We start from the raw sequence: 264693 nt of genomic DNA, 5'->3' as shown, positions 1-264693 counted from the left end.
AACACTTTACACATGCAGCTCAATTACAGACATCTCAAAGTGGTAAAGTTACAGAGGTTTCAGACTCGGCTCTCTGGAAATGCTCAGACAGGATGATTACAGTGTACCAGGAAACAACGTGCAACTGCAGCTGGTAGCGCAACACCCCTCTGATGGTCAGCTATTATATTATGGGTCAAGAGTAAAGGACAAAAAGGAAAATTCAGGATAGATATTATGAAATTATTACTTTCCTCTCCATATCAGAATTTAATTTTAGTAGCCCTAACAGCATATTGAAACTTTCAAAGGAAGCAGTCAGCTTTCAATGCTGCAAGTCTCAGTTTAAAAATCACAGGGAAAAAAGTACACACTTTCACTGATTTAATAACAGACATGAATTTACTCCAAAGACTCTTACTAATTTCCCAAATTCAGACTAATGAGATTGAGGCAAGTTTTGAGTTGCCCACCAAGCTGAGTTCCACCACATTCAGGGTTTTACAGGATTAGTCTGTCAGAAGAGAGCGATGTTGTAGAGCAGGAGACAGCTGGCATGGATCAGGAAGAATCTATTCACCTGGTATCATTTGCTTCCCCCCATACTATAGGTAGAAAATGGATGCAAATATGAAATATTACATAGATTCAAAGAGTTTTCCTTTTTTAAAAAAAGCACTGACGAGTTTTGTGTTAGAGTAGGAGGGGCTGAATTTACTTATTAATAAACACATTGCTGTGTTAACAGGCTGGTGCTGGACTATTTTAATTTGGTAGCAACAGCCCTACATTGAGGCTAGAATTTATAGTGCCCTAGTGTTAAACATTTAAGCTGCAATATCATCCTTCTGGAAATGAGTCTGTGTATTCAACCATAAATTATTATTCTGGGAACCACTGACCTGAAAAGAAATAAAAAACCTGCTTGTCTTTGCTTCAGTACAAGCACACTAGATGCTTTTAGCTGTGGTTACCTGAAGAACTTACGACATCTCAGTGCAACTCAAAAACCTCTCTCTCTTCAGCAAGAGCTGCATTGAATTCTGAATCATACAGCAAAAACTGGATGGGTGATAACAACCCTGCCAGGACTGTAACTGACAACACTTTAGCTGCAGTTCTGCTCTTTCAGCAGCTACATGAAAGCAAACTTGGAAATACAAATGATTCATTAAAAACTGCAGGATATATTAGTTAAAGCTGCCCTATTTGGGTTTCCAGCATAATGCAAATAGGCTTCACAGGTAACAATTAGAAATTATCACACCATCTTTTCTCACTTGAATTAGATAAAATTAGCATCAGAGAAATATGATAGTTAAAAAAGATACAGCTCCAGCACTTAATCGGGACATTCCGTATCAGAATCCTACCAAAAGGACTCAAGCATCAGCTTTTAGGTCTTCTTTCAGGCAATTATTTGCAACACAGCATTAGGTGTTCTCCTTTTAAGTGAAAGGCCAGAGTGCTGCTAGCAGCTAAACCCCCAGAAGATTACTAAAGCTCACAACAAAAGTATGAGATCAGCACTGAAAGAAGTGGGTGAAAGATTCTTGAGAAAGCATACGAATTGGGGTAGGAGGGGGGAACTCTCTGCTTTTCTCATCCTTCAGAGGTGTATTTCTGTGAGCACCAGCGTGCCTCCTGGCCCCTATCATGCTGCTAAAGTTGGGAAGTGCACGAGGCTCTCCATGGCAAGATCTCCCTGGTGCCTCACTCAGGCTGATGCCCTGCATGAGTACCTCTTGGGAGCACCCCACGTAGCTTCAGACTTCACAACAAGAGTGTGGCAGCACAATCCACAGCCGGCGCTTCCTGTGAGTTTAGAGGAATTGCCCACAGGCAACTTGCACCCAGTTGGAGAAGCAGACAAGAGGTACTTAAACACCTGTGCTGTAGTAGCCTTTGACAAGCCTTAGCAATAGAAATGGTAAAGGTACACTTTTCTCCTGTGAAAATCCCAATTACTCAAGTCAGCAAGATATCTGCGGTCTCCTTTCTCACAATACCTGTCTACCTTTTATATAAGGGAAATGGAGTGGTAGTAAGTCACTTGCTTCTAAAGAGAGGGATGTTAACAAAGGATGTTAAGATACAGGTTAAGACATTCTGGTTGAGGGTTATATTAAAATAGTACCCTGCTACTCTCCTGTCCCTCCATACTCCCTCTGAGTTCTTATGAAACAGGACTGCCTCCGTCTATTAAGGAGAGACCCAGAAGTAGCTTTCTAGATGTTTGCTGTCTTTGCGGTCATTTCTTCTGTGCTGTTATACAGACTGTGCACCATTTGTTCTCCTCTATGGCATATGTCAGAGCATGTTTCTGCTGCAACATGCTGTTGCTGAAGGTTTAGTTACTGTGGTGCCAGACCATGGGATAAGTAACAGAAGGAGCTGCATCTGTAAAAAAGCCAAGTGACCACATCACTGCCACAAAGCACAACAGTTGCGAAGTTGCCTGGCTGCTTGTTTCACAACAAAAAGCAAACTCTGCTCAATGCCAGAAGCTGGATTGCTTGCTCCCCTGTCCTCTCATTAGATTGTAACCTGCGTGCCGGTAAGCAAGCATATTGTGTCCCTAACTAGCAGCTATACAGGATCTGTAAAGTTTTGCTACTCTGGCTGCAAGGTCATGCAGCACAGAGGAGCCAGTGTGCCCGGTCCTTGTCCATGCAGCAGTAAATATTTTTAACTCTGTGCAAGATTGCAAACAAGACAGATGTACCTGCAGCCTGGGTTGGAAAGCTAACTGAGCATTTTTACCTTCTTCCCCAAAAGAAAAAAAAAAACCAACTATCTACTAGCTTGCTACAAAACAGTATTCTCTTCCATATCACCATCCTTTTTAATTTTTTTTTTTTTTAACTTTTACAAATAGATTCTTTCCAGATGATACAAGCTATTCCCTATATGTGAGCTCAGTTATCTTTTTCTTCCTTCCACCTCCATCAGGATGGCAGAACTACCATCACCCTCTTTCCCTTTAGCTCCTTCATTAACTAGACTCAAGTGTATGACAGTTACCAGTAATTAAAGTACAACAATAAAAAGTTAACTTAATTCCATTTCATCCTTTGCTTCCACCATACATGAGATATTCCCACTCCTGACAAGACCTTTCATCAACTCCTGATCCTTCAGTCATCTTTCCTCCTCCACCTCATGCTTCCGTGCCATCCCACCTCTAGAACCACAGCAGCTCTCCTCTGACCTCCATCCCGTGGCACACAGCCCCTGCTGGCTGCGGGGTCCACAGCAGGAGAGCTGTGGGAACCAAGCGTAGGACAGACACTGGCCCCACAACTTTGTCTTGCTTCGCCTCACAGCGCCACTCATATATTCCCATTATGCAGGGCCTACCTGAAACTCCACAAGGTACTGTTGTTTCTTCAAACCACTAAATGCGTGTTCAGAGGTGAATTTATACTTTCAAGGTTCCCTGCTGATAACAGCATCTTTGCAGGTTGCGAGTTAAAGAACCTATTTGCAGAAAATTACTGTGCAGCTCCTGCACAGAAGTTAATCTGACAGCTCCTCAATCATCTCACTCAAAGTGCCACTAAATGCATCAAAGTTCAATATCTGTTTTAAGACCATGAAAGAATATATATAACAAAAAAAAAAGTAAACACATGAAGGCATTCTAGATCATCAGTAATACAGGATGTTATCCTCCTAGGCAATGAAAGTGGCTGAAACTCATCAGCTGCCTCTAAATAATTCAGAATGCTGTTTGACCACATCTAAGCTCAGTGTTGATTTGTACTCCTGCTTTCCTCTTGAGTAACGTATAACTGAACATTGATTAATTCAGTGATCAATCTCAAGTAGAAATAAAGTAAATAGTTTGAAGGGGGACGTAACATAGTCACAAGTGGGTTTAAGCATGGTAGCATGCAGTCATTTACCCATGACATTCAGTTTATTAAGCTTTTACTTAGATTCACCCTGAACTGCGTACAAAAATCCTCCTCCTTCTTTCCCTTTAGAAATCCACAGGGTAATCTGGACACTGCATCCATGGTTACAGCAATTTGGAGAAGCTTTATTGTAAAGGGATATTACAAACGTACGTTCTCATAAACTAAACTTTTTTCCCCAAAGAAAAAAAAGTTCTTCCAGTATTTTGAACCTTAACATTATTATGGATGTACCAAGCAACAATAGTAGATGAAGGAGAATTCAATTAAAATGAGGATGATAAAAGATGTTCATCAAAAGCACAAGTTCTATCCAAGGAGATACAAGAAAGGGGTAAGAAACTTCATGGTGAAAAATACTTAACTTTGCCTCTACAGAGCACATTATTTTGCAATTTAGGAAAGGATTTGCTTATCATGCACAGATGGATGCTTACTAAAGCTATGCCACAGCGAACAAAGTGGATGAAGCCCATGTATCAAAAGTAACAGAAGTAGCATTTCATCACAGATCTTAATATAGACAAGCTTTACACTCCAGTGGTAAGTCCTCAAACAAGTGATTTTCATGACTCATTCTGAGTCATGAAAAGAGAACACAGCATTCTGTGAGAATTTGGTCATACTTCCACAAAGAATGGCAGCTTAAAAACATCTTCTTAGATTCTTAAAGGATAGGATATAAATACTTTTTTCATAGCACCCTGTCACACCTCCAGTGTTACTGAGAAGTCTTCCCAATCACAATTCTTTTGTAAATATAACACACATCCCCTGGTTCTCATCTCCAGTTCCTGTGTGCACATAACACTCACCCCATATCCCAAGCTGTAGCAGAGCACTGGAGTCTGTTCAGCCACCCACCCCCCGAACAAACACCCTGAGCTCTCACAGAACTGCTGGGCTGGGCAGCTCTTTAGAGTGGATGACATAATGGTTTGCAGCTGAAAGGATCCCTTTGAAACAAGCTGGTTTTTTCAGAGCTGTATACAGCCTCTTTACTCTGGTCCAGCTCATCTGGAAAAGAAGAGATAATACAAAAGTTCCCACTACTCTCCCATGAATTGCTTGAGTTATTAAAGTCCTGGACATGACAAAAAAAATAGACTGCTTAATTTTAGGTGTTAGGATTGCATATGTTAGAATATTTTATTTTTAATCACAGGATGAACTAGGGAGAAAATTTGAGAGTTGAAAGCAGATGTCTTTATTAATTCTCTTTCTAGAGCATGTAATTCCCCATCAAACATGCCTAGATAATGCCTTGCAACCAGTAGCACCAAGACACATACTGAGCTTTGTAGTTCATGTAAGTGGAGAACAGGGTAGTTTGTATCTAGGACATAATTGCTTAGCAATGTTTTAAATAACATTCAAAAATCTCCAATAAAGTGAAAAATAGGCTTTACGTATTAAAAGCCTGTTGAGACTTAGAACTTCCAGAGCGCCACAGTCTCTTTTAAATTTAACAAAACAATTTCAAAGATCCTTTCTCTGAATACCTTCTAGTAGGTACATTAAATTCCAGGCCCTCCATTGCTTTCCTCCCACAGGAGAAAACATTGGATTGAATGAGCTGTGCTAGCAAGTCTCAGGGCAGCACTCTGCAGGATCTAAAGGTGCATGGCTGAGTCAACCCTACAGCAGAGCTGTTATATCCTGTTCTTTTCGCCTATCTCACTGATAGCAACACAGCATGAGAAATCTCTGTTGTCATCAGTAGTGGTAAAAATGTACACTGGCTAAAAATTAGACTAGAAAAGCAACATCTGGTACATAGGTTTGCTTGGAATTAGGAAAACTTGCCAAAATTATTTAAAAGAGCTTCAAAGCCCTAAAGAATTGTCTCTTCTCATATCCATAGCATTCAGCTGACACTTTCAAATACAAAATCAAAACAGTACAGATAAATCACATATACCTCTCCGTTACGTTCCGTACAGCTAGACTGACTGTATACAGGTTAGTACTTTATCCTTTCCAGATTTTTAATCATAAAATGAAAGCTTGCATATGCAGTTTCTGACTATAAGTTAGTGAATAATAATATTCCATGAAACAGTCCAACAAAACATTTGAAGACAAAAGGAAGAGCTACACTTCCAAACCCAGTACCCAAGCCTAAATAGCTAAAATAACCTCTCCCTATTATCCACACTAAATACCTGGTGACTGTAGGAAATTAATAGCATGGCTTTTTCAGTGATGCCCCTAACAAAAACAGAAGATAGCACTACAGCCTGGACCACAGATGAGAGAAATCAATTTAAGCCTCACAGGAATTAAAAAAAAAAAATCAGGTTATTTGTATAAGTACACTTCTTAGTTATGGCCTGAAACCATTTTTTGTTCCGCCCAAAATAGCTAGGCAGTATGGCATATGATAAAATCACAAAGTCGCATTATGGGCTGAGTGAATTTTTTATATTAGAGAAATTACTCAAGCTTGTCATAAACCAGGCTGAAGCCTTTCTGGTGTCATTCCCCGTTGTTAAGTTATAACAAGCAGCACTGTATAAAGTTCTGGTACAAGTACAGGCACTTTATAAAGTACTAGTACTTATTTATCTACTAACAAAAATCTAATGGTAACGGCACATCTCTGCTTCCCCTTCTCAGTCAGTTCAAGTACCTGTTCAGTCAGAACTAACTATTCCATTCTCCTTCCACGGAAATTAGCACTGACAGTACAGAACTTGCTGCAGTGCTCACACAGCACCGGCACTTGTACCTCAGGCAATGATCCAGCATGCACTGAAAATAGTACTGACTCTTTGTTTGGCATAAGCCTTTAACATTGGTATACTTGTGTGGTCAGTGGGTTGCAGACTGAATCTTTGCTACAGTTATTTTTAAGCAGTTAGCCGCAGCAGCCATAGCAAATCAGGTAATTAGCTTAAACTTTTAGACCTCTATTCATCCCACCCAATTTCAGGCATCTAAGGCATCTGAAGTGTTAATATAGTCACCCGCATTGCACAAGATAGATGCCCAAAGACAAGTTTAACCCAAGCATTCTTTAGCAAGTGCTTGGCTTTGTAATTTATGATTTCTTTTAACACACTCTGTACTTAAGTGTTTTGTTTAATAAAGGATGGAAGCTATTCTTTTCTACAGCAGTTCTATCACTTGCAGTTAGAACTTACTGCATCACTGAAACTGGCATGTTTGGGAAGTACTTGAAGTCTGTACTCCAACAAAATACAGGTGCAAAGTGCCCTAAAGAGAGCACACCCACACCATAAGCTCAGACCACAATCTGCTTCACTTCTAAGAAACTTCTGAGAAAAATCTGAATGTGTCTGCAAAGAAACAAAAGACAACAAATGACTTTTGCAATGATTCACCCACTAAAGTCATACTGCCAGTTTCATTGCTGCCAGACTGTAGAGATGACTTAACCGCAGGTCTTGTGTTGTGATTTGGCACTTACCTAGCACCTCCTCGTCCTGTTAAAAAAATAGATGCAATTTGAAAACAAGTGATGTTGAATGTGCTGGGCTGAGTTAGGCTGCATTCTGGTGTACGCTTAATTCTGAGGCCTTGCTCACACAAGAAAGTTACAGAGTTTAAACTGCAGTTTAAATAAAAATAAAATGAGTCATAATCCAGTTTAATTAAACCAGTGAAAATCACTTCAAGGATACTAATTTCATTACTACAGATTGTCTCATTGCAGCTCAGCTATTACAGATACTCATGGTTAAACTTTAAAAGCTGCTTCAGACTCTTTTAAAAAATGAATTTCAGTGTGATTTGGGGCATTTGAAAATTCTATTTATTCGAAGCTATAGATGTCCATATACCTTCTTGTACTCTAAATGCTGAAAAATTACAAGCTGAACAAGTGTAAACAGCTTGTTCCTGGTAATAACCAAAATTGTTACTGGTGCTTTTTCATTAAAAGATCTTCTAGTCTTTCTGACAGCACTGGCTTATACACATTTAGTGAGGCTGTGTCACTTGACTTACAGACATTCAATATTTCCATTTACTGTGAAAGTGGAACTTTGCACCTGTAAGTATGGATGACATGAGTAGAGAGACCTATGTACAACATAATTGACGTAAGAATCCCTGTTAAAATAGGAGAATGTGATAAAAAGTATCAGAGAAATGGACACAGTTAATACGAAATTTAAATCTACATATAGATCACGAAGAGGTATCTGCAGCTTGAAGAGTGGGGATAAAGCTTCGTATCTACCCTGCTTCTGCCACATAGGAATGCAAAGCATTAGACCTCCAACCCACACAGATTCTTTCTTCTGAAGAAGCAAAGCCCCCGAAGGCTTCTGTGTGGGGGCCTGCATGGATGAACAAGGAGCTCCTGGACAAACTCAAACACAAAAAGGAAGCCTACAGAGGGTGGAAGCAAGGACAGGTGGCCTGGGAGGAATACAGAGAAATTGTCCGAGCAGCCAGGGATCAGGTTAGGACAGCTAAAGCCCCAGTAGAATTCAACCTGGCCAGGGACATCAAGGGCAACAAGGGAAGATTCTATAGGTACGTCGGGGATAAAAGACAGACAAGGGAAAACATGGGCCCTCTCCAGAAGGAAACGGGAGACCTGGTTACCCGGGACACAGAGAAGGCGGAGGTACTCAATGACTTTTTGCCTCGGTCTTCACTGGCAAGTGCTCGAGCCTCATGGCCCAAGCCGCAGAAGGCAAAGGCGGGGACTGGGAGAATGAAGAGCCACCCACTGTGGGGGAACATCAGGTTCGAGACCATCTAAGGCACCTGAAGGTGCACAAGTCCATGGGACCCGATGAGATCCATCCGCAGGTCCTGAAGGAACTGGCAGATGAAGTTGCTAAGCCACTATCCATCGTATTTGAGAAGTGGTGGCAGTCCAGTGAAGTTCCCACTGACTGGAAAAGGGGAAACAGAAGCCCCATTTTTAAAAAGGGAAAAGAGGAAGACCCGGGGAACTACAGGCCAGTCAGTCTCACCTCCGTGAGACTGATCTTCTCCTGGGAAGATCATGGAACAGATCCTTCTGGAAGCTATGCTAAGGCACATGGAGGACAGGGAGGTGATTCAAGACAGCCAGCATGGCTTCACCAAGGGCAAATCCTGCCTGACTGACCTAGTGGCCTTCTATGATGGGGTGACCACATCAGTGGACATGGGAAGGGCTACAGATGTTGTCTATCTGGACCTCTGTAAGGCCTTTGACACAGTCCCCCACAATATCCTTCTCTCTAACCTGGAGAGGTATGGATTTGACGGGTGGACTGTCTGGTGGGTGAGGAATTGGTTAGATGGTCACATCCAGAGGGTAGTGGTCAACGGCTCAATGTCCAGATGGAGATTGGTGACAAGTGGCCTCCCACAGGGGTCCATACTGGGACCGGTACTGTTTAATACCTTCATCAATGACATAGACAGTGGGATCGAGTGCACCCTCAGCAAGTTTGCAGATGACACCAAGCTGAGTGGTGCGGTCGACATGCCAGAGGGACGGGATGCCATCCAGAGGGACCTGGACAAGCTCCAGAAGTGGGCCCGTGTGAACCTCATGAGGTTTAACAAGGCCGAGTGCAAGGTCCTGCACCTGGGTCGGGGCAAACCCTGCTATGAATACAGGCTGGGGGATGAAGGGATTGAGAGCAGCCCTGCCAAGAAGGACTCGGGGGTACTGGTGGATGAAAAGCTGGACATGAGCCAGCAATGTGCGCTCACAGCCCAGAAGGCCAATTGTGTCCTCGGCTGCATCCAAAGAAGGGTGGCCAGCAGGTTGAGGGAGGGGATTCTGCCCCTCTACTCTGTGTCCTGGTTTCGGCAGGGATGGAGTTGGTTTCCTTCCTAGTAGCTGGTGCGGTGCTGTGTTTTGGATTTGGGGTGAGAACAATGTTGATGGCTCACTGATGTTTTGGTTGTTGCTGGGTGGTGTTTGCACTGGTCAAGGACTTTTCAGTTTCCCATGCTCTGCCGACTGAGAGGGCTGGAGGTGCACGGGAAGCTGGGAGGGGGCACAGCCAGGACAGCTGACCAGAACTGGCCAGGGGGATATTCCATACCATGTGACGTCATGCTCAGTATATAAGGCTGGGGGAAGAGGAAGGAAGGGGGGGACGTTTGGAGTGATGGCGTTTGTCTTCCCAAGTAACCGTTACGCGTGATGGAGCCCTGCTTTCCTGGGGATGGCTGAACACCTGCCTGCCCATGGGAAGTAGTGAATGAATTCCTTGTTTTGCTTTGCTTGCATGTGTGGCTTTTGCTTTCCCTATTAAACTGCCTTTATCTCAACCCATGAGTTTTCTCACTTTTACCCTTCCGATTCTCTCCCCCATCCCACCGGGGGGGAGTGAGCGAGCGGCTGCGTGGTGCTTAGTTGCCGGCTGAGGTTAAACCACGACACTCTGCTCTGGTGAGACCCACCTGGATTACTGCGTCCAGCTCTGGAGCCCTCAGCATAAGAAAGACACGGACCTGTTGGAGCAGGTCCAGAGGAGGGCCACAAAAATGATCAGGGGGATGGAACACCTCTGCTATGAAGAAAGGCTGAGAGAGTTGGGGTTGTTCAGCCTGGAGAAGAGAAGGCTTCAGGGAGACCTTATTGCAGCCTATCAGTACTTAAAGGGGGCTTATAAAAAAGATGGCGGCAAACTTTTTAGCAGGGCCTGTTGGGACAGGACAAGGGGGAATGGCTTTAAACTAAAGGGGGGCAGATTTAGACTAGATCTAAGGAAGAAATTTTTTACGCTGAGGGTGGTGAGGCACTGGCCCAGGTTGCCCAGAGAGGTGGTGGATGCCCCATCCCTGGAAACATTCCAGGTCAGGTTGGACGGGGCTCTGAGCAACCTGATGTAGTTGAAGATGTCCCTGCCCATGGCAGGGGGGTTGGACTGGACGACCTTTAGAGGTCCCTTCCAACCCAAACTATTCTATGATTCTGTGATTCTATGATAAAACTTTACAAATGCCTGCAGGCTCCAGTCACTGCGGTAGCAGTGTTGTACAGCCAGCCACCTCTCCTTTTCATTCCTGTAGATTACCCTTTCTGAAATTTTCTCCACAGTTGCTTGCCTCTTTCTCAGTAATATCACTTCATTTTGTTAGTTTTCACCATATTTCTTGGTTCTTATTTGGTTCTGATTTTTTTTCTTTTTATTATTTTCAAACTCAATGTACTGGATCCAACAGAGGCTAAAAGGAGTAGTGAGTACATCCTTCCTTATACCAGTGCCTTTGCAATGGTCATAGCATACTGTGTCAGGATTCTTTTCTCTCTTCATTCCTTCATTCTGGGAATGAAGAGACAATTTCTGCCTCATCATATCAGTGTAAATCACGCTCTACCACTGCTGATTTACATCAGCATCAGCATTGGCTTTAGATTCTTTCATACACTTCCCAGACTCCTCTTTTTTGTTGATAGCAACTGTATCATTCACAGTCTTCCCTCAAGAGGATACAAGGCATATCTAGACTTTAATAAAACATAAAAAAACTTTAGGTACATAGTGTATTGCCTATTGTAAGAAACTCAGAATGCCTTCATCTTTTAAATTGTTCCTGTTTGCATGTTTGCCTTATAGAAGTGGAGCCCAAATCTATGTAGGGCTCATACATAGGTCCAACTGAATTGTTTACAAAGGTGGGTCTCTCTCTGGAGGTAGAAAACCGTGTTTAGAGGCTACTTGATTTGTGCCCAAGGCTTTCAAGACCAAAGCAATACTGAAAAAGACCTGCCTCTGTTTCCCTTCCTTTTGTAGTTGGCCTTGTAGGGCTCATGCAGGACAGCAGCTGCCTGTCCCCCACCACAGCCAGGAATTGTTAGAGAATGAGGGCCAGGGTGTCCAGGAGCTCAGCACTGATTAGGGAAGAAATGCTTGTATCATAAGCATCTTCTGCCACTAGCAAAGGGTTAAATAACTTACCCAACTGCAGTCTTCTTAGACAGCATTCATCAAAAAAAAGTACTACATAGGAGCCAACAAAGCATTTTCCCCAACTGCAGTATATATACAGAGGATTTGTGCTTCACAAAAGACGGCAAGAAAGAAGCAGCATAGTGGCAGGTCTGACTAAAGGAGTGGGTGTAACAGAGTAGGTCTGACATCACACAGAGGTGTGAAACAGGCCTAAAACTGTAACATGGAATAATTCAAGATCAAAGGAATTCAACAGTAACATACTAGACAGGATAAATTGGGAAGTGAGCAAATTGTGTCTTTCACCAGTATTAGACAGGATTGTGCACATTCCTTAAGCCTCAAAGAATTTCATCCCAGAATTGGCAGGAAGGGTAGAATCCTTTATGTGGTCTCCAAAGCACCTGGAGACACTTTGGGAATTGAAGGGAAATATATAAATGCTATTATTTCACCTGTTAAGGGAGTTGCCATTCATCAACTCTCGCATCATATCTGTTGCATTTGATTTCCTTAAGCACCTTTAGATTCTCTGGCAGAAAGACGGCATGGAGAAAGAGGGCAGCACAGTAAAGTTGGAGATCTAGAAGAAATGGGATCACTTTCAAAAACACTTCAGTGAGAGCTTTAAACTCTTCTACTTTATATCTAAAAAGCATACTAAATTGGAAAAAAATGTGACTAAATATATAGTGTATTCATTTTGTTCCCTATCTGACAAATTATATCTTCTGTTGGGCTGTAATGAAATCTTAAGTTAAATGACAAGCTTCGTTCATGCTGCCAAGATCCTAATGAGCTGCATTCCCAGCTTTCTGAATGAGGAACGAGATTCCTTTCCCATAGAAAATGCTGGGGAGTGGAGAAGCAGCAGAGACGACGCAGCAGTGGCAGAAGGGCTGTATGAACTGCAGCACTGGCCAGGGAATTCAGAAGGCAGCGGAAAAGGAACATTGTTTCCCTCACAAAAGAGGCAGTTATAATGACAGAAGACTCACAAGTGAGGATTAGACATCCCTGCACCAAATGCACAATACTCCATTCATTCCTCTTGAAGAAATGAACTACTTTAACCCAAACACAAAACAAAAACTGGATTCCCTACAAGAAAAGTGTAGTGTATGTCAAAGCCTACATCACTGCACTGTTGATAACAAGCCTTGAAGTATCAAAAGGGACATACCTTTTGTTTTGTTGATGGATTGCAGAAAGATTTCACTTCCCATATAAAATGGTAAACGGGACTTTGTTTACACACACACGTATACATACATAGAGACTGGTATGCCGTGTTACCTAAACTCCACAGAAAACTGGCCAAATGCTACAGGAAAAGTTAGGATGTGACACTTTTATAGTAAAATCTCTTTGTAGAGCTCTCCTTCAACTGTATAAAATACGGCCCTGGAAAGAAGAGTTGAGGAATAACATCCTTAGAAATTACAAATGAAGGAGGCCTCTTGTCTTACTTTTTTTTATACATGGACTCTTCAATAAGACCATGATCTTCCCACATCCATGAGCTATGCGTACATTCACTGCTTCCATAAAACTGAGCATGGTGGTTTCATATCCGTGGGGATTCTTACATAATAGCTTGATTCCAGGTATGTCATGAGTTGTATATGTGTCATGTTCTTTGGAGAAGCCTAATATACAGACCAAACAGATAAAAGCAATGACTGTACTAGGCATCGGCTAAGATATTCTGTCTCCCTCAGTTTATCACACCTTAGCTGGATAGTTCTGAATGTACAACAAGGTTAAAAACAAACAAGCAAGGAATTTATGGGATAGTTTTGCACATGTTCTCTTACAACTTTCAAACAGGGACTGTCTTACTTCTTTAAGTCTACCAGGCAATTTGGAAGGAAAGATACTGGAAACAAACTGTGGATGTTTTGTAATATCACTGCAGAGAGTGGAAGGGAGGCAGCAATACCTATTGCTATACCTACCCTAGAAGTTCCTAAAACAAGAGATGCCCATCAGTGTGAATGAGCTGCCATCTTCCTTCTTTCCTAATGTTCTGTAAGTCATTTCCAACAGAGCCTACAGGCCAGCAACAATAAATCCTCTAGGAATTATTTTAAAGATGGACATCTCTGGTTTATAAAAAGCTTTCTATACCACATCATTTACACAGAGAAATGAATTAACTTGTATCAGCATTAAATTACAGGCTGTGGTAGTATTGTAATTCCTGCTGGAAAATCTGCATTGTGCAGTTCAGTTGCTAATCAGATCTTCAGTTTAATAAAATTGTTTCCATTTAATGTTAATCACATTTGCAATTTGCTGCTGACAGAGTTTCTAATTGCTGTCAGTAAGGGCTTTCAGGACACTGGGGGACTGCACATTTAGTTCTTGATCTGATCCTACTTTGTGCTCCATCATACAATGAACTACTTAAATAATTATTTTAAAATCATTCTGTGACTATTCAGCTGGAGTTCTATATCACAGGCTATAGGAAGGTTGGACACCCTTTGAATACTGATGCAAGACCAAGAACTCTATTTACTAGCAAAAACATTTATGGAAAGTGAATTTCGAAGCAATTGCAGCATGTTGACTAAATCACTGAAGTACCACCACAAGATTCTCAATTCAGCACTAGTGCCTAAATGTAGAGATTGTGATTGAAAAATTGGAGAAATAGCTTGGAGCTATTTCAAGATTGCAGAAATTTTTAATATATACAAATTCATAAAAGTAAATAAATAAACATTAATTCTGTGCAAAAAGTCACTAAATTGGGAATAGTTTTCTCAAACCTTTGTGTTTGTAATTCCGCAAAACCGTGGCATGATTTTTCCCCTTACACAAGAACTGCATGATGAATAGAAGAAACACATCTCTTTTCTGATAAGGGTGCATTTGAATTCAGAAGTATTTCTTACACCTTGTGCTTGAAAATGTATGACAAAAGCAGAAATTAATCATGGAATGCTGTTAAGGATTTGCTCAAAATACCAAACTTATTTATGCCTTCCTTACTAAACCTGGTGATGCTTGATGAATTTACAGAAAATCTGTGTTCAGGCTTTGGATATAAAATTAGTCCTGTGTCAGCAAAGAAATAATCTTCTACCTTATTTTTCCAACTCAGCCTTCAATAGTGATTTATGACAAACACATAATTGTACATGACCAATCCTTTGAAATCAGTGAGAATGCTAAGATTTCTACAGCATTTATAGCTCAGCCTATTTACTTCTGTCTTGCATACAAATTTCTGAACAAATTAGAGTTTATTTATGCTAGAGCCTTAAATTTTGCTATTAAGACATTGAATGTCCTGTGACTAATTCAAAATATTTTTTGTTCCTCATAATTGCAAATGTGCCACTCCCTCCCTCACTCCAAATACTGGAATTAATTTTGCCCTCAGCTGTACCTATTCAGTTTCCACATATTATAGCTGCAGTTAGAACTGCAAGGGCCTTGTTTTGCTCCACTGAAATCAATGCTAAAACAGCAATTTAGTTCAATGACAATGTGCACTAAAATAGGCCGTCAATCTTTGCTACCTATTGAAGAATGGCTGATATATATCCCCCTATTGCTGGGAAATAGGGTCTTGCAGCTCCTGGTTATCCCTGTATGAGCTCCTGCATGGCTGCTCAGGTCTTCAGCTTGATGCTATAATGGCAAGAGTATTAGCAAAGAGATGGTATTAGAGACAGCCTGCCTCAGAATTTCTTCAAAATACTTTGAAAAAATTACTGAAGAACTTGTATTCCCTGCACTTTGCTGTTTTACATACTTAGATATCATCCTATCCTTATGTTTGTGGTCCTATCCTTATGTTTGTGGAGGTTTATTTTTTAATTTCTTGCCATGCAAGAAGCTTTAGAAGCCTCTTACTAAGTATAGGTGAAGTTGACAGAGCTTCCTCTCTCTCTCCTTTAATTCTGTTTTATTCTGACAAAGTATTTTCAGTGCCTGTCAGGAGAAAAGTCCTCACACACTGAAAACCACCAAAATATGTAGAACAGAATGCTAATGCCATCTTAAAGAGATAAACAAAATCTTGTGAGCACAGATGTTATTACACTACACCAGTTGCTAGTTTCTCATGCTTTCGAAGTTACTGCAGTGCCACAGAACTACTCAGGATTCCTTCTCTTAGAGAAACAAGCCAAATCCAGTTACAGCCAGTATCAGAATTACAAATAGAAAGATGCAGCTAAACATGCTGCCCTTCCTTCAGCACCCCTGAAATAGTGAAGACCAAAGTAGTGCATCAGGATGGGTCCAAGGTGACAGTGTGTGCTGCTTTTGGCTGGGGTAGAGTTAATTTTCTTCATAGTAGCTGGTATGGGGCTATGTTTTGGATTTGTGCTGGAAACAGTGTTGATAACACAGGGATGTTTTCGTTACTGCTGAGCAGCGCTGACACACAGTCAAGGCCTTTTCTGCTCCTCACCCCACCCCACCAGCGAGTGCTGGGGGGGCACAAGAAGCTGGGAGGGGACACAGCCGGGACAGCTGACCCCAACTGACCAAAGGGATATCCCACACCATATGGCGTCATGCTCAGCGTATGAAGCCGGGGGAAGAAGGAGGAAGGGGGGGACGTTCAGAGTGATGGTGTTTGTCTTCCCAAGTCACTGTTAAGCGTGACGGAGCCCTGCTTTCCTGGAGATGGCTGAGCACCTGCCTGTCAATGGGAAGCAGTGAATGAATGCCTTGTTTTGCTTTGCTTGCGTGTGCTGCTTTTGCTTTACCTATTAAACTGTCTTTATCTCAACCCATGAGTTTTCTCACTTTTACCCTTCCGATTCTCTCCCCCATCCCATTGTGGGGGGAGTGAGTGAGAGGCTGGGTGGTGCTTAGTTGCCGGCTGGGGTTAAATCACAACAGTCCTTTTTGGCGCCCAACGTGGGGCTCAAAGGGTTCGAGATAACAACAGGTTTGATTGGAATGTGCTAGGTTGAATTTATAGCTGTTACTGCTGTTTAGCTATTAATTGGCAGGCTCCTGTGCTTGCCATGGGGCTTGCTTGCCTCACTGTATATTAGAGTCTAATGCTCATTAGTGGCTGCTTTTTGTTTTTGCTGCTTGCTGTACTGCTGTACTGCTTATCACCTTACTCTGTTGTGCCTGGGAACATTTTGATAACAGCAATGGCCACGCGCCTGGGCTGGCAGATGGCCAGGGCATCGCTGCTGTATCTGTGCTGCTGTACTGGACAGGCTGGAACTCCAGTGTCAACTCCAGTCGAAGGGACTGTGACCTGTGGATGAGTCCACGTGGGAGCAGGACACCCCGAAGCGTCTGTGGCTGTGAATAAGTCAACGCCAGAGCAGGTACATCTCGAAGCATCTGTGGCCGTGGTTATGTCTGTGCCACAGCAGGAGTTCATTGCAATGTTAAACCCCATAACCTGGCCCAAAGGGCCACCTGAACTGATTGTGTTCCCCACGTTTCACCACAGTGGCTGCAAATTATAACCTGGAGTCAAGGGAGGGCTACTGCTGTTCCTAAGTACAGTTTACTGCATTTCTGAATGACCACCATTTATTTAAACAAAGTTAAAGGAAGAGGAAATAAAACTCATTCATTTTGATGTTCATTAGAAGTATACTGTGAAAAACTCTCAAGTCATTGGTGTAAGAACTCCATTTTAACATGTGGTGTAGAGAAACTGGTATCAGACAGGAAAATATTGGATAAAGTTACAACTGGAGGATGAGAGAGAAGAATCTTTAAGATCCCAGGACCACATAAAACCATAAAAGTGGGAGCATTTAAAAAAATTGCTTGAGTTCATCGCGTAAGATCCTTTGCCATGCCACTAGTTATGTAGAGCCAACACTATCTTTCACTTCAGTAAGTTTATGCTATAAAATCTAAAAATTCTGAACAGGAGTTACTACAGAAGAATTTTCCGTGAAGTCCTGAAGTATGTAGACAGACAACAGTTGACAGGGACTGATCCAATGCAAGACCACTATTTTCATCTGCCTGTACAGTATAAGGTGAATCCACTCCCTTATCTCCATTTCCCTTTCTCTATCATGAAAGAGTTAAAGAAGGTGATCACTTAAGGACACTTTTCAAAGGAAACACAAGAACCTAGCAAGCAGCTTCATCATTTGCAGTCAAAGTTAAACTACCACACATAGGACCTTAGAAGCATAAGAAAAAAAAAAAAGGAAAAAAGATTAAAAGGAAAAAGAAAAAAAGACAAATTAACTCCTCTTTGGACTTATGCCATTTTCTTACAAAGCAGTAATGTGGCATACCGATAAGAGAAGGCAGAAAAAAGTATAGCTGACATTCTGCTAGAAATTATGGGGGTGGATCTCCATAATTTTGAGCACTTCTCTCATGCTCATTTGGCCATGCTGCATTAACCATTCACGTGTGAAAGTGGGAGATGTGCGCCTGCTGAAGAGCTTGTAGAGCCAAACTCCTGCAAAGCTTTTGGCAGGGTAGCATTAATTCAAGAGGAATATCTCTTCTTGGCTTCTTGTGTGCACAGACCTTTACCTTGACAATAGTTCAGCTTCAGTTAGGGAAGCAGATAGGGGAAATCACAGTTAAGAGCTCAGTCAACTCAAACCCTGCCAAAACCACACGGCACAAAAACCTCTGGAAATTCTCTGGTTTAGATTTCCATCTCTCCCTGCCTTACCACTGGCTGAAGGTACCAAAAAGAGAAGAGTCCTAGTTTAGTACCACCATCCATGTACCACACAGCACTCTCAGTTTGAAAATGCTGACTATGCAGCCCTGCTGTTCCCCCTCCCTTGCCTGTCAAGACAATTTTTGATAGACTAATGGACACTTGGCCAATCTTTCTGCCTTCTGTCCCTGCCCCCACCCACTCATACAGTATCTGCTTTCACAGTAACCAGAATAAACAGAGATGTTCTTATGCTCTCTTGTAATGAAAATAAAATTTTGGTCTATCCAGCTATCACTAAACCATTTCCCTTAATCATCTGTAGAGATTTCAGCAGCACAGTGCATTTCTACTGTATGCTGTTTAGTTTTCATTTACTCTTGTGCCTTTATTTTGCCTACAGCTGTCTGATCACAACACAGATGGCATTAAATTCATTGAGTATTCAGAAAAGCTTCTTTCCTCTGGGATGACAAAAGCCTCATTTTCAGTGCAAGTGTAATGCACTCTGTGGTCTGAAGAAGAGCTGTGTGCACTTCCTTGCATTTCCTCCATAAAGGCTGCAGCCAAGAGGCTGAACTCAAAATCCAGAACGTGACCAAGGAGGTTTGTCTTGCTGTCTCCCACTTGGGTTCTGTGCTTTAGAAATGAGCTACAACAGTACATAAATGGCATGTATTTGCTCTGTTTGTAGCCAATACTTGCTTTCCTGGGAGGTGAATAGTATCTTGTGGGCGTTTTCTGTGTATGGCCTTATGGCTTATATAACATTGCCATAATTGGCACAAAATCTTTTGAAATGGACCCAAAATCACCATATCAAAATATTTCTCTACACTAATATTCCACATGACAACACTATTAACCACTCCCTTTGCCATCATAGATGCACACAGACACTACTGGACACATGCCAGAGACATTAATGAATCATAGAATCATTCAGGTTGAAAAAGACCCTTAAGATCATTGAGTCCAAATGAAGAAGCTTAGATGCACTGTGGAATATGTAAACATCTCTCAGTCTAAACTCTCTCCTCCAGTCAAACCGTAAAACCATCGAAACTCAGGTGGAAGGAAAGCAAAAATGGAAAGATTTTCTCTGAACATATGACACCCCCAGAAATTCTTCATTAGGCCCTCTTCTGAGGAGAAATGAACAAAACATAATTGACACTAGTATTCTAGGAAGCACCAGTCACTAATCTATCATGTTTCTATATATGTATATGTTTATATGTATATACATATAGACAGTGTAGCTGCCCCTCAGTTTTGTTATGCTAACATAGAATGTACGTATGCTAACATAACAAAACCGAGGGGCAGCTACACTGTCAGAGCACAGATATCCCAGTTACATGTTAGTTCACTCCTGTTTCCAGTCCTAGGTCCCTCTATAAGAAACCCAGATGTGAAATAAAAGACATTTCTCTCTTTACTTGGCTCTGATGTGTGGACACTAAAGATACGAGGACACCAAGTGGCTGACAGACAGGGCTTACTTGGGACATGGGTCTCAAAGCATAATATCACAGTACACACTACAGCTCAGGCCAAACACTCTGTAGTTCACTCTACAATGCAAAATCTCTGTCAACTCTATAGCTACAAGTGTAAGAAGTGGCTTTGTTGGAAAAAAAAAAACAAACAGCAAAAAACCCTACAGAATTTCTAATATTTTGTGTCCACAGATGGGCTTAGGTCTGTAGTTAAAGCAGCAAAATAGGCTCTGTTAATGCATAAGTATTAAGGTCTTGCAGTTTCCATTACAGCTGCTTAGTTTCCACTATCTACTTAATAAAGAAATGACATTTGATTGAGGCTTGGAGTGCTCATACTGCAAATATTAGTTTGGATTCCCTGGCCCCGCTATCTCCAAATACATTGGCAACACATGAATTCTTGTATAAAAAACCCAAGTGCTGAAATATGTAACAAAATATGTAACATGTTTGTATCACATTTTAAAGATAAATACAGAATCTATTAGTCAACAAGCAAAATATTAAGTCAAGAAGTCCCTTAAATAATGTGGAGCTCCAACACTAAATATTACTATTGTTACTTCATTTGTATTCTGTCAAGATATCCAAGCCAAACCAGATCACAGGAATCCTTGTGTCTTGAAGTATTAGTCATAGCTTTATTCAGGGAAATCACATCTTTGATCTCTGCATGTGATGAGATGACCATGCTGTGCAACCGTTTTTTCTGATAAAGTGTGGGGGGGCGGGTGTTATAATAGCAAATGATCACTGCCTGAAATAACACAAGGGAAATAGGTCTATGAATCTTTCATTTTCTGCTATTGGGTCAGAAACTGGTTTTCCTTTTGATGCTTCTTATCAATTGGGGGATAACGGTTAAGGCCTTATTTCAAGGTATGTTAATATCTTAGAGTAAGGCACGTGCTTTGTTAAACTTGCAGTAAGGTTTACCTCGCACATAATTCTAACACAGCAAGAACTAACTTTGCTCAGGTGGCAGCCTGAGATGTTTGCTTTCATGTGAAAGAATGAACAATGGTATTTGTAGGAATCCTGACTGCCTTTAGACCACAAAAGATTAAGCAACAGCAGGAATGAAGACATGTTTGCATACTCTATTCACTGCTAATATCCTGCCATTAGGCAACATACTAGCAATAATTCTTTGGCAAGACGAGGGTCCATCAGGATTTAATGAGGATCAGTAACTGCAAATGGCACAGCAGTCCTACGGAAGTGAGAGTAATATTTTTAGAGATTATTTCAAAGTTACCACCAAAGTTTCAAAGAAGAGGCTTTCTTTTAATGTGGGACTCTGGAAATTTGTACCCAAGCAACTAGAAATTTTTGAACATGAGTATTTTCTACTCCAAAAGTTTCCCAAATGCTTCTGGTTGGGGAGAAAGAATGACTTCCCCAGCACATCCACTCTGGAAGTGCAACCAATCTTATTATCTCAACATTACCAAAGCCTGAGGCTGCCTGAAGGTGAATTCCTCTAAAAACAAACAAAAGCAACTACGCAATTTCTAAGGATCAAGTAAGTGAAAATAGGAGATTTCACCCATTGTTAAATGCTATGCCATTTAATTTGAATGGGGTAGAAAATCAAGTATCAAGAAATGATGTCTGAAATAAAGCAAAAGCTTGTTTTTTGTTGAGTTACAAACTTCTGAAAGTCACAGATACATGTTTTATGGAAGCCCCATCTCTAATGTCACAAAATGCTTAGAGGGCTGTAGCCAAACCATACATGGCTAATTTAACTATACTGTAAAAATCTTAAAGCAAATGCATTTATAAGATGTTTCATTTATTTCATTGTTCAATTTTACTCTTCCACAAAGTTAATGACATTTCCAGTTGTATCACCAACCTATCATGAGAAATGCTTTGCTAGATCAATGGGGTAAATCAGACACTGATCTGTTTTGCTATTCTTTTTTTCATTACCTGGATCCAGTGTGCTAAACTCCACTCCCAGCTACCCTACTGTATCCTACACTTGGGATTTAGGTGTCTATAAGTACAATGGCCTACATAAAGATCAGCAGCAGATATTCAGACTGATTTGTTACAAAATGCAGTTATTCACCTTGAGCTTTCAGTATGGATATATAATCACTCTTAAGTAACAATGCTGGCATGGTCTATGGTTATAAAACTTTCCAGTTACAATTCTGCTTCTAAGACCATTTATAAATTGCTAGCAAGAGCTGGAAATAACTCAGATACTCTTTTGAAAGAGTGCAAGATAGAAGGCAGCTCATTTAATTATGTTCAATGTGGCCATGTGCAGCAGTTACCTGGAAGTCATGCACACAGTATAAATAATGTCATCACTTGTATGCATTTAAAAAAGTCTGCTTCTGTTAGAACTAGTGTTAGGCCAGGCCTGTTCAAATTGACTATACCAACATGAGGGGCCAGAGCCATGGAGGGGTAACAGAGTACACAAATGCTCAAATACACACCAAGCCCTGCCAGCTGCTGTCACGCACAGGCAGGGACTGCAGGGTCCCTGGGAGGCAGCAGTTCAGAAGGCAGGAGCAATGTCGCCATCACTCAGGGCTAAGGCTGGTCAGTTATGTCCGCCTTCAGCCAAAAGATACGTGGATTAAACCAACACAGCTGTGAGATACTCCGAATAAGCCAATCTGAAGAAACTCAGAGCATAACTCAGAATTCTAAAGCCTAAACTAAGTGTGCAAGTGGTACAAATTCTCTCTTTTCAGAAAACCTAACTCAAAACAAACATAGGGACAATTTTATGTGTTCTTACATACATTAACTTAAATCAAAAGACTTTTTATTCCTTCTAGACATGACAGCTGCAGAATATAACTTTATTTTACAATTCAGTTCCATCAGTCAGCCTATGCCTGGTCTCCATTAAGGAACCATAATTCAGGACAGATATCAGAGCTAAGCAAGACTGAGCATTTGTCACAGAGCTGTCAGTAGCTCATATCACAAGGGCTTAATCTGTCTCCTCAATTACTCCTGTGCCCCCTTATGGAAGTAGGAAAACATTGTTTATTCCAAAATCTTAATTATACAGTTTCCAACTTGGTTTGATATAAGCAAAGTTAACATAAAAGTAATAATAGGAAGTGCACAAGAATTTTTTCATATCTTTTCATAATTACATAAAAAGTTTGTCCTCTGAGATTAGTCATGTAAGTGTATCTCTAGGGAGAAAAGGTTCTGCAATCAAAATTCTCTCTTATGGGGTAAAAATTTCAATCTTGCTAAATTATTCCAATTATATATTATTCATCTTTATTTGAACGGTAGACCAGTGAGTGCTGCACTATATTAAGCCATTCATGATTACAGATTGGTTCAAGATTAATAGGAAAAAAAAATCAGCTATCATTAGACAGTGTAACAGGAATGAGACTACTAGATTTTCTTATTATAATACTGCGTCTTCTTCAGGTGAATGCCACAACCTCCATGTGTGATACCCCAATTTAATTTTCAAGCCAGAGAAGACAAACTGAGCAGTAATATTAATGGGTTTTTAGGCAAAAGACCTTACAGACTAAGAGTGTTTAGCTGAACCCCTTAGAAGCGTTTAACATACAGTGAGTTCCTCCCAGGATTTCTTTACATCTGCCATAACTCAGTTTTGCTTCAGTCAGACCAAAAAAATCTAGAAGCTAGTCTCCTTCAGTTCAATAGTGAGACTAAGGAGTCTAATTTCCATACTATAACAGTGTTGTGTTTTTTTCTCCCTCATGCCTGCTGCCATCCCTGGTTCAGACTTCAGCTTTATCACAGCTGCTGCAGCAGCCAGGAGCGCTTTCAGAGTTGCATGGTTCTCGCTGCTGTTGTGGAGGTGCTTCATGATGAAGAGAGTAAGTGGGTAACCAAGCAATTCAAATCATACACAGTCACTTTGATTTCTATCCCTCCCCCATTGTATTAAGAAGGCACCACAGCCACAAAGCTTATCTTGATTACAAGAAGATATTTTTTCCTCTAAAACCATTCTTGATCCTTCTCCAGAAAAGCACTAGCAGCTGCCCTTTCCTAACAGATTTTGAATTTGAAATTTGAGAAAGCAGGAAATTATTTTCAGATTATCTATTTACCATGGACATTTAAAAGAGAAATGCAACACTGGTCTCAAGGCACTCACTTCATGCTTCTATATTAAAGACCTCTAATATTATTCTGAGTAATTTATGCATTGTGCAATGCCAACATACAATCACCTCTAAGTGTGCATGGAATGCTATTAGACTGGTTACACCCTTGCAATTATTTCATTCATTCTGCAATTTCTGAACCAGATTTTTCTGCTGAATAACAAATAGCTACAGAGAAAGCAATACAGCCGTAGCAGTAAAAACTTTGACCATCTCTAGTCTAACTGTGGTGGTTTACCTGCTGTAGCGCAGAGCAAAAACACTGAGTAGCATCCTTGCGTGCAGGTGAGGCAACTGGAGCCCATAGGTTTTAAAGGTGTCAGTAAACTCAAAAACCCAGAAACCACTCATGTCCCATTTTAACATCTACAAACCGCAAGCCCTCATAACACTCCTTTTTATCTTTGCCATTTAATCATTGCTTACATAGCTGGAAGCTAAGTATATTTTAATCTGTAAAATCTTTCTTTTAGATGCTTACATACATTATATTAATGAGGGACGAGATAAGAAACAGAATAAAAAAATGAGAAAATGCTAGATATATTATACCATCCCACTTATGAGATTGCTGGATGTAAATCAAGGCCATTCTTAGATTATTTGCAGCATGTTTTTTTTCCTTTAAAAAATCCTCAGTATTGTGCGGTTTACTGTCTACATTATTGACTCAATGAAGCCACAAACTGCCATCTGTTATGATTCACATTACATTCCTGAGGATAAGTGAGTAATTGAGACTGATAGAGGTGTAGTCAACACTGGAGAAAAGTATAGCTTGAGCCCTGGTTAGAATAGTATATCTTACTAAAGTTTCAGATAGTATCTCTGAAAGTGTATCCTTCTGCAAAGGAACTTTAAACTTTTTTCAAAATTGGATTTTTATTTCTGGAGGATTTGGCATGGCTCAATTTCCGCCTTTGGTACACTCTGACAGTTATCTAGTTAAGACTTTTCAGAATATTTAATATTCACAGTACATCCTTCTATATTTCATACATACTCCAAAACATTTCTTCCCAAGGCACTGATACAAAGGCTGAAAAATAACACTTTCTGTCATTGGCTTTCTGGTAGAAGGTCCTTTTGACTATTTTTTTAAATTTTTTGTCCTGCATAAAGGAGGCGGGTATCTGTGGGCCCTATAATCTTTGCAGTAACTCCAGAATGTTGATGCAAATATAGGAAGAAGCAACAAACTTGGGGGGCAGAATATCTTAAAAGTGCTAAGAACTAACATCAGCACTTCGCTGTTTTGATTTGGGACATTGTGATGATATGCTGCTCATGGCATTGGTGCAAGTGCCAGAGAGCAGAAATATGCAGGACAGAGAATAAAAAAATAATCAGTCTTCGGTCAAATTGACAATCCTACTACTGTCTTAGGCAGTCACTATGACTGTAGTGCACGCACATCAACCTGGGCTTACAGGGTACTGCAGACTTGAGCTAGTCCCTGTACCATTTACTATTTATCTTCAAGAATCAGATTTTGGCAATAGTTGTTTTAAGACTCGTTGAGTGCAGAAAATCTCTCTCTGCAAGTGGAACAAGGACATTAAAAAAGGATGAGGAAAAGCAATTACAGTTTAAATTAAAAATTATTGCAATCAGTTCAAGATATTTAGGAAGAAACTAAGACAATTGTTTTACCCAGTCTGAAATGCATGTTTCAAAACACAAAGGAAGCATAAGAATTTTATTGAAAGGCAAATGCTAATTTTTTTTTTTGCTGGCTTTACATTTTTCTCCATGGAATAGTGGATTAAAAGAAACAAGTGAAATATGTTCTCCTCCGCAGTACAAGATGGCCAAAGTGGCATTGGCTGTATATGGATGCTGCATAACATGGTTGTGCCAAAGTTTAGCTTAGCTTTTGGCGGAGATGGAGGACAGACCCATAAAAGTGAAGAATATCCTTTGAGCAACTGGGTATTTACAATGTTATATTTAATTATCCCATGAGAACATGTGCACATGCGCTTTATATGAAGAAGATTCGAATGCTCAGCAGCAGAGCTATTACTAGTAATTACGTATTCAATGTAGTAGTGGAAAATGTCTAATATAGAGTCTTTCAATGTGATTTGATCTGCTGCATTCCTACAAAGGAAGTAAAGCAATGCCAAAAAGTTGGTTATTTTAAGCTGTGAGTGTGAATGTTATCCTGTTCAAAAGGGGAAGCATACTTTTATATCCTTTGCCTATCCTTTGTGAGATATCACTATCTGCTTTACATCAGCTGAAATTAGCTGCCATTTGGGAGCCATAAAGAGCTATCAATTACTTTTTCTCTCTTGTATTAAATGAGCTGTGGTTCTTCATATTAGCTGAGGAGTAAGTTTATATCAATGTACCTGTTTGAAGACGGTTCATATTTATACCTTATGAACAATAACCTGGCTATGTCAGTTTGGATGCAAAAATCTTGCTCATGTCAAACAAATTGATACCATAGTGCACCAGCACTTTTGATATCTACTCATCATTTGTAAAAGTTTTGTCTAAAATCTGAAGTTCAGCATGGCTTCACACTGATCTTGGACAGTTAGATTGGAGATGAAGGCTCTTCAAACTCAGTGTACATTTATCTGTACTCCAGGCATACTGATTACACCACGTCCCAAAACAGCCTCCAAATATTTCATAGTTTTCCACAGGCATTCAAAGCAGAGGCCCATTCTGCATCTCCCTTGCCAAGTCCCAAAGTCTGTTTGGGGAGCATTTGCAGTAGAAGCACCATCGCAAGTGTCATGTTCTGTGAAGTTAACTTTTTAAAAGCAATACATATGATGATGGATCTATGTGCACCATTTAAAAAATTAAGGCCTCATTTAAATGCAAATGTACTTTTAAAATTTTGTTAATGGAAAAATGTTGAAAATCTATTAAAAAGTGCTTTTGCTGTAGATATAACACAGTGGACTTCTTAATTTTTAATTTTCCTTCCACATCTGGAAAAATTAGACCTCATAAATGAAGCTTCAAAAAGCTGAGCAGAAACAAATTGGCAAGTTGTTTAAAAGCGTTAATTAGCCTCGGTCACGCCAGAAATAGAAAGGAACAGATGAAGACATTGTCCCTTTAGGCACTGACTGGAAAGCAAAGTGCAGGGCTGATGTTATTTTCCACAGAAAGGAAACTGCACAGTGATAGTACCAAAAATATATTTCAAACTTTCTCCTTGATTTACAAGACTCTAGACTTCTTTGTAGCATGGCAAAAATAGAACAAATATATTGATTCTACTGCCTAATCCCCTCTGGTGCTAAACTTCTGATTCCTTTACAAAGCAGGGCCAGGCAAGTTCTGGGCACCTTCCACAGAGTGAACACTTTCTTATCAAGTTCTATGGAGCAGAAAATGCAAACCCATTCTGCTGGCTGGGATATTTTAAGCAGTGGATGCGGAGAGGGAAGAGAATAAAATAGCTTTATTATCATAGTCCTTGAAAGGCTGAAGTGACATACAGCAGGCTTAAAAATGTTCTGTAGATAAATTAAGAAAATTAAATCTTTTACTCTTCCACACCTATATTTTAGGTGGGTTTTTTTGGTTTTGCTCCATATTTTAAGGTTAGTCCTGCAAGCAATGGTTTTCGCAGGAAAGCTAATTCTTTTACACTGAGAGAGTCCAAATTCACATCAGTCCGGGGGCTTTTCCAGGAATCCCATGGAAAAGGCAGACTTTTTCATGTGTCACATGGACAACATGTCTGCAGTAGACTCCATGTTGTTCCTTCTCCCTCCTTTCTCCCACCCTCCTATTCCCTCCATCAAGTTTAAAGGTAGTGATGGCTGTCTTCAGTCACAGACTGATTAATAACATTTCAGATCTGCTCTTTCCCCATATTAATGCAGATTGTGTTCTGATCTGACCTGAATGATTGAGAGCTATACTTCGCAAATAATTTGTCAGCTCTAGTACAGTATTTTAGATACTTATCATCGAGAGAGAGTCTTCCTTCCAAATGTATAAACTTAGATATTAAACCTAGGTATAGATGCTCCCTAAAAATGCAAATGAATCATTTTTATTTGAAAATATCAGCATCTGTTGAGACTGTAAAATTAAGGTTTAGTTTGGAACTGGTCCAGGCAAAATAAATCTTTACAACTGAAGGATAATATGACAGCAGAGGTGAATCTACACATTAGGAACCAAGTAGTTCCTTTTCTGGAAATTACAGAATTTTAGATCTCATACAAGTTCTTATCGGTCTGAACTTCTCAATCCAATATCTACATGTGGAATTAAACATTATATGGAAAAGAGAGAAAGGGGAAAAATAGCTAATCTTTGAGATATCATTCCTGACAAAAAAAACTAGCAGAACTATAGAACTATGTTTGAAATTTGCACTTTATTTTACTAATTTATCTTTGAATATGTACAAACTTCCAGAGGCCAGTGAATCATTACAGTTTTAATTAAAAACCTCTCCATCGACTGAGTGCATGAAGCTCTGTGTAACACAATATCTATATTTGTAGAGCCAATATAGTTTGACCTGCCATCTCTGTATAGGGTAGATGGAATACAACCAAAAAGCACATTAGAACAACACAGATCAATAAATATTGGATTCCAAGTCCAATCCAGTTCCCTTCTTGCACCAAGTAATCTAACAAAACTGAAATTTAATTGGCTTAAAAACAAATAAAATGATGCATTCTAAAGGAGAATATTTTACAAACATAAATCCACTCCACTGAGAACTGAACAGTAGTTCATCACTATTTGGATGATACCTTTCCACTAATCACCCTGGGTTTTAATTCCTGCAGGCAGGATTACAATAACAAAGAGCTGATCAATATAATACATTTATTCAGATCTGCTGATCATTAAGGAATAAGAATGTTTTGGAGCTCAGAATAATTTAGATTATTCACATCTTACATTATGTGGTCATAAAAGCATGTCTCCTTAGGATGCCTGTGAAGTCAGCATTTCCGTTTCAAGACATTCTTAACATACAGAAGGAACATCAGGCATATGCTTACTGAAATTACTGATAAAGCAGTACGAATACACCTTTCACATTTCATGGTTCTGTTACATCGGTCGATTGACAAGACAAAACCAGTAAACCTATACTTTGTAATTTTCATCTAAAAGTTTGAAAATAAACATGCTAGTATATTTTTAATAGAGCACTTTGCACATTTCTAATTGCTATGTAAGTAAACACACTGGTTTATTAACACCTCACGATAACTCCAGGAAAGGGGAACACTGATGCACAACCTGATTTAAACTAAACCCATGGATGGTCACATACAGATTGTGTTAGGGACAGAATCAGAAAACCTGTTCTGCCTAAGCATGAGCCAAGAGCTATGCCTCCGACAGAAGAGAACTGGGTTTCCTTGCCATTTGGCACACCTATAAGAGAGTCAAGTTAAAACAACGTCACGGATGCATCAAAAGTCATTTTTTTGACAGCCATTTGTGAACAAGCCCCATTTAGGTCATACTTTCTGGAAATATCTAGTAAGAGAATAATTTGATTGGATAACGTGCAAACTAGTACCCATCCAAATGAAGAGAAGTGACCTACTTTCACTTTTACTTCAGGCCCCAAGGAAGGATTACAATGTTCTAGCAACAATATGCTATGAGCAACTATCTTTCCCCCCTGCTAATACAGTCCTGCATTTTTTAGTTGAATTGAATGCTCTCAAAGGTCATGGCTTAGATCCCAGAAGCAAACTTTGTTGCCTCTTACTTTTTAATTCCTGAGGAAATCTACTACTGTCCAGATCATCTCTTTTCTCTCTCACCAGCGTACTTAACTATTTGTCCTAACTGCATGTTAGAGGACTGACTGGCCATTACTGTACTGCTAAGACTCAGACTCCCTGTGCAGTTCAGAACAGAGTAATGCCTAATCATCAGCTCCTTGTACATAAATAAAGAACTTTACTTCTTTTATATCCTGTCCTATCTACTCGTACCTACCATACATTATGTCAGTTAAAGTATGTTCATAAAGATTCAGCCATCAACTGATTAAGATTCATTCAAGACTGGTTGCCTTAGCAGATTCAGACACATTGTTCTTTGAGGGCTTCTTAAGTGAAGTCAGATTCATCCTTGGCATCATTCCACTGGCTTTGCTAAAGCCACAGTGTCTGTAATTAATACTGGCTCACACACACATGGTACGAAGGTTTGCATTATGAGGAAATTCTGTATCATCTCCTGTTTGCTTTGGTAAAAACAGACACTTTACAGGAGTCACAGTATTTTCTTCATCAAATAAACATGGAAATTATCTGTTTTGCCACTTTTATTTTTGCTTAACTGTTACATAGATGCCACTGTAAAAATAGAGGAGTAAAGTTAGCTAGTGTTAATTAAAGCTTTTGAACTTCCAGAGTACTTGTGTTTAGTAATAGTTTTTCAAGTGGATTTACATAGTATCTAATCTAGTTAATCCAGCCTCACATCTTCTTGATAATATTTTGCTTTTGTGGAATTTTGTGAACAGAATTAATTAAGATAATGCAGCATTAAACCTTTCATTACCATACTTCGGTGTAGAAAAAGTGTCCAGAGAAATCCTAAGTTCCTAGAAGACTCAGACCAGAAATAACACCCAGATACTCTGAGACCTAGTGTATTTTTCTAGCCAAGACTTTCCTGCTCATAATTTCATACTTTATAAATTTCTGCCTTTCTGATAACGGTGTACACATTGCAAAGCAGCTGCTTTTCCTAGGGCAAATCAGCTCCACCTGAAGACTTTCCTTTTTTTTAATAACTTTTGCTGTTATTTTAATAAGGACAGAAAAATCCTTCACTATAAAAAGTCTACATAGGGGAATGAAAAAATCATATCAGCATTTTTGAAGGCTACATTAAACAAAAGAGATACATAGAGCAGTGTTGTGGAAAGAAAAAGTGTTTGTTTGCTTTTCTATATTCATTTTTCACTCTCTTTTACACCAGAGAGCTTTGATCATGACAAACTGAATCCAGTTGGCTCCGCAAAAAGAAATAAGGCATTAATGAATATCAAATCCAGAGGAAATTATTCTGGCTTTAAAGATAATATTATAGTTGTTGGCAGTGAATGCTTTTGTATTGGTCATTCTTTCTTTTTTCTTAAAAGTAACTAATTTGGATACATGTTAAATCAATCAGATCGCTGGCTATTATTCAGCAGAAAATTACAAAGGCTGACCCACCCCTGTGGTGGACTGGCTGGCACTAGCCACTGAGAAGAAAGGTCAAGCTTCAATTGACTTACCTCCTGGGGAAAAAAAGGTAATGGAAAGGGAGATAAAATGCTAGTAAACAAGTTTTCCTCAGTACTCCCTATACACCACCACTACTGCTTGAACACTCAAGCCCAGATGCTGCCTTTATTCCCTTCAGCAAGCACTGTTACAGCCCCAGAGGAAACTGCATAATATTTTATGTGTATCGATAAAAGAATGAAACTGATTAATGAGATCTAGAAGAATGTGTAGATTTTTCCCTCTAACAACTCACCCCTTCTCTGGACTGACTTGTGCACATTGATTTTTTTCTGTGCAATCAATTTCATTTTAAATTGCTTCTAGCAGTTATTTTGTTGCTATAGGAGCTTCCACAGTTTCTCTGAGCTATGCTGATGTGCAGTTCATCTGACTATTTATTCAGCTTCTCCTGTTAAGCCCATGACATTGAAATCACCTCAGTCCAAATGTTTTCATTCTCCTACTTTCTTTGCCTGGCCCCTTGCACACAAGCACTATAAAAACCTCCCATGCACAGTGGTCTTATTATTACATTCTGGACTTTTCCTGGTTTATTTACTGAGTTTTTCTTTACTCCTGTTTTTCCCTTAATACATTAGGGGTATAATTAAAACTGCTACTTCAGCCTCTTCATACTACTGACTTCCTTCAACAACACTTTTTACTCTGGTAGCTTTTAATGTACTCAGTCAAAAACTGCTTCAAAGATCCTTTTCTGGTTCTCCTACCTGCATTGGATCTTCATTCTCCAAAACCTTTCCTAATCTACCCCTACCTTATTTTCAACTCATATTCTCAAATCATATGCTCCTACCTCTGATCTGCTGATTGTTCATATTCAGTTGTTCAGCAAGCTTCACTGTTCACCTCTGCAGCCTGGTGTGTTCCTTTCTTTTGTTCATCATGAACAGGAAGGATTCATACAAAATTCTGCAATGAAATATTGTCAAACATTTACTTAAAATTCTACCGTGTGTCTTTAAAAAACAGCCAGTCTATCTATATAGTTGCTGCTGTTGCATTCAGATCACTGCCTATTATGTTGATCTTTCTTTTCTGGTCATCCTCTGCTGTCTCCTGCTTTCAAGAAGAAGTTGGGGGCAGCCATGAGTTTGTCTGTACAGCACCCAGGATTCATGTCTGAACCTTTTGAAGCCACCAGAAAACCAGTAAATGACAAGCACTGGTACCATTGGTTCGTGAGTGTATACCAGCTGGGGACAGTCATATTCTCTTTCTCCCCAAAACAAAGACTTGTTCATTTTCAGAAACAGTTACATTATCTGTTTTTAAAATTAATCTTTTTTTCCATCTAAACAAAATCTGCCTTTTTAATTCAAAACCCAATATTTTTGCTCAACATCTTTGCAGAAACAATTCAACCAGTTCCAGTAATCCTGTATGTAATTAAAGCCTTAAGTACATAATACAGAGATAATTATGAAACAAAAGATTGTGCTGTTAATAAGACCAGCCGAAGTACTTGTCAAGTGCAAACAAAAGCATAAAATCCATTTCACGCCACTTAAAGCTTTTGCAGCCTTCATAACACTGTGACTGTTTTCTCATTACTTTTCCCATTCATAAGATCTTTCTCTAAGCTAAGAAAATCAGTAAACCTTAAGCTATTGGGAAAGAGTATAATGAAAAAAGCCATGTGTGCGACTTTTGATACACTATTTAGTGAGACAGAATAACCCTGTTACTACCTCTTGGCACAGAAGAAATTAATATTAGGTTAAACAAGACTTGATTTTGAACAGAATCTCAAACCAGTTTCTCCTTCTGCCTTTAAGACTAAGTCTAGAAACTGTTGAAGGTGTTTGAACTCTTGTTCAAACCTGCAAATTACACACATAAATGTATATTTCAGTTCCAAAGAGGGAGCCAAATCAGTTAAATGCTTCTAATAAATGCAGAGTTACTGACAACATTAGTGTTTGTATACATGTGGCTTGCTGTGGCCTTTTACACGTGCATGCAAAGGAGGCAGAGTAATAAGCAGCAATATTTACAGGCAGAACATGTGCCATATTGAACTGCCAGTATTTCAACCTTGACTTATTTCCTGTACAAAGGAAAGAAAGCACGATTCTCGCTTCCTCCCTTGAGGTTGTCAGCACACTATTAACTTGAGAATCTTTTAAAATCAGCAATCAAATGGTTAGCCTAGGACAAAACAAGGAAACATCTGTCAAAATAACAACTGCAATACCCACTCTTTGAAATTAATTAGCAAGCTTCTGGAAACCTATTGAGTCCATTACTCCTTGCTGTTCTGCATTCTTCTAAAGCATCATAGTAAGTAAGATTAATCAAAATTTAAGGGTTCGCAGTGGATATACTAACTGGAGATAGGCTGCTTGCTTGCACAGAGCTAGGTATGGAGCTCTGACATGCTACTGAGGTAAAACACTTCATGCAACTGTGGTAAAACACTTCATGCAACTATGAGAGTGGTTGAAAACAACAGATGCACAAGAATCAACAGTCGCAAGTTGCAGCAAGGAAAATTTCTGTTAAATCATTAAAAAGAATTCTTTGCAGTGAGAGCGAAACACTGGAACATATTGCTAACTGAGGCTGTGCAATCTCCAGCCTGGAAGATATTCAAAACTCAACTGGACAAGGCCTTGAGCAATCTGCTGTAATCTTGAAATAAGCCCTGCTTTCAAAGGTGGGTTGGACTAGAGACCTTCCAAGCTGCCTTACAACCTGAATGATTCTGGCTGTATGTCTGTTATTGAGTAAAGGAACCAACTCCTCTGATTTATGATAGTCTTTTATATGCTCTAGAATGAAATTTGTCTTTATAATCACTTATTATTGTCTGTTCACTCAGACAGTGACAGACTACAGACTACAGACCCATCTTCCTTTTCTGCAGTTCTGTTGCCTCCTAGATGCTTCCCATTTTCCTGTGTTTATAAGCAAAGTTTTTAAACTACTGTGACAGATGTCTTGATTTCTACCATTTACACAAGTGACCAGAAGCTGAATTCATTTTACTGGAATAACAGAGATAAGGTTATCATAAGAAAGGTGAATATATATTGACAGTCCTAGGGGCTATCCACACACTGAACAAGCACACAAGTATTACAAACCCTGCGTTTGCAGAAGGACTGTCTCAACTGTCTCCAGTGAGACCAGCCTCAAGAGAATAATTTAGTCTCTTTGTCTATTTAGTCTATACATTCTTCGCTGACATTATTGACAAGTATGGGAATTAATGCCCGCTGTAATGCAACGCTTCTTTTCTGGTTATAATTCAGTTACCGTCAATATCCTCCTAAGTGAAGGAATTGCATCCTTCACAGTAACAGGATGCTGTAGGGGCAGCCAGTTCTGTAGCTGCTGAGATCCCTCGCTAGAAGGCACTAATTTGCATTGTTCATTTGATTTCAACTTGAAGCCAATCCTGCAGCATTTTCCTTTATACCAGTTCAAAATAAACTGTCTGTATGATTCTGAATGTAGCTGCATGAAAAGTCCTCACACCTTGTGCTCTCAATAATCATTCTGAAAATGTCACTATGCGCACAGTGCCACAAGTGAATAATGTCACTTTCCCCTTGCTTGGCTTAGAGAGGAGGCAGTTATTGCTAATAAATTTCTCTCCCTTCTCAAGTTTTTTATGACATTATTTTTTATTTTGTTCTTCTTCAAGACTAAACATGTGACATTGCAAGGGTCTGGGTGACCACTTACACCTGGGCAGTGGAAGATGGTAGCTAAAGTAGGGCCATAGCACAGTAACCATAGGAATGTCTCAATCATATAGATCAGCCAGTGATTTTCAAGAAAATCTTTCTTGCCTTTCATACACAGAATGCCCTAGTACCACAAAATGATTAGAAGGTGGCAATTGCAAATGTTTATGTGGCAGGGAAACAAGAATACAAATAATTCTTCTCATGAATAGGTTACTAGAGGGGTGTTAGAGATTAAAGCAGGAAGCTGTGGAAGGCTGGCCTGTCAGAAGGGTTTGGGCAAAGGAGAGCAGGAGTGAGAGGAAAGCATGAGAAAAGCACCTTCTCGACCTACAGAGATGACATTGTTAATCCCCATTTACCACTTGAAAATAGTGAACACTACACAGCTTTATCCCAACTATTTCCTTTCAGACACACGTTCCTCCATTTTTCAACCGTTACCTTTGCACTGAAGAAGCAGAAGCAAAATGCCCCATTCTTGCCCATCTGTACAAAGTGCTGTCACATTATTCAGAATTCCAAAACAAAACACAAAACCGCCAAGATTTCCCCTCACAAAGCTCTCCTTAGGCTGGCACCCTGGCACACTGCTGCCTGTGGAAAGCTCCCGCAGGGTGGAGGGCACTAGAAATCAGCTTCATGTGAGACAGGGTGTTTAACCATCGCTAGAAATGGTGGTGAGGTTCCAAAGCTCATATTGGCCGAAAGGGAAGGCAGCAGTGCGATGAGCAGTGATTGCTGATAGCATCCCGCAAAACAAGTATAACCCAACTGGGGGAGTCAGCAGGATTGCTTGTCAGCAGCCGGCACTGAAAAATGTATGTCATCATCCTAGCTAATAAGCAGTCACTGTCTGTCTGTGAATTTAACAACGAAGAGGTTTGTTTTTCACTTTTTAAAATGGTTAGCTTTCACATCCTGTGCTAGCAAGTACTCATTTTTCTTAACACCTAGCTTTTTTAAAAAAAAGGAAAAAAGGTTTCAGCCTTGACAACTTATTACGACATAGAAAGGATGAAAATGTCTCTCCTTGAACAGTCCCTTCCATTGATTGTCAGCCTAGTCATTTGAAACTCTAGCAGCTTACATTACCTTAGTGAGCTTTAATCGTTTTGGCATAGTTAATTTTTCTGTGAATAGGAAATAAGGTCTGACAGCCATCAAAACCATCAGGATATCTGCATCACCAATAAAGGTCTGAAAAAAACAGCTCTGTTCATTGTGGAGGGCTCTGATATTTTAGAGTATCATACAATGCTGCCACAGTACATCCGCATAGCCCCTTGTCTGGTTGAATTGCACAGCCATTCACTGAATTATCATCCTTCAACTGCCATATCCATCCTTCAACTGCCATATCCCACTTCAAAGCCTTGTGAAGAATTTAATCGCTGTCTCTGCCCACTGAGGGCTCAACATCAATGAAAATGCAAAAGCAAATACTAAAGAATAAAAGAGCAAGTCAGCTAAAGCTGACTCACAGATACAGGAAAGGGAATACTAATCCTTCCTTAGGAATTGTCAGTGTATCTCCCTTTCTGCCAGTGGCAATATTTTAGGCCCTTCTTCAAAAGGGTGCTCTGAGTATGAAAATCCTCACGCTATTATCAATTTCTTTGACATTAACTGAATGCCTATTTGAGCAGTTTCTTGCAAGCGGAGAATCAGACGTTGGACTACAATCACAGGGGCACGAGACCATCTGGCTCATGGCACACTGTTGATAAAACACAGAATAAACATCTTAAAGGTTTCTGGAAACATCATAAGACACTACTATTTTTAACCTAGTTATATCCACTACTCTATGTAGTTACCAATGCAGGTAGTAAGAGAGTAAGATGAGGGCCTTGGTATTTCCTTAAAATAAATAGCCTATTTAAATGTAATCATAATTTGGATTTATGAAGCTATACAGCCAGCTTCTGCACAACCTTGGGATAAAAAGTGATACCAGTTAGTGTGATTAGTGCCAAAATACAGACATGAATAGTTAGGGCTGCCATGCCATCCTCAAAAGGTACCAGCTGCAAAAACATGCAGGGATAGGTTGGTGGGTGCCTTCTCTCTTTAGAGAAGCTGGCAGATAGCATTTTTTCTGTTCTTCCATGTGAATTTCTTCACTTGATAGATAATAGAACTGCTTCCTTTAATTTAAGAAGCAGCAGCTTGTGTGCTGAATTTAACGCTATGTAGTCTTTTCCCGGTGCCCATTTAGGTACACAGTTATCCAGGGCAGCCATGAGTCATTGCAGGCAGTCTAGGGTTAAGAGACTGAGCAGAGCTGAGTCTAGAGAAACAGAACAGTCTAGAGAAAACCAAGTAAATCCAGCTGCTCAGCTTCTAACATTTAAAATGAAAATATCAGTATTGTGTTATTGTAGCAATACTTAAACTCCTCATTATTTTCGGAGAACTTTAAGTTCAGTTCCTTCCAGTCAGGTCATTCCAGTAACATTTATGTCAGCATTTCTATTCTAATAGCCTCCTATTTTAGAGGTTTTATAACTCACCTACCTATAAAAATATACTTCATACTCAGGAAGTACAGTCTCCTTTTCTTGGTATTATTTATGAATATAGCACAAATTTTATTTTAACCCAATTCCACATTAGTTCACAGGTGAGTTACAAAAGCAGAAGTCTTTAAGATGCCATTGAAACAGTATGTGTTGTATAGAGAGGGAAAAACAAGCCAGGGAGGGAAAAAAGGAATGAAAAGGAAAGTAATATCAAATTAGGATGGAACAGACATAAAAAATAAGTGGAAAGGAAAGAGCTAGTAAATACAATGTTGTTCTCTGCATCTTCAAAAGTGTTTTTTTCCAACCAGTAACCAGTCTCCCTAGTATCCCCATGCAACAGATCATTATTCCCCAAGGTAGAAAAGAGAGAGGATTTTCTGTGTGTTAGGAACAGTGTGAGACATTCAGCATTGTACTGGCAAAGTGGTTGCATCCTAAGCCCTCGCCGTGCATTAAGGGAAGTGTACACAGAGCTCAGGGCAAACTGCAAGTGAAGGAGGCTTTTCAGAGAGAGCCAACATTGCATGCTGCTGCCTGAAGGGCAATTAGTCTTCAAACTTCAGCTTACTATCTGGCAAAGATTTAAACCCACTGATTGTCTGTTACATTTACAGGTGACTAAGGATGCCCTAATAATAACGAATCATTTTATGGAACCTGAAATGATGTAAAGAAAAGTCTGTGCATCAACTTGCTTTACTAGTGGGCTAAAAAAAGAAGAAAAGACCTTGCAAAATCCACAAATTATGGAAATGTGACTAAATGAGGGTGCTTGAGGCTTCCAGGTGCGCTTGCCTGGTACTGAGAAACCCTGTGGGTTTGGTTGTGTAGCTGCCTGTACATTAAGTTGCCAATCTGGCTTCTTACAAGAAGTTTCCTACAGCATCAGACAGAGTTGAGATGTCGTAAGTAAATAAGACAACAAGGACAACAAAATCTACTGCTACCTCCAAAGAACTTGGCTGAGATCTCATAAAGCAAAAAGAGAAATCCAGGCCTAGCATCAAGGCTCCAAAAAATCTGGAAGCCACACCTGAAGTGAGAATAAAATAAGAAAGTACTATTCCAACCATTGGGGTTTTTTGCCGAGCTATTCAGAAGAAGCAGCATAATTTTATGCTGCTACAGGGAACTGTACACCTTCCAGGAACCAACGTATTAAAAAGAGCAAAATGTATCAACACAGATTCTTCTCCATTGTTTCTGGACCTTGGTGTCCTACATGACACAGATCCTTGCCAATTTAATCTAGAGAGCTTTTTTTTTTAGGGACTAATCCCTGTAGGAGGGTCCATATAAAATTTTCCCCTCTATCAGCTTTGGCTATACTCCAAACATATCTGGAATGCAGAATTTGTATCTCCATTCTGTCCAACTCTAACATGCCATTTTCCTCTTGCTCTATTTTTACTTTTCATGGTCTAGTTCAGCCAGGCAAAACTGTGCAGCAGTCAGAGTGCAAGTTTAAAATATAAAAAACCTAACCCTCATAAACACAGCAGAAACAAACTATGTTTTCAGTCTTTGCTCTGCTTTTCACATACATTTCATCTCCAGAAAAGCAGTCCATCTCAAGAAAATTCTTTCCTCCCACATAAAAGGACAATTATTATCTTGTTTAACAGCATCTTAAAACATGGCAAAGAGGAGGTTTTATTTAGAAAACCTGTAAGTCTTTTTTTCTAGCTAAAGGAAAACATTGTTAAAATGGGATATTACGAGATCATTAAGAGAGATGCTGCTAAAATGAAAGCCTCACTTCATACTTCCCATTTCAAACTTCTCACCCAATGTTTCTTTCTCTACATTTATAGTACAAGGTTTAAAGTATTTGTTACAGTGATTTTTTTACCCTGAAACAAAATAGGCAGAAATTTCTGTACTTGAAGCACCAAATCTGTAAATGAATGAAGTTTACAGTACCATGATAATGACAATCTCTCTCTCTGACCTGTCACCAAAATTAACATAAACTGTTCTTTGGACTTTCAATTAGTCTGCTATGATGCCAGGAACATGTACTCTTCTTGAGGTCTGGGGCTCTGGGATATCCCCACGACGCAGCCTGCCTGCTGGCTCCCTGTGCCATCTTGCAAGCCAGCTGACTCAGCAATCTGCAAGCTATAGTCCCTTGGTTACAACAGACTAAGCAGTGCTGTCCCTGTTGCTTCATTGCCTGGGAAACTGGAAATAGATAGTGAGTATTTTAACTGACATTAGAAGGTGCCCTACTGTTCTACTGCTTTCATCTGAAAATACATCCAATCTAAACCAAGTCCAAACATTATAAATTTTCTAAAATCTGTCCTTTTGTTATGTGGTAGACATCAAATGGTGAGAAAAAAATAATTTTGCATGTCATCACATGGAAGATAGTCTCTCTGCATCATTCCACTATCTGGATTAGGTTATTCAAAAATGTTGTCCTGAAAAGGAGGCCTCAGATTGCAAAACAACGAGAAAAGCCTCACACAGAAGCAGGATACCGAGTCCTATGTATCTAATACCATACATTTAGCCACATTTCAGAACCATATATATTCTCATTAATGACACAGACTGCCTATTCAGGCAAGAATCATATGGGTCTTTCAAAAAACAAAAAATGAAGGAGAGTCAATGAGAAAAAGTGCCACTAGCTTGCTTTTTGTTTCTCCTAGAAGCTTGGAAAGGTGAGTGTGCATGTTAACAAGGAATATATCTCTATGTTAAATAAGGAATGCCTTTTATTTCAGCCCCTCCACCCCCTCAAATACTACCAGCTACTGACATTAAGAGCAAACTTTAGTCCCTGATCCCAGTTCCTTTCTTGTGTAATGAATGAAAGTGAAATCTCTGCAAGCCTTTGAAGAATTTCCTTCCCCCCTTTTAAATTGTTTTTCAGTCAATGGGAATTTGACAAATTAGTTAATAGCTCACATTAGAAAAGTCCTCATTATGTAAAAGGCATGATAAGGGTAGAGACATATTATAGATAAGGGTGATAAATATTTCACACTTGAGTTGTCAAGGAAAACAATTTTAAGTAAAACTCCTTAGGTCTAGACATGAAGAAATCCTAAGCTTATTGGGGGTGTCTTGGGGTATTGTGTCGCCTAAGGCTGTGCTATAAAAGATGTAAAATTAGATGGTGATGTGGTCCCACTGGCATTAAAAATAATCTACAAACATTTATCTAACAAACATTAATCTACAAACAACTGCTCTGAGGATGATCTGCTGCTTTCTGCTTTAGGGCAACATGTATTCTTTCCTTGAGCATGAGAACAGGCATGAATGAACAGTTGCCTCACCATATGATTCCCTTCGTCCTCAGCCAGTGCCACTGCACCCTGAGAGTCAGGCTAAGGTGAGTATCATTCACAGCAGGGGATAAGGAACAAACTCCTCTGCCTCACAAAACAATGAATGGAAAACTAAATTTGGATGGTTTTGGTTTTTAACTTGCTGCAATCATCCTCAACTGTAGCCCCTTAGGGAGACTTATTTCATAGAGTTTAGCATTTTGCAGAGTGTCCATTAAGCAAGATTATTTCAGCAGCAATTTCTTTTCCACCAAGTTCCCTACACAGGAGATTATCACACAACTTTTTTAAACACACAACTTGTTTAAATACACATCCTTGATAGTTCTGTATCTTCCTAACCTTTATGACTCGGTAAATCCAGAAAGAAAGTTACCAAGCAGGATTGTCAGCCTTTGCTCATTTCTTTTTCTTTTTTTGTCAGTTGAAACTATGCTAGTTATATATATATATATAATCTGAAGGGAAAGCAAACAACTTACATCTCTGCCTCAGGAGACTGTTCAGAATGATACCAGCACTTCTAGAAAGGCTCTCCTCAATGCTGATATGGAGAAGAAGGAATTCCAGTTCATCTAACTAGCTAATCTAACCAGTACACTTTGGAAGCCCAGGAACCACAAACTGCTACCCCAAAGTTCTTTCTCTGGTTTAAAACTCAAAAAGATCTCATATCCACAGCCAAGCATGTTTAAAGATGTCATTAACAACCTAATCAGTGTCTATGCGGTTCAACCAACACTCAACTGTTATTTAACTGAATGTATGGTCCCTCTATGCTTCAGCTCTTAGGAGCTTTTTAAAGCATGCTATCAAGTCCAGGATACAGACTAAAGTTTTTATAAGCTTAGTGCTTGGCACTTTATTTTCAAAATGTTTATACTTGGGGCATGGTGATCAGGCAAGCCACACATTGGCTTATTGTCTGAAACAAAATAGTATATTTATACTACCACCCACATGTGAGCATGAAATGTATTAGTAATTAATATTTCTGTTTCAAGAGATTAGATTCATGAAGAGCCTTTGTTCACCATTTAATCCCCTGTTCTCTGGGGAGGAGACAGCAAAATGATGGCAGGAAACTCCAAATGAGCAAAGCTGGTTGGCACTGTTTCTCATTACGATTTCACTAAATACAGCAGAGCTGTGTGTCCATAGGTACAATTCAATAGAAAGCTACAGCACTAGCTAGCTTTTTCTCTTTTTGCAATGATTATTACAGTATCAGTGTAGCTCTATTTCTTTTACTTCCTTCAGGAAAGCAGCAGAGAGAAACTTCCTAGCTTTTGCTACAGGAGTTCGGAAATAAACATGGTTATAAATCAAAATTAGGGATTTTATAAAAGGAAACTGAAGTGTAAATGAATGTCATGCTCTGAAACATCCCTTTTATAACCTCTCTCTTCAAGAGTGTCATACTGAAAGCGGATCCCCATCTGTTTGTGATATATGGTAGATATATGTGACATATCAGTATGTGACTCTCTGTAAATACTCTTTTCAGTGTGCATCAACAGTGAGGAAAAGCAAATTCACTGCATATGCAAAACATGCCGTGGTCTTAGTAAGACTTTCCCAGGGGAACTGCATGTAAATTTTGGGACCTGGTAACTTATGTTAAATTTTAAACATTTATTTCGTAGCAGGCACCCAAAGAAGAAATCACACAGTACCTTTCTTTTAGGAAGCATAAATTCTAAGAACTTTATACCTCTTCTGTGAAATTTCTGGCCAAGTTGTAGATGGAAAAAATATAAACACCAACTTTCTCCAAAAAACCCCCATCTAATACAACATAAATAACATTTAAAGAATATGAGTGTCCTTGATTGTGCATATTAACTATGAAGTTCAGCACAACTACTCAGGGGAGTTACTGCTAGTGAAATCAATTGGGTATGTATCTGGAGCCAAACAGAGTATTAGTCCAAACTTAGACAGTCCCAGGTTTCCCCTAAAAATAATATAAATTAAAAGTGGTAAAGGCAGTCACAAATGAACAGTTTGTAAGCTACAAACATATATTTTACAAAACCACCTAGAGGAGAATGCAAAATACAGAGAAATCAATTGTTTTTTATAGAAATTATATTCCGGTTTTAAGCGAAATGTTTTAGAAGTTTCAATTTCAACAAGTAATTTTAGCTATTTAAGTGAAAAAAAAGAAGACTTGGGATTATAAGGGAGTTAAATTTGATATCTCAAGTATTAGGTATAGTGTGTGTAAAAAGTTAATGTGAAGTGACATTGACCAGATGAGTACTCCAGTGTGCTAAGCATTGTACGAGTTATGCTGTAAATATAGTCCCTGCTCCAAAGAATTTATATACTACAAAGTGGCTAAATCTGAGAAAAGAAGGTGCTTAAGAAATATACACTTAATTTGGACTGGCTGTGCAGGCAACTGCAGACTAGTGGGTAGCAGTGAAAGGAAACAATTATTCACATGAAGAGGATAGACAGAGAAGTTTGAATTTAAGGTTCCTGAATTGGCTTTTCTTCTTGCACTTGTCAGGATGAAAAGCTTGCAGAACTGTCTGAAGTGGCCTTTTGGCATTTCCTTAGCTGGTACAGGCCCTTTAGAGCAGTTCTACTTCTCTTTTGTCCCCATACCTCCCATCAGAGGCATGTTTCAGAGAAAAGTCAAAGCACTTCTACACTCAGTGTTCAGTGCAGAGAGGATAGCCTAAATAAAAGCAGCGCTCTGGAAAGCATTTTGAAAACTGACAGTTCAAAGAAAGTCAGGAAGTTCAAAGCTGCAGAGTCGTAAATTAATCATTTTTCATCCAGCACATAAGTGCTGTGTTTTTACTGTGTTTCTTCTTTTGATGTCAGCAGTCTACCATATCTGTTAGGCACAGCAGCACACAAGTTCATTCCCCATGATAGTAATCTGACACTATTCATTTTGAATCCTATTGCACATTTTAGAAAAATACAAAATTCACAGCTTATTTGTGTTTCCATTTAGTTGGAACAACTGTGGTGAAAATAAAATAATAAGTTGTATTTTCCTTCCCTCCACAAAATACTGTTCTTAATTTTTAATTTCTTTCCTGTTTATGTTAGCATTTGCTTTCCTAATTCTGCAAGCATTCAGGCCTGTCATGTTGCAGAAATCAAGGCATACATTTCCTATGGAGCCAATTACTTTCCATAAATTTAACCATTCTCTTTCAGTCTTTTTAGTAGCACGTGAGAGGGTTCAGTGTTATTTTTATGCTCTGTGTTAGAAACAGAGAAGAAAAATAACTTGCTTTCAAGAGGTAAAAAGTGGCAATGGCTGGGATGATTTCATGCGTATTCTTTTAATTGAGATCAAGTAACTGGAATCTGTGTCTGATGTCATGCAGAACAGGGATGCGTTTTGGGTTAGAGTTATATTGCAGTGGGGTGGATTTCTAGAAGATCTGAGCACCTGGAGATCTCAGTGGCTGCCTGGGGAGCTGAGAGGGCTCAGCGACTCCAAAAATCAAGAGGGTTGGGTTCTATAGGATCATACCAGCAAGCCATTTCCTTCGTATGAATGTGTGCAATAATACTGTACTGAGTGTTGTACACTATCACCTGAATCTGAGTCTTGAGTTAGTAAATCCATGTTTGAAGTCTCTGTTAGAATGGTTTTTTTTTATGGAGTCAGTAAACAGAAATCTAGCTGGCATGTGACATATCTAATAGAAGCACTAGAAAATAGTGTTTATCTATTCATTAATAATATGCATACAAATAATTATTTATGCATTTGGCAAGTCTAATTTATAACTGTGGAAAAGTCTGTCTTCCTTCCCACATAGTTATAATTCACTCTTCATACATCAGACAACCATGGCATCGGTCACGTTCTTATTCCAAACACAAAAAATGCACATATTTCTCACGATTTAAGCTACTGCTTTTGAATCTCTCCATGTTTAGTCACATATAGCAGTCATTAGCTTATTTGCTTAATTTAGCAAAATGAAAGTCTGGACAAACTAGCACATGGTATATAAATATAAAGAGATATTCATTATGCATTTAAACACTTTCTATAGCAAAGAATATCATGGAGTTACAGCCTCATTTCCCAGAAAAATCAGTTTAGAGATCCTGTAGTAATTCTCTCTTCTATGTAGGCTAGAGAGATTAACAATTCATTAGAACAAGATAGCTTGATTAAAGTTTTCTTAAACTCTTGTTAAAAAGCCAGGTTGCCAATTAGCTAAAACTACTTTAAGTTTAGCACATTAAAAAAAAAGAAAGAAAGGGAAAGTGTTATGGTAATCTGTGTCTACAAGTGGTTAAAAGTACCCCTACAGATTGTGCTGCTGCAACCTATTTTAGGTAGAAATTTAAGACCTAGAACACTCAATAAAGCAGAAAGGCTGTGAATCATTTCCATATATAATGAACCTTGCCTGCCTATAGAGGGGTCAGCAGGAATCAACCCAGAACCTTTAACATGGAAATTGCAGGCTTCTCCCATTAAAGCCAAAACAAAGTGTATGCTGTTACAGTCACTACAGCCAGATTATAGAATGAGACTCAGGATTGCTGACTGACCACTGGAGGTCAAAAATTATGAGGTTTTAAATGCAAAATGATGGAATTTTAAAAGTTATAATCCATTTAACTTTTTTATCAATCTATGCGTACCAACAGAATTCCTGTCTTCCTTTCAATCTTTCTTTGAAAAACATGACATCCAACAATTTGCTTTGCATTTATTATCTGAGTTTTCAAGATATGCTAAATGTTGTAAGAGTGACAACAATCAGCATGGAACTGGTATAGCTGTCTCTTTTTACATCCAAATGGAGTCTAACTAATTTTGATATAAATCCAAATACATTCCTAAACCATGTATGCAGCACATACATACAAATCCAGGTATTTTTCTGGTGACACACACATAAATGAACTGTTAAATGCACTCGAATAGCAAAAATGGAGGCAAGATTCCCCTCTAGATCCAGTCGTGCCAAATGACTAACAAAATTGCCTGCAGAGCGAATCCTTTATCTGACTTTACTTAATTGTCCTTTTCACTGGAGTTTGAATCTCCTGCTACCGGTAAGCCATGCACATTCTCATCTTTTTCCCGTGTTTGTTTTCTGAAAAGGGATCCAAGCAAATGGCCACCTCCAAGCAAGCATGGGCAATAGTCGGAGTGAAGGGCTGGAAAAGAAGCCAAAAAAGATTTTAAGCCATAGATAAGGACAGCAACAAATTGCTAGTTGCCCAGTGTACGTGAAGGGTCATAAAGAGCGCTCACATATCCTGTAGCTTAATTCCACCTAATGATTATGACCAAGAGCTTGTCACAGTTGCAGACATGACTTGGTTTGTTTTGAAAATAGATTTACAAAACCAGCAGACGTATCACACGTCTGATAAGCAATGTAACTCCTACAGTTCCCAGACCATGGTACCGGTGGATCCCAAAGGGAACTCCACTACACTTAGTCCAATGTATGATAGGGTCTCCTCTCAAACCTCTTCATTCCTGGATGTTTCACCACTGGTGAAATGCAGAGGTAGCTGGAAATAGCTGAGTTATTTCAAGTTCCCGTAGCAGCACAGAGCTAAAGCTTCCCACAGAGAAGTTTGGACACCTCTAACACTCAGCCCAAAGTAGAGGCAAGCTCACTGTTAAGGGAGGTGGCAGTTGGGAATCTAGTGTTAAGCTATATTATGTAAAAAAAACAGTCATCATCTATATTTGCATGGGTCACATTGTACACAGTCTTTCATGCTGTGAGGAGAAACTGTTAGTTTCATTTGTCAGACTAAAGCATAGAAACTAAGTCCCCATGGGACTTAGTAGCAGTTAGGCACTTAAATCTCTTTGGGGTAATGAAATACTTCAGTGACTGTGTGCAAGGTCACACTGAAGCAGAACAGGGAAATAAGCGTCCATGCCCTGACCCCAGTTTCTGAAGTTAATGGCACACTCTGTGTTTCTACAGGTTCATGTTCCGGCAAAGTCCTCTTTTATAAAAGACTCATTGATAGTAAAGATTATTACAACTATTTGAAATGGTACTTCAGGACATGTCTTTTGTCATGTAATATACACAGATCTTCTGTTTATATCCATAATTTATCCCCCCTCAACCTTTCTGAATTACAAATGGAACCACTTATGAAATGGGACTTTCAGATATGAAAACCTGTAACTCGGTAAATCCAAGTAAGGACTGTGACCTTACTGCAATAAGGAAACTGCAGACTCTGTCCATATCTGTAGCTAAACACAATCTGTCTTAATACTTGCCTACGCCATGCCTATATTTTTCAGGACTCTTACTCCAACTTCAGTGACATTATAGAATTGTATTATACCATGACCAGTTCTCTGCCTACTTCAAAGGCTTGTGTATGCATTTGATTTTATTTCTACAAACATAATGGAACATTTTCTTCTAAAAATCCTTCTCACGGTTTTGCCTCTAGTCACACTTAAAGGAAAAGCATCTTTACAGATATATAGTTTATTAATTGTATTAGTCTTTCAGCTGGGCAAATTAAAACATTTAATGAACTTATATTTTATAGTAAATTCTGTGTTTCTGCTTCAAGAACTAAAGTGACACACAGCAGCTGAACTGTTTTAACAGAAGCTACAAAAATGTATTAAATGCCTAATCTCAGACAGAGTAACATTTACAGGCTTCTGATGCACTATTTGTTGTTTTTCTGCATCCTTCTGTGTGTAAGTTTAAAAGCCACTATTCATTCCTCTTCAGTATATTAACATGGCAATTCCATTTCTGTAAGTGCTGGTGCATAAATAATTCAACTGGCATTAAAATATAAGCTCTCCCAGAAGAACTCTGTATTTTATTAAGACTTTATACACAAAAAGAAATGCAGCAGCAGAGAAAGACATCTCATTCTAACTCAAAGGCTGGAAAAATACCCATAGTCACAAGACACATCTGGTCAAGTATTATTTGGCTACAGCTATATTCAAGGTTTTTTTCAGTGTTTTAGAGAGACAGCACTCTATCTAATCTGTTAAACATCATGAACGTCTCCTAGAAAAAAGGTTAATTAACATAAATGTGAATTTTCCTAACAAAGGCACAAAACTCATCCCTGAACAAAATCTGAAGAGAATGAATAAAGGAACAGATAATTATTCTTACAGTTACAATTTCATAGATTGAGAAAAGTTTCATTCATCTTCATTTACACAATACCCACGCAAGACGAAGAGATGTTTACCATAATTGCAAATTGATTTGTCCTGTAAAGGGTTGTGCTATGGAGAAGAGTGAAGGAATAGGGCAGAAGAAAAACCCTATATTTAGGCATGCAGCAACACCTGTGTCTTTTCAGTACAGATCAGACAGTTTGCAAACACTGAACACTAAGTATAGGAAACAGAAGAAAATTTTATAGCTATATAGGTAATATTGCCTCATTAGCTTGCATAAAAGTGACAAGTTCAAAAAATAGCACTGTGTAAAAAATTCCATTATTTTGCCAAAAAGGTTTTCTTGCTGTTTGTTGCAGGGTCTGTTCAGTCCAAAAATGTCTCTCTGGTCATATTAACCTTCCTCACAGCTATTTCTTACTGCAGGGAGTAGATCCCGTTTAGAAGCCTTGGTAATATCACTAGTAATTTAACTTTCAGAAAGCCTCCTAAATATGCCCCATTTCCAGACCCATGTTCTCTGGTCTGCCATGAAAATAGCACTAAAAGGATATGCTTTGGGAAGCTTACACTTTTGTGTGTGTGTGTTTTATTGAGTAATTTGGACTGCTACAGAAATTCTCTGTGCAGTTTGTCCTGATGTCAGAAACTGCAGGTGGAACACAAGAAATTAATGCAGTTTCAGCTGGCAAATTTCTCTTCTTGCGAAGACCACATTCAACATGAATTGCACTGAAACAGTTGATGTGTTCCTTATGAACAGTTTAGTATGTGAGGTAAAGGGATCACATTAACCATACCAATGGCCACAACCACAACTTTCCAAAGCAATGCTGGCAAAACTCTTCAAATGCTAAGTATAGTTTTGAATATAAATATTTTCCAAAAATAGGTAGTGGACTGCTGATGCAATTTCTGTCAATGCATCAGTTCTAATATTCACTCAAAAGAATGGAATCATCTTGTGCAAAGACTGAGAAGTTCCTAATCTAGCCTAGCAAGCATCCCTTGACTTTGCCATTCAAAGAAGGATAAGCTATTTTTATTCATTCTACATAATAGCATTTTCAATAGTACTTGAATATTTTGGTCTTCTAGGCCAATTAATTTGTAAGATAGATAGTTCCTCATCTGCAGCTGCAGGTATATACATAATGTGGCTGAGGGCTGGATATTTTCTTCTCCATATCACATCCTGAATAACAGGGCAAGACCTCTGCAGGATTAGAGCTTACGAGCTCTCTCAATGAAATCTTGCTCTGGCAGCCAGTCTATACGGCAGGGAATGCACTGATCCTTCCCGAGACAGCAGATACCAGACTTGTCAGCAAACTATGAAGCTACTTCAAATAACATAACACTGCAGCAGTGTTTCTATACCTTCACTATTTGACATTGTGTTGTTACCTATTTGTAGTCTCTCTTTGCACTGATTCTTTGCCCTTGATTCACTCATTGCATATGTGTAGTAATCTCTGCATTGATATGGTTCATGTGATTCCTTTAGCTCACATACTAAACTATTCATAAGGAACACATCAACAGCAGAAAATGGAGGTATCATATAAGATATTTTCCAGAAACGATGGGGTCTTTGTGGGGTACCCCCAACTGAAGAGCCTAACGAATGTTTTCATTTATAATAATAGGGCTGCTGATCCAATTTTAAAACTGTGCCCTAAGCTGATTCAGGAACAACCAAAAAAGCTGAGCCAAGATGGACTTAAGGTGCCAAGTTCTTGATCTCTGATTCTGCTGTTAAGTGTATCTAGTAATTTGGTGTCAAGGTACAGCTCTTTTTTTTTACAGGCTCTTCTCTGCCTATTAAAAGGGAAAGGCGAAGCAAACACTGGGAGGAGGGGAAATGTAGTTTCTACGACGAATGAAAACTGCTTAGGTTCATTGGCATGATTAAGTCACTTCAGAACTTACTGGGAAATTAGAGAGGGCGAAAAACCACATTTAGCACAGGAATACGTTTAGTCTACCCTGAAAAGAGTGGAACAGAGCAGGATCAAGACTTCTCCTACAAAAGAGCTCAATTCTACCAAAAAGAGCCCAATTGCACCATTTGATAAATGTGCTATAAAGAAATATAAATAAGTGATAATTATCACTGGAACTGTGTAGCATCTATTGTATGGCGTTGCAAGCTATAATAGTGTATAGTCATACAATCTATGATCCTCGCTTTGTTTCCCTCCTGCCTTCCACTATGAAACAGAAGTGACAGCATTTAGGGGAGCATACAACGTGTGATGAAACTACATATGATCTCAAACACAACAGTCTCACAAAACACTTGTGCCCCCACCAAGCATTCCTCCAGGTCCCCACCTGCCTCGGGCATTGCTCCGCAGCCAGGTGCAGGCAATGGTACACTAGCTCTTCTCACGCTCCAGGGCTCCCAGCCAGTTCTGACCGTGCTGGCCTGACAGCGTGCCTGTGTGAGTGTGCATAAATGGTTTCCCCACCAGAAGTCCGCCATGCTTCACAAGCTCAGAACCTAGGTAAATCTGTGACCGTCTCTGCTTGACACCACAAACATGTCTTCTGCCATCTTTACTTCTCATGTCCTGAAAAGCTTAAACAGGTGAATTGCTCAAAAGTTTCTATGTACACCAGGGTAGGATGGCTTGCTGCATAGCAGGGGGAGGTGTTTAAAGTCAACTCTTCCACGCTGCTAAGGAATCTCTTTGCTGTACTTTTACTTAAACATAGCTCCAAGCTTTCAATTTGCAGTTTGGATTTGCAGAGCACTGCACATGCTATCTGAAGAAGCATCATGTCACAGCATCTTTACCTGAACAAAACTGTGCTACAAGCAGTGACCTGGAAGATGCAAAACTGAGTGAGTAAAAAACCCACTGCTCCTCAGTTAAACAAGCTTTGAATCCTTTCTACTGTTTGCATGGGCACCATCACCTTAGCCTCATAAAGTCATAGCAAAGGTTCTGGCTAAGGAAAGGGAAAAAGAAAAAAAAAGAAAGAAAAAACAGGTTTATACTAGCTAACTTTAAATGTGGTCTTCACTGGAAGACCCTCACATGACTTCCACTTACCGATTTGCCTTTTCAGTACAGTAAATTAGCTAACATAAGAGTGTGGGCCACAGTTTCTGTCACTGGCTGCTGCTATGTAGACAGAGACAGGTGGTGGTGTTTATTTTTACTAGGCTGTGTATTATGTAATCAGAATACAAACCTAGATTTGTTTTTGCTTAAGTGGAAGGATAGGTTTGGAGGAAAGGAGAAGAGAACATTCAAATCCCTAAAACTACATACATGATCAATAGTCATCTAATACAGTAGGAAAGGGGATTCTAAAAAAATCCCATCCATGGGTTTGAATCCATCAATTTGGCTGCAAAACCAGGATTCTGTCTAATTCTAGGGTTGACTAATTATGGTAGAACTGCATGCTGATGCACACAGAAAAGGGAGCTTGAACGCAAAGTCCACGTATTGTCCAGCTGGTGCCAAAACTCACTGCTCTGCCAATTTTTAGTGTGAACACAGGATGTGCCTGGCTCAACACAGTCCACTGCACTGCTAGCTTAGAAGAAGGAATATAAGTGTTTGGTTTTAACACAGCCTGAGCGTGAGTGTGAACTGTTAATGTTTTGTGGCAGCAATGTAACATTGTCTGGCTTCTAGGCACAAATGCAGGAACTGCACCAAACCCTGCTGTATACAGCTAATGTCAAGCAGGAGGTGCTATTTCCACTATAAATCCATCTGTATTCACACATTTAAAAAAATAGACTAGCAAATTTAATCTTGACAGCTACCAGAACATGTGAAGAGCTTTCACAATCTTGCTGTTAATCTTCCAAAAGTGTGACAATCACTGTTTTATTTAAAAACAGTGCAGGCAAGGATTCCACTTCTCTCACCCTTCTGACACACGCAAAATTGTTTGCAAGGAAGAAAGCCAACTTATTCCAGGGAACACAACCAGCCTACACTGGAACAAAAGTGTTTCTGCCAGGAACATACAGGTCTGCAGAGATGGGAACTAATGCAAAGAAAAGGAACAGCCTAAGGAACAAATAAATTGCCTTCCTAGAAGTTACTAGACCATGCCAACAGATCCCTACATAGATTTGGGTGAGACTTTTGATCACAATCCATGGAAATGTGACTGCAACAAATCAGCAATGGAACCAATTTCATCACTTATTAGCCTAATAGTGACACAGAGCTGCTACCTCATCCGCAGTCATTCACTCTACACTTGGGTCAAATACCTTCAAAGACCGAGGCCTGTATCACCAGAGTAGCCTATTCACTCCCTATCAACAAAAAAGGCAAAGCACTATCTATTGATTTGTTGCAATTCTTTTTTTTCTTCAGAAGGGTTATCCTCCAACTATGGTCTAGGCCCAAATCTGCCTGAAGTTAACTATTAACCTTATTTCACAGAATGAGCAGCCTGTAAATACTGCTGCCAGATCCAGTTAACAGGAAGGCTTAAGTATGAGTCTGATTTGCTGTTCTGCTGTTTCCTCAACTCCGTTTTCAACAGTTTGTCCAGTAACTGCTAATATAGGCTTGTTCTCTAAGGAGGAAAATCTTGACGTTGACTGAGGCTTAACTCAAGGGTTTTTAGACACTGCTAGAAAAGGTTTTCTGAATTCCCTACGCAAGAGCATACTTAATAAAATATTATCCTGAAAGAAATTCACTGAACCTTGAAATTCCTTGTAGTAGTTAGATACCAATGCCTGATACTGAAATTGAGAACAACTTAGTAACATTTGATTGAAGACTAGGATCTTTGGGAAAATTTAGTTTAGCAGCTCAATTTGGAATTGTAGTCTCTTGCTACTGTCTCAAGCTTTCCAATATGTAGTCTTTTCTTTAAGTCCAAGCCCTTGGAAGGACAAGAATCTCAGTTTTCATTATTTTCAATGTACTCTTCCAATCTTCCTGGCTACAAAGGAAATGTTGAAAATTTATTCAAGCTAACTCTTTAAATGGAAGGAAATAACCCAATATTATTCTTTTTTTTTGCATTTTAATGCCATCTCTAGGGGCATTTGGCAGGAACATACTGACTCATGGGTTTCTGAGCTTAGCAGTACAGACTGAAATACACTCCTATGGGAATACATACAAGAAAGATGGAGATGGATTGTCTAGTTCCTGGCAACTTTTGAAGTTATTTGGAACACTACTGGTCAAGCAAATCATTAGCTTTCTACAAAAGAAACTATAGGAAAAAATCAGAGTAAAGGGCCTAGATACACGTAATAGTAATGGAAGGAGAAGTCAGAGTTTCTGAACAAACTACTTTAACTGTTATATGCTGCAGGTTACCTGTCAAAACAGTTATGTACAGGCTTTTTTGTCATCTTCAAATCTAAGAAGAGTTTACAGAATTTTGACTCATCTTGACTTTGTGATTCCAGCTTCTTTCAACCTGCAAGTGTCACTGCAGGCCTCTCAGCAGAGCCTGCAGTGCAGGAAGGCTGTGTCTACAACACTGAGCAGCCAGGCATTCTTCTTGTTTGGTTGCTTGTTTTTGTTTTATCTGTGGGTTTCTATCAAACAAAGGTGCCAAGGAAATCTGATAGACAGTAAATGTAAGGGACAGACAGACACCACCATTAAGACTCAAATAGTTCTCTCTGCAGTTTATTCTGTAACCTCTGTTCTGCTTAGTACTACTCATACTAGAGGTACCAGATTTTATAAGACTGGTTGCATTATTACAAGACCTAAAATGCTTACTAATTCAGAGTGTGAGACTAAGTTTCCAACATGTTCCAAAATGATGGGAAGAACTGAAAGTCATTGAGAACAGCATCACTGGGAGCATTTCGGCCCTCATTTCCTCAATAAGAAAGTGGGTAGATAAAGCTGTTGGAGAAGGCACTTAACCAAAAAGATAAGAAAAAAATTGCTTCCAAGGTGTTTATAGCTTTTCCTAAACTAAGCCATCATTTTTTTAGCTCTTAATGGGATACTACAAATCTTTACCTAAGACTAAGGAATTAAGATGGGGCAAATGCTGAAGCTGAATTCTTTGTCTTAAGTGTCAATCAAAAAGCTTGCTTGGGCCTGCTGCTCTTACAGGAATACCTTAGATAGGCTAAGAACATTTATAATAAAAGATTTTGAGCATATTTTCTTCATCAACAATTTGCTAGCGTTACCACATTTATGTTGTTCATCTCCTACAACTCAGCATTTCAGTAGCATGCACAGTTCTAAAGAATATAAGACTCATAATTACAGTTCAAATAATAAAGGAGAAAATATTCTGCACATTTATGGGAAAATGGGAATCAGGAGATTTGGGTTCTGTTGCTAGATCTGGCACAGATTTCCTACGTGTCCTAGGACAATTTGCTTATACAAAAATATTCAGATGTTGCCAGGGGAGTTGGAAACCTACAGTAGACTGGCTTCTAGAACCAACTCCCTTAGTACCATATACTTTTTCCAGAAGCACTGAATACTCACAACTTCTTTATGTTTCTGCTGTTGCATTCAGCATCTCTGGCATACAGTCCTACACACCAAATTGGGCCCACAATCGGTGGAACTTCAAAACTGTGAGCTCATACCCATCTGGGTTTTATAATCTGTAGCAACTTTGCCTCACCCAAGACAGAAAGAAAAATATTAATCCATTTAACATTGGTAGCAGAAGACTAACTATTGAAGATTACAAGCACTGATAACCTTGAATAGTTCTATAGAAATACAGTGTTGATATACCAACATAGACAGGAGCTATCCATAATGTGAATGTGGTAAAGCAATTTAAAACCAAGCAACTGCCAAATGCACTCTGCACATACGCCTAGATAATATATTTAACCATACTTTTATAAGTGGATTTTTAAAGCAAATAGATACAGGAAACTGTAACTACCAGGAAAGTAATGCATAAAGAAGCTGAGGTTTTGTATGTTCACATAGTTTACAGGAACATCAACTAAAAACAAACTAGCTAAGGTAAATAAATATGCAGCTGAATGGACAACTGTCATGGTTTAACCTCAGTCGGCAACTGAGCACCACACAGCCGCTTGCTCACTCCTCCCCCCCCTGCCCCCGGTGGGATGGGGGAGAGAATTGGAAGAGCAGAAGTGAGAAAAACTCGTGGGTTGAGATAAAAACAGTTTAATACTTGAAATAAAATAATAATAACATTATTAATAATAATAATGTAATAATAATGATAATACACAAAGCAAGTGATACACAGTACAATTGCTCACCACCCGCCAACCGATGCCCAGCCAGTCCCCGAGCAGCGGCCCCCCCAGCCAGCTTTCCCCAGTTTGTGCACTGAGCATGATGTCCCATGGTATGGAATGTCCCTCTGGCCAGTTTGGCTGTGCCCCCTCCCAGCTTCTTGTGCACCTCCAGCCTTCTCGGTCAGTAGAGCACGGGAAGCTGAAAAGTCCTTGACTAGCGTAAGCACTGCTTAGCAACAACTAAAACATCAGTGTGTTATCAACATTGTTCTCATCCTAAATCCAAAACACAGCACTGTACCAGCTACTAGGAAGGAAATTAACTCTATCCCTGTCGAAACCAGGACAACAACACTGTAACAAATTAACATCTTATTCAGATATTTCCATTCAGCATGCAAAAGAAACAAGATGTCCAGAAGACAGATTTGTATGCTAATATTACTAAGGTCTACAGTAACATATTGGAAGACTTTGATTTCATCAATTTATCATGGAAAATGTGTTGAAAGACACAGAGAAAAGCTGGTGACTTAGGAATTCTTACTGTAAAGCTACTTCAGACCATGTGCTTGTGTGACATGTAATGTAATTTCCTTGGATTTTAAGCAATAAAATGGAATATGGCTGAACGTGACATGAGATGCAGAAGAGGTTGCAATGCATATGTATCAATATATACTGAGCAGTAGTCCCTGCTCAAGAGCAATGAATGTCATTTTTCTGCAAGGTTAAGGAGTCATCATCAGGGTTAGGAACTTAAAGCAGGAAAAGGCTGTTAAGTGAACATTGTAGCTCTGAGAAAATACGACAAGGTCAGAGAACTTCATTTTCCTGTTGGTGCAACTGAATGATTCTTCCTCTGCAAGTCAGGCGATCTGGAAGGTTGGCCCTTGTTCTCCCTCACTTGCCACTCTGTTCCCTCTTTTCCTCTAGTTGATACCCGGCTTCACAGGACAGAGAGGAACAGACATGTTCTACTTAAACCTTTGAGGCAGTTAAATTGCGTGACTCTATTGCACAGGCTCTGATTTTGACAAGGTGTGAGTTTTAGCTAAGGATATACCTTTGACCGAAGACTGAGCTGAAACAAATCAATGCCCAAATTTGCACATTTAATTTTCCTGAGCACCCTCTCCTAGACAAGCCGATTCTAACGACAAGAGGCAGTGCTTGGAAGCATTTGATATGGCCTGACCATACACAACAGGACTAGGGCTGGTACTGCTGCACTCCCAAACCCCCATAAGCACAACAGATAAGATGATGTAGTTAACTACAGAAGGCAAGGAACCATGAGGAGTCTGAGCATAAAGGAGAGTAATAGAAAATGGAGATTCAGTAGACCTAGATGTCTGGGACATCTCACTAACTGCCTTGTCTGGCATCTTCTTATCACAGAATAAACACCTTCCTATTCTTGGCACATCTACACTATAGATGTCTATAGTTGACACTCTGGATGTCAGATTTCCATTTACAAGGCTTTTTTGTATTCACTCAGCAGTAAGAAACAGGTCTCTCTAGAATAATCTGTTTACATTTCTGCCCAGCATTGTAAAAAGAAGGCTATCATCAGTTGTGTCTAGGAGACTTTCCAAGTGTCTTGAAAGTAGCTGGAAACCTGGTCAGCTGGAAACCTGGTCTAAGTGCTGTGTTGGGTCTGTGATAATCTTTCGTGCCACTTCCAATTTGATTCTTTTTAGAACTGGCTGTCGGAGTCTGTTCTGCCACAAGCTAAAGGTAAAACCACTGGATTCCCTTGTGTCTCTAAGTAATACACTGATTTCTATTCCAGACAGTTCTTGGTTTTGTTTGTTTTAAATAAACCTAAATAGCATTTGAATGGCTGAAGAGCTGTATAATAGATTTCCCCAACAGTTTCTTTTAAGCTTTTCAACCCTCTGAACTATACCGCCTGCTAGTCTGGAGATCACACTCGTATTCTCCAGTGTTTTGACCCACTATTTACATTGCATTCCTCTCAGCCATCTGAGCACAATGTAGATCTCTCAACTACAGCTGTTGATCTGTATTTAGTAAATAACGCCCCCTTAAACAATCAGAAAATACATGACTTGGTCATATACCAGAGGAAACGCAGGAAGAGCATTTCAGGCCTGTCTGCATCGTAAGAGGCTGGAATACCAACTCCATCAAAGCTGTTAATTTAAATTTTTCCTCTATATTATTCAAGATTCATAGCCAGGTTAAATGCATCTTTGAAACATATAGATGAACACCAATGGGCTGAAGGTACTGTGCACTACTGTACAGGCTTGAGTAACAACTAGTAATCTGAATAAAACACTGAAAAGCAATTTAGGCTATTAATACAATCTAAGCCATATATGTAGACATGCAGCTTATCTGGCTACACATTGACACTCCAGCAAACAGAAGTAACCTGTTACTACTTAAAATGGAAATATGAGATAGATACAAATAATCACATTGGTCACAGCCCTACCCAGACATCTGATAAGAAATAAGCTCCAAGGGAAACCATACACTATATAAAGCAAAACTGCTCACCATTATAACTGTTCACAGATGTAAATTGCACCTTAGTAACACCTTTCACGTTTGAATACCTACAAATTTTGTTGATTTTTCTGTTAAAAAAATGCGTACCTAATGCCAGAAGACTGTTTCCAGAATCACTTCATATCTGATAATCCTATATCCCACCTGAAGCTACATACAGAGTCTTTCCATAGTTTCAATGCCCCAACAACAAGTAAAATGGAAAGGGGCTATTATGTTTGGGATAAACTGCACAAGTTGCTGGGGTAGTACTGTCACTGTCTCCCAATGCTCTGTATTCTCCTTTAGCTTTGTCCTGGTTTCGGCAGGGATAGAGTTAATTTCCTTCCTAGTAGCTGGTACAGTGCTGTGTTTTGGATTTAGGATGAGAACAATGTTGATAACACACCGATGTTTTAGTTGTTGCTAAGCAGTGCTTACACTAGCCAAGGACTTTTCAGCTTCCCATGCTCTACTGACCGAGAAGGCTGGAGGTGCACAAGAAGCTGGGAGGGGGCACAGCCAAACTGGCCACAGGGACATTCCATACCATGGGACGTCATGCTCAGTGCACAAACTGGGGAAAGCTGGCTGGGGCGGCTGCTGCTCGGGGACTGGCTGGGCATCGGTTGGCGGGTGGTGAGCAATTGCACTGTGCATCACTTGTTTTGTATATTCTTTTATTATTACTGTTATTATTATTATTACTATTTTATTTTATTTCAATTATTAAACTGTTCTTATCTCAACCCACGAGTTTTCTCACTTTTACTCTTCCGATTCTCTCCCCCATCCCACTGGGGCAGGGGGAGAGTGAGCAAGCGGCTGCGTGGTGCTCAGTTGATGGCTGATGTTAAACCACGACAAGCTTTTTAAGCATTTTTCTTGTCCTTCAGATTGCCTGTTCTCTGTTTTTCCTGCTAATATTCTCACCATAGAGTTCTTGACTCTTCACAAGCCTAAAGGAATTCAGGGAATTGCCCTGTATTCATAAATAACTGCTCTCTCCAGCAGCACCATTCACTGTATGTTCTGTTATTCAATTTGCAATACCCTACAAGCCCTAGCACAGCATGTTGTCTTTGCTAGCACTCAGCCAGTGCCATAAGCCAGCTGCTAGCATGGGGACAACTACGGTGCCTAACTCTGGAGAGGTCTAGTCTATCCAGACTATCCATTATTAGTATAGCTGCAGTAATGAATAATAGCAGAGAAACTTCACAGGAAAGTCTAGTAGAGATGAGACTCTTCAAGAGACACAGAGGTCTCTAAAATGGAGAGCAGGTATTCAGTCAGGGTGTAAGAGCACCTAGGGAATAGACAGGAATAAGAGAAATGTCTTCATTGTATTTAAAGGATACCAGACTTTTCAATGTAGTAAAGTGATCTGATTTCTTACAGCAGTTAATATCAGCCTCAAAGAATATGCACTTCCAGTTTTGGAATTCTGAAATACAGTGGAAGAAAAAAGTTCAAATATTTCCTACAAAAGTTGCCTTCCAGGGAATAACTGCTGACTGGAGACCTCACCATAAGGAATACTGTATAGGTTTTCTTTTACAGAAAAATGCAATGCTGTTTTGAAATCTTGTGCATTCACCCTGAGGAATCTGCAGGGCACTTCGTATTGTAAGAAATGTATCTTGTCATTAATGACTAATGACTGGTGGGTAATCCTGCAGCACAGTCCCTTTAACTGACAGGACTGCACACATGGATGACTTGCAGCAAGATTACCCTAGCATGGTTGCTAGGCGGCAAATGTAGTGTCTAGAAAACATTTGATGCTGACAGCTACTGTAAACTGTTTTGTAAGGAACAGCTTTACCAGTGCATTAATTCTGCCTCAATAAAGGATTTTCTAAACTAGAGCTATTCCAAACAAAAACATCATAAAAATCAAATTTGCACTGAACTTTGGACATATACAACTTAACCTGCATTTCTCAAAACAAAGATTTATTAAAACAGAATTCTCTAAAAGCTGAGTCAACAAGACAGTTAGGTCACTAGAGAAAAAGCTGTTCTGCTCCTTGCCCACAGATTATAGGCCTGGATCACAGGCACTCGCAACTCTGTCCTCCCTGGACTTTGGAGGGAGTTGGCACTGCTCAAATAAGCGTCTTAGCTGATGAAACAAGGATGTAAAATTTTACTTGCAAAACAGTCAAGCACAAATGTACACTTCTTGTGCACTGCTCACCATGCAGGGTTAACACCTTGAATTCTTTTGTCTCAAACCCCCTCTCCCCTAAGGATTTGCATATGTTGGTAACTACAGTACAGCACCTCTCTCTCCCTAGATTCACATATTGAACTCTGGTATTCTTGCAGCTTTCTGGCCGCCTTCAGGAGATTTAGTCCTCCGCACAGTGAGCGATATACCATCTACCACAGCTAACTTCCATTTAACACCCTCTAAGGCCCTGCTACCCCGTCTAAACTGGTCACAGAATACTACCAATAATTATAATGTAGCAAAAGTCACATACTCATTTAGGATTTAACATAGCATAATGCAGTTACTGCAGAGCAGATTCAATTCAAATTATGTCCAGCTGCAGATTTTCAGAGGGAGAGTACACCTAATCCTAAAAAGGAGATAAAAATGTCTTTACTTGAGACTTGAAACAATGGAAGTAAAAGGAAGAGGGGACAGTTACAGATAGATTAAGTTGCAGGAACACGAAGGAGAATGAAGGCCTTTGCACAAACAGCATCAGAACAGCTTATGGCTCAGCTTCTAGTACAGTGAGTAATTGCTGGTATTCAGGAAATTAATCTGAAGATCTTAATTGCAACTAAAACAATTACTCATAATCAGACTAGTATATGTAATAGTCTTTCCTACTAATAAATAAAATAGCTACTTCATGTATTAAATATTGCCTATGTTAAATGTTCCGATTGTTCTGATGCAATATTCCTGTCCTGGGTTTCATAGGTTGTGAGTTGCCTTCCAGGATCCCAGAGGAGTAAACAACAATGTCCAAGCAAAATTTACCAGGAAACTTGCAGAAAAAAATTGGTGACCAGAGTTATCAAGGGCCTGGATGGAGCTGTCTGAATTGATTTGACAGTTTGGGTTTAAGTTTCCAGATCATTTCTACCTTCCCTGTTTACATCACTCAAAAACCATTTTGTCTCTAAATCACCTCTAGCTTCTCTACTAACATCAGGCAGTTGTAATCATTAAGTGCAGTAGCAAATGTTTTCATTAGATTTCTATTCTTTGTAGGTATCAGCTGTATAGTGTTTTCTGGTTTTCTGTAATGGCTTTCACTTCCAGTTTGAACTGTTTACTGTGATTCGGTTTCCCAAGTGCTCCTAAAATTCAAAGCAAAATAAGGCAAGTTGGCACAAATGTTGAGATAACAAGGGATTTCTTTTTCGCTTGGCTACAGTAGGGAAGGTTCAAACTAGGCTTCATCTGGAGAGATGTTCCACTGCAAGGCAATCTGTCACAATAAATGCAATACACTGGTGTAAACTATGATTTGCATTAGTGCACTTACACTGTTTCAGGAAGTGCTTGCTATAAAAAGCAGAACTACGGTGATAAAATCTAGTAAGACTGTCAAGAAGTTACTAAACATTTGACTACCCAGCCTCAAAACAATATCACTCCAGTCTGAATTTCTAGCTCTATGTGAATGTATGTAGCTCAAGTACATCATGAAGCGTATGGACCAAATAGCTTATTCTACTCTGTATGCTGAAAAGGTAAAAAATGTGTTTTAAACATGCAAATTAGCAATCTAAACAGATTATCTTTGCGTTTCCCCAGCTAACACATTCAATATGTGTCTTGAAGACCAGACAAGAGATATGGTCCATGTATGGGAAGCAGTAAACCAGGAGAGGGCTAAAAACCTGGTAGCTGTTCAAAAACACCTTTTGTTTATTTGATCAAATGCACTTACAGTGGTAAACTTGAGAGAGAAAAGCTTCAGTTCCAGTGTACAGGATGGGATATTTACCTGTCCGTACCTCCAAAACTGGCCAAGGACTTACTATTAACAAGAGCCATACGTATACACTAGGACTTCTTTACAATTGGATTTTTTAATACCTGGAAGAAAGAAGAAGATAGTAAAATTTAGGGGTCCATAGTCTAGAGGCCTTGGACTCTTAGGGACAAATGTCTCCTCAGCACTGCTCTCCCTGTGCTGCCCCCCTCTTCTGGATTCACTTATGAATGTGAATCTGTTGTTCCCTTTCTCCTTCCTCTTTTCACTCACAAAAATAAAAGAAAACTTGGAGCTTTCTTTATAATGTTTAAGTGAAAAGCTGGAAAAATGTGACTGCAGCTTGGGTTTGGTTTTTTTTTTTTAAAAATACAGGTAATTTTCTTTAGGTTTTTTGTATAAGACATTCTCCCAAATGTTACTTCTCCCAAGTAACTAGCAATAGGACGAGAGGAAATGGCCTCAAGTTGCGGCAGGGGAGGTTTAGATTGGATGTAAGGAAAAATTTCTTTACTGAAAGAGTGGTGAAACATTGGAACAGGCTGCCCAGGGAAGTGGTGGAGTCCCCATCCCTGGAGGTTTTTAAAAGATGTGTAGATGAGGCGCTTAGGGACATGGTTTAGTGGGCATGGTGGTGTTGGGTTGACGGTTGGACTCGATGATCTTAGAGGTCTTTTCCAACCTCAATGATTCTATGATTCTATGATTCTGGTATTACTTATAAAATTTTCCTAGGGGAGTCTATGGTGGTCTGGAGAACTGGAAGAGGTGTAACATCAGAAATAAATCAATACATGAAAATGAAGCAGAGAGAATGAAAATGGAAGAGATTTACAGTCAAACTATTTTGGTTGTGTTAATACTGTAATTATTTGATTTGAACAGATGAATACTTTTTTAAACCTATACACCTGCTTCTCTTCTGGAAAGGGTGGGGATAGGAAGAACACAACAAGGAAGTCCTTCAAGAAGATTCCCTGGGAAATCTCTATAGAGAAAAGGAGGAAGAGAAAGCCTGAAGTTCAGAAGTACTGTAAGCCTCTGCAAGCTTTAAAGGAATTAATAGAGTAAAGTTAGGCCTAAATGACTAAGAAGCAAAACCAGAAAAAAAAGTATTTTGATTTCGGGGGGGGGGGGGTGTCACATTCACTGATTTTACAATCCTGATAAAGCCACCATGATGTTAATATTATCTAGTAAAAGGAGGGTAATGTCCTTTCTCTTTACATATTTCCATACTATTCTTTAGTAGTTCATGTGGTCAGCTCTTCCAGAAAGTAGCTCAATCACCCCATTTATCAGGAAATGTTTCTTCATAAAAGAAAAAAAAAAACCCAACCACAAACTTAACAGTTAGCAATGTCATTTTTAAGACAATTTTTAAATTTTGGTCCCTGCTCCTCTGGAGTATCTGCAGGCTATGAAGGAGGCTAAGCTCTTGCTGACCTAATCATACCCATTTTTTCAGTCCTCCAGTTTCATACTAAGAAACTAGTCAGGAGCTGATTGCAGACTGTTTGTCCTACAAAAAAGAGATTGCTTTGCCAAAGTAAAAGCATATTCTGGGCCACACTACTGACAGCAGAAGGAAATAGGAGTGTGCTAGGTTCATCAAGAAGGGGAAGAGGCTGCTACATACAGGAACATAAAATATGTGGTCTTTTTCCATGGATGAGAGAAAGAACTAAAACAAAAACTTTTTGGCTCTGCCTCCAGTCTTGGAACAGGGAATAGTTTTGTTGCATATGTCTTTGTGGTAAAGTTAAATTGAAGGAAATGCTGAACAACTCTACCAAATGTGGTTTCCAAATCTATATCAAGGAATCTGTTTTTCAGCATAACACAGTTACCTATAGCGCCAAGCAAATGCTGTTCCTGCAAAGCAAAGTTTATTACACTGTCAGATCTTTCAACCAGGAAACTGTCACCTCTCATGTCTACTACAAACAGTTTCTGCAGCCTAATTACAAAGCAACATTTGATTTCGCTAAAACCCCTATGGTGTCATGTTTAAAATAACATGTTTTAAAATAACTGTTGGATTCAAAGTCATAACCTGGAAGGATGGGAAAATGTCTGTATACACCCAGATACACTGAGTGAGCCTGAAATGGTGGCACTATCATCAGATGCCTTTTCTCAGTAGGCTTCATAATTCTGGCATAAAGCTTTATAAATAACTGCTGCAGAAAGGAAATGCCTTGTACCTTGCTCATCAGCCTTCAGATACAAAACCAGCCTCCAAAGCATGGAACAAAGATGTTTCAACACAGCAAAAGACAAGAAATTTCTCTTTTTGCGTATTTTGAAGCAGTAGAAGTGAATAGGAGATAGCTGTGTTGCAGCAAAATAAAGATGAGACTTTTCTGTGTCAATATGACGTATAGCACTGTTTTCACCTTTCTAATTATCATCTGTGTAATTACATATAAAAGCAGCTCTTTCAAGACAGAAGGCAAGGCATGTAAGCAGAAACACCTCTTGTCCCAAGTTAGGTTCTATGCCAAAAAAGGCTTCAGCCTTCAGAAGCCTGAAGCTGAGCTTATGCTCAAATGGGTTTTAAACAAGCCTTTTTTCCTGGCCTGGATTCACAGTCTGTCATCATGAAGTACCACTTACAGCACTAATCAGAATAAGAGAATTCATCATTACTGCTGTCACATAAGAACTATCTTTTGAGGGTTTTCTTTTAAATAGATAAGGTGGGTATTCCTGGAGGTGGAATTAATGCTGAAGTGAATTGATTCTACTACTCAGATATACAGTGAGTCTGTTCTCACACTAATCTTAAAAGTGCTTTTACACTTTGTGAGTCATAGCAAAATGAGAGTAAGGTGCAGCGTGGACACAGGAATATATACGTATAATTACAAATGGATATTCAGAACTGCACAGGATAACCAGTGATGTTACTTCGTAATGACTGCCGAACACTTTAAAATAGAACGACATGCTCATTCCCCTATTCTCAGGAGTATCAACTGCCTTCATTCTCTCATCACTGAAGAGCAAACACACCACATTTTCAGAATGTGATGGAAAATTAAAATAGTGGTGTTAGTGGAACCTGTCTGATAATTTCATTATCCTTCTTTCTTTCCTAGAAAACTGGAAATTAGTTTCTTTCACTATGGACAAATACTCAGCCTTGGGCCTCAGAGTTTATCCACTTGCTATCATCTAACGCACTAAAGCTGCAATGACATTATGTCACTCAGTAGCTTTAGCTTTGCAGGCATGAAAAGAATGCCCCAAGTTTAGTGGACATGATACAGCAAGCAAACATAAGCAGACAACTTTCTAATATACTAAAGAGGTCAACCGATATGTTGTATGTCAAACAGCTGAAAGGTAAAAAACAACCTCAATCTTTCAGCCAACAGTTGGAGATGTGGAGAGCTCGGCTTCATCCTTGACCGAGTACAAAAAACAACAGATGCTTTCTTAAGCACAAGGCTATGGGAAACTGGTAGGGTTCCACAGCAGAAAAATGCAAGAAAAGCTTCTGGGGCATGTACAGCAAGCCCTGGTAGAGGAAGCAAGTCTTGCTTTAGTATTACCCTGTGGGTTTTATAAAACTTTTAAAAATTAAACTTTGACCTGGACAGACTCTTCATATACTTTCATTCCTCTTCATGCGCAGAGCTGGATTCATAATTTCTCATTCCCTTCTTTCAGGTGAGATAAGAAAAGATAAAACTTACCTACCCAAGCTGCTGGAGACATTCAGCTTGGTCCCCTTTTCTCTGTGATATGTGCTCTCCAGTGGACCTGTAAGTAAAGGTGCAAGTTGTCACTTATACCTCCTTAAATAGAGAGAGTGACATTTTGTCCTCTTTAACAATCCCTCTATAGACCTGCAAAACAGCTATTTCTAAGGAACAGTTAAAACACACATAAGAAAATGTTCTGTGTGGACCAGTCTGTTTCCCTGATACATTTTCTAGGGTGCAAAGATGATTACTGAACACATTTTGCAGCAAGGAGTGCTACAAAACAACAGAAAATTGAACAGGTATTATAGATATAATATGTATTTGTTGCATATTTGTTGTCTTTCCAAGTAGGAATGAAGGAAGCGTGTTTTATTTTACTAGTTACCATTTCAGAAGCAACACAACGTATGTCCCTCATTAAAAGAACAAATATTGACAGTAACCATTCAAAATTTAAAATTAATGGATATACAAAGAATATATTTAGAGGACACAGGGTGTAACTGACAGAAGGAAACTCCAGAAAGAGGTACATTTAAAATAGCCACATTAGCTATCTGAAAGCTGTTGAAAGACAAGGAGAGTGTGATGTGAATTTGCAACAATGGAAATAATTTCTCTAACAAAGTAAAATACAGGCAAATCTTAATCTGATCATGAATTTCTCTGACAATGGTATAGTCCCTGAAGAGAAACCAAAGAATCTCTATAATTAGTAACGCTTAAAGTCAACATTGCTGGAAACTATGCTAGAGGTCAGAGTAGCTCCAGCAGAGATCCAGATGACTGTGACAATGATTACAGCTGACCCCAGAATTCCTCTGCAGGTGATTCCCAGTGATGTCAATAAGCATATGTAATGGTTTAAAATGTTGAGTGCTGTGATAGGAAAACATCAAAGCAAGAGGGTATGCTTTAAATAAAATTCAGAAAATTGTTAAATCTGTTTATGTAAGTTATGAATATTGTGGGGAAAATCTTATTGATAAACTTATAATTTTTTTTCTGGGAAGAGAAAACTATCTCCTATACTAGCATGTTGCATGTTCACAGTTGTACATCACTTGTGCACAGCTAAGGAGCAATAGTAAATAAATGAGAGGAAACTCTCAATTTTTCATCCCTAGCACAGCTGAAGAGCGTATTACTTGATTGCTTTAACTGAATCTGCCAGTATGCTTCACAAGCTTCTGGTAAAGTATAAAGTGGGTTCTTTTTGCTCCCCAAATGTGAGGATCAGAGGTCACTAGAGCCTTGCCCCTGCTATAAGCCTTAAGTGTTAACTGGGAACAGGTGAAGGTGGTAAAGTTAAGAGAAGCTTTTAAGCAATTCTGAAGGATTCACAGCCCTGTACTTTCTCCACAGCAGACTGGAAATTTCCCATGCTATAAGCCTGTGCAGATCAAGCAGCCCATTTGCAAAGACAAGAAACTGATGTGAATGAACCTGCTTTGTTCTCGGTGCAATTTACTAAATATGAGTTATAAAATCACTATAAAAAGTTTCTCAAAGGCAAAAAGTTTTCACATTATGCCAAAAGAGATTGCTCGTCTTCTCTTAAGGCTGTGCTATTACTGGATGGCTTTTACCAGTCACCTCTGTGGTAATTGCATTCATGCTTTTTGTACAAAAGGGCATGACCCTTCTCACTGAAGTGGATTAGGACGCTCACAGACAGTGGAGTCTACATCCATGGTTACGTAAGTAAAACAGGCATCTCCATAAAGATTCAAATATCTAAACGGGATTTAGACATCTTATTAAAGTATTGGCCCACAGGCTACCTCTGCATCTGCTCACTTGACAGAAAGATAAGTTACTGCCATGGCCAATATTGCTTTGCCAGACAATCCAGACCATTATTTACTAACAGTGAAAGTAACTCGGTGTCGGTGCTTGGTCTTCTGCTTCCTCTCAAAAAAGATTCTGAACTTTTAAGGATGTGTTTAGTAGTACTTTGTCATCTCTTCTATGGTGGCTAATGCATAAAGACAATAGAAACTGATGCTGTGCTACACTCAATAGATCCAAAGCTTAAATAAAACATTAATTTTACATTAAACAATGACTGTTCTAAAATGTTCTTAATTGGCTGTGGTATCTCAGATGTTCCATGCCACCATGCATTTTAGATTAAACAAAACTACAAGATGGTGTGCTTAGAGCAGTCTGTACTATGAGACAGCTTCTCTGCTAATGCTGCAAACTGGCTAGATAGGATTCGGGAGCAGTTCAGAGTTACCTGTCATCTTAGGAAGGCCTCCTGAGACACCAAAATGTGTGAGCGGGGCTGTACAGCTTCCAGGCAAAAGATGGCTCATGTCTGGACAGCTTTGAGAGCGAGCAGGGGAGGTGAGGCACCCATCTGGGTACTGAGTCATATTTACCTTTTCACTGAATGAGAATGGAAAGGGACAATGCACTTGGGATTGTCACGTGCCCATGGTGGACACTGCGTTAATGCAAGGAAGAATTACTTTTACTCCCTAGAAAATTGTGCACGATTGTGCTGGTTCTGGCTGGGATAGAGTTAATTTTCTTCAGAGTAGCTGGTATGGGGCTATGTTTTGGATTTGTGCTGGAAACAGTGTTGATAACACAGGGATGTTTTCGTTACTGCTGAGCAGTGCTGACACACAGTCAAGGCCTTTTCTGCTCCTCACCCCACCCCACCAGCCAGCAGGCTGGGGGGGCACAAGAAGCTGGGAGGGGACACAGCCAGGACAGCTGACCCCAACTGACCAAAGGGATATCCCACACCATATGGCGTCATGCTCAGCGTATAAAGCCGGGGGAAGAAGAAGGAAGGGGGGGACGTTCGGAGTGATGGTGTTTGCCTTCCCAAGTCACCGTTAGGCGTGATGGAGCCCTGCTTTCCTGGAGATGGCTGAGCACCTGCCTGCCGATGGGAAGGAGTGAATGAATGCCTTGTTTTGCTTTGCTTGTGCGCACGGCTTTTGCTTTCCCTATTAAACTGTCTTTATCTCAACCCATGAGTTTTCTCACTTTTACCCTTCTGATTCTCTCCCCCATCCCATTGTGGGGGGAGTGAGCGAGCGGCTGGGTGGGGCTTAGTTGCCGGCTGGGGTAAAACCACAATTATATAAACCAGCATCTATATTGTAAAACAGGTGTTTATAAAAGTCATGGTAACTTCTGAACTTGATCTGTCAGAGTCTATTCCCTCAAAACTCCTTTTGCCAGAAACCTCTTAAGACTTTGGATGAACCTCAAACAAGTTGGGATCTGTTTTACCAGCAACTATACCATGTCAGAGGAGTTGCACTACTCCGTCACCTTTTCGCTCTCTGGCATCAGTAAGGACCAACTTCAGCGGAAGGGTGACAAAACCCTGTATTGGGCAATTTCCTAACGCAGATACATAGTTACTGCACCACCACAGGGTGAAATACTAAATATAATGGATATACTGGGAATGAGATCATACTAGACTTTTGAGACAGACGACCTTCATGAGAGTCAGGGAGCCCTGTCACGCCGTCTGCATCGAGTCCCCCGGCAGGGAAGCCTGGCCTGCGCCAGTCAGTGGCTGTCAGTGCTCACCAAGCACCACGGTGGCTCTGGGGTGGCCTTGGCAGTAACAGCGCCCTTGCCATATTGCCAGAGTCGAGAAAGGGCCTCCTGCGGGGTCAAGGCGGTAGCTGAGGGGTTTCACCCCCGCAGAGGCTGGCGAGGAGAGCGCTGGGGCCGGGGCAGAGACCTCTGGCACCCTCAGTCCCTCCACGGGGGCGGCTGCGGGGCTGCCCAGCGCGGGCGGCCTCTTCCCGCCCGGCCGCTGCTCCCTCGCGCCCTCGCCTCGCCGCCGGGCAGGGCTGAAGGCTGAGGCGGCCGAGGGCGGCGGCGGGAAGGGGCGCGCCCCCTCAGGGGATCCCTGTACCTCAGCTTCGCCTTCCTCGGCCCCCCCGGCCCCGCTCCCCGACACTCGCCAACCCCTCGCGGGGCGGGGCGGGGCGGCCACCCACCGCCGCTGTCAGGGAGCGGAGGGGAGGGAAGGGCCGAGCCGCCGCCCCGCCCTTCAGCTGTTGCTGGCCGGGCCCTGCGCGCCGGGCGCCGATTGGCCGCCGCGCGGCGCCGCCCGGCCCCCCGATATAAGGCGGCGCGGGCGGGGAAGGAGCTGTCGCGCCCGCGGTGGCGTCGGTGGGTGCGCCGCGGGGCGGTGTGCGGCGGGGCCGCGGCTGACGGTGAGCGCCTGGGGCGGGGGGCGCGGCGGGATCGATCCCGGCACGAGGGCGGGGGGGCGGCTCGGCTGGGCGCGGTTCGGCTGGGCGCCGCGCGGGGCCCGAGAGCGCGGGTGGGGGGCGGGCCCGCCATGCTGTGAGCCGGGGCGGGGGCCGCGCTGGGGCAGGAGCCGGAGCCTCGGGAGCAGCGGAGGGGCCGCCTGTGCTTCCCTTCCCCCCCCCCCCCCCCCCCCCGGGCCGGGGCCGCCCCTTCCCGGGCGCCGCCGCGGCGGAGCCGCTCTTTGTGTCTGCGACGGCCCGGCGGGAGGGGTCCGCGCCCGGGCGGCGGCCGGGCTCCGCTCCGGCCCTGCCTCGCTCCCGAGCGGTGCTGGGGCGCCCCGCAGGCCTCGCGCGGGCCCCGGGGGGTGACTCTGGGCTCCCCCGGCGGGGCCCCGCCCGGGCGGCGGCTCTGCCCCGTCCTCCCGAGCGGCCTGTGCCGCCTTGCCGCCTGCCCGGGGCCTCGGCCCTCTTCTCCCGGCGCTGTTGCAGCTGCCGTGCTGCAGTCACAAGGCGATGCCTCACCGCTTGTCAGCGGCAGCTCGGGGTGGGCGCGGGCCGTGCCCGCCGCCAGCCGGGCTCCTCTCGGCTGCAGAGGCTCGTCCCCGCTCGCTCAGCGCCGCAAACTCCTCCTTAGTGCGAGGAGTTAGGTACGTGCTACAGAGTAAGTCCAAACTGACCGTTATGTTGACAGTCCTGGGAGTTCACGGTGACGTGAGTTGTTCAAAATGAATCTTGTTCCTTCCTCTGAGCATCTGCAGTGTACCGTGCTGTCTCGTGCTCTTCCTTTTTCTGACGTGAATGCAGGTGTAGACATCTGTCAGCAGATGTTGCTTTTGAATAGATCTAAAGAACTTGGAACAACTTGTAAGACTCTTGCCTTGATTAGCAGGTAGGTGAAACAGTATCGGATCTTCTGTCCCTGACCACCTGTACCAGAAGGTTAGATGCCATTATGTAACTCTGGAAAGCCAAGAGCAAAAGAGACTTGGGATGCAGAGCATCTAGAGACCAATGTAATCCCTCTCCACAGGGGAGGAGCAAGGAAGACGACTTGCCAGAAGATCCAAAACCGATGTGAAGGTGATTCTGAAACTCTGAGTAGAGGACTCCTAGCCTGAGCTGTTGAGCTACTCGGTACAGGTATGTGATAGACTCTTAGAGTACTTGCAGGCTGAAGATTTGAACTAAGTATAAAAACTGCTTGAATATCAGAAATGTATGGGTGCTATCTAGCTGCTGTTAGACAAAGCCATTAAAAAACCCCAAACCACACATTTGGAGAACTACCTTGAATGTGTAGATAGAAGAAGTTTTTTTAATCAGCAAACTTAATGTTGCTATCTCAGCAATTTTTCTAATATATCAAGAATGAAGCTATGCCATAGGATACACACAGCATGTTACTTCTGATAACTGAATGTCAGAATTGACCTCGTTATCTTATCAGGACAGACCTCCTATTAGAGCTCCATGTGGATGTGACACTGACAAATATAAATCTAGCATGTGACAGATGCTCTGCCAGCCATGCAATGGCCTCTGAAGCAAACATAGTCTTAACACTAGAAATTTGCTTCTAGTTCTGCATAACTGGCTGACTTGCCTGACGGGCAGTTGCGGTGTAAACCTATTCCACTTGCTATGCTACTGAGAAGGTCTGCCTACTCTTGAAATTGTGTCGCTGTGTCTGGGAAACTTCCTAGACTGCTGCTCTCCCCTCTCTTCATCTTACTGTCTTCTGTAAAATATTAACTTTGTGTGAAGCTTTAAAAGTGATTCTTGATTAAGGTACTACTACTCCTCGTGCAGAAACTAACTGCTATTTCAGTGAGTGCTGTTACTTACCAGTTTTTGTTCTAGTGTTTCTAATAGTTGCTGGAATACTAAGTTGCTGGAAGACTGTCCATAACTAATTAGCCACAGAAAAGCCTTTTTTAGCTGCCTTCCTTGCTCTTTTATTCCTCATCACATGTGTAATAAGGGTTGGGAGGAGAAGATTTGCATTGAAGGCTTCTACTAAACAGCTCCCTGCTTCTAAAATAGCCTCTGGCCAAGCCCCAGTTTGTGCAAGGTAACTTGGCTTTATCAGAAAGAGGTGGCATTAACTGGAGTTAATTAAGAATAACAGCGATCCCACTTTTTTTTTGGAAGTGGTGAAGCCGGAGCACTCCTGTATTGTAAACGCCTAACTCTTTATGGCTGGGAAGTGTGAGTGCTGTATTGCACTTGTGTGCCAATGGTAGAATTACAGCTCTGACTTCCCCAGAGGGTTTTCCCCTCGTATTCCATTGGCAATAAGGATGCTCTTGTGATGAGTACGCAGCATTCCCCAAAAGTAATCTTACTGGCATATACAGGAAAAAGCATTTTTCACAATTAGTAGCATGTAGTGCAAGCTGCTGTTACTTTGTCTCTTGAAGGTCTTAACATGGGAGGCTTTTTAACTAAGCAGTCATTACTACATCTTTTTTTAATTTTTTAAGCTGAAGGTCACTCTGGTAGTTTTACTCTCATTTCCTTTGCCCTGCCCCATTCAACTTTAGGTGAAATATTGTTATAGAAAGTACACCTCCCACCTTCCTCCCCCCCGCCTGCAAACCCAAAAAACCAAAGCCCAAAGACTTAATACTTGCACCTTAAACATAACTGCTTGAGGACTTTGGTATATTTGGGTGAACTATAATAGATTTGCTTTTGAAGCCTCTTCCTATAGCTTTGGCTTCTATGGTAGCAGTATTTCTTTTCAGAAACATGCCTGCAGGCGTTAACAATAGTGAACTTAGCAGCAGAATGCCTATAATCCTGAAAAACTTGGTTTAGAAACTAATGCCAGCCTTGCATTGAATTTGTCCCCTAGCAGCCTTCTGCAATTTAAACTGCCTTTCTGTTTGTCCTTTACTTACAGCTTCTGAATTGGATAATAAAACTTCACAAATGAAGTTCTGAGTAGAAGCTGGTATTAGGCAAAAAAGAAAAGATGCACTTATTAATGGAAAAATGGTTTATAGCTGATGTTTTCACTTCTTGATTGCTGTAAGAACTGAGATAGGCTATTTGCAGTTCCCACCAGTGAATGTAACTAATCTTGCTAATGAGTAAATAGGCTTAGATGCTTGCTTTGATAGCAAGTGTAGTGGGAAGGGATAAAGCACTAGAAGTGCCACCAAATATATATGGATGGTGTTAGCAATCCCTTTGAAGATCAGGAATTTACAGCTTTTAATATCTTATAGTAAAAGTGATAAAATAAGTCGGTGCTGCTCCTGGTATGCTCATGGGCTTTTTTAGCTCAGGTATGCTTTAAGGGAAAAGTGGGTCTGAAAGCTAGTTGTAATCTCCAGTATTTCTCCCATCAAGAAGTGGGAGAATCAGCTTAATCCTGATTCCAGTCAGTTGCTGGTGGAAAGAGTAGTGAGGTTGGAGTTCAGTGTCTAGAAAACAACACAACTACCAGAGAGGCCTTTGGTTTCTCTTGCACGTTGTAACTATACTAGTAAATGTACTGTGCTAAGGATAGAGTTAAGGCTGCAGGAAAGCTTTAGCTTTAGGTATACAGTGCCCTAAAGCCAGAAAAATAGCAGCATGAACTAGCAACAATACTGTAGCTTTCAGTGCCAGAACACTGAAGGTGTTTGAAACAAAACTATCGAAAGCTAATAAAACAACAGTGCTACCATCCCAGTTACTATCATGCACCATTAACTAGCTGTTTGTGCCATTGTATATCTGTACAGATGCTTAATACCTGATTTCATATAGGGTGCTGGCTCCAGGCTCCTTGAGTGGGAAGGAGAAGAGGATACGCCTGCAGAAGGAATGACTTCTACACTTTATCTCATTGAGAAGTGGAGTTTAAGTGCTTTGAAAAAGTGACCTTGAATTTTATCTGGTTGTGCTTTTCCTAGAAAGTGAATGTCGATGGAATAATCTTGCCAAAGATATGTAGGCTTGTTTACTCCTACAACTCTTAGCATTAACTATGGTATGGTGCAAAGATGTGAGGAGCTTTCCAAATAGAAGCTAGAAAGAGCTTCTTGATGCAACCTGATTATCTTGACAGTATTAATGTGAGATCACACTTGTTTCTGCGTCTAGAGAAAGGGAATTTACTGGGCAGTACATCCAGAGGAAGTTGTGCTCTCTTCTGTCCCAGAGTTCAAACTGATGCAGATCCTTTGAATTTTTAATCAAATCAAAAAGCATTCAGAATTTTAAAGGTAAAAACCCATAGATTTGGCCAAGAAAGATCTTTAAGAGGAATCTGTAAGTTGCTGTGTTGCACTCAAATTTGGAATGGAAATTGTTTAATAAGGGTAAATAGGTCTTGTGCATCCTGGAGGTTCTAGTTCTCCATCTCTAACACTTTCTACCTTGCCATATCAAAGCAAAATCACTTGAGACACCCGAGAGCCTAACCCAGCTAGAAGTGACTTTCTAGTGTAAACAGAGTGAGTATTCGTGTATAGCATCCTGCCTCAAGGACAGGTCCTGCAACTTTCTGTTCTGTTCGGATCTACTACTGTTAACATCTCTGTTGTCTTAAAGAGCTCTTCTAGTTAGTTGGTGATAATAAATACAAATGATCCCTTAGACTGGAAGAGTTTGATAATATTCTTCATTGTGTGTAAAGTTAGGAGCAAGACTTCTACAAGAAAAGATGATCTCCAGTTGTTAAATCTGTCCTTTTTCAAAGGATTCATGTGAATTTATTTTAGAAGGAGCTGTCATGAATAAGCTGAGTTGACTTGCTAGAGCAGAGGATGAAGAAACAAAGCTGTCATACCCAAAATAATCAGCATGTTCTTCCTGGCCAGCTCTGCACCTTGAAACTCTCTACTGATGCTCCTGACTGGCATCTGCTGTAGAACTTCATATATTCTAGAAGCATCAGCTGTGTGGGAGTTGCCAGTGACTGAAGTCACCCACTCATGGAGTCCATGTGGGCCTGCAAGGTTCTTCCCAGTGCCTGCTGAGAAATAAGACTGAGACAGACTTGGGTCTGATCTTTGTACAGTTTAACAACAGGATTTTTCCAAAAGGTGGAAGTAGGGGTTAAATTGCCTCACAACTTCAAGCAGGCAGTAGCAGTGTTATTAAGCAGTAATTGTGGTGTTAAACAGAACTGTCCAAGAACAGTAAATAAGAATTAAGAAAGTACTCACGCAGCTCTTCACACAAGGACAGCAATAAATGCCTACCTCTCATAATTCCTCTGAACTGCTCCTGTGCGTGCTTTGTTCAGAAAAAGCACCTTCCCAAACAGTGGACTTCCTGGTCCAGCTGTACTCCTCAGGATCCCCAAAGAAACTGGAATGGTAAGAGCCCAGTGTGCAACCTGATAAGAGAAAGCCTTGTCTTAAGACAGAGGTCTGCACCCTTAAAGAGCCCTGTTTCTCTCTCAGATAGGAACTTAGAGACCTGCCTGTGTTTTTCCAGGTCAAACTGAGACTGTTGCAGTCTGCAGCTGTTAAAAAGGGGGAGGGAGAAATACATTCTCTTACCAGATAGATTTAGTCCTTCGTTACCTAGACCTAACATCTAGCTCTTGTTTTCAACTTGTTTCTCAAGACTGCTTGCAAATGTCTGTGCCTTGCTAGCTATTATGCTAAGGTCTAAAAACAGCTTGCCAAAAGACCCTGGCGATACAGAGAATCGTGATGTGCAAAGTTTCATACCTTATATAGCTGATGCTGCCTACTCACGTGAAGTCCCGCAGAGTGGTAGCATTTGCAATGCTAGTTTCCAGTATTAAAAGCTATTTTCTAAGTGACAGTAACTGTTTAGTTCTAATAGTAAGGTTATGTGCTGCACCAAACTGCTGTAGAGAAACAATGCTAGTAGGCTGTCATTGCTGCCAGCAATTGTGCAAGCTGCAGAAGAGGGCTTAATGTGGACGTGCAGTGCCTGCACGAGAAGCAAGGTAAACTATCTTTTATGCTGATGCTGTACTGTTGTGGCTAGATCAAACAGTGCTGCAGTTCAGACATGCCCTGAGGAAAATTAACTACATGAAAGTCACTCTTAATCACCCTCAGCTGATCACCTTGTGTTGAATAAGCACTGCAGAACCAAGATGATCATGACAAAAATCATACACCTCTCCGGCTGCAGTGGGCACATAGCTCTGCTGAGGGTGTGCGGTGTGGCTAGTTTTGTTTTTCTTACTTGGGCAAAATTGGGTCTGCAGGACTTGGTTGGCTGTATCAGTTACACTTCAAGCTATTGGTTGCTGTAGTTTACAGGACTGGAAATGTAGCCAGAGTGTGTGCAAGTTAGTTATGTCACATTGGACCCTAGTGACACTCATGCTGAACTTTAGTGGATGTGTCCTTGCTGAAAGGGCGACGTGGCAGTGTGCACGGATCTGCCATTCCATGAGACATCAGGGAATAAACTTAGTCTCTAGCTTGAGTTCTGTTGGTAGAGATAGTGCACTGTAATTGCCTTGACTCTTTCATGTTGAAATGCTGGTGAGAATTCAAGTGCAGTGGATAACACTCACAATAACCTAATGGTTCTGGCTCAAGGTTTGTTAAGGCTGACTTCTCCTGAGGGGTTTGTATGAAGATGCTGCTGTTGCAGCTGAGAGACTGCAACAAGGATGGTGAGGAAGAGCCTTTCCTGGAAAGGGGGAAGAATCTTCCATGGGAAGATCATGGAACAGATCCTCCTGGAAGCTATGCTAAGGCACATGGAGGACAGGGAGGTGATTCAAGACAGCCAGCAAGGCTGGCTCAGACTTGCTTTCAACAAGGGCAAGTCCTGCCTGACTGACCTAGTGGCCTTCTATGATGGGGTGACCACATCAGTGGACATGGGAAGGGCTACAGATGTCGTCTCTCTGGACCTCTGTAAGGCCTTTGACGCAGTTCCCCACAACATCCTTCTCTCTAACCTGGAGAGGTATGGATTTGATGGGTGGACTGTCTGGTGGGTGAGGAATTGGTTAGATGGTCACATCCAGAGGGTAGTGGTCAACGGCTCAATGTCCAGATGGAGATTGGTGACAAGTGGCCTCCCACAGGGGTCTATATTGGGACCGGTACTGTTTAGTATCTTCACCAATGACATAGACAGTGGGATCGAGTGCACCCTCAGCAAGTTTGCAGATGACACCAAGCTGAGTGGTGCGGTCGACATGCCAGAGGGACGGGATGCCATCCAGAGGGACCTGGACAAGCTCCAGAAGTGGGCCCGTGTGAACCTCATGAGGTTTAACAAGGCCAAGTGCAAGGTCCTGCACCTGGGTCGGGGCAAACCCTGCTATGAATACAGGCTGGGGGATGAAGGGATTGAGAGCAGCCCTGCTGAGAAGGACTCGGGGGTACTGGTGGATGAAAAGCTGGACATGAGCCAGCAATGTGCACTCGCAGCCCAGAAGGCCAATTGTGTCCTGGGCTGCATCCGAAGAAGTGTGGCCAGCAGGTCGAGGGAGGTGATTCTGCCCCTCTACTCTGCTCTGGTGAGACCCCACCTGGAGTACTGCGTCCAGCTCTGGAGCCCTCAGCATAAGAAAGACATGGACCTACTGGAGCACATCCAGAAGAGGGCCACGAAAATGATCAGGGGGATGGAACGCGTCTGCTATGAAGAAAGGCTGAGAGAGTTGGGGTTGTTCAGCCTGGAGAAGAGAAGGCTTCGGGGAGACCTTATTGCAGCCTATCAGTACTTAAAGGGGGCTTATAAAAAAGATGGCGGCAAACTTTTTAGCAGGGCCTGTTGGGACAGGACAAGGGGGAATGGCTTTAAACTAAAGGGGGGCAGATTTAGACCAGATCTAAGGAAGAAATTTTTTACGCTGAGGGTGGTGAGGCACTGGCCCAGGTTGCCCAGAGAGGTGGTGGATGCCCCATCCCTGGAAACATTCCAGGTCAGGTTGGACGGGGCTCTGAGCAACCTGATGTAGTTGAAGATGTCCCTGCCCATGGCAGGGGGGTTGGAGTAGATGACCTTTAGAGGTCCCTTCCAACCCAAACTGTTCTTTGATTCTATGAAAGGTATGTTGCCCTCATAGACTGGCACTTAGAGCAGCCAGAAGATACTCCTGTTATTCCATTGCCAGTCAGTGGTTATGTGTCAGCTGAAATGCAGACATTGTTGTTCTGCACTTGCAGCTGACCTTAGAACCACTAGGGACTATATCTGTTGCACCTGAAATTGTAGTATTGAGCCCTAACCTGATTCCTACAGCAGTACAGAGGTAAGATGTTCTTGGGTAGGACTGGGTCTGGGTCTACTAAAGTATTCCATGAGTTTGTCTTGTTAAAGAGCTATAGTAGGAAAGAAAAGGTAATGACTGACTGGCTTTGTCTTATGTTCCAGTTGAAGTGGAGGAACATAAAGCTACCAACTTTTAAAATTTCAAGGTTATTGTTTACAGGCAAGGCTCACATGACCCCTTAAATAGTGCTGTGAATTTGGAAGTGGAAGTAGCAAAAGACATTCCTTATACACTTTTGTCCTGCCAAAACTCTACAGCAGACAAAGGAAGTCTTGGAGCTCCTCCTCTCTTCCATTTTCCTGCCTGCTGCCTCTGCTCCAATTTCAGCTGCAGTCGTAACACTACCTTGCTCTTGTGGTTTGAAAGCCACTAAGAGGAGCAGAAGCTTAAAGTAGTGATCTTCCCCTTGTGTTTTGTTAGTCTTCAATAAATCTAGCTCTACCTGCTTCTTATGAAAAATGCATATAAAGCAACATCTGTTGTTTTTATCAGCTCAGTGAACAACCAAGTAATTACTAGGTAGTCAACCCTTCTAAACAGACCAGTGTTATGGACAGACTTATAGTAATGCATTAGCATTGCAATTACGTTTGCCATTAGCTTACCAATCCTGGAACTGTTAGTATGCAAGAAGGATGTCTATAAATTAAATTTTAAAAAGGGCTGGACTTCTGATACTCAAATGTATTGTTTCTGTAGGATTCCTTTAGGAAAACTAAACGTAGCTGAATTGCTACTTTGTCATGGATTTAAGAGCTCACCCATGTTTTAGCATTTGTATTAAATAGTCTTTAATTGCTCTATACTAAACTGTATAACTTCCATACAGTCTACTACGTGTCTGCGTCTTGTCTCATCTTCTGTCTCCTAGTAAAAATTGTTACCTCTTAGCAGGCTGACCATGTGTTATCTTGACAAGCATGTCAAGAGTTGAAATAAGTTTAGCTTTCATTTGCTTTAGTTTGATGTGGAAACCTGCATCTTCAAAGGCAGTTTGTTGAAGAAACAGCTTAAAATGAGCAAGAACTGTAGGAGTGCGAGAAGCTCAAAGCACTGAATGCAAGAGCATCATGTGCCATTGTGAAGGATACCAACTGAATATAATGTTGCTGAATATGGTAAACTGCACAACTTCATTAAGTATCTATTTTTCTCCACTGCAGGAGCCTGAAGATGCAGCAAGCCTGATAGTGAGGACCAAAGAATCTCCTTAAAGAAGTCAGACAATCTGAAATATTGACAATGTCTATTATGGATCACAGCCCCACCACTGGAGTGGTGACTGTTATTGTTATTTTGATTGCTATTGCGGCTCTTGGTGCCTTGATACTGGGCTGCTGGTGTTACCTGCGTCTGCAGAGGATCAGTCAGTCTGAAGATGAGGAAAGCATTGTGGGTGAAGGAGAAACCAAAGAGCCTTTTCTTCTGGTGCAGTATTCTGCTAAAGGACCTTGTGTAGAGAGGAAAGCTAAGCTAACTCCAAATGGCACAGAAGTACATAGCTAACTTGGAGCAACACATGTATATGGACTATGCTTATGATGTGTGTAACCAGCAGAATATATTGTGAAGAACCTGGTCACATGCACACTACTCATCAGAAAACACCCTGATGAGGATTAAATAAGCTTTGTTTGCAACTGCATGCACTGAGAAGCTGCACTTTGCATCAACTGTGTATCCTAATTCCTCTATGACAGGAGCTGACTCACCTGGCATAACGTCCATTGCCGGCAATGGACACAGGAATATATTGGTGTGAAGAGACTACTAGTGTTTTTTGTTACTTGAATGTTTAGCTGAGCCTATTTTGTTGGAGCTACTACTGTAATGTGAACTACTTTACAACTGTGAACTGTAAATAGGCTGCCAGAAGCTTTTTGCTTTGTGTTCCACAGCACATGGGAATAATATGATGCAACTGTAAATAACACACAAGGGGACTCCTGAATCACAACTATAGATGGGATTCCAGACCTTCAAAACCAAATCTGCAGTTAAAGCTTGCTTCTGCTACTAACTTGAGTGCACAGCCATAAAGTCAGAACTCGTACTCTTAACAGTTTATTGGACTGACGCAGAATACTTTCTTTGAAAAGAAGGTATAAGCCTTCGGTAACATGTTGAGGGAGGAAACACAGGAGCTGCAAGAAAGGAAGTGATTTCCTTTAGTTGCAGCTAGGTAGGTCAAGCTTTTGGCTGCTAGAACTTAGTTCTCCAACTATGTAGCTACTGCAAGGAAACTGCCATTTTGATGGATTCCAGCCTGGGAACTAATGATGGATACTAAACCCTCAGGGATGATCCAGAAGGTTTCCAGGAGTCTGAAATGGCAGTAGAGCAGGCTTTTCTGCATGCTGAAACTGCAGAAGTGATTACTTATTAAAACTGGCATAAGTGCAGTTTTAATATGAATTTTTCCTAGAACCCCTGTTTGTGTACTTAGCAGTTAGGGTATATGTTAACAGCCTGTTGTAAAAAGGCATTTTAGTCTGTAACCAGTCAACTACAGAATTCGGTTAATGTATCTTGTAGATAACTCTCTTGATTTAACTGTACTACTACAAGATAAATTTCAGTCTTTCCTACAAAAACAAATGTTGATATGGGGAAGCAAGATTGCTGATTAGTTTGTTAAAGGTTTTTTAACTAGCAATGGTGAAGTCCTTCCAAATAAGGACATCCCTTCCATTTCCAGCCCTGTGCTATAGTTCAGCCATAGGAACTGTAAAAAGAATGTGTTAAATGGTGAGTTCTGGACCCCAAAGGTTTGGGGGGGAGGAGAAGGGGCAACACTGAGCCACCAATGGCAGCTTACATATTCTAAATCTCTTAGGGTGGGCACATATGCTTTGAGGCCACTGACCTGTTTTCTATGACTTTATACATAGCTTCCTTTGCTTCCTGAAATTTTTAAATGCTTAATTGCCTAGGAGAAAAAAAGCTACTGTAAATCTGTTCCCTGAGATAAGTTACAAATAATGAAGTCTAAGTTCTTCAGCTCTATAGGAAGCATTAGACTTGGTTCTTGTACCTGTACATACAGAATAACTAAGTAACATAGGCCTAGCAAGCTTGCTTGAGAATTATAACTATATGCAAGACAACACTGGCCTGGACAAAAACTCTTGTCCCTTTCTTCTACAGTAAGAGGTTGACTTGCATTTTTAGTGCTACGTTTGCCTTTTTTTTTTTTTTTTTTAATTGAAGGCTATAATTTGAAGCAAAATTAATGCTGTCAGTAGCAGAAAGCTCCTGGTGTTGCCTCCTGAGTACAATATGTGGTACAGCTGATAGAGGGCTGTTCTTGCCCTGGCATGTGCTTTTTTTTAAGATACCAGTCTCATGAGACTTGCACATATAGCCAGACCCATACACTTAAACTGCTGTATTCTAGACCTCTTACAAATCAAGGAGAAAAGGATTAATTCATTAAGACTTTCTTTAGTTCACGCATGGCTCTTGCAGGTTTCAAGACAGTCAGATAACTGGTATACAAAAGTGATACAAAGTGCTGAAGTTCTAGAACAGAATAGTTGTAGCAAGATGACTTTGTCCATTCAAGTTTACTGATTACACAGATGAAAGATCTCTATTTTAATTCAGCAAAGAGAATGCAGTGTAAAGGGCAAACTTCAGAAATTATGGAAAAGTATAAATCAAAGGTCTAATTTCTCTTCTAGCAGCTGTAAGAAAGCCAGTGAAAAATAACTGGTCCTTAGTCACAGGTGCTTCACACTGCTGCCCCTGAAAATCAGCCTCTTCAAATGTATAGGTGTTTGCAAGTTAGTACAATAGTAAAGTGCAGAAAGTGTTTTCCATTCTCTTCTTCTCTTTAGATGTGGGTATCTAATAAGTTGTTCAAGTATACAAAAATACTCCATTTGATTTTTCTTTTTCTAGACTGTGTGGGGGAAGTAGTCTTTACTTACAATGAATTTCAATAAAATTTGCATAAATACCTACCCAATACTGTTTCATTTGACTTTGTGTAAGCAATCATTCTGTCCTGTTTCCACTACTGTGATCTGTCTCTATGGTATCAATATTATCAATCCTTTTTTCCTCTACTGTGGCAGTAGCTGTTGAAACTGATACATCATTATCTTCAGAAAGTGTTCGTTCTGACTGAAGGGATTCTTTAATTTCATCTTTGCTCCGTAGCTTTCCTTCCCTCGATGCCACCAGGATTCTCAGTAAAGTATTCTCTTTAAGGAGGTTTTCTGATGCATCAGCTAATTCTTGAAGCTTTTCAGCCATTTCTAATAATTCTTGATTCTTCTGGTCATATGTGGCCTGTAACTGCTCACTGTGGAGCTGCAGAGTCTTGTGCTGCTTTTCCAGTGTGTGTTTTTGCTGCTGTAGTCTATGTTCCTCTCTCCTAGCTTCAGAAAGCTGTGCTTCAAGCTGGTCATGGGCCTGATGAAGGGCACCGATTTCTGATCTTAACTTCTGAATTTCTCTCTCTAAGTGGGAGATGTGTCCTTGCTGTAGAACTGCCTCTTCATGTAGGCATTCTTTGGTACAGGGCTCTGATGAAGAAAGACTTGAGTGATGTAAAATAAATTTAAGGAGATTAGGAAGGTTAACTGAAAAGTCTTCAGGGAACTTCACACTTTGTTCCTTCCTACAAAGACATAACAAGTTAGTATTAAAACATTCAGATAGGTAAGCAATGATAATTTTATCTAAGAATCTGCTGTTCAACTCCAACTTGATATCTTGGTTTTTATCAAGAATGGTTAATATAGCAGCTAAGAGAAACGTGAACTCATGTAATAAAGATGATAGAGCACACGGTATTTTCTTTTGATGAAGCCTTTTACCTGTATTCCAGTCTGGGTGCTGTAAGCATCTCTGCACTGGATTGGTATTTGTCTGAGAGCAAAATTTTTTGTCAAATTTCAGGAAACAAATTTTACTCTTAAAAAAAAGTATCCCAGTTATGGGTTATGAGCTTGAAGTAGATATTGTTGCATCACTGTTGGGCAGGTGTGATCAGAGCTTACTGATATTAGCATTTGTTAGTAAGTTGAAGGACAGCATTTAAGTGTTCCTAATTCTACATACATTGTTAGAAGTTAAGTCCAGATGTATAAAGCTATCTGATGGGAAATGACTATTTTGAGCCTATATATGTTATCCTGGAAGAAGAGCTTAGTGTGTTCCAACATCAGAAGGGTATTACAAGAAGCAGAAAAGTACAATTTGCTTTTAAACAGTAAGCAGTCACTTTAGTCAGAAGCAAGGCCCTTTTGCTGTCAAAAAAAACCTCTTTTTACTTGTTCCTCTTACTTCTTTCTCTTTATGCCACTGAGGTGATCAAGGAGGCGAACCAAATAAGTTTTTGGGTTTTTTTGGTGGTTTTTTTTTTCCCTAAAGCTCATTATATGGCTGTGAATACTAAGCCCAGCATATGAAGAGGTAGGCCCGTTGCTTTCTGCTACAGCATAAACTGTTATTCTTAACCTGACAAGAGTCCAAGCTGCTTGAAGACCAACAACTACCAAGTTTCTTCCTCAAGACTACTAGCCATCAAAAGACACCCACAACCTCCAGCTATGTCAAATGTTAAAATTATTGCCCTTTTTGGACCACGTGCCTACTTCTATCACAAAACGTAGGAGGCTGAACTGTCCTCCGAGGACCAGACAGGAACTAACTCTTAACCTTCTCTTTCTGAACCAGTTACATCTTCAACCTTTCACTGAGCATGCTGCAGTGTAACATGAGTTTGCTGCCTCCTGACTATTGCAGTAGAGCTACTTACACGTCAGTATGTTTAACTGGGAAGCTAGATAATAGTTTATCACTTTGTATCATCTTTAGCCTTCACCAGTTAGAAGCATATTCTCTCTTTCATTAGGGAGCCATCAAAACAGAGAAGAAAAGCTTAGCTTACTTCCCTTTGGTTGCCAAATTCATAATCAGATTAATGGTACGTAGCATACATTCAGACATGGGTTAATTACACAAGTCAGAAAAAGGATATAGGATAAACCCAAACAAAAATTATTCCAAAGCAAGAAAGCCACATTCAAGTATAATGCCTAATGCCTCAAAGTTTACATGCTGCTCATGGACAACTCCTATGTCCCCACATGTGACATTATGTTTCTGAATCGCTTACACTGTGCATCTGAACAGGGGAGTTACTCAAGTTACCAGTTACAGTTGCCTCAAAAATGCTTTCTGCGAAATCCAACTCATTAGCATATGGGATATAAACATATGCTAATTTCATTTACTGAGAACTACTTATTGCATTTCAGGTAGAAGACAGATACCATATTTTATCAGTAATTCAAGAACTTCAGCTAGATGAGGCTCCAGTTCATCAAAATTAAGCTATTTCTGGAAGCATAAGCAACATGATTTTTCTTCCCCCTGCAGACTTTTGGTGATCAACCAAGTTACTCTTGTAATTACCATCAGCAGTTTCTCAGCTGACCATCAGCTCACATCCAAGTTTAATGAATCATGACATGATTTAGGCAAAAAATAGTCTACACTAAGACAAAACTGACTCATTATACAGTGGTAATATTTTACTATATCATCATCCATTCTCACTGATCAAAAACACAGTATGTATCAGAAAAAGCTAAAAGGCTATTTAAAACTAAAAGCAAAACAAAATATTAACAGCATGTGGTGGAAAGAAATTGAGAACTGAGTTAATTTGCAAAAATTGTCTCATAAGGCAAACGCAGAAGGAGCTGCATAGAAAGCCTTAATATGAGGCACCTTTATATTCAAAATTAATACATGACTACTCTAGTAGTGCTACTGATACTACAAATACTGTCAAAACCTAATTTTCTTGATTACCTAGATGCAGCAAAATATAAAACACGCTGGAGAGGAAAAGCAGGAGAGAAAACAATGACTAGAGGTAAGGTACCTTTATGAAACCAACTGGAGTATTACAAAAACAATCTTACTAAAACCATGAAGTCTGTCACTCCAGAGACAGTCTAGAGCTGCTTTATAAAACAGACCAAGGCAAAATGAGTATCTATGAAAAGAAATAGGGAACACCAGACTTTGTAGTAACACAGGGAAGATGGTAAGTATTAGAGGAAGCTTCACTTACCATAAATTGTTTTGCTGCTCTAAAACCTGCTTGAGCTATGCTTTAAAATAATTCAAGAAAAACCTTTTCATCATGTTATACATGACACTCACTCTGTCCCCTAGAAGGTACGGTTCTGCAAACTAGATCCTTGTTCAAAAGCAGGAGGGAAAAATCACTTGACTCAAGTTTCCAAATAGTATTTTGGGGCTCATTAACTACAACAGTGGTCTTAAAACTGTAGCCACAACAGTATTTGGAAATCAGTTTCTAAGTTTTTCCAGCCCCAAATTTAATCACATTAGTATTCCAATGGTTGTTAATATGGTTAGATCTAGTAGATCTTCAGCTTATGCCACTTGACCTAATGGAGTAGAAGACAACAGCATACTACTACTACTACTACTACTACCACCACCACCACCACCACCACTAGCTGTCTCAGTTGTCAACAGCACCTCATGAAACAGCGTGGCTCATCTCAACTAAAATTGAGACCACTCATCTTTAAACCAGCAGGTCCTCTGCTTGTAGCCACTCAAGCCAGCCAGAACTAATGGACTGTGCAAACAAAAGATAGAGTCTGAATGCTGGAAAATGTGCAAAACAGACCCAGTGGAATCTGCAGAACTTGACAGGTACCTGGATTGGGGTATTGGCACTGAAGACTACAGCTTTTGCTAAGCAGCAGATGAAGGTAATGCTGCCTTTATGTAGACAGGTACACACCTTGGAACTACTCCAGCTGAGTTCCTGCTCAATTCACCTAGGGAACAGAGAAGGACTGGAACTGAGCTGGAGGAATGTGGCAGAGGGAGCCGGATCTGAGGCTGATTTGCAAAGCTTCCTGCACAAAGTAGGGGAGATGATGAGTTGGAAGTTGGGGTGACTCAGAACTGATATAAATGAAACTATTTCTGTACTGAATTAAAACATGAATTTAGAATTTCAAAACTTAAGGCACAGGTTTAAAGATTTTGTTGTAGGTAACACTGCACAGTACCAATAGTCTGAATTACCATTTGCTGATGATAGAGTTCTTGAGGGAGAAGGGTGGAAATCAACATTTGTATCTTACATCGCAAAGAGGCAGGTATTTATTATAGTGCTTGTTTTCATTTCCTTTCTATAAAAACTGTAATTGTCTAAGATTGAGTATTAATCTTTTAAAAAAAGAAAAACAAAACCCAAGGTCAATCAAGTCTAACGCATAGGGCATACATGTAACACCAAAAACGCCTGAAACAATAAATTGAGCACTTTCGAAAGCTTGTGGCTCGCTTGCATCTAATGTTTCTTTCTTGTTCCTCAGCCTACGAGAGGCTGGATGCACCTGCACTGTGTGTACTGGTACAAAGGAGAAATGACACACAGGTTTGACACTGGATTTCAGAATTTCTCCCTGCTGCAGACGAAGAGTAGGATTCAGGACGCTTGTATGCCATTTCCAGGTCCCATCCCAGTCCTAAATGTACTCTCCTGCCCTTTTACATCCCTAACTTTAGAGTTCCTTTTTTTCCTCACCCACCCTTTGTGCCTTTCTCTACCCCACCTTCCTTTTCTTGCTTTATTTTTTCCACCCATTCATGAATCGATTCCTGTTGTCCAACTCAGCTTTCTTTCACCATCCCACAAATTATTCTCAATCCTAGTTGTCTCCTTGAAACTACACTTAGCTGTCCTACACTCTTATTTCTTGGCTCTTTCTCTGAGGTCTTGCTTGCTGTATATAGTTTCACTTCAACAGCATGTACACCTTGTTTTACTGCTAATCTCCTTTGGATATTTTCCTCTGTAGGTGTTAAACTCCTGCTGAAGCTTCATTTGTTTTCTGTTCTAAAGAAACAACGCAAGACTTCTAGAATGCCAACAAATCTGCTGCTACTTTTCTCCTGTGGTAAGTCCAGCACTTGTTACTGAGTCAGAATGAAAACCAAAACATTTTGGCAATATACACAAATTCCCATGATGTAATTCTGTAGTATCTGTAAAAGCAATGCTGGGCAATTTTTTTTTTTTTAAATTACTGCTAAAAAAAATTTAGCCAATAGCATTAAGGACACTAATGACAATTACAGTATCTGCGCTATTTCAACAAAAAATTTTTTAGAACTTTGAAAAAAATTTATTTATGCCCAAGTGAAATGGTGAAGTCGTAAGTGTTGTTTTAAGGAAGAAAAAAGATATTTCAATAACCACAATGTTAGTTTACACAGGAAGTTCTTACATGAAATAATGACTTTCAAGCATGGCTTTCACTTGAAGACTGTATCACATCATTTGAAATATTCACAGTTTAAAAAAAAAAATCTTATGTTTAAGAAACACTGCAGTAGAACAGCTCAATAAACCCCCTGAAGTCTTTGCAATCGGTTTTCCAGTTTTTCTAGCCACGCAATATGACAATCTTCCAATAACTTTTATACAATTTCCGAACAATTTTGAGAATGTTTTCATTTTAAGTACATTTTCTTACTGTGTCATACTTCTGCTTCTTCAATTACCTTTTTTCACTCCATCCCATATTCTCTTTCTACTTGATCATAACATTCATAACAGTTGTTTGGGGTTTGGTTTTTTTGCTTCATATTCTTTTATGGCAACACAATGATGTCACCAAAGACGACTAATGATATCACAAAAGCAGGAAAAAGAAAATAATTCTGTATTTTTATTTTATCAGGAATGAAAACACCTCTTATTTAATGTACATTTCATACACTGAAATTTCTTTTAATATGAAACGTCTTTCAATACAAAATGGAACATAGCTGACATATAAATGAAATGTAAAACAGAGGAAAATTTAACCCTTATTTTTATTAAATCAGGACAAGATATGAGCTATCTCTATATATAATGCCATTCCTATACTATGCAAAATCAGAGATTTTGCCTTAGATAGTAGCATCTCCTTTAGAGAGCTTATAAAGGCCAGAAGTATTTCAAGTCATTCTCTCTGCCGCTGTTAGACTAGTTATTAGCTGATGGAACACTTCCATGGTTTATGCAGATTGCCAAAGAATCCAATATCCAAAATACAGGTACAGCTCAACACACATACATTCCCCCCCCCAAACATCAGAACAACGAGAGAAATGCAACCTGAAAGAACTTCAGTTTGAGCAATGAACACTCCAAAGTCCCTCTGATTACGTTACATTCATTCCATCACAGAGGAGCGAGGGAGAAATAAAAATTCACAGATTAGGACCACTGTAATATTTCCAAAGGATGCATAAGCCCTCCTTTAGAGGGCTTTTTTTTTTTTTTTTTAAAGACAAATTTTTTACTTTACAAACACGTAACAATCTATCTCCTCTCCCTCTATGAAGTCAGGATTGTTAGTTTTTGTTCTCTTAAATGAGACTAAGCTTGGGCTGGATTACTTACTCTCCATCTGTGCTTATTTTTTATTTTTCTTCATTAAAAACAGCAAGCAAATCCTTGCATTTTACTGCAAGAATCCGTTATAATATTCTTTGAGATCTCTCTCAGTTTATCCAATTAGAAGCAATTAGATACAAGTTGCACTAGATCTATGTTGTACCACCATCTACATAATTTCTCCCCCTTTTCCCCCTCCTGTAATCACTCATTAATTTATTTGGACCATGCCAAAATAATAATTTTAAATACAACCAAATAATAAGGAAAATTAACTGAAGAATAAGGTTAGTAATGCTGCTGTTCATAAATAAAGACTTAGAAACAATTAAATAATGACCTTTGGAGAGAACATTCACTATCTGCATACCATCACCTATCCATGCCTGTTGCCGGGGGTGGGGGGTTGTTGTTTTGTTATTGTTGGGTTTTTTTAATTAGAGTATGCATAAAGTAAGAATGCATACATGGAAATGAATTACTGTTTGGCTTTTTTCTCGACTAAGACATGTAACCAGATAATTATTGTAACTTAGTAAAATGAAAGTTAAAAACCCACAGGGAAAATGTTTTCATTACCTCTGATGAGGAAAAAATAAAATGGTTGGGAGACGGTCCGTCATAAATTCCCATGGGAGGTCATTTCGAGTGATATCAATTCTGTTAAGAAAAGACACACTGATGAAGAGAACAGGCAGATGAACAATCTGTATTTTCTTGTAAAACACCATTTTAGGGACTGGGAAGAAGGAAATGCAAGTATCTGTGAAAGTAAGTCTAAATGTGTTATGTCAAAAATATGTTGTGCATACGAGTCAGCAGAATTAGTTACCAATATTCAAGATGATGCATCTCAGCTTAACAAATATCTGTGGGTTTTTTTTCCCTAGAAAAATATGTGCAGTATTCCAACTGCTCTCACTCAGCAATTAAATCACTCAGTCACTCATTATGTACACAGCTTCATTATGTACACACCATCCTTCTCTGAAACAGACAGACCTGCCTAGCAGTTTCAATGCGAGACTGAAGTTTTTTCTATTCATTAATTTGTTCCTCAAGTACAACTCTATGAATATTTTCCCCTCGAGTAGTTTTGGGAGTAAATTACTGTGCTTTCTCCAAGGACAAGCACATTGTTGAAGGCACAATTTTTTCTACAGCTCTACGTAGAAAGGAACACAAGATTTTGTGAATGGAACACTTATTCAATTGCTCGTTATGTTTTTCCTCTGCATTTTTAGGTTTTCTTCAATTACAAATAAGTTCTTATTAATCACAACAATTTTATTGTAGAAAAAATAGACAATCACATCAGTAATACTGCAATAAAAATAATGGAGCAAATGAGAGAACTTCAAAGTCGGGAAAGAGAATGGGTGTAAATTTGAGAGTAGCATTACATCTGTGGGAATAAAGCTGCAATTATAAACAGGTGATAACTCCAGATTTTTAACTGAATTTTTTTCCTATACATCTCATGCTGCCTCCTGGAGTAAGTTAAGTCAGAATGAAACAAGGATGCAATCAGAGCAGATGTTGTTAGTACTGATGTATTATCAAATACATGAACAAGAATGTTTGGGTTGCACTGAAACATTAAAAACCCTGTAAACGCCAAACAAAACCATGGCTTTTTTATATATATAAAAAAATATATTTTAATACATATAAATATATATAATACACGCTTTTTTTTTTTTACACATACCTCTATAAACTGGTTTTGGCTGGGATAGAGTTAATTTTCTTCATAGTAACTTGTATGGTGCTGTGTTTTAGATTTGTGATGAAAAGAGCGTTGATAAGGTAGGAATGCTTTGGTTATTGCTGAACAGCACTTCCACAGCATCAAGGCCTTCTCTGTTTCTCACTCTGCCCCCACAGTGGATACACTGGAGGGGTGGGGACACAACCGGGCAGATGACCTGAACTAACCAAAGAGCTATTTCATACCATATAACATCATGCTCAGCAATAAAAGGGAAAAGCGGGGGTTTTAGGGGGGGTTAGCCATCTTTTACTTGGGAACCATCTGGGCATCGATCTACCCAGAGGAGGCGGTGAGTAATTGCCTTTGCATCACTTGTTTTGCTTTCTTCTCTCTCCTTCCACTTATCCTTCAATTACTAAACATTTTTGTTTTATCTTGACCTCCAAGTTTTCTTGGTTTTATTCTTCCTTTCCTCTTCCCCCGTCCCACTGGGGATGGAGGGGGGAAGTAAGCGAGCAGCTGTGTGGTGCTTAGCTGCCCACCAGGGTTAACCCACAACAATATGTATTTTGCCTACCTCAAACAATTTTTCAAATACAGTACTGCAGGATATAATAATTATGTGCTACAAATTATCAGAGAGAGGGGTAAAAATTATTTTCTGCTTGCTGTTTTATTGATTCAATTCCTGAAATTAGGAAGCTTCAAGGTTAATTGCACTGTTTAAAAATTCATTTTAATTGAACACATAACTACTGCAGTGAAATTGAAAACCACCAAATTTATACAGAGGAAAACAAAATAATGCATTCAAAGAGAAATGAAGCAGATGACATTCGCATCTACTATTGCAAGATTGTAGAGAGAAAAAAAGTAATTATTTTCTAGGCTGATGACCTCAATGAACTTACATTATTCTAGAGAGATGAAATTAGAATCTTTTTTACCTTGCCACAGTGAAATTATCTGGAGGCAAAAGCCGAGCAAGTTCAATAAAGATGTGATTAAGAGAAGCACAGAATCCACACCACTGTGCATAATAGAGCAGCAAGACATTCTGGAAAATGAAATGGAGAAGAGTTTGGTTATCTATTGTAGTTAATCTGCAGTAAAGGAGGATTAGTCTTCACAACATCTAAAACTTGGAACCCTTAAAATGTGAAAAGAAACTACATCCTAATGTTTATAAACTTTATTATAAGCTATTTACTGATGCCCTCTGTCTACTGAGTTAACACACGAAAACTTTTGGGGAATTCTCTTTCCATAAAGACAAAGACAAAATGAAGAGGATTGTTTAGTTTAGGATCATTTCCTTTAAGTGAAAATGCACCAAACTTTACTACACTTCGCAAGATTCTTTTGTAATCTTAAATTCCTATGTATCTAACACAGTGACTGTATACTTCATGGGGGCGCAGAACAAAAAAGGTGATGTCTAGACTTCTGCTTTTTGCCTCTAACTAGCAAAGCAGGAGTTAGGGCTGCTGGAAACAAATTACTGGAGAGGCATACATTCACTGCAGACCTGCAAGACAATGGGTATTAATCCTTACTATCACATATTTAAGAAACCAAAGTAATTTAACTACTGTCCAGGATGACATCTTACGTAAAACAATTTCATGGCATGCAATTGGAAAGCTTTTACCTGTGAGAGTTTTGGGGGTTTTGCTGTGTGCTTTCAAATAATGACTTAGGTTTAAAACCTTCTATTTGTGGGGTTTTGGTTTTTTTTTTCATTATGTCTGCTTTGCAATAATTTTTAACTGTTTTAAAGAAAGTTTTTTAAAAAAATGTAAAACATAGAAAGAAGTTGTGGTATATTTATTTCCTTTGAGGTATGAAACACAGAAATCTTAATATTCTTCCACGTTACCTCAAACCCTATGTATTTAGCATGTGCTCCTGCTACAGCGGAAGAAAGGAAAAGGAAAAAAATCAAGTCATGGACACTTTTTTTGGTTTTTTTTTTAATTAAAATCTGTATTTCAAACACACAGGAAAAAACCACACCTCCTCCCCCCAAAAAAACACCAAAAAACAACCCCCAAAAACCCAACAAACCTTGAACTGTGGCAGAAACCTGCCAGGGAATCAGTTGCACTGACTTTTTGATTATTTTAACACCAGAAGATGATCTCTTGCAGATTTACTTAAGATCACACTATTCTAAATTGCCTTCTTTTAAAGAAAACTTTTGAGTTGTTACAAAATAGGTTATTTTATGTTACAAATAAGCAAAGCACATAAATGTAAAAAAAAAAATGAGACCCCCTCTTCAAAAGTCTGAGCAATGATTTGCAAGAAACTTTTTCAGTAATGAGGTACCTTTTCACTCAGAAACACGGTATCATGAAAGGTATTAGTAGTCACTTCAGTGATTACACGCTGTTCATGAAAATGGACTGAAGGGTCATCAACAAGATGCCTTTTCAAGGGACTGTAGAGAATACTGAAATTTTTTATGAAGTTCTCTGAAATGAAATTGATACATAACAAAGTTATTTCAGTTTCACAAATATGTGATTTTGGCAGTTTTTACCTTGAAATTCAGAAGAACTTACAGAGAAAATACAAATTCAAACCTGGTTTCATGTCATTAATTTTTGACAGTTTGGTATCAACTCTTGGGTAACTACCACTGATGAAAAAACAGAATAAAATTTCACTGTTTTTTTGTTTTGCTCATTACAGTCGTCTTTTCACTTGCCACACTACTCTCTAATCTTGCTTCTACTCCTATTCCATGTACTATAATAATAACTCTCTACCCTCCTAATCTAACCACACACCTGGTAAGTCATAAATAGTATCCTCTCACCGTTTTTCACTGTCTACATAGCATTAAGTATTTGGCCCTTATCTTGAAGGCTCCACTTAATTCCACATTCATTTGCATTTATTCTTTCATTTTTAATTACTTTCCCTGTAATTCTCCTTTTGCTTTAGACCTTTAAAGACTGTGCTATTCCCATGCCAATGTGACCAGCCACCTTTTGTTTCCCAGTGACCACCTTCCTCTTCATTCAACTTTCTCCTTAGTTTTAAGATATTTAACAAGTAGCTGGCTAGTGGTAAAAATTTAAAACAAACTCCAAAGGCCTCAACTACCTTCAGCTACACTACTCTGAGCCTGGAGCATGTTCTCTAAATTGCTGCAAGATATCAACTGTATCCTTCTTTTCAATTTAGATAAATATTATTCTATGCATTATAAAATAAGAGTATTCAATAATCAAGACAAAAGATATATCAAACACATTAAAAATAATTATTTGATCAAATAGAAACATCTTGTGCTGGTATTTTCAGTCCAAAAACTAGGCCCAAGTAAAACTGGCACTTTTGTACATACATACAAAATACCAGACCATCAAGTTTATCTCTGAAATGCAAACAGCAGTACATTTAATTTTGTATTTACTATTCAGCATTTCATTAAATTCTCACACCAGACCAAAACAGTTTTTTTCTTTCTAGATCTCCAGATTTGGAATATCTATGCATGATTAAGTAGTAACTGAAAGGAGGGGGCTAATTAAAACACATTGCCTGCATTTTCAGAAACCATCTGTAAAAACCGAAATCTGTTAAAGGTATTAAACACAGATCTGTTTTGTTATTTTAAAATATCAAAAGTTAAGAGGCTTAAGGAAGTAAAATAAAAAAAAAAAAAAACCCCAACACAAAACCCAAACATAAATCACAGTGACTCCTTGACAAAATACGTAGAAGCAAAAAATTTTCTGGAAGTTCAAATGACTTGGAATAGAAATATACTGAGTGTTACTCAGCAGAGAAACCCTCATCATGCTCAGGAAATCCTGTGACCTGAAAAAAGTTGACACAGAAAGTACTGGGAGCAGAAAGGGGAAGGAAATTTCTATCCCCTCACTCTTATCTTAATTTTTCCTAAGCATCCTTTTATGGTCACTGGGGTTTTTGTTTGCCAGAGTGTTTTTCTGGGGGGTTGGGATGGAGACAGGATACAGGGCTGGATGGGATCCTTAATAAGAACATGGCTATTTGTTCTATGTTGTGCATACTTTTGTACTCACAGATTTATGGCAAAATGGAAATGTAATTAATGCTATAAGAATTATATTGATATACCTTCTTGAACAATTTATTTTAATACTATGTTCACCTGAATTCCCTTCCATGTTTACTTACACTGCTAACATTAAAAAACATGGCATTTTCTGAAGGCAGACTCAGTTTTGCGCATCATGATAGGTAAATGCATGTGATTAGGCATGTTGTGTCTTATTCAATAACTTGCAAATAAATTAGAACTGCGACTGTTGGGTTGGTTAGTTTTTTTGTTTGGTTTGGTTTTTCTCCTCCAATTCAGCCAGGAAATACAGTATTGACAGATTTGGCCAAAACCAGTTCAGAGCTCTACCTTGAAAACACACATACTTTTCAAAATAAATTTAAAACAATTTATAAGATGGTTTCAGAGGACAAGAGGAAAGGCTAGTCTCTGCTGGTAAGTGGGCAGTATCTCACGAAATTCTGGGATATTTTAGTACACAGAACAGCTGAGCAAATACCAACACCACCATTAACATACAAATGTCTTCTGTAATATCAAATGTGTTAGATGCATAGTAATTTTTTTTTTCCAGAAGCATATTAGTTTACATTTTACCAATCCTTCAATGCATCAGGCAGTCAAGAATCATACGTTTTGAGGTTCACTTCTTTTAAAGCAAATTACTTTTGGTATCTACAACACGATTCTACTGCTTGGTTAACTACTAAATAAATTAGAATAGAATAAATTACGATTCATGTTGACTTTAGCTTCACTTTTCAAAATGGCATTAAGTTTTCCATTCATAAGCTTATTTGCAAAATTAATTTTCTTATTTCAAGCATTTGTATAGTGGATACCATACCCAGGGTAGATCCAACAAGTGACTGATTTTGATCCAGGACATAGTGCACTTCTTCTTTCAGGTCAACAATGGCGGCAAATTCCTTAAGATGAGTAGATCTTGATGCTCCTAGTCTCTCTGCATATATCCAAAAAAGATTTGAATCTAGTAGATAGAGATTCAAGGTTTTGTTGGTCCTGCAGCTCAGACCAGTAATGTTAGTGCCACTAATACAAAGGTCAGGAATAAAACAATTCCTATCCTCAATGTGAGGAATAGAATGTTGGGTGTTATCTTTCTTCCCATGGGAAGAAAATGCTACTTTGGGGGTCTCAAAGATGGTCTTCTCAGAACTAATGAAACTTAAAAAATGTCTGTTTACCGTCCTGCAACATGCAGTGTAATAGCTAAAAGGACTATAGAAACTTAAGAAATTGCTGCATTCTATGGTATTTGATATAACTTGAAAAAAGGTATGTTCCTGGAGGTAGAAAGAGTCCAAAGCTGCTTCTATCTCTAAAAAGTTACAGTATGGCACATGGACTTTATTTGGTTTGACACCAAGCGTCTGGTTAATGCAAAGCTCACAGACATTGTGAGTTCTAGATATTGAATGCCACTGCGGAAGCACCACCGTGTTACAGCATGGGTACTTGGTTATTGAAAATGTTTCTGATAATTTCATATGTGCATCTGGTACAGAGGAATCAAAAGCTGGTGAACCAGTGTCTCCTAAGTGTTGAAGATCTGGCTCAGCTGCCTGGCTTTTATTACAGTTGTGGTATTCCAAGGCCACTTTGGTAATCTACAGGGGAGGAAAAAAGAAAAAAAGAAAAAAAAAAAGCAAGATTAACTGTACGTAGTTCACTCAAATGCAGTTATCTGTTGCAGGTTTAACAACATATGTAATTAAGAGATGGAATTTCAGAAACATGAAGTTGATTACTCTTCTCCTTCATTCTTACAAAAAATTATAGGAGGGTCTGACTTGATAACAAAGTTAAATTTTCAGATATTTCAGCATGTAAGAATTAAATGTACAGAACAACAAAAAGCCACTTTAAAAATTTTTCAGTCCACTACACTGATCTCAAGGTCCTCTTTGCTTCGTATTTATCACAGTGCAATAAAACTACATTTTGAGGTTAAATCCCACTACATGAAGCATTAATCAGTACAGGCTCCTGAATTTCCCTTATCTTCCAATATAAGGAGAAAATAAATAAAAGCATTCCCATATGAAGAAGGAATAAAGATTTTTCCTGGTATAGGTGGTGCACAAATTTTGTAGCAATCACTAACAGTGCTGAAGTAACGTTAGTATTCTCCCAGCCGTGGGCATATAGTTGTGATACTGCAGGTGTACTTTGCATATAGTAACGCCTGACTTATTGGGAGAAGAAAGAAAAAGGGAAAAAAGAAAAAAGCCTGCCTCTCAGTGCAAACATTCCTGTGCTGCATCACCATTTTGTTTTTCATAACCAAGGGGAAACAAGCAGCAAAAAAGGCATGTGTATGGACCACAGAAGGAATTCCCTTTCTAGGAGATAAATAACAGAACATACAAGAAAGGAAAATGAAAGAGGAAGTTTCCCTTCATCCTTATCTATCACATTAAACGTAATCAAAATACAGAACATACACACATTGCTTACACAAGAATACTTTGATAGGAATCATTATAATTATCAAAGGGATGTTGAAGCGTCACATCTAGAAGGGGTGCTGTGTCACATGACCATCAGTATTAAGATGTGGTCTACAGCAACGTACAGTCTTTAAGAATTCATTGTTAGATGTTTTCATCCTGAAAACGCTCAATTAAATACTTAGAAGAAACTTGATCCTTCATACTATAATCTAGCCTGAAGATTTTGGCTACCTACATAGAGAAACATGAGAAGAAATTATGAACAGAAAACCAGATTTGTGATACGAAAACTCATTTCAGTGAGCTACTATCAGAAAATAAAAGTTGCTCCAAGAGCTTTCAACATACAACTTGACAGCCTTGTTCTTTGCAACTGCCTTACAGTCAAGTGGTTTCATTGCTTGATGAAACCCACAGGACAGCTGCAGTAAACATCTCTTCCTATGGCAAACAAATTGCATAATATCTATCAAAGTGAAGCTATACAAGATCAACTGGAATATTTTGTATCTCATTTCAAATTTTGATATAGATAAATACTGTTCTTTAGCAGAATGAAATCTGAAATGGAACATCTTATGTTGCACTGATTTGATCTCAGTAAGTGGTACCTGTTACTAGAACGTTTAACCTGACAAGCATCTCTGAATTAAGTCTGCCAAAAATAAGACAGGTTAGTACAAGAATAACCGCAGTTCTTTTCCAGACTTTCCGCAAAGATTTCCCCAACCCTATCCTGTAGGTTTTATTGTCTATCCTAACTTTTATTGTCTATTTCTAGTTTGGCTAAATATTGTATCGTAAGTTATTTTCACTTTTTTCCTCATTGCTTCAGACAGTGCAATATTAATTAGGCCTCCTTGTGGAAACCACACATTCCAGGACATAGATGCCATGTATGTAAGTCAGCATTGCCCCCAAAACTTAGCCCTGCTTTTCATCTTCCACAGATCCTTGTTTCTTGTTTCACACTGTCCTTAGTGCTATGCGATCACCACTGTGATGTGCAGCTGTGATATATTAAATGGGACAATGGATTACAGTTGAAAAATAGCCCAGGAGGGAAAAAAAAAAAATTTTCAGCCAAGTTAGTTTCCCTACCTCATTTACTGCACAGCTACACAAACTCCTGTCCTAGGCAGTTCAGAAATGGAAATAATGGCAGAGGAAGAGAAATTTGAAAGGCAACTAAAGAATGCACAGGATATAAAAATCAGATTAGTTCTGAGTAGTTTTTCAATTGGGCTATATTTCAAATAACACTGTCTAGTTTAATAAAAGGTCCATTCTTCCTTGCGCAATCACCTCTGGAAAGATGGAAGGAGAGAAGAAACAGAATGGGGTGGACAAAACACAAGTCCTGCAATATGCAATACATTCTTGCTCTTTCATTTGAGCTATGTCAGCTGGAACAGAAGACCAAAGATCTGCATCTCACACAGCACTCACCACAAAAAGAAGGAAGTCAAGGAAAGAGTTAGGTGCTTGTTCTAAACAACTGTTGACATGAGACAAAGGCATTTTGTGTGGGATGCAAACCAGCGTAAGGGAGTTGTGATAATATGGCTTGAGGAAATGTGTTTTTAAACAAAATTGAATACTTGGAACATAAAATGAGATATCTGTCACAATTAAGCTCAGAACCCTGACTAGAGTTCTCAAGTTCTAGTATTTTTGAAGTAAAAAAAAAAAATTATTTCACTTACTTCATCTAAAAGAGGATGAAATTCTGCTAAGGGATTGTAAGGTATAAATATGAGAAGTGCTGGTCCTTTCTTCAGCTCATTGTTTAGAAGAAGGCTTTTTCCACCATGTGGTCTCAGCCAGCGTATGAGCATCTCTCGATTTTCTAGAGCCCACTTGCAAATGTTCTCAGCAGTATAGTTCATGACATCATTTGGATAGATCTTGAAGGGGGAAAAACCAATTATTTGTCCTCACACGGTTTAGCAATGAACACAGTTCTCAAATATGGCATGCTTTGTTACTGTAATGCCTAAAACTCTCTTTCTAAATTTAATTACACTATTCAGTGAGCTTCAGTGTTTCATATACCCTCTCCTTTTGGGAAATCTTTCCAAATGCTCATCAGATCATAGCAACACACACCATCTTTCAGACAAAAAGTATTCTACCAGGGAAGCTCCTCTTTCTTTTTCTACAACTTTTTAATCTTTACTTTTCTCATTAGTATAAATTTTCTTTCTAAGTGAAAGAGCTCAGTCTCTAAGTTGGTATCATCACATATCTTGATTTACAGCATATTAGAAAACTTTTTACCACTACTCATTCACCATATTAACTCATTTTATATTAGTCTTTTAAGACCCCAACATCAAGACTGCATTTAAAACTGGTACTTCTTATTACTGAATGCAGGGAAAAGAAATGCACAGTAAAAAGCACTCACAGCTTCTAGGGTCATTTTAATAAATTAAGGCAAGTTTATCCTAAATAATTTGCACAGACAAAAGTAGTTTTATGTATTTACCGGTAATTTAACCTGAAAAAAAATCCATGTTTTCCCTAGTCTCAATTTAATAAAATACACGTTACAATACTTATCTTCATAGAGTTTCCACTCACGGTAGCAGTGTGGACAGATAAGGTCTCTATGCCAAATAGCAAATTTGAAAGTTAGTATTTTCAGTGTGTCTTCAAAAAATGAGGCACGTGGATTAAGAGTTACTATAAACTTTCAATTAATTTGCATGATTTTTCTAATCAGTGTAATGTCATACCTTTAAACTGAAATCCAAGTCTTCACTATTCCTACTATCTCTCCACAAAATCTCTTTGTCTATATCCTCATTCAAGTAGGTCTCTAATTCTGACCCACTGAAAGAGGTAGAAACTTTAAGAAAAACAGTTTATGTAGTCATTTCTGAGGTGCTTTGTTTTTTTGGGTTTTGTTTTGACAGAGACGATCAACTTGGGTCTTAGCTACTATTTAGAACAGCTGCTGACTGGTAGAATGAAAATGTGTATTACTGTACAAAAATATCGTCCTTAAACATCCTGTATCCTAAAGCTCCGTGAAACACTTATTCATGGTCTACTACGACAGAGCTTCAATCTCCATGTACTGTCTCAGAGTCACTACAACATAAATACAATACTCACAAGAGATGTGTTGACATGTCTGTGCAAATACACGCTGCCTGAATGCACCAATGAGATCTCCTCTGCAACACGTTTATCTGTGATCACTCCGAAGCGTATTGTTCCAAGGTAATCTGAAAGGGCAAATTTTCAGTTTTTAAACACAATTATACACACCAAACTTCTTTCCTGAAAGCCTTAGAACACCTTCAAACCAGAACACCAAACATTGCTGTGTAAAGGCACAGAAATCTTACTGAATAGCAACTGCCAATATTGGTGATTAAGGGAGGTAGAAGAAAGATGACAAGAGCAGGCAACAACAAACGTGTTCCTCTTCTGCACTCAAGGTATAGAGAATGTTAACCTGAATTGTCCAAATTCTTTATTTGTTTATTAAATATAGAATCTGCTATCATGGATGGACCTTGCTATGTGTTATGCCATCTCAAAAACCAAGACGAGATATACATATAAGGAAAATGTACGAACATTGACTGTTTAGATGATGTACATTTAAATATATATTGTTTAAGTAAGTATTTCTATATTTATAAATATGTACACACAAGGATAGAAGACTTCTCATCTTTATGTTGCAAAGAACCATCCCAACATATAAATGGGGAAATTACAGAACAAAATATAGGAGAACAGGCTCTGTATCATATACGAAGTCAGTGGCACAGTAAAAATCAGAATAATGGTATTAATTTCCTTCATTTGCTGACAGGAAGAAATAGCCATAAAATGTGCTAATCTTAACTTTCTTAAAGTTACATCCAGAATTTGAGACCCAAAAAAAGGTATCAATCATTTACAAAGTTTGCATATTTAAACGCAAGAGTTTTTGTATTTTAGATTGTTAATGCAAAACAACAGGGGGAGAAAGCCCTTCTCTTCATGCTCTTCTTGTACCAGCTCTGTAACTCCATCCAAGAAAGCACTTTGTTGAATTCAGTTACTAAGTACTGACAAAGTCAAGTTCATCCTGATGCCGCTGAACCTGACATTTCAAATGTTGCACAAGACAAACACTGTTGGATTCAACTTAAATAAGAGCTAGTCTGATTATGGCTTTATATGGGTTGCAGCTACACATTTAGGTTTTTGAGGAAACTGTATCTTAATGTATCCTTGAATAGCAGCCTGTCATATACTTTATTCCATGATGGCTGATCACATAATAAGCCTTTTATGTAAGCAATCCTCGCACTGTAATAAAAGACAGTCTCATAATTAGATCAACATCAAGAAACACTCAAAAGGGATTAACTCCCAAGTTACAAAATATTGCAAAAAACTACTAAAGCCTATATATATAATTCATTCACAGATGCCTTAAATTATGAAAATGAAGCTTTTACCTTTCTTTAATGAATGTAATGCTGACGTGAAGAATGTTAAATAACCAGGCGGTTGAGGTGAAGCATTGAACTCAAAATATCCTAGAACTCCAGGCTGAAATAATAAGAATTAGAGTTAGTTAAGCTATTTTCAAGTGTAAATATATGGGGCACAGCAATTATTTGCCTACAGTAAAACACAACAGATTTTAAAAAGACGTTTACTGAAGAACAATCACTTTACGCTGCAAGAAAAATTTTAATATTAAAAGACTGAATGGAAATCAGTTCTACAGTTGTCATTCAAAAGCTATGTATGAGAGGGGGTTTTTATGGCTGTAGATGCATAAGTTTCAAACTGCGTATTTCCCATGCTAGCTATTGAAGTTCACTAAAACCCATTAATTTTTGCTTTGGAACTATTTATGAGCCAGTTCCAGCACCAACGTAAGAATCATAAGCATCATAAAGACTTCTTTTAGAATTGGAATATCAAATATGATTTTTCAGAGTATAAACAACTTAAACAGTAACCCTTTAATTGTTCACTGTGTTGCCCATAATTAGCAACTATATATGAATTCACACATTTTGTGCATGAATACTTGATCTGCTAAGCCAGCTTATCATCCCATCATTAAGCTATCAGTCACTGTAAATTCTTTCAGTATATCCTGCAGGAGTCCATGAGAGACCAGCTGCACAAAAAATAACGGAAGAGTCCCATATCCCACCTGCATATCCATAAAGTTCTTCAAATTGCCAAACAGACAATTCAAAATTTAAAAGACTCATCCCTAAATAGGCCTATTGACTTTGCCAGGTATGAAGCCTGAATAGCTTCCTATTAAATTCAGGAAGAGAATCTGGGAGAAGCTGACTTGGAACAGAGAGGTGCGTAGTCTTTAGACTTCTCTTGTTCCACAATTTCAATTAAGTTTTGGTTTTAAATTTTGCAAGATATAATCCATTAAACATTATTATTAATTATGTTTTTTAACACATTACTCAAATTGGCTCAAAAATCTTTCAGGACAGAGGAAGTGATGGAATTTGGTTATTTTGTGTTATTTGTTTCCCAGTCCCACCAGTGCACACAGAAAGAGCATTTGATACACAAAGCAAGAGCACTCTAGGGATTGCCATGGAACAAAAGCTTCCAGACTCACCGATCACCCATTTGTGTGTCAGATATATTCCCACATAGGTATTTTCATTTGGTATTTCGGAGGCTGCTTTCTTTTTTTGTGGCGTTTTACAAATAAAATTTGTAATTTCTTTTTAAAACATGAACATATATTTTACCTGTTACTGTCATTAGTGATATGAATTCAGTTATCCATACCAGCCATATGAATTGAGCTAATTCAGTGTGAATTAGCGATCTCAGGATGTTCACCAATAACAACATTGCCCATTCCAACTAATGACCTGCTCTTTTTAGGCAGGAATTATCTTTCATGAATGAATGCTAAACACAAGACCTTTGTTCATAAAGATTCCTTATGAGGTACCCCAAGAAAATTATCAATAATAAAAATGAGATACAAGCAATTAGTGAATTTTCTGTGATAACAATTGTCAAGAAGGAAATAAAAATATAAATAAAATAGAAGTGAAAAAATACAGCAAAATAATACATTATTCTTTTTTAAACAATAAACAGGTTAGTAATGAGTGTTCATCTTTTTCTCCTAGTACCAAATTAAGACAGTAAAAAGAAACAATCCCTTATAAAAAACTTTTAAAACATTCAAGTGAACCAAAATAAGTTTCCCATTTATCGACATTTTAGTTTCCCCTTTCCTAGGACCATTTTTCAGTACCATTACTATAGGAAGCGAACTTAGAGCACCAAATAGTGAATGAAAGAGTAGTCAAAAGTGACAGCAAAATGTGACAAGAAGCCAAAAGTCAGATCTAGAAATATTTATAAAAGTTATTTTAAAAGGCGATGTTCTGACTGCCAGTTCTGTTGTACACTAATAGCAGCTTAAGACTTCCAGACTGTGAGGAGTAAGATGTTTTCATGAGACATTTTTGGAAAGTGTTTTTTCAGTAAGAAAAAATTGTAGTGGGAGAATACATACTAATGCTATATACCTAATCAGTAATCTGGTTAATTAATGTCCTTTTAATGATCATCCTAGAATAGTTAAAATTTCCTCCCTGTTACAGGCTGCAATTATACATACGAGAAAAGTGTCTAAAATACTGTATTTCTTCTCAAGTACCATGCAAATTTTCCTGTTTTGTCAGAATGAAGAGATTCACTTGCTAATACCAACTACTCCGTTCATTTTGACAAAATAAAACACTTCCAGGTGCTAGCAACTAACAAGGAATCTTGCTCCATACAAGTGAGATTCAAGTCTTGCAGAAGAGGTATCTTGAAGTAAATAAGAGGTTCCTAGTTTTGAATACAGGTATGCTAAGAGCAGCTTGATGGCAGCATCTCCCACTTCCTTTCACGTAAGAACCTCCAAAGCAATCAATAACTGGTGCAGCAACAGCGCCCTGCATACAGTTTATATGGGCATCTACACACAAGCTGTTATTGATGATCAGCTGCTTCCAGGCAACCATCTGTGTGGAGTTATGATTAACTATCTTCACAGAGGCAGTTAGGAATAATCCGTTGAACAGGATATGACTTGCTGCTATATAAAATTGGACGATAAAATATCGGAATGTGACATAGGGGTAGTTTAAAGACACTGCATTAGGAGCGTTGGTGTTGCTAGAGTGGAGCTTACTGGAACTTTTCTTTCTGTGAAACAATTTTCAGCACCTGTCTCAAACCGAGTGTCTGTAGGAAAGATTTTGGAACAAACCTGAGGACGTCAATAGTGAAAAGTCATTAGCACCACCTCCTAATGAAACTCATATATGGAAATACAAAATCATTAATTGTAGTGTAGCTTATTTCTTGCTTCTCCTTATTTCTTATTTCTCCTCTCTACACCAGAGGAATGGAAAGGGATGCGTGATGCCAATTAAATCAAACAAATAACAGACTTGACAAGAATCTCAACAATTACGGAACACCAAGTTCATAGAAACTTTAAGAATTAACAGAGATCTTCAGGTGTGTAATTTTTATTGGAGAACAGTCAGCATGGTTTTATTACTGAACCATGCCTCAAGTCTATCACAGCTCCGTGAAGGAATAAGCAAGCGTGTAGATGACCAATCTACTCAATGCAGCATACTGTAATTCCCCAAAAGAAGTTACCAAACACACTGGAAGAAACTAAGGTCATAAGGAATAACGTGGAAGGTCCTTTTCTACATTAGTAGAAAAGACAGAAAACTACAGGTAGAAGTTACTGTTTTTCCACAGTCAAAGACAGCCAGCCAGGATGTGTACTGATGCTCATATAGTTCAACATCTCTATAAACACTTTAGAAAAGGGAGAGAACGGTGAGGAACAAAATTAGCAAAGGTTATTGGGAATCACTGAAACTACAGCTGACTCAGAAGAGTTGCAGAAAGACAGTATTAAATGACTATGCGATGAAAGAGCTCTGAACTTTAAAGGGCAATAAATGTGAAGTAATGGGAACAGAGAACAGAAAAAAACCCACAGCTACTGATTAGCTTTTACAGCTAGAGAAACGCTTTTACTACTCAATTAAGTTATTTCTATCCCAATTTGTATTTATTTATTACTATGTTTTGGCTATTATTGCATTGAGGTAAGGGAGATGGTATTTTTTGTCAGAATTTCAGACTTGTGCAGGCAGGCAATTTGTTTTGTCTGCGAACGCAGGAAAGAAAACGGCAAGAGGAAAGGAATGTGTTATCTCTGGGGAACAGAATAACCAATATTACATACCACTAATTCTACACTGTAGAAATGCAAAGAAACTGTTGATTGATATTAGATTAATAAAATTTACAAGTAAAAGTCTGTTCATTTTCTAATGATGTTAAAAACATTGTGTATCCAGAACTGAAAGCAAATTCTCACATCATCATTTAACATAGGCACCACAGTACTCCACACAAGAGCAAGCTATTAAGTCAAATCCACTTCTGGGTCAGATCCTACACAGCTGGTTAACGCTTAGGAAGCATTTCTGCACAAATAGAGCAAAGAAGAAAGCTGACATCATGTTAAGGCACACGCCGGCTACCTCCCAGAGAGACCAACTCCTCCCCCACCTCTCCCAAAGCCAGAAAATGATGAGCTCCCTGGGCACATTTAATTTTCATAAGTGAATGAAGCTTTTTGTCTAACTACAGAAGCTGCATGTTTTCTTCCTCTGTGCCTCAGAAGGATGAGGCCATTTCTAGTAGCTGGGTTAGTCAGATGAGGAATGGGACATGCCAGTTTGGATTAAAATGAAACTGTTACATCTCTGCAGTTAAGAAAACAAAAGAAGTCTGATTACAGGTACTTAAAGGTACCTGGAGTTATGGTAGGAACGGCGTATCTTTCTCCTGATGTAACTTAGATCTTCCTATAAGTTCCAAGATTTTAACTGCTTTCCAAATCGGATTTTTTCCTTGATCTCAAAAATTAAATTCTAATTCTTATCCAGTTCTAGTTTTGCACTAAGTATCATTCCACAACCACAAAAAAACCTTAAATAGTATCAGAAAATGCAGAATCTCAACTTTCGAGTCTTCAACCAGAATTTTTTTCACGGGGTTTGAGCGCCCTCTTGTGAGATCAATGCAGCATCTCAGGATATTCATGATTTGGTTGAGGAATGGACGTAACACCATGTAACTAACACCTCTTGCTCTTACATTTAGCTGGATTCTGTTCATCAGTATTTCTTAGAAATAAAAACATGCTAATTAACATTTGAATACAAGATAAAATACTGCTAGATTTCAGTATCTCTTGGTGTGGTTCAACTTACAAAAAATGTTTTGAATGTTTATCTTGGTACCTTTACTGTACTTGTTAGTTCAGTCATGCTAACATTTAATGGATTTTGATATTCAATTGAGCGTGGGTAGAGCTCCTAGTTTTCTTTGCTAGATGCTTTTTCTGTCAAAAGCTGGCTACTGGAATTTGAACACAAGATTAAAGCACCAAAGCCTTCACAGATTAGATGGAAAAGGACAACTACGAGCTTGAAGTCCTGGCTATCAGTAAATTGACAGGCAACAACAAAATGCCCTTGAAACAAGAAAAGAAGGGTGCAGTAGCTCTTTTAAGTGTGAAAATACACGCTGAGCAGAACTTCAGCCCTGCACATGAATCACTCATCTACTAATGACTTACCAACCTACTGCATACTCCAGATTATACATAGTGCTATCCTTGGACAGAAAAACAAAAGAACGAGGACCGAAGGTGAGTGACAGGCAACTGCTCTGCGACCTACTGCTTCCTTAATATGGGAGACCTTAATACCAAAGTAGAATGAAACAGTCAAGGAACAGAACGGGCACTGCCTAACTGCAGTCTGGGGATCAGCTACAAAGAGGTTCTCTTCAACAGAAATTTTCAAGTCAAAAATAAATACCCCTAACATAAGCTTGCAGAACCCATTCCCCAGCAGAAGACAGGACTGAATTAGATACTGATGATGACAAATCTTTCAGAAAATATTCTGAGCTTCAAATTAATTAGCTTTTCAAAGAAGAAATCACAAAAACCTCATCAAGCAGCAGACAGTGGTCAAAATGCCCAATGATCTATTCTTTACAGTCTTCTCTCCTTTCCCTTCTGCTAAAAATTAACATTTTTACTATATAAAAGACCAAAAATCAAAGGAATACACTAGCCAAGGCTCTCAAAATAGCAATTAGTTTGTGTCATACCTGCACTTCCTGTAACCTACTCTATTCCTCAAAGTTTCTCACTTCTTAAACACAGGAGTCACCTCCTGGATTGTATCTTCTCCTACAAAAGGTATAAAATTCCTCGACTTTGATGGAAAACAGCAGAAAATATTCACATTTCTAACTGTTTAAAATGATGAAACAACGTGTTTATTTCTGGTTTAAAACTAACTTTTCCTTTCTGCCTATGTTTCCCTCTCCATCCATCTTCATATACAATTCTCTATTTCTTAGGTCTTCTCTGTATCCCAGCTCCTGATCACTCAGCATTTGTTTTTCTTATTGCACTCACCTGGACTTGCACTAGCCAATGCCCTGTTCCCTGAATGGATCTTACTGCATGAGTCGGCTCAGGCAAGAGACTGAGCACCTAGTGCCACGGTCTGGGAAATAACCTCAGCCTTAAATGACCACGGGGCAGCATGACAGAGCAGACTCTATTCTTAGTCCATTTCAGAAAAAAGAACCAACAATCACTGAACATAAACAGAGATCGGGCATTTGGAGCCACAGAATTTGAAGCACAGGAAGGGGGGAAGTTTGAACATAGAAATAAAAAAATCCATTCAATTGCTAAGCAGTATTTAAAAAAATATTTTCTGGTTCCCCCATGAATGTGTCTTTTATCTTAGCCTTTTTCCAATGGAAGTGCACCTCCTACTGTAAAGCAAATTTAAGCTTAATGACACTATGCTTATTAGTTACTTTTTGCAGACTACCAAGAAATAATTCACACAACACAGAGCAAAAACCAAGCATGGCTGTTTTCAAATCTCTATAGGAGGAAAAAAAACCAACAAAGTTTTAGAATGGCAAAACTGAAGCAGTGAAAGGACAACAGAATTGCTTGTGATCACAGAAAGTATCAGCATCAGAGACAGACACACAGCTCCATACTCCTGACTCTCAGTCCCCGCTTAAAACACTGGAAAACTAAACCCATGAATAGCTCCTGAGGGATAAACTGAAGTGTGAACACTGCAGCACCTACCCATGGTAACTACCCCTGTGCGTCCCCTTATGCTGTGGCAGCTTTCATTTAACAGCACAGGTTGTGCTCCATCCTGCAGCAGACCCAGTCATTAGAGCATGAGCTAATTCTAAGGGGAACTCTGCTTCATTCTGAAACACTGGAAAGCCCCTTGCATGTTTTGGCCACTACTACAGCATCAATTTGTTGATCATGTTTTCCATTCTGCTCTAATAGCTTGGGGTTTAGTAAGCTTATGGTATTTCTCCATTGTGCGCTACAGAAATGAACAGTTATAAAGGGATTATAAATGGTTCTGTTCTAAGCACATTTTGTCTAATTGGAAGTTATTAATCCACTACCATTGCTACCAATCTTGGCACCTCTGAACACAACAGACTGAAAATTAGTAACACACAATGTCCCAGGGGATTAAAATCATGAAGTTACAGCATACAAAGTGGTTAGGAGCCGTTATTTCAACTGATTTCACATTTGTTTTTACTTAACAGACTTATCTTATTAGAAAGGTTTAATATTCCTTTAAAAATTAAAGCAATGATTACATATTTCTCAAATGCTTTCCCAACTTAGACTGCAAGACTTCTGCGAAAAGATTTCTCCCTTCTTTCTTGTTCACATGTAATTTTTTGATGAAGTAACAACTTTGATTGTTGCCTCTACATACTAAAGTACTGTAAATTAAGAGCATCACTAAATCGTAAGAGTCACTATACAGGGAACCAACATTATGAATTCGTCATTTCATATTTTTATGATTTTATCAAATTTACAGGGCACTTATTTCAGGATCCTGGAAATAAACTAGTACTTTGGAGCAGATCATATTTAATCGTGAAACAAGTCAAACTCTTTCTGAACCACAGTGGTAAAGCTAGAGAAGAGAGACAAGTACCTCATAATTTGAGAGGAAATCTAGTAATTTTGATCGAGACGAGATGTAGAGTAGTGGTGTCATCACCCGGCGAACAAACTTTTCAATATAAACAGCACTCATAGGGCCTTTGTATTCAATTGGTCCAAAACTAGTACCAAAAAAAATAATAAAACATTAAGACTTAAATTAACAATAGAGAGAGTCCCTCCTGGGGTGGCAGAGAGAGGAGTTACATAGACAGCACGCTCAGCCTCTAGGGAATTGCTCTCTGTGTTAATTAACAGTGGCTTCTGTAACTGATAGAGGAGTTGTGTTACCAGACTTGAAGTAAAGCGCAGAAATTGCAGTGACTCTAATGCAGTGTCTATGGGTAGGTGCAGTGTGTTGGCAGGGACGAAGGGATGGAGACCACCTCTGAGTCCCATTAAAGAAGTTGGTAAAATGCAGGTATGAATTATATGATCATATACTTATCTTTCTGCTTTGTTCAAAGTAAATACATGTGACTTAAAAATACAGATTTGAGAAATGTCACTATTTTCACTTGATTTTCTAAAATCTTTAGAAAGTTCAAACAGTATCAATCTGAAAAGGTGCAACATTTTTACATAGGCTTTTACAAGTAGCACTCAATAAAGCAGAGACGAATCCAGTCACACTGCTGATGAACAGACCCAGTGAGTCTACAGTTCCTCCCCCAGCCATCTGATAAAATAGCTCACACTACATTAGGTAGTGCTAAAACAGAAGGTGGGCCGGGCCTTGTGGCTATGATTTCCAGAGCTTCTCCTTCATCCCCTTGAAATCCTGCATCTGATTTATTATCATTAGGTTGGACAAAGCATCACAGTCCAAAATTAAATCAAACACAAAAAGTATGAGGAATCAGTCCATTCCCACTGAAGAATTTAATGTGATGCATTTTTTAATATAGTTTATACATACAGACACTCTGAAAAATATCAAACTCGCACGGAGATACCTATATTCCAATGCTTTGAAATGGTCTTCTAGAGCCCAAGAGATTATTTTACGTCCTACACTGGTTTCTTACAAACCTTTCTCTGAACAGCAACATGCACTGCTTCAACATGACACATGCCCAGTACGCAACATTAGAGGTTTAATATCTCAGGCATGAGGGGTGCATTGCCCTTTGGGGTTTTTATGAAGTATCAATATGAATTTACATCTCATCTTGTTGCAACTCTGTTTAAGGTTACTGATAATACCCAAGTGTATCCATCTATTGTGTTGTAATTTCAAGATCAAATAAGTTTAAGTCAATGTACATCCAAGTGGGATTGCTGGGTTTTTTTATTACAGTTTGAATTATGCCAGTGCCATCTGTGTCTATTCCAAGTTCAGCTGCCAAAGATCAGGATTGTTTCTCCTCAATACATAAATCCCCCCCCCAAAAAAAAATCAGCCTCTGTAATGGAAGGGAGCTGCAGTTTGAGACTAGAGTACACAAGTAAAACACAAGTGATAAACTACACAGCATCCAGCTCTATTGTACCTAGCATTAGAAAGTGTTTCCTTACCTTCTGCTCCACACAAAGAGAAAAAAAAAAAAAAAGGATAATACATACAAATACTGAAAAATAAAAGTGAGATTATATAAAATTTTATACAGTATCTCAACATTTGGAGCATAAAAAAAAGTGAGTGTGAAGTTCAAATTTAGAAGAAAGTCTTCAGTACATAGTGCCATTTAAATATGCACTTAAATTCCACTAACTTCGATAGCCCGTAAGTACGTACTTTATTGCTGTCACAAATTGGGACCAGTTGATATAATCCATCTACAGAGCAAGCAGACAACTGAAATTAATATATAAATCTGAATTCTTTACTTTTCGTTGGGGGCAGAACTTCCAGGAGATGCACAGGCAAAAAAATTTCCTTAAGGGTGAAGAATTGCACAGCATGTCATTTAACTGACATTTACAGGCCTTCTTGACACCTAAGTAGCATACAGGATGAGCTTCACCCAGAATCTCCTCCTCTACAACTATTTACCATAGCCATAAATGTAATATTTTCAAAATGCAACATTTTATACAATTTCTGTTTCCCAAAACAACAATAAAAACCCCAGACTGTATGCATGAAATCTTACCTCCGATGGTATAAGTGTATCACAGGAAAATAAAAGAAATGCTTCTGCTTCCTGCATTTCCCCTGGTTCCACCAGCAATTTACAGCCACAAACAGCACCTGCAAAGCAGGTAAAAATTCACAGCTAACAAAGTACATTACTGTGACCTTCTTTATTTAACATGTATTTTTTCTAATCCATTCCACCTGCTATTTTCAGTGTCGTTTCAACTCAGTATTCCATATCTGTGCCTCTTGATTCTATCACACAAGACTTTTTATTATTATTATTACTTTTTTTTTTGTCATTTTGTAACAGCAATCCTTTTGGTCACTTTTCTTTCTAGTATTTAAGCTTCTTAATCTAAATCCTTCAAATTTACTTAGTCATAATCCGTATTAATTACTTTTTCTGCAGAGTGGAGCTCAACGAGTGGAGGTTTAGGACAGCTGTACCTGTGAGGTGTTCACAGGTAACCAATTGATAGAAAGCAGTGCTATGGCTGCAATCTTGTATCATTACCAGTGTCTCCAAGGATCCTGGAACTGGAAGCAAACTCCCTGTAATTTGTGTCTGAAGGCAGGTGAATAAATCTGAGAACACTTTACAAGAGGAAACTTGCAGAGTTCCCCATGCAGGAGCAGAAATAACAGAACTGAGCAGGAATCACAGGTTTTCTCCATTTATTCTAACACTCTGTATGTTAAATTAAAATTAAGACAACTAGCTGAGTTACCCTAAAATGTGAGCATTCAAGTCCTACTGGTTCCCATGGGATGACAGAAATTAGCATCAGCTTGGAGATTCAAAAGCTATCAGGTCATGTTTAAGATTCGTATCTTCTCTGGAGTTACCTGGCCTGACAATCTGCTGGCCACATGTTCTATTTCTTCTCTTGCTGCAATGGACTGGCCGCACCATGGCGCATAGAAGAAATACAGCACAATTTCTGAATCCTGACGAAGGTGATCTGCATAGTCTAATTGTCCCCGAAAAAGATCAATGACTGGAGATCTTGCGGAGAAAAAATTCACTGGAAGCTTTGCTGGCATTGTTACATCTTTTGCTCGGCTGCAGGAAGGAAATTAAGAGTGGTTGTTGAAACTGTACAGCAGTAGTTAAAAGAGTGTGCCCAAAGCCCTAATTTTTAATCTTAGCAAAGGTCATGCAATGACAAAACTTTAGAAATTTATGCAAACGACTACAACTTACATTATCTGAGTTAGTTTCATGAAATACCATAAAAATCTAAAGATCACCCTTAACAAGCTTTAGAAAGTCACGCTGTGATACCATGCACTATGTTTATGGGTATGTTAGCTCACACTCTTATTGCTGGTTGCTATAGAGCATAAAATTACCAGGAAGAGTGATTTCTTTGGATTTCTTCCCTGGCCTCATCCTCTTTTAACACTTGTACTTTAGGTAACAGCACCCTGATAAGAGAAGAGACACTGGTCACAAAGTTTTGTGATGTGATGTTTATATAAACAGAGACTATTACCCTGCCTTACACTTTGTTTTAAAGTATCCTGCACTCCTATTCTTTTATATTGTATTAGGAAAAAATATGTAAATATGTGTTAGTTTATTTTACTGATTAGAGCAGGGACTGCAAACTGTTCAGGGCACATTTCCTCTTCAATGTAAGGACAACATCAACAAATAGAGAGTCTCGATTTAAAGAGATTATGACAGATTAAGTTTCTTAAGAGAAATTAGTTTGACCAGTAATACCAAGAATGTAAACCAAATACTCAGGAAACCATTTTCTATCAAATCAGCAATCAAACAATCCAGAACTCGGCATTTCCAAGGTGTTCAAAAGTTGTTATGGTATAAACTGCCTTAAATGCAAGTGAATGATCACATTCTTTTGTTTATATTCTCTTAATTCCAAAATTTTCCACTAGCTATATTTACACTAGAGCAAGTCAGATTAAAAACTGGACTGCACTACTGTAATGCTCAATTTTGCCATGGTTCCTTACGTGACAGGAAGTTTTAGGAAAGACTGTGCATTCCTTTACCTTGTATCACAATAAAAAGCTATAATACAAAAAATCTTTTCACCTGATATTTGATCTTTCTCAGGTTACAATTTTAGTAATTCTGATAAAATTATTGAGCCCCGGACACTGTCAAACTCATATGTTAAGCAACTTCCCAACAACGCTGCCACATTTTCAAACTTTAAAATCATTCTGGTTTGTAAGAAGTACCTTTGTTTTTACAATACAGACCCACAAAAGCCACAGCTGCTCTCTGCTTTCCAGGTTACTAAGCATACACTTAAAGCTCAACATTTAAGAATCACTCCCAGTATGTTTTCTAGAAGTTATGGAAATTCTTAATTCATATGTAAGAGACAATATTTACTTCAAAATCCAGAATTTTGAAAATATTAGCTGGTTCCTTATGTTTACAATTCATTAATTCCACTACTCACAAAATCATGTTTTCACACAGACGGCCAACAATCCGGTTTCTTCTGTGGACTTCTACCTTTGTTCCTTCCCTTCTCCCCCAGTCAGTAACCCAGCACCTCCTTCCCCAACCCTTAGGTTCTTATGTCACGTCACAACCAACACCTCTGGTTCCCTCCCATTCCTGCACCCCACGCTTACCCAAACTGCTAGCTTCTTCCTGTGATTTCTAACTGCCAGCTGGACAGGACACAACACTGACGTGCTACGGCTCTAACTCACAGGTCAGCGCGCGCACACGCTGATTAGCTGCTGAAAGCGAAACACGGCAGCTAAGTGTTCATCTCAGACTAACACATACTTCTTCAGAGACATTAACTAGAATTTCTCCTCTTCAACTAGTTTAATGAAAATGGACAACCTAAATATGTTTAAAACCTCTGCTTCCTCTACTGAATTAAATTGAAAGTGGACAAGTGGTTCAAGAGCTACAGTGTAAGCCTTAAAAGTGAGATATGAAATTGGCTCCAAATTGCAAGAAAGTGTAAAACAGATCAACAGAAGTCCCATGACATGAATGAGCCAGGAACTACGTGGCTACCTTCGAATATGAAAAAAAAACTCCAGTAATTATTAAAAAACAAAACATAATAAATCAATAGCTACCAGCTTCTTAAGCTGATTTGGTCAGTAGTGTCTCCCTCTGCAATACCAAATGCGTAACAGAGTACTTTTACATAATTCCCAGGTTTACAAAGAGAGTAGTGCTCCAAACCCCTAAAAATTATAAAAGTATAAACTGAGGATTACATAATAAATGATTATACAAACATAATAATCACATACTGTTTATTAAAACACTGATTGTGTTATTTACCTGCTGCACAGAGTCTATAAAAACTTAAACTCATTTCAACGGAACAACCTGGCAATAAAGGAAAGCACATGCAAGTGCCTGTAGGATCAGCCCCTTTGACTGCAAGGCCCTTAGAGTGGGGTTGTCTCGAAAGACATTTGCATAGAGCCAGAAATAATTCAGGTTCCAAACCACAGGCTTTCCATAATAATACATGTAAGCTATTCCTTGAGCCAATATAAACCTGCAATACCTCAAACCCCGCTAACGGATTGCCTTGTAGTAAAGGAATTTTCCCTTTCCATACTTTTTATCTATTGGTCTTTAAAGTGACGTGTTGTAAGCGTAGCGGTAGTAACTGTACTCTGGTGCTGAGACTTGTTTGCAAACCGTACTGATGTGTGGTGAGAAACTATGTACTGTAGTCATAGTTAACGAGCAATTAACCATCCTCCAAATTGCACGTGGAATTTTTACTTGAATTGCACTTGAATTTTCTATGTTCCTGACAGCAACAGAACAGGGAATATTTTTCTGATATTAGTTTGTCTATTTAACTACAATCTGAAAAGCCAAACCCTTTTAATCAAACTGTACAGAGTACAGGGTGGTGAGAAGCACATGCCATTTGTGAGCTTTCAAACAGAGCTAGCAGTAAAATGAAAGGAACATGCAGGTTTTAACTAAAGGAGAGCTGGAATAAAAGAGAAGCATCGTTGTAAGTGTGGAAAAAAAAAAATTTTTTTTAGTAATGGACAGTAAAACAGGGAGGTGCTTAAGTTCAGAAATCCTTCACCATATATTCTGTAATATGGCAAGAGCTTTACACTTTCATCTAAATTATCTGGTTGCTGTGAGATACAGACTACTGGAACAGAGGCACTGCTGCTCACAGAGCAACTCATTCATAGACTTAAAATTCACTCAGATCCAAATAATACATCCTCTGTGGACAGGTGAGAAAAGGCGGCCTTGGTATTTTTCAGAAGCATTACCTGTGAATCAAGCGTTTCTTGAAATAAAAATTTGTCAGATTCTGCCGAATAGGGAAGTAATCAGATCCTTGTAGACTTCTCCCACTCCCAAAATTAAACCCCAAATGCAGTAGATGTTCTTAAATTAATATAGTATGACTTGAGGCACATAACAGTCACCTTGTCCTAAAACCCATCCAGAACATTCAGATCCCAGTTTAGGCTCCAGAAATGAGCTGCCCAGCTGCAGCGCATTTCTGTGCCTACCGTGCATCACCCAACTCTCCCCGCACTTCCAGCTACAAACATCATCTGGTTCCATGCACCCATGTACACCAGGCTCTCAGCAAAGAGGAACCAAAGAAACTTTTGCAATGAAGGAAGTTCCAGCTCCCAAGAGGAGCACCACCAAACTGGGGGGAAAAAAAACCCACAAAGCATCTTTCTGTCTGAAGCAGCTGCAGGTAATGGGGGTGTCGACACTAACGCATGAGCCAGAAGAGACCCATTTCCCCCCACTTTGTACCCCCATGCCGATGCAGCCGGCTGAGCATGCCGAGGAAAGGGTTTCAGCCCTATGCGCCCTCAGACCTTCTGTGGCAACGCGAGGTACGAGTTATTCCCTGGAGATGAGGAAAAACAGCTTTCTCAACAAAGCGCCTGTCCCTCAGGTGCGTGTGCATCCGCATACCTACCGCCACACCCCGACGCCCCCCGATGCAGGCATATGTGTCTTAAAAATACCGTCGCTTGTTCCCCACCCACGTATTAACACGGGGACCGGGGTCCTCCCCCCCTGCCCCGCTAGCCCCTGCCCGGAGCGGGTCACTGGGCCCCTTGTCCCCGCCACACCGCTAAGCTGGCGACGGGATTCCCCCACAACACGAGAACGGCCGTCGTTGCCATGGGGATCGCATGTCGTTGGGCCCCGGAGGAAGATGTCTGACGCCTACCCCAGGAACGGCCGCTCCTGACACGACCCTGCCCCGCGGGGCGCCTCACGGAGCCCGACCATAGAGAGCAGGGAGACGCGCGAGCACAAGGGGTCGCGCCTCGGGAGGACCCCCGGCCGGCCAGTACCGGCCGCCCTCCCCGGCACACCCGCAGGCCCCGGGACGGCACCCTCGCAGGCGGCTCTGTCCCAGGCCTCCGGGGCACGCACCGCCTCCAGGAAGAGCGGCGGGCGGCCGCTTCCCTCGGCCGGGCCCCGCGTACCCCGGGTCCGCCCGGCCCCCGCCCGCTCCCCCGAAGCCGCCCCCCCGCCATTACCTGCAGGTGACTTTGAGGGCGACGAGGAAGGCGCAGCCCAGCACGATGGCAGCGCCGCACAGCAGCTCGGGCCGCCGCGCCATCTGGGCGGCGCGAGGCCGCAGCCGAGGGGCAGCCGCAGGGCCGGAGCCGCCGCATAACGACATCACCCCCGGCCGAGGCGGGGAGGGGTGCGGGCCACCGGGCCGCTCCCGCTCGCACACGTCTCCCTACCGCCCGCCCGTCAGCCGCGTCGGGGCGGGCGGGGCGGCCCCCGCTGCTGGCGAACCCGCCGCCGCCACGTCGCGCCGCCCCGAGCAGGCGCACAGGCGGCCGGGCCCGGCCGCGGCAGGGTGCCTCGGCGGCCAGACGGGACCCCGCGGTAAGGCGAGGGCGGAGCGGGTCCCGCCGGGGAAGGGCGCGGGGAGCGGGCCCGGCGGCGGGAGAGGCTGCGGCGGGCCAGGGAGCGCTGTCAGGCCGGCGGCGAGCGGCCCTCGCTCGCTCCCCGCGGCCTCGGGAAAAAAACGTGTTAAGAATGATTTTGTTCGCCTCCTGCTATCTGTGCAGGACATCGTTAAAATTCCCGTCGCCGGGATCAGCGAGCAAATAATTCCCCAGTAACGCCTCCGTTTCTGCGAGGACCGAGCTCCCTCCGGCAGCTATTCCCCGACAGCCCCCAGACTGCAGTCATTAAAGATCTCACACCGTCCTTACAGAACAAGGATTTCATGTTTAGTTTTGTCTAGAATTACTTCCAGTAATTTACAGAGCACTTACATTAAACAATGAAAGCATAAAATTGAGAAAACAATTCAGAAAGGCACACGATACAATCAGGTTTTGTCACAGAAATAACAGTGTCCATAGTACTCTATTTCAAGCTCAGTTTATTACAAATAATGTAAAAAATTAGCATTGCAGTGGGTGGTATTTCAAGCACCAAGCTAATTTTGAATGCATACTGTACATTGTATTCAAATGTCGTTCAGCCTAGCCTGTCAGGAACAGTTACTTCACAAGTTCCCCTAGCTACGGCTGAAGCATAAGGTGGTGTTTTAATAGTCGTTGTGCTTTTATTTTGTGAAGCGAAAGAGACAGCATCCAGGCTTGCCATGTGTATGGGTATCACTGAACTTTGGTTCAACACTTTTTACATACACAATATACGGCCAATGACTACATTCAAACTACTGAAATCATTCTTAAAGCTCTTCTAATTAGATAAGGTCAGCCAATAACAGAAAAATACTCTCGAGAGGAGGGAGAAGTAAGTCATGGGGAAAAAAAAAGAAACCTAGTTTTAGCTATTTTGAATGATTGGCTGAAAGAAGCTTAGTTAAAAAAAAGAAAGAAAAAAAAAAGGAATTAAGTGAACACACAGAAAGCCGAAAGCACGATCTGCAGAGAAGCCAAAACGCAACAGAAGCTCCAGCGACTGTAAAGCCAAAAGGCTCATCAGTCATAAGTCATCTCAGCCCATGAATGGTTTTCCATTTCCCATGGTCTGCAGGAAATGCAATTTGAAGTACCATCCACCTTGCAGCTGAGGTGATGGTTCACGCCCAAGTCAAAAGGCAATGAAAACATGTCCTGGCACCACGTAGCTCCAAAATGCTTGTCTACTTTGCAAGTTAGTTGGCCATTTTTGTTATTGTAGTGATGTGATGAGCTAACGACAATACAGAAAACTGCAAACAAACAGCTGAAGACACAAATACCAACTTATTAAATTTTTAGCTACAGGTGCTCAAGCTTTTGCTAATAGGCAAATCATTGTTTGTTTGTTTTTACAAAATCTCAATCCTGAGAAGCTACATGCAGAAAACAGCTCTGTGTAAAGTTCTCTTTATTACAGGCAACATTAGTCCATACAATAATACACAATACTGACATACAAGTGTAATCTTTCAAAATCATCATTTAAACAGCAAAGACCAAGAAACAGAATTTTAACTACTTCATTTTCAAAAATTAATACTTTTTTCCTCCCAAGATCCTTTTTCAGTAAATTATATTGAAACATACAAATAGAGAAAAAATACCATTCAACATATATTGTAGTTAAATGGTTATTTTGTTTAAAATCTTTAATAAGAAAATCCTTTTTAGCAACCTACATATAGATAAGTAGCAAACTTTGTTTTAAACAAATCCTCTCCATTAAAAGATCTGAAGAATTTTCATCCATCATTTTCTTCTTAGCCCGTAACACTCTGTTTTGTAATACCTTGATACCTTAAAGTTTTTCAACTGAAGGACTGATACTAGGGGGCTTCCTAGATATTATAACCTCTCTTCCCCCCTTCTATTTCCTAACTTTCTGTCCAACAGAAGGCGAGTAAGCACGTAATACTTCAGATTTTTTTTAATCACCACTCTGTTTCATGAGAGCATAGACAGGTCTGCTCAATCCCCCTAAATCTACTATATTTTGCTGTTCAGGAGGAACAATATATGCCAATAAAAGCAGAAAACCTGCAGCTTTTCTGTCACATGCTTTTGATTACTGTCAAATTTTCTGGTTTATGCTTCCAGCTGATAACATGTATGTGTCATCTCAGTATTAGTTTAAATCTTTAAACAAAAAACTATATTTTCCAAAGTCATTATCACTGGGAGCAATCAAGTGGTCTTTTCTTGCTTTGCTGAGCTTCATTCTTAAAACTTGTCTTCGTTCTTCCCACTCATGGAGTTCAGCATTTCCATGGGCAAATTTACAGTTGTTTCCTTCAGTGCAAGTACCAGCCATATATCTGTTAAGACAGATTTCAAATAGTGTTTTCATAGAATTATCATGATCGCTACTGTACCTAGGTATTTTCTTCTGGTCATGTTTTTCAAATACACTAAAATATTAAGGACAAAAAAAAAAATTGGAAGAGTATTTACTTTTTAAAGTAAGATGATACTAACTCTGTTTAGCATTTGATTATGTTTTTCTTTCCCAGCTGTCAAGTATTCATAGAGGACAAGAGATGGCTCTTTTCTTTCTGTTCTTCATGCTCGTACTTTAATGAGTCATTTAATGCTTGAAACCTTTCATTTCATCAGGTCAAATTATCAGGTAAATGAATACCTTATCATTTAACTCACTAAGCTAAAGATTTTTTTAACTATTGTTAAAAAAAATCCAACTAATTAATTACCCTTTGTTAACTAAATTTGGTTTTTAAGTACTCAGTATGACTTAAGAATCTATTTTATCCTAGTATTTTTGTATTAAGTTATAAGCATGCCAGTTTGTATTCATTTTATACTGCATATCCGAGGTCTGTTAGGGTTCAAAATATCAAATACATTTAGGATGTTACTTAAAAATTTAGTAAAGGGGGCATGTAAGCTTCCATGCAAAGACTGCAAACAAAAAATAACTTGCTTTATACGCTGTGCAATTTCTCAAGATCTCCAAGGCATTCAAAATTTTCAATTTTAAATGGAGTAACAAAGGTATCCGTTACCAGCAAACTGAACATTTAACTCCAGAATGCAGATTCCAAAGGTTTTAGCCTTCCAAAAAGATTCCAACAGTGGAAAGAACTTTCAACAGATTTACAGAAAAATCTACTCCAGTCAGATAAACAGGCTGCATTTGAGAATTAAAGAGAGCAGCAAAACATACAACCAATGCTGGAGAAAATCAACAGGTCTTGGAAGTTCTCTTCCACATGTTCATAAACGATTTCCAGTAACAAATACTCAATTTCAACAAATTTGTTTTGATGCTAACAACATTTCTACTTGCCTTAAAGCTCCAGTATCACTGTCCAGCTAGGTACTGTTCTTGTGTTCCACAGGTAATTAATATCCAGACGCCTAAGTAAACTTGTAATAATACCAACAATACTTCGCACAGCTGCAATAAACTTGCAACCCTTTATTAACATCACACAAGCAATTAATTTGGTTCCGCAATTAGGCACGTTGTCACTCCCTGAGTTCTAACAGTATGTGTTAAAATACTGTTAATTACTTAACTTCTTGTTGAAAGGTGTATGCAAAGCAAGAAACACTAGAAACATTTTCTGTCAAAACTAATAAACGCCTTAATTATTTACACTATGAACTGTCATTTTTCAGCATTTTTGACCTCTGAAAAACCACATACCTATCACAAATGCTAAAATATCCGGTTGGAAAGCGATACTGCCAGCAGTTTTGATCGTCCTCAGTGTGGAAAACCTTCTCTTTATGCTTTTCAGAAGAAATGTGACCCTGCCATTGCTTCTCACTGTTACAGTTCTTCCCACACATCCAACAGTGAAAATCCACCTGTTTTACAGGGAATTTGAAAACAAAACATTGAGAATTCAATACTGTAAGCACAGAACTGCTCCTAATACATTTTGAATGTTTTCTTTATGTTGGCCTGTAAATTGTTTACCTAAACAGATACAGTTATTTAAACAATCACCTAAAGTTTATGACCTCCACTGGCTTTAAAGGATTCAGAAGAACTGCTTTACAGTGTCAGTTAAAGTTTGCATTTAGTGTAGCTAGCTATGATCTAACGAAGCACCAAGAAAATAAGGACAACAACGTATGTTACTGACTGGGGGGGGAACCCAACAAAACCCTGCATGTTTGAATTTAGGATTATACCTATGATTACTTACTGTAACTTCAGCATAGTCAGTCGGCATGTGAATCTGCTTCCCGTTTTCTTTGTTTGCCTGAGCAGCTGTATCATCTCCTTTTTCTGGTTTTTGACTTTTTAGCCATATGTCATACAACTGCTCCAAGTCTTGAACTAATGAGAGCAGAAGCTAAAATAAGTAATTAGCAATTAAGGCAGGAGTTTGAGAATACTAGATAAATGACTGAGTTTGCAAGCATAATTCAGTCCCCACCTATTGTAAGAAGAAAAAAGGAAGGACACAATGTAGACAGTTACACAGTTTAGAGATAAGAGCCAAGAGCAATATGAATCTCTGGCTACTTACCAAGACCCATTTCTGCCAATCTAGGGGAAAGTAAGGTGTTACACATTTCTGAACAGGCACCCAAAGTACAGATAACAACAGTGCCACTAGGTAACAACTGTGCCGCTGCGTATCGATACATTAGTACTTCGAAATTCAGATAAAGTGTGCTACAGTTTTAGGTAAATTTAGTCTGCTTTCTTGCAGACCATGGTATTATCATTTATATCATTTATTACTTCTGATTTTTGATTATTTCTCCCCAGTAACACTCTAATGGGATAACAAGTCAACAGAAAGTGAATAGTAATTCCCAGTAAATATGCTGGGGGGGGTGGGAATTCTTCCACAAATAGCTTGCCCCCATATGTTATCAACATATTCCTAGTGTGTGCACATGGCAATACAGAGTATAAACACCAAACAATATTGCTGCATAGATCAATATACTATTTCTAAGACATCTAAAAAACCTGATACAATCTATTGTTAAAAAACACATCAAGCAACAAATATATAATATAGCCATTTTTATTAAATACTGGTTTTGAACTCAGCCTGGGCTTATTCAAACAAACAAACAAAAAAAAGGCACCTGCAAGGTTTACTACAAAAGACAGTGAAAGAAAGTGGATTAAAAAGTAACTGAGGAACAAGAATGATAAACAGAACAGTTAGATTTACAACATGTTAGATTTAATCTTCTACTTACTGCTGTTCTCCTTCATATAGGTCCACATCTCTCTTTCCTCAAGACTGTGAGCAAATGAGCAGTTTCCATCATACTGACATTTCTTGCCTGAAGCAATATGATTGCACAACTGGAATGTGAATTGAAAAAATATCCTTATGAATATAAAGTAAAATGGATGATAGTAGAAATTTTTTTTTTCCAGTCTTGGCTAGTGTAAAAAAACTCATATATTGCAGTTAGGAAAAGCAAACTGCTGGAAGCAAGTACTATGACTGCTTTTTGCCTCCTACCAGATTACCAGACCACAGATACGTTTAAACGATTTCTGAAATATTTACTGGCAATAGTAAGAACTTAATAACTTTTTAAGTGATTTAACTAACTTCCACTGATGAGAAAGGGCTTCAGTAATAACATGTGAGATCAGTACTTTTCTAAGGCTGAACTCTGTAGAAACACTATAAACATATTCCCACCAACTCCCATGAGAATTTCTGCAGAACTGATGAAACCAGCCCAATTACTAGTATTTTCCAGTTACCCTATTTTCTTAACTAAAACCATAGTTTTAGGTTAACATACATCAAATTGCAGAGGCACTTGTTTCTTTGCAGGAAGAGGACGAATGGTCATCCACTTCTTACGTTCATTAGACATGACTAGCACCACACGGCGATCTTTGGTCCATCTGAAAAACAGATGCATTCAATAAGAGAAAATACTATTAAAAAAAGACACATTGTGTACACAGAAGCAGAACCAGGAAAGCCCAGAAAGGTTCTTTATAAAGCTTTAACCATATATTTGAGATTTAACTAAATTCTACTGAAACTTTCCCATACCTGATAATTAAAAAAACCCAACAAAAAACAGCCACAGAAGTGTTTCTCATTACCAATTATTAACATACTACAAAGAGATGACTGTGTTCTGCTTCAATGTTTTTTTTAATTCCTTGTATGACTCTTTCCTAAGCAGTAACAAAGTTTCCCAGAAGAGGTTTTAAATGGCTGACAAAACAGTAAAATTTTCACTGTTTGGTCTTACTTACGGGTGCCTTGCCTTTGCACTACAGTATTTTTTGTTTCTGTCTGGCTCATTAACTTGACCATTTCTCCAGCACTGACCACAAACAAACTTCATCTTCAAATTAAGTGATCCATATTTCATTTGGTTCCCAAGGATCTTAAGCCAAAAAAATAACAACAACAATAAAAGGTATTTTGTATCTGCAAAGAAATCCATATATAATTATGAATTACCTCCTACGATAAAAGTTTACAACACATGTCCGGAAGCAGATGTTACACTGCATGCCTTGTAATAGTTTAGCTTGTAATTTCAAACTAGACATTTCTTAACAAATGCATTTTTATTTAACTTATTTCTGATTTATGTATATGTACCCAGAAGTTGTGATAATATACACAAACTAAACACATAGAAGTCCTACATATTGAAAAGATAATTAATTGCCCTATGGCAGCTAACTTTGAAATTATATTTAGGTTTTGTGTTCCACCTATGACAGAATAAGCAAAGCAAAAAAGGAATTGCATAGAAGCAAAGCAGGCATTTTAGAGTAAGTGGAGCAAGCCGAAGAAAGCCTACAGTGAAAGGGATTATTTGAAGAGAGCATTAAAAAAGTAATTTCTAAAATAAGCTACATTATTCATAGACATAGAAAAAGAATTATCACCAAATTCACTGTAGAATTAGTTTAATGGAAAAATGAACAAACCTGTGATCCATGTGCACTAGCTTCCATGTTCTGCCAGTATTTCTTTGATTCTTGAACAATAGTATCATGTGAAATACCTGTAAAGGAAGGGAAAAAGTTCTTGGGCGCTTATGACTGTTGTAGAATTACAGACATGCTCAAACTGGAATGCTACTGAAGCCCCAAAGCTTTTAGCTATTTTTCTTTTTATGTATTGTATACACATACACACACTCCTGTGTGGGCGTGGATATACATTTACATCCATACACAGACACATATATATACATACTTCAGAATCTCATGAGGGCCTCCAAAACAGAAATATTGTATATATCATCACATGAAAAGCAAACATAAAAGTTTTTTAAATTACAGATTGCTCAGATAAGTTAAGATGTATCTTTGAGTGTTTATTTAAACATAATGTACTAAACCTCTTATCACAATCTAATTAGAAAAGCTACATTGTATTATGGACCACAGAAAAACTATCCAAAATGCAAGCTGACAGGCACTAGATTACCCCTGTGTTCTTTAAAAAGATTTTAAACAAGCCCTGTTAATTAGGTTTCGTTTCAGAAAAAAACCCATTCTTATAAATACTTTGGCTAAGGTACCTATCGGAGCTATACAACGTTCACACATACTGTAACATTTACTGCTCTAATTCCACACAAATACAGACTGTCATCTGTGTTTGGATTTGAGGGTCAGTAAAATGTTTCTTTCCTGAGGTAGCATTCCTTTACTGCCCACACCTTACATTCAGAAGAAGAACCTCATTCAAAGAGCAGAGACTGAGCTTTAATTGACTTTGGCAAAGCACGAGGGCAGCATGAACACATCATAAAATAAAAAAATATGCCTCCTGTGGCAAATCAAGTTTCTTGAAGAACCCAATCCTTACTTCAAAATAGAAATTATAGAGTAAGTATTTGCTATCCTTGACTTTGTAGGGGCAGCTGGTAAGAAAATAACTGTTCTACTTTCACACAGAAACTTCTAAAGGCTCATCTCAGGAAAGACAACAGGAAAATCAGCGAAGTCTCTCTCTATTTGACCTTCTTCCTCCAAAATTTTCAGGTCAGTATGACATCTCGTGTCAGTATGCCTGTACAAGAATCTAGATAGAAAGCTGAAGCAACAAGGAGCCTCTTCTTCAAAAAAGGGACAGGTGAGGATAAATCACAGACATAAAGTGGCAAAAATGCCAGAAACATTGTAACACATTGAGATTGCCACATTTCCCTTTTTCCTCTGTGCATCGCAATGATCCAACATGATTACTTAATATGTAAAGTACTGCTGTCATACAGAGCAAGGTAGGAAGAATGAGAAACTGTTATGTGGTACAAATTATTTACTGTTAACAGTTCAATTGCTTTTTTTTAAAAAAAAAAAAGTCATGGAGAGTTTGGAACTCATGACCAAGGAACGGGCTGTAAGTTCAGAGACATGTTGTTCAAAAGCTATCAGCTAGAAATGAAGTAGTAAAATTTGTTATCCTCAAACAAGCCAACAAAAACAAGCCAGATCAACAAAAAGCAGTCAAAATGTCCCATGTAAGCAAGAACAGAAAAATAGTTAAGTTTTATCAACACATACACTAATGAGAGACGAAGTAGCAAACTGGAAAGATTTATTTTCTGGCATAAGAACAGCAGAATTGCAGTAAGCTAAAAGAAAGGTTTAACTGTGGAAAAACTTGATTCTTGTACTGGGGGATGGAGGGAAACAATGGCATAAATATTTCAAGCTTTTCTTTCAGTGCTCTGTGAAAAAGAAGTTTGATCAAGATCTTCCAAACATTGAAGGTTTAAAAATAAAAACAAATTTAGTTTGACTTGGATTTAGTATCTGCTCAAGACTTCTAATTTTATTTCAGGAAAACAAATCTGATCATAATGAGCAGTTTTGACAGTTTTTATTATCAAAAACTTGCTAATTTTGAATAGCTAGTAGCCTACTCAATACTTTTACCATATTTACATTACTGTTTATCGTGTGTGCATTCATATGCTGTATGAAAGATTCCAGAAAGTTGTAAGTGAAAGCACTGATACCAATTTGCTAATTTCAGAAGGGAGTTGAGACAAGGAAGAAGTGGCATTACAACAAAGAGTAAAGCGAGCATTTTACCAAACATACCTGTTTCCTTTTGCATTATCCAGACTTTAAGCTCTACCAAACTGTGAGCATAAAAGCATTTATCCTCTCGTAAGCAGCCATAATGCACCTCATGTCTGCACAGGTCAAGCTGACATCGAACTTGAAAAGGGCGGATTTTGGAATATTTCACCATAGTTTCTCGCAAAATGTGGACAAGGCACCTGTTTTGAAAACAGTCAATTTTAGATTTTCCTTAAAATGACTTTGCTCATGTGTGGAAAAACACATAAAATAACCACCTCTCATCACAGCTTATTCAAATGTCTTTTTAACACTTTTTACTTGAAACCAGAAAGCCAAAAAAGTTTCCAGAAGGAAGTAGCATCTAATTATCATTTCTAGGCTGAGTAAACCAACATCACGGAACAGTACTCTTGTGAAATCCAGAGGTCCCTCTTCTGCAAAGCATTACTGAATTCAATCCAGCTGGATCACTGGTTTCCAGGAGGGAAAGCATATCATGTCCACTTATTCTTTTGTACAGCACCATTAAAGAAAGAGTTGATGCATCACAGTAACAGCCTAGCTCTAATAGCTGTCGTGTTTCCTCAATATAGAGAAGCGGAGTACAAACAAGGCAATTAAAATGCTCCCACTTACGTTTCCATTGTATAAAAATGATTATTCTCCAAAACTTATTTAACACTATTACTACTATGAAGTCTTTGTTAACTTTCAAAGAATAATTAAATACACTTTCCTTACACTATTTTTTATCAACTGAATTAATAAGGACTATGGTCTATTTCAGACACCGTAATTAAGGTAAACCTGTTCTTAACTGACTGAGTTAAAACTACAGCAAAATAAGCAAAACAGACCGAAGAAAGAGCAAACTTAGAAATTCCTCTATCAATTTATCATCACACATCTATTTACATTAATGCAGCTCACCAGGTAGATAAGCTATTAAAAACTGACACCAAAACCAGTAAGATTCAAACACGAGGTTGGATACCACTAATTTTGAATGCATTGATAAAGAAATAGTTCACTTTCCATTTAGTTACGTAAGACAATCCTTGTTCAGTAAGTTTGTCTTATCAATACTGCCAAAGCATAACAGTCAGTTAGCAAGGAAGAGAAGTTAATCAACAGGCAAGAAATGAAAGTCAGTATTAAAAAATGCCCTGAAACCTTTGCTTTTAATTTGAAACTTCAAGAGATGGTATTTCAGACATACTTGTTATCTTCAAAGTCATGCATAGCAGGGTGAGAACAAGAAGATGAGTTATCCTTGTTCCTTTTGCTTATTATTCTGGGTTTGTGATCAAAACATTTCTGGAATACAAAAACAGGTAATTATAGAGTATGTATTTTATACATTTAAAAACATACCTTACCTTAAAGGTTTTAACAGAGCCTTCAACTAGTCTCTAATCTAAAGCTAGCCAGATTATTATTGGAACAATGCATTTCAAAATTTACAAAGTAGTCATGCATGAACCAAAGCATTTCTTTCCAGGTAATTTTATTATCTGTTATCATTTTTATCGTGTCATTAGAAATAAAGCAGCACCTCACAAAGAAACATAAATAATCCATGATGTTCTTGAAGCAGTCGGGACACAGTCAAGTTGATCTTTCCATTTCCTCCAAAAAGAGCTTCTCGACTAAAGGCTCCTTTGCGCTCCAGTGTCCACACATCTATCTCCTCTTGGCAATACGCAAATGTGCAATGACCTGGATATCTGCATTCCTCTTCAGCAGCAACATCTAAAATGATAACATTGAATATGACATTGCTTTTACACAACTTTTATTGGAAATTCATCTTAAAACTTCCACTATCTCCATTTCAAATGTTTTTAATAAAGAAGCTGCGTCTGTTGTAAATGCGTCACTTAAGTCTAGCAGACAGAAGCAAAACCTTATGCTGAATGACTTGCTGAAAATGTAAAACTCCTCAGAAAGGCTGATGCACACCTCCATCAACTATCCTTTTCTAGTCTAAGGCAACAATGCTGAGAACCCAGAATACCCTTTGCTTAAATACAGTCAGATATAACTGTTAATTAATCCACGAGTCATCTTGCTTACATCATAAGTAGAGGTTCATACTGCAAGAGTCTAGTTGGAAGCAAAGTTATTAATGATGAAGAACAGTACAGAAGTACAGTTCATGTTCTCTAAATCATAGCATTAATGGTCAAAATATGGCTCTCCTTACAGCCTTTGAAAATATAAACAACCCTGTGAACTTCCTTCTCCACCTCCCATGAGCAAGAATAAAAACTCATTCTGTACTTCACTGTGGAAAAGCTAAACTATATTACTTTGAGTGTAGGCATTAACATTTTACTATCTCTAACACGTACCTTTACATATATAATATGGTCCCACATACTGTGTCTTTGTTGGTCTCGGACGTATTTTTTTCCATGATTTATCTTCAGAGTTTTTTATTCTGCCAATTAGAATATCCTTCTTACATTTATGTTCTAAACTGGGATGGTAAGTGTAATCCAATAATTTAGGACCTGGAACAATCACAGAAAATTGCTTATATTTGCATAAATTGCAGCATACTTTTAACATTTCCATACACAGACTGGCACATAAGCCCAAAAGCAAAGTACACGAACACACTGTATAGAATTCCTACTTGCACCAGCAACTCTGAAGAACCAAAAGTCATTAACAGCCACATCGAGCAGAATAGAAGAAAACTGCATACTTACAAAAGGACCAGTCTCAGCAAGAAAAAAACCCACAAGTTATTTGGGGAGGGATGCTGTGTTACAACCTTAAGATTACTTTGGGACAGCAACAAATTGCTGCCTTTTTTCAAATTCCAAAGTATATGTTTCCATAACGCTAATTTAAAACTTAAATTGCTTATTTATAATAAGTCAATGCACATGAATTCCAAGGATCAGTAAATGGCTCTCTTAACCTTCAACTTTTATTGTATTAGAACAGTTACTATGTTCAGAGACAAAACACGCTAGGTAAGAAATACACACATGCCGAAAATATAAATGCCAATCCCAGAACTTTGTGATTTTGGAAACAAAAATATGCCTAACTTTGGTATCATCCTAAAGACAGAGTTTAAAGTGAAGATTACATTACCACTAAAATGAAGAAATCGGGGAGAGAGTCTGAAGACAAGCAATGCTCAGTGAATTTTGCTATTTAAGGGACTACAAAAACAAGAGTGTGACCCAGTTTCCCTGGACAAGCAGCTGATGGAACACTACAATTTCAAAAGTAGGTAGTAAAAGCAGGAGACACTTAAAGGCTTTGATAGAGATGCAAAGAAACAGAAGAAATAGCAGCTTTGATACAAAAAGTCAAGATAGGAACGTGCTAAGTACTTCCACCAACATTTTATAGCTCCTGCTTTTAACAGAACGTGTTCTATGGTTTTTCAAAAATCACTTCATGGAGTTTTCTTGTAGAAATAATTTTAAACTAATATAAAAGTTCTTAAAACTACAATAGTCATCCCCTAAATGTCTTGACACAATTCTTTATAAGATCCGTTACTACGCTGCACTTTATTAGTATATCAATATCAATGACACCTATCACTTGAAAGACAATGCTTATTTTTAAGATTAGTCTTAATAAAAGCTATTGCCTCTAGAATACATCTCTGTTTAATAGCAACAGCTCAGGCCTAAAAGATTAGTTATATTAAAGCCCAATACTGGTTAAGATCCTTTAAGTCAATACAGTGGAGTTAATTATTACTAAGGTTTGGAAGCCTCAGGATTACGATTTAGAATTAGTTTGAAAGAACAATAAAACAGATGGGATGTGAAGGTTACCAGGTACTTTGAACTGCGGTTCAATTCCCCATGGCCAATCAGAGAGAGTACTGCAAGTTTTTTTTAGTCTTGAGCAAAGGTGTCATTCTTCACAGTACCCTGGGGGTTGGGAGGAAAGCGAATACAGAATGTGAATGACCTTACATAGTAAACCTACAGGTTGGGGAAAGCGTGTGGTGATTTGTGGTGGTTTTAGGAATCAAGAATCTATTAGCACAAGAAATAAAGACAAGAAGAAAGAAGATAAAATATTTGTTGAAACATTTTACCAGTTCTTTAGTCATAAGACCATACTACATCTGCAAAGAGCAAGTCGGGATTAACACTGTTTAGTACCCAACAGTATTTTAATTTATGAACACTAAAATTTTAAATGTATGCTTTTTAATTTTTTAAAAATCAACCCAATTGAGTCCAAAAGCCCCTTACCTTTTTTGACAAAACATAACTGGCAGGCCTGTCTTAGCTCATGTGTGCCTTCTAATGGGTTTCTTCCCACAAGTGCTGAAGATACAGGTATATTAGCAGTTGCACTGCTAAAAACATTTGAAAAGTCATTTCTAGTTTGGCCTGCAATTCCCATGTAATTTTCGGAGCCAAACAAACTACTAGGGCCATTTATCTGTTGGAAGAAAGCATATTTTACTTGATCCATGTAATTGAATTTATCTGCAATTAAAATTTAACATATTGAATTTATTCTTCAAAGCATAAGGAAGACTACACACAAAAAATTCGTACAGACTTAACCACATGTCTAAGGGGACACACAGATTTTACAAAAGCCGTACACCCAGCACAGACTAAGCATATTACAAGACCCAATCAGGTACAGGGAGAACAACAGCATTTGCCAGGCTAATTATTACTCCATCCTGGCTCACGAGGATGCAATCCTTCACGCCACCCTTCCCCACATAATCAATGGCCAGCAGCATGATTGAAAAATATACAGCATGACTAGAACACAGAGACCAGACGGATTCGCAGACACAAGGCGATCTCTGCTGTGTTCCTGTACTATGACAGTTCTCCAGGATTCCTAACATTTGGCACTCAGATCATAAGAGATTTTCTCTCTCTTAGGTTGGTTATTTTACACTTCCACAGTATTTTACAGCAAGTTCCTCAGAATGGAAAAGTGGCTATGACAGTAGTCAAAGTCTGCATATATAAAGCAACATTTGGAAATTTTTTCTTGTGTTCAATTACTGTTGCTGTGAGCTACTGTACAACTATTTTCCAAGCCAGAATCATATTTTAATGGTAAAAGTGCCATTTTTTAAAAATAGAAACTTATACTGTAAAAATTAAGATCTATGTTAAGCCTTCAAGGTGCTAACATTTGAACTGATGTGAAAGAAAACACGAAAAATACTTACAAACAATGGGGAATTATTGCTGCTAAGTGTTGGTGTTCCATCCCTAGAAGCTGAACTTGAGAGGTCTAACAGAATAAAAAGAAGTTTTAATTATTTCAGTTCCGCAAAACACCCTATGCAAAAAATTATTTATCATTCCCAAGAAGCAGAAGTATCAAAGTTTGGTTTTTTGACAAACATCAAAGGTTTGTTTGCTATGATTATTTTTTTCAATTATGTAAAAGCCCCTTGTAAACATCTGGGCTGAAAAATTACTAGGTAATCATCTTCAGTGTAACCATCTGATTAACATCAGCAGTAGCTTCACAGGCATATGCTGAAGCAACATGAAGATACTTGTGCAGTACAAAAAGGGTAGCTAGATAAGCAACACCTGACAATCAAAAATGAGGAGATGAAAGAGGGTTAAGAGGATTCTTTTATTTTTAATTTTATTTTGTAAATTTGGCTTTGTTCTAAAGAGAGCACGCTCCTGTAACACTGGTAATTAGAGACAAAACTTTATTTTATCTTTTCTAGTTCACTGGCTATTTATATCTTGTTATTTCACATATCTGATTTCACTACATAATTATAGTCCCTAGAGTTTGAATCCAAACATGTAATACTGGTATCTTTTCAGAGTACACAGTTATATTAGCCTTTTAGAATTCTTGTTTATTGCCAAATCATCAGAAATGGTTTAAGCTGTAAGAACACCTTTGTTTAAAAAAAAAAAAAAAATTTGAAGGAACATGGTTCCTTCTTTACACTTACTCACCTGAAACAAATAACTTACACAATAAATGCAGAAAAACTGAACAGAGGGAGCTTGGAGCATGCTTATGCAGACCCCAAGTAAGCAAAAGCTTTATTTATAAATTCTTGTGTACAACCAACACCGATTATCAATACTCTCAAAAATTGTGAGCACAGATCAAATGTTATGTAAGTGTTAAATATTACTGAATAGTTGTGAAAACTCATTTGTTAAAAAGAGAAGCCAGTTGGCTCATGCACAACTCACTCTCCTCATAAAAGGTTAAATATTAAGACTCATTTCTTACCTCTTTTTGGGTCACTGATTGAAAAGGTGCTTAATGGTGAACAAAAATTTTCCAGTGAAGAAGCCAAAGGCTGTGAAAAGATTTCTGAAAGAGAAGGTGAAGGAACAAATCCTGCACTAACTGGCAGAGTCCCCAACAAAGAGGCAGAGAAAGGTACACTAGGAGCTACACTTCCTGCAGGAATAGGTCCTCTGGCTCCTGTAGTTTGCTGGAAAAAAAGAAATTTAAAAAGAATGTTCACACACAGAAAAAAAAAAAAAACACAAACCTCTCCAGAAGACAATGTTCAATAGTATTTATTTTAGTAAAGTTTTTGTGAAGTTTTTATATACCTACTGAAAAACAAAAAAGGTACACTACAGTACTACAGTACTGCACAGCGCTACAGTACACTTAGAGAACTACAGTAATCAAACCCTAAACAATGCCCTAATGCAAGGAATTATCCACGAATCCACCACTTTGAAGGTTCACTTAGCTGAAGTTTATTAACTTATTAACAGATTTGGATTTTTTTATCAATCAGATCAAAGCTGAATTTCCAAATTATGTTAAAAACATAAGATAATAGGGAAGAGTAGTTAGAGTCAGAAATCTACATGATTTTTTCTAAATAAAGAGAACATAATTCAAATTGCAGTACAGTAAAGAGTTAAAGTTAGCTTTGACATAAATCCTCAGATATAATCAAATGATAACATGTTCTGCAAAGGCCAGATCACCTTTTTTCCTCCCATGGAAAATAACATATCCTTCTGCACACCTTTGCTAAGGACATTACCAAGTGGGGGAGTTTCCCTCCCTCCTCCCTGTCGCCCCAAGAAGCTCCCCCCTTGTCTGGGGGCTGACCAAATTGGTCTGCACAGAGTTTGGCCAACATGAAACTCCCTCTGTTCCCCGAGTTGTTCACCTACAACTCACTCAAGATTCTACACTACACGAGACTGCAGTCTATCTTGGAAGACTGTATCTCCTCCTGGCTTTCACTACAGCAAACTTAGAACAGAATAGACTATTTCAGCTGGAAGGGGCCTACAACGATCATCTAGTCCAACTGCCTGACCAATTCAGTGAACTTCCTAGGATCTGTTAAAAATAATTACTTTCTGCATTTCCGAAATACATTCCACAAAACAAAGTGCATAAAACTGAAAATTAGAAGCCCAAGCATTTTTTGATTTAAAGATTTACAACTGCATCCACAGCTGAACGAGGAATTAAAATCACAAATTGAAGAATTAAATATGCCACAGCCTCATTTAACATTACAATACTAAGGGCTCCGAACGACTGGCAGGGCCACAGCAGAGAGTCAGTAACCTTACTAATAAGTTCAGACATCTCTGTTCATCAATCAGAGCTCTCATTTTGATTAACAGTTGAGGAACTCTGTATGCTTCAGTCTGTTCTAGCTCTGGAATGACAGTGTAATTAAGAACAACTCTTCATGGGCCTAAATTTCTCTAATTATCTCTTCTAAAAAATATAAAAAGTTAGACTCATGATGGTCTAACTATTTCTGGTTATCCAGGAAGTGGATCTGAACAAAGCTCTGATTGCAGAGATACTAGTGAATGCACTAAAAGACCACAGCACAAGTACTACTGTCCTGCAAAGCTATTGGCATAAGTTTAACTATAGTTTCTACAGCTACAGGGTGAGCACTCCAACACACTCTCAGGTTCTGAGAAGGTTTATTTGCACCAAAAAGACCTCCACCACACCAGCCCAGACTTTGAATGTCTACTTCACTATTCACAGTACTTCCTGGAAGTAGTACCCCTCCCACTGTGGTAGTATTGGTAGTAGTATAGCAGTAATTTTGAAGTAGTATCTCTCCCCCAGCATCCTCGTTCAGGTTTTCAAACACATAAAACTAACATAATTGTCCTTGGAGCTCTGCTGGGTCCTGGTATCTTTACAGCCACATTTGCAAGAACCTGCATCTGAGAAAATCAACCCGACCATCCACGAATACAACTTTCCTAGTTACATTGAGCTAACTCGCATTTCACTACTAGCCCACTTGATAAAAATACAAGACCCCACTCATAAGGACAATCTTTCAAGAAAGAAAACAAACAAAAAGGTCTTACCATTACACTTTCATCTGGATCAGGCACAGAATCAAGTAATTCATCAAGTTCTTCCCCAATAATTATATCTCCATCTCCACAATCTAAACATGCTTCTGGCATAGAGAAAGAAACATTCCCTCCATTTGCCAACACTGCAGAAGGCAAAGAAACCTTTTCTACTTGAAGAGGCATAACAGAAGATAAAGATGGTACAGGCACTGATGACACTTTAGACACTTCAGAAACAAAGTTTGATGAAGGAGCAGCAGAAACCATCTCTTGCTTCTGGCTAGATAAATCTGAAAGAGGCAAGATGGGAATGACTCAAACTTTTGTTCAAAGATGTAAAAATATCTTGCATAACTTTTACCCTGACAACGTGGGAGGTGAGGGAGTGGAGAAACATGAAGAATGTTTAAGCAAAACCACATTGAATGTTTTCAGCTTCCACTAACTTCCAATTCATGTGTACTTATCTCTCAGTGTTTATATTCAAACTAAAAAAGACAGGAAAAGTTATAGACCTGACACTTTACTAAATCTTTGGCATATTCTCCCCTCCCTATTTTTCCAGGTTAAAGAGAACAGTATGAGACAATCACTATAGGAGCATCAAGTTGAAGAGACTGAAAGGAAATTTGCTCAGCCACTTAAACGTGTAGTTTTAGAGATAAACAGATCAGACTTTCTACCATAGATCTTTCAAATGACAAGATGAATTTTCTTAAGGAATTTTGTAACAAATATAACTAGATATTCATGGCATATCTAGCTTCCTAGCATTAATATTGTAACACAATCAGACTCACCTAACTCAATATCTTCTACAGAAGAAGGAGAATTCTGTAAGTGAGAAAGAAATACCTCTCAGCACTTTCCACAAGAACCATTAAAAAATTTCAAATTCATATTTACAGACTAAGAATGTAAGTCCTCAAATTTAGGTTTTATAAAATCTGAAATTTATGAAGTCTAATGGAATTTAAAGGTCAAATAATTTTTTAGATAAAGCATCCATTTGCTGACTAAAATCCACTCATGGTATCACTAAAAACCTGCAACCAACCAACAAAAGTGAGAGTGATACTTCAGGGAGTGAGAGAGTCTAAACAGTATCTTAAATGAGCTGTTCCTATGTTTCCTCATTCGTTTAGAGCTAAATTGTCTATATTCCCGTGAAAAAGTCTGTAAGACAAAGATGAACTCCTTTTCATTACTGCTATTCAGACACATTACAAATAGCAAGATAAATGCAAGTTCAGCTGCTAGTGAAGGTCGAATTTGGACAAATGCATAAATTAAAAGGGACTTTATCCCAGCACCCTTCACTTTGATAGTTGTCAACAAAATAAAATAAATAAATAAGCACATTAACTATGCCCTTGCCTCAAGACATTAAAAGTAAATATATTCATTGCACCGGATTTAATGTTTTAGCTAACATTTACTCTACAAAGATAACTTGAATGATCATCTTATGTCCTAGCCTGCCATAAACATATAGCAAAACTGAACACAAAGATCAACAGAACCCTAAAGTCCAAAATAACAGCATCTTATATAAAATGTCAATTGCACAATTTTCACTTCATCTTCATGAAATTATGAAACAATTATTCCCTGTAGTTTAAAGTCAGCCTGCACTTGGAACACGTAAAACCTTACCTGAGTTGATACATCACTAGAAACTGAATTTGAGGAGGGTGGCTGCAATGAAAAGATACCTTCATTAAATACAAAATTGCTATCAAGAGGGGGAAACCTCAATGCAAAATGTTGAAATAAAAATCTTACCTTTGCTCTTACATATGCTTTCCTTATTTTTAACCCTAGTTTTTGAGCTAGTTCTTGGGTAAGCTTAATGACACTTTCATCCTAAAAGACATAAATAAAATTTCATAATTTATATGTACTGTCATCTAGTCAAGGCATCTGTTTACATCTCAGTCTATATCCTGCAAGATTCCTATATGCAGAATGTCTCACAATGCACTTTATTCTTTCACAAACACATGGGACTGCAAGCTAACGCTGAAAAACACAGCTACTTTTTATTTTAAGCAAAATTACTCCAATATTTGGAATTTTTAAAAAAGCCAGAAAATAGACAGTATCCTTCTCTTCCATTTATTTGAATTTAAAATAATGTAAAGATTTTTCCAAAATCAGAGAAGTTCAGAGAAGTGGGGGTTTTTGTGGGTGGGTATTTTTTGTTTGTTTATTGGGGAGAGTGTTTGGTTTTTGAGGGGATGGGGGTTTTTTGTTGTTTTGTTTTTACACAAATTGAGGGCCACATTTCTGATTACCGTAATGTCAGTTACTACATAACACTGCTGAATATTTAATGAGAACTCTATATTTTGGCAGTAATTGCATCACACAACTAGAAAAGTTGAGTTAAAAACCTGGTCATATTTCACTCTGTCCTATAGTTATAATAACTATCCATTTAAATTATTTTAAGATTTAGTTTTCAGAACGTGTCCTACAGCTAGAAAAAGCTATTTATAAAACGTACATAAAGGCATATAAACCTTAAGCAAAAACATTCAGATCTGGAGGGTGCAAAGTGAGGATCCAAAGTCCAAAGTTACACATTCAGATAGACTGCTGTGTCTTTGGAAACACAACTGAAACCTCCTCTGTATCAAGAGGTAAACCTGTGCTCAACAGTTTGCCTAGGCACTTCACTGTAATTTTGATGTAGAAAGGCGAAAAAAATGCAACTCGGTATTCTGTCCTGTGATCAGTCTATTTTGAGCAAAGCATGTAAAGTTTCCATCAGCATTTTAGTTCAAATCAGGAATGCATTTCTGAAGTCAATCTCTTAATCATCCTCTCACTGCATTTTAGTTTGCATTATGAAGTGTCTCAGAGAGCCAAATTAGATTCATTTTGGATGAAACTAAATTGAAAGTGCTGCAGGAGTGCACTTGATGCACTCGAACTCTTTTTTTAAAAAAAAAAGAACCACCACAAACAACCATGGAAATCAGATCCTCAGGACCAGCATTTCAGTCTACAGATCCTCTCCTATTATACCACACACTGCTTACTAACATAGATACAGCCTAAGATTAGAGCTGCATAGTAAGTGATTCAGATGGAGAACAATGCACAGATTAAAATGTTACTAAATGCTTGGAAAGCTAAAATACAGTTATCAAAAGAATCAATATTGTACATTATAATTATGGGTGTTTTTTCTCTTTATGTCGTGAGTATACTTCTGACCGTAGAGAATTTTAAACAATTAATTCAGTGGTTTAGTGTTTATTGCAAACTTTTATGGCACTTGACCCCCACTACAAATTGACTATTTCTTTTGCTGAAAGTTAACACAACAAACTGAGCTTGGGGACTGTAATCTCTGCTATCAGTCTTCACTTCCACAACAAAATATAATTCTTTAGAGGAATAAAAAATATTTTACTGCATTAAAGAAACCCAAACCAACCAAAAAACCTTCCACAGTCTTGATGTAGATATGTTTTCTGTATCAAATCTTTAAAAATAATCACCAATATATAATTTACCTACCTGCGGCACAGCAAGAGAACATTTTGCTACAGCATCATAAGCCTTCTTATACCTTCCCAGTTCATTCAAAGCTTTTGCTTTCCGATAGAGAGCTCTGAAATTGTTTTCATTCAATCTTAAAGCTATCTCACAGTCTTCTAGAACTTTTTCATGCAATCCCTATGAGGGGAAAAAAAAAAAAAGAAAAAAGACTCTAATCAGAACTATTATCATTGAAATACTAAATTTAAACTGATTCGATTGAAGGTATTGAAACACTATAAAACATTCACCAAGGCCACTGCACATTGCACGTATGAGTTTTGCTAAGTCACCAACTTATGCAACTGCAAAGAAGCAGGGCCATCATTCATGTAAAATCCAGTAATAGTTAGGAAGACAATTTAGCTCTTTCACAAGAGCCATCTTATTCCACAGAGAAAGCAGCAGACTCAGGTGCAATCAGCAGTATAAATGGATAAAAATACTGTTCCATCAACTTCCAAGCCTAGTATGACTCTTATGTTAATATTCTAGTATTAGTAACTAAAAATATCTCAATGATAATACTTGTAAAAAGAAGAGATTAAATAATATGCCAAAATGATTATTTGAAACATGCCAATTCTCAAACCAACACCAAGAGCTTTTCACTCACTAGGAAACTTTCCACGTCTTCATTCTCTGTTAGCGCATTGTTCTTGAGAAATCATGCAGTTTAAACAGAAGCTTACCATATGAGAAAAACATGCTATCCTGTTCACGTGCAGCTTCTCTAAAATATCATCAGAAACATGGATTTCTTCAGAATTAGCATAATCAGCTATATTTATAGCTTCTGTATAGTGACTCAGTGATCCTCTCCAATCACCTTCTCGATATACATCATTCCCTTCATTAAAAAGATTTCTAACAAGCTCTCGTATAAATAACTGGAACAAAGAAAAGAAACATTCCTCAACAACAGTATTTGTTGTTTATCTTCCGTATTTCCAAATACATTTTTAAATAGAAAATTTACACTTGCACTTCACAGAATCAAAATGAAATGTAAAACTTTTGTCTATAACAGTATTTTTCTTCTGACATTTTTCCAGACAATCTCCAATATTCAACACCACAATACATGTAAACAAAAGACAGGCTGAACTACTGATAAAAGAATTACTTTGTATAAGTTAAAAAAGACACACACATATATATATGCTCCCTACATTCTTTTAGCAAGCAGCGGCCATAGCAAATGGCAAACTAGTAGCACACAAAGGCTGCTTTCGCAGAGCAAAAGATATTTTTTTACTCTAAAATGTGAATGATTGCATTTTTATCTAATATGTTCTCAAGTCCAATGAAACCACCTGCCATTGGATAAAAATGCTAAAAAGATGAATCTGAAAATATAAGTAAAAAATTATGCAAAATAATAACATGTACAGAAACAAAATATGTTATGAAGATTTATGTGACTGAGGTGCTTTTATCTCACTTTTGCTGTGCTACTCTAAACTTTACTCAGAATATCACATTGTTTTATCCAATGAATGCCTCAAATTCATCCCTAACACCAGTAGAGAAAGAATTAATCGGAACTGCTATGAGTGAATTCTGGGCATCCAAATATCTGAATACCTGTATCACAATGTAGTCCTCCAGTTCTAACATTGAGACACTGTAAATTACTGTTCATATTATACCATTACTTAAAGGATGACTAAAACCAAGAATAAATATAAGATAGGCCCATGTTAAAAACTCTTCTGGAAATGCAAAAGTAATTTCATTACCTCATATTGTTCTTGTGTCCCTGGATAGGGCAAAGTAGATCTAGAAAAAGAAATTACAAAATTTACTTATTATACATACTGCTTAAAAGACAGTCACATTGGAGAATACTAGTTCTTACTAAAAGCAGTCTCACTTGCTGCAACAGGCAAATGTCTACTGCCTGCACTGAACAAGGCAGGAGTGCTGTAGATTAGTTTTGATTAAACAACTGTGTTTTCTTATTACTAATGACTCATTTTCATTTAAAGTTACATAGCCAGTCTTAACTCTGCTGTTCAAAATGTATTAAAGTTTTGAATGCTCTAAAACCTCAATGTTGTTTGTTTAAAAACAATTTCCTTCCACTCCTCCACTGTGCAGAAACAGATTATACATGAGGAGAACTGCAATCTTCTTGTAAGTATTATAAAATGACAAATTATCTGTCAAAAGAAAACATCAATTTTAATTAAGTCATACCAATGACACTACAGGAATTTTAAGGGTTCTTTTGTATGACACACAACAGAGATTTTCTCTAGCACAGAACAGAGGTATTTACTTCTAAATTTTCAGGAAGAAAAATAGGAATCCTTTCCCCTCCCATACAGGTTATCTGAGAATCTGTTTCTAAATAATTCTTACAAGGGCAGTTTCCTTTTTTAAAGAATGCCTTATGGGAGCAGTGAACCAGTGTGAAATTTCACAATGATTTTAAGCTAGCCAGGATCTTCTAGAGAAGAATTTGGCATTGATCCAAATGAAAATTAACTACTAAGATGATTTTTTTTTATTAGGTTAAGTTTTAGCTCCAGGGAGTTGAAACACCCGTCCCTTTCAGTAGCAACCTAGTGTTAGGTGTAGCTGTCCGTAAGTATAAGGTGGGTTTTCAGGCTATCAGCATTTTCCAACCAAAAAAATTCAATGCTGATTTTTCTCAAAGGCAGAAAAGGAATACCCTCCCACCTTTAATCTGCTCTGTTTGGGAGCAAAGAGGGGTTCTGTCTTTTCTTTAAGACTGCTCTCCATTTCCATGTTCATGTCAGCAAATATTCTGAGGAGAAACACAGGTCCTCCTCCTTTCTCCGCTGGTGCTATATTAAAAGGACTTTCCCAGAGCTATCCATCTCATATATATACCTGTATAAGCTTACAAGAATAAAACTACAAAATCATACTCTATAAACTGGAGTCCTTTCTTAATGTCCTGTTGTCTAGTGCTTCTCTCTTCCGACACATTGGACATGTTATCCTGAACATCCACTTTTTGGATATGCCACTCCTTAAAAAGGAAGAAAGATAAATGGCTGTTAATATATAGCAGTTTGCATTTGGACCAGAAGGATCCAATCTCACATCAGCACTAAGTCCATCATACAGAGACGATACTGTTCCACAGCTTCAGAGAACACACTCTGAAGAAACTTCAGACAAACACTGCAGTGCTCACAGCAATATAAGTGGAAGACCCAGGTCAGAACCAACACCCCTTCTGTCAGTGCCCAGTTACACAACACTTCTACAGAAAACCGTTTTTCCAGATTCTACTTTATCTTTGGTTTTCCACTTATTTACTCTAGATCATGCAGAATCATGTCAGTGAAACTAAACCAAACTACAAGTGCAGCTTGCATGCATTACTGCTAAACCAAGCTAAGGTTCCACATTGTCCCCCTTTAACAGCTTTATACTTCTTTTATTTGTTTGTTGAAGTAGAAATAAACTCAAGACCCTGGTATATTTATTAATAAAACCCAAACTGATTAGAAAACTACCATTAAGTCTAATTCTAGAGTCTGTCATCATCACCCAACCACTAAGGTGTAATTAAAAGCAAAATACTACTGCTTTAATAATAGCTACCAGTTGACAAAGGTGAAAATCTTGGAAACTTTACCAGTAACAAAGACTACCTACTTCATTTGAAAAACTGAAGTACTTTAATGTAATTCCACATCATCAACTTGACATTTAAATTCAATTTAAGTAGTCTGAATCAGTAATTTTTTTTTCTTCATGTCTTTCATTTACTCAATTTACAAATATTCAATGTAAATAGGCTAAAATGATCTGTATAACCTTCAGATGAGGCTATTTAAGGTATGGTTACACAGCTGCATACAGTTGTGACTAATTGCAATATAACAACACAACTTATTTTTACAAAAAGTTCAGTAGGACAAAGTTTTATTCTGAAAATATTGACATTCAGAAAAAGGCTTTTAGCTTGAGGAAATACATTTTTTTGTGATGAAAATGACTTTTTGTAGGAATTCATAGTTAAAGAAAAAAAAAAAAAGAGAACTGCATGCAGTACATTTCTGTTAGTCTTGAAACTAAGCTAAAAAAAGCCAGTATTTTGTGCCAGGTTACCATTTCACATCAATGATGGAAGAATGAAAACAAAGTAAAATAAAAAACAAAATAATCCCCAGCAAACTCAACAAAATCCCAACTGAGAATAGAAACCGGCTAGAGAAGACACCCTACTTTCTCTGAATGATTTGGAATAATGAAACAATCTGAAGAGCCTTCAGCTCTAATACTGTTTACAAACCTTTCCAAAGCATCTTAAACAAGCGTATGAAGTCTACGCCATTTCAAGCCATTAAGAGTTAACCCTATTGTAACACATTCCTAAAACAAGCATAAGAAACTGAGTAATTTTCTTAAGGTCACTAAGCAAATTAATGGAAGCACTCCAAGGTCCCCACTTCACTTCACTTCCTACTGTGACCTCTAATATCAGCATGCTTTAAAAAAAAAAAATAAAAGTAAGAATCAGTCCGTAGATAAATATCATGGACAGCTACAACAGTTCACTGACATGAAGTGTTCAGATATCGCTTGTTTACGTATATAAATAGCACTCAGTAATCTACTCTCCAGGGAGGAAATAACCATGAACACCGTTTGTAACTGTTTTTCATGTTATTTATGCATCATCTTTTCTTCCACAAGTTAATAATACATACTGTGCTTCTGGCATATATATGAAATACTTTTACTAATGTTTTAATGAATAACAATAGCGTATCTACGAAGAAATCTAAATATAAATGCCAAAAGGAAATTTATTGGGAATCTGAATATTTTTTATTTACTCATTCATGGTTTAGGTTTTAGAATTCAAACCAGGGCTAGTAAGAGTAAGAAACTGTCACACTAACCAAAGACAGCAACAATATCAGCATATGCTTTCCCACAAAAATAAGCAAGCTATGTAAAACATATTTTAGTCCCTTGAATTAACAACTGATAAAGTAATACCTTGCCAACACAACAGTCTTGCATATGTCAAGATCTGGGCAAGTATTAAGATCAGCTTTACTCTACTAATTTTAATCAACCCCAATACTCCACACCAACAACTTGCAAAGACACGAAAAAAGTCCAACGTAGTAACAATTGCATTTATTTATGACCTCTAGCATAAATATTAAAGAATAAGTGATATATTGAAACTTGAGGATATGCAGATCCAATTTCTCCGTAACAATAAAGTTAATGGAAATGTTACAAACTGGCATCACAGATAAAAGAATAGCTAGCAAGTGATGAACATATGTGAGTGGTGTAATTTAGTATTCAAAGCAGTTTTCTATTTTTTTCCTACTTACTCATCTGCATCCATAAGATGTTCAGGAAAAAATTATCTTTCCTTAACATACTTTGACAGTCACGTTGCCCCAATATTTGATGATTTTGCAGAGGATTTAAAATTGTTTCAGATAGCACCTCTAGCAGCATCTCTCCCATCCAAATTATTCTTAGATCCTCCTGAGCAACCAGAAACACGTTAGACTCATATAAGGCAAGTAACAATCGTGTCTTGACTTTTAATGTCATCCATCCACTTTCAAAGTTTAAAAAACCCCACGCATTTAGCAACAGCTTTTCTCCTCCATCTGCAGGGACAGAATTTAAAACAAATATACACACGTACATACATTAAAAAAGTTAAAATGTTGCTTTGTTGCTTTTAACTATTACTAGAAAAGCAAAGCCTATACTGTTGCTTTACTCTGTACAATTCACTGAAAGAGACAAGCTAAAGGAAAAGAAAAAAAATAGTATGGGATCTGAAAAAAAAGAAAAAGGCAGACTAATGTATCAGTAATTAAGATCATAGGCAGAACTGATTGTTGCATTAAATGTTATATTTCTACAACTGCTGCTACATGACCAATACAAGCTCAATTTACTAAATCAAGTAAAGCAAAAAAAGCTGCCTAAACCCAAACAAGTTAAGGAACAATTTATACTGTTTTATCTTTATCACAGGCTTCAACTCATCATGTTTCACAAAAGCTGAAGCCAAGTGACATGAAGTACACTGCCAGCAGCCAATGACACCTTTTCTGATAATGCTGGTCCAGTTATACAAGTAGGAGATATGGAAGAAAACAAGTTTGTGCCAGCTCTGGCAGACAGGAATACCTACACTTTTCTCTTATACAAAGCCACCTATGCCTCTTACTGGTTATTTGCTTTCCTTCCAGCACAGGGCAAGACAATTTTCTTGGTTTCTATATTTTGGCACTTCCTTCGAAGGCATTCAAGATAAGTTTTAAAGGACATTCACAATATTTAGGATATGCCTGGGATAATTCTTCAGGCACAGGGGTTTTGAACACAACAACTGCTAGACGATCTTGCAAGCAAACTTGATCTTTGGAATGCAAGTCAATAAATTCATACAGAATGCAGACAATTGAGTTTTTCTGTAGAAGGAATACAGGCTTTGGTTATTCTGAAAAAAAAAGGTCACACCGCTTAAAACTTTGGATGGTCTAGCCTTTCCATTTCGAAATTGCAATTCCAGGGAGCAAGTATCCACAGTTTGCCATGCACGCAAGTGCCCCCAGCTGAAAATTCAGTCCTGAAGGATAGGGAACTGGGCAGGACTAATCCTTTCTCCTCCTGCATGCGGTTGTGCAGACAGCTTATTTAGAGATGAATGGAGAATAGAGGAAAAATGCATAACATTATTTGGGGACCAGAACTACTACCACTGGGAATTAATGTCCTTCAGCTGACCAAATAATTCCATTACCATTCGTTATTGACATTAATGGTTCCAGCTGTTATAAATGCTTCAAATAAGCATTCTCTGCACCTTCAGGCCTAAATGCTGAAAACAACTGGAAGTCAGCGGTCCTCACCGCACTTCCTCGTCCATGGAGCTAAAACTTAAAAACTAAGTGCAGTGTATAGATGTGTCCTTTTAAGATACAGAAGCATATCCTCTTGCCGTGCATCACTGAGTTCACTATTAATGCAATTACCGGGTTACAGGAATCTCAAATTAGATCTTTGTACAGTACAAAGCACACTGAAAATTTTATCGTGATTGCTGCTGATAGATCTCTACCAGCCTCAGTGGTTCAGCTGAATTATGAACCTTGACTGGAGTGCAAGTCTAGTGAAAATCACACTGAGCGAAGAGACCCCCTTTTGTATTCTAGCATCAGCCTTCTCTCCCTCTTTATGATACAGGCAGGAGAGAAGGTAAGAAACTCAAAATATTAAATCAGCTTAGCCAAAAATTAACCCATCATCTACACCATCATATGTCAAAACTTTGACCAGCAATCAGAAGTTGTGAAACCAGAAGCCTGCATATAAAATGAAAACGTGAACAGTTCACTAATGTTTCCATATAGGAAAACTGTACTCCAGAAGAGAGAAGTTACACCCTGGGTCCTAGAATAAAGGAAATACTGCAAAGAGAACGGGGAAGACTGAAACAGAACAGTAGGAGCGAATATATGGCTAAAAAGCTTGCAGTATAAATCCCTTTTGCTCGTAAGAAGTGAAAGCCCATCTCTGCTGCTACCTCCTGCACCACTAACAGCAGCAAGCACAATGTCTTCAGGCATCTGGATCCAAAAAGCTATGTATGTGTAATTCCCACCCCAGCAGCACAAGAAAGCAGGCCCCTACCTCAGCAGGGACAAGTGAGAAAAAGAAGTGGCACACATGCAGCTATACCCTAACTGCTTCCTAGAGAGATGTCACCAACGAAAACATCTCCATTACCCCCAATTCCAACCCAGCCAAGAATCATACCGGACACCAAGCACCTGCCCAACATAGAATAAGCCTGACCTAAAGCAGACTTCTCAAAACAACTTTATTGCTCATCCTCACCATCTGACAGTTTAAATGAATAATTACCGATAATAAACTACAGTGTAAATTGAAACATGCCTTACAGAGATTGTAAACTGCTTAACAGACTTGGAGTGGCATCAAGATGAGGAAGGGAAAATAGAAATCTTAATACAAAACCTTTTTAGAAATATCTTCCTCAGATAGCAAAAGCACAAAAGATTTAATATTCATGCTCATGCATCACTGGGCCATTACATAAGACATTTCAAACATGTAACGTGCTGGGGGAAGCAGTATACAACTGTGCTGGGAGTGAGCAAGCAGCTGTGTGGTGCTTAGTTGCCGGCTGGGGTTAAACTACAGCAACAACGACACACGTTTCAATGGTTTTGAGTTAATTCCTCTGCTTAATCTAACACTTCTGGTCACAATCACACAATTCTGTTATGTCAGCTGAAAAAGCCACTTAATAACACAAACATAACTCAGTTTCAGTTTTTATTTCTGTAAAGAGAAAAAAACTTGAGTGTTGTCAAAATTAAGTATCTAACTAAAACAAATGAAACAGAATATACGGCAACAGTTTAACACCTATTCACTCCACATTCTTTATTTACCTTAACCATTCAGTTGCATCTCCTCCCACTCGTTCCCTACCCACAAAATAGTAAGATACTGTTCAAGATTTGTTTTCTATTTTCAGAGCTTTCCTACATTTTTCTTTTAAATCCATGAAAGAAACAGGAGAGAACAAAGACGCTTTGTAAAGTCACTTCATTTCCCTAGGAAATTAAGGAGTGGAGCTGGAAGATTTTGGTTTATGGTTCCCTTAGACATTTCAGTAAAGAACAGATCCAAAATTCAAGCTGAAGAAGGAGCATCTTATCAATAAATCCAGATTTATCAACAGAATTTACACCAAGATAAGCTTTGGTAATCGATTTCCATGACTGCAATTGACACTTTGGGTTGTTTTGGGTTTGTTTGTTTGGTTTTTTTTTTTTTTTACTTCCTGTAATACAATTGTGACTTTCTATAACAAAACAGTAACAGAGCTGCCTAACCGAGAATACTGTCTCAACAAATTAAAGAACCGGAAAACGGGCATTGTTTTTCCCTTGAGTTGGATGAACAAGAGCACAAGTTACAGGGTGCACTTCTTAGCACAGTGTCGTGGTTTAATCTCAGTCAGCAACCGAGTACCACACAGCTACTCGCTCACTCCTGCCCCCCTCCCCAGTGGGATGGGGGAGAGAACTGGAAGAGTAGAAATGAGAAAAACTCGTGGGTTGAGATTAAAACAGTTTAGTAATTGAAATATAATAACAACAACAACAACAACAATACACAAAGCAAGTGATGCACAGTGCAATTGCTCACCACCCACCCACCGATGCCCAGCCAGTCCCTGAGCAGCGGCCCCCCCAGCCAGCTTTCCCCAGGTTATGTACTGAGCATGACGGCACATGGTATGGAATAGCCCTTTGGCCAGTTTGGCCCAGAGTGTTTACGATCAGACTGTAATTTGGAATATGCATTCTCCAAAAACCCACGACGCCTAAGAAAGCTTGTGTTTCCTTTTTGCTAGTTGGTGGAGACATGGCTGTTATTTTGTTGATCACATCCATTGGGATCTGACAACGTCCATCTTGCTATTTTATTCCTAAAAACTGGATCTCCTGTGCAGGTCCCTTGACCTTACTTTGTTTTATGGCAAAACCGGCCTTCAGCAGGATTTGGACTATTTCCTTCCCTTTTTCAAAAACTTCTCCTGCTGCATTGCCCCACACGATGATGTCATCAATGTACTGCAGGTGTTCTGGAGCCTCACCCTGTTCCAGTGCAGTCTGGATCAGTCCATGGCAAATGGTGGGGCTGTGTTTCCACCACTGGGGCAGTTGGTTCCAGCTGTACTGGACGCCCCTCCAAGTGAAAGCAAACTGTGGCCTGCACTCTGCTGCCAAAGGGATTGAGAAAAGCGCATTAGCAATATCAGTTGTGGCATACCCACCTGGCTGCCTTTGACTCCAGTTCGTACTGAAGTTCTAGCATGTCCAGCACGGCAGCACTCAGCGGCGGCGTGACTTCGTTCAGGCCACGATAGTCTACTGTTAGTCTCCACTCTCCATTAGACTTTTGCACTGGCCATATGGGACTGTTAAAGGGCGAGTGAGTCTTGCTGATCGCTCCTTGGCTCTCCAGTCAACAAATCAGCTTATGGATGGGAATCAGGGAGTCTTGGTTGGTGCGATATTGCCACCGGTGCACCGTGGTGACAATTGGCACCTGTTGTTCTTCGACCCTCAGCAACCACAAAATAGAAGGGTCCTCCGAGAGACCAGGCAAGGTGGACAGCTGTTTAATTTCTTCCGTCTCCAAGGCAGCTATACCAAAAGCCCACCGGTACCCTTTTGGGTCCTTGGAATACCCTCTCCTGAGGTAGTCTATGCCAAGGATGCATGGAGCATCTGGGCCAGTCACAATGGGGTGCTTCTGCCACCCATTCCCAGTTAGTCTCACTTCATCTTCCAATGCAGTTAGCTGTTGGGATCCCCCCATCACTCCAGAAATACAGACGGGTTCTGCCCCTATACAGCTTGATGGCATTAGGGTACACTGTGCACCGGTGTCTACTAGAGCCTTATACTCCTGTGGGTCTGATGTGCCAGGCCACCAAATCCACACAGTCCAGTAAACCCGGTTGTCCCTTTCCTCCACCTGGCTGGAGGCAGGGCCCCTCTAGTCCTCATCAAAGTATTTGTTTCTCATTTCTTGTACATACGAGTCAGAAGTTTCTTCATTAAGATCAGAAGTAAGATCAGCCCTTCTACTCTGTCTGCGGAACTGCCCACTGGAAACTGGAGCAGCAATTTTCCTGGAAGAATCCCCTTCTGTGATTGTTTTCCCTTGCAACTCACGTACCCGTGCCCCTAGGGCTGAGGTAGGTTTTCCATCCCACTTCCTCATGTCCTCTCCGTGGTCACGCAGGTAAAACCAACAGGGTGCCCCGTGGTGTGTACCCTTTATACTCTCTCTCGAGCAAAGGAATGCTGACTCCTAATAGCTGAGATATTGGTCCGTACAGGTGGGGAGTAGGACCTATCCTCTTTGAATTGCTGGAACTCCCGGGACGGTTTCTCCACGGCCAAGATAAGGGAAGATGAGAGACTTTCTTCGTACTGCCGGAGTTGACTAGCCAATTCATCCACTGTTTGTTCCTCTCCATCTTTCCAGGTCATCACTGCCAATGAGTTGGCATATGACGATGGTGAGCTCCTTATAAACTTCCGCCACATGGGTCGTGTGCACTTGACTTCATCTGGATCTTTGGATAGTTGTTCATTGCTCAGGTCACCATAAATCACCTCCAGCACAGCTAATTCTCTCAGAAACTGGATACCCTTCTCCATGGTGATCCACTTGCCTGGGCGACATATGACAGCTTCCTTGAAGGGATACCTTTCCTTCATGCTTGACAAGAGTTGCCTCCAAAGGCTGAGGACTCGTGTCCCTTTTCCAATCACTTTGTCAATGCCCCCTTCCCTGGAAAGGGATCCCAGCTGCTTGGCTTCTTTACCCTCTAATTCCAGGCTACTGGTCCCATTATCCCAGCATCGGAGCAGCCAGGTGACAATATGCTCGCCTGGACGACGGCTGAAATCTTTTCGTGTATCTTGCAGCTCACTCAGGGATAGAGATAGGGTGGTTACTGCCTCTTTCATGAATTCTTCCTCTTCTTCCTCCCCGAGCAGTTGCCAGCCCTCCTCCTCCTGTTCTTGTAATGGCCCTTCTCCAGGGTAGTCTGCCTCTTCCACTTCTTCCTCTGGCTCCCTTTTAGAAGAAGTTTCTTCCTCCCTTACTAAACGAGCCGACTTCTGCTTCCAGGATTTCTTCTTGTGTACAGGGGCAACTGATACCGGCACAGGTTGGCTTTTTGGTTCAGCCGCAGGGCGTGTCGCCGGGGTTGGAGTGGCCGCAGGGCCTGTCGCCAGGGTCGGAGTGGCCACAGGGCATGTCATTTTACCGTCAGATCCAGAGACCTTCTCTTCCCTTTGAGGGTACTGAATAGTGTTGAACAGGGCTCGGTAGGCATGGGCCAGGCCCCAGCACGTTGCAATGAGCTGCATCTCTCTGGAGTTGCCAGGGTGACAGCATACTTTTTCCAAATATTCTACTAACTTTTCAGGATTCTGCACTTGCTCAGGGGTGAAGTTCCAAAACACTGGGGGTGCCCATTGGCCTAGGTACTTGCCCATCCTATCCCACACATGCTGCCACTCATAATTATTCAGCCTTGGGGCAGATCTCTGGATGATATTCTTAAATTGCTTATTAACTTTAGACAAAACCAAAACAACATTCCAAAGAAATACCAATAGAAGTATCTTAACTGCCCAAGGATGTTCAAAATACTGAAAAGTTACAGTAATGAAGGAGGAAACATCATAGAAGAAAGTGGTGACACTACCATTCTGTATTTCCTCCATAAAAAAAACTCTCAGAGGAAGAACTGTAATTGTTAGTTGTCTCCATGCGTAGTACAGTAATGGCTTCGTTACAAAACTCACATACCAAATTAAGCCCAAGGTCAATGTTTTAAAAATAAACCTCCCAAGCGGAACATCACCAATCACTGCAGACCACAGCAAACTGCAAAAACCAACACCAATCTCTAACATGTATAGCAAAAAACTGAGCACGATGCAGATTAGACAAATCAATATTGAGAACATTGTGACCCACAACTGTTAACAGATATAAAGTCCTTAATACGCTCCGGTTAATCTGTTATTATCTCAAACCCTTTGAGCCCCACGTTGGGCGCCAAAAAGGACTGTCATGGTTTAACCTCAGTTGGCAACCGAGTACCACACAGCCACTCACTCATTCCCTCCCCCCCACCCCCAGTAGGATGGGGGAGAGAATTGGAAGAGCAGAAGTGAGAAAAACTCGTGGGTTGAGATAAAAACAGTTTACTACTTGAAATAAAATAATAACAATAATAATAATAATAATATAATAATAATACACAAAGCAAGCAATGCGCAGTACAGTTGCTCACCACCCACCAACCGATGCCCAGCCAGTCCCCGAGCAGCGGCCCCCCTGGCCAGCTTTCCCCAGTTTGTGCACTGAGCATGACGTCCCATGGTATGGAATGTCCCTCTGGCCAGTTTGGCTGTGCCCCCTCCCAGCTTCTTGTGCACCTGCAGCCTTCTCAGTCGGTAGAGCATGGGAAGCTGAAAAGTCCTTGACTAGTGTAAGCACTGCTTAGCAACAACTAAAACATCGGTGTGTTATCAACATTGTTCTCATCCTAAACCCAAAACACAGCACTGTACCAGCTACTAGGAAGGAAATTAACTCTATCCCTGCCGAAACCAGGACAGACAGCCAGAAAAACTCGCCTTGCGTGAAACGCGGCAGCACAGGAGGGCCCGGGGCACACACGGGACGGACACCGTCCTGCTGCCGGCCCCGGCCGCTGTCAGCGCCTCGCTCTCCTCTTTTCCTGTCAAACGCCAGGATTTTGTTCCGGTCACGAAGCAACAGGAGAGCTCTCAAAGCGCCAGCTTTCCTGGAGAGCGGCCGCGGCAAACCCGCCAGCGCCGCGGAGCGCACCCGCCGGGCCCGGGCCCGCCGCCGCCACCCTGAGCCCCTCGGCGCCGCCGCCCGCACCGCGCCGGGCCGGCCCCGCCTGCCGCCGCCTTTGTTCGCGCCAACCGGCTCCCGATCGCCGACGGAAAGCCCTCTCCAGGGGCGCCCGCCGCCCGGCCCCGTCAACTTCTCCAGCGGAACCGACAACGGCCGTAACCGACCGCGCCCGCCGCCCCCCGTGCCGGGGAGACACACACGGCGGGAGGGGCGCTCCCCTCCGCCGGGAGGGGCGAGACGGCGGACCGCGCGGCGGCGGACCCACCCTCGGACGGGGAGCGGCTGGCACCCGCGGCGCGGGGAGGGGCGGCAGCGGCTCCCCCCGCCCGCCCCGCCGAGCGGGGCGGAAAGGGAGCGGGCCAGCCCGGCGGCGCCGCCCGCGCCTGGGCGCCCCTTCCTCAAGCGGAGAGGCGCCGCCGCGGGCGGGGAAAGCGGCGCGCGGTTCCTCCCCCCGCCCCTCGCCGCGCAGCCCCTACCTGCTTCTCAGGCCCGCGGGAGCGCAGCGCCGCGGAAGGCGGAACCAGCGAGCCGGGCGCGCGGCGACGGCGGCGACGACGACGACGACGACGACGACGACGGCACCGCCCCCCCCGCTCCGCCCTCGGCAGCGCCGCTGCTGCCGCCCGCTCCCGAGCGCGCCCTCTGCTGCTGGGAGGCCGCGGGCACAGTCTACGGGCGGCCTGACTCGATTGGCTGGAGCGCTAACGCTGCGGGCTTTCCCATTGGCTCGCGACCCCTGTTTTGGAAACTGGCACTTCTGATTGGTGGCGGCTGTGAAACTCTTTGCTGCTGATTGGCTGGCTGCCTAGGCCCCCCCCCCCCCGCTCCTTTTTCCTTTCAGCCGGCCGCCCAGGGTAGCCCGCCCCTAGGCCTCTCCACCGCCCTGTGCGATCTATGGCGTGTGACTGGTTGAACAGACAACGTCCGCGCCACGAGTGAGCCCGTCAGCCGCCATCGCTCGGACACGCCGCTCCAGACAGCCCGACGCTGCGGACCTTCAAGTCTCCCACCGGTTCTCCCGGAAGCAGGCTGACGTGGGCGTTCTGCTCGCGGCGCCCCATGGGAGTCCTCGCGCCCAGTGACGTCACCCTCCTCCTTCCGCTCCCGTGCGGGGGCTACTGCGCATGCTCCGGGCTGGCGCGGCGCCGCTCCTGCCGCCTTGCGCGTGCCCCGGCGCGCATGCGCCCTCAGCGGCCGCCGCCTGTGAGGGGGCGCGCGGCGGCGGCGCCGCCGGCGGTGTCCGTGCGGGGCGGTGTCCTCCGGGATCCTTCGCCTCGCTGGGACTGGGCGCGGGAGAGGCGGCAGTGAGTGGGCGTTACCCCGAGGGTCGGCGGCGGGCGCTGCGCCGTCAGCGGCGTTGAAACGAACGCGGGGTGAGCCGGCGGGGGCGGCGCTGGGAGCGGCAGCCTGGAGGCGGCCCTGCGGCGTACGGCTTCCTCCGTTCCCCCGCACCGGCCTGACCCGAGGTGTTCTCCGCCATTCGCCCGGGATGAGTATTTACGGACCCGGGAACTTGTTGTATCTTTTGACCCTTTATGTTGGAACTCACACAGTACGTTTATAAAAACTCTTTGGCCAAATCATAAAACACGAGTAAGCAGGAGGCTTAAGGAAGGCTGTTTTGTCATGACTTTCTCAGCGCCAGCCGTGGCTGATGGCGCCAGTGGCAGGTGAAGGCAGGAACACCTTGCTTTGTGACAGGCAGCGTGTTCCACTTCTGCTGGCGCACCTCCTGTGCCTAGGGAATTGCTGAGTTACAGGTGTCTGGAATGCTCTCTCAAATGCGAGGGGGTGGGGTTTTTCTCCTCTCTTACAGTGGACATAATTGATGTTCTAATACTACTATTTCCTTTTTTCCAGTAGCATTAGTGATGACAATGTCGGTAGTACAGATGTCCCCACAAATAACATGATAAAAAACTTGAGACACTGATGTGGCCTGTATGGTAGAACTGTATAAAGAAAAGCTTTCCAGGTTTTAACAAATACAGTATACAAATTATACTACCGCTAATTGAGACTGAAAGGAATACAGCTGGTTACTAGTTTATCAGGTGAAGTTACGCTGATGGAAGGTTCCCTGACCTGGTGAAGCATACCTGTATTAAACATTGTTCCATTATTCAAGGAAGCATTTAAACTGAAGAACCAAGTCCTGCATTCAAAAAACACCCAAACTGTACTCCAAGATTCAGTCACTTGTTGCTTTGCCACTGGTTCATCGTATCTTCCAAGCTTGCTATGTTCGAGTCTGTTTTTGGATTCGGCCTAGCTACAGCCTGAAAAACATGCAATCGTAGTTTTTTTTAAATAGCAGTTATTAAGACAGAAGAAAACACATATTCTGTCATTTCCACTGCTTTACAAGTAGATGTGTTCCTTGTTGTTAATCTTAAGTTATGATAATATCTTAAGATTTATGATTGAGCAGTTAATTTTAAAAAATCCCTCGTGAATTCCCTTGTTTAAGTAAAGTGATATTTTGAGCTATGGAAGAGTTGGCACTTAGAGGAAATGGAAATTAAGGCTCTTATGCAGCTGCCTTTCTCAAAAACATGGCCAGCTTTTTAAACATTTTTTTTTCCACAATAAGCTTATAAAATAAACACGCAAAGGGACTTCTCTTGAACTCTAAAAAAATTTTTGGAGAGGAAACAAAAAACCAGTCTGGTTTTTATAATTCAAATGTTATAAAGTAAATTGCTTTGGAACCCATATTTATTATGTGCTGACTGATCAGGAGGGTTACATAGCTGTGAATGATAGTTTTAGATGAGCGGAAGACAAGTAAGTTTTTTCAGCGCATTCCTTTATCTGCAGCATCTGAAGTCCTTATCATGCAACGCTTTCTGAGATTAGTATTACAGTTCACTGGAATTTCTGACGTAAATAAGTTATTTATGTGTAGAGATAATTCCAGGAATGTATTCCCTTCAAAACTGTTTTGGTTTTGCTGTTTTGAAAGAGTCTTTGATTCTTTCCCAGACCCAGAATTCTATCATATATATGTATGTATGATGACATTGCTCTCTTTCCTTAAACAGTGTTTATGGAATATAACTACGTATGGAATATATGGTTATTCTAACTTCATGTGTATTTTGGGAAGGAAAAAAAAATATCTCCCTGAGTAACTAAAAGAGGAAATTTCAAAAAAGGTATTTTTTTAACATAACAGACAGTTTTGGTAAGACATGAATATATGTTTTAGCTACTACCAAAGGAAATACTCAACAACAAAGAATGTATACGTAAGTTCTATAAATACTTCACCAAGATAGAGCTGTATACAAAACAACAGTGTGAAACACAGAACTCCTTCAATGAAGCCACAATCAGGAGTATTGAGCTGTAATTAACCAGATTGAAAGAGTTAAGCCATATTACATCTTTATGAGAAAAGAAACCTGGAGAATTAAACTGAACTAAATTAGATTATGAACAATTCCTTTCCAAAGGCAAGTGACAACCAAAATAATGCCCTTTATTTTAAATAATCGTGTAGATTAAATATACTTTAACGTAATCCATTCTAAAAGTCAATCTGCAGTTGGTGGGTTTTTCACTTGTTTTTCTGGGGTGCCCACACTATTGTTTTTCTGTTTTCTGCCACTACTTGACACACTTCTTTTTGCTTAGGATACCCAGAGATGAGTGAGCATTGCTCTGACCAAAATAGGAAGACCTATTGCACGTTTTTGTAGCTGGCCAGCGTATGAAGGAGGACTCCCACTAAAGGTATTGCCAGTCTTATGTTTTATTTCTGCTTTTTTGTTGGTAGTGATGGATTCTTGGTATCGCCGTGATAAAACATTGAGTATTGCATGCGAGTTAGACTCTCTGTGGTATTTTATCTGTTCTGTCATGTGCATACCATGCTGTTGAAAACCCTAACTCACTGCATTACTGAAACAGCAAAAGCGTTTCTTTTACAAATACTGGTTAAATTGCACGTTGTCATTTCCAGCAGTTACTGGTCAGATTATAGGCTTGACCCTTGAAAATAAGATGAACTTCTTTTTTAAAACAGCAACTACATCAGTCTATACTCTTTTTTGAAAGCCATGCAAGAACAGAATATCCTATACTAGACAACATTTATCTCTGTAGAAATAAAAAGCTTTGGTAGATTTTTTTTTTTTACTTTATTGTTTCTTAAACATCTCTATTTTATTATTTAATTACCCTTAGACTTGAGCTAAACAGCTTAACAATATCTTCCTACACAAACGGCATGTTGCAAAGTTGTGTTTGTGACTTGGTACTCTAACAACCATGTTTCAGATATAGTTCGTTTACTTTTTGCACACAGTGGTAATGCCCTAGCAGAGAAGTGATTTCTGCTATCACTAAGAAATCGACAGTGGTGGAGAGGCAGCAGAGTGTTTGGAGAACAGCTACAAGGCAAGTTAAACTGTAACTTTTATGATATGAGCCTGATGTTAGCAATAAACATTTTTAATTTCCTTAAGAAACTACTTAGGATTTTTTTAAATTAATTTAAGATTTCTTGCTTGTTAAAAAATTGTTGGAAATTGTTTAAGCCAGTGAAACACCTGTGGGTTTTTGCATAGGAGTTAGTGTAGAAATCCATCAGTCATATCCTTTACATAAAAATTAAGTATTAGTATACAATAGAGAGTATCTTGGTTTTGTTTCAGTGTCCCAATCGTAATCTGCAGCAAAAATTAAATGCTAGTGAACAGTCATTCTGTAATGCCTCACCGTAACTTCCAGATTATTTTACTAAATCGAAGATAAACTTTTTGCCTTCCACGGCAGCGGAGTCACCACCCAATAGACCAGCAGAGGGCTTTAGCCCCACTCCTGCGCTTCCGGGGGTGGCCAGGCGCACGGTTTGTAGGAGCTCAATCCTAGGGGGTAGCTACAAGTTTATGTCTGACCTGAATCCAACAAAAAGTAGAAAGGTAACAATTCTTTTAGGCTGAAAGGTTCAAAATTAGAAAGGACTTCTTGAATTAAAAAAAAGTCAAGCAATTTCACTACAATATTTTAGCACACAGAAAACAAATGTATTAAGCTGGGCTAGTTGAAATTTGTTAATGCCAGCCACCATCCTGAGCATTAGCTTCAGGCCTCTGAATAGCCTCTGAGGATAATCATGAGTGAAATATGTTGCAGCGTGACGAAGTTATGGATGACTGGTCTAACGAGGATGTGAACAGAAAAGAGAACCATTTTTCAAAATGGGTGACCTATTAGAGATTTTCAGTTAGCCAGAAAAAAAAAGGAGGGGGGGGAAGTGCCAGTCTCTACTTTCAACCTTCTCTTAAAAGTAGTAAGACTTATAATGAGCAGGTGGGAGATGGATCTAGGGTTCTTTTCCCCAGCTAGCTTTACTCCCTAAGGTATCTAAGTTACTCAGAATGTTTGGAAACAAATCAAAATGCACCACCTCACTTTGGCAGGGGGAAGAAAAAGAAAAAAAGAGACATGCTGGTTAGGCTATTGGTGGTATTACAGTTTAGACTATCTCTTGATGTTGTCACACACATTTAAACAGGAAGAGTGGCAAAAGTGGAATCACGTGAAGCCATACCTGAAAGTGCCTCCAGAGCAACTACCCAAACCCACTCTTCAAGCACACTGTCCCAAAAATGCAGTAGTTAAATTTTTGATCATTACAGTCAAGGTGCCTATCTAAGATAGCCTTCCTAAGTGTTAATTGTCCAAAAGTATGTAAAAATATGCAAATAAAACTTGTTGCTGGGCTAGAATATTCAATATTAATTTGCAGAGCCAAACAGAGAGCTCTGAAAATGAGACTTAAAAATGAAATGGAAGATGTAGGGCATTTTGTATTAATTCAGACAAGAAATACTAAAGAGTAAATAAATTTGAGAGACTGATACAAATAAAAGTTCTGCTCTGTAAGCTCTCAGTAGATTAACTTCAGTTTTCCAGCTTACTGAGCCTTAGCACTGCATACCCTTAAGATCTGTAAATCTTTTAAGGTGCTTTACCATTTTCTTAAGGGAGTCACACATTTGCAAAATTTCTTACAATCAGACAAATGTATTTGTCTGGACACAAAGGCTGTATTTCAATAGGAATCATGTATACATTGCTTCAATTATTGATTTAATGATATCTGATCTATTCCAACTGACTATAGGTAATTTTGGCCAGGGTAATGAGCAGTCAGAAGTTCAGACAGTTCTGTGGGCAGTTCCCATAACACCTCTCTTCATGTCCAGTGAGCTAAGGACACTTTCTGAGAGTGCAGAATGCATCTTGAAAAATGAGGTACTGATTTATATATATCAAGATACTTCAGGGATTCAAGGAAAGCACATCATTAAGGTATTAATTTGTCAAGTCTCTTCTTTCTGAGAAGCTTTTAATTTTCATTTTGTTAACATTATGGTAGTCTTTACAGTTTCCCTAAAGAAAAGAATATCAGAACTTTTCCTACCCTTTAGAAATAATCTTTTTCATACTATTTATTGTGGTTAAGAAGGTTTAAATGTAGCAATCTACACCCACTTAGTTTATTGGATTATTTTATTCTATTCCATTTTCTCTATACTCTTGTCTTACTCATTTGTATGTTATAAACAGGCGTTGCAGATTAGGCTGAGGAAAATTATACCTATTTTCTGAGCTGTTTGCTAATATAATATTTACATCACTGTTGTAACTAGCTAACCCATTATCATGAGCTTCAGCTGTTTACATCAGGTCTTAATTTTATCATTTTCTGTAACTATGGCTGCGCTAATTAATTTAACAGTGTAAGGCGTGTCTGATTACTTCCTTTGGAAGACAAAGAACGTCACTGCATCCACTGTTAGCATGAATCTCAGGAAGTGTTTTATTCAATGTATAATGCTTGTTGTAGCTGTACTTCAGAGCTACACCTTTTTTTGTTAGATTCAATATCTTGATTTTTCACCTCAGTAGTCCTATCCTTACTTGCTTGGCTTTATATTTAGAGGTTAACTACAACAGATGCTGGAGAATTCTAGTGTAACTGAAAAGATGGAATATGGGTAAAGTTAATTGATCTCTTTTCTCTCACAGGTTATATATGAGGTTTAAGCTGCCCATAAAGAAGATGGAGGAGGGGAAAACAGTGGTTTATAATCTAACTCAGTTAAAGAATGGTGTTTTAGCAAGTAACACAGGCAGAACTGAAGAATACCTCCCTACCCAGGGAGGGTTCCTTGCCAGAATAGCAAAAAGCAACTTTTTTTTTTTTTTTTTTTTTGCTTTGCCAAGATCTAGAAGGTCTCAATCTCTTAATAATGTAAAAGCCAAATTAGTGTGAATTCTAGGAGCATATTTTAGTAAGAGTTGTCCAAGAGAGGCCAGGGAAGTTACTGAGCAAGGTGTATGCCAACTCTGCTGTCTTTGCACATGCTTGTTGTGTCTACTTTAGCAAGTAGACTAGTCCAAAAGAAGCCCACTTGTAGAGCAAAAGTTATGTGGATGTCAAATGCTCAGCACCAATGCACATTTCAGGGGTTTTACTTTGGAATAGCTTTAGTCTGAACACATGGGTTGAATGTAGTGGTTGGAGCACACCTTCCTGTCTTACTTTACCCCAAAGGAATCCAGGTCACATGCTCTGAGACAACTCTATAAAATGAACCAAAGCACAGTACATAGGGACAATCAATTTGGCTCACTTCTGAGCCAAACCAAAATGCTAACATAGACACACACTTTGCCAGTCAGATTGCTCTTAGCAGGAGTGATCTCTCTGAAGAAAGTTTTGCAGGGGACCTTTGCATAAACAAGCAGGGATCAAGCCAGATTTTATCTTTTTGCAGTCAGGTATCCTAATCACAAGCTAGAGTGTCGCTGGTGTATGTTTCTTTCTCTGTCACTAAATAAGAGACACTAATTCTTTTCACAATTTCAGCAAAAAGAGTAGAGGCAGTAGTTGCTTTAAGCTGGCAATCAGATTATCCTTTTCATAGGTGAGCTACATAGGTTAAATATCTTCAAAGCCTCTAAACTGTTCTCTCTCATATCCTGAAAGCTATTAACACATTGGTACTGTGTCTGCTTCCCTGCAGTCTTAGGTCAAAATGGCTAAATGCTATGCCTCTCTGCCTTGCTTAATCATATCCACGTGGCTAAAATAGAAAGTCCCCAGTCATCATATTGACTCTTATGAATTCTTAACTCTCTCCATATACTATGGAAGAAGCTCAGGCCCTTCACATAGAGAACCAGCCATCACAATGCTCAGTTACAGACCAATACTTTAATTCCTGCAAACAGTGTAAGCAGTTATTCATCAGCTGATCTTAATTGTCATCCTTATTCCAAAAGGTCAAGCAGTCATCCAAAACTCAGGTTTATAAGCACTAGTAAAAATGGCAAAGTATTTTCAAGCTGACTGAGCATAAAAACATACTTAAGGAATTCTTCAGGTTTACCTCTGACACATTCCAAGGAATTGGAGTTTCAAGTCCTCAACAGCAGTGTTTACTTTTTGCTTTATATCGTTATACTTCATGTTGGAGAACATACTGAAAAACAAAATCATCTTAATAATGTGTCTCCTAAAACGTAGTGAAACAAAAGTCACATTACAAAACTAACAATTTTACTTGTACACTGAAAAACTCTGACTGAATTTAAATAAAACTTTAAATGAGTGGCCAGACTTGACTAGGTTCTTTCAAAGAAAATACTTTTGACAGAAAAACAAAGGAGAATGAAGTTAGCTGATGCATTCGATCTAGCTTATTTCTGCTTATTCCTGTTTTTATATCGCTGAGCATCAAACTGATGAGAGGTTTTTCCGTTTTCTTTACAATTACTGTGGAAAAACAGGATTCAAAATACAACTTTTTCAGAGGGCAGAGGAAAAAAGAGTCTTCCCACCCTCCTCCCCCACACAGACACTTTTCCGGATAAAATTTGCTTGTAGAATTCACCTTTTATTCCTTCCTGGCAATCTTCATTTCAATTCTTGACTTTTCTTGAGCAACAAAAGGTCTTAAAATACAAAAAGGATAAATAAATATAGCGATTTCTTTTTTTTTTTTTAAACTGCAGAAATTACTGATAAGTAATGCTGCTGTGTATTAAGAATTATAAATGGATACAGGAATATTTTGGCAGTGTGTAGATCAGTCATCATCAACAGTTATTCCACTAAGTGATCTAGCCAGCAACTGAAACTTTAAAAATGTGTCAAAACTAGGTATTAGAAACTCATACATTTTCCTTTCACCTCTCTCTTCTATGGAGAAGCAGATTCTTTGCTTCAAATTAGAAAAAAAACAGAATACTTCATAACTGAGATTGTACCAAAAGAGAAATATTTTAAAACAGTATTTTAATTGCTGTCGAACTAGAAAGATTAGCATTTTAAGGAAATGATAGAAGTGGAGCAGAAAAGCATGAGAATGCTTTGGACGGGGCTTTGAGCAGCCTGATCTAGTGGAAGATGTCCCTGCCCATGGCAGGGCGGTTGGAACTAGATGATCTTTAAGGTCCTTTCCAACCCAAACCATTCTATGATTCTATGAATGCTGCCATAGGCACCCGAAGAAAGTATTTTCTTTAAAGAATCATACATTGCATCCCTCCGTCCAGCATCTTGGTATTCAAGCTGGTATAACTCTAAAATTATAAAATCTCAGGGATTCGATTGATTCACCACCAAAGTTGCTATATAAACAACACAATCATCAGAAGTTAGTGATTCCACAGGGAATTATTCTGAAGAAATTAATATCTGCAAAAATAAGGTTAGTGCATTTTCTTCTTATCTGAAAGAGTCAGTATTCCCCAGTATGCATACTGCTCAAGAATTTTGGGAAGCAAGCGTATAAACTACAGTGCTACTGCTGCCTAATTTAGTAGTGCTGACATAACTTCTGCTGTGAGCTGTATTGTAAGCATCTAGGTATATATGAATTACTCCTATAAATATATGCAATTTCAGAAGTGATAAGAGTTCCATGACAGTGGACTAACACAATATACTTAGTTTCACAGAGTTCTAATTCTGAAGTATGGAAGAGAATCCAGATGAATAGGCAGTTTACAGTGGCCATTACAAATAATGGCACTGATGGAGCAGCAAGACCTTTCACAACAATCTTAGTCCACATGGGTATTACAAGGCAGGATATAGGATACATGAAGTAATGGCGGAATGTTTTTAGGAAACAATTGCAATTGCAACAGAATTGCACTGCCATTAACAAAGCAGTTGCTACGAAGGCAGAGTCCCACTGTTTCTCATACCTTTGTGCTAATCAACTTTTCATTTATTTCATGCTCTTTTAATCTGTTTTATAAAGTCATTTTTGTGTTTCTAACCACTTGTGCTTCCACAAAATTTTAGTTTTGAGCTCGTATGCTATAAGACTCAAAACAAGCCTTAGATGGTTGGGTTTTTAACTCGAATGCTGTACTCTAAAATTGGCACCCCACCCATTGGCTGTATACAAAAGGAGGTTTTAAATTGACAGGAGAGTTAACATTCTTCCAAACCTCAGTCTGGAGCATGTATAATTATGCTAAGTCATTGTTAGAAGCTATTTTAAAAGGAAACATTGCCTGCCTTCTGAGGTTTTTCTATATACATATAGTTTGGACATGTCAGCCTCTCTTTAAAACTACAGAATCACTACTCTTGATAGAATAAGCAGTGCTAGCACGCTTTAAAGCACAGAAAATAAGACAAGCAGCTAGGCTGTTCCAAGTTTATATCTCTACCTTGCCAGTGATTTTGTATAGAGCTTCAGTTATCCTGGGTCTCATTATTTAAATTTGTAAAATTGAGCTTTCAGTTTTTAAACCTATGCAGCTGTTGCAGTGACTATTTGTTTACATAAAAATGTACTTTCTTCTGTAAACTGCTGAATCTCAGGTATTAGATAGTTTTATACATTTTTCTTTGTTACCTTTTCGAGATAGTAGGAACGTACTGGTTTAACTAAGGACAGAACCTAACCTGTAGTAAATATTGTTTACACTTTATTTATATTTTCTCAAGACTAAAGTTTCTCTGGCTGTCAGTTGAAACATTTTTAGTATTGAACTTACTGCCATTCCTTCCTTTTCTCAAAGGCTCTCCCAAATTATTACCTCTAACAATATTTTAATGAATAAACAACCTTTTTCTTGCTGGAAAAAAAAGGTTGTCTTTATTAAATTTTATTTTTACTATAAAAATATGACCCACTTAAAATGTGCATGGTGCCATCTTACTGTAAGTCAATCAGTTTTAAATAACCCCTCTTTTAACTAGGCTGTCCCATCTCTACTTCTGGTGCCTACTCTTGATTCAACTTTTTTCCAGCCACAGGCCCCTTACAAGACATTCTACTGTTAACAGAACAGGAAGTTCCTTATCTTCTAAAATTGTGTGACTCCAAATTTAATTATATGCTTTAAGCGGATAGAAAATATGCCTTGCTCAAAGAGAAATTACTTGGGCTGGTACAAGAAATTTCAGGGCCTATGGCATACAAGTCAGATGAGATGATCTGACCTTCAACTCTTTGAATAAATGACAAGTGACTTAAGAAGCTGAAGAAGAAAAGATGATGGGCAGAGGCCAAAACAAAGTGATGAAAAACAAAATTCAAAGACCAAAAAAATTGAAAGCAGCAGCCTACCAGTAAGCAGTTACACTTGTTTCGATGGCGACCCTTCTCTAAGGAATTGTGCTGCTTGGTGTTTTCACATGGGTTCTTAAGTCCAGTATTTTGAGTAAAATTAGGACTGCTGCAGGTCCTCCTCCTCCTTCAAGTTGCAGTCATAATGATCATAAAAGGACCCACCTAATTCCAGTCCTTCCAGTTGTGGGGTAATCAGCTAATTGTGCAGATTACAGAAAACTGAAGGGGGGGATGCAATATATGTGCTATGGTACAAAGTATTTCTTTCTTTATGTGAAAGAAAGTGATCGTTTAGTGCTTACATTATTTAGTGCTTCCTTTCTGTCCAAAGGAAGATGCATTCCCTTCCCTAGGATCAGGGATGAAGTCATTACAGAGAATTAACTACTTTGCTTTACATTTTAATTCTACTTCATTGCATGCACACACAAAACACGTTTGCACACATCCATAGGCAAACTGTTTGTTGCTTCAACAAAAATTAATAAATGAAAAATACTACTTGATTGGAAGTGAAGAAAATGAACCTTCAGCAGCATCTCAACACACAATTATCCTTGAACATCCATACATTTGAAAGAGTGATGTACAGTATTGACTTTTAGCTTTTAAAATAAATACTATACAGGTATTTTCTTTGGTGGCTATCAGAAAGAACAAATCTAAAAAAAAATTCAGTATAGTATTTTACAGAATAAATATTAATTAGAATCGCCTATGTAATTAAGTTTGGGTATGCCTCCCCTTGACTCTCCATTCTAAATAAGACTTGGAAACAAGCAAAGATTATCTGTTCCTGGCAAATCCTTCCTAGGGATTACACGGTGCATAAACTAATAAGGGTTTATCTTTTCTTCTTTCTGAGAGAGGAAATAACTAGAGCCACATTAAAACATTAATTGGCTTTAAAGAATTCCAAACAGAATTAGGAAATTAAAAGGTTAAGATTCTCACAGCAATATCAAGTCACCATTAAGTTTACGTATGCAGGTCTTACGTGCAGACCACACATAAAATTCAGAATACTCTGTGTATGCAGTACTGTTTTGCTCTGTGAAGTAAAAATGTCAAGTATGCATAAGCTGTTTATTTTAAAAGATAATCTGAATATGGTTGGCATAAAAGTTTGTATGCAGCACCATATTATTCCTATTTTTTGAGGTGCCATAGTCACAAAACAAAGCTAGACAAAATTTCTACCATTCAACATAATTTAAGTAAAAATACTTAAGTAACTGAGACACAATTAGAATGTGCTAGGTTTTACACCATAAAAAGGTAAAAATATATTTAGTACTTGCCACCTGAAAGAGTTTGACGATCACTGTAAAATGGCTATTTGGGAATATGTCTGTTTATTTCTGCAAACTTTGAAAGGCTCATCAGTGAAGGCTACAACATACATTTGAAACTAGGAAGTTACCAAAGAAGGCCTCAGAGGAATGAACTACTTCGTTACTTAGTCACCTTTTGCTGCTGGTTCTTGAGATCACCTATGACTTGATGCTATATATACTTTAGGATAAATGCTTTAAAGAATTTAAATCCATTTAGCAAGATTCACACCTCTAACAGTTGAAGAGAAAACTATTCTTTTTAAAGCTTTACTATGACTGATTACTTGCTCCCCTGTTTTTTCTTGCTATCTTGCACATCCTGATGCCAGTTAGCAAGGCCTATTACACACAGTATAGCAAATTCACTTATTCTGTATAATAAATGGAAAGAGAATGACAGTTCCATCACTGCTAGTACAAATGTACAAATGGGGTAGTTCATGGCATTTGATGTATTAATTTTTTGATGGCATCTCATATGCAGTTACAACTTTTTCTCCTTTATACATAGGAAGAAGATTCTTCATACATGTTATTTTAAAGCATATGGCCCCTCTATGTGTTTAGGATGGTACGAACTTTATTAGTCACAGAACCTGTAGACAAGAGTTTTTCTAGATGGCTCTCTACGAAATTTAGTAAATACAGTATCACCATTAGGAATTTGTTTTATTTTAAACCAAGGAAGCAATTTATGTATTTGGATCAGGTCATCTTCCTTGTATTAAAATAACACTAGAAAGAACGACCAAGGCTTAAGACTGCCAAACCCATTGGTGTCCTAGTTTTCAATTTGTACAATGGAAATTACACAACATTTCTCTATGTTTTTGAAGACTCAGTGAACTCTGTAAGAGTTAAGTATCATCATCTTCCCTGAGCACTGTCACATTTACAAGGTACTGGGACTTCACTTCAGCCACTACCTTCAGACGCAACTGTTTTCTTAGCATTTTCTGACAATGAGTCTACAAGTCTTCTGCTCGTAAGTGTCCTGAACATGTCTTCTCTCGTCCATAACTGATCACTTTTAAGGGAATATAAAGCCTATAGAATCATAAACTCTTTCTTAGTTTTAGGAAGAAGTATTCTTAAGCCAGTAATTGATACTGCAAAAAGGCATAAGCTTAAGTCTTTATAATTACAGGATATATAAATTGTTCTAAATTCTTTATATTATATAGTACCCATGGCATCTGTTGCCTTCCAAATGCAGTGGAAAATAGGCCTACATAGAAAACTTAATAATATGTTTGTCATGATGGGCCAGATTTGAGAATGCATTTAAACTCTTACCTTCTATTGAGATGAGAGTCCTCGTTTCTCACTGGAAATCAAATCAGCAGCTAGTGGCAAAACAGCAGCAGCTAAGCAAACATTTTACTGAACATTGACCTGCACGTTGCGCACTTAACTCTACGCATACTCCTCAGCAAATGACTATTACATCTTTTGGCTGATTTGGAAGTATCTGGTTACTTCAGGTATAGCAAATAATGCTGTTAGTGCTGACAGTTCTCTGGTTCAATTACTCTTCATCCCAACCACACTGCAAAAGCAAAGAGTAAAAATGGGAGACAATCCAACAGCAAAGAAAGATATCCAGAGCCCTCTTGACAAGTGACACATACTCAGTTCTTCAGCACTATCGAGTCCCTTTTTGATCCACATGTCTTAAGATACCAGATTTCTGGTATTCACTTCTTTCCTACTCATAAATTCTCTAGCTAATCCCAACATTCCTAATCCCTCAGTACTTCCAGGGTTTTTTGTCTCTCAACAATACATTCAGTAACTTCCCAGTTCCCAAAGTAGTCTGGATGGCATTTAAGCTGTTTAGATAGATAGCTCTTGTGCTGATTAGCCTGGAACAGACAAGGGCTACATTCTATTCACCTTTCCTTTGATGGACACATAACTTAGGGTTTTATCCTCTGCCAAGTGTCCAATTGCCATAAAACTTTTCACAGCTGAGGAAGCAGACATCATGAACAGAAAGGTCATGAAAGAAAGCTGCAACACAAGCAGACCAGACCAATAGGGTGTCGCACCATTGACAGGACAAAGAACAAAACAGTAAGAGATGAACAAGTAAACAGATAAGAAAAATCTGCATGTTATTTTTAAGCAATTGAAAACATTCAGAGACAACGAAGAGCCAGTAGACATACTAAAAGGAAAAGTTACACAAAATCATAATATGTGCATCTCTGTCTCTTCCCTCTTAGCGGAATGTAGTCTGCACAGTCTCTATAAATCCATGGTCTATCTTCACCTTGAACAATTCTGCAGCTTCCACCCCATCTCAGTAAAAATAGAACTGGAAGAAGATTCAGAAATGGTCAACGAGGACAAAGGCATAAAAATGGAATTTCAGAACAGTGAGTTAAAATGGTAGGAAAGTAGTTCTTTATGAAAAGGGTGCTGCTTCTGTTCATGACAAAGCTGTCTAGATAATAAAAGTAGGCAAACAAAGTCTCAACTCTCTTTGAATTCAGTACAGATGATTTCCCCTGTGCATTTGCATAGCTTGGTGATACATGGGAAAAAAAAATTATCAATGAATTTGTTATTGCAGTAGAACAGGCCTACTGCCTTCCCTGCCTGCAGGGCATAGTTTCATGAAAACCTTTAGGCAAAAGGAAAAGTGGTATTGGAGTCTCTTTCCCTGGCAGGGTGGAACTGCTAGCTTGAAGCTATCTGCTATCACATCACAAAATCATAGAATCACATAGGTGGTAAGGGATTTCTGCAAGTCTGCAGTCCAACTTTCGGCTCAAGGCAGGTCCCATTAAAGCATGTTGCTTTGGGCCATGTCCAGTTGAGTTATGAGTATCTCTAGGGATGGAGTTTCCATAGCCTCTCTGGGCAAGCTGTTTCAGTATTTGACCGTCCTTTGTATTAAAAAAAAAAAGTTTCCTATATTGAATTTTCCATGTTGTAACTTGCGCTCATTGCCTCTAGTGCACCTCTGGGAAAAATCTGGCTCCACCTTTTCTACACCCTTCCATTAGGAAGCAGTAGACTGCAGTATGACCTCCCCTCACCATCATCTTCTTTAAACCTGAGTGAATCCAGCTCTCTCAGCTTCTTCTTGTACGTCATGAGCAGCAGCCCCCTGAACAGTTTGGTGGCCTTCACTAGCCTGGCTTTAGTATGTCAATGCCTTTCTTAAAACGAGACACAGAACTCCAGATGTAGTCTCACAAGTGTCAAATAGAGGGGAAGAATCACTTCCCTCCAAACCTACCAATGATACTCAGCCCAGTATGCAGCTGGACACATTTGCTGCAAGAGCATACTGTTGACTCACATTCAACTTGTCCACCATGGCCCCCAGCTCCTTTTCTACAAAGCTGCTCTCTATTCAGTCAGTTCCCAACCTGTCCTACTGCATGGGGTTATGCCAACCCAGATGCAGGGCTTTGCATTTGCCTTTGCTGAACTTCATGAGGTCCCTAACAGCTCATTTTTCCAGTCTGACTAGGTCCATCCGGGTAGCAGCCCTGCCCTCCAGTGTATCAACCACTCCCCCCAATTTGGTATCACCCACAAACTTGCTGAGAGGTCACTCTATCCCATCTCATTACATCAGCCATTTCAAGAATCCAAGGTGATATAACCTATATAAAAGAAAGCAAGTCAAGCATCCTTCCAGAGATATGCTAGAGATTTCAAATTTTGTTTTACAAAAATGCAAGAGTTGCATTGCTCGGTCTCTTCTTCTCTAGATATAAAAATAAAAAGTAGCCATACGTTCCACAAGAAGCAGGCCCTGGGTCTTTTTTTGGGTGCAAATGCTGAAATACAGAACTTGACTTACAGTGTGTAAGACATCTTCTGGAAGGCAGAGATGACTGTCGAAACTTAAGAGCTAGGCAAGCCAGAAATTATTTATAGAGTCCTTCCCCAGAATCTTCCCGTCTGTGGCTTTGCTCAAAGACTGATGATACATTTCCACGTCATAAACGTGGACAGAGTTGCATCAGTATATACATGGTACTCCAAGAACATACTTGCAATCTTGTTATTTGCCTGGGTGATCGTATGCACAGGATGGACTTCGTGCAAGTAGCCATTATACTTAAGGAGCAGAGGGTAGAATCTGGAACAGAACAAAACAAAACCAAAAAAAGACATGAAAAAAGAAAACTGTAGGAGTAATTTAGCTCCTTGGCATACATTATAACTGTAAACTAGTTTCAAGAACATTTAGGTAATAACAGCCTTTCCAGCACACAACTCTGTTATGGGCAGCTATGCGCTAGCCAGTGTTTTTGCAGAATGGACAGAATAACATTGCTGCCAAAGGGCGTATAAAGGACAACGCTACAAATGGTTCCCAAAATTCTCTCAGAACATATGCTACTCATAGGCTTACTATTACCAAAGACATTACAAGTTATACTATAGGCTGGTCTAGTCTTAAAGTTGGATTTTGTTCTGTATGCTAGAAATAGATTTGAGATAATACCAAGTGCATTGGAAAATACTGTAAAATGGCTTAGCAGAATGTTTTCTGATCTTCCACATGGAGCTTGTCTCTCCAAACTATGCTTTATAACTCGTAGTTTTTTGGAACAACATGCCCAACAATGCGAGCTGAAGAAAACATTGGTAAACAGGAAGCATTGGCTGTGAAAAGGAACTATGAGAAGGTGGAAAGACATGAAAGAGAAGAAAGCCAGCTAAACCTCTAAAAATGGGAACAAAGGCACTGAATGTTTCCAAACAAATACTTGAGTAAGTGAGGCTGGTTTTTCTTTTAATTAAGACAACGGTGATAAAGAAGTTGATTGTGTACTACTTGGACATTCAGTATCTGAAGGAACATACGCTTGTAAGGGATGTATTCCAGGCCAAACCTGTGTCCCAATCCAACGTTTAAGAAAATGTGGGGTAACTTGGGGACATTTGCCAAGTATAGCAATCAAGTAAATACAGTCAGTTGACTTACTGCTGGGAAGCAGCTCTTCAGTTCTAATTATTTTGATACCTTCACAGTGAGGCATGTGTTTTCTTTCCTTATTTTCCTCCAGGAGTCAGTGCCACGGAAGAACCCAATCTGGGACTTAAGCTGGGATGCAGAACACCGAGGTGCAGTTTCCCAGCTCTGCTACAGCCATCATATAACACCTTGAGCAAATCACTCTGCCTCCATTCCCTTCTTTAACAATGGGAAAATAATTTCTTTCACCATTCTTTATCAGTTCATTAATTCAGTGGGGCAGCAAATATGTCATATAGCCTAATTGTCACATGCTTAACGCAGAAGGATCCTAATTTTGTAGGACTTCACTTAGATACCTACAGACCCTAGTACTTCTGTACTCATCATCATTACTACAGATCTTCGTAACAGCTATATGCGGAGTATATATAAATTTGACCAAGGTAGGTGGTCAGTGCTTTTTCATTTCTCAGTAAAAATAATGGCTCTTACTAAATAAAAAGTGTTAATGGAACCAACTTCTTCTATTACTAGAAAAATATAGCTTTGCATCTGTTTAGTCAGCAGTAAACATACTGTTACACTGCTCTCAAAATCACTACCTTCACCTGCTCACAGGGAAGTGGATAACTTGCACTGACGTTAACCATATTTTAGACCATTCTAGCACTTCCCATCAACATTTTAACATTTTGGATTAATACACTTTATCATCTTCCTGCATGTACAGAATCACCGACGCTGAAAAACCGGGATTTTACAACTAACTGAACAAGTTTGCCCATAATATTATGCTGTGAGAATGTTCCTCAGTACAACTATGTGTCTCAATTATATTAATCTATTCCTCAGATTTAAAAACTTAATTAAAGCAACCATTGAACACATGCAACCTTGTTTGAGAAAGTATATTTGAAAAGCAAATGCTTCTCCCTGCCCCTGCACAGCTCCAGTTGACAAAAAGAAAGAATTCATCAGTAAGAAAGAAAATGCCATTTGTCACATATGACTTATACCAGTTACCAAATGCTTCAGATAAAAGAAAAAGAACACTAGAAAAAGCAAATATGATAGGTCTGCACTGCCACAGAAGTTTTTATTTAAAAATTTAAAGGGAATTTTAAATCTCGTTAAAAAAAAAAAAAATCACTACTCATCGTAATCCATATCAACTTCCAATCTGTTACTAGTATATTTTCTTAGCCATACGCCATGGCAATTAACTGGACAGCCTAACTTCCCCTCAATAAAAGTATTTCCTTCTATAAGATTTCTCCCCCCCGCCCCAATTTCACTAGACGTTATCTTTTGAACTTTTACTACAACTCGTAGGAAATAGAACTCCTGACTTGCATTCCTTACATCATCACTTCATATAGTTTTTGTCACTTCACATCTTTGTCTGCTTTCTGATAGAAGCAGCTGTAGTCTGAACATTTCAGCCTCACTTGGTTTTTCAATGATTTTAAGATTACTTTCCTTCCTTCAGAGAAAAACGTATCAACTGCACTAATCCAACACCAAGTGCACTAACGCATTTCATCAGTCAGTCTCCTGAAGAACAAACATGAAATGTAATTCACATTGCTCCCCTGGATACTGTTTTCATTGTCATATCCAATGGTATGCTGGATGGGATACTGTTCAACTGGAAGTTTCACTAAACTGCTGTTGAACACTATTAAAACGTTCTAATAGGTGTGACTTATTGTCCGGAAGAGTCAGTAAACAAATGCAGTATAAGTGACAGTATGAAACTAGAGTAACAGTAATTAGCAATGTGACTCCATGAGTAATAGGAAAATTGCTTTGACCCAGTTGATGGCAGTAGCAACAAAATCTTAAAAAAAAAAAATCTATCCCAAATAGATGGGGTTTCTATTATGACTCGTACATTACCAAGACTTCTCAGGGTCATTGACAACATTTATGGTGGCCACAGATCCTATTTCGCTAGTATTCTAGTCCATCTCTGTTGGGAAACACAGTGGTAGCTGTGGTCAACTATGTTTGTAAGACCCGAAAGACAGGGATAGAAAGACTAGCTGGCAGCGTATCACAGCACATCGTATCAGAAGCTACTTGGTATCGATCAGCAGGAAGGCATGGTCACACAGCAAGCCTCCAACAACTTCCATCCCTTTGCAGAATACAAGCTCTCGAGCTGGAAACCCTGCTTTCTTCTGGTTTGTCAAATTCATACCGTGATCCCTTCTGCTTGTTCAAGCACCGTGCAGTTTTGACTGGGCTAACATACCATTTCTGGTGTTCTGCATGTAGTTGCACAAAGGCTGTCAGGTGTACAAAGGCATATCAATATCCTACCTTAAACTGATGTGCTTCCACATTTATCCCACGCTACCCTAACTTCAGTGCCAACACAAACATTTCATAGAGCGTGGATTAATGAGAGCATAACAAAAACAAATCTGATCTGTCTGTGCATGCTTTTTGTCTTTTGGAATCAGACCACATACGATTTTCTACTTCTGATTAAAGAAGGATGATGTAACACAAAAATCAGAGCATTTTAATGCAAAAGTAGAATTATCCTTCAGTATGCACATGAAAAAACATTTTATTTCTTTGATGAAAATACCATTCACTACAAAAAACCTACCAGCTGCTCTCCAGTAGTAAGATGACATGACCAAGAACAAGTTATTGGTAAGTTCTGTAAAAAACCTTTCTCTCTCCTTCCGTATCCTAGCAGCGTAGGCCTCAATGGGATCCAATGGGGGCATATCCTGGAATATAATAATGCCAAAAAAAAAAAAGAACAACAAAACAAAACACACAAAAAAATAAATACCCAAAATTTCAGGGGTCCTGGTTACTTGAACAACTGACAGGAAATGCACTGGTTTCAGTGCAGTAATAAAAGGTCTGATGAAATATTTGGAATGTATGAGCAAGGAAAAAAAATCACATAAAAGCAAGCGGTACTGTCTGTCTGTTGAGAGGGGCAATGAAACTGTGATTCCAATATGGCATCTAGTTGCAGGTTTTACAAAATAATACAAGAGTTGAAAAGGGAATGGAAAAATATTCAAAGATGACACAATGTACAAAAAAATACTCAGTATAAGACTCTATTTTGGTTGAGGGAAGGTTAAAAAGTTAATTTGATCAAGCTACAAATATCCATAACCAGTTTAGGAGTTGGTTGTTCTTTAGTCCCCCAAGAAAAGTAACAATGCGGGGATGAAGTTTGGCAAATTCAGACTACAGGTACAGTGCATATATTCAGCACTGGTTATAATTAACCACTAGAATAATTTACAACACAGTTTACTGCCATCTTAATGCTTCAGATCTAGATTGAATTATCTAGGAAGTGCTGTAATTCAAAGAGAAATTATAGCTACCAGAGCAGGAAAGTCCTGGAGGAGCAGAGTGGAGGCCCCCCTCATCAGAGGCCAGCAGACAACCTGACTACAGGGTTCCCCCTGTGTCTGCACGGCGCTTCGCTGCCCGAGTGACAGGTCCCAGCTCTCCCCAAGTCTTCCAGTGGCAGCTCCTCCCTTCTGGCCAGATGGACAGCGCAGCATGGTCTTCAGCTCTGGCTCCGGGAGACCTGATTCGGGGCAGAAAGCAGCCTTTTATAGCCGGCACGCAACTGCTCCGGCTCACACCTACACGCTCCGCTCCCGGAGCAAGGCACTTCTGCCAGGAGCCCGCATCCCTGCCTGCCCCCGGAGCTGCGCAGACCCGCCCGCCGCGCTGCCCATGGGACCCCGCAGCCCGGCGCTGCCCCTGCGGCCGCCCCTGCTGCTGCTGCTGCTGCTCGCGGCCGGTGAGTAGAGCCGCTGCGGGCCCGGTGCCGGGGCTCAGCCGGGGGCAGGCGGGGGCCCCGGCGCCGGAGGAGCGGTGCGCGGGGCAGCCGGTCCTTCCTGGCGGGGAGCGCTCCCGTCCAGCAGCGCCTCCCCGGGCCGCGCCTGCCGGACGCGCTCGCCCTTCTCCGGGCGCTCCGTACCCTGAGGGATGGGGCTCGGTCGCGTGTGGGGAAGGGGAGGCGGAGGGGCGAGAGGAAAGGGCGTTAGGGGAAACGATCATGGCAAGTGCACACCTTCACACTTCGAAAGATGGTCTAACGCGCTTGGGAGTAACTTGGGTGTAACTCGCCCAAACGGAAAATACCGAGATGCCGGCCAACAGCTGTAGGCTGTAGCTGCACCGACAGCCCATCCGTTTATCAACTTCATGTGCAACATGGGAGTGTTGCCGGAGGGTCTCACATTACCTTTTGAAAGTTCTTCAGTAATGTGCAAGTGTGTTAAAAAGTTCAGTATTTAAAAATCGGGCTGCAGATTGCATGTGAAATAATAATCTTTCTACAAAGCCGATACATTTACCCACACTCTTCTCATGGGTATTAGAGCGCGCTATCTCAGAGCACTTAAGTTACAAAGCAGTTCAAAGGCTAGGAACTGCTGGAACGGAGATTGCCTACAAAACCATAACTGGGTTATTCTGAAAGAATGAGTCAGTCTTTATGAATAAGTTATGATGTGAGAATGTAATTAAAGGACCCCTGCCTCATACCTGAGCATAGCCGACTACTCACTTTGCAAGTATTTAATTATTTTTTTTGTCTCCTATGTCCTATTTATTAAGCAGTATTAAAGACCAGTTGTAATAATTTACAGTCGATTTCCTCATAGGTTTTCTGAGGTATTCATCAGTATAGTATCTGAATGTACTTACTTCTTTCACACTTCTGTGAAACTATATTATCATCCCTCTTTTTCAGATAGGTAGGTGGGCTGACACAGAAAAAGCATCCACTAATTTTAGGTTCCCGCGGTGACACATTAGAACCCAATTTTACCTATGACTACTTAAAATTATGTGCAACTTCAACTACTCAAAGCCTGGCTCTCACTGAGTATTGCAGTAGTTCAGTACTCCAACCCCAGGATACTCAGCAGGCTGGGAGCATACTATTAGTAAACGTCAATAGGCATTGTTTTTAAAGTGATTAAACTAGCTTCATGCTGAACCTTAGTGACAGCTGTAAGGATAAAATCCAGTTTTCCAGAATAGCATTCAGCTGCCTTAATTAAGAGATTCTCTTTTGTCTTCTTGCACTTTTTTTTTTTTATACATTCCTACACAGCTTGCAAACCAAATCTTGCAAATAGAAGGATCCTAAGGACAAGAGCCTCAATTCATTCTTACAACAGATTCTGTGCACAGAATGAAGCAGGGTCTGGGGGTGGGAAAAAAGGCAATCGCATGATTAAAGACCATAAGGTAAGGTGCTTGCATAATGGGGCCAACTTAAGGTCCCACCAAGCTCACTGCCCCAATTCTACTTCCTGACCTCAGCATGCCCCTATTATTCCTTCTGCATTTTGATCATCCTCCAGACTTCATCCTTTTCACGGCATAAACCTCAGCAAGAACATTAAGAAAAGTATGAAACACTGTTTCACTGCTTCTGCCAGCCTATAGTGATCGTTACAGGGAGCCTGGCTTCGCTCCGATAGCTCTGAGTCAGGCATCACAGTCACCCTTCCGTAGGCAGTGAGGAGGAAGGGAAATGCAATTTACCTGTTTCTCAATGCTTGGTCCACAGTATCAAAACAGGCAAATTTATCCTTTTAAAAAATTTACATGTGACCACAGTTTGTGGTGATTGCACGTCAGTAGTCTGGGCAACAAGATGAGGCAAAAAAGGCCATTCCTGATGGCTTATGAAACAAGAGGAAAAAATCTAAGGAAAAAGAAGTTTCCATAGTGCATACAGTTCAAAGGCTTCCACTTCTGGAAAGGTCTTGGAGATGCATCAGAATTCTAGTCTACTTATTCCCAAGTTTCAAGTTCTGAACTACTGGAGTCCTATGACTGTACAAAGGAAATATCACTATAGGAAATCTTACACGTTTAACATCAAAGATGTTTCTGTAGCCTCAGTCTTTGAAAGAACAGCTTAAAATTTCTTTTAAAATCCACAAAACATCACAGACTGTATTAGATGCTAATGATTAATGTAGTTATGTATCATAATTATGCAAAGCTGTGCATCTCTAAAAAAAAGATATACCTGCAAAAATAATTACTATGTTTGCATTGTGCCCATTGCAAAGAGTAAAATGTTATGGAAAACATGACCTTTCACAAAAAATTCATGTGTTTCTAAAATGTTTTTCTTCCCCTCTATGCATATGGAAATTTAAGGGACTGGATTTTTAAATACTATTGTAAGCTATTCAGAAAACTAGGAAAAAGGAGAGTAGGAAGCTATAGTGGAAAACATCTTGCAAAGACATAATAATGTACAGCATTTAGCACAGTCTGAACTCTCAAGAGTTTATACAGGCAACAAACCAAGACAGTATGGTGAAGTTCAAACTCTCCAAACATGGCAGGGCTCTGATTTGGACAACAGCAGTTACAAGCACAACACAAATATACTGTGATTACTTACTGTTACTTTCTCTCAGGCTGTCTTTAGTGTTTACTTAATTTCAGTCTTCAGAAAGTCACCCCATCTCTCTGGCTTATTCATTACAATCCCAAAGAAAACTGCATAGATTTGTTTGGGGGTTTTTCTTTCCCCATCTGCTATTTTATGGTGCCTAAAGTAGCCTTAGGATTGGTATGGTTTGGGTTTCCCTTCAACCTTTACTTTTAAAGCAGCTACATCACATCCAGTTAAATCTGAGTTTGCTGATAGACTAATCTCTAAGTTTTTTTTTTCCTCTCCCAAATATCTGTCTTTAAAGTTTTCTTTCAGGAATGAGAGCAGTTGAAACTTCAACAAAGTTCCAATTCCTATTATGCAATAAACACTGGAATTAAATATTACAGAATATTAAAAACTGTAACAAGACTAGACTCAAATTCTCTAACTGTAAATTATTTTTGTACACTTAGTTGTACTTATTTCCTGTGACCTCTAGATATCAAAACAATGTGGTTTTGATTTTTTCATACACATTATAAAGCAATGAAATCAAAATAAATGCAATCTGGTTCCCTCCCTTTCCCCCCCCTGCAATATTGTGTTTGACAGAGCTGCACACAATCTGCATGACAAAAACAAAAGATAGACTAGACATAGAGGGACGACACTACTCTTTCAGGAATGCATAATCAAACCTATAGGAATACTCTTGTCCATAAAGGTAAATGCGAAGTCTTCATAAAAACAAACAAAATCACACAGATTTTAAAAACATACCTTAATCATGAAACATTTGGAAATACGCAGAATGTCACTTCGCTCTCTGTATTCCACAGAAGTTCTGATAAAATACTTTGGAAATTTCATTATGTTACTAATACACTAACATTGCCAATACACTAACGTTGCCATCATCATACTGATACTCATTGTTTCCATAGTTCTATGCGTTCTAGGATGGTCTTTCGTCACTTTTATTAAACTCGGGTTACAAAGCTGTTGGGACAGAGACTTTTCCTTCGGTCATGTTCAGAGTATCTACCGTACAATGCAGTCTTGGTTTATACCTGGATGTCCAGATGCTGTAACACAAATAAACTGCAAGGATAAAAAGTTCACATCATTTTCTTTAACTTACATGGCACATTTTAAAGATTTATACCTGAGCTCCTCCAGGAATAGACAGTTCATCTCTTCTACTTTACATGGATTTAAATCAAGGGACTGGGATTTGTCCAAAATTAGAAAACAATTCTCTGATGCAGCCAGGAATATGACTTGGAAATTCTTAGTTTCCTCTTCCTGCCTTGTGCTCTCCTACACCATCCTTCCCCAGTTGCCAGGAACTGAGACACAATGTAAAAATTCTTCAGGAATTTCTTCAGAATCACTAACACCATGCAGAGCAAACCCAGCTTTGCCATTAACCACTAACGTGGTTCCTTCAGACATTACTGGCTAGCTATAAGAGTCTAGCCAAATCTCACTAAACATTTAAGAGTGTAAGCAGTTGTCATTTGTAATGCTGCAGCCTTATTGCAGTTTTTTTTCAGCTGGGAATTTACTGAACCTGTACTGACAGTGAAGATAACACTTTCAACACTTCATAAAGATAAGAAGCTGGTTATACTCAAATGGATGCTTCTGCTACCCAGAGCTGAAACATATATTCAGAGCTGCAACCGAATGGGAGATGGTCACGTGTCAGTTCCACAACGTGACTGTTGTTTTGACACCTAGAACTACAGGTTCCAAAGAGTCCACCCAGTACACCTTATGGACCCTTTGGGAAAGCGTGAGAGGATCTTTTTACCAGAAAGCCTATATTACTGAACAGCAGATAATATCCTGGAATGGGAACCATGACACAACAGATACTATTCATTATCTTAGCAAGAACGTTTTAGTGCCAATTAAACAGTTTTAAAATGAAACTCCGACTACATAGCTAAGGAAGCTTTTTTTTAACTCCTCAAGATGCGATTGCTTTTAATCGATGGCCAAAGATGCATATGCAAGTTTAAGCACTCTTGTTTCAACATCCTCTCCTCTCCCTAGATCACGTGCCCACAAAGCAGGAGGGAACAAGATCTGGGAGTAGTCGCCAGTCAGAGAAGTACTAAATATTGTCTTAGGAAGCCTAGCTATTTTCGTAAGTAAGGATTAGCTACAAACATTCTTTCTAAAACTTTTTTTACCATTCTCACATACAAACCAATTGTATTTCTTAGTGAGGTGATTTCATGAGGTGTTTAAATCCCTTTGTTTCATGAAATTACAAGTGCTGGAGGTCACCAGCATCCCACACGTTTCAAGTTACTCAACTTGTGCTGGGAACAGTATTTTTCTGGCAGATCTTCCATTAACTGATTATAGTTAATCATATAATCTATTATAATAGTCTATTAGTCTATTATAATAGATTATATGATTATACATATTATATACAAACTGTATAATCATATAGTTATTCTTTAGGAAAATAAATATCAAAGCCTCCAATGACAAAGTCTAAATATTTTTCTGCTGTCTCTCCTACAGAGATTATCAGTTACTGAAGCTTATTATCTTTCCCAATCTGTGTCCAGTACTGGGAGTTAAGGTTTATAAACTGTTCTTATACCAAAATAAACAATTAGTTTAATTAGTAAGACAACTCTAACCAGCAGCCTTCCACTAATTTGTTTTGTACTCATCCAACTTCTAAAAAATTGCTGCAAATACCTCGGAGCCTGTACTGCAAGGAAATGCTGCCTATTACCATTCAGGGTCTTCGATGCATTAGCTCAACCTGAAGGATGACATGAAGCCCTAAAAAAAGTCATCTGCTGTCTCAACATTTACCTGCTGCCCTGGACCTACTGCTTTAGTACTGACACAGGATAGTTAATAAAGTTCCTAAATACAGTCTTGTTCTGGAGAAATAATGGTGAGAATCTCTTAAACAAGAACAACAAAACCCAAACAAAATGAAACAGAAAAAAATAAGCAACCCTTCTAATTTCCCTGGAAATGACTCCAAGCACCCGCCCACTTCCCTGCTCTACACCCACCGGCCCATTTCCCTGCTCTACACCCCCCCCCCCGCCCAGTTATTTGGCTGCTTTGTCTAAAAATGAGGAAAAACAGAACCCCATCACAGAGGACATATTTGTTCAAATGTAAAGCATTATATTCTACAAAATAACAACATAGGCAAAATTGCATGTTATGATAAGGAGAAAATACTGCAATACTCAGGGCATCTAATCTTAGCAGTTAGTGGACCTAGACCGCAGAACACACGCTAGCCCTTGCCAGTTTTAAGACTGGAAATGACTGAAGTCTGCCATTGTATGCTGCCTTGATGGGAGGAAACCACTGCAGCTATTCAGAGTGTTGTTCAGTATTCTGCTCACTGTAGATTGGGGTAGAAAGGGACTGGGTCAAGCAGCGTGGCCCAAAGTGTCAAAAAAACCCCTATTATTTTCAAGTACTGACATTCATTATCAAAGTTAAAAAAAGTAAAAACAGTTTTATATCTGCATGTTTGATTCAATTAAAGAGTTTTTCTTCCACAGTTTATAAAGGCACTTTTGGGGAAGCCCATTTTAGAAATCGAAGAGGAATTCTTGAATTAGCTGGAGCCATTAGATGTACTACAGGACGATCTCCTTTTGCCTACCTACGTTATGGATGCTACTGTGGTCTGGGAGGAAGAGGATGGCCCAAGGACAGAGTAGACTGGTAAAAGTAACTATTTATCTGAGTAATTGAGTGCTGAATGTATGCAGATGACAGAGTAAAAAGACTAAAATATGAATTAGGCCTATTTAACATCAGTGAGGGTACTGACTGCCAAGAAACTCTGAAGCATTAAAATTGTGTTACTGTAGATCTACGTGAATCTTACTTGCCTTTAACTCAAACTCTCATTGCATTAGTATTGAATTCACAGTACAATTGAGTTTCTTTGCTGTTGCTGTTTGGCCAAGAGCTGAAGAACTAAAGTCTTCTTGGAGAAGCTTGAAAGCGCAAACATTCAAGCTATCTATAAAAATAATAATAATTAAAAAAAAAAAAAAAAATCGCAGTTGAAAGGTATTTTGATTCTACTGCCATCCATCCCATTTTATTAGTATTCAAAATAATAGAGAATTATGCAAAATTCAACCTGTTGAAAAATAACTTTTGAATAAAAGGAATTATGAATTATTACTAAAATAATTCTAAAACAGACCTTTGTATTCATTACTAAGTCTCAGCATATTGACTACCATCAATTTAATTTATAATTGAACATTAGCTGACAGGAAGATGATTTTCTGGTTAGTTAAATAAAGGTTTTATATTTTCAAGTTTATCATTATAATGATGCATTTCCCCACCGTATCTGACATCTCAAGTTCTGACGTATCAGACAGATATACTGTAAATTAAAAGGAAAACAAATGTCCAATACTCACATTTAGGGTAAAATATATGGAAAGTTCAAATCTGATTTTTTTTTCTGCATAAAGATTGTAGTCGTGATTAGACCTAAAACTTTTAGAATCTTTGCCTACATATTTAAAGTTTTTGGATGTGTAATCTGTTATTTTAAAGACAACTTTGTAGAATGTAGTTGCTACTTTAATGACTGGGAACACATACAAAAAGGAGTGACTATTATTAGTTCTGGTCATCTGTATACCTAAAGATAATGATGGAGAATCTGCAGTTTGCCAGTCTTTCACTGTAGGCCATTTTTTCCACTTTCTAAAAGTCCCACAGTAGCAAGAAGCTGCTTCTTCACAAAACATGGTTAGCTATTTGTGGTCTGGGTTTTAATAGCTACAGAATGTTAAGAACAAGCCAGAAGTGAGTGTACTTACTCAACTGAACAGAATCAAGAATTGCACCAATTGAATGTAGAGACATTCTTACGAAGTTTGATTTCTTAAAGTTTTGAGCTACGTTGTGGGCTGTTTACATTCAGAATTATGCCTGAAAACAAGTGAAAATACAGAAATGCTTAATCTGAAGTCAGAATGTCTGTAATGGAATTATTCAAATAATAGTTATTGCAATTTAGATGTTTGCCTGCCACTTATAAAAATAAGCTTTCAAATGAAGACAATCATATATTGCTTTCATAAGATAAAATGTAAAATCCTTAAGCATCTATTTTTATTTAAAAGAGGGCTAAAGTAATTCTGAAATTGTTTGTAAACACATGAAGATAGACTGCACTATGGCAAAAGAAGCCGTATTTCCTGGTTTATTTACCTTAGTACTGCTACAAAGACTCACTAGAAGTCAAATTTTTTTTTTTTTTTATTTCTACGCATGAAATGGATGTATTGAGCTACTTCACGGGCATGTGCTGTTCAATTGTTACATACTGCAGGATCTTTAAATGGAGATTCATGTGGAATTACCAAGCAATTATTATTACCAAGCACAGGGAAAAACAGTAATTGCAAGTGAGAGCTCACAGCATTAACTGTTTCTATTGCAGACACAAATTCCTCAGGCAATCTAAACACCATCTAAACTTCATGTGCTCACTGTAATATCATGGTTTTAGGCTACCAGGAGGAAACCAAATGACTAAATGCAAAGAGCTTGCGGATACATCCTGTTCTTCCACTGAGTCAAAAAAAAAAAAAGCGTATAGTTAGTTTGCAGCAAAAACTTAAAAGCTATCTAGTTTCAGATCCTCGCCACCTCCCCTACTTGCTATTCCGGGCTTGCAATGACTCTACATCAGAAGAGTAATTATTTTTTTAAGCATTAAAATATGCCATTAATGCTTACCTGTACTGTTCAGTTCCACAGTGTGATAGAAAGTCTATGAATTCTTTGTCCCAGTTATGACAGGGACAATTTGAAATCATCATTTTGGGCAATTTTCCAAATTTTCTCATAATACTGAGCAAAGAGTTTTAGTTATATTATAGCATTAAACAGTACCCATGCCTGTTTATTCCCAAACATTCCACCTGCTCTTAGCTTTTCTGCCACCATCTAAGGACTTCACTAGAAGACAACATTTATGATTGTATGCTACAGCCTAACAAATCTTCTTGTCCCTTCCCTATTAGTAACTGTTACAATAGTGTCAATAACTGGCAGAAAAATACATCATTCATTATCTGACAGACTATTCTGGCATTTAATCTTATTCTCAGAAGGGGCTAGGCAGGAGGCATACCCACATAAAAATTTATTGTGTTTCAAACTGAGAATGCTTTAAAGATTCTTTCTATTTTCATCTATGAGGAAGTTCAACTAGATCAATGGGTATCAGACATTTTCCTCATCATTGGTTACATAAGACAGTAATAATTTTTTCCAGGTGATCTATTAAACAATTACCTTGTTTTGATTCCTGAACAGGTGACTGTTTGCACATTCCCATATGTTGACTGTTTTATTATTTCACAGCCTGTAGAAACATGCTGATAAAAAAAATCCAGATTATATGACCATAAATCACCACAGGATGAATTAAGGCAAGCCCATTTCTGTTACTCTCAGGTGCTGCTTTAACCATGACTGCTGCTATGGTAAGGCAGAACAAGCAGGTTGTCACCCAAAGATAGAAAGTTACCACTGGGAATGTGAAGACAATGCTGCTGTCTGTGGTGAGTGAACAGTTCTAGTTTTTGGTTGGTGGGGGGTTTTTTGCTTTCCTTTTTTTTTTTTTTTTTTTTTTTTTTTACTTCTACTGATTGTCTCATTGACTTTATAGAAAGACATTTTCCTAATTAACTGTAAAATTCTTATTTTACCATCCTTCCTTTTGTGACTTTTTTGTGAAGGCAAGCTCGCTCCAGAAAGCACAGCTATGCCAACCAACTGAATGCAGTTTCTTCTTCTTAATCCCCACATACTGACACAAATAAGCAAACAAAATTCTGATCTACAAGCTTCTATTACCCTTTCAGAAAACACTGCCAAAAACCCCCCTCTTTTTACTCAGCATTTACATATGTTGAGGAACCCATATTATGCTACTCCCTGCAGGTCTCCAACTGGAGAGCAACTACAAACAGAAGGCAAGAAAATTACAACTGTTTAAAAAGGATCCTTTTTATACTTAGCAGAAAATATTTCACACCATTTATAAGTTTATGATGGACAAGTTTTTGGCATACTTACGACTGATCGGTTGCACAGCCCACTGCTAGTGGCTGCAACTTATGAATGAATTCACAATTACAACTTACAATTTCAAACACTGAGGTAATAAAATATTTGATGAGTATGTTTATTTATGGAAGTAACATGTCCACAAGCCATAAAATGTTAATTTGAAATTATTTACATAATTAGTGTACAAGTTGCAACAGATGGCTGACCTCATCCTGATAAATTTTGTTTGATTGCTCCGAAACATGAATGTAATATACTTGCCACGCTATAATATAAAAGAGAAGGACAAAGAGATATCGAAGAAACAAACAAAAAACATTTAACAGGAAAAAGCGGCATTTCTTTTACATTATTTGTTCACAACTCCCGAAGTTTTAGCAAATATTTTCCAATACACTTTGAAGACTTTTTGAAACTGTAACTTCTCACAAGCCCCCAAAATGTGCAGCGTTTGTTCTTGTTGTTGTTAGGTTTTGGTTTGTTTTTAAATCAGGTGCTAGGTCAAAGTTACTTTGCATGTAATTTTATGCTACTACCTAGAATGCAAATCAGCTTGAGAATTGGTTATTATTTGCACCACAAAAATGCAGACCTTTATATAAACTTGTTTACAACGAGTCTAAGTTTCTGACTACTATAGTTTAAAGGCAACACAGTAGGCCGTTCAGAGAAAACACAAAAACCTCTCATTTCGTAACTCAATTTAGAATTTGCCTGACTTGCAATCAAATGAAAGTTTTTTACAGTATTTCCTTTCCTCCTTTTCATTCAACCTTTACTTTGCCCAAGTGTCTACCTCATGCAGGATCTCTGCTTGCTCATTTCCTCCTCTGCTCCCAAAGTACTAAGCGTTTTCGCTCTCAAACTACCTGATTAACCGTCAAGTTACAGTCCACCTACATTTGGCTGTAAAGGTTCTGCTCCTGTTCCAGTCCAGAAGCTGACAACATTTTAAAATACTGGCCAAGGTAGTAGGCATGTCATCAGGAAACAAAGCTGAAACAAAGTCCCTGGCGTACCATGGAGAAGATTAAGTTTGGAGCAATAACAAGAGAAGGAATAGTTCTTCTCAGTTAAGGTGGTTTTTTTTTTTATCCTATCATGTTGTTTATGCTACTTATGCTATTGAGTAGTTCTTAGGGTAGCTAGTTGCAGCAGCAACTTATATACATTAAGAACACTTCTACTTCATAGCAGAATTTAAGTTTACTCACAAAACTGAACGCTTGTTCTGCTCCTAGACAAATCTCAAGCAGAGATTCGGCTAAGCTTTCAAAATGTTAAATACTCAGACAAAATATAATCAAGGATTTTTCAGTTTACAGACAGTTGCAGAGAGAAAAAACACACATTTCTGGGTTGGCACAATAAAACCAAAATATATTGCTGTAGAAGAAAATGTTCATGCCAAGAAGAAATGTTCATGCCAAGAAATCTGTTAAGTTACAACACTACAATTATAACACAAATATAGCCAGACATGGATTTTATCATCCTTAAACACACTTTACCTAACTTCTTACGGAATGCCTTGATGAAGGAAGGTGGGCAATTTAAGCTGAACATGGAACATCAATGCATCCCTTATTTCACATATATAATTTTAATGCTACATGCTTTAGTAGATTAAAGCATATGTGAAATGGAAAATATCTTCCCAAACTCAAGTTTCACTAGAGCAACACGGCAGGCAGGGAGGGTCACATACCACTCTAAAGAGAAATCAGTTATCAGCATTCCTTTATTAAAGAAGGTGAAGAAGAGTATTTAAATCTTTATCCAATTATTGTATTTTCACCTTCCAAGATAGTTCCACTGATTATCAACTGTCACTAAACGAAACCATGCTTGTATATTCTCTGTTGCTGAGATGTCCTAGCATGGAGCTCTGCCTAAAGAACACGAAAGAACTGGAAGTCTTACTAAAGCTCAGTACAGTTCCTATTGCACTTGCAATGTAAGAGCCATTTATGTGGCAAATATGGAACGTGAGGTAGCAATTCTTGGTATTCCATTTGGTATTTTTAATTACTTCAGACTAACATCAAGCTTACTGTGTTTTCTTTCAGAATCACTAGAAGACAAATGTCAAAAAATGGCATGTGAATGTGACCGTGAAGCTGCCAAATGTTTTTCTAAAGCTCCCTATCACACAAAATACCTTTTGTGGCCAGACTTTATGTGTGGTGAGATTCAGCCTTTGTGTAGATATTAGATATATAGCATCAGTCTTTATGAAAACTCTGTTTTTAAATCTAAAATTACTTTTTTGTCACAGTAGCGACAACAAATTATTTTCCCCTTTCTTCCTCCTCCTTCCTGCCACCTCAGCCTCTTCACCCCAGAATGGCCAAAGTAAACATTTATCCTCTTATTTACCTTCTACAGTGCATGGACTAAAAGCAAGTTCATTAGTTCCGTGTAAGCTTTTGTTGACTAAGTAGAAATTTGAATTTATCAGCTTAAGGAGTAACTGACTTAAAATCAATTTCATTTATAATGATTCACAGATTTTTCAGATTCATAATATCATTCACTGTAAACTTTTCATCCCCCGTCCACTGGCTGTAAGATACAAATCAAACTTTTCCACTAACATTTACCTTAACATTTGTTAACTTTGAACTGACCAGAAGAAATGCATGAAGTGACATCAGCACAAAGAGCCCTCTCATCTATATTAAACACTTACTATGAAGCCTAATTTAACTTTTGCATCTCATTCACCTTAAGTAGTCCTACCTGTATTAAAAATTGCCTAATATAATTCTTTTTTTCTAGTATTTACTTTTTAAATACAGTTTTCTAAGAAGTTGTTCACTTGATATGGCTCAAGCTCCTTACTCTATGCACACCTTGAGTTTCCTGAAGGCACAGGGAGAAGTTCTATTCTTAAAACTTCAGAGCCAGATTTAAAAGTGCAAATGCAAACCATCACCAACACAGATACATGAAAAAAGTAGCAGTTACTGGGACCAACAGCCTTTTCCATAAGTGTTTGATCTTGGACAGCACAAGTTTGCAAAGTTCAGAAGTGAACATACCTCATAAGGATATAAAGATGATTTTAGCTAAGGTCACTTCATAGTTTTTTGAAACCTTTTAGAAGAAAAATCAGTAACACGAATTGCTGAATAATACACTTTTTCATAATTGCTAATTTTAACAGTTTAAGAACCAGGAGTGTTTAATGTCTACTTTCACCCACCTCACTTACTTAAAGTTACAGGGCTACAGAACAAGTTTACACAAGTCAAAACTAATAACAAGTACTTCAATGTTTAAAAAAAAAACCCAAAAAACAAACCACTTCTTTAGGATGGATGAAGATTTCAAAACAGATCTTTAATCTTTAAAAATATTCATGGGCAAATTTAAATTTCATAACAATGTAGAATGCAACGGGACAAAGCTCTTGGGAGGGGGGGGAATCTTACTTTTGCTTCAGTCAAAAACTATACATTAACAAATGGTAATCCTGTTTATACAAAATAACTTTCCAGTCAATATTCGCCCACAGATCCAGATACACACATTATATTGCAGTAAGACGTAATTAAAGTGTCAGGTCACTTTTGCAAAATAATCCTTTTAAAGGATAACACTGAATTTAAGAATTAGCAACAGACTTCAAGAGGAGAGCATTAAAGAAGCTATTGATGAAGTCTAACCGATCTGAAAAAAAAATTTTGAATGGCAATCACCACATTTTCCAAAAGACAAGAAAACTCAAGCAGTCTTTGCCTTCAAAAGGGGGAATTTTAGAACAAACTCCGCTGCAAGACTGTGTATGACAGCCACAACTTTACATGTAAAGCAGACTGAAAAGACTGAAGTACTTTCAATATCAAGCCTATCCAGGAAGAGCTTTCCTTTGGCAAACTTAAGTTGAGGAACACGTTGCTAGCATGAAATCCTAAGTTAAAAAAAATAAAAATAAAAAAAAAAAAAAAATCACTGTAGCTGTTCAGAAGACACCGATTTTAAGGCAGGCTTGAAAATAACCAGAATGCACAAGACAGAATAGAGAAGTTTGATTTGATCAAAAATAGCGTGACATGACTGTATAAGTTTTACATGGCTAAATTAGGAATGTAATTTTTTTTTTTTCAATAGAAAATTCCTTTTGGATAATAAAGCCCATCCTCAAGAGTCGGAATCAGCTGGTTTAAGAGTAACTTACCTTAAGGCTTTTTTGTATGTTTAAGTTAACATAATCCACCACTTTCACTGCCACATATATAAAGAAGAAAAGCAAAGCTTATTTCAAATGTCCATTTTTAGAAGCTAAACAGATCAAAAGTTCCAATGCCAGTCACTGCACTTGTGTCTCCAGACGCCTTACTTCTTTAACAACAAGATCAATGTTTATAATTGGGTTAAAGTACAAGGCCCAGTAAAACAAACAATTGCAGACAAACTGAGGAATAAAAGGCCAAAAAATGGCAACAAAAAGACCCTGGGTTGAGACTTTCCAGAAATGTCTCCACATTCTGTGAGGAATAGTCCTGTGAAAAAGGAAAGGGAGAGGCTTAGAGAAACTTTCCATTTTGTTTTTACCCATTCTAAGAAAAGCTAGTATGTGCTGCAGCCTCAAATTATTTAGCACTTATTCAGGTACCTGTAAAACATCATTTTGTACTCCAGAAAACTTTCTTAAAATACAGTAATACTAGATTTTATATGAGGAAGCATTAAGTCAATTTATTCGGACCACAAAGCACAGCAAGTTAAAGTGGTCAAATTCCAGATTTGTCATAGATTATTTCCATGTACCCTGTTCTCTTTTGAACATGTTCTGCCCCCTAGCTGCTAGCCGAGAAAGTGAAAACCCATTATACACCAAAACAAGGATTTCTCCTATGCAAGTTCTAAAAAGTATAAATAAAAGATCACAGCAATTATGAAGTAATATTAATATGCTTGAATTAAGGCTTAAGCAGTAACTGAAAACAGCAATTTTGATCACCTATCAGAAATAATAGCGTAACTAAACTTATTTATGAACCTGAGAACTCATCCTTTAATAACTATATTGTAAGCATATAATGACAAAGTTCTGATGTATTTAGTTCTCAGCTGACAGCTAATACCAGTTACCATAAACAGCAGGAGTTAATTGGTAAATACCCAATGGTGAAGAACATGCTTTTTACCATTACTGCATTTGCTACATCTGATCAGTAAAACCAGCTATAAGAAACCCTTTCAAGTATTCATAGAAATAAAGATATTCAAGAATTAGTGCTAGTATATGTGCGGATTCAGATTCACGTGTTCTTATTAACCTCAGAGTTGTGGTTAGACACTGTCATTTCAGTGAGCAACTGTGAAATCGTAAGACTGCTATTTCTATTTATAAGGCCATGTACTTCCTACCCTCTTCAACGAGCTCAGTAAGACTTACTTCAATTCTCTTCTTGACCAGAGCCTCCAAAAGGAGAATAATTCCAGAACAGAGAGTAACATAGCATTTACAATTATAAATCTTGATGTCCAGTAGTGCACATCCAGCCAATCCCAAGCAAATTCAGCTATCAACTGGTATGGCAAAAATAAATACTTTACAATGAATTCTCTCCACTGTTTCCAAGAAGGATCTTTAAGGTCCTGTAAATTAGGATAAAAAGACTGTTAATAAATTTCCTATTAAACAGACACAATACTGGCTTATTTCCATGTGGTGGGTTGACCCTAGCTGGACACCAGGTACCCACCAAAGCCGCTCTATCACTCCCCTCCTCAGCTGGACAGGGGAGAGAAAATATAATGAAAGGCTCATGGGTCGAGATGAGGACAGGGAGAGATCACTCAGCAATTACTGTCATGAGCAAAACAGACTTGACTTGGGGAAATTAGTTTAATTTATTACTAATCAAATCAGAGGAGGATAATGAGAAATAAAACCAAATCTTAAAAACACCTTCCCCCCCCACCCCTCCCTTCTTCCTGGGCTTAACTTTACTCCCAAATTCTCTGCCTCCTCCCAGACCTGAGCGGTGCAGGGGGATGGGGAATGGGGGTTGCGGTCAGTTCATCACACGTTGTCTCTGCTGCTCCTTCCTCCTCAGGGGAAGGACTCCTCATACTCTTCCCCGGCTCCAGCGTGGGGTCCCTCCCATGGGAGACAGTCCTCCATGAACTTCTTCAATATGAGTCCTTCCCATAGGCTGCAGTTCTTCATAAACTGCTCCAGCGTGGGTCCTTACCACGGGGTGCAGTCCTTCAGGAACAGACTGCTCCAGCGTGGGTCCCCCACAGGGTCACAAGTCCTGCCAGCAAACCTGCTCCAGCGTGGGCTCCTCTCTACGCAGGTACACAGGTCCTGCCAGGAGCCTGCTCCAGCACGGGCTCTCCACAGGGTCACAGCCTCCTTCAGGCATCCACCTTCTCCAGCATGGGGTCCTCTACAGGCTGCAGGTGGATATCTGCTCCACCGTGGACCTCCATGGGCTGCAGGGGGACAGCCTGCCTCACCATGGTCTTCACCAAGGGCTGCAGGGGAATCTCTGCTCCGGTGCCTGGAGCACCTCCTTCCCCTCCTTCTTCACTGACCTTGGTGTCTGCAGAGTTGTTTCTCTCACACATTCTCACTCCTCTCTCCAGCTGCAATTGTGCAGGTTTCTTTTGCCCTCCCCCCTTCTTAAATACGTTATCCCAGCCGTGCTACCACCGTCGCTGATGGGCTCTGCCTTGGCCAGCGGCAGGTCCATCTTGGAGCTGGCTGGCATTGGCTCTATCGGACACAGGGGAAGCTTCTAGCAGCTCCTCACAGAAGCCACCCCTGTAGGCCCCCCCCCTTGCCATGCAAACCCAATACACTCCAAAACTCTTTTGTTGAAAAATTGTTTTTTCGCACATTGAAAGCTGTAATTTATCTTTTCCATACTTTCTGGTAGATAAAACTATAACCCAGTAATTTCCATTAGATTAGAATAAAACATCACAGACAGCCAGACCTTATAATGCCATTTGTTAAAACACAGGTATTTTGAGTGAACAGCCTTTCTATAGTCATGTGAACTTCAAAAAAACCAGTTGCACAGATTTTAAGTCTTAAAAGTCTTAAATCAATCTTATTAAAGGTAACGGTCACAACACTGGTGATCACATAAACTAAAAATCAAGGAACCACTTACTTTGTAGGACTTTTTTTTTAAAGTTGTATTGTAAAGAGATGAAACGGTGAATAATTACATCATGTGTTTTTATGCTGCTAGTCTTAAAAAGCTTATAACTAAAGCAAGTAGCGTATTTAGTATTTTGAACACTTACTAGTAGTTTTGTGACAGTATCTTCATACTTGTCTTCTTGCATAGGGCAAATTGTGTGGATGAAAGGTAGGAAAGCTTCTGCGTAATCAAACAAATATAGGTATAACAAACTGAGTCTTGGAGAACTCTTCAGTGCATACAGAAGAAAGAGTGATTTTCCTGGATTTACTGCCTGAAAAGTATCAAAGTATCAAGTTTCAAACAATGAAAAAATAAAATGAAAGGGACATGCTAGTTCTTAGATTCTTCTGACTATCATTTTTCAAAGGATCATTTTCCAAATACAACAGTTCATTAAACTGAGCGGTTTTTACAAGGGTAATTCTACTACCTTAACACTGCTCCTGGCTGTAAGAGAATTTTCTTTTAAAGATATTTTAAAAGTATTTAATATACATGACATACTTTACACAAAGTTTACCTTATATTCCCAAAGGTTCTGTGGTGGTTTAACGCCTAAAGTTTTCACACATTCCAGTTCCGCCATAATAGCTTTTCTATGGTTACTGTTCTCTATACTGTAAGGCTCTTTCGTGAAATCCTCCTCTGTCAGTGTTAGGAGGAGTCTACAAAAGCAGAAGAATTCAGAAGGTAAGCAGTGCCTCTTCACCAAAAAGATATAACTAACAAATTAGCAATTGCATACTGAAACAATAAGCTACTGATAGAAGGTATCACCTTTTGGATTACATTCCATATCAAGTGTTCTGAATCAACTGCATCTCAGAGCCTGGGTTTTAAATATCCTTCTTTTCAAGTTTTCTCTTGCCTGCTTTCAGCATGCAAATTTATCAGCTTGTTGGCTATTATTCAACACAGTTCTTCAGTACTTCACAGATCTAGTCTGGTCTCCTGAAATCAAACCTAGAGTTCTTGGGTGGAATGCAACAATGCATATAGCGTATGCATATTTTCACAAGAAAGAAAAGGTGGGAGGGGTGGATAATACATTAGTAGAATTCTACTTTCAGTATAATTTCAGTCTGCATTGTCAGCATTTAAAAGTTCTTAGAAAATTTGCAGTTAGCTTGCTTAGTATCTACTACTAAAGTTTTCAACTACAAACATTAAAACTTCCCCTGAATTTTTTTCTTATACATCAACAGAATATTCCCACAATCTATGGAACGAAGTATGGTCATTTCACAATATACCGTCCCTAATGAAAGCTATCCAGCAGTCCAAATGATAGCTGTTCTTGACAATTAGGCCTCTCACCTTCCATTCACTTTCTCCAATAAAAATCTTTCTTTATAATGTGAAGCCCATGGGCCCAGCTGCTCTAGCCAAAGTATCACCTCCTCAGCAGTCCATTTAGCAACAGGCTTGTGGACAAGAAGATCTTCTTCAAATTCTCTGCTACTCCAGTGATATCCAAGTAGAACTACCTATAGGTAGATTTAAAAAAAAAAAGTTCATTTACCTGCAAAGCAAATACATTAATGATACAAATAAACACACATTAAGGGGCTTGACATGTAAAATCTTCCATTTTATGGACCCTAGAATATTCAGGTTATAAGAAAGTATCTTGAAGTTTTACCCAATTTGTCTAACTTCTGTTTGCTGCATATTGCAATTGTAGTTCCTGACAGACAACTCTCAATGCTACCTCATTTACTCCGCTCAGCTCAAGTATCTTCTGTGCTGGCGATATTTTTATGTGCATGTAATTTAAGTATATTTGATTGCATGCTTAATGAAGTAAATATGGAAAACCAACCAGATGAAACTTACTGCTACGCAAGTTAAAGCTGTTAGAACGCCTGAGAAAAACCCTCCTCCTCGAGGATTTATTCCTCCTGTGTTCGGAACTGTAGGGATCTGGTCATTCCCATATTTTTGGAAGGTTGCTAAGCTGCGTGCTACATCACTGTTTTGCTGAATATCTTCTTTTCTTTGTTCAATGGCATCAGAAAATAGCTTTTCAATAACATCCCTAATGGGAAAAATATTTGTCATTGTACTATAACCGTTGAGGCTTAACATTCAGAAAAGGGACCGATTTTTGTTTCCAGCCTCTACTAAAGACTGTCATCTTTGAAAACAAGAAAACATTAGTTATTAATACTTAGTAAAGTTAAACTTAAATCAATTACTTCCAAACAACATTTTCCTTAGCTTCTAAAGATAGAGGAAGTTAAAATATCACATTAAAAAAAAAGCCTTATTTCTTATATAAAACTAAAATTGTGTGTGCTACTGGCAAGCCTTGATTATTCAAAAATGCTAAGCAAAAGACAACATAAAAGCCTACCATCAATCCTACCATCTATTTATTAAAATATTATTAACCTAAGATAAAGTATTATTAACACAAGAACTTGTAGGTAATTCAAGACAGCAAATTGATATTTCTAGCTTTGTTCTGCAGTAAGATCACATTTCTTCCTATAAATAATTCCTATTACGGAAATAATTACACAATTATCAAAGATCATTCTAACTTAGAATTATTAGGAAACAATCAGCTGTATTAAAAGATGCAAGTGTCTCAAAACTAAAAAAGGATCCCTCCTCTCCATCCCCAAAAAAATTCAGAAGGGGGGGGGGAGAACCAAAACCCAAAACAAAGCCAACCAAACCACCCCTTAGTTCCATGCAGAAAAATGTGATTGAACAGTTCAGTACAAGGGCAGAACATGAAAGACTTCAGGATTTAAACATCCTTGCGACAGTTCAGATTACCAATAAACTATGAAAAGCTGCAGCAAACTCAAGAAACCAGACAACTAATTTCAGTGGTTTTAGAAATCCAAAAATGACATAGTACACTCACCTGAGGAGGATGTTGACTTTGGGGAATCCTTCCCATTTTTCTCTGCATTCGGGGCATTCACTCTTCTTGGACGATACCCACCACAAAGCTAGGCAGTGTCTACAGAAACTATGCCCACAGTTAAGGGTGGTGGGATTGACCAGAATGTCGTAACAGCAGTGGCAAAGGAACTCACTAACTGATATCCGCCGACTGCTCTCAGGAGTAGCATGTGTTTCAACTTTTGCTCTCTCGGTTTCACCTTGTAAAGTCTCATCTTCTTCCATTTTTTTTTAAGCCTTATGCAAACCGAAAGCTCTCTTAGATCTTCAAACCAGGTAAGGCATTACTTCTGCAAAGCAACAAGATAAACCTCATTAAGAAAAAAGTTACTATAGAAGTTTAGAATTGCAAGCAGTATAATTTATCACTGTAATTCTTTTGTTGCTCTGATGGTTTTAAACTTTTTAACTAACTTAACTCTCCTCAAAATGAAACATGATCTTCTACTTTTTCAACAACATATTCATTGCAAACTACAACCAAAACCATACTCTAGATGTAAACAGCTGGGCTCAATCTATTATTTTCTTTTCCTGTGTTACATAACACATGAAAGTGAAACAAAAAACCTCACTATGATTCAGATGACTTTTGACAGTGCCTTTAATCAAGGTTTTAGTAAAAGACACCAATCAAAAGAAGTATCATTAGAAAATACCATCAGAGAATACAAAAATAAAACACCAGTATAACGTAATGATCTAATTTACTCCACCACTATTCTTTCCAAGCATTACTAACAAAGGTCAATGCTAGATATTGCTGGGCAATGTTTAAAAAAAAAACAAAAAATTCGATCCACAAAGTCGTATGTTTCAGAATTGTTAAGGGATTGATCTGCTTGCCATCTCAGTGGAGGACTGAACTCTATATTAACTTTATTGGTAATTACTCTTTGCTAGTATTTCAGAAAATGCACAAATGAGAAGAGTTTAAGATTGTTCCACGCTTACCAAAAATATAAACCTATTTGCTTGATGTTCCTACTATATTCCTTCAGATGGCTGTATCTAGTTGCTTAAGAAAAACACTGATCCAGATCACTTGCTTATCAGTCATAATATGTTAGAAGCTATCAAAAACTGTACAATTTTCTCCTCAGACACTACAAACCAAAATATGCTTATGCTCTCCACCATGTGGCTCCTGCTTACTACTAAGTTACCATCTTTCCATCCAGATCAAGCACAAAGAGGTAAGCATACAAGTTAGTAAAGAATAAGAAAAACCCCACAAGCAGTACAGAAATACAAACCAGTAGTGCAACTAGGATCCTCAGACTGCTTACAAACATGTCTTTTCCCAGCAAAGATTGTTGGCTTTCTAAAAGACAAACCTGAAACATCACATACAAGAGGAGAAATAAAAACAAGGTTTTGCACCCAAGAACATTCTTCTAGTTTTCCTGGAAGAGAAAGGCAACAGGATTTCTGTGGGTGCAAAAATATTTCACCGCTCAGTCTCTGCACCAAGTAAGAGAAGGGTCAGAAGTAGAAAGCTTACTAGCTTCTCTCCTGCCTCCTTCCAACTTCAGCCTGCTTCCTCCCCTCTGCGCTGCTACCAAAACCGAGGCACCGACGGTTCGGGCCTGCAGCGACGTGACGGTCGTTTCCTCCCCCCCAGGCAAGCCAGGGCCCACCTCGGAGGCGTCACCAGCCCACCCCTTCCCACGCTCCCAGCAGCAGAGGGGAACCCAGCGAAACGCCACCGTTCAGGCACCCTCAGGCAGCAAGCACAGGCGAAGGCTCCGCGGCAGCCCGGCCTGCCCAGCCTCAGCCCCGCCGGCCGTAGGCAAGAAGCCGGGCCCTGCCCCGCCGCCCTCCGCCCGACTCACCCGCCGGCCGCCACGGTCCCGGCGCACAGCGGCCTCCCCGCACCGCTTCCGCACAGCCGCCGCCCCGCGGGGGCGCGCCCGGCCCTAGGAGCCGCGCCGCTGCTCCGCCGGGGGCTGGGAGGGGCCGCGCGGCTTCCGCGGCCCCTCCACCGCCCCGCGCCCGTAGCCTCACGGGAAACGCGGGTGAGCATCGTTTCGGCGGGGGAAGATTCGGCGCCGAGCGGCCTCCCCCTCCGCGGGACTGCGGGAGGAAAACTGCGCCCCCGGGTCCTGCGGCAGGCTCCAAAATGAGAGGGGCGCTCTGGTAGGGGTAACCGCCACAGTCTCCTCTTCGGCTGAGCAGCAGCAGCAAGCTTATCGATACAGTCTATATAAGCAGAGCCTATTTCTTTTTTATCTTTAAGCGTTGTGTTTCAAAGCTTTTAAAATCACCGGACAGGAACGCTACCACACTCACATTTTTCTTAATACACTCACTTCCATATTCGTGAGAACTGGGCTACGTTTGCTGAATGTGTGCCTACACACCCAGGCAATCTTCCTTCACAGAAACTTTGTTCAAGGTTTATTTTACAAGTTAAGATCTAGAGGTCTAATCTCAGAAGTAAATTAGACTTTTAGATGCTAGTTTGCAATGCTAACACATACTGCACCAGGTTGGTTCACACAGAGACTATTTTTGCCACATGAGAGTATATCTATATATACACACATTCACAATTATTTATATCAGTCTCTGTTCTCTTACTGCATTTCATTTTGGTTAGAGTCCAAAGAAAATTGAGTGATTTTTTGAAGTACTGTTGAGATGTATTTTTTCACTATGCAACAGTGACATTTTCTTAAAGATTTTGTTCTTGTTCCAGTTTGATACAAGCTACAAGTCCAGTTCAAATGACATTTGAGTTACCAAAACCAAATAATTAACTTTTTAATTATTCCAGGCTATTTCAATAAAGAAAATAGTCGTCTATCATTTCCTCTCCCATATTATCCAGATTTCTCCAGAGGACAATTACTACTGTGCTGACACATACATAGCTCTGGTTTTGTTTGCTTTAGAACTAGCCTAATCAGATTTCTTATGGGACAGAAAAACATGCAGCTGAAAAGTTCATCAACTGTTTGAGCAAGGATCCAATATTTGTATATCACACTTCCATATTTAGTTGTTTTACTTAACAGTTATTGCTTCTTTACTCACACGTGGAGTTCTGTTAGCAAGACTGCAGTATTATTGCTCAGTCTGTTTGTGACAAAACAATCACGATCCAATTCTGGCCTTCTTTAAAGTAATACATTAAAGGTACTAGACAAATTTCCTATTGACATGGAATAAACAGGCACTTATGCTCAAGTGTACATGCCATTTCAAGATTTTTTTTTAACACAAAATTCTAGCTATAACGGTTCAGGGATCATAGGAATGATTATGGATTCCAAAGCAATTTTCAGCTTTAGTCAAATACAAATTAAAACTCCACTAGCAGCACAGAAGCGCAGACAAGCAGGTAAGTCTGTACAAGCTAGCTTCCAAGGCTTATTTTATGAAAAGATCTACCAACCAGCTCATACTTATTTGTAATTTTAATTAAATATTTGAAGTTAAGTCCCAATCGGCAAATCCTTAAACTACCCTAGCATGAAAGTATTAAACCTCTTCTAGATCAGAAGAAGATCATCTAGATCTACCTTAGTACATGTGAGGTGAAAATGTGGCCCAGAATATTTAGGCCTTGTTCTAGAATCTAGGTTTTTTACTACTTTTTTTTGGTGTTTTCACTTAGCTTCACATTCGATGTCCAGTAAAGTAACAGAACATACAAAAGTGTTTGATACAGTCTGCACTGTAGACTTACCTGATGATGTGGAAATGTAACCTTTTTGTTCTAGTTTATAAAACTTCCATGTATAAAAAAGCAATGTAGTCTTGTAACTAGCTGTTTGTATTGCTCTCTCCCAAGAGTACCCAGTAATTTGGAAAGCAGCCAACGTTTTCCTGTGTCATTTAAAAAATGGGAGATTTTAAGAACTCTGATTACAAACTACACATTCATAAGTGCAGTTGCTTTAATATATACATGGAAGAGAGCCAAGCAGGTACTTAATTAGGCAAATATGTTATCTTCTGAAACTAAAGTGGAGATGTATGCCCTCTGAAACATTTCTTGACATACACAATTGCAAGCAGAAAATTAACGAAGACTACACAATAATGGGGATTAAAACTTGACTAAATATCATGAGAGTTCTAAATTCCTCTTAACACTTAATAGCATTTCCTTTTTATTGCCATATGTTATATACAGGAAGACAGTAAAGAGGAGACTATTCCTAAAGAAGAACAAAGCCAGAGAATGAGGCACCTGGGCTGTCAACTGCACCATCAAAGATTACATTTTTCTCCAAACGAGATCTTCTCAGAAAGCAAAAGGAAGGCAAAGTACTCCCATCTATTCAAGCTCTAGTTGTGCAGTTTGGGACACTAGTAATGATAGTGGCAAATGCAAACAGAAGTCATCTAATAGTTAAAAAAAAATGCAAAAAACCAACATAAAAGTAAATCTGAGGTGATTAATTGGACATTAGACCTTCAAAGAGAAAAAGATGTCTAGTATCAAATGGTAGTTCTGACTACTATCAACTAGACAGAAATTGGTTGAGACGGGTAATTGTCCTAATTCAGCAGAGTACTTTGCTGTTATTGTAAAAAATTACTTTGTATCCTACATGCAGGGCACATTTCCAAGATGATGGTGCCTGAAAAAAACAGAGCATACCATACTATATGCAAGGTAAAACTGTATTAACTCGTAGTGTAGATTATTGCACCACATAAATATTTTTGGAGTTACTATCACCAGAGTCAACGCTAACTACAATTGCTTTGGTTTAGTCCTGCTATTCAAGTTCTTTATGCTTTTTATCCTTCCAAGTTAAAAATAACTTTTTAATAACTAAAACAAAAACTCCAGAAGATTCACTTAAGTTTCAAGTTTTCCTTCTAAATATGTAGTAATACATACATGTTGAAGTAGAAAACGACTAATCTGTAACACGTAATACTTCAATTCCTATTAAGTAACTGCACTTTATTACAGCATCTTACATTTGCAGTTTAGCTTTGTTTTGTAGGTGAAGGCAGCAAAGAGTTCCTGGATTTGCCAGCTACTTGGGGAAAAATGTCAGGTTTCCAAAACAGCCATCAAGCACTTTAGAGTGCCATGAGCACTTTAACTACAAACTGCAGGAGCATTTCTTAAATAGAGGAGTAAGATGAAAATTTTAGGCTTCAGCCAATTTACTGCAAAACAGAAAAATCTCTACTACTATTTTAATTAACTTCTTACTGAGCACCATTTAATAATACAGATGATTTGCTGGGAGTGCATGTAGAATAAATTGCTTATACTGAAAAGGCAAAACTTAATCTTGAAGAATCTTTTAAAAGCTCTCTCTGCTCAGTCCTGTATAATTCTCTATCTTCTACTCTATGCAGAAATTACCTCCCAATTTATGGAGAATTTTCCATTTGTTTTCATTCTGTTGGAATTCTGGAAAAGATTCTTCATCTGCTGTGTGAACTCTAAACCTGCAGCCCATACGCTAAACTTTGCATACTCTCCTTGCCCACAACTGCTTTCTGCTCTTGTACAACACCTTCTCTCTTGGCCAGTTGCTTCCTTCCACAGCACAGGTGCAGAGACATCTTGCTGGGCGTTGAGCTTTGTTTACTGTTATTCTACAATGATGTGCAAAAGCGCTAGTTTTATCATTTCAACAGGAAGACAAACGGTTCTTCCATAATACTTCAAGCCTACCAGTTCCTCCGGATTTTTCATCATTAAGGCATAATCACCAGTAGTTCTCCACTATCCTCTTAGTATCTCCTCAGCAAATTCCCATCCCTTCTTTCTTGCCGGTTCTAATTCTGCCTTTCCGGTCTGAAAGGCAAAGACCGTGTTTTCCAACATCTATGACATTTCAAAGCACCCCACAGAAAAGCAGCTGTTTTAAGACTCCTTTTCCACTGGCGGCCCTATTACAGCTTTTCCGCTCCGCAGCGGCTGGCAGAGCTATCCCCCCCAACCATTACACAAGGCGGTGGGCAGCTGAGGGGCACTTTTCAGGCCTAACGGTCCGCTGCTGCAGCAGCAGCAGGCCTGCCACCATTCACACACATGCGGTCAGGCCTTCCCTCCGGGAGCCGTTCCTCCACCACCCCGCCCAGGGACGGCAGGCCTGGGGCCGTGCGCAGGAGCAAATGACCGGCACTAAGAGATCAACCACCGCTCGCTGCCAGGCACTGCCCCAGGAGAAAATGGCGGCCGCCCCGCCCACCGCCTCAGGGCGCTCACGTGGGCGCTCACGTGCGGCGGGGCGGGAGGGGCGGTTTCCGGAAGCGCTCGGCGGCGGTTGCGGGTGGTGCCGAGCCGGGCCGAGCTCCGGGCGGGCTGGTGCGGGCGCGGGATGGAGGTGATCAGAAGCAGTGAGTGACCAGCCGCCCCTGCGCGCCGTGCTCGGGTCGCACCTCGCGGCCGCGGCGGGAATCTCCGAGCCGGCGGCGCAGAGGACATCCTGGTGTCCCGGCTTCCCTTCTCTAGGCTGGCGGCGGGGTCCGGCCTCAGCCTCTCCTTCAGGGGCGAAGGGGGTCCCCGCTCCTTCCCGCGCCCTTCAGGGACAGCCCTGAGGAGGGAGGTGCGGCGGGCGAGCCTCCGCCCGCGCCCCGAGGCTGAGGGTGCGGCAGGCCCCACCGGCCCCGCCACCGGCCCCGGCCCCGCGCTCGCTGGCAGGTGCGGGCCGCTTCTTCCCGCCTGAGGATCGGCGGGCTGCGGTAGGCTGAAGTCGTTAGTAGTCTCAGGTGTGTTTTACCCCTTTACCCGCAGATTTTAAGGATAACCTAAAGAAAGTTTATGAAGCCATTGAAGAGTCGGACTTCCTGGCCATTGATGGGGAGTTTTCAGGTACAGTCATGCCTGTTTTGTGATTGTGAACTGTTGGCAATACCTGTGCGGGGTTCCAGGTGCCCGAGTTTGCTCATGTAATGTATCTCGGGGTTGGCTTGAAAAAGCTAAAGCTAAGGCTACCACAAAATGATTAAGCTACTTATATGTATGATAGCAAGGTTTTGGTCAAGGAAAGATACATGTCATACTCATACTGCTTCTACTCCCTCCCTACAGTAATCTTTTACATGTTAATTGATTTTCAGCTGCAGCTCAGGGAAAAAAAAAAGATTTTATATGTGTCATGAAAGCAAGAGGTTGGGATAAATAAGGGAGGCCCTGCAAGTGTTTGGACAGGGAAAGACAGCAGTAAGAACGTCTATGTTTGTAAACCCTGGAGGCTCTATGCATCAGAGAGGTGCCTTAATAAGTGCTTTAGCTTTGGGATACGGAACGAAACATAAATATGATCAAGATTAGGTTTTGTTAGATGTGGTGCTTACGGAAATATGGTGGTTGTTATGTTTTGCTTAAGGTGACTAAGTCACTCAATAAATCTATGGACAGCACTCTTCCCATTTTTAGTTTGACTTTGATCCTGCATTGTGTTGTAAAGAGTCATCGACATTATGTTACTGGTCGATCTTTTCATGTTACTATCATGTAGAATAGGAACCAGAGAAGCAGAGCTTTTGCAGCAGAGCTTTACTGCTGGAACACTACCATTAAACTGGGTGGCTTTTATGCTAAGACGCATACTTTTATGCAGCAGAAAATCTTTCTCAACTGAAATCATCTTAATATGTATTTTAAGTGAAAATGTTTTTCTTAAATTACTAGTTGCTGCATTTCTTTGCTGTGGCTAATTTTGAAAAGCTTACCCAAAGCAAAATATGTTCTACTTTTTCAGGGATCAGCGATGGGCCTTCTGTTAGTGCATTAACCAATGGCTTTGACACGCCAGAAGAAAGGTATCAGAAACTTAAAAAGGTAAAGTGTTTACCTTCATTAAAATGAAAATGCTGGAAAAATGTTAGAACTCCTTAGTTCAGAATAGAGACAATGTAGAGAAATATGATAGAGGTCTGTAAAATTGAGTTACATAGAGCAGACAGGGATTGCTTGTTTCATTGTCTCTACTAACACAAGAATTAGGGAGTGTTGCATTAAACTTGCAGAAGTCACGGTCACGACAGACATGATTCCTCATGCAAGAGTTAATAGATACATAGAACTTGTTAAAGGATGTTGAGAGTGTTAAAATCTATCAGTTCAAAGGGGGACTGGGTAAGAGAAATTCAGTGACAGAGAAACTACATCAGGACTAGGGTCCTTCCCAAACTACCTCCCCTGCCGGCGTGTGCTGTCCCTAACAAAACTTAAATGCCAGCTGTCACCACCACCTCTGCCTTTCTGCAGCACAGGAAAAAAAAAAAAAGGGCTGCTGGAGGGCATCGAAAGAGTTATGAACAATAGCCCAATGACCACAGGAGAGAACATACGGTGTGTGAGGGTCAAAAGGTCAAAACTGTGATGTTTTGGGTTGTGGGTTTGGTGTTTGGTTTTGTTCTGTGGTTTTTTTTTTTCCATAAGAGAAAGGAATCAGAAAAGAGAAATGCTAAGCATCTCAGCACATGCTGTTTCCTGAAGTGTCCAAGGAGTCAATAAACACTGTTTACTAATATTGATGAGGGAATTACTGGTTAGTGCTCCTACTGAGAAACTAGGACAACAAATGGCGAAAACTGGAGAGGAGGCTAGAGCTAAAAAAAACCCCCAAACACTAAAGAAGACAATAAAAATAGAGACCAGTCTCTGAAGAACATCCAAGAAGCTAGAGGATGCCATTTTGTGTTCATTTGGCTGAATATGAGGCTTTGAGAGCTTCAGGGTAGCTGATGGTTCAGGCTCTGCAGGCACAGTCAGTCTCTGTTGCTCATTGTCAGAGGTCTGGTGTATCAGAAGCCGGCCCCACATTCTTTGTTGTCACCTTCTTAAAACTTTTACCAGCTAATAAATTAACATGATTATTGATATTTTTGATCTTTATACTCAAAGATAAGAGGACTAATTTTATATGTCCTGTTGCCACCTACTTTTTTTTTTCCCTATGATAGAATTGAATAATCCTGTGTCGTCTTTTTGTTTAAAATGGGTGTTTGGCCCTCAGGAGGAATGAGTCTTTCAATGAGACCACAATGCTTGTTTATTTTCTTGTACACTTGCAGTGGTGTTAAAAACCTTTCCAATATTGATCCAACAATTGTGAAATACTAGAGGACGTGATGATAAAGTGCCTAGTGACTATGCTCGTACATCTATCACGTTATCCACTGTTAGCCACATGGATTAGAAGAACATTAAATATATTATTGCGTGTATTTGAAAACTATATACAGCCAGTGTCCCTCACAGCCTGCTCCCCCACTATGGGGAGTGTAAATGAACGTTGAGAAGGAGGACTGACAGCTGCTTTAGATGCAGCATCTCTCGTGTGTGAGCAACAGGTGGAGAGAGATGGGACTTCCCTCAGTTCTTCTCTGTTTAGGCAATGGAAGTGCATGCTACAAGTCATCTTTGGGCAATAGTAAGATGATTAAATGGGGATGAAAACTAGTTGAAAAACTCTGGTGTATTTACTTCAAAATTACCAGCAGAACAAATGTTGGTTAAGAAGATTCAGATTTGCTTAATTCTGAAATGGAGAAAAATCATATTTATTGTGGATGCACCCAGGTTATCTTTAAATGTGTATGATTTTTATTCTCATGCAAAGTTTTCCTTTCCTTTCCAGCATTCCATGGATTTTTTGCTCTTTCAGTTTGGCCTTTGCACTTTTAAATATGATCACACAGAAGAAAAGTATGTTATTCTCTTATTCCTTGTTGTCTTAATTGAGTAATTTATAAAGTAATATTGATAAGGTGTATTGACATGCGACTCCTCTTTTTCACAGGTATATAATGAAGTCATTTAATTTCTATATTTTTCCAAAACCCTTTAACAGAAGTTCACCAGATGTCAAGTTTGTCTGTCAGGTTAGTAGAAAAACAAGTTTGATTTCGTTTGGTTAAGGTACACCTGCAGCAAACTTCTAAAAAAAATATTTCCAGGAAAACTCTACATCATTGTAGAGGGAGAAGTGGTTGGTTCTTTTAACAGCTTAAAAGGCAAATAAACATAAGTTTCCGGGGTTTGGGTTTTTTTCTTATAGAAGAAATAAGCATCAGTTAAGAGCAATCCCTAAAAATGAGCTTTAAGGGAATATCTTTGACTTAAGTTTTTAAATCTTGTTACATATTGCATTGTGTGGTTTCTGGAATTGGAGATAATGTTCCAAACCTGGCAAGATGATTCTGTGGTTTTTTTTTTTATTCCTTTCTTGTCTGACTTCCTGCTCCCTTGCTTTTTCTGTTTGATCCTTTATTCCCATCTGCTTATCTCACTTTCACTGCTTCCCAGGCTATTGCCAGGATTTTTCTGGTCTCAGATTTGTTCTTCTGAAGCACATTTTGTTTTCTTCAGTTTCCTCTCTCCACATAGCTCGTTCTTTCATCTTTATCCCTTTAGTGTATTCATTGTTCTTGTACTTTATGGAAGTTGAAAATAAATAACAGAAGTAGCAGAGCCTAAACTCGCTGTGGCTTCTTTAGGGTAACAAACTTGGTTGCTCTTGACTTTGGAACTAGTATAATTTCTTAAGAAGTGTAAAAATAACTGAATTGATCTTTTTACACCACAGATACTCTTGCCAATTGTAAAGCTATTTTCTTTTGTTGCAGAGTTCAAGTATAGATTTTTTAGCAAACCAAGGATTTGATTTTAATAAAGTTTTTCGCAACGGTGAGTTGGTTTTTTTTTTCTTTCAATGTCTGCAAAATTTATGATGACATCTTTCCTCATTTTCTGCAAAAAGAAAAAGGCAGGCATTCATGATACTTTCTTAACACATAATGAAATTCTTAGAATTATTCTTATCTGTTCTACAATTGTGCTGGTAGTTAACTCCCTTTCAAAAAATTCATTGTATAGATTCAACAGAACAGAATTCCTATTTAGATAAGTGCTTGATTGTTTATTTTTGTTTGGTGGCTGAACATACATAGATTAACAAGTTATGTAGCTGTGTAATGGATCAGTAGTGACATTTTAGAAAAAGTATCAGTGCATTGTAATAGGTGCCGCTGCAGTCTATTATTAAAGTGATACAGATAGCAAGGAAGAGGAGTGCTAAATATTTTTGTGATTGTGATCTACAGCTCTGCAGTATTCAGGCTCGTGCCTTGTGCAGATGAGGCATATAGCTCTTAAGAGTCCAATGGTACCAGCTAATCTGGCATGTGCTAGAAGGGAGCCTGTATACACACAGATAAAGAATGGGGTCTAAAACAGATGACTGAAAGGGAAAGATGTGTTTTGAGCCTTCAGGGGTGTAACACTGGCAAATGCTTGGCTAGTAATAAGTCTTTGCTAAATCATACATCCCTAATTTGTCTCTAATTATGATGAGCTTTTAAATGTCTTGGTTTTTTGTTTGTTTTTTAGGAATTCCATATTTAAATCAGGAAGAAGAAAGGCAGCTAAGGGAACAGTATGATGAAAAACGTTCTCAGGCCAATGGTGCAGGATCTCTGTCATACATTTCTCCTAATGCTACAAAATGTCCTGTAACAATTCCCGAAGATCAGAAAAAATTCATTGAGAAAGTAGTGTAAGTAAAATTGTTTAATATCCTCTGGTGTTGTGGAAACTAAAACATAAACAATAGTGACATGTTTGTACGTTGAAGCTATTTTTATTAGTTCACTAGTTGTGAAATAGTTCTCTTCGTTATGAAGTGTTTTCTTGTCTTTTGGGGAGAGCTGTAAACATCGTAAAAGGAAAACGGTAGACATAGAAGCAAATCATCTGTTTCTTCCAGGGAACAGATAGAAGACTTACTAAAGAATGAAGAAAATGAAAGTTTGGAGCTGGAGCCATGTACAGGGTCAGTTTCTGAAATGACATATCTTCTAAAAAAAAGTATTTATTTTGGCCATATAGAATTAGGGGAGTGACAAGGAAGAAGAATATCTATAACTGTAGCAAAATCTACATTTGACTAATCTCTGAAGGTTGAGAAAACATGGTAACTTAGATGGATGTCATACTCTGCTTTATGAGTATAACTCATAGATGCATAACTTCTGCATGTAGTGACTAAGTATAGCCAAGAAGTGTATTGCATATGTGAGCCTCCTTTTGCTATTGCTGAAGTGCTCCATAAGCCTTGGATATGCATTTTGTAAACAAATTTATCGAATCTATTGAGCTATCAGTTATTCATATTTGACACTGTGTATTGAAACTGTTTTAAGTGTCTATTTAGCTTTGGAGTCCAGATGTTTGGAGAGTACGGTTATTTGAAAAATAAATTGAATTTAGAAGTACTAGAACATTGTGAAGCTGGGGGTGAGGTAACATCACTATATCTATATTTAGTAATCATGACTACAGAATATTTGTTTATGAGAAGATGTGTGGATAACTGTACAAAATGGCGTAAATGCCTTTACAGCTTTGCAGCTGAACACGAGAATTCAGTAAAACCCTTCCAAGCTTATAGGTTCTGGTAGCAGTGACTTAGGCTTTAAAAATCTTTCTACAAATGAACATGGAGCGGGCTTTAACTGAACATTATTACTTTGAAACACTTTTGTAAGTGGAGTATTAGTAACCCAATTATCTTTTGATTTTTAGATTTCAGAGGAAATTAATTTATCAGACCTTGAGCTGGAAGTAAGTTACTGGTAATACTGCCTTACTGTATATTTTTAGTATTTCTCATAAGAAATCTGAGTAAGATCTGATCTACTTAACCTCAGAGGTGATTCATTTAGACTTTTTTTTCCTTTAAGAGAAGACTTTTATAATGTTCTGAAGGTAAATTGCATTAAACTGGTTTGTGATGATTCATTTGAATATTTTAAAGCTTAGTATTTATTTTATCATTCCTATCTAAAATCAATGAATAGAACAGCACAGCCTAGAATTATGTAACAAATGCAACTTGACAGGTTTTTAGTGAACAGAAAGTGCATGCCCTTATCAGATTGTGGGCTTTACTTGAAAAACTAATAGTTCTATAGTAGGTACTGGTATGTTTCTAGTTTTCTGTTAGATGCCAAGTATAAGCATTTCTGATGACTTAAAAATCCTAATTCTAGTAGTAATTCTCTTCTCCTTTCTTGGCTTACTTTATCCCTCATCTTTGCCTAAATATATCCCTTAAGGCCTTAGGAGAAACTGTAAGGCTGTAGAGATGAGATTTTCATTGTTCTGACTGCACTAGTAAAATGGGAAAATACAGTGGAGATTTTTTTTGTACATTTAGTTAATCCAGTGTTGCAACAGTATCTAGCACTCTGTTACACTGGAAGTAGATAAAATAAAGCTTCTCTCTATAAAATGGAATCTCAAGAAGTGAGCTTAAGAACGAATCTGAAAAAAAGATGTTTTCAAGAATTTTTCTGTGTGGATTTTTCAATGTATTGATAGAATATCTATAGCTTCCAGTAGCATATAGTGTTATGTTTGTCTGACACTTACTCTTGCATCTTCTCTCAGTGGATGGAAGAGTGTGTTCATGAATTGGTTTTTTTTTAACATTCAGCTGTGTTGCTTTTTGTGTATACCACTGTGTATAGTGTGTGTGTGTGTATGGGTGAGAGAAAGCAAAGTTATGAAGTTAGTATGGAGATAATTAAAGCAGTAAACAGTGAGGTTATTAATTGCTCTTGTGTCCTGAACTCTTCACAGGTCATTTTCGCTATTGAAGTATTTTGTTGTGCAACAGTGTTTTGATGCATCCAAGATTTGTGACATGAAACAGCTTGAAAGTGAGGTCTAGGTTCAAAATTGTGTGAGAAGTCAGGGTGGAGAGAACACAGTAGTACTCTAGTATGTATTCTCTAGTACTAGTTTTAGTAATAGCCAGAGGATGAAGGAAACATGCTGGTTCTGCGGTTGTTATATAATTGTGGTTAGTTTATTATAATGGGAAGATCAGAGTAATATGTGATGCCCATCTACAAGAAGGGCCGGAAGGAGACTCCGGGGAACTGCAGACCTGTCAGCCTGACCTCGGCGCCAGGGAAGATTATGGAGCGGTTCATCTTGAGGGCGCTCACAAGGCATGTGCGGGACAACCAGGGGATCAGGCCCAGCCAGCACGGGTTCATGAGAGGCAGGTCCTGCTTGACCAACCTGATCTCCTTCTATGACCAGGTGACCCGCCTAGTGGATGAGGGAAAGGCTGTGGATGTGGTCTACCTGGACTTCAGTAAAGCCTTTGACACCGTCTCCCACAGCATTCTCCTAGAGAAGCTGGCGGCTCACGGCTTAGACAGGTGTACTCTGCGCTGGGTAAAAAAACTGGCTGGACGGCCGGGCCCAGAGAGTTGTGGTGAATGGAGTTAACTCCAGTTGGCAGCCGGTCACGAGCGGTGTTCCCCAGGGCTCAGTACTGGGGCCGGTCTTGTTCAATATCTTTATCGATGATCTGGACGAGGGGATTGAGTGCACCCTCAGTAAGTTTGCAGATGACACCAAGTTGGGCGGGAGTGTTGATCTGCTCGAGGGTAGGAAGGCTCTGCAGAGGGACCTGGACAGGCTGGATCGATGGGCCGAGGCCAACTGTATGAGATTCAACAAGGCCAAGTGCTGGGTCCTGCACTTTGGCCACAACCACCCCATGCAGCGCTACAGGCTTGGGGAGGAGTGGCTGGAAAGCTGCCCAGCAGAGAAGGACCTGGGGGTGCTGGTCGACAGCCAGCTGAACATGAGCCGGCAGTGTGCCCAGGCGGCCAAGAAGGCCAATGGCATCCTGGCCTGTATCAGCAATAGTGTGGCCAGCAGGAGTGGGGAAGTGATCGTGCCCCTGTACTCGGCCCTGGTGAGGCCGCACCTCGAACACTGTGTTCAGTTTTGGGCCCCTCACTACAAGAAGGACGTTGAGGTGCTGGAGCGTGTCCAGAGAAGGGCAACGAGGCTGGTGAGGGGTCTGGAGAACAAGTCTTCTGAGGAGCGGCTGAGGGAACTGGGGTTGTTTAGCCTGGAGAAAAGGAGGCTGAGGGGAGACCTCATCACTCTCTACAACTACCTGAAAGGAGGTTGTAGCGAGGTGGGTGTTGGTCTCTTCTCCCAAGTAACAAGCGATAGGACGAGAGGAAATGGCCTCAAGTTGTGCCAGGGGAGGTTTAGATTGGATGTAAGGAAAAATTTCTTTACTGAAAGAGTGGTTAAACACTGGAAGAGGCTGCCCAGGGAAGTGGTTGAGTCCCCGTCCCTGGAAGTATTTAAAAGACATGTAGATGAGGCGCTTAGGGACATGGTTTAGTGGGCATGGTGGTGTTGGGTTGATGGTTGGACTCGATGATCTTGGAGGTCTTTTCCAACCTTAATGATTCTATGAATATCTACTTGTTAAGTAGTGAAGGACAATATTTTGACCTTGCTATCGGTTGGATGCTCCGTGGCTCTGTGTATGGTAGTACTTTGGAAATTAAACGTGATTGTGGTGGAGTGATGCAACCCTGTAGCAGAGGTAACGACATTTGTATTAATATTTCCTATTAGAGCTTACTGTTAGCAGGAAGTTCAGGGTTGTTTATAGATCCTAGAATAATTGACATATTAAAGGCATGCAGTCACCAATGAAGCTGTCTTGTGGCTGCAAGTAAATGAGAGCTTTCTCACCAGTGTTTTGGTTTTGGATTTCTTGAAAGCAGAGATTCTAGATTGTGATGAAATATCTAGATGATGTTTACTTAATATTACTAAAATAAGAAGTTATAGGTTCCACAACAATAGGATGGGAAATTGCATAAGAAAATAGATTTTAGTGCTAGTTACTGTTAGGTAACGTAAGGAGGCCAATTTAACTAGCTTATTGCTTAAAATTTTCCATTATTTTAAATTAAAAAGGAACTTTTAATAGTTCTTTTGCACTTAAGACTTATAGTAATAATGAAACATGAAATTACCAAATCACTGTTGTGGTTTCAATATGCTAAATGCCAAATTAATAACTACTTACATTTACTTTTCATTTGTTTTGATGTAGGTATCCAAAAGGTATCCATGTTGAAACTCTGGAGTCAGATAAGGTAACTAGGCATGTTACTGCCTGTAACATTTGTTCTGTTTAAAGGAAATTGTATTTCTCAATTTTACCAACTCTCCTAACTTTTAGGTCTAACTTGAACTTTGTTATGCAAAATGCAAACGTTTTAAATGGAATACAATGAACTAGTTTCTAAACATTAAATCTGACCAACATATGGAGTGGAAGCATGTATTTGTGTGGCTTAATATTTTTTTTTTTTTTAAAAGGATACTAAAGGGTATTTTAAGATGTAGTGGATCTGACATTCAATATTGGTGAAAAGTAAATCTACTGGTGAAAAGTAGATCTTGATCTTAGAGGGAAAATAGTGGCATCACATGCTGTATCCTCACTTCCCAGCACAAATCTCTGCTTCAAAAGATACTTGAAATCCACTATTTACAAGGAAACGCTGATAACCTTTCCTCAGAAGTAAAAAGTGGATTTAGTAAAAGTAAGGTTTGGTGGATGAATCTAATACAGCTTTCTAAGCTAGGCTTTTGGGAGTAGATGATAAAGTGGTGCTTACAATAGAAACAGTCATGTTGCCAAGTAACTGCCGCTGAGGTATGACAATTTTCTTTACAATGTAAATTTACAGAAACTTGCAGTGGTCTTAAATATGAACTTCTCAGAGTCATTCCTCAAACTATACATTTTTTTTTTTAGAAGGAGAGATACATTGTTATTAGTAAGGTAAATGAAGAAGAACGAAAAAGAAGAGAAGAGCAGAAACAGGCAAAAGAACAGGTAAATAAGTTCCATTTCATTAGTTTACATGAAAGAGGGAGGCGGAGAATCTATGACTTCAATCAGCTATGCAAAATTGTGTGATTGGGTTTGGTAGTATTTCCCATTTGTTTGGCTGTGGCTGTTGTCTGAAATTGATCCTCCAAATTATACCAGATAACTTAGGCTTTGCAATAGAGCAAGAAGAGTTGCAAGACACTCTACAAAATTTTAAAGAATGAGTAATTGTAGAATAGTGAACCAATATTCCGGAGCAGTGAATTCCTCCTTATATGAATCTGCTGTATCAGAGAAGCATGGTCTAGTGATAGGAAATATCAGTTGATTGCATTTATTAGTGCTGTATAACAATAGTCATTGCAAAAAGTCTTGTAGAAATTCTCGAGCAAGTTTTCATGTTATTTGGATTCACAATCTGTCCTTGGAGCAGTACTCCGTTACAAAACTTGCTTGGTCTTAGTTGTCTGAGTTAAAATGTCCTGTACAATTAATATGTCATCTGACTTTTCTTGATAGAAGCATGCTGCACATGACTACTGTAGTAACAAGTTGACTGCAAGGTCATGTCTGGTATACTCAGGCACCCTCAGCAGTGTTTATAGGACTTGATATTTTTGCTTACTGAGTCTGACACAAGTTTCAAGAAGTCATAAGACTTGAATTGTGGGAATTCTTGATCACACTCTTGTGATGTGTGCTTACATGTTTCAAGATAAAGTCAACTTTCCCTCTTAAGAGGGAAAGAGATATCTAACAAGAGACCTCAACTAATGTGACATCTCTTTCCAAAAGGCAAGTTAGGGACAATTTACTACTACAGTAGATTTTTCCGAAGCAGTCTTTTTAGGTGTATTACTCACTCTGACTAGTGGCATTGGCATTCAGAGCTGAACTAAAATAACAGTGAATATTTTTACTGAATTTCACTTCTGGTTGAACAAAGACAAATAATGCAAGGCAGAAATTACTTCCCTAGACGTGAAAAAGAAAAATCTGTTACAAAAAATTCCTTAAGTGAAACTAAAATAGATGTTGTAGTCAGATCCCCCCGAAACCAATCTGAGTCAGTTTAAAATGTGTAACTCGCATTATATGATATCTTATTTGTGTAATATTTTAGTTGTATAATATTTGTTATTTTTGTTTATATAAATAGTGAAGAATGTTTCTTTCCCAGTTTCAATGTTAGCATAAAAATACAATCTGATTTAATAGAAAACAATCAGAATTCAACCTGTTGCATCTTACGACAATGTATATAAAAATATGGCTGAAGATACGTAGCTTAGTTTTAATATCTTCTTGAGCTGTTTGCAGTCTAATAGCTGTTGAGCACTATTGAAGATACTGTATTGACAATGAACTGACTACAGCTGTATTGGTCTGGTTGGGATGAAGTTAACTTTCTTCATAGCAGCCCATATGTTGCTGTGCTTTGCATTTGTGGCTAAAACAGTGTTGATACCATACAAGTGTTTTGGCTACTGCTGAATGGTGCTTGCACAGTGTCAGGGCTTTCTCTCTCTATTCCACCTTCCCCCAAAAGCAAGTAGGCTGCAGGAGTGGGCAAGAGGTTGGGAGGGGATGTTCGTGGTTATAGTGTTTACCTTCCCAAGCAACCCTTAAGCATGCTGAGGCCCTGCTTCCCAGGAAGTGGCTGGACATCTGCCTGCTGATGGGAAGTGGTGAATGAATTCCTCTTTTTGCTTTGCTTGTGCACGCAGCTTTTACTTTTCTTACTAAACTTGTAATTATATTGATTCATGAGTCTTTTTGCCTTCCTTTGAATTTTTTTTTTTTTTTTTTTTTTTGTACTCCCTATCCCCGGGAAAGGGGAGTGAGCAAAAGGCAGAGTGGGTGTTTGGCTTCTGGCCAGGGTCAACCCACCACAATAGCTTGTGACTTGTCCTACTTTACAGTGATCTAGAGCTACATATAAAACTGGAATTCTGTCAGCATCCTGCTTTGACCTCATGTATCTTCCAAATACTGACATTTCCTCTCTGGTCTGTTCTTGGTTATGTCTGAGAAACAGTTTGATCCAAACTGGTGTATCTGCCAGTTCACAGGTACAGTTTTGACAATATTTGTATTTATGTTTCACTAATGTAAAAATCTTTGCTTACAGGAAGAATTGAATGATGCAGTAGGATTTTCCAGAGTCATTCATGCCATTGCTAATTCTGTAAGTTAACATGATTTTTAACGTACCTTTGGTAGTAAGAAAAAAAGTAATTAATTCAAAGAAAGAATTCTTTTGCTGTTACATTTTGGAAGATAAGATTAAATACAAGTTAAAGTGGCTTCTCTTTTTTTTTTTTTTTGTTGTTGCTTCATGTTTTACAGTGGTTGAGTATGGTAGGTTAAGTAAGCTCTTAAACTAATGACATACACAACTTCATTATCTGTAAGAGTCAACAATACCAATTTCTTAGGGCTCTTAACAAGATTCTCTTAAGTAACTAAGCTTTGAGTTTTTTTTTTCTCTGTCCCTAAAAGATTGTTGTGGTTGGGGGTTTTTTTGGTTGTGGTTTTTCCCCCCCCCCCCCCGGCAGTTAAAGGCTTAATCAGAGAAGGTCATCTGGTTCTCTTCTACTTACACAGTTAAAATAGGCTATAGTTTCACATCTGTCCCCTTCAGCCCAATTATTTTCATGTAGTTGTTACAGCCTGCTGTGTAGAAAAAAAATAATAAGTATGCATATTGTTTTCTCTAGCAAATGGAGGATGCAGGGAAGCAGAAAAGGTTGTCATGTCAAATGAATCAAAGTTAACATTGAAAAAATTTCTTGTACTTTTTCAAGAAGGAACTTGCTTGTACAACATCTGGCATGAAAGGTTCTGCACCGTGAGAAGCCAGATCATGCTTCTAATAACTATCGTATATTACAACTGTAAAGAATATATTGTGAGTTGTTGTACAAGTTGTAAATTAAAAGATAGTGGACTGAGAAATCACTTGACTTCAATCTTAAATAGATTACATTTGGAAACCAAATGTAAGTAGCTGTTCTAGTGCATCTTCTCAACATTTCAAGCTGCTGCTGAAGGCTGTGATAGGTGGTTGGGAGTAGAGGAAAAAGGAGTGGCTGCTCTGAGAGAATGGAGGAGTCTGTGGGGCAGGCAGAGAGCAAATGGGGAGGTTTGATTTGTATTTGTTCCAGCTGCCCTTGGCTAGCATCTGGGATAGGTGCTTTTCACAAATTGCCCTTACCATGGCTGTGATTGGAAATGTAACTAACATTTAATGTTCTTTTCACAGGGCAAGCTTGTTATTGGGCACAATATGCTACTGGATGTTATGCATACCATACACCAGTTCTATTGTCCCCTACCTGATGTAAGTAATCTTCTGAATGTTCAGATGATGAAATAAATGCCTCAATGTATTTCTCTTTAGTCTTATCTCCAGACTTTCTTGTGAATGGAAGCATATGACAGTCTATTAAGAACAACAGAGAAGTATTTTAAAAAGAACACTTGTTACTTCTGGGTTACTGCCTTATTTTCTTAAATCTTCATGTAGAAAGCTTAGTTGGATTGAAAGCTTCTCCTTTACATTTTTAAAATGTTTAAATTAAATGTTGGAATTGAATTGTGGTTTCTGCTCATATCTGTTAGTCCTTCAGAAACTGCTTGGATAATGGCAGGTAAATTTAACTGACTGACTTGTTAAGATACTGGTTTGGAGCTTCAGCATTATTGTGTGGCATTTTTCCCCCTGTAGTTTACAAAGTGGGAATACATGTTTTCATATAATATAGTACAATTAATAGAATGATAAGAAATCTTGTAGCAGGATGATGTTCATTAGGGTGAAGAGGTGGAATGTCTGAATAATTGGAGGGAGCATACTTTCATGACTGCAGTAGGGCAGTCTAACAGTTCATGACTACAATAGTCTAACAATTAAGTTAAACTAAGCAATATATTGGCGCTGAGGACATTGTCTGAAGAAGCCAAAGGTCTCATTGGAAGGATGGCCAACGTGATGGTTATGTTACTTGCAATCCTCAAGGGCTTGTGGGTGTTATGGGAAAGACTTGATTATGAGATGGGAGAAAGAAGTTTGGGACCTGTTCAGTGTTGGAACATAAGCAGTTGTCAGTTGTTCCTGTACTTTTGACACTTGGAAGATCTAAACATGTAGGCAGTCAACTGTCCACATGGAGTGACTGCTTATATTCCATTGACATCTTAAATGCTGGGAACTTTTAAGTAAAACTGTTAACACAGCTGGAATTAGAGGTAATCTAGGTTATATAGTAGGATATGGTATTGGAGGTGATAGAACATTTCTCTTACGAATCGCAGACAAATCAGAAATAATTAGTCTGTAGTTCTATGTAATTGCAGGTGGTATCTAAGGTAATGCTGACAAATGCATCTTTTATGAGATGAGAATGCAGTTACTGTATCTCAGTTTTAGAAGCTGAATGGATAATTGTAGCTATTGCTATCTATCATCCTGAGACTGATAAACAGTTAACTTACTTGGATTTTATCTTCTGGTTTAATGTTAAATTAGGACCTAAGTGAGTTCAAGGAAGTAACATCATGTGTCTTTCCCCGGTAAGTTCTTAGTTCAAACTTCCAACTGTTTTAGTACTGTTTTAGCAAGCTGATATTGTTTATCCTAGCCCTGTAACCTAGCTGTTACTGGAAATAAAATTGGGAACAAGTTAGATAAATACAGTTTTTGAGGTATTCTGTAGCACTTCTTTTTCAGAAAAGCAGTGCTATTATTCTACTTCTTGGCAAAAGATGCAACTTTGCTACCCCGTTGTTTTTGGCATGATGTTTGGTGTTTTGAATCTGCACTACATTTGGAACAAGATTTATTTGCTACTTATTGTTTGCATCTCTTGCTATTGCTTAGTTGCTGTCCTTTTTCATGCTGAACAAAGCCAAGGAGTGTTTTGGCTGCTCTAAGATCTGAGAGTAATTTTTCAGTAGAGTGAAACTGCTGTTTCCCAGCTAATACACCAAAACATTTTTGAGGATTTGGCAAAATGGACATTCTTCCATTTCAACTTATTAGCTCTTACTTTGTTTCTAGGCTATTGGATACTAAACTGATGGCAAGTACACAACCTTTTAAGGTAAATTAATATAATATTATAGAATGATTTGAAGATACAAGTTTGCATTAAGCGTGTATTGAAACAATTTTTTTTTTTAGAGAGAAAAGTGTCTATCAATGTTTTCTGTGATGCTCCTCTTTTGTAAAAGAATGGTTTTTCTTAACCCCTTATCTAAACTGACAAAATTTTTAGAATACAAATTTTTACTTTTGTACAAGTGACTTTTGTGTTTGTTGTGGTTTTAAGGTAACTTAGCAGCTTTGAATTCCAAAATATGTACAGTTTTTGCTACTTAAAATGTGATTAGCAGATTTTTTGTCTCGTAAATTAGCACAAGATTGCATGTCTCCTCAGGAGAGAAAAAAAAAAAAAGTGTTATTCATGAACAAATAGGACCTGGAAGCTGCTTGTATACTCAAAGCTTTAGAATATTGTGAATGCTGACTTAGATTTGTCTAGAAAAAGACACTTGAACATCATCATTAGGTTCTATTGTGGCCTGCTGTTTAGTGGGTAGTCAGCAGGAGAAAAAAATTACAGGTTTCTCTTAAAAGCTCTTGCAGCATGAGTTTTATTCTAACAAAGAAGTATTGAGATAAGTGATCATACTCTCTGCTTTCCTGTGTGCGTTTAGAATGAGTTAATTAAAAAATATGCTGATGAAGCAGCATCTATCTTTCTGCATACCTTTCTGACTTCAGAGCATTGCATAACAGAAAATCTCATTAGAATGTACTTAGTAGATATTTTCAGGTTTGTCTTGTATACTACTGTAGTAAGAATAGAGGTTTTTGTATTTTGAAAACTAATAATCCTGCACAAGTTTTATGTTTGGTAGTTATGTTGGTATTTGTAATTTTTACAGTAGATGCTTGGGTTTTAGGCTATTGTTATCAAATGGTGCTTTGGGATGCCAATGTAATGTATCATTTAAGCTTGTTCATTGTACTGAGTTCTTCAGACCACAGACGATGATAACTGTAAACAGCTGTCTTGATTTAGAACCAAAGGAAATTTGGTCCTCAAAAATTTCAGACAACTTTAAGAAAGATTGTGTGAGATTTTGGGTTTTCTCTTGCTGTTGATTCTGCATGTTTTTTCCGTTGTACTGGTTGACAAAGTATATTTGATTATTCAGGAAGTTTGGTTTGAATAAATTAATAATCTACATATCCTTTCGTGACATTTTATAGATGCATATATAGATTCGGTAATGCAACTCAGCTAAGCTGAAGTGTAGGAGCAGCTTTCTGATTGTCAGGCTTCTTTCACTGTCTTTGTATTACTTTAAATCAGCAGTATTTACACTTACAAACCTATTCAAGAATGTCCAGTCAGCAAGCACACTTCAATACTCACCTTGAACCATTGCCTTCAACCATTATGATCAATATCTAGGATATTTTGCCTTGCTGTTTGTGTTGCCTTTTCCCCTGCCACATGTACCATGCATGGAACCAGATTCAAATAGAAATATTACTTTGGCATAATTTATTATCAAGAATTCTGAAAAGTATTAATAAATGCTTGTGACTCATAGATACTATGTTGTAGGTGAGGCAAGTACTTTTTAAGACTTGTCTTGACAGATGACTCTGGTGTATTAGTTTGAAATGAGGCTATGTATAAATACTTAGAGAACACAAGGTGGCAGCAGTATTTTTATCCTATTTGATTTCAGCTTCCAGGGAAAATGTGCTTGGCATTGGCAGTTAATGGTGTCTTTTCTTGCAGGAGATCATTAATAATACATCCCTTGCAGAACTGGAAAAGCGTTTAAAAGAGGTTCCATTCAGCCCTCCTAAAGTTGGTAAGGTTATATCAAAATGGTCTTATTTCTGAAATGTTGTCCTCTTTCAGAGGAAAAAGTGTTTTGATTATTTTTGTTCTTGGTCTGAAATGTAAATTCCCCTATTAATACTTAGTGTTTTGATGAAAGGGACTTCAAACATGGGCAATGCACATACAGTGCAGTTGCATTTAGAACTATTAGTGGAAGTCAGTAGGAATCCTTCCACTTTATTTCAGATAATAGAAGAATGGATGTATTCAGTGAACAGCAGTTTCTTCATCTTCTAATGATGGCCTTTTGTTTTTTTAGCTTGATTTTTGTTGAGTAACTTGAAATTGTTTTAGAACTGTTTCATTTGCTTATTATTGTCCTTCAGATCAAAGCCAGAGCACTCTAGTAGGCACTTGGACAAACAAAACCAGGAAAACTTACACAGTAGTGACTAGTCATGTGTGTTTTAGAAATCATTAAAGTTCCCTTAAAACTTTCTTTGCTTTGAGGTGAATGAAAGGATATTTAATCAAAGGGCAAGCTTATCTCAGGGTTCTGGATTTTTTCTTAAGTTGCTGATTTAGAAAAGGGAGGACAATACTCAACAGTAGAGTATGTTGGAAGGGAAGGTCTCAATGCTTAATCAAAAACAAGATGAGTGATACTTTTTTATATTGCTGAATGTGCAGAGCAGATGCACTTAAGCTGTAGTAACAGGACAGATAAGACGGATAATCTACAATCATCTTGGACAATGAGCAGGAGCTGTTGGTACTGAGACCTAAGTAATACCATACATATGGAGTGTACAGTAATTGCATGCAGACCTTTTAGTGGCATATCCTCTGTAGCTTCTTCTCAGGATGTAACATAATTTGGCAGCTGTCAGGTACTAATTTTTGCTGATGTAATATAAAATAATGATTTTACCTTTTTTTTTTTTTCTTTCTTGAGCAATATATGACCATAATGGTTAATTGACTCAGAAGTGTTAATATTTAATCAGAGGTGATTAATGTGGTTCAGAACATCCAAAGCAAAGCGTGTTTAAAAATACTAGAATACTTTCATTAACTGTTCATTTATGGGTTTTTTTGGATATGTATCTATTAAAAAAAAAAAGTTAAGCACTAAGAAATGTCCTTTTCAGCTCAGCCAGTATAACTTAATGTTGTCTGAATCTCAGACAACTTTATTTTTTAAATAAATATTACAAAGGCTCATCTGAAAAAAGGCCTGATGTTTTGCTACTCTAGTTTTATGTATAAAAAATTTGGATTCAAGTTTCTTTTTACGAACTACAACAAATATGTATGCTTACATATTTCCACAGTATAAGTTATGCTAGTATTTCTGTATCACTGTTTAAAATCCTGGGTATGTTTCATCATAGTTTTAGCTTCTTTTGCTAGATTGAATGCAATAAATTAAATGGAATTGTAGAGTTCACTTTTCAGTCTGTACCTTAATGTAAGGGTCATGATTCGGGCTTTTCAAACAGTTAATTTTGGTCTTCCAGTCCTATTCTCAGTATAACTTCTAGAGGAAAATGAGCCAGCTTTCTAGAGGTTGAGAAGCTAGCTACAGAGGTGAAATAACTTTGATGTTGGGAGTGGGAAAAATGTAAATGATAAAGAAAAAAGTGTGATGTGCACATACTTCTCTGTTACTGAGACTTGGCCACTTTCAAACGCTTCTCTTAAGAGAAGTGCCTATTAAGGTTCCCACTTTCAGAGGTGATTCAAGGGATACTTCTCAAGGTCTTCACATAAACACCAAGTATGATTGTCAATAAAGTTGTCAATAGAGACATCCTTTAATCACTTAGTTCCATCTTCATTATTTAAATACCTTGAAAAATCTGACCATAGGTCAACTGGATGGTTAGCAAACAGGTTAATAGTAGAGTTTTCAATTAGCCTGAGTGTCTGTTCTTTTAAATGCAAGACAGTCAGGAAAAAATATGCTGTGTGGGGAATCCTGCTGTCATTGTGCTAGAATTAATACTCCATTTTGGCTAAGTAGGTATGTAGATTAACAGCTTTTTAATAGGAAGGAGTTTCTATCTTAGGAGCCTATTCTTACTTAAAAATACAGAACAAAACTGTGCTTTTTTCAGAACTTCTGAAATTTCAGAACTTCTGAATTTTCAGAAATTCTGAAAATTGTATAAACTTACCCAAATGATGTTATGCTCTGACAAAATAAGTGTGTGGGTAAGCATACAGGGCTGCCTTTAACTTCTGTGATAACGTGTTTACGAATTGTTTTTTCTCCTCAGAAAGTGCAGAAGGGTTTCCAAGTTATGATACAGCTTCCGAACAACTTCACGAAGCAGGATATGATGCTTACATTACTGGACTGTGTTTCATCTCCATGGCTAATTTCCTAGGTATCTATGTAGTCTTTTTCAAACCTTCTCCTTAATGCTATCTGTAGCTGCTTATTACATACTGAATTTCTTCTTCATTCATCAGGTTCATTCCTCAGTCCTCCGAAAAATCATGTGTCTGCTAGATCAAAACTCATTGAACCTTTTTTTAACAAGTAAGTAGTTGTTGTATTAAAAGACCTGCTAAAACATGGAAATAAAACACTAGCCTTAAAATATGTATCTCTAGCCTCAGAATCAATGGCTAACTGCATTTTTCTTTACACTTCAGTTTTGATTGACTTTCTGGTTCACGCTAGTAATGCTGCAGAGAGGCCAGAATGTGTAAAGTTAAATACCTTTTCTTTTGAAGAGAATGGTTTACTTTCTGCTAACCTGTAAAAGGACACTTAAAACAGTACCTGGACTGCTTTAATGGCCTTATCCATGCCAGTGTTGAGAATATGTTTACAATTTAGAAAATTATTTCTGGAGTAAGCTTTGGGAGTAGTGGAACTGAAGAAAAACTGGTGAGGTGTTCTTTATGTTGTAGGACACTGTCAGAAACTGGTGATAGTTAAAACTGAGTACGCTAAACGTTCTGGAAAAACTAAAATATCCCTACCGTAGTATCAATCCAAATAACACAAAACTATCGTATTAACATTAGCAGGTAACCCATTTTTAAGAAGGCATGATAAACATGTGTGATTAGTAGTCTATGGGATGATGCTATGATCAGTATTTTGCTTTTGAATTGGATCTTCATGCAAATTACTTGAACAAATTGAAGTAAGACTTGAGAAATCTAGAAGTCTTTATGCACAGATTTGATTTTTTGCATATTTAATCTGTAGATTTTACCTTATGAAGCTTCTAAAGATAGTATAACCTGTCACATAAAGGGAAAGGAGTTGAAGTTAAAAAGCTGCTAGTGTTTTAGTCTGTCTGTTTGTTTGTTTAAATTCAGGACAAATTCCATCCTTTCAAAACCCTATCATATATGAGTTGGCAAAAGTAATTATTTTATCTTCAGATGGCCCACACAAATGAGGGTATAATCGTGATCAATGGCTTTCAGCTTTTATTGGTCTGGAAACCAAATTACTATAGTGGCAGCAGTTAGGAGATTCTCTTGACACTGAGACATATATGGAGTTACTGCCTCACATTCTAGCAGAAGTTAGAAATTGTATGTACATTCCTTAGACTGAACATGGACCTGCAGGTGACTGCTTGATTTGAATGTGAAGGTGATGACAGAATCGATCAGCATAATTTCAAGATAGGATTTATCACAGGGTTATTTTCAGTAACACCAGCACACACACATGCCAACTAGTAGATAACAATTGAGGGGGTTATTTTTTCAATCATTAACCAAAATGCTTTCAGTTCTTTCTAGAGATGCATATCTGCAACAAGTACAAACTGAAACTTCTAAAACTGTCACAATAATATGTTAAATTTAAGCTTTGCAAGTTAATTAAGTTGTGTACTTCAAATGTGATATTCCTCTAACAGTGACATTTCGAAGTTTTGAGAGGAAGCCTGCTGTGTCTGTTCTGGCTTCAGAGTTAACACTGCCTAACTAATGAAAGGGAAAGTTAACAAAAAATTGTAGAAAGAACAGCTGCGCACCTTTTTTTTTTTTTTTTTTTTTCAAGAACTGAAAATTACTATTTACAAGAAAAAAAGAAAGTTTATGCATTCTGTCATTATTCAGAACTTGTAGCTTCTTGTTTCAGAAAAGTTATGTATTATTTTTAAGTCATGAAAACTTGGAAGACTTGCCATGTCTTACTTTCACATGATCTTAGAAGCTTTGCCATATTCTAACTAACCTCTGCCACCTCACCCCAGTCAGAGCTTGGAGATGAGACTCTCTCACCTTTTCCTTATAGTGAGCAGGCCCAGGCTTGTATTTTTAAAGCTTTTTATTTTTTTTTTTTAACTATAATATAAAATAACAAACCAGAATAAGACAACTCCATTTACTTAATTAATTTTTAAAAAAGAAAAAAATATTTAAGTACATGTCAGAAGTCGGAGCTGTTGGATATTTAAATGAACAAGTCTTTTGCTCTGTTCAGTATGTCCTTGCAGACCAGATCGCTATTTCCAGCACTTGGTCTGTTTAGCACCTGTAAGTAGCATCCAGGGCTTGTGCAATTTACATAGTTATCTTAAGGTCCCTAGTAAGTATGTTGCTTCTGGGGCTTTTTTGCAGGTATGCTCTGGGCTGCCAGCTAGCTTCCTGCTACACCTAGTTTTCTCTAGTTTGTGGTCTAGAAGCTTTCCCTAGCTGAGCATCCTCTCTTCCTCCTGGGGAGAAAAAAAACTATCTTCCTCCTTCCTCCAGAAGTTCTACCTGATCCTGTGGGCAGCAGTCAGAACAAGGAAACCTTTTCCTTTGTGCTGTAGTCATGTTCTTCAAGCAAAACACAAACTACAACATGCAAACAGTAAGCTAAACAAATGAAAGTTATACTATCTGTCACAAAAGTTTTTCCTGAAAGAAGCTGAACAGAGTAGTTTATTTTAAGGCAATTATTTAGAAGCAATGTTCTCAGTTTGAACTATTATCAAGAGTCTTGAAAATGTTCTTTAAAGCAGACCACTTTATGATTCTTTGGGTTGTTTATAAAGTCTTAATTTCAAGATCTCTGAATACTAGGTGTTTAAATGCAGTTTAGAGATTAAACTTTTACGTGATTGGTGTGACTGATAGGATTTTGGAAATGTTTTCTGTTTGAATAGACTTGTCACTAATGTGAATAGTGGGAGTAAATTTAAAACTGAAAAATCAAGCTTTGATTTTTACAAACCTAGCCTTCAAAGAAAGGTAATACTTTTTTCAGTAGTTATTTTGACCTCTTTCATTATGTCAGCAAAGTTACGGAACTTCCTGGCTTGCCATTCAAGAGTGGTGGCCAGCATATAGGTTAATGTTCATATAGGTTAATGATGAACATAGGTAAAATGTTTAGCTTCAACTTCTTGTAGGAGTGGAACTGATTAAAAACAGACTTTGCCTTAGGGTTGTTTGGCTCTTTTAGGCATAATGCAGTAAATTATATGATAAACAACTCAATAAGCCAAGAATTCCAGAGATGCATTTCTGTAATCTTTATGCTTCGTTGTATATACAACATCTTTGAAAAATCATGTTCATATGAACAATCTGCTGTGAGTAATCCCTGATGAACACTTAGGAGTTGAGATGATGGGACTTTTTGTATTGTAATATCTAAACTCTTATGTGTATAATTCAGATGCTATATTGTGTATTATATGCTTTGGAGTTGATTTGAAATTTTTTGACCTGTTTTGCTTAGAGCAACATCTCTTCTCTTCTGCCATACCTCCCTGTCCCCACCTGCAAACCCCTCTGAAACTTTTAATGACAACTTTATTTTGGATCTCTTTGGATTGTTTGAATGTTGGGTTTTTTCTTTTGATGTAGCTGGAGGCAGGGGTAAAAGAGGTTTAGAGAAATGGAAACATCATGTTTTATTGAGCTGAATAGCATGATGGTCTGTAGAAATATAAGTTATCTTAGAAATATTCTTTTTCACACAAAGGGATATCAGAAACCAAAATTTAATGTATGTGCAAATAGCTTGTTTTTTTGCTGTATTTGTGGAAAATGTCTCACCAGCGAGCTAGGTTCTCTGGCATGTATTGCAAATCAGTTAATTTCTCCCTCTGCTTTTCTATATTAATTTAATTTTCTTTGCAAAATTATTGCAAAAGAACATCAGTGTGCTTTTCTGCAGTTTGACTGGTAGCTTTTCAGTCACAGTGTAGGAGTAAACAATTGCTGTCCTTGTGCTTTCAGCCACATGTGGCTGTACTAGTTACTGAGCTGGATTGGTAAACTGATCTGGGTTTAAAAAAGATGCCTTTTATTTTTTCAGCTGGATCAGTTTCTCTACACAGTTCATCACACAGTTGTGAAAACTCATCCTAGCTCAGTGCAGAGGAAGAACATTGACTACTTGAGACTACTTATGCATTGCTGTGAAGTGGCATGATCATAGCCTTGCTCTCTTTATTTTACTTGACTTGCCACAGAAACAATTGTCTTCCAAGTGGCTGTCTCAAAATACCTCAAAGTTCCTAGGATATTTTTGTATATTGAGAAATAGACCTCTGTCCTCGGACCATGTGATCTGGCTGTAGCCTCTAAACAGTGTAGGAAGTAACATTTTTTTAGCTTGGTCAGTATAGCTTTTAAATAATTGTGAATTAATGTAGTGAAAAGCAATGTCATAGCCACAACTTCACGAATCTAGCTAATTTAACATAAAGTAGGGTTCATGTTGTCATACAGAACAACCTCATTAGTTTAAATTTTCTGCAGATAGATGAGGAATCTTACAACCATAATTATGGATACTTAATTATGGATTATACTGCAACTCAGTGTTCATAATCCATGTGATGTAAGTTAGTGCTACAAGATGCAGTTACTTCTGTAACGTACTTTAAGTGCACTTAATACTAAAATCAGTATTTATACTATCTCTTTAGGGAGTGTGTGTGTTTGTGTGTGTATGTGCTGTTTAGAAACATAGTTCTCTGACCAAACAAATAAATGTAGGATTTGTGTCAGAGGATAAAAAACTGATCTTAATTAATCTCAGGTATATGCATTTTTTTTGGCATAAGTCTGTTCTTGCTGTTGGCCACTGTATTGCTTTCCTCAACAGGATAAAACCTGGGGGAGGGCAGCTTAACTAGTATTCTCCCCGGAAGTTTTTGTTGTATTTTTACTAAACTTCATCTTTATTTTTATGAAAACTGCTACTTAGGAAACTAAACTAGTTATTTGTGTACTTTAAAAAGTAGCTGGTTCCAAGAGTTCTGTGAAAGCTTTTTCTTCAGATAGCTCAACTTAAACCAAATCTGCCTTTTTTTTTTTTTTTTAAACTTTTGCTATCCTGCATGGATGATGGACAACCTTCATCCAGTGAAGACTAAACTGCTTTTACTGACTAGCTGAAATACTGTATATTTAGGCTATGCTTATCCCCTACACTGGATTCTGAAGAAGCCTGTGGCTCCTACTAACAGTGCCATTGACATTATTTCAGATGAAGACATGAGCACAAATCATAGGTAATAAATGGAACTGAGCATCTTTCGACAGTCAAAGTGAAGCCCAGCGTACTAGCAGAGCATAGATCCCAGAGCCGCAAGTTCTTTTCTGTTCAGCTAGGTGCTCTGTGATGGCGGTATGATCCTGCCTGATGTATTCCACCAGATATAGGCACCTCCCTTCTATTCCTCCTTGGAAGATGTGTCCCACACTCCCTCTTTGTATTCCTCCTCCCTTTAATCTCAAGAAGGATACCCGTATGGCCTGATCACTGTGTCTCCTGTCTGTTGTTTTCTGGGTGGATGGCTTTTTTTTGTTTCTTTTTTGAGCCATAGCACTGCATGGCCTGTCAGTATTACCCCGGATCTCTAGGAGATGTCAGAGTAAGGACGTTTTTCTCTGTTTCCTTGTGGAAGCTGTGTTCTGAAGCTAGCTTCGTTCTCAAGATGTTAGTCCTGTCCTGTTTAGACAGAGAGCTATAATGAAGCCAAGGCTATAGGAGTATGGCACCTAAAGCTAAACATAAGAAGAAACTCTGGCTCCTTTGTAAAATATCTTCTTTACTCAGTGCTATGCTGGAATTGTTAAAGCTTCTAAAGTTAATTGATGCTGATGTTTCTAATTTTTATTGATAAAATTCCTTTTAGGTTCTGCAGTGTTTAGGGGGTCACAGTGCACATTATACCGTATCTTCCCTGAAACTCAGGAAGAGAAATTAGATGGGACAGTGTGTATCATAACTGGTGTCAGTTCTCTGAAGACCCTCTGGCTCACATGTGAACCTGTCATATAGTCAATTTTCTCCCCAGTGGTGGTGTTTTTTTCTTCTCCTGAGTATTGTTATCAACTGCATTCCAGTAGACTTTTCAGTGATACAAGTAACCATAAGGGCATAATATTCAAACTCTTAAAAACTAATAGTGAGTGTGGTATGATACAAAGAATCTCTAGGGAATTACAGATCAGTCTGCACACTTAAAATGTTTTTATTTGTTGTTTGTATTGGTCATTACTTAGTTGAATACTGTAACTGTAATCTGATAAGCATTTTAAAAGCTTTTTGAAGTTATGATAGAAAAGTTATTTATTTTAGCCGTCCAGTGTACATTATACACAGCAAATGTTTTGTAACAGCAATGTGGCATCTATACCTATGACAGGATTTTAGGCTACTTACCTTATTTTGGAGGGAAATAGTTTTCAGAGCTGAATATGAACTTTTATTAAAAACATTTGTTGAATGTTTTGAGAAACTCTTCAGTTACATGTTAAAGGGTGAAAGACTTGTCCTGGTTGTTTCCACTAAAGGGTCATGATGGCTTTTGCAGTTTTAGGGTTTTAAGATCCATTCTGTCTAAAGCATGATGCAGTGCTCAGAAAATGGGGAAGTATATGTGTATTTAGAATGACAGCTTTTGCAGTATCCACCGTGTAACTGACTCTTACTGTGCAGAGCTGCTACTTTCTAAATGTTCATTTCCCCACTTGTTTTAATTGTTTTCAGCAGTAGCAGTTTGGGGCTTCTTTGTTCTTGTTTTGTTGAACAAGTGAAATTACTAGCATGATGCCAAGTAACTTTTTGAATCTGGATTGTTAGATAATGGATTGGACTTAATTAGAGGGTCTGTTTGTTTTAATATAGCTTAAGATATGGTTGGGATGATTAATTCTGCTTCTTCAGAAGCAACATCTAAAAAACTATAAAAAGGAAAGCTTATTAAAAAGTCTTTAGACAGAAATTTGCTAATGGTGCTTTTCCGTTTTGCTTCAGGCTATTTCTCATGAGAGTAATGGACATACCATATCTCAATTTGGAAGGACCAGACTGTAAGTAGCTTATTTCATTGTAAACTTACTACCATTCTGACAAATTTCCTGGAGGAGGAAGTGTAGAGGTTAATTATCATATATCTAAAGCATGGGACATCAGCTGTGTTTAGGTTATTAGCCACTTACCAAATGATCTAAATGTGTCGTGTCCCCCCCTTTTTTTTTTTTTGAATGAAGTAGTAAAACTATAAGTTCTTCAACTTTGACCAGGGAATCTGTGTTACAAAGGAGATTGACTAGAACAGATTAAACTATTGTAACTGAATGTAACAGAGTTTGAAGTTAACAGCTTTATGGTTATTTTGGGTCACTATTCGTACGTACCATACAACACATGAAGTGGGGTCTTAACACTTTCTCCCTCTCCCCTCACCGCAGCAGTAAATACAGGATGCAAACTAGTGAATAGCAAATGGTTCTGAAAAATCTTCTGGCCACTTTCCTTCAAATTTGCGTGCAGCAGTACTTTTACTTAACTTCAGTCAAAACATCAGAATTCTTTTGCCACATGAGATTATGATTACATAAATGGAAAAGTACTACTTGAAATATTTTTACATTTTAAGTTATTTCTGGTTACAGACCTGGGGTTGTAATAAGGTGCTAATACATTTAAGTGAAACCAGATTTTACTAATATAAAGGTCCTTACTGTTATGGGATGTTACACTATGAGGGAGAAAACTTTGGATGGGTGTTACCACTGATGTCTTGTCTTATGAAAATGTGAAGCCCTGGAGGTCAGTCTAGTCATCGACTAGATGAAAGCTTAATTTTATACTGTGAAGTCAGATACACGAATGTCTTAAAAATGATACCCATCTGGAAGCAATATTGATGTGAAGACATTTTCCACTCCATGCATCAGAAAGCTCAGGCTGGAGGATGACCCTTTATTAGATGCTAGTTTAATAGTAACAGAATGCAGTTCTAGAAAGATGGAAGTAACTACTGGAGAGGAAAATACATGCTGTAAGGGCATATATTTAACTTTTAAATGCAGCTAGGTGATCGGATCACTGAGCTCTGGCTCTGCGGATCTATTGGAATGGTTATCTAATTATGTTGCATACTTCTTTCCCCAACTGTTTGATATTGAGTAGAAGAATGGATAAATACTTGGGTCATTGAGAGAATGCCAAAGCTACTAAGCTGTAAAGATGCTACTTCCAGTTGCTAGCCAACTTACAGGATTGTTTTGATACTTTGCCAAGAAGAGTTGCCAAAAGAGAGTCTGCCTCTGAAAGTCTGTCTCTTTTATCTGAAAGCCACTCCTGTAGAACAGACTGATGCAGATGTTACAGCAGAATCTGAACCAGGGAGACTTTCTAAGCTTCAAAATGGAAAGTACATCTAGGGTGGCATGTTTGGCTGGCTGCTTTAGAAACTTTTATCTCTATTCTGAGATTTAAATGCTACTGTAGCTTGAGGAAGCTATCTGGTTGGTTGTTGTCTGTAGAGGGCATTTTTGCAGAGAAGTAAAGCCACATAAAGAATAAGGCCACGCTTCTGTGGTAGATATACATGGAGACTGTATTTTTAAAAAAAAAAAAAAAAAAAAAAAAGATGAGGCGCAGCTAACTAAGTGACTGTCTAAGTTTTGTTGTGATTGTCAGTTTGTTTGTCCTGTAGTGTTACAGCTAGTTCGTGCAATTTTTCTAGAAATAATAGAGTTCGGTAACATATGCTAGGTCAAATAGTATTGAATATGTGAAAGTGGCTTTCATCATCTTCTTTTGTTACTGTGTATTAAAAACTCTTTAAAAAGAATGCAGTTGCTGCACAAAATGACTGCAAAGCAGAATATGAATCAAATATTTCTCACCTGAGTATGTAGAAGGTATAGAGGTGTAACAGCGGATTCAAAGAGAATTTAAGAATAAACTGATACTGGAGAGTTAGGAGTAGTTTCTTCTCTCTAATCAATAGAAAAAGGCTGTTATATAACATCTGAAGCTGGAGTTGTTACAATTCTCTACTACTGGATTGCAAATACTTAAACCTTTGAATTGCTAGCTGTTCAATAGGCTATACAGGAATGAATTGATCTTCATTGGCTTGTTAAGACAACTTGTGGGGTTTTGGTGTTTGGCTTGTATAGTGCCAAATTCAAAAAAATTGAATTCTGGTGCTTAAAAAGTTTTGTGTCCTTTTGGTTTTTGAAGTAGCAGATTTAAGGAACAAGACTTCCCTTGTGCTCATGAAAGGATTGCTTTCTTCAGCTACTTGTGTCTCCATCCAATCTGATGCTCAAGTGCTCATGCAAACCTGTAATTTGTTAGCAGGGAGTTTCTAATAAACTCATGCTAACCCAGCTTGTTTTGAGCTAAAAAGATTAAAGCACTTACAAGCAAATCACAAGTGGCTAGTGGCTGGCAGCTATAACATCTTCAGTTAATACTGTTTCATCTGGAAGAGGCTATATTCCTGCATACCCGTCTCCAATATCAATTTTATTTCAGCTGATATGATCAGACGGATGAAAAATTTACTCTTTTCTAAGCTGCATGGGTTCTGCTGACCAACTAATTAGACACCATGTTACAACTTTCCACAGGGTCATGTTCCGGTCTTCCATTTTTTTTGCAACTGAAAAACTAGGTTCTTTACTTATGTGGAGCAAAACAAGTAGTTTACTCAAAACTTATGAAACTTATTTTCCCCTGACTTCATTAAGCATTCAGTATTTCAGTTATGAGATGCTGAGTTAAGACTGTATTATTTTTACTGTTGGTACACACATAATGGTGCTTTCATGAAGGTGTTGGGGTTTTTTTAGTATTTTAATACTATAATCGAGTTCATGCTGCAATCGCTTACTTAGATGCATTTGGAAATATCTGTTCTATTTTTATGACATGTTTTGGTTAGGAACTTGAGTTTTAGAGGCCTCTGAGTAACTGTTGTGTTCTGTTGAGTTTACACAAGATGTTAAAAAATTATTTGGGAATAAAAATTCCATTAACCCTTTGGGCAGGGGTGGGAAGGCTTAAAACCAAAGCGCATAAAAATCTATTCTATCTATTCAGGAAACACTGTAGCTGTTGAAAGCTACAGTTCTCAAGTTCATGCAAAAATGAAGCCTTACTTGTGGAATAGAGATGCACTTAGAAACATACATGCTTTCTCCTATAAAGTACATACCAGGCTGAGGACACGACCACTTACTGTAATTACTAGTCATAACTGAATTGTAGTAATTGCTAATGCTTGGCTGTATTTATGAAATTGACAATCCACAAGGCTTTCATCAGTAAACAGTGCAAAGTTGCATCTTAACCAAATGTGGCAAAAAAACCTAACAGGTTTTCCCTTGTATAATGGGGTCAAGTACACATGAAAGTCGGATATAGCAATAACAAGTGATTGATGGTCCGATTTTGGACACGTGCTCCATGAATGAGATCCACCTTGAAAAACTCTCCTATTTTAATGCTGACAGCTGAGGAGATCGGAAACTAGAAAAGTTTGTATCACAAAAGAATTCAGGAGGGTAATTCATTAAGATGAAAGTCAGTCCCTATATCTCTATACCCAAAGAAGAGAGAAGCTCTTCCTGAGAGTGTTTCCATGTGGTCAAGTTAAAATCTGATCATATAAAGCTGTGTGTAGTTAACCCTTGAGTTACCTTTAGCAAACTGGAGCAGTAAATTATAAAGTGGAACACTCCACTTTAATGGTTCAGCCTCTGTCTAACATCAAACGTAAAATGACAAGGGAAGATCTAGCAATGTGTCATGCATAAAAACATAAATCTGCAGATACCTGTGGAGAGGCTCAATTAATGACTTGTGAATAGTTTCATATGAAAATGGAAAATATTTCAATATTTTTGCACCTTAAAATACAGTATTCCACTTGCTGCTTTTTAAAATATGGTAGGAATTCACAGGTTCTCAAAGCTCAAGTGTCTAGTGAAGGGAACTTCAGTCTCATGTACATTGTGGTGATTTCTTAGGTACAAATGATCTTTACTGGGCGAGGTCAAAGGTCCGTCTTGTTTAGTAGCCTGCCTCTGATGATGACCAAAACCAGATGTGTAGGGGGAAGTGTGCAAAAGTAAGGCAGATGTATAGTGATAACTTCTGCTGTACTCTTACGTCGTCCAGCGGTTTGACTTGGATTCTCTCTCTCAAATTCACAAAGCTGCAAATAACTTTCAGTGTACACCAGACTTCCTTTGCACTTCCTCTTTAGATGTTGTTTTTTACATGCTATTTTTTTCTTGGTGTAATTTTTAATTAAAAAAAAAAGTCTGTCAGTGTGTATATTCTAGCTTGTACCTTATGTTATATGAAAACTGAATTGAACATTGCTTCACAGTAAGTTTTTTATTGGCAGAAAAATGGCAACATTGAATTATTGCTAAGAATTTTTTAAAGCTAGAGCTGGAGCATGAAGAGGCTGTTGTTTTTCATTTCTGTCCTTGAACTTGGCACAAAGGATGTGAAGAACTGGATTTGTGGGCATTTCCCACTGCATGTAATGCTGTTTCAATTTCTTATACAGATGAGCTAGTAGGATTTAGTACGTCTATTTCATGCATACTTGCAGGCACATTTTTGTTGGTGCCTGATGTAGTGTCATAGATCTTGGCCTGTTTTCTTATTTAAAAAAAAAGAAAAGAAAGGAAAAAAAACCCAACACACAACCATATTGGATAACTTTTTTAGGATATTCTAAAGATACCCGTAGTGACTCTTATTTTAGCAAACGCTTCTTTGTTTTGCAGTGCAGCCAAAACGAGATCATGTTCTTCATGTTACTTTTCCCAAAGAGTGGAAGACTAGTGATCTTTACCAGCTTTTCAGTGCCTTTGGTGAGTGATAGTCTATCCTTCCTTGCACTTTTTTTTTTTTTTCTTCTTCTTTGTCATTAACAAGTACCTCTGGTTTTGTTTGTTATTTTTAATCTGTGGATGCAGACTTACTCCCAGTATAGGTAATGATGAATCGCCTTTTGTAATTTTTGAATGGTGTCCTGTGGACTTCCTTTGTAATGATGTGTTGAAAATGTTTGCCCTGATGAACTGCTCTTTAGAAGTCTTTTTATGTGGTGCTTGTTGAATATTGTGGACCTTTGATCGTTTTATTTACAGCCTCTCCTGGGAGGAGGTAAGAGTTTATATAGGTGGGTAAAGGGAATGGGGATTGGTCTGAAAGGCAGATCAAGGTTTTAGGAATAAGGTTCATCCTGCAGTCTGCTTTAAAGCCAGATGCTAACTTACGTGAGTCTAGGCAAGCAAGCAAGCTTGAAAATAGTCAATTTGATTGCAAGATTGTGAACACGATCCAAGTCAGAAGAAATGACAAAAAAGCTATCTAATAACTGGGGACTAGTAGTCCTGTTGTTCCTCTACTAAGTATTAGTATATAATGTAAGGACATGGAGATCCTAAATAATTGCCAGTGATCTCCTGATACCTAAATCTTGCAGCAGAAAACAGTGATTATGCTTTGTGTCCCTAAATCAGAATAGGAATGATCTTTCATACAGCTCTGTGTTGGATGTTGTTTCCAAGATTTTTATTGCAGATTGGTTTCTAGTTTCTTATTGCTGGGTAAGGTAATGCTTCAAAAGAGATCTTTTGGGCTTGCACTGAATTATAAATTATTTTTCTGGGGTTTTTCCCTGGGTTTTTTTGTTTGTTTTGGGGGTTTTTTTTGTTTGTTGTTGCGTTTTGTTTTGTTTTGTTTTTTCAAAGAGGTAACTTCTTTCCATTTCTTAAAACATTTAATGTAAAATAAAAATTATCACTCTTATTAAAATAATTTTTGCATGATTTTCCAGAAATATTTGCTTGCAATACTTACGTTATTGAAAGTAGCTTATTAAATGTTACGTATAATAGACATTTATGCATCTTGTCTTCCTCAAATTCTGTAATAAGGATTTTAATGGGAAATTGCTTTTTTTTTAAAAAAAAAAAAAAAGGAAGCTATTAACCAAAGTGTTTATTGGGGAGATTACTTTCTCATTTAAAGAAATAAAATCTTTGCTTTACATTAGTCTTGGCAGCTCTAAGGAGAGCATGTATGACTGAATTTGTAACTTCATATTCCTAAAAATTTTCTGCTTGGCACTATAGTTTCACCTTTTTCCTGCCCCCAGTCTTACTTAAAGTCTCAGTACCGACTTTGTCCATTGGAATATAATTGTTATAAAAACTGTGCATATTTTTACATGTGTATTTATTATCTATTATGAAATGGACCTTTCCCCTTTTGGAGACAAACAAATGAAGAGATGTCTGTTTAGCTAGTACTTGATCAGTGTACTGCAGAGTGTACTGCAGATGTTTCAGAGTAATAGAATCATAGAATCATTTAGGTTGGAAAAGACCTTTAAGATCATCGAGTCCAACTGTAAACCTAACACTGCCAAGTCCACCACTAAACCATGTCCCTAAGCACCACATCTACACATCTTTTAAATACCTCCAGGGATGGTGACTCCACCACTCCCTGGGCAGCCTGTTCCAGTGCCTGATAACCCTTTCGGTGAAGAAATTTTTCCTAATATCCAATCTAAACCTCCCCTGGCACACCTTGAGGTCGTTTCCTCTCGTCCTATCACTTGTTATGTACCACACTTAATGACTTAAGTCAGAGTTTGTAGTGTGGCAAACAGATTCAGGGAAAACCTGAACCTAACCTCCACTGAAATAATTGCTGTGGTATCCATAAGGACATTTAATCACCAGTTAAAGGATGGAAGTCACTCAGTGTACTCAGTCTCGTTACTCCTGTGCTTGCTGTGGGTCACCACGCTAGTTTACAGAATACTGTTCTCCTCTCCACCTAGAATTGTGACTTGGTAGTCTGTGCAGGGTCTCTGGACCTATGTAAAATTTACTCGGTTCCTTCTGACTTTTTGATCTGTAGTGCAGCATGATGCCAGTATAATGCTGGATAGGATTTACTATTCCCTATTGGGAAATCTAGAATGTGAGAATGTAAAAAGTTACTGAGATTCTTCTAGAGTTGCTATTAAAGGGGGTAAGAAACAATGCAATTTGGACATTGTTTCTATAGACTTTTAAAGACTCAGACATATAATTTTTCTTATTTTATCAACTCTTCCCCTTCAGTGTTGGTGTGAAATGCAAGCACAGATCACTACCACCAGGGGTCATACTTACACACCTCAAAATACTATTCAATTTTGACATTACCATTTTTCTCACTTCTCCAGATTTCAGAGCTGAATGTTTTCAGACCTGGATTTACAAACTCTTGGTATTTGGGTAGTACTTAATCTGTATTTTGTTTTAGGTCTTATTGCCATGGTGTCTCAAAACAAACTGCAAATTATTCCTTCCAAAATTCTGGGAGTACCCATGCTTTTTCAGTTGTAGCTGGACAGAGAGACAGAGAGTGGCACAATGTAAGGTTAAGTGATTTGCCAAAAGCCCCAAAAATATGACAGTAACAGACATGAATTATCCCAATTTATACACCAGTTAAACCAAAGTGTTTTTAAATCAAGCTTTTACCTGGATTAAAAATCAGTTGTTAAATTGAATAGCAACATTAACCTGAATTTATAGAAAAATTATCTTGAATTTGTTTTAGCCTAGTATGAATTGAGGCAGAGTTGTAATCTTCCATGAAGCTTCTAATGAAAGCAGTGAAACAGCTGAAGGGGCTGCAGTGTCAGACTTGGAACTGTTTTACGTTTGCTACTCTAGAAGGAGCGTTCATGGTTCTGAAGTCTTCCAGTACTTCATGCATACCAAGTGGACACCTGTTCATGCAAGATGTTTTTATAGTCTCATGGGTGAATGTAGTTTCACTGTACAAGTACTTGCAGTACTATGCAGTCTCTTCAAACACTTTCTTTAAATTCTTAAATTTGTGTAGTTTATTTGGTCATGCTGATGTGAAATACGAAGATATTAAAATAGTATTTGCTAGAATACAGCTTTTGTGTATTGCCTTCACTTCTACTTAAATGAATGTCTTTGATGGGCTTTAATTAAAACACGTACTATAAAGTATTATGAAAACTACTACTTAAAAATTTTCCAAGTGAGTGGAGTCAAACCTATGCATTGTATTTTGTGAGAGCATGAGAATATTAAGATGGAGGTGAATGCTGTTGTAGTTCATGGAGTCAGTGATCTTGAAGATCCATAAATTACTTTTAAAACGTAACCAGTCCTTTGTGTGTTTAAATCTTGTTCTAGTAGGCCAAACTACTATATAGGTGAGTTTTATGTGACTCTTAAATACATTTTTTGAGACTCATTTACAAGTTTCATACATTGACATCTGTTCCTGTTAACCGCTGTACTGCAAACTCACTGTTTAACTTTTCTTAATTAAAAAAAAAGTGCATTTTGAAAAATGCCCCTTTCAAAGGTGAAAAATCTAGTTTAAGGAAAACTTCTAGCACACAATATATGTATTAAGTATTCTCCTGAGCTCATGTTCATATAGACATGTGAGCTTTGAGTGTTGGTTTTTTGGTTTGTGGGGATTTTTTGGGTGTGGGAGATTTTTTGGGTGTGGGGGTTTTTTTGTTTCTTTTTGTTTTTGAAGGGGTTTTAAATTTTAATCCTATTTTTCTCTATGCATTTCTGGCCTTTCTTCCTTCTGCTCATGCCAATGTTTCCTTCAGCTGTTCTTGCTTTCTTTGTACCCTGTCTTCCTGCCAGAAAGGTGGAAGCTCTATTAACTCTTCTCAATTATTCGCCAGTAAAATGTTGTTTGTGTTTAATATATGCTTCAACCCTTGCTCAAAGACTAAAAGCTTCAACTGTTTCTGTTGTTTAATGCAGTCAGTGTCCAGAAACTGTTAGCAATTCTATCATGGTGTCAATGTGGTCAATTGTTTTTTTTACTGTAAGAAAGTAGAATATGTTAATAAACGTTTTTCGTTAAATGAAAATCCATATAGTCCTAATACCTATATTAAGTGTTTAATTGCCACTAACAGTTGTTTCAGAAACGTATGAGAACAGAGCCAAAGTAAAACAACTTTCCTGCCTTCTAGCAATCTATAACTTAAGGACTCATGAGCTAGAGGTCACACTTGCATCTTTTAGTTTAAGCCTTTCACAGCTTTCTGTAAGTCAGTCTAAAACCATACTTTATCCCATATATATTCTTGTCATCCACAGCACTTGATGGCAGTTCCCTAACTGCAATTAAGCATTATGTGAAAAATTCTTCTGGTTTTAAAACTTCTTTATATTTTATTAGATGTCCCTTAGTTGTTTTATAATGAAATAGTGAAACCCCTCTGTACGTCTTTCATATAATTTCTGTTCTCATATCTTCCCTACAGATATGTATAGGCATCTTCCTTGGACTCAGCCTTCAAAAGAAAATTCTTATTTTACTTAGTCTCTTATACGGAAGCCTTTCCATACCTTTGGTCGTTGTGGTATAAAAACTGAAGGAAAATCTGTTTGACTGACATAATCCATCAATATAATTTTATTCTGTGGATTTTAACGTTGTTTGCATGTTTGTGTTTATATAAAGAGAATTTTCAAATTTATTTACAGAAAAAAACACATTACTTTGCACCTTCATCTCAGAAGCAACAGATCAGATTTTCATCTGCTCTTATTTGGGTGAAGACGTTTTATTTCACTTGATAATTCTTTATTTGACATTACCCTTTTTTTAGCAAGCGACATTGTTTGACAGGGCATGTAGTAGCAAATAGACAAGGGGTCACATAGGCTAACAAGGGTGTTCTTCCAAGTATTGAAGACATTTGATCTATTCTAGCAGTGTAGAGAGAGAAATCTTCTGTTTTATTTCTCTAGAGCTGGTATTACATTGCTGTATATGGTTTGTTTGGATTAGCCTTGCAGTAAGTTGGCATGCGGCTATGTTGATTGCTAAATATTGTACTTCAAGTGCAGATGCGTTTGCTTTTCAGATCTTTATTGCCCTTTCACCATACTTTTGAAATGCACAATATTTACTGAGTGCTTAGCAATATTGCTGAATGATCTAATTTATTAATCTTGTCTCTCTTAAATTCTTATTTCTTAATAATAATGAAATGTGACGTAGTCTGAAAAAAGTATCTTTTAAGCATGGAGAATTGTATAAGAGCATTTGTTGCAGTTCTCTTCAGATTGCAGCTTAGCGTCCACTATTTAATGTTTGACTTGTTCTTAAAATTATATATTTAAAATGTATAAATCTGAGTATAAAGGCAGCATATGTTGGGAGGTATTGAAACCCTTAATTATCTAAAATAGCAAAGTCATTTAGGGTGCAGCAGCCTTTCTGCAGCAATGAATAAGTATCTGAAACTGACATGATGTGCCATCAATAGGTTGGATTTTTATTTATTTATTTTTAATTGGTACTTTGTGAAAACATGGGCACTGAAGTCCATTTGAGTATTAGCTGAACTCCTTCAGGATATTTTAGTCCATCACTGATCCTCTTCAATATTTTATGCTAAGGGCACAATTGCAAGATGTTCAGGAGAATTTTTCTTTCTGATCTTTCTTTTGGTCTGTTCAGGGTAGATACGGAATTAATTAACTATATATATAGGAAAGGGACAGAATCCGGACAGCACTTCCATGTTGAAGAATTACAGAAGAGTATGGTCTCAGATGATTGTTTAGAAAATTTTGTAATTAGTAATGCAAAAAAGGAGGACTTTATACTCAAAGAAGTTCAGAACAATAACTTGTCAATGTACTTGGAACAGTGTTAAATTGTGCAGTAATTTCTAATACTTAAAGGGAGCTTGGTGTCAGGGTCCTACCAAATGCACTACAATTTTGAGTTGCAATCATAAATCAGCTTGGGCTTTTCCTGTGTTGTGAAAGGTTAAGTGTCCTGCCAAGAGCATGTTGTCCCTACAGTAAAGACCCTTACCCATAGGCAGCAAAATCGATGTTCTTCAAAGATTTGAATTATTAGAAATTGAATTTATTTGGCCTACAAAGTTTTTAAAGAAATTCTAACGTTTGACTTCTCAGTGTAGGCTCTTCTTAATAGCAGCCTTAGCCCTTTAGTATAGGGAAATGTCAGAAACCATACTGAATTAATTATGGTTTTGGCAATGATCAAAATGATTATAACTTAAAGTCCTAAATAGCTGGCTACTCAAATGTATAGCATGCAAACTAAATCTAACTAGGCTTTTATTTTTTATAATTCGAAAATCTGTTTATTATCTGGCTGGATTTCAGAAGAGACTTCTATAACCTTGTAACCTGTAGGCTAAATTAGATTTAAATAGATTAAACATCTGAAAATAAAGTGCATTTTAAGCCATTTTGCATCATTGTTTTTAACCTTGTAATGTCTGAAGGTTAAATGGTGGTGTAACATTATATATAACTTGATTTCCTAGTCTGCCTGAAAAAAATTGCACCAATTTTCAGTATCTGAATTGTACAGTAGAGCACTTAGATGAGGGATAGGAGATGCAAATGGATTTCAGACTATAATAAGACCTTGTGTCTGGAATGGGAATCCTTTCCTCCACTTTTGCTTGATCATGAGCTCTTTTTGTGCTAATGTGACACTTTAAGCCATTCACACAGAAAATAGACTAACTGTTTGATGAATGGAGGAACTTATTTCCAGTCACTGTTCCATTGTCACAGCTTCCAAATGAGGTCCCTGATTTTGTGTGTTTGTCCTCATATTTACTCAAATTAAGTTTTCATTGCACATCCAGGAAATGGTGTACAGTGTGATCCAAACAAACCAGAGTTTGAAGATTTAGAGTGTTGCAATAACAGAGTTCTTCACTTGTGTGAACAATCTTCCCTGCACCACCACCCCACCCCACCCGGCTCCGCTCTACTGGAATTTCTTATCTTGGGTGTCTGTACTAGTAAAGGAACAGTGAGTGGTAACTGGAGCTTGTCCATGCTGTGTCTTTAGGAAATGCTGCAGTTCTGAAGGATGGATAGGTTTTAAAACCCAAAGACCAGTTCTTCATTTTGGTACAGAGCTGAAATTTCCCCGAAAAAATTGCTTCAATTTTTGTTGTAGAATTATATAGAACACATGAAGAGAGGACTAAAAGAACCCTAAGATTACTTGAATTGTTACAAGATTAAAAAAAAAAAAAAGAAAAAAAAAAAAGGGGGCGCTACAAAAAAGCAGAACAACACTCTGGGAGTGAAAAAGGTATTAGATGTGTCTCTTTTTCCTTTTGGTCCTTACTCTAGTGGGTCTGAGGGTATACAGGATGCATACGCAGCCCTAACAGTCACTGCTTTCTGAACAGTTCCAGGCTCACGTGCAACTGTGTATGCACTATACACCTTTACAGTGGACAAAAGCCTTCTTAGGTAAAGTTACTTTTAATTGACTATTTTCTTTTATGTCTTGGCACATCGGATAAAATCTGTGACTAAGCCTAAGAAAAATAGTCATAATTTCTTTTGCCTTTTCTAGGTAACATTCAGGTTTCGTGGATTGATGATACATCAGCATTTGTATCATTGAGCCAGCCAGAACAAGTACAAATAGGTAAGTGTTTCTGAATTTACTTCAATATTAAGACTTGACTTCAACTGGCTCCTGTAAAATGCTCAGAGCCAACAGGGTCTGTGATTCTAATGGCAAAACTACTGACTTGGTTCAGATGCTACAGGAGGAACTAAACTTTTATAGCACTGGCACATGTGTTGCAGCAAAGACAAGAAGCCCAAACTGGACTTGACTGAGAGAGTTTGGTGTTTCATTCCATGACCCTCTTAAGTACCTAAACCTGTAGGTAGAGTAATGCTAGTTTCTTGACTTGATGTAGTATTTATTGAGGTTGTTTACTGTTACTTTGCACAAAGTAGAGCTATCAAAGACTTTTATGGTCTTTGCCTTCAGATATCCTTTGGACTGATATACGTGTTTGGTTTGGTTTACATTTGCAAGTAACAAGTGCAGCGGAAAGCCTTTTGGTGTATTGTAGAACACATGCAAAATAATAGTCTCCTAACAGTCTGGACTGCTAATGTGTCTACAGTTTGTGCATTAATAATATGCAATCTCTCCAGACCTTAATTTTTTAATTGTCATTTGAACTTTTGAGCTTAGCTTTGAAAAATGTTCGTGGAAGTATACGTGTTTAACTTTTTTCTTGAAAGTTGATTGGTTTTGGGTTTGGGTTTTTTATATATATTGCTACTTGGTTTGGATTTTAGTAGAGGGATTAGCTTAAAGAAAAAAAATTGTGCATGACTACATAAACACTCAGTGAACCCACATTCCTAATTCAGATAAATAGGACAGATAGTAATATTTCACTATTTACAATTGTGCAAGGTACTCTAGAAAGAACCATTTCCGGTATAAGAAGCTGACTGAAAGCATAGAGCAAAATATTATTTAGGTATTGTAAGAAAAATGGAATAAGTAACACTCTTGAGAAATCAAGAATTAATCAAGAATTAAGTAAAAAACATAGGAAGAGACCAACATATCTGAATTTACTGAAAATATTGCTTCCAGTTATGAGGAAAAACAGTCTTTTTGGGGTGCGGGTTTTTTGGGTTGTTTTTTTGTTTGGGTTTGGTTTTTTTGTTTTTGTTACTGTTTTGGGGGTTTTGTTCGTTTGGGTGGTGGTTTGGTGGTGTGTTTTTGTTTTTTAAGATTTTTGGTTGATTGTAGTTAGATCCGCAAGCTCTTAGTGGTGTTTGTAGTTCTTTTGGGCATATATTTGAGAACTGACCCATAAACTTACTGCTGAGAACAATGACTGGAAATGGACCATTATACATGATGATTTGGGATTCGTTATGGGAGCGTCATCCCTGTTTACTCAAATGCTTGCATCAAATGCTGTGGAGCCAGTAAGAACAGCATACATAGCACTTTTGATTAAGTGGCTGGAATTTTGTTGCACTTAAGAGCTATCCTGCCAGAATTCCCACGATTAAGTTCTAAAAAGAAAAAAATGAATTATAAAACCACACTGAGTTCACCATCATCTATCTTATGAAGCTCAAATAAAGAAGCTTTCAGGTTCTGGATGCATAATCAGTGCATCTCTCTAATTCCTTATTAACATCCTGTGAGTGTTTATCATACTTCCTCATACATACATATCTCTGCAGAGGATTTTGAGTGCTTACCAGCAGCCTCCTTACAGCAAATGCTCCTTAGCAGCAGGAGCCATTGTTTCTTCATCTATATATAGATATAAGGACCATATAACTTCTACTGAGAAGTTCCAGAGAATTATGTCAAAATAAATGTGGCCCTATTTTAGCTAGCTCTGTAACTCAGGAAGGCATTGCTAGCACTTCTTGCATGTGTCGTCTTAGTTTCTTACCTCTGAAGCATTCATGATTTGTAAACTGTATGTATTATAGTTAGTGGTGATACCAGCACACCATCAAAGGTTTGAGGGAAATGCTGTTCATGCAGCAATTACAAGATTGGAGGGAATAAGCCTTAATCTAAATTATCTTAAGTAAAAAGTTACTCTGAGCTTTGCAATCACAAATGATATGTTTGTGAAGTAGCAACTTAACATGAAGTGTCTGAGGCTTTTTATTTCAGACCTGATTAATCTTATTCAGAGTTTGGTCTCCACGTGTGAGGTATAGGCTGAGAAAAAAATTGTATAAAGGTTTGGAATTGTTCCACCTTTTTGTCTTTCCAAGAGGATTTGTCTTTGTGGTGAAATGCAACAAAGTTGTGTTTTCTGCTTTTTAGTTCAGATGCCCTGATGCACAGAATCTGTAGGTCATTGTAAGTTTATATATCTGTGCCTTTTTTCCCTCCTCTTTTCAAGCTGATTGTTTGTTTCTCTGAGTGGGACTTACAAGACCATTTGTTTTCAATAAAAAACATGTGTTTTATGCCATTTCATAAGCTGAAAGCCTTCCTAGATGCTGCTACAGTAACTTCCCCACTGCTATCACCTCAGTTACTTACCTATTGTCTGAATGCTTGGCATACACATTCACCACCACTATTTTTTACTTTTTTTTTTTTAATTTTTGGTACAGCAACTACATATTGTGAAAAGGACTGAATGTCTGCAGAATATTTAAACTGAATCTTTCTGGCACTGCTCTGTGTGTGTGTCGTCTTTTATGCTTTGTCAAACAGGAGGCTTGTTCAGTGGCCTACGTACTAGGAAACAAGTTATTTGTTTGAAAGCTCAGGTGAATATAGTCTTTCATGGATTTATATGAAATCAGGTTAGTAAAATCTCATATACTGAAAGCAGTCAGCCAACCAAGCTGATAAACTATAGCAACCTCAGTTACCAAAAAGCTGTGCGATTTTTACTGTAAAATGGCTTAAACCTCCCCCCCCCCCCCCCCGTAATAAATACTTCATAAAATCAATTCTGTTATTCTATTTCCTGATCTTAAATTCTTTAATGAACTGGTTTGGCAATAAAAGTCACTATTTGTACTTGTGATTTAGTGAGCTGTGTTTAAGTGAAGAACTTAGGAAAAACTAATTATGTGGCCTGTTTTTTAACCTGTTTATATAAATATGTCTGCATCTTCTGGACTACATAAAAAGCCTTGGAGAACTGTCAAACAATATGATACAATGCAAGATGTTGCTGCAGACATACGTTTATGCTTACCTCTTAAAGATGTTTCTGGCTTTGAGCTGGTATTAATATGTGTAGTTAACAAAGCACACATGTGCAACAAAAACATTTATGGAAAATAAATGGATTGAGAACATGAAGGGTGTGTGGAAGTTGAGGTGGTCAGATTTGCATCATATGTGAGTCTAAGCACTGTAAAAATATCCAGACTTACTGCATCCTTTTAATAATGGAACTGTGTGGGGGAAAAGCTATGAAAATAGGATCAGTTTTGTAATAATCTGGATGGAATGTTAACTGATTCTAGGTCTACCAAATATTTTTTTAAAGTCAGTTCAGATCAGGGAGGTGTCTTTATTTTTCAGTTGCAGCAGCGATTCAAATACTGAATATTTGGCTGAACTAATGTAAAGTTACAGAATTGAACAGCAGATCATTTAAAGACTGATCTGCAGTCATCCCTTGGCGTACATACTCAGGATAACCAGTTGATGAATCTGGCTTGTTTCTTAAAAACCTTTCTCCAGTGCCTTTTTATTTTGTTCAGCCTTGTAGGATTTAAAACATGTGATTTGTCCATATTACTAGTTTTGTTTAACTGTATCTAAGGGTTGTATTGAAATTGTGATGGTCTTGTATCCTAAATACAGGGGTTTTTTTCCATGCTACTTTGAAAACTTTGAAAAGTTTTGCTTTTCAAGATTAATTTTTACCTGATTTAAAAAAAAAAGGGGGGGGGCAGTTGGAGGAGAGGATTTTTTTTTTTTCTTCGTTGTCTTTCATATTTCAGATAATTAATTAGAATTAATTTTCATGCTCATGCTTAACCTTTACATCAAACAAATGACAGATTTCTTAAAATGTGACACTTTGTATAAGCTGTTCTATGCTGTTTCTGTTGCTTTTAACTTTCCTGGCTTCAGGTATTTTAAATAGACTAAAAACTTGTTCATCTACACCCTGGGAATCTGTTGGATTTCTCATGTTAATATGCATAGAAATCCATTTTGAACATGTAGGTAATAAAAAGTATCTGTTCATCCCCTAGTGCTCTTTAAAACAGTGTTCCTGAGTTATGTAATATCATGGATGGTAACCATTAAGACCTAGTAAAAAACCGATTGATGAAACATTGGCCCATATGCTTTTCTGTTTAAAAAGTATAAATCTGATTAGCTGAATTAAACTAATGAGTAGCTCTTCAAATTTCACATGGTAATCAGTAGTGTGCATGTGGCCAGGAAGAATGCACATTCCAATTTTTTAATTGTTAAAGTGTTACCCTGAAGGACCTATGAATCTTTGCATAGTATAAAAAGTCTTGTTCCCTCTTCCACTTATTTCCCTCTGAAAAAATAAGAAGGGGAAAGGGCAGTATTTTTATAGGCAATTTTGGAGCTGCTCCTAAGTTTCAAACTGAATATAGCATGCTTAAAAAACATAAAACAGAAACCTCGGGGAGACAAGAAGCAAATCCCTTAACCTTCTCATTTTGCTGCTTATAATAATGTCCAAGAATCTTCACTTTATTTGGTTATTCATGCGACTCACATATTGGCAGACTCTAATTTAGTATGGGTAGAAAAGGCTTGTTCTTGTATAAAATCATATTACTCTTTATAATTAGAACATAAACTTCAGCTTGAAGTGGAAGCTGCATCAAGACAAATGTTAGGTAACCGTTTCATAATCACCATGGAGTTAGGTGCCTGCCGTGTCTATATATGTAAGTTGTACCTGCATATTTAGTGGGGGAAGATTGTTCTTGAGTTCTGGTGGGCTGTGTTCTCTGTGTCAGTTATCACTGTTGAACTGCCATGTTGTCATGTTAAAGCCAATAATGAGTTTGTGAAAGTGGTGGTTTAGATGGCTCTAATGTGTCACTTTTTGCAATATGCTCTGCTGTAAACTGATTTCCAGGTTACAAGCATCTTAAAACAATAATGGACAATAAACACAGTCTGTTTTCTGTTGAGGTTTGCTGTTCAAGGCAGATAATTAATAAGAATTTGTTAAATGGTTGATACTCCTTTAGTTGGACATCTGGGAGACAGAACTTACTGGTGCCAAATTGTAGTTCATGTGGTCTCAGCATTTCTGTCAAACATGGAGCATGTGCTTTTTAAGTGTGTGACAAAAGATAAAGCAGTGTGCACTCTTATAGTTGATAAATACAAGAAACATCAGAACGGACTTTTGGTGTACAACTGCTGGCTCTTATGACTTTCAGCTTGCTAGATAAGCTTGCTTTTGGATGCTGTTCAGCTTTGTATATTTATAAAGTTGGCTTTTCATCTGGAAGAGTTAGTATGAAATAAGTACTATTTCAATGCTTCTTGACTTACAGGGGTCTAGATTTCATACAAATAGTCTGGAAATGGTGGGGAAGATGGGAGAGACTTCAGCTTGTCTTAACTTTAGAGTAAACCCAGTATTTTATTTTGATTAATAATTTGACGTAACCTGAAGTATTTCAGTGTTTCAACCATTTCAGTATCTCAACCATTCTGGGCAGTTAACTAGTTTGTGAGCCTTCAATTAATGCTTTGTATCAATGATAAGCTCTTGTTATTCATGGTTTCCTTGAATTTTGTTGCCAGCCAACTTTCAGTGACTATCTAGCTCGCTGGTCTAAAAAGAACCTAGATGCCGTCTTAAAGGGAGGTTTCTTTAGATGTCTTTGCACTTGTGGAGTCTTTATAGGCCATCTAAAATGTACTCTTAAATATTGCTGTTACTTGAGGGTGAGTTAATTTCTGAAACATGGGAAAAGCCTTATGTTAGATTTTTAAAGTGCTTGAAAGTAAAATTGGGTTTCTGTTCTGAGACATTTGACATAGTTATATGTTAATGGAAATAATGGACAAGTTTATCAGTGGTACTTCAAAAATATACCTGGTTTATTTTCCCTTAGCAGCTAACACTTGCTTTTAATTCTCTTTACTTAAGGCTTAGGTGTAGGCTAACACTTGCTTTTAATTCTCTTTACTTAAGGCTTAGGTGTAGTTTAATAACGTCTATTCTCTGATTATGAGCAACTTCTACAATATTTTAAGACCACTGAACTTAGAGTAATTTTAACTTGAGAATCTTCCTGAGAATTTTTTTCTTGCTGTTTTAAAATGCAATAAATACACTTAACCTGAAATTTTAAATACATGTGAAAAGCAACTGCTTGTCATAAATAGCAAGCATTGAAATAATGTTAAGTTGTTCCATGTGTTAGTGCCCTGATACATGAGCTCATATAGAATTTACTGTGTGCAAGATATCTTCTTCCTCTAGGCATTGAGTAGATCAATGTATTTAGACAGCAGGGGAGCAATGGACTAAAGCAGGTGCAGCAGCTGAAATTGTGATGGCCTTTCAATGATTCTTGTTTAAATCATTAATCTTTCTGAACTTGTGAGTTTCTCAGACAGGGCTGGACTTTATGGTTCATTAGTGTTTTATAAGGTTTACTATAGAACCTTCTGCTTAGCATGAATGCTTACCACCATGATTTAAAAATATACATGTGTATTTTGAGATTGTGTGCATATCAGTTTCTTCTCACTGCATTTGGGGAAACGGCAGGTAGTATCTGCTGTATTACCCAGATTCTTTGAAAAATTATATTTTCACATGACTGTTCTCACCAATAAGATAATGTGAAATTCATGTCAGATATATACTTCGGGCAGGAAACTTCCTTAACGTAGACCAAGGAAGCCGGATTCATGCTGCAGTATGTCTGATCTCAGCCATTACTGTTGTTTTACTTTTTATTCAAATTATGTGCAGTCTCAAACAGTTTCTCTAGCTTTTTGTGATTTCTCCTCTCCTGCCCCCCATCAAATTTTGGATTCTTAAGATCCACAAGGTTTTTGACATTTTAGGAAAGCTTGGTTTAAATTTTGCATCAGTGGCTTGGTATTTCTCATGTTAAATTTGAGTGACTTGAATTCTTGTGCTGCATCAAAATGGCATTTAAGATGAGAAACTAATAGTTGTAGTAATTATATTAAGATATAATCACCTTGTAGATGTATGCTTTTACATTATTTTCATGCAAGTTGGATTTTTTAAAAACATACGTTACCTTGAAACTGCCTATAGTTTTTCAAAAGATCATAATGATTTGTTATATGTGCCTGTATGCTATGTAAGGACTTGAATGAAATGGTTTCACTAGGAAGACCTGAGCAGTTAGTCTGTAGGTTTTGCACTCCTCATGAGTAACAAGGGTTATCAAAATGGAAAAGTTAAAGATTTAGCTTTATTTGGGGTGCCTTTTTAATGGGGACAGTACCAACACACTTGTTTGATGCAGTAGTGAATATGTTAATTCTGGCAATGGGGTGCAATCATTCCTGTAGCAAACTGTATCTGATGGGTGAACTCATTATCTGGATAGTTCTTTTTGAAGCACCCGACATGTGGAGCATTAATAGGCGCTTCAATTGAAAATGTCGGTGTTAATCTTGAACAGTCTTCTGGACAGCACTGCCACGAGGATGTCTTCAAGCTCAGTTCACTAGTTTTTGTTCTGAAGTTCTTAACCAGTGTCAGAAATGTCATCAGATTTTGCAGGAGTGTGCTTCTTGCAAGTGCTCAGCCTTAGCTGAAATGTTTAATTTGTTGGTATTAAAATACAGCTAATGGTTTGTGCCAGTCTTAATCCTTCATTGTTACATAAAGGGGATGACTCTTTCCCTACTCCAACAGTGAGCTCTCACTGCTTTTCTTTTGCTGGTTCTGTGTCCAGAAAAAATAATAAATGAAAATTCCTGCTGATTCAGTGACGTGAACTTGGCTCATCAGCAGGTCAATAAACACCAGAAGCACTGTAAAGGAGGGCATGGGACCAGGTGGCTTGGAGCAGGGGCTAAGGAGCAAGGAATGGGATTCTCCCATTTGGTAACAAGCTGTTAGATGAAATCAGCTGTCTAGCCAGACCGTGGGTTCTGTTTTTTTCCAAAAAGTCTTTCAGATCTGACCTCTCTGTGCTTTGAGTAATAAAAGACATTGAGACCTATCGGACTAGAAAGGAAGTGTTCTGTACATTTTACACTTTTAATTTGTAGATCAACATATCTGAACACTTCACTAGTACTCCTGGAAATTAAAATTCTCCAGTGTTGACTTAAAAGCACTTCTGGACTGGTAAATGCAGGGAATGAGATGTGGTGAATTTCTACTTGTGTTGTTCAGGAATCTTGATTATAACAAGAAAATGAATTGCTGGTTGATATATTCTAGTCATGATTTTACAGTGGAACCTGTGGTAGAAATCTAATATAGATAGCTATTTTACAACTTTCCAGCATTAGTGATGCAAAATTAAGAGGACCAATTATAGACTTGCCTTCAGGTACCTGCAGCCATATTTTTTCTCATCAGTTAAAAAAACAAAACAAAAAAAACCCTGTGCCCTGTAAGTTTGAATATAGTAGTTTTTTTCTTACTATAATGTTGGAAGTCTTTTGACTACCCTTTAATTTGATTTGGATTTTTTGAAATGGGTTAATACATTTCACAGCTTTTGTTTCAATTACTAAGGTATTTAAACAGGGTGCAAAGGTTAAGTAGCTTGAATTCTTTCTGTAATTAAAAAACTGCATTTTTAAGTTAAAATCCTTTGTAAATCTGCATACATGTGCATACTATGAAATGTCTCAGTGAACTATACTATCATCTGTGTTCTTTGTCGAGAGAAATTTTTTGAGTTTAAAACATTGTCTAAGGATCCCTCCTCGTTTTCTGCCATGCTTTGTACTTGGCATTTTTTCTTCTGTAAAACCATTTTCCTTCAGATCACCTATTCATTTTCCCATTTTCTCCAAAATGGAGAGTCAAAGGCTTATTTTGGTTTGCTCTCTGACTAACTTGCCATCCTCCTTTGCAAGGTGAACAGCTTCTTTGTCACCACATTGATCCTGCTCCCTGCTCTGGATTCAAATGTCAAAAGAGATGACAATCTTTGTAAAACAGTCTTTTTTAAAAAGTCTATTTTAGAATCCGTATAGGCACTTTCCGCTATCTTAGGCTAATACAAGAGAGGAAAACAGAAAGAGATAGTCAGCACCATGTACAAATTGACGTTTTCAGTTTTGATACAGCCTGCAGATAGTTGCTCTTATCAAATATAATTCAGAGACTATGGATCTTTCAAATTGTTAAATTACTTTTCTCCATCATAGTCTAGTACACAGATTCCTTGGAGCAAGGAAATACATCTTTACCAACCTTAATTTGTGTTTCTGTGCAGTCAGTATGCAGCTTGTGAAATTAGGTACAGAGTTAACTAACAAAGTTCATATATTTTATAACTTGGAAAAACGTTGTCCTAGCATAGCGATTTGTCCTTGAACATTTTGTATTTAATTCTGTACCTATGTCTTGGAACAAAAGTGGTTTTTACAAAGTTAATATTTTCTTCATGGGCGCCAAGGAATAACGTAGTATTTTACCTCAGTTGTTTTGTTTTGGGTTTATTTTCCTAAACAAAAATTTTTAGACATCTAAATTTCTAAGCATGTAAAAATGATCAGTCAAGTATTGTTTGTTTTATTTTAGTAACTGCAATGCAGGTGATTTCAAAGAGTTATATTTTCTTAGAGTAGTTTGAACAGGCAATCTGTGTTGGTGAAATTGATAAAAGCTTAAGTTCTCTAACAAAATGCTGAGACTTGGCACTTTTTAAATACAGTACCTTCCAGCCTGTTTAATGTTTGGGCAACTGAGGAGGAGCAATGCACATACAGAAGTTTGATAAATTCCCTTGGGAAAGGGGGGGAAACAGGCATGTTAAATAATTTAAAACTTGTTGAAGCACACATATTTTCTGATTGAATGCTACAACTGGTACTAAGACACTTGAGACTTTCTAATAGTTATATTGAGGCTGCTTTCCTTATCACTGAATAAAAAACAGAATAAATCATTCTGCTGATCTCTGAGACAGTTAACTGTAGTTATATTTCTGGAAGTATGTTGACTAAGTAAATATTTTTTTAACTTCTTCAGGGCTTTTGAATTTTTCTAAGTGATGCTGGGATGCAAAATTACACTGCATTATAGGTTTCAAACAATTAGGCTCTGACTTCCACATGGTTAAATGTTTTTTATCAATAAAAGAAATTGTAAGTGAATTTTAATTATCTCCTGACCTCAGAGCAAAACAAGACTTTCCCTTCATGATGCTTCAGTGCAGGATGATCCTAGAGGATCTTTCATGAGATCTTGATACCTTGTTTTATTTAATGCTCTACTTTTTTTTTTAAATAAACTGTTTGCAGTAAGGGTTTTTCTTCTCTTTAACCTTCCTTGAGGACAAGGATCTTGAGAAGCACACTGATGAGGTGTCACTTCATTCAGCAGTGCTGGGCAAGTCTGCTGTAGTTACCTTGGCATGTGTAAAAGGGTTTCGATGCAGCAGCACAGCTATTACGGAGAATGGAAAGCAGGCAGTCAGGCTTTCTGTAGCTGAATTAGCAGTTATTTTTGACTCTCTTCAGTCACAATTGAAATATTCGTTTGACACTATTAGAAGTAGACCTGTGCAGGATCCTTCTGTTGAAAGTGGAAAAAACTATTTTCAGGATAAGGTTTCATCTCAATGAAAGCTTTAGCAAAGGGTATGCTGATTACATCCAAATCAACAAAATAGCTGCTTTGCTAGTGTGGATTGATGACCAAGGCTTTAAAGAATCCTGTCTGTCATATATAGGTGTCTTATGCTGGTAAATTAATGAGGCCTTACATCAGTTTTGACAGTAAGTGTGTTAGATGGGTTTACTCTTCTAAAACTCCACTGTGCTCTTCAGCTGATTGGTGATGAGTTGATGTGAGCATTCCAGATGAAAAGAATTAAAAAAACCCCAAACCCACACACAAAAAACCCCACCCCCACCCCACAACCAAAATGTCAACACTTTAAAAGCAGGATTTAAGGAAACATTCAGGTTTTTCCTGTTGAAAAACAAGTGAATTTGAATCCTTCTGACCTGCTAACTGTCAAAAGTAACACAGTTTAGCTAACTTTTTTTGTAACCAGACTTGAGAAAATGGTCTAATCCACTACATTTACTTGTTTTTTGAAATTATTCTTTTGTCAGGGCTAAGAGTAACATACCACATAGGGCAGTTATTCCCAGGATCACTTCTTTCCTGCTAAAGAAACATACTTGTTTTGTAGTCTTCTAGATTCTTCTACATGCCTGTGAAATTTTGAAAATCACTGAATAATACAATAAAGTAGCCAGCTAGTTTAGAACTTCATTCTCTGTATGTACTGGGAGAGAAGAGAGCACAAAGACTGGGAGATTGAATCTGCGCTATATTTCTGTATTTGAATGAGTGCCATTCATAATTAACTGTGGGGTACTACATGGACTTACTCCAAGTGAAGAAACATTAAGAAAGGAAACTAAATACAGTAATTTATTGGTAGGAGTCAGTATAGCCTGTCTCCTTCCTAATTGTAAAGATTGCTCATAGTTATAAGAACTGTTAATTTACTCTGGTGGGAGAGGGAAAGTTGTCCTGGTGCTGTCCTTGTTCTTTACAGTGTTCTTTATTTTGGCTTTCAAAGCAGACTATTTTAAGAAAAAAATTAATGGTAATGGAGTAATTTTTATCATACGTCTTTGCTTGCTTGTTTGGGGTGTGCTGGTCCTTTTGGAGGTGGACCAAGGTTTCATTTCACCAAGGTTTTTTGTGGTACCGCATAGACCAGCACATGGTTCCAGCCCCATTGCCAGGTCTGCTTCCTTGTTTTAGGCAAGGGATGGCCAAGGAACTAGTGAATGGGGGTGAGGTTGGGAACTAATTAGTTTACGTGTTCAGATGAGGGAGCAAAGAGGCTGTGATTGGGCCAGGTTTGAAAATAAACTGGTTTGACACTAAAGAAGAACGCATTTGACAAGGACTACCCTGCATGAAAAAAAACTGGGATAAAGAACCAGAAATGGATAATAGGATGTAGCTTGGTTAAGTTGGGAAAAACTGGTGCCTAATGGTAGTGGAGAGAAACAATTTAAAAAAGGAGGTAGGAGTACTGCCTTGCCAGAGAAAATAGGAAACAGTGAGTTTAATATTGAAGGATGTTTAGGGTTATGATAGATTGCAAGACCATGAGCTTTACTTTGAAACACTGGACAATGCCATGATGAAAAAAGTGCACATGCAAACTTCTGACTTTTTTAAATGGAGCATGAATAGCCCTAGAAGTCAGTAAATAAGGCTGTTGAACCATACAGTGAGTAATGAGAATAAAACAAAATACTGAATTAGCTACTCACTAATTGAACACTGTCAATCCGACTGAGGCAGCAGTCTCATGTTTTAAGTAGTACATGGTCAGATAAGACTAACAGAGCATCTATACAGAGGTCACTTTAAGTCTTCACAGATGAATTTTTACTTTAGTATTTCATAAACTTGAGTGTTTAGTATTGCAGCCTTAATCTGTGTAGTTCTGTGTATTTATTTTATTTCTATATTGTGGGGGTTTTACCTACACAGTTCTTAAGAGACTTAATATCGTCAGTGGCCATCTGTCACAATTTTGCTCTGCATAAGATACATAAAAAATACTCTTCGTGAAAGAGTATTTTTGTACACATTCCTCTTGGATTGCTCAACGTCAGTCAACCTGTTTAATAGCTTGCCTAATAACTAGGGAAGATGCCATCCTCTAGAAATGTTTTTCCTAAAATAATGTGCAATTACTATTATTCTACTATAAGACAGAAACTTAAATTTACAGCTGCAACTAGTGTAATGAAATGCAGCCATGTGGTGTTGGTTACTAGGTCAGGTTTCTCACAGAAAGATTTGTCTTTTCTCTGTGATTTAAATAAATAAGTAAATAAACCCCCTAAGTTCTCTTTAGTTTGTTAGAATTCACAAAGCATTCTAGCAATGCATTTCTTCTATTGGCAATGCAGAGCGATGTAACTGTATTTGTTTTGTTTGGCAATATGGACAGCATTCATCAAAAAAACATCAGAGAAAACATATTTTGAACTTTTACAGGGAGCTGCTCTTCAGTTCAAGACCATGCAAGATTGATTTATCTGTGTGGCTCCATAGAATTCTCCATATGCCTTCATTTCAGTTGTTCAATGCATGAAGCAATATATTCAGCGTATAATTTTTTTAATATTAAATATATATACATGTATATGTATATATCTGTGTATGTGTAATATGAATGGGTTGCTATAAAATACAGGCCTTATTTCAGGAAAGCAGAGTTGTCTTTGTTCAAAAATATTGCCTCTTACACAGATTTATTTTAAAATTATCTTTAGGCTGCATAAGGATGATTTTTTTTTTTTTTTTTTTTTTTTTCTTCCTTAAATACAGGCCGGGTTTGTCAGGGAATTAAATGCAAAAGCCATAACTTTGGCTCTTAGTTTATAGCAAAACAAATAATGTGAAATGGTTATTGTGTTTTAACAAATTACTATTTATCAGATGATCCATGGTAACTATGTGCTTGATTTTAGCAAGTAAAAACATGCTTGAGTTTAACTAAACAAATTTTACCCTGAGGAATGTTGGCTGGCATGCAGTAACTCCAGTGAGCATTATTAATTCATTCATGATGCCTGCACCATAACTTCATGGGCAATAAATATACTCCTAATTCTTACAAACAGATCCTATAACTTCACAGTTCAAAACAAATATAAGGGGTGTGAAAGGAGGTATGCATAACATCTTTGGTTAGTGCAACAATCTCATGAGGCTATTAATCATAATTGCTGGTATCTATTCTTGGGATTAAAATTAAATGTACAAAGCTGTTGCCCAGTTTTATGTATGTTTGAAAGACTGCAGCAGCAGCAGCAGCATCTATATGCTGTGACTGGTACTATAGGTAATTCATTCCACAGTAGCATAGCCAATATGCAGAATAGATGATCTATTCTGAAAGAGGGGAAAAAACCAAATCCTCCCATCTTCCTCACCTTTTCTGAATTGTGATGTTGGAGCTTGTTATTTCTCGTGCTTGGGCTAGAGTTAATACAGAATATCTGTATTCAAGATGACAACACTTCAACTAGAATCAGAAAGTTGTAAAGACATCTGAAATTTCTACAAAAAGATTGGAAGTACATAATAAAATGAGGATTTTGTCTCCACTACAATTATGGTATTTTAAAATGTGCAGCCCAAGTATATGCAAAACAATCTGGGTTGTTTTTTTTTTATATTTAAACTGGTTTACTGGTTGGTTTACAATACTTTCTTTCAGTGAGTTAGGCTGAAAACAGCAGAGGACACCAGTTGACAGTCAGTTTAATTTGCTGATTCATCTGTTACAGTGATGGCTTCAGGCCAGAGCTTGGCTTGCAGACTAAAGGCTGAGAGCTGTGAAGATGCTGGGATTTGAAGGAATGTTGGTAAATTGTTGCTGAGTGAAGGCAATGAAAGTTTTTTCTTTATTTTTGAAGTGATTCTAATTTTGCACTGACAGAAATCCTTCTACCTTGAACTTCCAGTCTTTTTTAGTTAAATGGAGACCAAACATTAGAAAGATACAAGGATGGAACAGCTGGATATTAGTTAAGTACTGCTTCCACAGATATCTTGTGCAACCAAAATGCAGCTCAAATAAGCTTATGTTTCACAGCAATCAAACAGAGTTTTGGCAGAGGCCTTGCAAATGTCGTCTTTTCCTGGCAGGCTTGCAAAATAAACCTAAAATAAACCTGCTGGGTTAAGTAATGAGACTAAAAGGGAAAAAATCCAGGAAATCTTTGCTTGCCAACAAGCAATCTGGAAGAGGGTTACGACTGAAGAATTGATGGTTTCTAATTTAAAAGAAAAGTCTTAAGTAGATTTAACCCTTTTTGTATGAAGTCTGACTCTGAGAAGAATTTTGAATATCTAATTCAAACATACCATGTGAATTGAGGAGAGTACGGCATTTTCTTTTTTCTTCCCCCCCCGCGCCCCCCCCCCCCCCCCCCCCCAGTCACTAACAATGGAACTAGAAGTCGTTTATATGAACAGAACAAATAGCTCACTGCCTTCTGCTTTTCAAAATAAGTTATTTCAGGAGAGGGCATGCTGTAATTTAACAGTGTTTTGTATATCACTCTTGTTCCCCATAGCTGTAAACACCAGCAGGTATGCTGAAAGTTATAGGATCCAGACATATGCAGAATATGTTGAGAAAAAACATGAAGAAAAACAGGCAAAGAGAAAATGTACAGAAGATAGTTGGAAGGAGATGGAGAGAAAGCGGTTAAAAACTCAATGCACACCTTACGTTTCCCAGAGTCGATACTACTGTGTTAACAGGTGAGACTTTTCCTGCATTGCCAACTCTTGTATTTTTATTGCATTTTTATTAGCAGTCTAGCAATTTTCAGGTAGTTCTTAACCAATAGGTGACTTTTCTTTCTGTATGTATTTCTTTGCATATAAATCAGTAGTGGTACATCAGCTGCCACAAGATCATAGGTAAAGGAGCAGAGGGAATTTGGTCACAAACGTGACCAGACAAATTTTTAAAATATTGGGATCTTGAGGGAAGGTCAAATCACAGCTTCTGAGCTTGATGTAGCAGCACCATTTCTTATAACCAAATAAAAGAATTATTTTCTTTATTCATTTGACACCTCTGAATGGCTTGTGTCATCTGGAAACTTAGCTGTCATCTTATACCCTTGTAAAGGCCATTTTGGTTTTTGGATGACTTTCCATGGTGATAATGCTGCCAGAGAGAAGGGTATAAATTACCATCTTGAGCGGTCCTGATGAAGTCGTCCTTATGCTTCAGAAACAGAAAGGCAAATGATGATACTCGCGTGGCTTTAAGTTTTTGGAGTAAAACTTGAAGAGGGTTTTAGTTCATTATTTAAGGATAAAATTAAGTCAGGAGATGCCGGTTTTGGTGCTGGTACAGTATGTTGCTGTATGTATTTCTTGTTCCATTTTTACCCTCTCATATTAATGACAGGTTTTGGATATGATAGTAACAGAGGCTTCTTTCTCAGTCATCTGTGTAGCTGTGAATGGGAAGGGTCTTTTAGTGTTAGGGAAATTATATAATTAACCTATCAAGTTATTGCCATTCTTTCCCTCCCCCCCCCCCCCCCCATGCTATCAATTCTATATAAAAATAAATTTCAGTGGAGTGCATAAGTTACACGTAAGGTGGTGTTCTGGTTTTTTGTTTGTTTGTTTAGTTGGGGTTCCCCCTCGCCACCCCCCACTGTCTAACCCCCACCGGTTAGACAGACCAAATGAGATGGTCATAAAACCAACACTGAGGTCTTTCTGCTTTACCTTTCTTGGGAATGCTATGATAAGGTCTAGTTCTCATCATATCTTCCCGTAAATGTTTCTGTCATGTAACAAATATACTAAACTTGTTCTGTTCTTCTCACTTACATGTGCTTATGATTTGTCTACTTTGCAAAATTAAATGCAGGTGTGTATTTTGGCTAGCTGTCTAATTTTCATGGCTTTTGTCATGGTGGGAATTCTGAATGTGTTAAAGACATGTTTGAGCCCTAAAAACCATATGGAGGAACCTGGTGATAAAATCCGTATCAAATGAAGTTAGTTTAATTGAACTATTGTACTTAGGAAAACTTGGGAGTGCATGCTGTGAAGACATGAGGAGCTCTAAAGATTGTCCTGACACTAGTTTACATGTTGCTAAGGTTTAGGTCTATAATTAAGTCTGTATTAAATAGTCTGAAAATACTTATCACTTCTTGAGTCTACTGCAAAGAAATACTAAGTCCTAGTTTTATTTCTACTGGAAGTATCTGTCCTCAATGAATGTTGTTTTCTGGCTATCTCACAGATTCTAGACGGATGGTAAGAGTGGCAGCTTATGGTTGAACCATAGACAACTTACTCTTTTAACATACACTTTGGAAAACAGTAATTGTGGAAAGCTGATTTGTTGTTATCTCTCAAAGAAGTTTGAGGAGTACCGCAAATGTATTATTTGGAAAACTGCTGAATAAAATTTTCAGTGAATTCTTTCCTTAAAATTATGATACACCACAATGAGTTGTATGCCTAAGCACTTAATCTCCTTGAGAATTTTTAATCTATTTTTTCTAGTGTTGTAAAATTCCACAAGAAGCAGCCTTGTTTTTAGATGATCAACACTTTGATAGCCTTGGATATCAGCTTTTATTTTGGTGATAGAACTTCTTTTATAATTGAAGTTACATGAATTATTGTTCTCTCGTTACTCCATTAATAAAGTGATTTGGTTCTGTCCCAAATTCCCTTTCATGCAGGTCTTTTGACATAGAATCATAGAATCATTGAGGTTGGAAAAGACCTCTAAGATCATCAAGTCCAACCGTCAACCCAACACCACCATGCCCACTAAACCATGTCCCTAAGTGCCTCATCTACATGTACATGTTTTTCTTAATTTTATTTTTATTTGTTACCAGTTAGATTGTGTTCTCCTGTCAACTAATCTTTTGTAAATGTTTCCTCTTAAGTGTAATCTGGTTAGGTATAACATGGAACTGCAAACCTTGTGGTCTTTCAGTTCACTCAGGATGAACATTTTCCTTTTGTTTCCAGACAGAGATATATCAAAAATATTTATTTATATTTTTATATATAAAAATGGTTATGTATAAATAAAATATAATAAATATAACATAATATAAATATTTATATGACACAATCAGGACAAATATATGTGTGCATGCATATGTGTGTATATTTGTCCAGATTAATTTGAATCATATATAGTTGAACACTCAATACTGTGATGTATCTAGCAGCTGATCTCTTATAATAGCTTCATGTTACTACATCCTTTATTTATTTATTATTTAATAAGCTTACTGCTTCAATTTCTGCCAGGGAGCACAGCTGCAGAATAGCTGTTCCTCTCCATGATGACAATATATCCTGGCTACTTTTTCATTCAGTAGTGAAGTTGTTGGGTATTTCTTGGAAGGAACTTTTGTCTTAAATTGACAGATTGATAAGTATGTAACAAAGGTTCTTTAATTCCTGTCTTACTAAAAAAAAATATAGTCCCATATTACAGAGGAACTACTCTTCAGAAAATATAGTGTAATAGTATTAATAGCAGTCACAAGGTAAAATCACTTATAATTAACGTATACCCCTTGCATATAACTTATGACTACTGTTAGATATCAAAATTTATTTTAATGGAAATATGCCTGTTTATTAATGTCAGATGGAGAAGTAGAGGAAAAACTGATGCATTTGACAAAACTTCGAGTAGTTAATAAGATCCCCTTCTCTAAAGCTGTTCACTATTCAGAATATACTTTTGAAATAGATGGATCAACGGCCTCTTGTGTTTTATACAGTACCAGCTATGTTGTGCTTAGCAAATAACTGCCTGACAGCACTGCCACGACTGTTAAATGCATGGATTTCAGATCTTTTCCTTAGCAAAATAGTGTTAAACCATAGCAAGAAAAACCAAATAGGGTATGTTCTATGTAAAACTAGATAACCTGCTCTACTTGTAGGTACTTATTCCAATTTTCCTGATCATCACCTAGGAATGAGTAAAATAAAACAAGGCCAATGGTAGAAGACTTACACTAGTATGAAGTACAGGAAGGCGATACGTCATTTTGCCTTACAAGTTTTCTAGCTAAAACCAGGAATGCTGCAGCTTCTGTCAAGTCAGGGTGCTGTTTGTAGCACCACTTCCTTGAATGTCTTTATTTTGCTGAAGATAGTTTGTCACATTTTTGAAATGTTCATGTATTTCTGCTGATGATTTCTTTTTACAGAAATGGTTGTTTATAGTGGTTTATTACTAAATAAAGGATAAGAATTGGGAAAAGCTGAGTCATTAAAGATATGGATAATAAATATTGCAAGGAAATTATTACAGTATTCCAGTATTCTAGTGTTATTTCAGGAGATTTCACCTGCTTTTAAGCTGAAATGACTGATTTTCTTGATGGGTCAAGTAACTACTGCCCCCACAATGTTGTTCGAAGTGGCAAGAAAACACAGGGTTTATGTTTTTGTTTAAATGAGATTTACTTGAAGTTGGAGGTCCGTATATATCCAGGCCAATTCAAGATGCTCTGTTGTGATGGAAGTAAGCGGTCCTTTTAAAAGTAGGACATGCTTTTCCAAAACAGAAAATGTTTAATGCTACATCATCCTAATTGTTTTCCCACCTTTTGCCCCTGCTCCACTTGCTGATTATTCCAAAATAATTACCATAGTACTAGTTGGATTGCTGCTGTTTAGTAGCTGAAATGACATTACAAAGTTCACAGGCAGTTTAATCAGGTGGAGTCCGTGCTCTTTCTGGCAGTAGAGTGATATACAAGTCCTCCACATCCTGTTAATTCATCTAGTCCTAATGTTGCTAGTTGTACTGCTGGAATTTAACAAAAATACTGTATTCTTTGTTGATTAGGATTGTACTTAATAGGAATAGAAATTGAGAATAAAATCTAGATTTTCTGTTTCTACCACCTTCTTCCAGTGGCATTCATCCTCGTCAGGTTTGCCTGTTGGGCTGGCATTAAAATAGGTCAACGGAAGGGAGAGGTTGAGGAAGGACCAGTGAAAACTACCGCCATTGAAGATGCTTAGAACCCCACCTACCATCATCACTGACTGATGTGAAAGCTATATTGTGTTCACTAGGTAGATTTGCCAACTGGCAATGTACGATAGGCTTTTCTTGTGGTTTTGTTTTTTGTTCCACCCCTGCCCCCCTTCAAACAAACAAACAAAAAAACCTTGGCTAGTAATTTTATTTAAAAAATGAGAACAATCTCCATTTCAATATACAAGAGAAATTTCAGAACCTTCTTAAATATATTCTTTTAAAAAAGAAAAATTATTGCCTGGATAACTGTTGTACATGTGTGTTTTGAAACTAAGTGCTACGTTTGTTAATGGATGATGTAAGTCTCTGTCTCTAAATGGTTCAGGTATCCAAGCAGTGGAGGATCCTAAACAAGTATATCTGAATTGGACAATTACTGATAGATATTAGTTTGTTCGATTCTTCCACTTTGTTTAGTTGTTTTTCAACAGAGTATGGAAATTGAGGCAGAAATATGGACGTACTCCAAAATAGCTGAGATAATTAGAAAACTGAACTTTGCTGTGAGTAGTGCTCTAACTTGTGTATACAACCATACTGATTTGCTACTATTGCTAAGTGAATAAATAATGTTGCTGTAGTCCTTGAATCTTATTTTAGGTCAAAGAAGAATAAGGCACAAAGAAATCAAGCCTTAGCCATCTAGAATCCATGCAATCAATGAATGAATGTAGAATAAAATTAATACTTTGGGAGAAAGCAAGAAGTCAACAGTTCTTGATTATAAAATATATATATATATATATATTTTGGATTTTGTGCTGCCAGTTTTTTGGTAGGTTTTTTTTTTCCCCTTAAGGTATCTGCAGGAAGAACACAAAACCTAAAATTAACTTTTATTTTGTACTTTGGTACACAGCTAAATGCGCACTGAAGGTCAAGAACTTGTTTCTCTTCATTGGCAGTAACTTCTCAAGGGTCTAAGTTGAAAAAAATTAAATCCAGCCATAGGACCTTTCAAAAGGGGAGCTGCTTCCTACAGTGAGTGCAAGTTCCCTCCTAAGAGCCAAGCGCTCATAATATGTCTAAGAAATCCTGGGATCATAATTTATGGCTCCTGAGTTTTTCTTCTTTGTGTATTTTTCAGTATATCTTTCCCAAAAGTAGAATTCTTACAAACTTTTCTAAACTATGTTTTAAAAAATATATATAGTAGTTTTTCATTTTCTAAATGCTCTTTCTTCAATAGACCTTTTTTCTTTCCAAACCTAGTTTTTGCCTGTTTTACAATATTGAAGTGTGTATGTAGGATAAACAGTTCTATCCAGCTTTTTGGCTTGCATCTTTTTATTGATGGTAGTTGCGGTGTGACTTGAAATGATGATTTGTAAAAAATCATGCAAGGAGGCCTTCTGTGTGTGAATGTTTGGAGGAAAAGCCAGCTATTCATCAAAGTAAATGGTGTTTGTGCTCCTAAAGTGGAAGTGAGAGCATGAGGCGTAATCATATGTTTCATGTTTGTTTATTGCCTTTGGACATCCCAGAAAGAGTCTGTTTTAAATTGCAAAATGTTCAGCTGAAAAAATTCCATTTCAAAGCCAAAACTATACAGACAAATTTAACAGTCCTTTAGCTGAAACCTTATTGAGACACCATAATTCCCTGCTATTATTGATTAGGAAGAAAAAATAAAACAGCTTGTAAAGCTTTGTTCTATAACTCAGTATTAATTTTTATTTAAATGAAAGAATAGAACATGGCTTAGATGCGTAGAGTCTTAATGAAAATCTAAAGGTTTGTAAGTCTAAAACTACCTTTTTTTTTTTTAATTGGTTGTTCTAAAAGAGCATTAAAATAGACATTTAAGTAGCTGATATTCACATATTTAGAAGTTTGTAATGGGTACTATTTTTTTAATTAGCCCCTTTGCTACTGCATTCTTTCTCATAGTCATGCTAATTTGATTTTACTATTGTCATTTGTCTTTCAGGGAAACTTAACAATAGCATTCCAGTCGAATGGAAATCTATGCAGTGTTATTTCAATGTATGCTGAATGAAACAGAGCTCTAAGTTAATCTTCAGTACTGTATTATTCAGGCTTCATTCAAATACTACCTAAGAAATGAGTGTGCAATTTTTTGTGCTTTTTATTTTACCAGCCCATTGGATGGTATGACTCTTCACTTTAAGGCCTGATTTAAATTTTATTATATGGAGCTTGATGGTTTTCTCTACCTTTATGTAATAGAAATGCTTTTAAAACTGCATATAGTTCCAGGAGGGAGGATGAAGTCGGCATGTAGAATCCTTCAATATCAAGTTGTGTGTTTGAGGCTTAACAGTTGTATATAACTTAGTGTCTATTGAGAATGCTTTACAAGAGCTTTCATAACTAAGAGAATAAAAATTAAAATTAAGCAGGGATAGAGGACTGCTTTAATTACATTTGAGTTGAGTGATCTCATCAGAGTAGCAACTAAGCCTGAGACATCTATAGTACAAAGAACGAATACTTTCATCTACGTAAGATTGGATTAGATAGCCAACTTACAGAATTTTATAGTTAAGTCAGATCTTCCAGATAATGTAATTTCATGGTACACCACTTACTACAGTTTATGCTACTACCTTCGTAAGCATTTAATAGATGTACAACAGCTAGCACCTATGTAATAGTTATTCTTTACTTGTTCATAATCATATTTCTTCTACATTTCAGTTTTACAGGTACCAGTACAGTGGGAAAGAGAAGCATGAGTCCTATTCAGGAAGAAGCTGGTTCTGATGATATGGAAGAGGGAGAAGGCCAAGATCCAGATTATGATCAGACAGACTCCTGTGCAGAGTCCCTTTCAGATGGTAAGAAGAGAGCCAAAAAGTTCAAAAAGATCAAGACGGAGCAAGTTCCAGCAGGTAAGGGCAATGTTCGTGCGCATGGTTTTTTTCTGTTCTGTTTGGAGCTACCCTAGGCCTGAACAGAACTGAAGTTGTTTTCTTGAATGTCTTAACTTTTCTGGACTGCTAAGAATGTAATGCAATAAGTCACTGTTACAAGTTTTTGCAATAAGTTATTTAAACTGAAGATTGCATCATACAAAAATTGTAAAAACAAAAAACCAAAAAAACCCCCCACAAACAAACAAACAAAACCCAACCTGAGACCAACCAAAGGAAACAGGATGTAGTTGATATCTATCTTGCTTGCTTTCTTCCTTAAAATAAAGGTCTCTGAATATTTTTAGCTATTCTTAATCTCTTTTTTTTTTATGTGACTTTCTATTTAAGGCTACCCAATATGTTTTGCATATCGTAAGCAAAATTGAAGGAATTCTGGAAGTAGGATTCTAGAGTAGATTTACCTGTTAATCCAATACTTTATCATGAAACATAAGATTAACTTAATGTGGTCATTTTCCCTTAAGCTTGATTGGATGGAATCATGGCATAATTGAGTGTACATAGCTTGACCTGCCAGATGTGTGTCATCAGACAACCTCTGTTGCTTGCAAATGAGTCCAGTTTTAATAAACCTACCTGCTGCCCTGAAAGCTAATGTATGTGCCCTTTTAATTAGCACTTTAAGACTATATATCCTGATAATATTGCACTAACATCCCTTATTTACAGTTACTTGTGAGATAAGATATTTCTGTAAGTTGAGAAAACAATGGAATTTCTCAATCTTGTCAGAATATTATTTACCTCTACAATTAAGCCAAAACTTTGACAGTCTACCTGCCTGCCCCTCACCACTCCTGGCACACCTCTTGCCACAGTGCTCTTTTAGGTTGAGTGCAGTTTGACCCAGTCAGACTGCTGTTTTATATCCCCTGGTATAAATAACTAGGCTGTAACTCTATTGAAACCCTTTCCTCTCTAGAACGTTTCCTGAGAATGTGTTGACTTTCTGAGACAACTCAATGAAGGAGTAAGCTGCCAGACAGGTGCTGAGCTACTGGGCTCTTAAACTTACGCAGGCCCTTTAGCTTCTGGTTTGCATTTATGAATCACTTAGCTGCAGGGTTTTTTCTGATAACACTTGGCAAGACGGTGATGAAAAGTGAGTGTGTTTAAAATCCCTTCCAAACACTTTGGATGGGTGGATCATAGTCACCCTTAACAGTTCTTGCAGTCTGCCACATGCTCTGAGTAAGCCTTTGCTTATTTGAAAGGCTTACTGGACCGTGAGCAGATCGTTCACGTTTCATGGACTGCTAGTTGTTGAAGCTTGAGGAATCTCACTTTCAGGAGAGGCAGATTTTGGAAAGTGGAAGAAACAGTAGGTTTTTGTTGTAAAAGTGTGAAATTGTGGATTTGCCCAAGTGATAATTTTTTTTTTCTTTCTTCTGTTATGTATTTTATAAATTTCCTTTTTTTTAATCTGGTTTAGAACTCACAATGTAATGCTTGAAAAATCAATAGTGTTTCTAACACAAATTATAAACCCAAATAATCTTTTTCTTTCTTCTAAAAACTGTTTTGATGTATACATTAGTATAGGCAATGTTCTGTGTGGTGTTTGTAACCATAGCTTTTATTGTTCTTTAGCTGGTTGAGGACTTTTCACCTAGGGTTGATGTAAGGGGGTTTTTGCAGACTTTGTCTAAAAAATATGTAGGAATTAAAGTACTTTTAATTGTATTTCTGACTAAACACAGGCAGGTGACAATCAGATTAGTTTTCACCTGATATTTTTGCTACATTGTGTGAGTAATTATTGCAGCCTGTTAAAAAAAAAAAAAAAAAAATCTTAGGTCACATGAATTTAAACCTCAAAAGATTTGATTTTTATTGACCTATTTATTGTTGATTCTGTTGCAACTTTTGTTAGTAATTTTTTGCAGAAATGGATTAGACTATATTAAAAAATTAAGTCTATCTTAATTATTGGTCATCTGGAGCACTGCCTGTATTGAAGTATATTCAAATATTAATAGTTAAAACTTCATTTCAATATCTGCTCTAGCCACTTTTATCCAGAAAGTGTTATTGTATACGAAGCATCCTTTCTCCTGATTTGGTAGAGTAAAATCTTTCTTAGCTGATTCAAAAGCTGTGCTTGGAAATTGCTTTCTTCTTGTAGTTCAATAGGGCAATTGGGCCATGCAAGCATATGCAAAATGACAAGACTGTCTAATTCCAAGTATAAAATTCCTGCTCTGTATTTGGCATTATGGAAATATACTTTATCAGTATTAGTGTGATTCATCTTTCTTCTCCAATTAATTTGGGCTGAAAATATTCTTCACTGTCTTAACTGCCTTAAACAAGAATAACTGCAAGTACACTTGGGAAAATAGGATTATTTAACTTTATCATCCCAGTTATTGCAAAACCAAAATTACTTGGATTAAAAATATTAATTAATTGCAAAATATAATATTTAACATTTGGGTAAGAAACTTAACATTAACATCTTTTTTTTTTTTTTTTTTTTTTTTTTTTTTTTTTTTTAAAAAGTACCTACTCATAAACAGTCTCTTGGTTTCCCCTTGTAAATATTGACTGGCCAGTAATGTATCTAGAGCCTCGCTCTAGAGGAGAAAAAATGTCTTTGTATGCTCTGAAAGAATAAAAAGATTCTTGATTTAATTTTTATTCTTTTCAGTGTTTGTCTATTGAAGTCTTAAATATATTGTTCCATGACTGTCTTTTAGGAAGCCTCACAAGTAGTTCCACTGGAATTTTTGAAGTCCCTGAAACATGGTAGGAAACAACTGCCTTAACAAGTGGAATTGATTGAAAGCAGTTGCGAGAATACACCTCTTGGAAGCCATACTTTATTTAAATAAAGTGGTGTTAACAAACCAGTATGTGTCCTGAAAATCAGTTTAATTATTTTAAACTGTTTCTTGAACAATCACTGTCAATTTTACTTGTGTGTATATTAACTAGTATATGATTCGTTGTTGATCATGTGAAATCCTTGCTGTCATAAATGATGTTAGATTTAAGAAGCAAGACTAAATGTATTTTGATCACCTACTTTGGCATGCTGGCTATGAAATGTACAAAAAGAACTGGCACTCTGATTTCATGCTAGGCTGTTTCCTGTGCTTGAGGGGAGTTACCACAAATCTCCTAATCTTCAGCTATTTTTTCAGGCAATATCAGTACGCTGTCAGCATTCTTGAAACTGGTAGGACTGCAGTTTCTCATATTGCTTTCTACCAGTTACTTCATCTGGAAATCTTTTTTCAGTTTTCCATTCTCTACCCCCCACCCCCTGTGCAGCCAGTCTTCGTCTAAATATCAACTTTACACATACCTTATCCTTTCAAAAAACTGTAACTTAGAAGTTTCTCAAACATTAGTTTCCTGCTGGGAGGTAGTTTTTCTTTGTTTTCACATCTATTGCTGTTTTCACTCTTAAGTCTTGGTATGTTTCTTCCCTCCTTCTTCCCCAGCTTGTGGGGTTTTTGTAAAAACGTTTTTTGGTACCTGTGACAAACATGCTAACTGCACCGGCCCTTTATTTGTTTAAAAAAGGATCTGCATTGGTAGATTTCAGAAAATGTTTGATATTTAACATTTTTGTATAATGGAAATAAAAACAAAAGATGTATTTCCATAAAAATGAAAATTAAAGACATTTTCTTAGGAACTGGTTTGTTTTATTTATTAGCTTCTGAAATGTTTCTAGTGAACTCTTCTTTTTTCTTCATAATATAACTTTTTTTTTTTTGTCAGCCTGTGATTAGCAGACCCTTTTGGTCAATGGACTACTTTCAAGATAGTTGTGAAGTGTAACCAAGAAAAGCAAGCTTGTTGTCATAAGATTTAAATCCTCATGTGTTTCCCTTGGAGGGGGAGGAGGAAGGAGAAGAGAGTTCTGCAAATCAGCGAGTTTAAAGCTATTGCTGTGGAAGAGTGGAATATTAAGAAGGCTTCATCAGATTGTATTTACATTAGAGTAGGAACCACTGTCATTTAAACAATGCAATAACGTGTTTGAAGGTATGCCAAAATTTGCGGGTTTTTAAATGATTGTGAGAGCTATCTTGAACTTGCATTGCAAAGGGGAAAATTTAAAGACGTCAAATGTGAAATGTTTTATTTCTAACCTTGGACACTA

At 38.5% G+C, this 264693-nt stretch overlaps 6 protein-coding genes and 3 long non-coding RNA genes across 25 annotated transcripts; 6 read left to right on the top strand and 3 right to left on the bottom strand.

The window, feature by feature from the left end:
- Window positions 1–69569: 69569 nt before the first annotated feature.
- Window positions 69570–81853, top strand: SNN (stannin). 5 transcript variants are annotated; one of them, XM_076350899.1, is made up of 4 exons: window positions 69589–69631; window positions 70557–70606; window positions 70698–70807; window positions 79052–81853. In XM_076350899.1, exon 4 carries the CDS (start codon window positions 79131–79133, stop codon window positions 79392–79394), a length of 264 nt encoding a protein of 87 aa, XP_076207014.1. In that variant the 5' UTR covers window positions 69589–69631; window positions 70557–70606; window positions 70698–70807; window positions 79052–79130; the 3' UTR covers window positions 79395–81853. The 5 variants fall into 5 exon arrangements, with proteins under 5 accessions (XP_076207011.1, XP_076207014.1, XP_076207012.1 ...); XM_076350896.1 differs by lacking the exon at window positions 70557–70606 and having other exon boundaries at window positions 69570–69631; XM_076350897.1 differs by having other exon boundaries at window positions 70557–70807.
- Window positions 81313–116511, bottom strand: TXNDC11 (thioredoxin domain containing 11). Of its 3 annotated transcripts, XM_076350882.1 has the most exons (13): window positions 116350–116511; window positions 112186–112260; window positions 111679–111895; window positions 110846–110943; window positions 108742–108871; window positions 101071–101164; window positions 99725–99837; window positions 98308–98508; window positions 94972–95755; window positions 92396–92541; window positions 91012–91121; window positions 88930–89010; window positions 81313–82515 (listed from the first exon to the last, which is right to left on the bottom strand). In XM_076350882.1, exons 1-13 carry the CDS (start codon window positions 116493–116495, stop codon window positions 81888–81890), a joined length of 2823 nt encoding a protein of 940 aa, XP_076206997.1. In that variant the 5' UTR covers window positions 116496–116511; the 3' UTR covers window positions 81313–81887. The 3 variants fall into 3 exon arrangements, with proteins under 3 accessions (XP_076206997.1, XP_076206998.1, XP_076206999.1); XM_076350883.1 differs by lacking the exon at window positions 112186–112260; XM_076350884.1 differs by lacking the exons at window positions 108742–108871; window positions 112186–112260; window positions 116350–116511 and having other exon boundaries at window positions 111679–111815.
- A 152-nt stretch (window positions 116512–116663) lies between these two features.
- Window positions 116664–127394, top strand: LOC143166754 (uncharacterized). Its single transcript, XR_012996439.1, has 4 exons — window positions 116664–116710; window positions 119277–119392; window positions 124661–124747; window positions 127339–127394. It is a non-coding gene; the product is annotated as an uncharacterized LOC143166754 (long non-coding RNA).
- Window positions 117043–151736, bottom strand: ZC3H7A (zinc finger CCCH-type containing 7A). The gene is made up of 23 exons (XM_076351453.1): window positions 151647–151736; window positions 140577–140680; window positions 139419–139458; window positions 138369–138566; window positions 137656–137814; window positions 135910–135990; window positions 135781–135822; window positions 134925–134958; window positions 134134–134414; window positions 132038–132245; window positions 130992–131056; window positions 130039–130231; window positions 128152–128313; window positions 127353–127549; window positions 127017–127114; window positions 125813–125994; window positions 123683–123759; window positions 122993–123126; window positions 122524–122629; window positions 121960–122068; window positions 120942–121075; window positions 120434–120597; window positions 117043–119081 (listed from the first exon to the last, which is right to left on the bottom strand). Exons 2-23 carry the CDS (start codon window positions 140642–140644, stop codon window positions 118892–118894), a joined length of 2922 nt encoding a protein of 973 aa, XP_076207568.1. The 5' UTR covers window positions 140645–140680; window positions 151647–151736; the 3' UTR covers window positions 117043–118891.
- A 646-nt stretch (window positions 151737–152382) lies between these two features.
- On the top strand, window positions 152383–169241 carry LOC143166488 (uncharacterized). Of its 6 annotated transcripts, XR_012996407.1 has the most exons (7): window positions 152551–152722; window positions 154810–154908; window positions 155483–155574; window positions 157307–157437; window positions 166354–166519; window positions 168697–168868; window positions 169165–169241. It is a non-coding gene; the product is annotated as an uncharacterized LOC143166488 (long non-coding RNA). The 6 variants fall into 6 exon arrangements; XR_012996410.1 differs by lacking the exons at window positions 152551–152722; window positions 157307–157437 and adding an exon at window positions 152383–152474; XR_012996411.1 differs by lacking the exons at window positions 152551–152722; window positions 157307–157437 and adding an exon at window positions 152482–152543.
- Window positions 169242–169268: 27 nt separating this feature from the next.
- Window positions 169269–169963, top strand: LOC143166489 (uncharacterized). The gene is made up of 2 exons (XR_012996412.1): window positions 169269–169519; window positions 169807–169963. It is a non-coding gene; the product is annotated as an uncharacterized LOC143166489 (long non-coding RNA).
- Window positions 169964–172628: 2665 nt separating this feature from the next.
- PLA2G10 (phospholipase A2 group X) lies at window positions 172629–185311 on the top strand. The gene is made up of 4 exons (XM_076350873.1): window positions 172629–172872; window positions 179049–179214; window positions 181990–182096; window positions 184677–185311. Exons 1-4 carry the CDS (start codon window positions 172806–172808, stop codon window positions 184820–184822), a joined length of 486 nt encoding a protein of 161 aa, XP_076206988.1. The 5' UTR covers window positions 172629–172805; the 3' UTR covers window positions 184823–185311.
- On the bottom strand, window positions 182699–194623 carry BFAR (bifunctional apoptosis regulator). Of its 4 annotated transcripts, none has more exons than XM_076350869.1 (9): window positions 194537–194618; window positions 193958–194038; window positions 192661–192991; window positions 191619–191820; window positions 191100–191269; window positions 190303–190447; window positions 189883–190053; window positions 188015–188217; window positions 182699–187115 (listed from the first exon to the last, which is right to left on the bottom strand). In XM_076350869.1, exons 3-9 carry the CDS (start codon window positions 192924–192926, stop codon window positions 186923–186925), a joined length of 1350 nt encoding a protein of 449 aa, XP_076206984.1. In that variant the 5' UTR covers window positions 192927–192991; window positions 193958–194038; window positions 194537–194618; the 3' UTR covers window positions 182699–186922. The 4 variants fall into 4 exon arrangements, with proteins under 4 accessions (XP_076206984.1, XP_076206985.1, XP_076206987.1 ...); XM_076350870.1 differs by lacking the exon at window positions 194537–194618 and adding an exon at window positions 194206–194319; XM_076350872.1 differs by lacking the exon at window positions 193958–194038 and having other exon boundaries at window positions 194537–194623.
- A 4337-nt stretch (window positions 194624–198960) lies between these two features.
- Window positions 198961–263428, top strand: PARN (poly(A)-specific ribonuclease). 3 transcript variants are annotated; one of them, XM_076351526.1, is made up of 24 exons: window positions 198961–199025; window positions 199423–199500; window positions 200393–200472; window positions 202277–202344; window positions 202439–202520; window positions 203265–203325; window positions 204028–204193; window positions 204404–204469; window positions 205222–205260; window positions 208586–208628; window positions 209297–209377; window positions 211506–211562; window positions 212640–212717; window positions 213906–213949; window positions 214437–214479; window positions 216196–216271; window positions 218526–218636; window positions 218722–218791; window positions 225491–225546; window positions 230281–230367; window positions 237947–238021; window positions 253178–253367; window positions 260338–260531; window positions 263079–263254. In XM_076351526.1, the coding sequence occupies exons 1-24, from the start codon at window positions 199007–199009 to the stop codon at window positions 263114–263116; spliced, it is 1902 nt and encodes a 633-aa protein (XP_076207641.1). In that variant the 5' UTR covers window positions 198961–199006; the 3' UTR covers window positions 263117–263254. The 3 variants fall into 3 exon arrangements, with proteins under 3 accessions (XP_076207641.1, XP_076207642.1, XP_076207644.1); XM_076351527.1 differs by lacking the exon at window positions 263079–263254 and adding an exon at window positions 263276–263428 and having other exon boundaries at window positions 198963–199025; XM_076351529.1 differs by lacking the exon at window positions 263079–263254 and adding an exon at window positions 263276–263428 and having other exon boundaries at window positions 198994–199012.
- Window positions 263429–264693: the final 1265 nt, after the last annotated feature.

This window comes from Aptenodytes patagonicus, chromosome 13 (genome assembly GCF_965638725.1).
Source record: "Aptenodytes patagonicus chromosome 13, bAptPat1.pri.cur, whole genome shotgun sequence".
Lineage (NCBI taxonomy): Eukaryota > Metazoa > Chordata > Aves > Sphenisciformes > Spheniscidae > Aptenodytes > Aptenodytes patagonicus.
The sequence above is the reverse complement of the archived record's forward strand: the minus strand, read 5'-3'. Positions and strand labels throughout refer to the sequence as shown.

Excerpts from the sequence above, each read along its gene's own strand:
- SNN (XM_076350896.1), top strand. The coding sequence starts at position 79,131 with ATGTCTATTATGGATCACAGCCCCACCACTGGAGTGGTGACTGTTATT.
- TXNDC11 (XM_076350882.1), bottom strand. The coding sequence starts at position 116,495 with ATGTCGTTATGCGGCGGCTCCGGCCCTGCGGCTGCCCCTCGGCTGCGG. Across the intron at positions 112,261-116,349 it reads GCCCTCAAAGTCACCTGCAG|GGTGCTGTTACCTAAAGTAC; the intron begins GTAATGGCGGGG and ends TTCTCTTATCAG. Across the intron at positions 110,944-111,678 it reads CCAGCAGATTGTCAGGCCAG|GTGCTGTTTGTGGCTGTAAA; the intron begins GTAACTCCAGAG and ends CCTGCTTTGCAG.
- ZC3H7A (XM_076351453.1), bottom strand. The coding sequence starts at position 140,644 with ATGTCCAATGTGTCGGAAGAGAGAAGCACTAGACAACAGGACATTAAG. Across the intron at positions 135,823-135,909 it reads AAGCATATGTAAGAGCAAAG|CCACCCTCCTCAAATTCAGT; the intron begins GTAAGATTTTTA and ends TTTTCATTGCAG. Across the intron at positions 122,069-122,523 it reads AAGTGCCTCTGCAATTTGAT|TTGTGCAATCATATTGCTTC; the intron begins GTATGTTAACCT and ends TTCACATTCCAG.
- PLA2G10 (XM_076350873.1), top strand. The coding sequence starts at position 172,806 with ATGGGACCCCGCAGCCCGGCGCTGCCCCTGCGGCCGCCCCTGCTGCTG. Across the intron at positions 172,873-179,048 it reads GCTGCTGCTGCTCGCGGCCG|TTTATAAAGGCACTTTTGGG; the intron begins GTGAGTAGAGCC and ends TTTCTTCCACAG. Across the intron at positions 179,215-181,989 it reads CCCAAGGACAGAGTAGACTG|GTGCTGCTTTAACCATGACT; the intron begins GTAAAAGTAACT and ends TGTTACTCTCAG.
- BFAR (XM_076350872.1), bottom strand. The coding sequence starts at position 192,926 with ATGGAAGAAGATGAGACTTTACAAGGTGAAACCGAGAGAGCAAAAGTT. Across the intron at positions 190,448-191,099 it reads TTGGAGAAAGTGAATGGAAG|ACTCCTCCTAACACTGACAG; the intron begins GTGAGAGGCCTA and ends CTGCTTTTGTAG. Across the intron at positions 187,116-188,014 it reads TGGTCAAGAAGAGAATTGAA|GACTATTCCTCACAGAATGT; the intron begins GTAAGTCTTACT and ends CCTTTTTCACAG.
- PARN (XM_076351527.1), top strand. Across the intron at positions 205,261-208,585 it reads TATCAGACCTTGAGCTGGAA|GTATCCAAAAGGTATCCATG; the intron begins GTAAGTTACTGG and ends GTTTTGATGTAG. Across the intron at positions 230,368-237,946 it reads CCAGCTTTTCAGTGCCTTTG|GTAACATTCAGGTTTCGTGG; the intron begins GTGAGTGATAGT and ends TGCCTTTTCTAG.